Source organism: Thermobia domestica, chromosome 9 (genome assembly GCF_964235325.1).
Source record: "Thermobia domestica chromosome 9, izTheDome1.hap1.1, whole genome shotgun sequence".
Classification (NCBI taxonomy): Eukaryota; Metazoa; Arthropoda; class Insecta; order Zygentoma; family Lepismatidae; genus Thermobia; species Thermobia domestica.
Genome location: NC_137462.1, coordinates 58128754 through 58417111, shown reverse-complemented (window position 1 = coordinate 58417111; position 288358 = coordinate 58128754).

Genomic DNA, 288358 nt, shown 5'->3' with positions numbered 1-288358 from the left:
AAGTTATTGCTAATGCAAAGTTGAAACACAGTCTTGTTTCGCCGCAGGTATACATCAGAGCCAGGTTGTATGAATAAACGCCTTTGATTTTGTTCGAGATAGAGAGTGAAACATATAGCTGAGATACTAGTTACAATAATCGTCACACTGAGAAGGTATTCGATAATCGATGTTTAAGATTCTAATTTGTTTTACCAGAGACTGAGGAATTATTTGTTTTATATCAGAACGAATATATCAGTCAACAAATAAAGATTACAAAGCTGATCGTAATGAAACATTTAAGGGAAAGGTTCATTTGAAATGTAAATGAAATTAAATTTTGAGTTTTACGTCCCACGATTATGCCGGCTAGGCTAAAGAAGACGTTGATGATGAGCAATCAATGAAATGGTGGAATGAAGAAAGCGGGAGAAAACGGGAGAACCCGGAGGAAACCTACGCACACGGTGTTTGTCCACCACAAAGTTCACGTGGCGAGAGCAGGGTTTGAACTCGGGACCCCATGCACCAGACGTGAACGCTCTACCACTGAGCCATCGCGGCATGGACGACGAACTATGACCATAACTTAAAAGCAAAATCTGTAAGAAATAAGTTGGGAGGGTATCACCGCTTGCAGTTTCATTGTCACTTAACGGAGACATCATTCAAGGGTGACGAAATTGTGTGTTCATTTTCTCTGAGATTGAAGGATAGTATACATTGCACGAGGTTGGAACCGATTCAAGATAAAGGATAATCTTCACATCGCAATGCAACTTAACTCCAATTACTTAAGTTGTAGTAAAACAATGTGCAGTAAACAAAAATACCTGACATATTGACATAATGTACCCCTTACTTATTCAAGGTCGCAATAAAAGAGAGGAGTTTATATTGACACATGTGAAAGAAGTTAAATAACAGTTAAGTAATAAAGCAGTTAAATAATAAAAGAAGTCGGTACATTTGATGTATTTTACCAAGCACAAACTTGACCCTAGAAAGATAAATTTTACAAGTGCGTTGTAACATTATGATGTTCACTTTCCTTGACCTCTGACAATGAAATCACCCGCTGAGTTCTGTATTCCACTACGCTTGCAATACAAATCATTATATATCTTGCTTAGTTTCCGGTTGCCGTTGTACTCAAAATCGTTAATGGCTCTTAAGATTTACGATATATTAGGAATAACGCTTGCATTTTTGTATATTTATTACTAGTAACTTTTACTTTTAAAATTGAATTATAGTTACATTTTAGTTTGTTTCATTTTATATTTTTTTATTGAAGTCAAGTTTTAAAAATGGATCGGAAGAGTATTTATGAGAGTGACTTCATTTAAAATATCTAAATGAGTGTGAGAGTGATATTTCGGACCAAGATATTAGTTCTGACGATGAACAAGACTGTGTAGAACTTGATTTTGTTATAAACAGCAACTATTCGGATGCTGATCCAGTGTGGTGAAAATGTGTCTGAAACCTCTTTCCAGAAGAAAATTCTGTATGAAAACCCGCAGCAGTGTCATTGAAACGCTGCTCCAACAACGGGTCCAATACTCAATTTGCCACGAAAGCTGGGGGAGTCCATTTCTAATACCCGGAAAATACCGGTGCCATAAAGGAGGATGTCAAGCCTCGAAACCGCATCGCAGAACTTCTGAGATTTGCTCTTCACCAAAAAGGAGGATGACCTCACTATGTTGCTGCCTCTGCAACAAGCATAAAACGTTATGGAAAATACTGTGTCTACAAACCAAACCAAACAAAGAGCAATACTACTACACAGAACGCTCAACATGTTAGTTAGTCATGACAAACTATTGCATGATCCGAATAAGTCTAGTATATCCACAAACCATCATTTGTTATATTTTACCGAAATACGTCATGACTTTTCTGACAACCTGATACTTTGATTGTTGTCAATACGTAAAGTTCATTGATCTCATCACTTATTCACTTATTCTCTTATGATCATCAAAACCTTTAGGGTACTTCCCGTAGATATAGAAAGGTGAAATGTAGTATCCAGACTTGGTGTAGCATGCAAGTAAACAAATGAAAAGCAACAGGATAATGTTTCCCTCCTCCAAACCCCCTAAAGTGGACTGTGTTGAGTATTCAACAAAAAGACTTCAAATCCAATCAGAAAATTCATAAAATATAAAATATGTAGCCAAGTGTCGACTTTGCAATAATAATAATAATAATAATAATAATAATAATAATAATAATAATAATAATAATAATAATAATAATAATAATAATAATAATAATAATAATAACACTAATAATAAATGAATAACAGAGTTATAAAATCAATTACTTTAACAATATTTTCCATTAAGAAAAAAATTATTGCCATGACGCGGGGCCGTAACTTGTGAGGGGCAGGGGGCCACTGCCAACCAAGAAACTCCACGCCGTTCGAGGGATTCATATTTTAAGAGAAAATTGTCTTGCTCCATATACGATACGAAAATGAAATTATAAGCATCAAAACGGTTAACTACATTACATAAACAGAACAGCACACTAAAGGTAAATAAAACAATAATAAGTCGTGGGTCTATTTCAGAAAAAAAAAGTGTATTATTAGGGGTACTAGAAATATACATTCGTATATCATTGTCAGATTAGTCAATATTATCCCCTTAATTAATTTTTCCGTGTATGGAACGGGCCCAGAGGTGTAACTAACGACCCCGCAGACCTTAGTGTGCGGGAGATTCCAAGAATTTCTGATATCCTCCGATCTTATTGGCCGATACATATAGGACATCAAGAGTCATGATCTACATATAACGGAAATTTAGGCCAGCTGCTGTCGGCCCTTGTGGCCGAGTGTTCTAGGGCAACGTTCTATTAATGAAAATACTTTTTGGCGTGGGTTCAAGCCTTTCCCAAGGATTTTTTAAAGTTTCGTAACATTTTTTTTTTCATTAAAATAAGCTTGCAGTTTCACTATACGGATCCATAGTAATAATAATAATAATAATAATAATAATAATAATAATAATAATAATAATAATAATAATAATAATAATAATAATAATAATAATAGCAGTATTAGTAGCAGCAGAAGTAGTAGTAGCGGTAGTAGTAGTAGTAGTAGTAGTAGTAGTAGTAGTAGGAACTTGTTAGAAGCCCCGCAGGGGTTGGTTAGGTTCTGTTCTCTTGGTCAAATTTTCTGTACATTTTACATGACCAACTTCAAACAGCTGGCTATGGTTGCGCGTATAACGATATTTGAAGAGATAAAGGTTCTTTATTTTTTAAAAAAGGAGGAACTCGAGACCTTATGATAATAGTGCATTTTCGCAGCGCCATGGTGCAAGGAAATGGAACTACGCTGCCTGCTGGTGGCTGTTCCTGATATGGGTGAATACAGCTACTTAAAATGTCAGGTGGACTACATCGAATATTGGTTAGGAAACCTTGTGCAGCGAGTTTGAAGGATACGTGAAGACATGGTTCGGAGGGACACTATCGTAACATATGCAAACACCATGAAAAGAAGGCCTAGTGTTGAGTGTAATTTATATAATAATCTACATTAATTAATATTGTGCTACGTTTCGTGATATTTTCGTCATTGACGAAGGCCTATATATCTTGCTTTTGAATTAAAGAAGGAAGTCTCGAGTAAATCATTGTGACACTCATAAGGAACGTCTTCTCATACTAGCATTATTAGTTTCTATAGTCCTACATACAACGATTTTAACTAGCTAAAAGTTTAGGTAAAAGGTTAATTGACACGGTAGATAAGTGGTTACTGCATTGAACTTCCGTTCGGCGGGCCGGGATTCGAATCCCGGCCAGTTTAAATCTTTTCAAAAGTTTCAATTTCAAAACATACTTTGTATGACAAGAAAGATCTTCTCTCCTTCAGAAAGAAAAAGATGTTGGAATGAGGATAATTGAAGAAGGTCTCTCAATGAAGGGAATCATTTATTAACTTGTTTCCAGCGTTGTTCTAGATTTGATGTTTTCAGCTACTTTCAAGCATTTTCTGATTCATGCGTGGTCAGTATTTTTATTTCTCTAAACATACAGTATATAAAGAAATAATACATTACATACGCAACAATATTAAGATAAATATATGGTGTTCTTCGGAAAACACGATCCGAACCATAGAGATTCATCTTAGAATGGAAAACTGTTTCGTTAGTCATCTACTTTACAATTTTACCTGGATAAACACCTGTATCAGGGCTACTATCTGCTGTCAGTGCCAAGAAAAGTTAATTGTAAGTTGGGTTGCATCTGTCTAGGCGTTCTCACAACTGCAAATTACCTTAACCCAAGTAATGGAATTAAAGCATTTGGGGGGGGGGATACTTTGTGGTTGAGTGTACAAGTATTTTACTATCTTTGTGTCTGTTTTCATGCTTTCATATATATATATATTGACAATTAAATTCGCATAGAATCTCCATAATCCTGTCTCTCCATAACATTTACTATGTATAAAGTAACAGATATGGTATACAGTTCTGTAATTAAATGAACAATTTTTGGCCTCCAAATTCAGTTACAAATTTGTTCTTAGTAACTTAATACTTATGGTATTGATTATTTCTTCTTACAGTAGGATTCAAGTACAATTTCTTTCTTGCACACTTCTCCAAGTTAGACACACTTTGGAGGAGCCACAAATACCTCATTTAGAGAGCATTTTCTCTACTAGGATACGAATGTACTCTTTTCTAAATAATAATAATAATAATAATAATAATAATAATAATAATAATAATAATAATAATAATAATAATAATAATAATAATAATAATAATAATAATAATAATAATCTTTAATTCAGCTTTTGGCAAAAATACAGTACGTAGTGTCTGAGCACTTCATTGCAATGGAATAATAATAATACTACTAATAATAGTAATAATAATAAACAATAAAACAGTAAGAAGAGGAGTACTAATGTAAAACACATTGAACATAAAAGTCAAGTATGTTTTGCATGCATACTCTATCGAAGTTTTTTCTTCTGTTCGTAAGACTCTCTAAACCCTGTGTTAATATCTATGTGAATAGTAACTCACATTCATCTTAAAACAAAGCAGTTGAATAAAACATTTCTGAACAGGTTCTACCTTGTTTTTAAAAGTTTTAGAAGTGATTTTTCAAATTACCGAACCAAATTCAAATTTTGGTAATAATAATAATAATAGTAATAATAATAATAGCAACAGTAATAATCGATACTACCTTAATTTCATATTGAAATTAATACAAGAAATTACATTTTAATTTTATTAAGTAAGTTCCAATTTGCCAGTTTTTCGGACGTTCAAACCATTATGCAACCTTTAATACACTATGTGGATTGTTGAACTTGATGTGTTTCTGAGTTATTTTATAGTTTTTCAATCGCCAAAACGCATGACACCTAATCCTTCCTCGAGACGAAAATCGTAATACGCAACGAGGTGTAGTAAATAAAATATGGAGCCTTTCCTTTCTATGTGAAAATCAGATGACACGCAAACACACTCATTCTTTTATGTGTTAGTAAGGATAAGGATAAGGCTTGATGAGTATATGTAATATTTAATAATAATACATCTATTTTAATCAATAGAACGTATATTTTTACCCTATAATAACAATACAATCTATAGATTATAACATTCTCAACTGTGCCGTATGACAAGAGACTTTTATGACTTCTTTAAAATTTTATTTCTTTCTTTATTTTGAAATACACCATATTTTGAAATATACCACACTAGACAATCAAATGCATGATCGTGAATTAGGTCAAAAACGACAAATCTAATCAACTGTTCTAGGAGCGAAAGCGGTTACCGTTAAGATTTTATATCGGTGGACCAACAGCCTAACTGAAATTAAACTTCTCGACAGGTAGTTGGGTTAGTAGTAAATGAGGCGTCTACTATCAAAATCCGCCATATCCATTCCCTTATTTCCGAGTATTCTCGCAAAACGTGCAGTGAAGCTCCATACACACACGTACGAAGTCCCATATTTGAGCTAGTTTTTTTTTCTTTTTTGTATGAAGCATTAAGCTTTTAATCAAAATTTCTGTTGTCATGACATGTTTAGATCAAACACAGAATAAGCAAATATAACTCAATTTCGGTAGGGAGGTGCGGTGGCTCGGTGGTAGAGCTTTCATATTCGGTGCTTGGTGTCCCTGGTTGGATCCCAGCTCGCGCCGTGTGGACAAACACCGTGCTCTTGGGTTTTCTAGCGGTTCATTCCACCATTTCATTCATTTCTCATCATCTGTCTCCTTTAGACTAACAAGCATATTCGTGGGACATAAAACTTAAATATTTCATTTTCAATTTCGTAAAAATGGAATTGGCGGGTTTGATACTAAGCGCCTAAAACATCAAAGAAGCTCATTTCCTGATTTTCCTTGTAAAATTAAAAAAAATATTTTTAATAATTAAAAAAAGGAAACTTTGATATCAATTGAATGCACCATGCTTTCGTGTAACAGCGTTAGTTTGACGTGGATATGGTATTTGAATCTGGACTTTTCTCTGCGGATTCTGTTGTGTGGAATCAATGACGGAGAATATATATCCCATTCAATGTGTGTACATATATGTATGTGTGTATGTATGTGTTCCCAATAGTGAGTAGTTCACGAACTCTAGAAAATTGAAAAAAAACATGGTCTTGTCTCATGGGAACAGAATTAACCCTTAAAGCCAGAAAATAAAATCATTAGGAGAATAAAGGAGGGACGCCACTGCCTGTTATGAATTGTTTCGTAGTTCAATCCACTTTAAATACATTTTAATCACCATTAAAATATCATAGTGTAAAATGTTTATTCTATTAGAAAAGACCTTTAAAAATCACTAAATACATTCAGGTGGAAGTTAGGATAAAAATATACACAAAATAATAAAAGATTTATCCAACTTATTACGGAAATTATAGACAAACACTTTCCTGAAAAAATTCAAAATCAGTTCGATTCACTACTGTAACGTTTTTCTATACTGCACACAGAACACCACCACCTCTCTCACATATATGAACTATGTCTATCTGATTTAACACAGGAGTAGGAACCCAGAAAATAATAAACCAATATGTCTAACTTAGATTTGGTAATATCTCATTTTAATTTATGGGCTTCTAAGAATGTCCAACCGATTGTCGTACCTAATAGTTTTCATTACCCCATTGAAATTAGGTTTTCTTTTTATTTTAATATTCCAATTGTTGGTAATCCTTCTCATTATACTTATTATAAGGGCGATTACTTAGCCCTGTATTGAGAATTCCTTGAAGCTGATTGGACTAATATTTTGTTGAATTCAGATCTTAATTCCGCTGTCATTTCTGTAAATCCAGTATGGTTAATAATATAACTTTAAATAGACCTAAATCTAGGAAATATCCTTCTTGGTATTCCAGGAATTTCATTTCATTAATTACGTGAACAATTTAATCATACGCTACGGTTGAACAACCTTGGTTATATACATAATATGGAACATGCAAATGCTTTAGAGCATTAACTTCCGAAGGTTTGGAAATTTGTTAACAAAAATAAAAGCCATATGAACCAAGCCTTTGGACTTATGGTTCATGATGTTTATGTATCTGATTTATAGCTTTGGCTAATTCATGGGCTCAATTATTTGAGAAAATATATCAAAAGCGTCTTCTCTTCAGAATACGAAAAGCGTCTTCTTCTCGTATTTACTTATTAAATTGAGTTGGTAATAAATTCTTCTATCCTATTATCAGAATTGAGCAAGTCATTAAAGCCATAAACAGACTTAATACAAACTGTTCTTGTGGTTTAGATGGAATATCTGGTTTCATACTGAAGGGCATTGTGTCCATCATTGCCCCTGTCCAACATCCTTGTTTAACTGAAGTTTGCTTACTTCTGTTTATTCTAAACACTGGAAAATGATTTTTATTGTTCCTATCCCTAAAATTGATTGGAAATATTTATCTGACTATAATACAATTTCTCTGTTGAGTATCATACCTAAGGTTTTTGATGAATTGATTGTCCTAACATTACTTTATATCAACATGATTTTATGATTAATAGATCAACCACAACCAACTTGACACGTTTTAGTGATGATAAATGTATTCTTAATTTTGATCTTCAAAGGCTGAATACTTAATAGACCTCATAAAAACATATGCTAAAAGGAAAAGAAAACGAAAAATATAAAGTTATATTTAAAATAACACCGACGTTTGGCACAATTGTAAGACATTAACGTACAGTCTGCGACAAAAGTTCTTTCCGTTTGGTAAAATTTATTTTGAGAATGACATTGGTATGGCAGAAATCTACAAAAGTGGTATAACTGAAACGTACAAAAAATTACATATTTTTTTAAGTGAAAACTGTACTCAAATTGTTCTTCCAATCTGAAGTTATTTACTAAACTAATTTCAGCAAACGGAAAGTACTTTTGTCATTGACTCTGCATACATACATATTTTCATTCCATAAAACCAATCATTAATTTATACGAAAATATATGTAGAAAACTCATACCTTCAATTGAGAAGTATATTTTGTTTTTAGGATTATAAATTCGCATCATTTATGATCGTCCATTTGTTGGCGGATTAGCCTCAATTACCGAGCATGAGAATAGTCATTATCACATAAGGAATAATGAACAATATTATTTGAAAAGAGAGCTGGTTCATTTGTCAGATAAAATATAAGCCTAAATATGTAATTTACTCAAACGAACAAAAAATAAAATAAAGGAAAAGGTTTAAAAAAAGATTTATTGAGTGTCATAATGTTGCTATACGACTGTAATTCATTTTAGTAGGAAGTTTCTGAATATAATATATTATTATTTCTGAGTGAGTGATAATTTTAAATTTCTACCAAAACTTAACTTCGTAATAATTGAGTGATTTATCAAGATAATAATAACTTAGAAATGTAATGACCAGAACTAGGAAGCAAATTACCAGAATTAACAAAACTACTTCAGACGTGGAATAGCCTTAATAGTCATAATACTTCAAAACACAGAGTAGTAATTTCATTATTGAAAAACAAAGTAATATATCTTTTGCGAAATAATAATTTTAACTCATTGTCAACAAACTGAGAAATAAATCAAGTCAAATGTTTTCTTCAAATTTGTTCATGAGGTGAAGCCTATTCAGTTGTTTATATGACAACTGCTCCACCGTACAGACACTCTGATTTCATCGTCCACTTATGACCTTCAGTTGTAGAGTTTATGTTGAATTTCGTATATGAGTAAGTTCCGTTTCACTTTGTGGAACTGTGATAAGATTTTCAAATTAAAAGTTGCAACAATGAAATCAGAAATAATTAATCTGTAATTTCTAGGTTTAATAGAGAGAGAATGGCGGAGATGAAACCTATTCTTCCTGTGATGGCCTTACGGTCCGGCTCAAACATCCTGACGTTTAAAGCGTTTTCTCTGTTCAGAATATCCAATGTAAGTAGGGTGACGTTGTCTAATAGTTTTGCTGTTGGATTAGGAGAAAGAAATTTCAACACTATGTCCTTATGATATATGTCACTATAACGATAGTAAATTTCCAAGAATACATTTTAGTATCTTAATTTCTCGAATTAATGATTCACATTATACCTGTACACGAAAGGAAGTGAAATCCGACAATGTCGCACCTGTACACCATTCGCTTTCTACAGACGTCAAAAGGTTTGAGCCGAACTTTTTTTAACTGTCAATAGTCAAACGCATGGATCGACAATTAGACTCTTTTTATAATAATACTCCATGAATTATGTTTAGCAGATTCTATAGCAATTTTTAATTTTTTATTTATTATATGCCTATTTAGCCAAATTATTTTAGTATTAGCAATTGTGTTTAACTAATCCCAAAGTAACAGCGAACAATTTACTTGTTATTAAAATTTTTATGTAGTAGGATATTACTATATATATATATCTCACACGAAATCAAAGCAAACAAACAAAGCTTATGCAATATGGATTCTGGAGATTCAAGGCCGCGTTCACAAAATCTCTCTATTGAATTTCTTAGGCAACAGGATCCAGTTTCTATTTTGTATTGCTATTTCTGCGAGATCCATCGTAATATTGTCATCTCATCTGTGCCTAGGTCTCCCTAATGGTCGTGTTCGAATTGGGCTTCTAGTTGAAACTTTCAAAGGGTTCCTACTTTTTTCCATTCTGGCTACATGATCTGTCCACCGGCGCCTCCTAAACCTGATGATCCTAACAATGTTTGGTGAGCGGTATATATTATGCAGTTTCTCATTATGAAGTTATCGAATCATCAAGAATAACGAAGCAATTCTTTTATAGTGTGAGGTGTGTATAGTTTAAGTGTATGGGATAAGTTCACATAGTGATAAATCAGGCAATCGAAGAAATGATTCAACGTCTCCGAAACGAGAAATGTTCGTGCAGTCTGGCGAAGGATGATATTCGAGGTGAATATGGCGAAGACTGGAATTGAATTCGTGCTGTGTGAGCTGAAATTTTGACAGAATACACTGAAAAATGGTTTGGTCAAATTGACCAAAAATAGGCGTTGGTCACCAAATCGTTTGGTCGATATAGCGAATCTTGGTCCCCAGCACGAAATCATTTGGTCAAGATTTATTTGGTTTCAGGAACCTAGTATTTGGTTACCATTACAGGCCGGTAGCCATCCAAAAATACTAGGGGGCCCGCTCGAAGTTACGGGAGTCGATCCAACCATATTATAGTTCATTTGCAAGCCTACTGTGAAAAATTTAGGGGGCCGGGCCTTCTAGACCCCCGTAGGAACGGACCTATACCATCACCACCATATTATTATTATTATTATTATTATTATTATTATTATTATTATTATTATTATTATTATTATTATTATTATTATTATTATCACGTTTGAATATTGGATAACGTATTTTAATTTCGAACGACTGGCTGACAGGAGGAAATTGATTGGCTCTGTATTTGTAGAAAAGTTACTTGACAACCAATGCACCTCAGACTATATTTTTAAAAAATGTTGATTTTTAGGTTCCAACGCATGGTACAAGGGTAAACATTTTATAGCAACCGCATAATAGAAAACATGTTTTAATCTGTAGGATTTTAAAAGCTATAATGAATGCATATCTTAAAATATGAGTTTATTTTAGAATTTTAAACATAACTTAGTAGTTTTTACTTTTTACTTTTAATTTTTGACACTTCTTTATTTTAATAATTGACATATACTACACAGTCAGTTTTATTATTATTAATAATTTGTTATAAATGTAATCATAAATTTTATCACTTGCACTATAGATATTGCTAAAATAATGTAGAATAAGGCAAAGTGCTGTATTTTAGCTGTTCTCAGCATGTAAAAATAAAGTTTATTATTATTATTATTATTATTATTATTATTATTATTATTATTATTATTATTATTATTATTATTATTATTATTATTAGTATTATTAGTATTATTATTTATTTATTTATTTATTTATTTCTTAGCACGTTGACTCCTATGTGTATGGAATTCCATACACACGGCTAGAGATGGATACGAACGAGTTCGAGCGAGTTTTATTTGAACCTCGACTCGACTCAAAACAGACATTTTTCAGCTCGACTCGAATATCGGTCAAGTTTCGAGTCAAGTCGAGCCAAAATGAGCCAAATCGAGCCAAATCCTGTGTATACTTCTAAGTACTATCTTCTAGTATTCTGCACAAATGATATAATTATTATCAATGATAATACTTTTACCACAACTTTTTCTTCTTCTTCTTCCTATTATTATTATTATTATTATTATTATTATTATTATTATTATTATTATTATTATTATTATTATTATTATTATTATTATTAACACCGCATTTAAACTTGAAAGATCGGCGGTTTGTATTTCAATACTAAAAAGTAGTTGACTGCCTATCTAGGCAGTCGTAAAGTCTAACAAGGTACACTCATGTCCAAAATTATTGTAATTTGCGCATTTATGGTCCTCCATGTATCCGGAATTCAATGATACGCTACTATAACGTTCGGACAGAAAATTACTTTTAGATTCTCTAGAAGTAACTGTACATGAATGTGGGCATATTGTGACTCGAGTCGCTGCATCGCGTGGATAGTCCTGTACACCGTACAGAAAAGCGTGCTCATTGTTAAAAAATATTGGTTATCGGGATCGTATCAGACCGTTCAACGTGAATTTTGCCGTGAATTTGGATGCCGTAAAGGACCATCGATTTCATCAATACATCATTTGGTGAATAAGTTCGAAGCAACACGAACGTTCCTTACGGGACATGGAGGCGCGCGTCCACGGATGTCCGAGGAGACAGTACAGAGTGTGCGGCAACGTCTTTTGCAGTCCCCTAAGAAGAGTCTGCATCGATTATCACAAAAGGTATGGATGTTAAAGTCAACTCTGCAAAGAGCTGCCAAAAGAGCCAAGCTGTTTCCATATCGCGTTACAGTCTTCCATGAGTTGATGACTACAAATTGGGAAAAGCGCGTGTTATATTGTCGTTGGTTTCAAGCTTTGTTCCATGACAATCCAGGAATCTTAGACTATACTTGGTTCACAGATGAAGCTTGGGTCCATCTCTCCGGTTATGTGAACTCGCAGAATACTCGGGTGTGGGCCGCCGAAAATCCGCATGTGTACCATGAGATTCCACTTCATCCCTTGAAGGTGGGAATTTGGTGCGCAATTTCCAGACAGCGTCTAATTGGGCCCATCTTCTTTGAAGATACAGTAAACACAAAAGTTTACTTACACATCTTCAGTGAATTTGTGAATCAGCTGGACGATCAAGATCTGCGTCGCGGTTATTTCCAACAAGACGGAGCAACATGCCATACTTCCAACGTGGCCATGGCAGAAATTGAGTCCTTTTTTGGTGACAGGATAATCTCCAAAGAATTGTGGCCGCCAAGATCCCCGGATTTGCCACCCCCTGATTTCTTCTTATGAGGTTTTCTTAAAGGTTGTGTCTACAGAAACAACCCACGATCACTGCAAGAGTTGCAAAACAACATTGAGAATGCAATTCATAAGATCACACCGGAGAGTCTACATTGGACTTTTCACAATATGGAACGCCGTGTACAAACATGTCTTGACGTCCAGGGAGGACACTTTCAGCATCTGCTGTGATGGTCATGTATTCAGCATGAAACAAGGTACGCGAATTGTGAATTTCATTGTCCTATGTATATTTGTTCGGGAATTATAACGTTTTTTTCGGGTTCGAAAGCTAGTGGGACGCACTGTATATATATGTATATACTATGGTTTTGTGAATATGTGTCCGTACGGACACGTAACTAAATATTATTATTATTATTATTATTATTATTATTATTATTATTATTATTATTATTATTATTATTATTATTATTATTATTATTATTATTATTATTATTATTATAAAGAAAAAAGTAAAAAGAAGAATAACTTACTTGATGTACAGAACATAATATTCGTTCTCCCTATCTCATCATCATTGCCTTCTAACGTGTAATAAGTTTATAGACATTTTTGAAAGTCCCGCCTTTGTCCAGGCCTTTTATTATTATTAGGTATTATATCACATGCATATCCCACTACATTATTCGATATTAAAATAGCCCTTCCCTTTGCTCTAGTATCTACCGTGTGTAGCTTTGGTGCATATAGATCCGGGTTCGACATCCAGTAAAAACAAAAGTACATGTAATTTTATAATTCAGTTTCATCGATCATCAGTTTCATTTATCCTAAAGGATACAACCGTGAGAATCTTTATTATAAAAAAATTGTACACTTTTTCTATTGCAAGGTTTTTCAACCTTGGACTAGCGAGAATATGAGGGTTGAAAAAAACGAAATCTTTTAAGTTTATGTCGTACGGTCATGCCGGCAAGGCTAAATGAGACGGTGAGGATGAGAAATGAATTAAATGGTGGAATGTAGTAGGGGGAAACGGAAGAACCCCGAGGAAACACGTGGACACAAATTCTCTCCTTCAGAAAGCTCACTTGGCTCGAGCTGGGATCGAACCCAGGACCTCATGCACCATAGGTGAACACTCTACCACTTTTTTTCTGATTTAAAGTTCGTCCTGACTAGGATACTACTTGCCATGGACAGTTGGTGCAATATACAAACACGACAGGGACACGAACACTGAAAGGTCCAGGACAATTAAAATTACGACCATGCTCTTCAGAGGGATTCGAACCGCAGTGGACTGCGCCTCATGATCCGAAGCCGAACCCAAGAAACCACACGGGTATTGCCACAAGTTTACCACTGAGGCACCGCGGCACGATATGAGGGTGCGAAGGAAGATGTAAATGTGATTAGAGTCTAAAAACTAACTCTAACAAAATGGCCTATGGAACCCGGAGGTCCAATGCCGCGTCCACAAAAGCTCTCCACTGAATTCTATCCTTAGCTAATTGCATCCAGTTTCTACTTTGTATTCCAATCTCTGCGAGATCCATCTTAATATTGTCCTCCCATCTGCGCCTAGGTCTTACTAATGGTTGTTTTCCGATTGGTCTTCCAGTCAAGACTTTGAAGCGTTTCTACTTTTTTCCATTCTAGCTACATGACCCGCACACCTAAGCCTCCTAGACTTGACGACCCTAACAATGTTGGGTAAACAAATAAATTATGTAGTTCCTCGTTATGAAGTTTCCGCCATTCTCCATTCCCGTTCCTCCTGGGTCCGAATATTCGTCTTAGATCTTGTTCTCAAATACTTTCAGTCTATGTTCTTCCCTCAGAATAAGTGAGCATGTTTCGCACCTATACAGAACAACGGGCATGATTATCGTTTTGTATATGTTAAGTTACAAATTCCGCGACATAATTCGCGACGACAAGAGATTTGGAACCAAATAGTAACACGAATTCCCTTCTTTTAGTCGATATTTAAATTCTTCATGAATATGATTTTCTACTGTTAATATTGATCCTAGATATTTGAAAGTATCCCCTTTATCAAAAGTATCATTTAATATTTTAACGCATCTATAATTTGCTGTATTACGGTCCCGACGAACTTCCATGTATTTAGTTTTCCCTGCATTTACTTCTAAACCCATGTTCTCGCAAGCGTTTAATAAGATCTCTGCATTTTTTTCTATTGTTCTCCTATCATCCCCTATTAAATTTATATCATCAGCATATGCCATAACCTGTTGAATACCGTTCAACTGTAGGCCCTGCTTGCTACCATTGATTTTACTTATAGCATATTCCAGCGACAACGCATCTCGTTGTTTCAGGCCATTTTCGACGTGAAAAGTCGTGGAGAAAAAAATTCCTTTGGGATTCATTTGAACATATGTTAATTAATCTAATTAGCTTTCTCGGTAGTTCAAGTTCTGTAGAAACGTTGGATAATGTTTGTCTTCTAACCGAGTAGTACACCTTTCAAAAATCAATAAATAGTTGATATTCCCGGGGTATTGTATTCCCACTTTTTTTCGAGTATTTGGCGAAAGATAAATATTTGGTCGATAGTTGATCGATTTCGTCTAAATCCGCACTGGTAATCTCCAATAATTTCATCTGCGTATGGGTTCAATCTTGCTAATAGAATATTTGAAAGGATTTTATAGGATGTTGACAGAAGAGAAATGCCTCGATAATTATTACAGTCAGTTTTGTCGCCTTTCTTGTGAATTAGAACAATGATTGATCCTTTCCATTCTTGTGACAATTCTTCCTTGTTCCAGATAAGGAGAATGATTTTGTGTATGTTGTTCCACAATTTTTCGCCTTCAGCTAAAATTAACTCAGCCGGAATTTCATCTACACCCGGAGATTTGTGTTTCTTTAATTTCTTTATAGCGGTTTCTACTTTTATTCGGTTGGGACCTGGAACATACGGTTCCTTTTATCCACGCACACTAGTTTTGTGTTGCGTGTTAAGCAAATCGTCAAAAAAATCTTTCCATCTATTTAAGATGATATCCGTATCAGTGAGAACTGTACCGTCAGATTTCTTTAATATATAAGCACGAGGTTGATAGTCTTTCTTAAACTCGCTGATCTCCTTATACATGTCCCGGATGTTTTTATTGTTACTATTATCTTCAAGTTCCTTAATTTTAGCTTTCAAAAATCGCATTTCTTTGGTTTCGGGCTAGAATTTAATCTGGAAAACAATGGTGAAGTTAGTTTTAAGATACGCTCGTTTGGGGAAAAGTTACAGGCATATTAATTATTTATACCTAGTACGTGCGTAAGTCCGTTACCTCCGCTTCTAACTCGTGATAAAAATTAAATAAAGAGGAATATGCGAAATATAAAGGAAAAGAAAACGTGCGCATATGTTGAAAAATGACACATGCACTTCAAAGGAGACCACCACAAATTTTGTTATGAACCATATATAATAACTGTGAGAATCAGCAAACCACAAATACATAATTACATACAATAAGTGTTATATAACACATATTTATTTAAACAAATAAAAATGCTCGCAGAAAGCTGAAAATTTCTTTAAAATCTCAACCATAACTGAAAGAAGAGACTACTTCTCTATTGTTTTTCTTCGTAGCATCCATCTACATGAAGAAATGAGAAAGAGAGGACATCTTAAGAGATTTGCACGTATACAACATCGGAAACTGCTAAATGGAAAGAATTAGAGTCTTTGGATGGGATTCGAACGCAGAACCATAGCATTAGTAATCCCACACTCTACCGATGTAGCTAGTCTGACACTAATTCCCTACTCCTCCATCATTACCTATGAAGAATGGAATGGAGTCTGCAGAAAACCACGTCTAACATGTCCATGACAGACCGCCTATAACCTATGTCTAATTGGTACTTTAAAAAGCTAGCTATACACGTGCATAGAAAAGTAAAAGCAAATGAGTAGTTAGTACAGATCACTTTGTCTGTCTCACTCTATCTCTGACTATAGAAATCGAGGAAGAAGAAAAAAGTATAGAGGTGAGAACACAGGAAGAACAAGCAAAAATAAAAGTTGCAGGAAACTGAATATCAAGGAGAGAGAGAGAGACAAACAGACAGAGAGAGACAGAGAAAAATAGAGGAAAGGGAGGAAATGATTTTATATGCATCCGAAAAGAAGGTTCATAACTGTGCTATACATTTAATGTATTGAATACTCTGTTTCTTCTAAATTACTTGCTAGTTGACAAATATTAATTTGTAAAAACGTAGCAAATGCCCGCGTTGTCTTGTTTTCTTACTGTTTCAGTAATAGTGAAAAATGTGGTTTATGCAAAATAATAAATTACTACGTTTCCCACAACAACCATGTAGTTGTTGTTGATGATTTTGAGTTTAACGTCCGTTCAGCAGTGAGGCTATATGAGACGTGGACCTACTTATTAACGTGGAATCCGAACCATATGAGCTGCTGCCGGGAATCGAAGCAACCATGTAGTGTTGGTAAGAAATTTCGAAGCAAAAGAAAAAAACTGATCAGCAAAATACATAAAACGATAGTCGTCAAACTATTACTTAAAGATAATTTATTGTAAAATCAATACATCTATGTAGCGGTATATACCTGTAGTCGCAAAGTGATTAGAAAATTTAATATTAAACTGTCGATCACATCGTTTTACTTATTTGAATTCAATGTCGTATAGGTTCGGTTTTAGCTCTAGATTTCAGCATTCTCACTTCGATTCTTAACTTGTTGGAAATATGCACTAATCGAAATTATAAAAGTATACGAAATTTAACTAGCTAAAAGAAGAAAATAACATAAAAATCCGGATTAGAGTACAGTATTACAATAAACACGTGTATTTTGTTTAGGGTTTCCAAGTCATAGCTTATAGGAATTATAGAAAAAACATTCGTTGTGAAAGCACAAGAAAAAAAAAAAACAAACAGAGAATAGACACAAAACTCAGGAGGGTTTGAACACGAGAAGGCGGAGGTAGTAGACTACTCTACTAAACCGCTCGGCTATATCTTAATTCTCTAGTACGTTTTGATAAATATTGTCTAGAGTATTTGCACTTTACTTGTTTCTGTTTTGTTGTTTGTCATATAATGTATACGAGTGGCGAATAATAGAATAGAACTGTTTTATACGAGTATGAACAAATTTCCCGGATAAGTCGTAATCTTACATGTATCTAAATTGCACAAATAAATCAGATTAAATCTCTAAAGTGCTTCGGGGGTTTTGATGGAAGTAAACTGTTGCATAGTTACGAGTTTGTGTTTATGCTCACCACTGGATGGAAGTTATGTTCTTGAAAGATAGTAACTGCTACTATATTCTAATGTATTGGATTTTAAAACATTGGAAAATATTTTGTTACTAACAGTGAGTGAGTATTTTTGCGTGCAACAACAGTTTATTACAGGCACATCTACTTCTTCTTCGCATGCCTTTCATAATACGACGTCATGTATAGCAATATTGTGCATTATCCTATATTTAAAGACGTTCTAGCACTTTTACATTGGTGTGTAAGAATGGCGCAATATGATCATTCTGTACGTGAGAGTGTTATCGCTCTTATTGAACATGCGGGATTGAGTGTTCCTGAAGCAGACGCTCGATTAGGCGTGCATCGTGCAACAGTGTTCAGGTGGTGGAAAAAATATGAGGAAACTGGAAGTCTAACTCGAAAATCTGGAAGTGGTCGGCCACGAGTGTCCTCACCGACACAAGACCAACGATTAGTTGATCAATGCTGTCGACAGCCTTTCATGTGTGCCCGACAACTACAGTAGTCTACCGCCATTCCAGGTGATGTAACTACAGTCCGACGGCGACTTCGGGCCGCAGGCTTAAGGTCCTTCCGGGTTGCTGTTAAGGAGAGATTGAAAGAAGATCACAAAGTCGATAGACTGGCGTTTGCGGAGCTAAATATTGCTCGTCACTGGGACACTGTTTTCTTTACAGATGAGAAAATATTTTCCACTGGAAACGTTGGGCCCACACGTGTGTATTGCCCATCTGGAAGACGGTTTGATCCACAATATATGGCCCGGCCCGTTCAGCGCGAATGGGTCATGTGACGATTCACTGTTGGGGGTGGATATGCAAGGCTGCAGCTGGAGGTGGTATCCATCGAATTACAGGCCGACTTAATGGTCAAAAGTATGTTGATCTTCTCGACTTTATGCTCCCTGAAATAAAAGCACATGATGGTGACGACATGCTCCAGCTACAACAGGACCATAGTTCCGTGCATGATTCAGCTGTGGTTCAATCATGGATCCAGAGGCAACCTGATCTCGAGCTAGTCGAATGGGTACCTCGAGGTGCTTATTTGAGTCCCATTGAAAACATGTGGGCTGCTGTTGTAAGTGAACGTTGGTCGGACAATCCACCACGAACAGCTGAAACTTTATGGGAGCAAGTTGAAGGAGCTTGGGGACTTTGTTGCACTCCACGTTTTATCGCTCGCCTTGTTAATTCAATGGGTCGGCGATTAGAAGCCGTAAAGGAAGTCAATGGCGAATATACCCGATATTAAATATAATTCCTTCTACACCCTTCCCAGCCCTTTTCAGGGATACTTAATTGCAACCAAATACAGTATATGAATAAGTACGCGTACCTTCCTGGGTATCGCTACAATACTCTCACTATTAGAATCTGTTGATAACGTTAGGGTTGATTGGGACGTATCCTTCGTGGAGTAGTGGTTAGAAGACTTATTTTCCATTCAGCAGACTCGTGTTCGAAACTCAGTCCCATACCCTATTTTTTCAGCATGTACTTTTGTTATACGGATTAATACACTCCACAACATACAATGAAAATTACGATTCAAGTATGGAGTTCTGTCAATAGTTTGATAATTGTAATAAGGTAAATCGGATGACTATAATCTATGAAAATTCATCTTTATGTTATTGTTGGCGTTTATATATGTGGGTATGAACCTTTATTTCGTTTATTTAATTTATATTATTATTCCGGGAATGCAATAGTTCTTCTAGAGTTAACATGTAATAATGAACAACACGTATTCATACTTATATATATCGTGCGTGTTCGAGTGTAATAAATCTTTCACAAAGAGCACTTTCTTTTTGTTTGGGCTAACAATCTTTTGAAGCTTTTAGATACGATGACATCATTGAATGAGACCATTACCAAAACATATGGAAGAAATCATACTAGTAGAGAACATATTTAGTTTCTGGACAACTGCCTTTATTCGAATCGCAATTTTATGCATTGTCAAAATCATTTAAATAATGCTTTCCACTCTCAGAGTACTTGGCGTATAATTATTATGCAACTATTTACTTACTTTCATCAAAATGATTTTAGTCTTATAAGATTGTAGTGTTTTCTGGGGGTTCTCCCATTTCGTCCCACTTACTTCGTTCCAACATTTAAATCATTTGTCATCATCATCGTCTCCTTTAGCCTAATCGGCATAATTATGGGACGTATAACTTAAAGGTTTCACTTCATTTGTCTTGTATTTTACATAAAAAATAAGGGACCGATAAAAAAAACACGACCGGAGTATGATTTGAACCCATGATTTTAACAGTAAACATTCCACTGATTAGCACTGTAAAAAACTTGACTATGCATGGCACTCACTCTTGTTTCACTATGACAAACGACTGAAGGTATCACGAATAAAATATACTCAAGTTTGACTTAACTAGCGTTTGTTTGAAGTTTTACGTCCCTTTTCATCAGCAAGGCTATCTACAGGCACGTAGCCAGGATTTCGCGAAGCGGGGGGGGGGGGGCGTGATATGAAATACTGAGATCATCACACCGGTGGCTCGATCATTCCAAACTATTTTACTGGAACATATATTGTTTGGTTTTGTCAGAATTTCGTAACGGGATGGGGAGGGGGCGTGAAATGAAATCCTGAAATCTCAGGAGCTTGATCAATGTAAACTACATTACTATCAACATATAATGGTTTGTTATGACAATAAAATGGGGATATGTTGGTAAGTATTTTAATAACAATCTATGAAGAAATCTCGAGTAATAAAAGAATAAAAAAGTATTGAAAAACATTTCCTTTCTTTGTTCATTCAAATATAACAATTTTCCCTTCATTATGATACCAACTATTATGAAAACAGCATATTCATTATTATAAAAATACATACTCAATAATGTCTTGTAAAATATTTTACAATATCTGCGTTCCTTTTTCTGTTGAATCAAATGCTAATAGAACTCCTTTTCCATATAAACTTTTGTTTCTATAATTCCGTAAACTACTGTCGGTTCCAAATGGCAGGTTAAAGGCGCAGTAGAAAATTGTTTTTGAAATAACATGTTTGATACTGCAAGAATGCAATGACCAAAAATTATGATAAAAGATGTCCAAGCTGTTACTCAACGGCACTGTGCTTTCGGAAGCTTGAAATCTCCCTGACTAGTAGAGAAATTCTGAGAATTCTGTAACTTTTCTAGAATTTTCAAATTCCCTGACTCTTCAGGATATTGCGCTCACCTCGCCACCATGTATTGCAAATAATACAAATCTCATCATAAAAAAAGAGCCTTTGGCGTGGGAGACCCGGGTTCGATTCCCGGTGGGAGCTCATGTGGTTCAGATTCCACGTTAATCAGTAGGTCCACGTTTCATATAGCCTCGCTGCTGAAAGGGACGCTAAACTAAAATCAACTCAACTCAACTCATAAAAAAGAGTAACCAAAAGTTTCCTGTAGGTTTTGTTTTGTTACTTTTAACGCTGACCCTTCTTTTTCTCATTTCATTTTGTTTCATCCTTCCTTATTTTTCATTTCTGTTCTCGAAGGGGGGTCCGGACCCCCCCCTCCCTTGGCTACGTGCCTGCTATGGAGAAACGGTACATACAACAGAACCACTACTCGTGGCTAGAATGTGTGTTCTGAACTTTCTTTATCTTTTTGTATATACCCAGCTGTATTATTATTAAGACGTCAGCAAGAATGTATTTCAGACTCAACTGCATTAACAATATTGTATTCAAAAATAAAGACAATCTTATGAGTAACCTTTCAGTTACATGAATTTCGGTTCCTGCAAGTCCAACCTCTCAGAATACACTGTCGTATTTTTTGATACAAGATTTTGATACAAGATATGGACAAAACTCAATTCTCAAACCCTAAACATATTATCGTGATTCCCATTGTATGTTGTGCAGTGTATTAATCCGTATAACAAAAATACATGCTGAAAAAATAGGGTATGGGACTGAGTTTCGAACACGAGTCTGCTGAATGGAAAATAAGTCTTCTAACCACTACTCCACGAAGGATACGTCCCGATCAACCCTAACGTTATCAACAGATTCTAATAGTGAGAGTATTGTAGCGATACCCAGGAAAGTACGCGTACATATTCATATACTGTATTTGGTTGCAATTAAGTATCCCTGAAAAGGGCTGGAAAGGGTGTAGAAGGTATTATATTTAATATCGGGTATATTCGCCATTGACTTCCTTTACGGCTTCTAATCGCCGACCCATTGAATTAACAAGGCGAGCGATAAAACGTGGAGTGCAACGAAGTCCCCAAGCTCCTTCAACTTGCAAGTGAACTTTGTGGTGGACAAACACCGTGTGCGTGGGTTTTCTCGGGGTTCTCCCGTTTCCTCCCACTTTCTTCATTCCACCATTTCATTCATTACTCATTATCACCGTCTCCTTTAGCCTAACCGGCATAACCGTGGGACGTAAAACTCAAAATTTCATTTCATTTCATTTCCTTCAACTTGCTCCCATAAAGTTTCAGCTGTTCGCGGTGGATTGTCCGACCAACGTTCACTTACAACAGCAGCCCACATGTTTTCAATGGGATTCAAATAAGCACCTCGAGGTACCCATTGGACTAGCTCGAGATCAGGTTGCCTCTGGATCCATGATTGAACCACAGCTGAATCATGCACGGAACTATGGTCCTGTTGTAGCTGGAGTATGTCGTCACCAACATGTGCTTTTATTTCAGGGAGCATAAAGTCGAGAAGATCAACATACTTTTGACCATTAAGTCGGCCTGTAATTCGACGGATACCACTTCCAGCTGCAGCCTTGCATATCCACCCCCAACAGCGAATCGTCACATGACCCATTCGCGCTGAACGGGCCGGGCCATATATTGTGGATCAAACCGTCTTCCAGTTGGGCGATACACACGTGTCGGCCCAACGTTTCCAGTGGAAAATATTTTCTCATCTGTAAAGAAAACAGTGTCCCAGTGACGAGCAATATTTAGCTCCGCAAACGCCAGTCTATCGACTTTGTGATCTTCTTTCAATCTCTCCTTAACAGCTGCCCGGAAGGACCTTAAGCCTGCGGCCCGAAGTCGCCGTCGGACTGTAGTTACATCACCTGGAATGGCGGTAGACTACTGTAGTTGTCGGGCACACATGAAAGGCTGTCGACAGCATTGATCAACTAATCGTTGGTCTTGTGTCGGTGAGGACACTCGTGGCCAACCACTTCTAGATTTTCGAGTTAGACTTCCAGTTTCCTCATATTTTTTCCACCACCTGAACACTATTGCACGATGCACGCCTAATGGAATGCCTGCTTCAGGAACACTCAATCCCGCATGTTCAATAAGAGCGATAACACTCTCACGTACAGAATGTTCATATTGCGCCATTCTTACACACCAAAGCAAAAGTGCTAGAACGTCTTTAAATATAGGATAATGCACAATATTGCTATACATGACGTCGTATTATGAAAGGCATGCGAAGAAGAAGTAGATGTGCCTGTAATAAACTGTTGTTGCACGCAAAAATACTCACTCACTGTTAGTAACAAAATATTTTCCAATGTTTTAAAATTCAATACATTAGAATATAGTAGCAGTTACTATCTTTCAAGAACATAACTTCCATCCAGTGGTGAGCATAAACACAAACTCGTAACTATGCAACAGTTTACTTCCATCAAAACCCCCGAAGCACTTTAGAGATTTAATCTGATTTATTTGTGCAATTTAGATACATGTAAGATTACGACTTATCCGGGAAATTTGTTCATACTCGTATAAAACAGTTCTATTCTATTATTCGCCACTCGTATACATTATATGACAAACAACAAAACAGAAACAAGTAAAGTGCAAATACTCTAGACAATATTTATCAAAACGTACTAGAGAATTAAGATATAGCCGAGCGGTTTAATAGAGTAGTCTACTACCTCCGCCTTCTCGTGTTCAAACCCTCCTGAGTTTTGTGTCTATTCTCTGTTTGTTTTTTTTTTTTCTTGTGCTTTCACAACGAATGTTTTTTCTATAATTCCTATAAGCTATGACTTGGAAACCCTAAACAAAATACACGTGTTTATTGTAATACTGTACTCTAATCCGGATTTTTATGTTATTTTCTTCTTTTAGCTAGTTAAATTTCGTATACTTTTATAATTTCGATTAGTGCATATTTCCAACAAGTTAAGAATCGAAGTGAGAATGCTGAAATCTAGAGCTAAAACCGAACCTATACGACATTGAATTCAAATAAGTAAAACGATGTGATCGACAGTTTAATATTAAATTTTCTAATCACTTTGCGACTACAGGTATATACCGCTACATAGATGTATTGATTTTACAATAAATTATCCTTAAGTAATAGTTTGACGACTATCGTTTTATGTATTTTGCTGATCAGTTTTTTCTTTTGCTTCGAAATTTCTTACCAACACTACATGGTTGCTTCGATTCCCGGCAGCAGCTCATATGGTTCGGATTCCACGTTAATAAGTAGGTCCACGTCTCATATAGCCTCACTGCTGAACGGACGTTAAACTCAAAATCATCAACAACAACTACATGGTTGTTGTGGGAAACGTAGTAATTTATTATTTTGCATAAACCACATTTTTCACTATTACTGAAACAGTAAGAAAACAAGACAACGCGGGCATTTGCTACGTTTTTACAAATTAATATTTGTCAACTAGCAAGTAATTTAGAAGAAACAGAGTATTCAATACATTAAATGTATAGCACAGTTATGAACCTTCTTTTCGGATGCATATAAAATCATTTGCTCCGTTTCCTCTATTTTTCTCTCTGTCTCTCTCTCTGTGTGTTTGTCTCTCTCTCTCTCTCCTTGATATTCAGTTTCCTGCAACTTTTATTTTTGCTTGTTCTTCCTGTGTTCTCACCTCTATACTTTTTTCTTCTTCCTCGATTTCTATAGTCAGAGATAGAGTGAGACAGACAAAGTGATCTGTACTAACTACTCCTTTGCTTTTACTTTTCTATGCACGTGTATAGCTTGCTTTCGGCGGTCTGTCATGGACATGTTATACGTAGTTTTCTGCAGACTCCATTCCATTCTTCATAGGTAATGATGGAGGAGTAGGAAATTAGTGTCAGACTAGCTACATCGGTAGAGTGTGGGATTACTAATGCTATGGTTCTGCGTTCGAATCCCATCCAAAGACTCTAATTCTTTCCATTTAGCAGTTTCCGATGTTGTATACGTGCAAATCTCTTAAGATGTCCTCTCTTTCTCATTTCTTCATGTAGATGGATGCTACGAAGAAAAACAATAGAGAAGTAGTCTCTTCTTTCAGTTATGGTTGAGATTTTAAAGAAATTTTCAGCTTTCTGCGAGCATTTTTATTTGTTTAAATAAATATGTGTTATATAACACTTATTGTATGTAATTATGTATTTGTGGTTTGCTGATTCTCACAGTTATTATATATGGTTCATAACAAAATTTGTGGTGGTCTCCTTTGAAGTGCATGTGTCATTTTTCAACATATGCGCACGTTTTCTTTTCCTTTATATTTCGCATATTCCTCTTTATTTAATTTTTATCACGTTGACCTTTTTCTCTTTCTCTCTCTTTAAAACTGAGGATGTAAAATGAGAAGAGAAATGAGAAGAACCTCAATCTATTACTCCATCTTGTGAGAAATTTGTGGTTTGTAGTCACGTGGTCTATGCATTTCTTGCTCCAAACGAAGTAGGCAGGGGGACGAAGCCGAAGGTTATCCTGGCGTGATCAGTGCCACAAAGACGTTAGGTTGGTTGCCTATGTTGGTAGGCGTAGTTTCACAATGAACTTAAACTTTCATGTTGCAGGTTTATTGCTTCGTATTGTACCATCCCACGGAGAACACCTTCGGTGACCCTATGTTAACAAGAATATGTTGAATAAAGATTTATGTTGGCGAAAGTACCCCTGATTCTGTCGTATAAAAAATAATTTTCTACCATTTTCTCAAGTATTTCCAAATTTTCCCAAATTTTCTCTCAAATTTTCCCAAAAGGCCAATGGTATGCTTATTTTTGTTCTATAGTTAACCAGTATGAATTTATTACTGCTTCCAATGGGTACAAAACGTCCATTATTCTGTCTTTCAAATTGGCAACACTTCTAATTTTCACCGCAAGTTTTAAGATTCCAACTGGCACTTTGCAATTGTTGCCCTTGGCTTTTTGGGAAAATTTGCTATTAAAATAAGGTGTCGCACGCTATGGTTTTCATGTTTCAAAACTTCAGTTTAAGTCAAAATGGCGGATTTCAAGATGGCTGCTTTCAAGGTTGTCCTTACCGTACTACTATTTCCCTCTAGGCCTAATATGTATTACTGAAGCTTTTATCCACTTATTGTCATTAATACACGAGTTAGAAGCGGAGGTAACGGACTTACGCACGTACTAGGTATAAATAATTAACATGCCTGTAACTTTTCCCCAAACGAGCGTATCTTAAAACTAACTTCACCATTGTTTTCCAGATTAAATTCTAGCCCGAAACCAAAGAAATGCGATTTCTGAAAGCTAAAATTAAGGAACTTGAAGATAATAGTAACAATAAAAACATCCGGGACATGTATAAGGAGATCAGCGAGTTTAAGAAAGACTATCAACCTCGTGCTTATATATTAAAGAAATCTGACGGTACAGTTCTCACTAATACGGATATCATCTTAAATAGATGGAAAGATTTTTTTGACGATTTGCTTAACACGCAACACAAAACTAGTGTGCGTGGATAAAAGGAACCGTATGTTCCAGGTCCCAACCGAATAAAAGTAGAAACCGCTATAAAGAAATTAAAGAAACACAAATCTCCGGGTGTAGATGGAATTCCGGCTGAGTTAATTTTAGCTGAAGGCGAAAAATTGTGGAACAACATACACAAAATCATTCTCCTTATCTGGAACAAGGAAGAATTGTCACAAGAATGGAAAGAATCAATCATTGTTCTAATTCACAAGAAAGGCGACAAAACTGACTGTAATAATTATCGAGGCATTTCTCTTCTGTCAACATCCTATAAAATCCTTTCAAATATTCTATTAGCAAGATTGAACCCATACGCAGATGAAATTATTGGAGATTACCAGTGCGGATTTAGACGAAATCGATCAACTATCGACCAAATATTTATCTTTCGCCAAATACTCGAAAAAAAGTGGGAATACAATACCCCGGGAATATCAACTATTTATTGATTTTTGAAAGGTGTACTACTCGGTTAGAAAACTAACATTATCCAACGTTTCTACAGAACTTGGAATACCGAGAAAGCTAATTAGATTAATTAACATATGTTCAAATGAATCCCAAAGGAATTTTTTTTCCACGACTTTTCACGTCGAAAATGGCCTGAAACAACGAGATGCGTTGTCGCCATTATTATTTAACTTTGTGCTGGAATATGCTATAAGCAAAATCAATGGTAGCAAGCAGGGCCTACAGTTGAACGGTATCAACAGGTTATGGCATATGCTGATGATATAAATTTAATAGGGGATGATAGGAGAACAATAGAAAGAAATGCAGAGATCTTATTAAACGCTTGCGAGAACATGGGTTTAGAAGTAAATGCAGGCAAAACTAAATACATGGAAGTTCGTCGGGACCGAAATACAGCAAATTATAGATGCGTTATAATATTAAATGATACTTTTGATAAAGGGGATACTTTCAAACATCTAGGATCAATATTAACAGAAGAAAACCATATTCAAGAAGAAATTAAATATCGACTAAAAGAAGGGAATTCGTGTTACTATTTGGTTCTAAATCTCTTGTCGTCGCGAATTATGTTGCGGAATTTGAAACTTAACACATACAAAACGATAATCACGCCAGTTGTTCTGTATAGTTGCGAAACATGCTCACTTACTCTGAGGGAAGAACATAGACTGAAAGTATTTGAGAACAAGATCTAAGACGAATATTCGGACCCAGGAGGAACGGGAATGGAGAATGGCGGAAACTTCATAACGAGGAACTCCATAATTTATATGGTTTACCCAACATTGTTAGGGTCGTCAAGTCTAGGAGGCTTAGGTGTGCGGGTCATGTAGCTAGAATGGAAAAAAGTAGAAACGCTTCAAAGTCTTGACTGGAAGACCAATCGGAAAACAACCATTAGTAAGACCTAGGCGCAGATGGGAGGACAATATTAAGATGGATCTCGCAGAGATTGGAATACAAAGTAGAAACTGGATGCGATTAGCTAAGGATAGAATTCAGTAGAGAGCTTTTGTGAACGCGGCATTGGACCTCCGGGTTCCATAGGCCATTTTGTTAGAGTTAGTTTTTAGACTCTAATCACATTTACATCTTCCTTCGCACCCTCATATCGTGCCGCGGTGCCTCAGTGGTAAACTTGTGGCAATACCCGTGTGGTTTCTTGGGTTCGGCTTCGGATCATGAGGCGCAGTCCACTGCGGTTCGAATCCCTCTGAAGAGCATGGTCGTAATTTTAATTGTCCTGGACCTTTCAGTGTTCGTGTCCCTGTCGTGTTTGTATATTGCACCAACTGTCCATGGCAAGTAGTATCCTAGTCAGGACGAACTTTAAATCAGAAAAAAAGTGGTAGAGTGTTCACCTATGGTGCATGAGGTCCTGGGTTCGATCCCAGCTCGAGCCAAGTGAGCTTTCTGAAGGAGAGAATTTGTGTCCACGTGTTTCCTCGGGGTTCTTCCGTTTCCCCCTACTACATTCCACCATTTAATTCATTTCTCATCCTCACCGTCTCATTTAGCCTTGCCGGCATGACCGTACGACATAAACTTAAAAGATTTCGTTTTTTTCAACCCTCATATTCTCGCTAGTCCAAGGTTGAAAAACCTTGCAATAGAAAAAGTGTACAATTTTTTTATAATAAAGATTCTCACGGTTGTATCCTTTAGGATAAATGAAACTGATGATCGATGAAACTGAATTATAAAATTACATGTACTTTTGTTTTTACTGAATGTCGAACCCGGATCTATATGCACCAAAGCTACACGCGGTAGATACTAGAGCAAAGGGAAGGGCTATTTTAATATCGAATAATGTAGTGGGATATGCATGTGATATAATACCTAATAATAATAAAAGGCCTGGACAAAGGCGGGACTTTCAAAAATGTCTATAAACTTATTACACGTTAGAAGGCAATGATGATGAGATAGGGAGAACGAATATTATGTTCTGTACATCAAGTAAGTTATTCTTCTTTTTACTTTTTTCTTTATAATAATAATAATAATAATAATAATAATAATAATAATAGCGTACGCGCCTTTGGCGTGGAAGGCCCGGGTTCGATTCCCGGCGGGAGTTCATGTGGTTCGGATTCAACGTTAATCAGTAGGTCCCCGTCACATATAGCCTCGCTGCTGACAAGGGACGTTAAACTCAAAATCAACTCAACTCAATAATAATAATAATAATAATAATAATAATAATAATAATAATAATAATAATAATAATAATAATAATAATAGTATTTAATTACGTGTCCGTACGGACACATATTCACATAACCATAGTAATATATATATATGTATATAAGTGACCCACTAGCTTTCGAACCCGAAAAAAACGTTATAATTCCCGAACAAATATACATAGGACAATGAAATTCACAATACACGTACCTTGTTTCATGCTGAATACATGACCATCACAGTAGATGCTGAAAGTGTCCTCCCTGGACGTCAAGACATGTTTGTACACGGCGTTCCATATTGTGAAAAGTCAAATGTAGACTCTCCGGTGTGATCTTATGAATCGCATTCTCAATGTTGTTTTGCAACTCTTGCAGTGATCGTGGGTTGTTTCTGTAGACACAACCTTTAAGAAAACCCCATAAGAAGAAATCAAGGGGTGTCAAATAAGGGGATCTTGGCGGCCACAATCCTTTGGAGATTATCCTGTCACCAAAAAAGGACTCAATTACTGCCATGGTCACGTTGGAAGTATGGCATGTTGCTCCGTCTTGTTGGAAATAACCGCGACGCTGATCTTGATCGTCCAGCTGATTCACAAATTCACTGAAGATGTGTAAGTAAACTTTTGTGTTTACTGTATCTTCAAAGAAGATGGGCCCAATTAGACGCTGTCTGGAAATTGCGCACCAAATTCCCACATTCAAGGGATGAAGTGGAATCACATGGTACACATGCGGATTTTCGGCGGCCCACACCCGAGTATTCTGCGAGTTCACATAACCGGAGAGATGGAACCAAGCTTCATCTGTGAACCAAGCGTAGTCTAGGATTCCTGGATTGTCATGCAACAAAGCTTGAAACCAACGACAATATAACACGCGCTTTTCCCAATTTGTAGTCTTCAACTCGTGGAAGACTGTAACGCGATATGGAAACAGCTTTGCTCTTTTGGCGGCTCTTTGCAGAGTTGACTTTAACATCCATACCTTTTGTGATAATCGATGCAGACTCTTCTTAGGGGACTGCAAAAGACGTTGCCGCACACTCTGTACTGTCTCCTCGGACATCCGTGGACGCGCGCCTCCATGTCCCGTAAGCAACGTTCGTGTTGCTTCGAACTTATTCACCAAATGATGTATTGATGAAATCGATGGTCCTTTACGGCATCCAAATTCACGGCAAAATTCACGTTGAACGGTCTGATACGATTCCGATAACCAATATTTTTTAACAATGAGTACGCGTTCCTGTACGATGTACAAAACCATCCTCGCGATGCAGCGACTCGAGTCACACTAACGCACGTCCACCACGCCAAGCAGCACTTACCCTGGCGCCATCTATCGTCTTTGTTTTAACGTGTGCGCTTCTGTTCAACCCTTTCTCGTGTTTAGCATGAAACAAGGTACGTGTATTGTGAATTTCATTTTCTTATGTACATTTGTTCGGAAATTATAACTTTTTTCGGGCTCGAAAGCTAGTGGGACGCACTATATATATATATATATATATATATATATATATATATATATATATATATATAGATATATATATACTTAATTTAAATTTATATTCTTTGCAATAACTTATTCATAATTACGGAGCACTTTCCCTTTTTTTACCTCTCTTTTCTGTTGAGAAGAACGAAATGAACCCTAACTTCTGAGGCAAACGTGTCATCTGAGCGCCAGAGACTTTGAAGAGAAACTGAAGCACACCACATGATTTGTTCTTTCTTCGGCAGCCGCGTGTGTATCTTAATGTTAAATGTAGCAACTCATCTCTGCTGATAGTCGTTTTGGGGGTAGGTAGTGTGTTTGCAAATCTTATTAGTTAAAACTTTCTTGTAGTCTGAAAAATAGTGTTGCAAAGTTGAGAACATAGACGGAGTGATGGAGAAAGGTACTACAATGTAATAAAGGAAATTTGCTCAGAATTTCAGAACATATTTGGAGCATTGCGTCTATTTTAAGAAAACATAGTATTTGCAAATAACCTTTAAGAAGCGAAAAAGGGGGCGCGTTGGCTCAGTGTTAGAGCGTTCACCTCCGGTGCTTGGGGTTCCTGGTTCGATTCCAGCTCGCGCCGTGTAGACTTTGTGGTGGACAAACGTCTTGTTCGTGGGTTTTCTCGGGGTTCTCCCGTTTCTTCCCACTTTCTTCATTCCACCATTTCACTCATCTCTCATCATCACCGTCTCCTTTAGCCTAACCGGCAAATCCGTGGGATGTAAAACTTAAAAATTTTCATTTCATTTCAAGAATCGCAAAAAACCTCTTTAGATTACTTTCAACAACTATTTTAATTTCATACAAATTTACTACCTACAGTCTGAGGCGTTTCAAATAGTAAGGACTTATTGGCCAGCCAATTTTCACCGCATGTTTTAAGATTCCAACTTGCACTTTGCAATTGTTGCCCTTGGCTTTTTGGGAAAATTTGCTATTAAAATAAGATATCGCACGCTATGGTTTTCATCTCTCAAAACTTCAGTTTAAGTCAAAGTGGCGGATTTCAAGATGGCTGCTGTCAAGGTTATCCTTACCGTACCACTTCCCTCTAGGCTCAATATGTATTACTGAAGCTTTTATCCACTTATTGTCATTAATACGCGAGTTAGAAGCGGAGGTAAGGGGCTTACGCACGTACAAAGTATAAATAATTAATATGCCTGTAACTTTTCCCCAAACGCGCGTATCTTAAAACTAACTTCACCATTGTTTTCCCGATTAAATTCTAACCGAAAATAATGTATCTTATTATACTATACCAATTTAAAAAAGTTGACCTTAATTCAAAATGGCGGATTTTAGGATGACTGCCATCAATGTGATATCTACCATACGTCTTCCCCCTAGGTCTTATATGTATCCACATGGTCGCTCTTCACTTTTTTCATTAACACTCCGTTTACAAAGGGTAATGAGAGACTTCTGCAGTAATCTCCAATAGTGCTCTCAAACGGGTTAGGTAGGGTGGGTCACCTCTGGTCGGGTTGTCGAGTGAGGTCATTCGAGTCGGTTTTCGGGTCGGGTCGGGTCAGATCACTTTGGTCAACTGAATTAACTGAGATTGAGCTTAAACTCGGCCGGAGTCGAAAGCTGATGTTTTTCACTAGCTGCCTAATTAAAAATAACAATTTCAAATTGATTTTGTAGAAACCATACATCTGTATTGTACACTTGCAGCTAGTGTTTTTATGGTAATTGCTCATTTTTGTACTTCTGTGTGCTTAAACTTTTAAGTGTGGAAGATTGATTTTGCCAATCGACTGTAATATTAATATCTACGCCAATATGAAGTCTGGACTTAGAACAAAACTAGAAGTTCTTTATGGAAGGCCAAAAGAAAGATTGGAAGTGGAGAATTTTCCGGAAAATTTTCTACTATATTTTTCCGGAAAATTTTCCGTTCTAAAAAAATATCAGTAATCAAGTATGAATTCCTCAGCGATCATAAAATTGTTTGAACTCATGTACAGAAATGATAAAGAGTGAAAGATCGTTTAAAGAATCTGAAAATTTTCATAGCTCAGTCAATTTTCAGTACTATGCAGGAACAAGTTAAACAAATTTTCATGAATCGAAATATTTTCTGTCTTATATGAAAAAATTGAAGAACTTTTTATGTCGGAAAATTTTCATCGTTTTGAAGCAAAAAGTGAAGCAACTCTTTGTGAATCGGAAAGTTTTATTGTTCTGTAGAAACAAGTGAAAGGAATTTTCATAGATAGGAAAACTTTCATCATAAAACAAGTGGAAAAAACTTTTCATAAGCCGCACAATTTTGGATATTATGTATAGTGATGCTAGCTGGAAAATTCTCCAATATATTTAACTGTACATTAGCTACAAAATTGAATTTCTGTAGAGGAAAGTTAGTCAGCAACAAATTATAATTTTCCAATTGACTTTCGGTAAGAAGAAAATTTTTTAATATTTCAAGTTGGGAAGTAAAATTTTATCTGCGAGCTTTTTCTTTGCTTAAATTTAGCAGACGCGCATTTGTCATGGAAGACCTATCTTCGATTCCCAGCGGGAGCTCACGTTAATCAGTTGGTCCCGTCTTATATAGTCTCGCTGCTGAAAGCGACGTTAAACTCAAAATCAACTCAATATAACTCCTCTGTGTGTGTGTGTGTGTGTGTGTGTGTGTGTATGCAAAGTGCAGATAACGTATATTTAGTTCGTAGAGTACAAATATCCCATTCTATTATTTAAAATTTCAATGTATTAAAAGCCATGAATATTTTTCGATTCATAAAAGATTACTTTACTTATTTCTACATCGTTGTTTAGCCGTAAAATTTATTGGTAATAAATATTGTGTTAAAAAGTTTCATGAAGTGAAAATGTAACGACTCTTCATTTCAAGAATGTTCCGAAAACTTGAATGCGTTCTTCCCTCAGAATCCACTTTTGATCTTACAATATTAGATTTCGTCATATTTCGGTTTTCTCATAGCTTTACTATTTTTGTAGATTTATAGACTGCAACATTTATAAATAAGTAGATATAATATAAAAAGATATAATATAATATAATAATTTTTGACTACCCAAAATTCGAGTTTAAGTAACTCATGAAAGCAAATACTGACCATTTTCTGGAAATAAACATTTATTTATTCATATATGCATTCAGAAGAGAAAGTGAAGTATAACTAATAAGGAAGCTGATTTGTGTAGTTGTTCTTCCAATAAAATAATAAAAGACACAAAAAATCAGCACTATTAGCGCTGCGTTCTAAAAGCAAGTAACATATAACTACTCCCTGCTTCCTTAGACAAATTAGAAGGACTATTATAGTTTTTTTTTTAATTTACTCTTCATTTAATATATCGCGGTAGATTACTATTCAGGTGCGATGGGAACTTATTTTGTCCACTATGGTAAAAAAAAGAACTATTGAAAATGCAGTGGTATACTCTATTTGCGGAAGAATACTGTTGTTGCTAAACAAAATCTTATTTCAAAAATGAGAACATATATCTATTTTCAAATAAGAAAGTAAGGATCATATCTAGTCTCTGTGTACTTAGTTTTCAGCTAGCTTGTAGTATCTACTCCACTTCCCGACAAGAGATAACGAATGTTACTACTGTAAATAAATCTACTCAAGGGAAATCAATGATTAACAGTAAATTTCCTCATTACTCATTAATTTTAATTAATAGGCTGTACGAATATGTTGTTTACTTCACAAACATTGGCAATTTGTTGATTCATTTCTCTTCAGAAGCTAATCATTTGTATAGTATAATTCCAACAAGATATTACGTTATGGCTTCATGGATTCATTTTCCATTTGATACATAAGTACATAATTATATATTATTTTATTCGTTTAAAGAATTGAGAATTAAATAATACATTATTTCGTCAAGAAGATACCTCAAATTAAATATAGTTTGTTATTCTTGTTAATTAGCGGGAGGATAAACAGTCAATCTTATAACAATGTAAAAATGACTTATCGCAACAAAACAGGAACATTGAAAATGTTGACCTTCATTCATAAAATGAATATTGTAATTTTAATGAATTTGTATTTATTACAAGACAAAATCATTAATACGAAACTTCAAAAAGTGAAGTTTAAATGTTTTAGATGCATTTATAAAATACATTTACTTGCTGTTCAGACATCGTTAAGGAAATAATAAAACAAATGTACCATTAACGAATTGCATTAAACAGTATAATAATTTATTAACGAAAACACTAATTAAGCATTATTTTGATTTCCAGGATTATGACTTCTAAATACTGCATAACAAACTTTATTCTGGTTTATCTTTTATATTCATATGAATGTACATCATTAACTGATATCAGCAATGGATATTTGAATGTCACAAAGTGTGCTGAAGATATTATAAGAAAATATTTTACTAAATCAAAGACAATTGTTATTTTCCAAGAGGATGGAACAGAAAATGAAGTTTCATCTCTGACTGAAGTTATTGCGACACCAGCTATAATTATTCATTCAAAGTATGTGCCACAGAAACTTGATACAAAACTCTTCCATTTATCCTTCAAGGGACGAGAAGCTACTGACTATATTTTTGTTGTAAGGAATTCTACGGATATTACTAATTCAATGTGGAAATTATTTTGGTTCAGGTTTCTGAATCCACCACAACATTCCTTGATAATATTAGTGAATACAGACTGCAACAACCATCTTAAACATATCTTCAATGCTTTGCATTACAATGTTTTGGTTAATTCTGTTGTTTTGTGCAGTGATACTGAAGAAATCCGAGATACGCAATTGTCCAAACTTAATTTTGTTTTTGTATTCTCGTATTTTCCGTTTTCTCCTCATCATTGTAGAGGAGTTGGGCAACCAGTTTTGCTAGATATTTGGAATGGAAATGAATTTCTGTTACGAAATAATTTGTTTCCATCTAAAGTAAACAACATGTATGGATGTAAAATATACGTACTCTCTCACTATCAACCTCCTTATTTCTATTTTGAAAAGACTGAAAATGGAACTAGGACTCTTACTGGCTCTCATGGAAATTATTTCACAGTTGCTGCTAGCATAATGAATTACACTCTTATGGCATACACATATAATAGTGTGCCTGTAATAGACATGGTGCACCCCAATTTAAGTGTTTTTGGAAACTTAAGTTACATATTCAGCGGTAAATACGATGTACTTGCATTGGACTTATATCCACATACTTGGCGTATTCTACTTGATTTCATTCTTTCGGAAGAATATTTTAGTTTTGTTTGGATTTTTCCTCTGCCCCTTGAATATCCAAGATGGATGAATATAATTTTCCCATTCAGACTCCTCCCTTGGATACTTATTGTTTGCTCCTACCTGATTGTTGTAGCTTTGTTGAAAGTCAGTTTGTTTCTAACAAAGTCATTGAAAAATACTACCAACAAATATCTATTCCTTTATTCCTTTTCAATTTTGTTAAATTTGTCAATTGCTCCCTTGCCTCCTAAAACCTCATTAAGAATTATATTTTTAACATGGGTTTTAGTGAGTTTAATCATAAACACGGGATATCAAGCTTCTCTTTTTCGTTTTGTTTATTACCCGAAAGCGTATCCGGGTATCAATAATCTAGAAGATTTGGTTGAATCCGGTATGAAGTTCGGTGGTTCTAGGAATGAACGTTCACAATACTCCGTGTTAAATGATAGAATTTCGAAAACAATATTCAGCAAATGGATTATAGTGGAAAATATTCCAAGACGACTGGAAATGACCACTAAGTATAGGAACTTTTCGCACGTCAACTATGGCAATTTTCTTGATTATTTTAGACACCGTTATACCGATTCGAACGGTAAACCGCTATTTCGTGCGGCTACGGAAATGATGCATGCATTACCTACGATGTTTTGTTTACGTCGTGACTCGCTTTTTGGATTTGCTTGGAAGCGTATTATTAAAAGCTGTTATGAAACTGGACATATGTATAAGTGGCTAAAAGAAGCGAAGTACGATTTTCTTAAGTTTGATGGGAGGATGCTCAGTCCGGAAAAAGATAAATCACCTTTCGCTATTTCTCTTGATAGTTTAACTGGTGCTTTTGTAATACTAGCATTTGGATTAGGACTTGCAAATGTTGTTTTTGTTATTGAGATATGTTTCAGATTTAAGAGGAATAAGGTTCAGGTCCATGTAAACAATTCTTCTCCTTGAATAGCTAGCGAATTTGTATAGCAATGCTAACAATGGTCTTGAATGATAATACAGTTTTTGGTAACTTTTGAACAATTGAACTACAACGATACTTGTATTTCAACATCTTTATTATATCTTTATTTGTATTTGTGGCCAGAATGTACTCTAAAATTATGCACAAGCTGTTCAAGAAAGGAAGAAGAAGAAAATGAAAAAATATAGATGTAATTTCTTTTCGGGTTGTTATGCGATGATATTTTGTTATCGACGATGTGAGTTAGTTTTCATAGCAACAAATAAATAAATAATGCATAACCTAGAATCCATCTCGTGTAATCTAGATGTACAAATTGAGGACCTTTGAGTTTCGTAATTATACAAGATTTGTGACATCTAATGTTTGAGGTGATTATCAACTGAGAGAAGTGTAAACCTTAAACACAAAACAAATTAAAACATTAATTTTCTTCGTCCTTTCCTCTGAAGCTAATTTTGCAACTAGTGTTACAAATATTGTATGACGTGATTGTACATAAATTTTATCTCCATGTATTTTGTAAAATTTCATTGTATTTCTTAAATTCAATTTGTTGCTAATAAAGAAAACTTTGTCAGGTACATACGCAGGAATTTATTCCGGGAGGGATCCAAAGCTCTTGGGGATCCGAATACAATATCAGGATAAATTATATTAAAAATTTTAAAGTGATTTCTAAAATTAGACAAAATTTACAGAAAATTCACGATTTCTTGGGATCCGCATTCCCAGAACTTCTGCCTGCGTACGTTTTTGTTGTGTATTAGATCAACTTATGCACAAATTCTATCCTAACTTGTGTTTATATTGTTGCTAACTGAATAATTACGTGTATGAACTTACGCTGTAATAAAAAGTTTTAGAATATATTAAAAAAAGAAGTTTTGCATACTTTCAGTTTGTTTTGTTTGTATAAATTGTATGTACGACTATAGTTCTAACTGTGCAGAATAAATTTGTGTAAAACTGTTGTAATAACGAATAACGAATATAATGTGTGTGTGTGTCTATGTGTGTGCACAGTATGGCGTTAAATTCGTTGTACAAATACAGAGGGATAATTCCTGAGAACAAAACTACAATTACTGAGGACAATTCCTGAGAACAAAAGTTCCAATAAGTATAGGACAAAAAGCGCGTCGTTTATGTGTTAAAAGCTCCAAAAGCGTGCGAAAACAAGCGTTAGAGTTAAATATTGCACAAACTACTGTGCGTAGACGTGATGTAGTGTGATATCTTCAAACGATCCTAACTTGCTTTATCCAAATTTTCAGTTTTCAGATTTGAACAATGTCGGCACAAGGGATTCCTCAAAGAACGTTAAAGTTTTCAGGATATTTTATGTTGTAAATTGAGTGGATAAGAGCATGTAAAGGACGTCTCACTGCTTGGAAATAATATTACATGGCAGATGAATAGTCATTGACGCAGATAAAAGATGGCGGATGAGGTAATAAACACTTGGCATGGTTGCATACCTCCTCAAAAAGTACTAACAAAGACGTTGTAACAGAATTCACATGAAATGTCACGTCCCTACAGTATAAACATACGTAAGACACAGGCCTATAGGTACTAGAAAATAAATTCCATTTGCTGATCAGCTCACAGTAATTATATCGGAACGCTTTCGGGAAAGCATCTACCTTTCCTACTACAGAATTGAACTATTAAAAGACAAGTAAACAAGACATAATAATAATAATAATAATAATAATAATAATAATAATAATAATAATAATAATAATGATAATAATAATAATAATAATAATAGTAATAATAATAATAATAATAATAATAATAATAATAATAATAATAATAATAATAATAAACGTAACCGAGCACATTTATTTTTATCACTACATCACACAAATGTTACTACAGTCTATTCTTTTTCTTAATTAACGTTGTAAATTGACGGAAACTAACGGAAGGACTGACGGACGTGAAACAAAACATTCGTTCCATTTGTAATTGCTGTAACAGGGGCGATATTTGTGACCGAAATTGTGTAACGGGACTGCATACCGAAGAGAGTTGTAGGGAGCAAGGTACAGAGAAGGGCCTTTGTTTAGCGGAAAAGAGGATGGCTGCAGAACGATTACTACAGAAGGTGTTCAAAGTTTCGACACGTTACTTCAATGCAAAGCTTACAGCGACGGCGAAGGGATCGGCAGTTGCATTGAAACATTTTTAGCGTTTCTAGAATGCCCCAGGCTGCATCAGCAATTCGAGCAACCAAATCTTCTTTTGATTGCACACGTGTCCCTTTTATAAGATGTTTCATATGGGTCCAGAAGAATACATCTAAGGGGTTAAGGTCTGGTGAACGAAGTGGCAAAGCTACCGGTCCTTCTCAGCCGATCCGTTTGTTCGTGAAGGATGTATTGAGGAAATTTCGCACCTCCATAGCGAAATGTGCTGGAGGACCGTCGTGCATAAATTACATGTTTCGACGAAAAGCTAGTGGTACAGTCTCAGGCAGAAACTTCCAAAAATATGCGATATTCCACCCGGTCAGACGTTGTGATATTAAGTACTGTCAGATGAGATAATTATCAACGATTCTTGCCCACATATTCATAGAAAACCGTTAATGATGGACATGAGTTAACATTCCATGTGGGTTTGACTCAGACCATATAACGTACCCATGCTTAGCTAAATCGGAAAGAAACAAATAATTAAAAAAAATCAAATTTTGCTTCACATGGAGCTTTCTTGGGAAGAGCCAGCTGTCGAAGAAATGTTTCAGTCAACTGATAATCCAGTTTATAACAAATAAATCAAATTACCAAACACACTCAGAGAAATAGTATGAATAATAATAATAATAATAATAATAATAATAATAATAATAATAATAATAATAATAATAATAATAATAATAATAATAATAATAATAATAAATACATTTTTCAAAAATAATCTTTATAACAAATTTACAAAAAAATCTTCATTCAAGAGCAATAACTACAATTAATGCCAATCTCAATTAACTATTGTAAAGATTCAATATTCATAAATTATATCCATTAAGCACGACCAAAAACGTGTAAATAGTAATTTAATTGTACTCAACAATGATCAACAAATTTACAATCTGATCATACCAGGGTTCTCAGCAAGTAATGCATAAACAAATGGCTAATATTTCTTTAAATATGAAAGTGGTAAGAATTTCCTTTGTATGAAAGAGCAAATGAGAACCCTAACCTTAACTTCTCTTTCAACTTTCCAATTTAACGTAAATCCGAGCAGCGAATAAAGTACAATGTAAATCTCTGATCAGAAAATCCTCCAAATAAAATGAATTTAAATAAATAATCACTCTACAGCAGAAAGTCTCGCAGGATCAAATAAACTGCTCCCTGAGACCGCGGTCTGTAGCTTGAGAACCGCAAGTATTTCATATAACCAAAACAAATATCCAATAATTTGAAATTCCAGGAACAGAAACATTATTATCATTCAATGGATTCGAAAGGATTCGTAAATTCACCCAATCTAAGCACTACTAAACGCGGCTCAAGGGTTGGGAACCACTAATCTTCCGCTTTAGTTAGAGGTATATAGGTATTAAATAAAATAAATTCCAAAGAAATTCAATTTTTAGCCAATAATTCATATAAGATTAACTGTATTACAGTAACTCACAGTTTCAGTTCGCAAGCCGATGGTTGGGAACCACAATTCAAACCTTCGCAACTAAATATTATTGAATTTAAATTCCAAGATAAATTTAAATGATATTTCGTATAATCCTGTAAGAAAATTCAATGCAAATTATTATCGATTTCAGGCATTGGATTCAAGTCCTACAACTTCTTAAGAACTGGATTATCAATGAACTTTAAACCGGACGTAGTCCTACAGAATAATCCTCTCCAAACCTTAAGAAAGCAATTGGAGTCGAGGAACACTACCACATAAACACGTAACAACACGCAGAACAGACACTACTCAAAAATTGAAAAATACCGTTAAGACCGGGATACCTTGCACAAGATTTAAGCAATTTTGAAGAGAATCGTATGTAACTTACAAGCAAACGTAATGATTTAGAACACTGTATTTTAAACTGATTATAGCTAGACATACAAGGAAAACATTAGTGCAAGTTCATTAGTAAACATTCAGTACGAACCATGGTTATTGAAACATAAACATTATTGCAAAGTAATCCCATAGGTGGTGTTACTTCGCACAACACACAAAAAAGTATGTTCAACATATGGACATAACGTTTTAGTGCAATGTTTTCCCTTCAGTATTTATACATTTTACTTTCCATACAAAACTACATGAAGTCTACAAATATTGATATTAGAATGATGGTATTTGGTATCAGTACTTAGTTTGAATTATCGATATTTGTAAAGAAAATTATGTATTTTGTGGTTCCGGCACAGGAACCACATTCTAATAGTTTAGCATATGTCCCACAAAAATGCCAACTCAGGAACAGAAAAAAAAAATCCCTGTGAACTGATTTCCCTTGGTTGTTCTTTATGTCCAAGAATATCATCCCAACCGTAATCAGTGGAAGATTTCCGGGGTTTGGGACTTTCAGGCTGAAGCCCACCCAAATTGCATGATTTCTTTATTAAAAAATCTAATGTTAGTCATTCCTATGCGTGTAAGCTGCAAGGCCCCCAACAAAAGTGTAGTGATTTCTTAAAGAAAACAAAACAAAAAAACGAAGCCTTTGTGAGTGAAGCCCCTCTCAAACTACTTTTCTGTATCCATCACTGTTCATAATTGATTTTCGAACAAGAAATTTATTCCAACATCTACCTAAATAGGAAATTTACCTAAACTTGGAATGCAGGAGGTTCCAATGGTAATAATTACCTAACTAAGGGGTATTTTGGATCGGTGCGAAGTAACCCCGAATAAGGGCTGAAACTGCCTTCTCCCAGTTTTCCTTTTTTATGGCTTTAAAACGTTTCACATTTCAATTTCAACTATTGTATCAAAGTCCCATTATACACAGTAGTATTCTACGAAACTGACTTAACTTTCAAGGAAATTCTTTTAGGTGATATCTTTCAAATTTTCGCGGTCTTTACAGTGACTGCTTTCCATACCTCTACAACAACGAATCCTAGCGGTAATTAGAACTAATGTTAACCCCCAAAATACAGTTAGATGTTCTATCTTACAGTGGAAGTTAAAACTGCCTCTTTACTGTTCATGGTTTTGCCGACAGAGGACTGTGAATCTCTTTTCATATTTTGTAGAAAATAACCCCTGATGTGCAATGTAATTTCGGCAACTCATCTTCAATTCTCAGCCAAAATTACCTTCCCAACTTACTCCAATCTGGGTTGCAATTATGTTTCGTCTTATACCGTGTAAAGCAAGAATGAACACTGGTTTAGTATAAGGTACTTGCACAAGGAAAGAAGGAGAGTGTTAACAAATTGGTCTAAAGAGGCACTACCTCGACAAGAAACTCACCCTCAAAATTTGGCAAATTAAGAATATTATGCAAGAAGAATACTTGCGTGCTGTAAATATTCAAGTAACTACACATTCAGGAAATATACGCCAGTCAGGTAGTCAAACACTTTCACTTCCAACATTTTCAATTATGCAAATTACGCAAGAAAGTAAGTTGATCACAAATTTAATTCGTCATAATAACTTCCTCACCACAAATAACTGCAGATTCATCACAAACCTTGCTTATTCTTACTTTTTTCATTACGATTACACATATTCACAAACTAAGAAATCAAGAAATCCACTTCGAACAAGGTGATCCATTAAGCAACTTCTCAATCGGAACGAAGAAAATAATCGCCGTCAGAACGAAGATTTCCTCAAGAACTGTCGATCTTTCCACCTTGACCACAAAACTAGAAAATCATGTGAGTCTCAATGCAGCACCGAAGCAAGAAGACTACGGCGAGGGGAGGGGAAGAAGAAAGAGAAGACGCGACCTTGGGCAAACAGCTGAAAAGCGAAGGAATTTTCACCTACTTTAAATACAAACCATATCTTAACTCTCGTTTCATTCTTACTTTTTTATATATATAAAAGGGAGTAAACGACAAACAAACCAATATTACCACCAATTGATTTCTTAATATTTACAGATATTTAATCTTTATTTTTTTTCTATTCAAAGGTAACTTTATGCTACCTTTCTTTCTTTTTTCTTTTTTCGTAACGCAGGGTTACAGAAGGTCATTTTGAATAGCTCTGTATATTCTCAACTTTTACTTCCAGAAACTCAGTACTTTTACACAGTCTCATATTAATGATTGAAGATCTAATCAAAGACTTTGAAATTTTAAAAAGAGAGAGATAAAAAAGAAAAATATTATTTTCCATTTTACCATGTTTATATTTCGTAATATATATGTATGGGGGCACAAAACATCTTTAAAATAATTATGACTTCTGAGGATCTTAATATGGTTCCGCATTGACAAGTTGGAAATGACTGCTCCACGTATTGTTTACTTAAGTAACATTAAATGGCTGCTCTAATTCTCCACGTTGCCCTACTTATTCAATTTAACCTTTTGCAGAAAAGTATCGGAGATAAACACTCAGGTGATCGTTTAATTTGTCAAATAAGTAAGTTAATATCCAATCCTAGGCTTCGATGGCGTTTTTGGCGTCAAACTTTCTTGTTTGTCCCTAAAAGACCAATGGAATTATTTTTAAAGGATTAAAAGTTAGTGGGTGAACTTCAGGGCAGCATTGAAATGAATATAACAATGTAAAATATTTTTTCGTTCCGAAGCCTGGAATTTTTCGGTTCTGAATTTACCAGTGTACAATGGAATGGAAGATGAAGCAGAAACATTCAACTTTTTGACTGACTTAGATAATTATTTTGAACTGACAGGTGTAAGTACCGAATCTGACTAATTTTTCATTCCCAGAACGTTGAAGGGGTCCGCTAGTCTTAGGTATAAGGTAGTGAAACCAAAAACGTCTTCCTACGCTTAGTTTGTTGAAGCATTTACGTCAAATTACTTTAGTCGAGAGCCACTAGCAACCCTGAATACTAATATCCTCAGCAGTCGGTATGATATAAAACGCACAAGAGGATGTGTGAATATTTTTTAGAAATTTTACAACCAAAACTCGATTCTTTCACCTCCATTAGACGAAGAAACTTATATGTTTGCGTGTGTCCGAAAGAGAAATTGGGTGTGTCTATGTGTTTCAAAATCCGGGTCGTATGGCACCTCTGTTATTGGTAAAGATATGAAAATGTTGAAAGGAAGGGAGGTTGTTGGCAAAAGGTACTTTTAAATGCAAAAACAAAGAAAAATCGAAAAGTGGGAATGAAATTGAATTTTTCGAATCCCACCAATCTTTTGAATACTATGCATACAAGATGTTCTATGTAAAATGAAAAATCGACATTACCAATTAAACAGGCAGCTAAAGTAACATAATGCACCCGATAGTGATATAGGGAACCTGCACATTGTTGTATGATCAAACCTATACCTTCAATAATGAAATTAAATGAAATCTTTGGGTTTTGTTTCACGATTATGTCGTAAAGATTAAAGGAGACGGTCATTATGGGAAATAAATGAAATGGTGAAATAAAGAAACTGAACGCAACGAAAAAATGACAAGAAATTCCACGCGCAATGTATTTGTTCACTTGGCCCGAACTGGGATCGACCCAGGGACCTCTTGTACCAAAGGGGAACGTACCACCATTGAGTCACCGCGGCTTTTAAAGCACTCGATTTAGTTTCCTAATAACGCTGTACTATTGGTATGGTGAAAACCCAGGGTGGTAACCACTGCTTAGCTTATAATATTATTATTCATTCACCATAATGCGGCTTCCTAATCTGGAGGCAACACAAATGATACGATTGAAAAATTTCACAATTTTAGATTGAAAATAAGCCTTTTCCACATTTCTCTTATTTTAAATTATTCCTATCTTTACTACCCGTAACGAAGGTGTGCTATGACTTCAGACATTTGATACTCCATATATATGTTTGTATGGTTGTCTTGGGATGCATCATACTGTGGAACAGACATAATAAAACACCGAAAATTGAGCGATCTTCGGAAATTGAAAAAAATCGTGGATCCACAGAATGTATTGATCAATTTTCAAGATATCTACAAGTTCAGATTTTAAAGATATAGGAATGATGTTGGAAGGTCTTGTTCAATATCCGCGAACTATCAGTGAGAGGTGTGTGATTGAATCACCGGAAAAGTGTGTGGGAAAGAAATTTGCAAAATATTGTATACACGACTCCTATCACCCGCTATTCTCCTTTTCCTGCAATAGCAGGCAACCCAGAAAGCGGTTAGGTTGATTGCGAATTCGAAAGGCATTAGATCAAACCGCAATTTTGTAACAAATATATCAGTATGACAAAATCCAAATAAGAGAATAAAACAAATTGTTAAGAATGACAATTTTATTATCGTGACGGAGTTGGATGATATTAAAAGACACAAAATGATTTTATCTAAGCAGTTCAAACAAAATGAATGGCAAAAAACAGATATAAGAGGAAAGATTTTCTCTTTCTCCCAAAAAAAATCCCATAAAAAAGAAAAAAGTTACATAATGTAAAGTTTTAATATAAAACCCACACAAAAATTAAGAAAGTTGACAACCGAAAGGCAAGAACAACTGAACCTGAGTAAATGAAATTGTGCACAGATATTTAAAACATATAATGAGGGAATACGGGTTTCGTATTTTCTTGAAGAAAAAAACGGTTGGGTGGGGCAGGGGCCTCTCCAAACATTCGATTACGAAATATCAAAACTGCTAGTAACAGTACGTCAGATGTGTGTAAAGAACAGAAAAAATTGCAATGAAACTATACGTATAGACAACACACAAAAAATAAACGAATACGGGAATTTTTATTTTCCGCAAGAAAACGGTTTTACGGGGCAAAAGCCCCATCTAAGGTTTTGAAAGTTGACGCCCGAAAGGCAAAAAGAAGTGAACCGAAGTGAATGAAATTGTGTACAGATATTGTAGATGTAAAATGAGGGAATACGGCTTTCGTCTTTTCCTAGAAAGAAGGGTTGGGTGGAGCACGGACCAATCCAAACATTTTATCATGCAATATCAAAAGTGCTAGTAACAGTATGTCAAATGTGTATAAAGGACAGGCGGAATTGCAACATAACTGGTGTATGGACAATACACAAAAAATAAACAAATAAGGGCTTTATTCTGCGGGAAAACGGTTTTAGGGGTCAAAAACACCCACCCAAAATTTTGAATTTTGATGCCCGAAAGGAATGAAGAAGAGAATCGAAGTGAATGAAACAGTTCACAGTTATTGCAAACGTAAAATGAGGGATTACGGGTACATATTCTCCTGGAGAAAAGGGTTGGGTGGGGCAGGGAATTCTCCAAACATTTGATCCCGAAATATCAAAAGTGCTAGTAACAATATGCCAGATGTATGTAAAGGACAGGACGAATTGCAAGGAAACTATGGCACGGACGATGTGCAAAAAATGAAGGTATACTTTTTTCTTATTTTCTGCGGAAAAACGGTTTAAGTTGGCTAAGAACCCACCCGAAAATTTTGAAAGTTGACTCCATAGAGATAAGGAAGTGAACCGAAATGTATGAAATTTGGCACAGATATTTCAAACAAAATATGAGGGTATACGGGTTTCGTGTTATCTGGAAAAAACGGTTATGTTGAACACGGACCCCTCCAAACCTTTGACCACGGAATATCAAAAGTGGCAGTAACAGTATGTCAAATGTGTTTAAAGGGCAGGAAGAATTGTCACGAAAGTTTGAGTATGGACAATACACACGAAATATACGAATACGATATTTTTTATTTTCTTCGGGGAAACGGTTTTAGGGGGCAAATGCCCCCATCCAAAGCTTTGGATATTGACGACCGAAAAGCAAGAAGGAGTGTACCGGAGTGAATGAAATTGTGCACAGATATTGTAGACATGAAACGAGGGAATACGGGTTTCATATTTTCTGGGAAAAATGGTTGAATGGGGCACGGACACCTACAAATGTTTGATCACGGTATATCAAAAGAGCTTGTAACAGTATCTCAGATATGTGAAAAATATATGAAGCGTTGCAACTAAGCTTTGCGTATGGACAATACGGAAAAAAATAAACGAATTCTGTTTTTCCATTTTCTGCGAAAAAACTGTTTTAGGGGGAAAAGCATCGCCTAAAAGTGTTGAAAGTTGACGCCCGAAAGGCAAAAAGAAGTGAACGAATTGTACACAGATAGTGTAGACATGAAATGATGGAATACGGGATTCGTATTTTCCTTGAAAAACGGGTTGGATGGGACAGGGAACCCTCCAAACATTTGATCTCGAAATATCAAAAGAGGTAGTAACAGTATGTCAGATGTGTGTAAAAGACATTAGGAATTGCAACATAACTTTGTGTATGGACAATACGCAAAATATAAACGAATACAGGCTTTTTATGTTCTGCTGGAAAACTGTTTTAATTGGCAAAAGCACGCACAAACAATTTTGAAAGTTGACTCCCGAGAGGCAACAAGAGGTGAACCCAAGAGAATGAAATTATGCATAGATATTGCAGTCGTAAAATGAGGATGCGTGTTCCGTACTTTCCTGAATAAAAGTGTTGCTTTTGAACTTACCTGTCCAACCCTTTGATCACGAAAAATCAAAAGTACGAGTGCCAGTATGTCAGATGTGTTTAAACGACAGGAAGAATTGTCACAAAAGTTTGTGTATGGACAATACGCATAAAATTAACAAATACGTTTTTTTATTTTCTGCGGTAAAACGGTTTTAGGGGGCAAAAGCCCTAATCCAAAATTTCGGAAATTGACGCCTGAAACGCAAAAAGTAGTATACCGAAGTGAATGAAATTGTGCACAGATATTGTAGAAATGAAATGAGGGAATACGGTTTTCATATTTTCGGGGAATAATGATTGAATTGGGCACGGACACCTACAAACCTTTGATTACGGTATATAAGAAGATCTAGTAACAGTATCTCAGAAGTTTGTAAAATATATGAAGTATTGTAACTAAGCTTTGTGTATGGACAATACGCAAAAAATAAAGGAATACACTTTGTTTTATTTTCTGCGGAAAAATGGTTTTAGGGGGCAAAAGCCCTCATCCAAAATTCCGGAAATTGACTAACGAAAAGCAAAAAGGAGTGTACCGAAGTGAATGAAATTGTCACAGATATTGCAGAGATGAAATGAGGGACTACAGGTTTCATATTTTCCTGGAAAAGACAGTTAGCTGGGGCACGGACCCCTCCAAAGCTTTCATCACGAAATATCAAAAGTGCCAGTAGCAGTATGTCAAATGTGTTTAAAGGACAGGAAAAATTACTACGAAACTTTGTGTATGGACAATACGCAAAAATAAACGAATATGGCTTTTTTTATTTTCTGTGGAAAAACGGTTTTAGGGGGGCAAAAGTCCCCATCCAAAATTTCGGAAATTGACGCCATAAGAGCAGAAAGGAGTGTACCGAAGTGAATGAAATTGTGCGCGGATATTGTAGGCATGAAAGGAGGTAATATGGGTTTCATACTTTCTGGGAAAAAATTGTTGAGTTGCCAACGGACACCTACAAACCTTTGATCACGGAATATCAAAAGAGCTAGTAACAGTATGTCAGATGTGTGTAAGGCATATGAAGAATTGTAACTAAGCTTTGTGTATGGGCAATACACAAAAAAATTAACGAATACTGTTTCTTTTATTTTCTACGGAAGAACGGTTTTAGGGTGCAAAAGCCCCCACCTAAATTTTTGAAAGTCGATGCCCGAAACGCAAAAAGAAGTGAACCGAAATGAATGAAAATGTACACAGATATTGCAGATGTCTACCGTTTTCCCGTAAAATGAGGGAACACGGGTACATATTTTCCTGGAGAAAAGGGTTGGGTGGGACAGGGAACCCTCCAAACATTTGATCACAAAATATCAAAAGTGGTAGTAACAATATGTCAGAAGTGTATAAAAGACATGAACAATTGCAACGAAATTTTGTTTATGAACAAAAAGCAAACAATAAACGAATACGCTTTTTTATTTTCGAGGAAAAACGGGTTTTGGGGCGCAAGAGCTCCCGTCAAACGTTTTGGAATTTAACCCCAAGAGGCAAGAAAAAGTGGACCGAAGTGAATGAAATGTGCACAAATATTGTAGAGGAAGATGAGGGAGTACGTGTTTCGTATTTTCGTGAAAGAAAAAAATCTCTTGAGTGGAACGATTCGTTGAGTGGCGGGAAGAGTGAACCGAAGCGAATGAAATTGTATATAGATATTGTATACGTAAAATAAGGTCTTTCGTGTTTTACAAGTGGCGTGTCTTCATCCTTTTTTTTTTCAAATTTGGCATATCAACTACAAGCACAAACAGTATAGCGTATTTTATAGTATTTCAGGACAAACGTTTAACCCTTACAATGTTTTTGCTCATAAAAAACGTGTCAATTTATTCCACTGTGCTGTTGATCTGACAAAATTGAAGCAAAATGGATAGGGATCTTGAGAAAGACGAAAGGCCTTATTTTGCATTGGGTCTATATAATATCTACAGAGAATTTCATTTGCTTCAGTCCACTGCTTTCTGCGCTATTACGGTAATTTTTTTTTTCGGATGGGGCCTAGGCCCCAGCATTGTTTCTCCCCAAATATTGAAACACGTTTCATTTATTGTTTTGCAAATTGTCGGTATACGAAGTTTCGTTGCAATTTTCTAGTCTTTACGAGGTTCTGACGTAGCCTTATTTGCACTTTCGATATTTCGTAATCAACGGCTTACGAGGCCCGTGCCTCCCTCAACCGATTTTTTTTTCAGAAAAAAACGAAACCCTATTATTTCATTTTACGTCTACAATATTTGCGCACAGTGCCATTCAATTCGGTGCGCTTCTTCTTTCCTTTTGTGCCTCAAATTTCAAAATTTTGGGTGGAGGTTTTGCCTCCTAAAACCGTTTCTCCGCAGAAAAGAAAGAAAACGTATTCGTCCTTACACAATGTGTCGTTTCAGTTACGCAAATTTAATATTATTTAAAATAGAAAGAAAAATGGGCTAGTGAAGATCAAAAGCATCTGGTCTATTTCTGCTGGGAAATTGAGAGAAACCAAAAAGCTAAGGACAAATTATATTATCTTAGGAAAACGTATGATGCAGTACTAACGCAATAGGTTAACATTTGTAAGTGTAATTAGTGGAATTCAAATAGTTAATTGCTCGCTTTTGGTAACTGCAACTTATATTGCCATGTAGTGGCAAGAAACAGAACTCAGTGATGAGTGGATGTTTGTCTCGCGGAGGAATATCAAGCTCATATGTTTCTGCTACTCTCAAGCGCTAGATTCAAAGTTCAATACCTGTGTGGAAAAAAAATCATGCCACGAATAAGTAAAAAAGGTCGTTATTTTTTATCTACGAAGAGAAAGAAGGAGATTGAACTTAAAATCTTATAGAGAAAAACAAAATATTGTAAGCGAAGTTCAACGTAAAATATACAATATAATTTTTTTTCATTATAAAGAAACCATGAATGTAAGTTGGAGGAATCACTCAGAAGTTTCAGCTCGTATTTGTTTCAGGCGGACTCGTGTCGTTACCAATTCTTCTATACTTGTTCTGAGTGCGGCATAGTCACTATTAGATCAGGTGATGGGAAAAAAGAGAAAAACAGCTCGCACAATCACTATATTTACGTTTTAGTTTCTTACTATATTATTGTTTATAACTAAGCCGTGACCTTTTGTGCAGATGATAGTCATCTCCAATAATTAGTGCCAGATCTAGGGGAAAGGGGCGAACGACCCGAGCGGCAGTTTAGGGTACGACAAGCTGCAAAAGTAAAAAGTAAAAGCTGCTAAAAAGTAAATAAATCACCTATTGGATTCAATTTGGCCTAAACGTCTTTCAAATTTCAATACCAGTATGCTCATACATTTATAATGTTAATGTATACAACCTACCTTCCTCTGCAATTCATAATATTCAGGTTTCCATTGAAAAATTTAAAAAAAAATGGACTACATAATGCGAGACCATGGTAGCCATGACGTCGGCTAGTCGTGTTGGGTAGCTAAAAAAATATGACTCTTCTCTTCTGTCTTGATCCGACCCTTCAAACTTTTTCCTTCTACCGTGCTAGGACTGCCAATTTGGGAAAAGTCTCAATGTTGACGATTGCTAGTGGTAATAGCGATGCATCCGCCGTTCTGTTGGAAAGGGTGGCGGAGCTGGTGGAAAGTGCCGCAAAATTTTACGTTAAACGAATGGGAAAATATCTAAATTCGACACTACCAATCTATATATATAAAACTGAAAATAACTATGTTCGAGAGTAAATCTCCTGAACCACTAAACCGATCTCGATCAAATTCTTAACATGGATGAGTTTCAAAGCTGGGCTAATTTAGGCTACTCTCTTTGATGGTAGAGCTGTGGGTTTGGAGGAGGGGGGTGTAAAAATAGTTAAAACTTAATAACTCCTTAAACACTCGAACGATCTTAATCTTCAACATAGATTATTTTCAAGCCTGGGATCGTTTTTGTGATTTAAATTTGACGGAGCACCGTGAGAGAGGGGAAGGAGTGGAGACATAAAAATCAATTTATATAAGACAAAGTGGCTATTTTGTAATTTAATAACTCTTGAACTATCTGACCGATCTCAATCAAATTTTCAAGATATATGAGGTTTGGATCTGGAAACTGTAACGTGTATCCTGTTTCTAAATATATATTTATATATTAATACTTTAATTATTTTGGAAGGATATTAAAATGTTACACGCACACCTGCCTCTGCAAAGACAACTTAAACGTGTACGCTGGAAGGGAGGAGAATTTAATTCCCCCACTAAAAAAATAAATTATAGTTATGTTGGTATAGTTCAATTAACTGATCAAAAAGTGGGAACTTATTAAATCCAATATCTACCAATAAAAATGCTCTCATAGCACGCCAAGTAATCTAAGCTCTACATTAGTCAAATAATAGAAATAAATCAGATATTATCAACTTTATATCTGTAAACTCGAACAATATAATTAATTGTCAATTTTTGAGAATACAAAAAATAACACAAAATGAACTTAATTTAGATCACAGAATTGCACTTAGAACTCAACTATAAAACTCATTATCATTCAAATATCGACCAGCGATAAAAGAACGGAAAACAACCACAACGTTAAATGGCGTATTAACTTGCCAAGAGAAATTCTAGAAAATAATTTATTTACAGTAGGTATTCCACTTTTAAACCAAAGCTTTCACATTAATAAACTAGTATATTCACATTCATCACATACACTACCAACACTTAATTTAATTTATAAGCCGATTAGGTTGAAAAAAAGATTCAATTTTGACACCAAAGATAATTGTTTTCCTTCCTATTTGATAGCAGCCTGTGATCTGACGATCCCAGGTAGCGCTGCACTTGAACAAAATTGTCATTCCAAAAAGTACCATCAGAGGTCATAGCGAACCATAAATTTTCTTAAAACGATTTAAATCTCAATTAGGATATTATTATTATAATTTGGTGGAAAACTTATTATTTTCGTTTTAATAACAGAAAAATCGAGGATAATTATGATTTACAATTATTATTTAGAAAATTCAAAACCTTGACTATTTAACGACATATTACAAAAGATTTTTCTAATTTCTCTTTAACTGTAGATCCTACTGGAGGGGGAGGGGAGGGGGACGTATAAATAAAAATTAATAACACTTAATAACTTTTGAACCACCCAACAAATCTCGATCAAATTTTCAACATATATAAGGGTCGCACCTTGAGTGTTTATATCGCTTCACTTTGACGAAGCAACGTAGGAGCGGTGGAGGGGAAAATATATGTAAAAATTAAAATAAAAATAACTAGTTCGGAGCTTGAATCTGATAGGCCGTTTCCAACCATACTATTACGCCTCCAGGAAAACTAGATTACAGGGCAGAGTCTAAAGCAAGAAATTTATATTTCCTTTGCTAAAAAAGACGTTAATTTGCATACTAGTCATAGCACATGTTTAGAGTTTTTTCAACGAATCTGTATGAAGCGAGACCTGCAAATGACATAAAACTAAAAGTTAAACTTACTCCAGAACTCGAATCTAGTATCATTCTAACGAAAAAATCTTAATGGCTGAGTAATTTAATGGTCATACTTCATTCTCATGTAAAAATTTAGGGTGAGCCCGCCCCCCTAGGCTCCCCGTGGATACTGTCTTGTGTGACCCCCGCCCTCGAAAGCAATTTTCTGGGAGAAAGCCTCTATTCTTTCTTTTGTCTGCCCAGGTGGGTACCATTTATGATTTTGTGAGGTTTTCCAGGGAAAATTTTCTTTCGGAGTTATATCTCCTATGGTGCTCAATATGAGTTGAGTTGATTTTATCGTCCCTTTCATCAGCGAGGCTATATGAGACGGAGCCTACTGATTAATCGTCAAATCCGAACCACATGTTCTCTAGCCAAGAATCGAACTGGGTCTTCCACATCAAGGGCACGTACGCTAACCACTTAGTCACGAAGAAGATCGGTGCTCATATTAGTAAAGAAGAAAGCACATTATGGGAATTTCAGTGCAGACAACTAAGTACAACTAGTAAGTATATTTTTCATCTTGAATATATTGTGATGATTTTCAATCTTATTTAAGAATGTCATTTTTTTAAAAACAAAAATAGCATTCTCTTTTCTGTAACTCGCTACAGTATAGAAGTTAAATTTCATACAGTGTGCAAAAGAGGGTAAGTGACTAAACGTACGATGGACTTTCTTGTAAACCATTCTTGTAAACCGATGAATAAAACCTTTCTTGTAAAATTCAGCGTTGCAAAGAACCTGCTTGATTGACTGATAGCTACACATAAATTCACAGAATGAAAGACTTAGTTTTATCACTGAAGTTGCCACAGGCTACAACCAAGCTGCCCCGCAGGCGTTGTTTTGTGCCTTGTAATATTGTGTTAGAAAACAGACCCAAGGTCAGTTGTCAGTTACTTAGTTCTTTGTAAAACAACTGATAAGGCTAGTTTTCTGTTATTCAAAATTATATTTCCCAATTTGTTGTTTGAAGCCTTTTTTATTCCTTATAAAAACAATATATACAGATTTATATTTATCATGAAAATATATTTATCATTCAGATTCATTATTATTATTATTATTATTATTATTATTATTATTACCACATAATATTTTTCGTTAGTCCTCACAGCAATTAATACTTAGCAGCAAGGGGTAAAAGTGCGTGCGAAACCCGGCCCCTCACCTCCAAAAATGTGTACGGCGTCCCCCGAGTTCCTAAGAAATTCCCATGGGCAAACATAGGCATGGAGGACGACGTGACTTCATGCCACTACCTAACGTCTTCCTACCTTTAAAGATGATTCCATCCTATGTCGCCTAACGATTTATCAGCCACTTATATCTCTAAGATAAAAATGTCCGCCCTTTTTGGCGAGATGAGAATTCCCATCTTGACTAATTCCATCTCCCCTAATATATCGGTAGGATGCAAGGAGGGAATTTCTGTACTAAAGAGGGAATTCCTCTACTAGTATTTTAACCACATATTTCAATCAATATTGGCAATCTCTGTCAACTATCATCTAAATATATAATAATTAGTATGCAAGAAGAAACAAAAGGGAAGGCGATTTAGTTAATTTAGTTCACTTTTGGTTGGTTTTGGAAATAGTGGAAATTGATTGGCAAACAGGAGCTAATCAGAAACAGGATAGAAATATAGAGAGTGTTTCAAAACAATACCGACAACGTTTGGGAGCTGATTCCTGACACCAAGATAAGACATCCTGGGTGCACAAATACTTCCTTTTGACCGCAAAAACCTGTCGGAAAAGTGCCCAAAATGTACTCGGGAACCAAACGTCCGACCGAAGTCGGGGGAAAGGAAAAGTATATTATTTTAGCCATAGCTTCCATTAATACACAATTCGATATGGTACAGAGCCAGCACAAAGATCATTCCAAAGAAATTGAAGAATTATTGGGATATTTTATGAAATGTTGACTGAGGCAAGTTAACTACAATTAAATACGATACTTCAACTAATAGGAGTCTTAGAACACGGTCGAAGTTACAAGAACATCGTTAAAATTATAAAAAGGGTAGATGCACACATTTGATTGATCTACTTTGTCTCAGTATAGAATTGACTACCGAGGAAGAACTGAAATTATTTGAAATCCATAAAGTTTAAACGTTATGCGTTCTAGGCTAATGAAGACGGAGAGATCACGCATGAATATAGGGTAGCGTGTGCGACTTTCACATAGGAGACCCGGCTCCCATTAGCGCTGGGAGCACAAGCTGTTCGGATCTCACGTTAATCCGTAGCTCATTGTCTCATGTAATTTTGCAACCGAAGGGATGCTAAAGTGAAATCCGATCCAATAAGATAGAGAGATAATAGATGGAAGCTACTTTTTGAGAAATAATTCGTAAAAGGAGAATGTAGGAGAAAAAAGGAAAACCCCGAGAAATCACACTGGGACGATGGTATCCACTACAAACTTTTATACCCTGGGATCGAACGAGGTCCATCCCGCACCAGAAGTAAGAGCTTTTCCACTAAGTCACCCTGAACCTACTTTGGAGGAAACACTGTGATTCTGACAAATGTATCGGTATACTAAATATTGTGTGTGATAAACCAACATACAAGAAGGACAAATGGTCAGAATGTGGCATTCATGGAGCTTCGTTTGTGCGAAAATGGTAAGTATTTTTTTTCTATGTCAGTTATTCTTAACTGAATGCCCGCGTCTCTTAGGGATTGGGCGAGGGGACTGTGACTCAGTGGTAAACAGCTTGCCTCTGGTACGAAGGGGCCTCTGGTTCGATCCTCAGCAAAGAAACTTTGAGGTGGACACCATCGTATCGTGTGTGGGTTTTCTCGGGATACTCCAATTTCCTTCCACATTCACATTCCTTCATATCTTCCACCAACATTCACTTGCCTTAATAATTGTCTCCCTTAGCCTAAAGAGCATAATCATGGTTCATTAAAATGAAATACTTCATTTCATTTTACAGGGGATGCTTACAGCTTGTCGGTGGGTTACCGTTAAGTTTTTAATAGGTTGTATTATTGATACTATTATTTGTATGGTAGAAGGAGTCTATGGGGCTCATAATTTTCGAAAGGCTATGAACTACAATTGTACGTTGATTGTAAGAAATACTAAAAGTGCAAACTAAATTCGATCATTGAGTCTTTTAGCATTACACTGGTTGGCATGAAAATCCTCGCACGAGGGTGACAGGGTGTACCGAATAGATTTCGGGAAGCTGATTACGAATATCTCTTGAGAAAGTTCCAGTACGTAAGATCTTTTTGGCGGGGTGCTGATTCCATAATTGACAGAAAAATCGTATTTTTCGTATTTAATATGTGCTTTCCGTGTTTGCAGTATATAATTCTGAATTTTTACCTTAGTCCAAGAACTATTACTAGGCTATATCCCAGAAACATTCTTCTCTCGAGCCCCCGGAAACGTACCCTCTCCCCTTGGGTTGCAAAGATTTATTGTCGTTGTACACTGCATACACTAAAACCTAGGCGTTATTGACGGAGAAAGGTTTCGTAATCAACTTGCGATCATTCGTTAGCTCTAGACGACAGACAGATTGTTGAAAAAAGTCGCCAAGACATTCACCACGTTGTCCCGTGAATCTCAACTTCGAGTTGATCTTCGTGTTAGAAAGTGGTGTTGCGCTTGCCTGTGTATACCGTAGGTGAAAAATATTTCTGCGTGAAATATTGACGTTTGTGTTAAACGAACATGCCGAGAACTTCGAGAGATTCATTCTGCTATGTACGTGGGGAAGTGATTTTCAAAGGACAACGTAGGCCATTGTCATTGTTCCTGAAGAGAGCCTACCATCTGTATTTCGGGTGTAAAATCGGCGACCAGGATCGCGTTTGGGCTCTGAAACAAAGTTGTAACTCGTGTGCGCGTACTCTCACAGGATAGTTGAAAGGTACACATAAATCGATGCCGTTTGCCATACCGATCGTTTGGCGCGGCTGTCATGAATGTCTTACAAAGCTCGGCTGTCATGAATGCAAAGAAATCCTTGCGTACGTTCCGCATGTCTTCCTCATTTGCAAATGATCTCCCACATTGATGATTGTCGAGAGAATGAAACAGGTGGCAATTATTGGCACAAAGTCTGGTGAATGTGATACATGGCACAGGGTCTCCCAGCCAAGTTGTGGAAGGGACTCCTGGATCCTCGGCATTATCGTTTAGGAAAAGGACACCATTGTGATTCCCAATGCCAGCTCCTTTTGCCGAAATGTACGGTGCTCCACTGCAGCTGCTGGGAGTAGAGGTCAGCAGTAATGATCGAACCTTGTGAAATATTTCGTAAGCACTAAATTCCAGGAATTGCATTTGTACAGAGTACGTAATATTACGTTGTTGCAAATGTAGTCTTGAGATGTGAAGAACAGGGTTATGTGGCGACAAGCAATGTCTAGCACATTTTGTAGTGTCATAGAGGACTCGTTCGTCTTCACCGATGAGCAAGTGATCAAAGATGGGTGTGCAAATGTGCCGAATGAACAATGTTAAACTGGCTGTGTCAGTCGGTGTTTCTTGTTGGTTGGCGAATATGCGTGGGATATTCACTTGCTTAACTTCTATGATTTCCCTATCCAATATTGGGGCACTCTGACAATTTCAGCATGAAAGTTCATCATATGTTAGACGACGTTTCTTCTTGATAGCTGTTTTTAGGGTTATCTATTACAAGTGGTTGTCTACTGCGAGGTTCATCCAAAAGGCTTACGTTTCGAGAAGGGTATGTCTGGAACCAATGGCTGGCGGTTAGTTCGTTCATGTAATTCTTACCAAATGAATGGCATGTGTGACTACGTGATGCAACAGCTGAATAGCCCACTCTGAAGTCATAGAACAAACACACACGAATAAGCTACTACAATACTCCATTTCTCTTGAATACTGGACAAGCTATAACTGCTGTATGAGCACAACATGCCTGTATTGCTAAAGGTGATGGTAAAAATAACTCCCGATCGCTTCCCAAGTGCATGCGTCATTTCCTTCCCTCTCAGTTAGTGTATGATGAAGGGTACGTCATGAACGGCAAAGACGTTTCTCATTACCTTTTATTTCTTCACGTTCTTCTATAGTTAGTGCATAAATTACAGTCAACTGATTAAAATCTTTTTATAAAATTCGCTTATCACCATTAAAAAGGCGATACATATCAGAAAATAAATGAAAAATTCAAGCACTAAAATATTACTATTTTGGTTAAACAAAATTGGACTATATATCATGTGAACATAATATTGCCTAGTATAAAAATATATCTTGCGTATTAGGGGACACGGTGGCTTACTGGCAGAACGCTTACCTGTTGTGAATGAGGTTCCTAGTTCGATCCGTCGCCAAGTGAGTTTGTGGTAGACAACATCGTTCAAATGGATTTCCTCGAGATGCTCCCGTTTCCTCTCATAATATCATTCCATAAATTCTTCCATTATCATTTAACCTGCGTTAATAATCTGTCTCCCTTAGTCTAGTGAAATAGTCTTGGGACGTTAAATTAAAATATTTTATTTCATTCCATTTCAAATACCTTCAATTGTAATTTTATTAGACATTACTTTGTTATTATTGACGTTGAGTTAAATATTTATTATTGAAAAAAGTAACGTTTCATTGTTTTCTTTAAGTACTTTCTTCTAAGTGATTTCTATATTATTTAAAATTATTAGCATTTCTTAAAATTGGTTAAATATACTGCTTTAAAAGTTTGATTCCGTGTAGCTTTCAAGTTCTAAGGTACCTAAACTAACATAGGAAATTAATATTTTAGAAGGTAAATTTACCTACGAAACGTACTTGAACAATTACTTGTTTCATAAGTTAACTCGGGCCTTACGGAATTCTACGTGAACATAGCTTAACTCAATTACATTATATACACTGTTATCTAACTCTAAACAATATCACTAAATTCTAACAAAAGTTACATGAGAGTATATGAATCAAATTAACTAACTAACTATATGGCCTATGGAACCCGGAGATTCAATGCCTCGTTCACAAAAGCTCTCCACTAACTTCTATCCTTAGCTAACTGCATCCAATTTCTATTTTGAATTCGAATCTCTGCGAGATCCATCTTAATATTGTCCTCCCATCTGCGCCTAAGTCTTCCTAATGGTTTTCCAATTGGTCTTCCAGTCAAGACTTTGAAAGCGTTACTTTCTTCCATTCTAGCTACATGACCCGCCCACCTAAGCCTCCTAGACTTGACGACCCTAACAATGTTGGGTAAACTATATAAATTATGTAGTTCCTCGTTATGAAGTTTCCGCCATTCACCATTCTCGTTCCTCTTAGGTCCGAATATTCGTCTCAGGAGCTTGTTCTCAAATACTTTCAGTCTATGTTCTTCCCTCAGAGTAAGTGACCATGTTTCGCAGCCATACAGAACAACAGGCATGATTATCGTTTTTTATATTTTAAGTTTCAAATTCCTCGACAGAATTCGCGACGACAAGAGATTTTGAACCGAATAGTAACACGAATTCCCTGCTTTTAGTCGACATTTAATTTCTCTGTGAATATGATTTTCCTCTGTTAATATTGATCCTAGATATTTGAAACTATCCACTTTATCAAAAGTATTATTTAATATTTTAACGCATCCATAATTTGCTGTATCACGGTCCCGACGCACTTGCAAGTATTTAGTTTACTCTGCGTTTACTTCTAAACCCATCTCCCTGCAAGCGTTTAATAAGATCTCTGCATTTCTTTCTATTGTTCTCCTATCATCCCCTATTAAATTTACACAATAAGCATATGTCATAACCTGTTGAATTCCGTTCAACTCTAAGGCCAGTTGCTATTTTTGATTTTCTTATAGCGTATTCCAGAACGAAGTTAAATAATAATGACGACAACGTATCTCCTTGTTTCAGGCCATTTTCGACGTGAAAGCTCGTTTCCTACCCGGACTTTACTTTGGGCGTACGCCTTTCAAAAATCAATAAATAGTTGATGTACGTGGGTATTGTATTCCCACTTTTTTTCGAGTATTTGGCGAATGGTAAATATTTGGTCGAGAGTTGAATGATTTCGTCTAAATCCGCACTGATAATCTCCAATAATTTCATCTGCGTATGGGGTCAGTCTTGCTAATATAATATTTGAATGGATTTTATAGGAAGTTGACAGAAGAGAAATGCCTCGATAATTATTACAGTCAGTTTTCTCGCGTTTCTTGTGAATTGGAACAATGATTGATTCTTTCCACTCTTGTGGCAACTCTTCCTTGTTCCAGATAAGGAGAATGAGTTTATGTAAGTTTATGTATCTTGTTCCACAATTTTTCGCCTCCAGCTAAAATTAACTCAGCCGGGATTTCATCTACACCCGGAGATTTCCGTTTCTTTAATTTCTTTATAGCGGTTTCTACTTCTATTCGGTTGGGTTCTGGAATACCCGGTTCTGCGGTGTGTTTCTCCTTTTCTCCACGCACACGAGTTTTTGGTTGCGTGTAAAGCAAATCGTCAAAGAAATCTTTCCATCTATTTAAGATGCTATCCGTGTCAGTGAGAACTGTACTGTCAGATTTCTTTAATATATAAGCACGAGGTTGTTAGCCTTTCTTAAATTCGTTGATCCCCTTATACATTTCCCGTATGTTTTTATTTTTACTATTATCTTCAAGTTCCTTAATTTTAGCTTTCAAAAAATCGCGTTTCTTTGTTCTAAAAGTTTTGGAAGTTTCTCGCCTGATATCTGCGAACTTTTGTTTAGTCATTCTGAATCAAATTACAATAATTAAAATTGATATTGCTATGTTCAACTTATGCGTGAACATACTGACAACATATATTACATAAATGGTTATGTCAAAGGGTTCAATCAAGAACCTCCACTTTTCCTTTCAAATCAATTAAAAATAATGTTCTTTTCTGCTGTATTTTTAAAAGAAAATATACGAGTTGGCGTAACCTAATCATTAGTGTTAGTGTTTCTTAATACTGTAGATTCTAAAATTATATCAGCTCTAATATTCAATACTATAATCTACAGTTTTACAAGTTCTCTCCAATACTGTTTTTCTTAAATTTCCGGTAAGCAATCTTTAAAGATATATTATGGTCTACTCTTTCCCTTTTCAACTAACTATAATCTTTTTGTTACACAAAATAATATATAAACCTTGCAGATATAAATATTTGTTCAGCAAATGTAACTTTCGTTTGGTAACAATATGGGCAATATTATTTGAGTGCCAGGAATAGGAAATAAGTTGAAATTGATTTACCTCACAAAATAGTTGAAAAAAGTCAATGTCAGCCTAACAATCACGCGATTTTCCGTGAACACAACACGTGTATTACAGTTCCAAGTACTAATATATATTTGTCAACCAAACTACAAATGAAAAACAACTTTATATCTAATTATGTCGTACTGGTTGTTTAATTATTAAAGGCTTCATGCCTAGCACTTCCTACGCTGAATCAATAACTGAATATGAATCTATAATCCTGAGTATTACTGTGCCAACCGTTCTAGAAGATACATCTTATTTACGGAGATTATAAAGAATATTTGTGCAAATCAGGTAATAACTAGCCGCTTAGCAACTAGACGCGTTTCAACAAAAGAAAAATAAACCACTTAATCATATATCATTATGGTGATTGCTAATTTTTGTTAAATTACGCAATATTTCTCTTGATGACACCCAATAAATAATTAAGTAACGAAAGTTTCTGTTGCGTTTAATAAAGTTTGTAATTTGTATAGTATTATCTACTTAGATACTAACAAGGTACATCACCCAGGTGTTTTGGCTCCGATTTCAATCAAGTTTTATTTTCTATAGAGGTCATATATAAGGTCCATAGGCTTCTCATGTATTCTGGATTGAAATAAATGAAGAAAGTACATTGCAAGTATTCAAAATTCAGAAAGATTACATTATGATGCTTATCCCAACATTATTCATAAAGTGATAAATCGTCACTCTTAAACATGTAATAAATTCAGAAAGCAATTGCAAAGTGCAGTTGGAACCTTAAAACATACGGTAAAAATTAAGAGTGTTGTCAATTTGAAAGACCGAATAATGGACGTTTGGTGTACATTAGACGCAGTTCTAATTTTATACTGGTTAACTATAGGAGAAAATAAGCATAACATTGGCTTTTAGGGAAAAATTGGTATTAAAATAAGGTGTCACATGCTAAGGTTTTCATTTTTCAAAACTTCACTTTAATTCAAAATTGCGGATTTCTAGATGACTGCCGTCAAGGTTATCCTTACCTACCACTTGCCTCTAGGCACGATATGTATTACCGAAGCTTTTATACACTTATTATCATTAATACGCGGGTTAGAAGCGGAGGTATGGGACTTACGGACATAGTAAGTATAAACAATTAATATGCCTGTAACTTTTCCCGAAATATGCGTATCTTAAAACCAACTTTACCATTGTTTTCCTGAATATATTCAAGCCCAAATTTATGTATCATATTACCCTATTCCCATTTTAAAAAACTTTACCTTAATTCAAAATAGCGGATTTCAAGATTGCTGCCGTCAAGGTCATACCTTACATGTGATTTCCTCCTAGGCCTTATATGTATCTACATGGTTTTTCTTTCATTAACACTCTGTTTACTAGTGCTCTCAACGGATCGGGTCAGGTCGGGTTGAAGACCGACCCGACCCGACCCGTGACGGGAATAGACTCACCCGACCCGACCCGACTGACCCGAACCGTAATCCGACCTGATTGACTTGACCCGACAACCCGACCCGTACTGACCCGGTTGACCCGACCCGACAACCCGACGCAAGCTGACCCGACTGACCCGACCCGACAACCCGACCCGAGTAGCCTGACCCGACATCCCCACCCGAGCTGACCCGACCCGACAACCCGACTCGAACTGACCCGATCCGAGTCGGGTCGGGTCAACCCGACCCGTTTGAGAGCACTATGTTCACGACACTGGGTGAACGCCAAAATGCACTCGCATTGGGAATTAATCCCGGACCACGTGTACCGAAGTCTTACACGTTAACCACTAGCTAGATCAAGCTGGGGATTTGTATATGCATCTTAATGAATATTTGGCACTTTTGAAGTTTGGTTATTTCTTTTTATAACTGATACCAATGTCCGACGTGGGATAATTTTTTTGTTGCTTTAATTCTATGTGACGAAATTTTTCTTCAAGGTCAGTCTTCTCACCTGCTCGGATGGCAGGGGGTCTTCTCGGAAGGCAGTAGCAAGAGTATCTTGGCGGAGACAAAAGGAAATCATTTAACTACAATGATAAGGGTTGAGGAAACGGGGAACACCTGTGATTTTTTCCAAATCCTTCAACTTTCATTCCAAAATAGGTTCCTATGATTCCGGGACCCGTGCCACTTTCATTTTTCTTTCTCGGTAATTAAAACGTATTTTACAGTATATATAGTTGCACGTAAGAAGATACATAATATGAATTTTGTAATTTAAAATTTAAAAGTACAGTATGATAATTAATTATTAAATACTAATTTTATTTCATCACTTTCAGCCCAACAAATGAAATTCGAACAATTCGCACCCTGGGTCTTGATCATCAATACTGTGTCTTATCCTTTGTCTTGCAGTCAAGTCTTGGTCCTGCATTTCGTAGTCTTGGTGGTCTTTCATGCTATACAAGAGCCAAGAATGCTCGCCTCATCGGTACAAATGAAGACCAAGTCTGATTTTGACTATGGTCTTTCATACTATACGGAAAGGAAGAAAATACGCTCATCGCTACTTGGTGATCACCAAAACAAGGCCAAGAGCAAGATTAGTATGCACTTCGTCTTGCATATCCAATCTTTATCCTGTTCTTGTACCGGTGTCCTTGGGCTTGGTGAAATAAAATGAAATATTCAGTTTAAGGTCCCTCGATTCTGCACCGATGCTAAGGGACATGGTGACCAATGAATGAAAATGTGGAATAAAGAAAGTGGGAGAAAACAGGAGAACCCCGAGAAAACCCACTACACGGCGTTTTTCGACCACAAAGCCCACTTTGCACAAGCTGGGATCGAATCATGGACACCATCAGTGGCGGAGCCAAGGGAGAGCCAAGGGGAGCCCCCCTAGTGCCCCCCCACACAGATGATGTTATTATAGGTCGACAAACGGTGAGTTGCCAGTGGCTACAAGTGAAACTACTTCCAAAACATCTCTCGACAACAAAGTTACGAACTGCAGAATACCGTTGCGTTCCGAATAAAATAGCTCCACTCGTTTTAGTTTGTAGTACGGGAAGATCTAATTCACGGAAATCTGTGGGATGCTTGCATTGACCTCGCCACCTGGACATTCATTTTAACCTCTGTCCATTATCTAGTTATCTCCTTTGTTTTTGACAAACAACCAGAAAAATAGAAAATCAGTCGGCATTCTCATTCGCTTCAATGTTGAAAGTCATACTAAAATATGATATGCATACTTACAGTATGCACTGCAGTAAAACATTACACTTGTGTTGGACGAAAAAAGTCTTCGTACACTAAGTAATTGATTTCCGTTGATTATGGCTACATAGAACAAATGCATAGCATCCATTAAATAATTTGGTATATTATTATTATTATTATTATTATTATTATTAGTTTATCTACCAAACAACTATTTATTGATTAATAAAGTGATTAATCAATTATATTTAGTTACGTATGGTAGATGACTTCAGATTATATTATTTACTGACCGACAGTATCCCACGCTGTCGTATCTGTGCATAAGAGGTAAGTTCTAATCTTTTCTTTGTAGAAGTTAAGAAAAAGAATCTGTTTTACTTCGAAATGCTTAATTACAATTTTATTTACACAAAGAAAATTCTAACATATAAGATGATATTAACGATGCTATTTTAATATACGAGTTACTTGTCACAAAAACTAATTACGCTATGAAACTAAAACTATGCTCAGACTGTCTTTCTTAGCTAACTTTTACAAGAACTCACATGAGTATATGGTGACCTCTCACCCGAAGTACAAGATTAATTTCTTTGCACATGGTTAAAAAGAAACGTCTCTGTTGCCTCCGTTTTCACTCTCCCCCTCTGGCAGCCTGAATCCCCATTATATTATCAAATGTTGTCAATCTTTAATTTCAAATTAAGTGCTTTATGATTTTTTTTTTTTTTTTTTGCAATTATAAAGTCTCATTAGTTTCTATCACCGTTGTCTCTTAGGACAAGTTATTATAACAAAGGAAAAACATATTAATGGTTCCTCTTGATCACTTTTCAAAGATTTTTCTTATAATTCACTTAAGCACTATCACTTTTTTCTTTTACAAATTATCATATCCATTTATTCCCTTTTTCTCATAAAATCTGTTTTCAACACATTACATTATCATGCGGTATTAAAACAAATCTGGAACTTCTGATATTTATTTACCTCCATCATTCCATCCGGAAAATTAGTGTGATCTGTACACGAGGGAATGTTTTCGGGTTGCTAAAATTAAGATAATTGGTGCCATGCTATAACTTTGAGTTTTGCCTTATCTCAAGTAGATGCAGACATGTCAGAAGGTTTGATCCTTGTAGATACACTAGTTCAAACGCTGCCCAAGATGAGGTCTGGTAAATATGACTCTCAACGAACAATATTCGAACAAATTTATGAAACATGTTTGGAGATGTGCAAAGAAAATGATCTCGAATTCGAGAACCGGAAACAAATAGAATATAGGGGTTCCTCGTGGAAACGAACTAGACATCCGCCATCGAAATATCACAAATTCATTTTGGATGAATCTTTTCCTTCATTGGATGCAGAAAACGAATTTTCTAAAGATAATATATCTATCAAGAGACATTTCTCTCCCTACTATTGATAGACAATCACTGATATGGAAAACCGCTTTGTATCATGTTGCAAAATCATCAGATCAATCACCATTCTACAACCAAAAAGTAAAAACTTTTTTTAACTTACAACATTGTCGAGCGTATAACCCAGTATTATGGAGTGATCTGCAAACATTAAAGTGAGAACTCAAAATCCTCCCAAACACAATTAATAGAGCAACCCAAAAGCATAAAAAGCATATAAAGCATAACAGCAATCTACAAATTTGGTTGGTACCTTGAACATGATTTTGATTGTCTAAAGGTCCAGAAGAAACTAGTTTTAAAAGCATAGTTTTAAAAAATAAAGCATAATTTAAAATATATGGCACAATTCTTGGAAAATGCTCTTTAACTGAAAGTTTAACATACTGTGTTAATATTTTCTAAAACAAATTTTTACAATGCAAAATCATTGAGAACATAACAATGCAACAATGAAAAGCTTATTTTCATTTCTGTAAACTTTTCGGTGTAATCATTTGATGGGGAGAAAAGAAAAAAGTAAAAGAAGAAATTTTTCCGCCAACAATGAATAGTACGCAAGAACTCCATACTATATTGTTATGTTTACTTTTTGAACTTAAACACTTTCTGTATTTTTTGGTGGCATCTTTTATTTTCCCTTTCTGTATATATGTACCAGTAAGGCGCACACAAATGATAGAAAAAATTTATTCGAGCAAAGCACATCTCTTTACAATGAATTAAGTAGAACGTTCATTAAATATGAGAGAAACTAGTTGCAAAAAAATCAATAAATAGATCAAGATATTTAGAATATTTAATGTATAATAAATATTATACCTTATACACGATTAATGTAAAATAATCATTGAAATTAACAATAAAGCATAATTTGAAAGAAAAGCATAATTAAACAAGAAATAAAGCATAATGTGGGTTGCTCTAACAATTAAGTTGTATGAAGACGAGAAGAAAACCAAAGCTGATTCCTTAACAAATTTTGTTGATCTTTGTGTCTACAAAAACGCATTCCTAGAAACCTACAAGCTAGGTATCATCTCTGTGATTATATCAGTTTCTAGTGCTACATGTGAAAGGTCATTTTCTTCTTTGAAAAGATTAAAGACTTGTATACGCATTTCAATTACTCATGATAGGTTGAAAAACTTAGTGTTACTTTATATTGAGAAGAAAATTGCTAAATCGTTAGATCTTTAATAAGTTGTGGTTATATTTTGCTACTGCCCACACGAAGAGACCTCTTCAAGTAGAGACATGAACCTATAAGTTAATTTCTTTACCTGTAAAAGTGTGTTTGCTTCCACTTTAGTCAACCAGCTACACATATTTTAAACGCCATGATTAAATAACTATTTACTTATATTAGAAATCAATTGCATTAATTGAATTAAAAACTTTAGCTACGCTATTGGACACCATGCACCAGAGATGAATTCTCTACCCCTGAGCCACCGCGGCCCTGCTTGGGCTTGGTCGTCCATATCCAATATATCTTTTGCCGTTGCTTAAACAACTTCTAGTTTTGTTCTAAATCTAGACTCCATATTGGCGTAGATATTACAGTCTATCGGTAAAATCGATCTTCCACATTTAAAAATTAAAGTACACTCAAATACAAAAATAAGTATTTACCATAAAAACACTAGCTGCAAGTGTTCAAAATAGATTTATGGTTTCTATAAAATCAATTGAAAATTGCTATTTTTAATTAGGCAGCTAGTGAAAAACAGCAGCTTTCTACTCCAGCCGAGTTTAAACTCAACCTAAACTCAGTTGACCAAAGTGAACTGACCCGACTGACCCGACCCGAGTTGACCATACTGACCCGACCCGAGTTGACCCGATTGACCCGACCCGACAACCCGATCCGAATAATGCAACCCGAACTGACCCGACGCGACAAACCGACCCGAGCTGACCCGACTGACCAAACCCGAAACCTTACCCGAGTTGACCTGACCCGACCTGACCCGTTTCAGAGCACTACTGTTTACAAAGGGTAGTAAGGAACTTCTGCGGTAATCTCTAATAACCACATCACAACTCTTAAAAATTATTAAAAAAATTGAAAATGCACATTAAATTATTAAAAAAATTCTGTCATCACAAATAATGCATGCATGCCTTCTACCAGAAAACAAATTTTTATTGAAATCGGAGCTGGACACCTGGGTGATATCCCTTGTAAGCACCAAACATATATTCACAAAGCACAAGGTCTTAAAATCCTATTAGAGAAAACACTTTTATTTTTCTCTAATCAGATATGCCCTTTCAGCATTTAGTAGAAAACAGTTCGTTTCACGGTCTAAGCATTCTTTACTGAGTGGTACTCATACTTTGAAGATTGAAGATCATGGTGATCAATTTCTTTGTGGGTTTCCTAGGGGCTTTCAGATTTCCTATTAAATTCTCGATCAATTCATCCATTCATAATCGTTTGGTTTCACTAGTGAAACCTCTCCTTTTAATTGACAATGCAAAAGAATAATGTTAGGAACTTTCTCACGGATCTCCGATGTCTTCTTACATTCTTTTTCCAGCAATATAATCAAAAAATGTGCTTTCATTAATCATTCATACTCTTTCATCTGTAGTATATAATCATAGAACCTCAACGCAAGCTTTGAATTTTTATTGTAAATTACTCACATTATTTGTAAGAAAGATTTAAGCAAATTTGCCTTTTTTTAAAATAATCATAAACAATGTAGTTTCATTTTTATTGACAACCAGGCTTCAGTTCACAAAACGTTCTACACATCATATACACTGTACACAAGGGGTTTCATTTTGATCACATAATCAACTAGTTTATTAAAGAGAATATTTTGTCCGTGGATATGAAGTCCGTATCTTGTAGGATTCACTGTAAATATCAGAGTGTACCTCATTCATAATACACCACGTATTCAGCATGTTCGTCAACAGTATGAACACCTATTTGTTTATTCTGCGAAAGAATATATTCAAAATTTTCTCAGTTAACAGGAACTTCCATTCCCTTTCGATTGTGACTTCGCAATTACACTAGCCAACAAAATTTTGCTTGCTCTGTAACTGGTATGAGAACAGCTAATCTTTATGTTTTCGACTAATCTTTATCTTTATGTGCTGATAACGAAAATGTTAATGCAAATGCAAGATTAGCTCCCGGTTTGAATTTATGATAATTTTACGTTATTGCGTATATAAGCTTATCCATGTATTTACCTTGCTGTTGTCCCTCGGAGGAAGGTCACTGAAGGCGCAACCGCTTTGCCTGACCTTTGTGGTTTTCTGCAGGTGATTTCTTGATTAGTGTCCAACAATAATCGGTAAACATTGGTGCATTTCAGTTTCCCTGGTATCTCATTTCCATGTCTGAAATTTGCTGGTGTTGGCGTTCCCCGTGCTCGTCGCTTACAGCACCACAATTGTCAGGAAAGAAGTCCAAGTGGGAATCGAAGAAATGTGACTTTAAGGACATATTACACCCCAGTGTATCGTAACAGTGCAGAAGATTTGCCACAACATCCTTCTAGTTTTCCGTCCTCTTATTTCCTAAAAAGTTTGTTGATACTTGAAGAAAGGCATCCAAAGCTAACTTTTCATCACCTGTCAGGATGGTGTTGAAATGCTCATCTTTGTACAATTTACGTATCTGCGGACCTACAAATTCCTCTCTTTTATGTTCGCCTCACTAATACATGGAAATTTCTCCCGCAAATAGACAAATGCTTTCCAAGTTTTGTTCATGGCCATAACAAACTTTTTTATTAGGCTGTTTTACATGAAGAGGAGGAAGAAATATGTTCTTGGATTCGATAAGTGCTTTTTGCATAACAAAGTAAGGTCCTTGTTCAAATGATTGACGCTTATACTAAGCTTTCTTTTTATAATGAAGTGCTTTGGCGCGGCTATCCCAGAGGTACAGGAAGGAACAGTTTTAGTGTAGCCTGTTGTAGCCCAAGTAACATGCCTATGACTTTCAGATCCCCGGAAATCTGACATTTAAACTTATCATAGTTCAATCGCAATAACAATTGATCCATGTTATCATATGTGTCTTTCATGTAAGGCGCATACCCAATCGTAATCGATGATAGCACGTTGCTATTATGCAGGAGGACGGTATTGAGACTTATTCTGGAGGAGTCGATGAACAACCTCCACTCATCACTTTTATAGTCAATGCCCATAGCTGCCATTAGTCCCTCTCCATCACCGGTGATTCCCAATGCCGGCTCCTTTTGCCGAAATTTACGGTGCTCCACTGCAACTGCTGGGATTAGAAGTCAGCAGTAATAATCGAACCATGTGAAATATTTCGTAAGCACCACCTTCCATTAATTTCATTTATACAGAGTACTTAATATTACGTTGTTGCAAATGTAGTCTTGAGGTGTGAGGAACAGGCGACAAGCAATATCTAGCACATTTTGAAGTGTCATAGAGGACTCGTTCCTCCTCACCGATGAGCAAGTTATCAAAGGTGGGTGTGCAAAGGTGCCCAATGAACAAGATTAAACTGCCTGTGCCAGTCGGTGTTCCTTGTTGGTTGGCGAATATGCGTGGGATATTCACCTGCTTAACTTCTATGATTTCTCTATCCAACATTGGGGCATTCTGACAATTTCAGCATGAAAGTTCATCATATGTTAGACGACGTTTCTTCTTGATGGCTGTTTTTAGGGTTATCTATTACAAGTGGTTGTCTACTGCGAGGTTCATCCAAAAGGCTTACGTTTCGAGAAGAGTATGTCTGGAACCAATGGCTGGCAGTTAGTTCGTTCATGTAATTCTTACCAAATGAATGGCATATGTGAAAACGTGATGCAACAGCTGAATAGCCCACTCTGAAGTCATAGAACAAACAGACACGAATAAGCTACTTCAATACTCCATTTCTCTTGAATACTGGACAAGCTATAACTGCTGTATGAGCACAACATGCCTGTATTGCTAAAGGTGATGGTAAAAATAACTCCCGATCGCTTCCCAAGTGCATGCGTCATTTCCTTCCCTCTCAGTTAGTGTATGATGAAGGGTACGTCATAAACGGCAAAGACGTTTCTCATTACCTTTTATTTCTTCACGTTCTTCTATAGTTAGTGCATAAATTACAGTCAACTGATTAAAATCTTTTTATAAAATTCGTTTATCACCATTAAAAAGGCGATACATATCAGAAAATAAATGAAAAATTCAATTACTAAAATTTTACTATTTTGGTTAAACAAAATTGGACCCTATGTCATGTGATCATATTATTGCCTAGTATAAAAATATATCTTGCGTATTAGGGGACACGGTGGCTTACTGGTAGAATGCTTACCTGTGGCGCATGAGGTTCCTAGTTCGATCCGTCGCCAAGTGAGTTTGTGGCAGACAACATCGTTCAAGTGGATTTCCTCGAGATGCTCCCGTTTCCTCTCATAATATCATTCCATAAATTCTTCCATTATCATTCAACCTGCGTTAATCATCTGTCTCCCTTAGTCTAGTGGAATATACGTGGGACGTTAAATTAAAATATTTCATTTCATTCCATTTCAAATACTTTCAATTGTAATTTTATTAGGCATTACTTTGTTATTCTTGACGTTGAGTTAAATATTTATTAATGATAAAAGTAACGTTTCAGTGTTTTCTTTAAGTACTTTCTTCTTCTCAGTGCTCTCTATATTATTAAAAATTATTAGCACTTCTTCAACGTTGGTTAATATACTGCTTTGAAAGTTTGATTACTTGTCGCCTTCAAGTTTTAAGGTACCTAAACTAACATAGGAAATTAATATTTTAGAAGGTAAATTTACCTACGGAACGTAATTGAAAAATTATTTTTTTTTCATAAATTCACTCGAGCCTTACGGAATTCTACGTGAACATAGCTTAACTCAATTACATTATATACAATGTTATCTAACTCTAAACAATATCACTAAATCCTAACGAAAGTTACATGAGAGAGTTGAGGAACTATGCTATATGAATCAAATTACTAACTAACTCTATGGCTTATGGAACCCGGAGATTCAATACCTCGTTCACAAAAGCTCTCCACTAACTTCTATCCTTAGCTAACTGCATCCAGTTTCTACTTTGTATTCCAATCTCTGCGAGATCCATCTTAATATTGTCCTCCCATCTGCGACTAGGTCTTCCTAATGGTCCTTTTCCAATTGGTCTGCCAGTCAAGACTTTGAAAGCGTTTTTACTTTCTTCCATTCTAGCTACATGACCCGCCCACCTAAGCCTCCTAGACTTGACGACCCTAACAATGTTGGGTAAACTATATAAATTATGTAGTTCCTCGTTATGAAGTTTTTGCCATTCACCATTCCCGTTCCTTTTAGGTCCAAATATTCGTCTCAGCAGCTTGTTCTCAAATACTTTCAGTCTATGTTCTTTCCTCAGAGCAAGTGACCATGTTTCGCAACCATACAGAACAACAGGCATGATTATCGTTTTGTATATTTTAAGCTTCAAATTCCGCGACAGAATTCGCGACGACAAGAGATTTTGAACCGAATAGTAACACGAATTCCCTGCTTTTAGTCGACATTTAATTTCTCTGTGAATATGATTTTCCTCTGTTAATATTGATCCTAGATATTTGAAACTATCCACTTTATCAAAAGTATTATTTACTATTTTAACGCATCCATAATTTGCTGTATCACGGTCCCGACGCACTTGCAAGTATTTAGTTTACTCTGCATTTACTTCTAAACCCATGTCCCTGCAAGCGTTTAATAAGATCTCTGCATTTCTTTCTATTGTTCTCCTATCATCCCCTATTAAATTTACACAATAAGCATATGTCATAACCTGTTGAATTCCGTTCAACTCTAAGGCCAGTTGCTATTTTTGATTTTCTTATAGCGTATTCCAGAACGAAGTTAAATAATAATGACGACAACGTATCTCCTTGTTTCAGGCCATTTTCGACGTGAAAGCTCGTTTCCTACCCGGACTTTACTTTGGGCGTACGCCTTTCAAAAATCAATAAATAGTTGATGTACGTGGGTATTGTATTCCCACTTTTTTTCGAGTATTTGGCGAATGGTAAATATTTGGTCGAGAGTTGAATGATTTCGTCTAAATCCGCACTGATAATCTCCAATAATTTCATCTGCGTATGGGGTCAGTCTTGCTAATAGAATATTTGAATGTATTTTATAGGAAGTTGACAGAAGAGAAATGCCTCGATAATTATTACAGTCAGTTTTGTCGCCTTTCTTGTGAATTGGAACAATGAATGATTCTTTCCACTCTTGTGGCAATTCTTCCTTGTTCCAGATAGGGAGAATGAGTTTATGTATCTTGTTCCACAATTTTTCGCCTCCAGCTAAAATTAACTCAGCCGGGATTTCATCTACACCCGGAGATTTGTGTTTCTTTAATTTCTTTATATCGGTTTCTACTTCTATTCGGTTGGGTTCTGGAATATACGGTTCTGCGGTGTGTATCTTCTTTCATCCACGCACACGAGTTTTTGGTTGCGTGTAAAGCAAATCATCAAAGAAATCTTTCCATCTATTTAAGATGCTATCCGTGTCAGTGAGAACTGTACCGTCAAATTTCTTTAATATATAAGCACGAGGTTGATAGCCTTTCTTAAATTCGTTGATCCTCTTATACATTTCCCGTATGTTTTTATTTTTACTATTATCTTCAAGTTCCTTAATTTTAGCTTTCAAAAAATCGCGTTTCTTTGTTCTAAAAGTTTTGGAAGTTTCCCGCCTGATATCTGCGAACTTTTGTTTAGTCATTCTGAATCAAATTACAATAATTAAAATTGATGTTGCTATGTTCAACTTATGCGTGAACATACTCACAACATATATTACATAAATGGTTATGTCAAAGGGTTCAATCAAGAACCTTCTCTTTTCCTTTCAAATCATTAAATATAGTGTTCTTTTCTGCTGTATTTTTAAAAGAAAATATACGAGTTGGCGTAACCTTATCAGTACTGTTAGTGATTTGTAATTCTTTAGATTCCAAAATTATCTGCTATAATCTTCAGTATTATAATCCACAGTTTTACAAGTTCTCCCCAGTTCTGTTTTTCCTAAATTTCCGGTAAGCTATCTTTAAAGATATATTATGGTCTACTCTTTCCTTTTTCAACTAACTATAATTTTTTTGTTACACAAAATAATATATAAACCTTACAGATATAAATATTTGTTCAGCAAATTAAACTTTCGTTTGGTAACAATATGGGCAATATTATTTGAGTGCCAGAAATAGGAAATAATTTGAAATTGATTCACCTGACAAGATTATTAACAAAAAAGTCAATGTCAGCCTTACAATCACGCGATTTTCCGTGAACATAATACGTGTATTTCTGTCCGAAGTACTAATATATATTTGTCAACCAAACTACAAATGAGAAACAACTTTATATCTAATTATTTCATACAGATTGTTTAATTATTAAAGGCTTCATGCCTAGCACTTCCTACGCTGAATCAATAACTGGATATGAATCTATAATCCTGAGTATTACTGTGCCAACCGTTCTAGAAGATACATCTTATTTACGGAGATTATCAAGAATATTTGTGAAAATCAGGTAATAACTAGCTGCTTAGCAACTAGACGCATTTCAACAAAAGAAAAATAAACTACTTAATCATATGTCATTATGGTGATTGCTAATTGTTGTTAAATTACTCAATATTTCTCATGATGACACCCAATAAATAATTAAGTTTCGAAAATTTCTTTTGCGTTTAATAAAGTCCGTAATTTGTACAGTATTATCTACTTCGATACTAACAAGGTACATCACCCAGGTGCTTTGGCTCCGATTTCAATCAAATTTTGTTTTCTGATAGAGGTCATGCATAAGGTCCATAGGCTTCTCATGAATTCTGGATTGAAATAAATGAAAAAAGTACATTGCAAGTATTCAAGTACATTGCAAGTTCACACTGTATTATTTCGTGATTCTCTGGACACTCACCGTTAAACACAAAATCAGGATCTTTCGAAGAACTGGGTTTTGAAGGTGATGATGCAGCACTAGTTTCATTACCGCGCTCGTCGCTATCACAATCAGGTGAAACAGGAACAATCAGTACATCTCCGTGAGGCACTGATCGCATGGCCGATGGTATGTTAGGATATATTAAGGAAGATTTTTTTCTTCTTGGAAATTTCATTTGTTTTCGAACTTATCATAGAAAAGTAACAATCTACATTTTTTGATGGTTCTTGCCAGATCATGGGTATAGCAAAACCCATGGAAGATATTTTACGGTTTAACAACAAATGAAGGCTCGAGACACAAGATATACAACGTACATGAGGCGCCCAGGGCTTGTCCTGGTCTCCGATTACACATCCAAAGTACAGTCTGTTCGACTTCCTAATATATGGCGTTATTGGACTCATTTGTGATTTCAATGTAGGCGGTCCGCAAATGTAAAAAATATAGTCAGCATTGCCATTTGCGAGGCATATTGAATCACAGGAATTAACTTTACAATGACCACACGTACTAACTACACTTCAATAACACGTTCTTCCAGCAGAAGAACACAATACAGCTTGTAACAGACAGAAACTACGCTTAAAAGAAACTGCTTCAATCCTCCCTTCCTTCTCCTTTCCCTCCCTGTTGTAGCTACGATCTCGGGCTAAAAATAGCGACAAAATACACACAGCTATTGTTGCCTGCAGGAAACTTAATAACTGTGTCTACAATCAGCTCGATTTGAAGCCTATATGGAAAGGGATTGACAACGAATGCTTATAAAATATAATAACTATAATGAAATGCACCCCCTTTATCTTGCAAAAGAAAAATAATTCCAATTTTTCATTGTCGTTTTCGTTATCAGCGTGGTCGATGTAGTTGACAAACATCTATTTCATTCCAGTTACATTTTCACTGTTGGCTAGTATTATATAACTCAGTAAGGCTCGAAAGAGGCGCTTACAGTTATCCTCAGTAACAAAAGAAAGACCAGTCTCTATGATAAGTAGGAGGCAATAGCGATGTTAAAATAAAAGATAGACGTAAAGAAGTGTTAGGGCTTATGGTGAGTGAAATTCGAACTCAGGTCACAAGGAATATCTTTTTTCTTTCTTGTAAAAGAAACAGGATCTTTATGACAATTGTTTTGTATAATGAAACACGCAAACAATATTGCTACATCAGGAGCAAAACGATTATCTATTCATTGGTTATTGCAGAGTAGTAATGGTCCGCGAGTATGTTTCATAGGCCTGAGAATCGAAACGAAATTATATCTTCTATTCTTCCTGAATATGAATAGAGATTACTGTTTCAGTTCCTAAATACTTCCTTTTACTTGATGGACATGCACCGATTCCCCAACAGATTTCAGAAAATCGTAGCTGAAGTCGTAATTTTTCCTCGTCACATAAAGCAAAATACAGAATACATAGAATAGAACAAACATTTACAAGTTAGACTATAACTGTAATATATTCTTCAGTTTCAATAATTGTATGTTAATTCATTTAATTATGTGTTTGTTTAATTTGAAATGTGGCTTTAGAAGAAATGAATCTTTAAGAGGTCAAGATGGCGAAAAATTGCCTTACTCATTCTCAGAACATGTGTGCGTACGTTTATGACGTAGTGTAGGATTGCTGACTTACGTACCTGACTTGACATTCTTATATAGGTACAAGATCACTATGATATCTTAAAAGTAGTAATGGAATGAAGATATGTTAATTTTAAATTTTAAAATATCGCGTAATCGTGTTAATTTTAAATGTTTTCGTTGTGATCATCGTGAACCATTTGTAGCTCACTTCGTTGTGTAATTTAAAATTTGGTTTTTGAAAATTTATTTATTTTTCGAAATAGACCTGCTTGAATTGAATTCATTACAATAGTTATTTGCGTGTAATGAACTTATTATCTCTGTCTTTCCAAGATTTGCAGTCACTAAATACCACAAGTGCCTACATGTGAGTAAATAATGACCACACGGAGTGGCATCATTATATGCTTAAAATATTTTCGCAGAAAATTGAAAACGTTTGTAATATCGCTACAGGTAACTAAACACGGATTTACAACTATGATCTTGAAACAACACACCAGTCAAAGAATGAAGTGCTCAAAATGGTACTGTAACTTAGAAAGTGAAACGTTAACGCAGCGTAGGTAAAGTTAATAAGGACGTCTTTATTTCCTAAAAAAGAAATACATTTAGATATTCCTTGAAGATAGTTTTGAAATATTGTAACAATTAGGATTTGAATCAATGTTACCGTTCTTTTTAAACTTAATAACATTTCAATATGCCGTATTATACTTAAAAGAAGAAAAACCTCATCTGTACAATGTCTTTCGATTGGGAAAGTTTGCAAGTGGGCTCGAACCTGGCACCTTTGATTTACTATTTCCGAAGATATCCGATGTTGGCAATGTCCTCAATCTTCTTGGAATAAGGTGTGCATACTTGTAAATGAAGAAACAGCAAACAATTGAAGTTTACAACAGCAAAGGGAAAACGAAACAAAGAATACAAATTGGTAAATATGACGCACAGAATATCTGAAACACAACGCTTCCGATAGTTTGGTAAATAACTGGAGGTCCCTCTGCAATAACAAGAAACGTAAAGTTACTTTGATTCCTTGTAAAACTTTGAAATAGAAGCCTATCTTCTTTCTCCAGAGCCTCTTCTGCGTATTTGAAGCATAAGTTATGGGAAAACATTATTAATAAAACGGTAACGAGTCGCCGTTTCTCGATGCGAGTAACAGAGATCACCACTGTCTGGGGCCGGCGAATAAAACGTTAGCAGATGGGATGAGATGACATAAGGTGTGCCTAACTTTGTTGTGCAAGAGTCAGTTGGTGAGGGAACACTGTTATAAAGACATATGTGACGAGTTTGTTACGAAATGGTCATAATCAAAGCATCCGAAGGAAAACAGAAACCGAAAGGACGTAAGAGAAACGACAATGGTAAACCATGACAAAAAATGTTAGAGGTTTGACGTTTAGGGCTACAAACTGGTCAAAAACTGTGGAAAAAGCACATTTGTTTTAAGTTTTGTTTCTGACAAGTTTGCCATCACATTCAGATCCAGAAATTACATTTTTTGCCAAAAGTGTTTAAAAAACTTTTAGCAAAAAAATTTAACAGCAAATCTCTCCCACTCAAAACCTTTATATGTTTTTTTTTTTTTTTGCAACTTTAATAAGCAAGATACAACGAAATGCGTATCGATGTCTATGAAGAGACATTCACATTCACATTTACATAATATCTGTAATATAAAACTAACCAAGAAAAGTTCTGTCGCTTTTTCACCCACCACGTTCGAATATCGATATGTCACTTAAGATGTACTTGGAAGTTGAAAATAGTCCCATCAGCATCGATGACCTTCTCCCAATGTTCTGGAAGGCCATGGCTTGCATCGCGGTAGAATTTGGCCGTGAAGAAAATAAGTAACAAGTTCATTTTGCACCTCTACTAGGGATTTGAACTGGCGTTCTCTAAGGTGATTATGCAAGGATTGAAACAGGTGATAATCCGACGGTGTAATACACGGAGAGTTTGGTGAATGCTATAGCGTTTCCGATCCAATACATAGAATGGTGTGCCGGATCATCCTAGCCACATAGCGCTAAGTATTGTCCTGTAACTAAAGGACCCTTTGCGATTCAGAAGTGCTGGCTCCAGAGTTTTCAGTTTTTCTTGTACACGGCTCAACTGCTTACACTACACAGTTGGATTGATGTTCTGACCAGCTGGTAGCAGTTACTGATGCATGAAACCGCGAGCAGTCCACCAAACACACAAGAGAAATTTCTTCTGATGTAGTGCCTTTTACAACTGTTTTGGAACTGGTTCATGGGATGTTAACCAATGATGATGGCCCCGTAGAGCTTCGTACAGCAGTCACTTTTCATCACATTTTAACATTCTGTCCAGGATTGGCTCCTTCCTCAGGCGAGGCAGCTAAGAAACACAGGTATCTGCTCGCGTTACCTTTCCTCCCCGAGTAAATCATGTGGGACCCATCGGCCCAACTTAGTGCTTCCCAAGTTGATGGAAGTGCTGCCGAACGGTTTCTCCTGAATTCTAATCCCAGTTCCTCACACGTCTAGCCAATGCTCGCCTCAATTGCTGCACGAAGGTCTTCATTTGGTACATATGTTGGTCTTCCGGCGTCACCAAGTGTTTCGAGGCACGATTTTACATATGTTTCCCACGACCGAAATGACAGTTTAGACCTAAAATTAAACAAACTCTAGAGAGGCACCTTCGCTGATCCTAGCAAGTCGGGAAAACTCACGAAAGTAGATGTGAAAAGATGGCTGATGAGCTTTTTAAATCCTGATGTTACTGATGACACGTTCCTGTTATTAGATTCCTGGAATGGACAGACTGATCATGATATTTTTAAGGATCCATAAATACAACAGGCGTTACACAAGAAGACGCCTCGTACAAAATAGTACAGAAAAGTTGTATGATAGAGTCTTTAAAATGAAATTACATTATATGGTCTATCATCAATTCTGTTCCCTTGCGATGTAAGGCATGTTAGTCTACGCGTGGCGGATATGTAACAAAAGAACTGAACAGTGGTTTCTGAAATGTACATCATTTCAAGTTGACGATGATATATACGCGACAGGAGATTGTGAAGAAGCAGCACTCCTTACTTGCACGTACTGTTCTATGGCTCTTTGTCCAATTCAATTCGTTTGCAATCCATTCAATTCATTTAATGTTAAGTTCAGCTAGAAATATCTCTTGATCAAGTAGCAAAATACATTATTATTCGCCTACTAAAATAAGTGCTCGTTTTTATGTCAAATAACATTTATAATTATCTTGTTTTTCCCATAAGTCTAAATTACAAAATAAATTAATTTTATTATTATGGGCAAATAACTATTAGGTAATTTTGTCCTTGATCCAAACAATAACACGTTGAACAAGAAATGCATAAAAATATATTTCCATTTATTTTGTTAACGTGAAATTAATTTCTTTTCATAATGTATTATTTCGTTGTATTCGATCAGTATATTACAGCAAAAAATACTTCAATTTATTCTGATATTTAATTTCAATTCAGATAGAAATATCTCTTCATTAAGTGACAGATTACTATTTTTGCACATCATTGCTCGTTTACTAAACTAAGTAATCGTTTTCTATTTAATAACCCTTATATAGTTTTTTTCAAAAGTCCTTCTTTTCCTTGAAATACTGTAATTTTGACCAAAATTGTAGCTTACACACATGGAAGCAATACTATGAGTCTTTATATCTCGTATAGAGTTAAATACAAACAAACTATTTGCTGAGCAAAAGAATATATTCACATAAAAAACACTTACGTGTTACAGTTTCGCCAACTAACACTTTGGCTTATGAAGTGAATATATCTAAAGAAGCCAAAGTGTTAGTTAGCGAAACTGTAACAAGTATGTTGTTTTTTTAATGTGAATATGTTGTTTTGCTCAGCAAATAGTTTGTTTGTGATTATGTATTAACAACGCAAAGCTTCTACTCACAGAAAATATTACAGTTGGTGTGGCTCCGATGCTGGAAAGGAACATACACAAATGGAAGGACAGGAGGAGAGCTGAGATAAATGAGGCAGCAGGTGTGGTTCTTGAGGCAGTGTTTAGTGAAACAGGTTACACCGAAAGGCTTAAGGATTGACAAAAAGGGAGTGAGGTGTGAATCAAGCAGGTACAAAAGACTCATTAAGAAGATAGAAAAAGAACTGATTTGGAATGAGATTAGGATTAAATAACGTTTTTTTAGCTCTGAATGCAGAAAAGACAATGAAGTTGAAAAGTGACATTAGTGAGGTAGTGTCTGATGAAGCCAAAGTATTAGTTGGCGAAACTGTAACACGTATGTTTTTTATTATGTGAATATATTGTTTTGCTCAGCAAATAGTTTGTTTGTGTTTAAGTATATCCAAAGCAAAGCTTCCACTTATGGAAAATATGTCGTATAGAGATCAAAATGAAGTAACTGTATTATTGTCGGGCCAAATGACTATTAGCTAATTTTCTCCGTGATTCAAGAATTACTCGTTGAAGATGAAATGGATTAGAAACATATTTCCGTTTATTTTATTCCTGTGAAATTAATTCCTATACATGGTATATTATTAGGTTGTACTAATTATATTTGATCGGTATATTACTGTGAGAAGTATTTTATTTGTTCTTACATTGCTATCTCCGTCGTACATTTTTCGAGGGTTCTCTACGTTGTTTTTCTAATACGTAAGCATTTTTAGTGTTCACTTGGAAATATTTTAATTTTCTTATTATCTCTCTTTTGTTTGCTTTACTATCTTACACAGGGTTTTTCAAAACAACACGGACAACGCTTGGGAGATAATTCCTGACGCCAAGATAAGACAAAAAGTATAGACCAACCAGGGTCCACAAATGATTCCTTGTGGCCCCGCGTAGCGTAGTCGCTAACGCTCTTGCCTATGGTGCGAGCGGTCCTGGGTTCCATTCCTAGTGGGGGCACTCGGTCGAAAAGTGTGAAACTCTTTTTCATGACAGCCACCCTGAATGAGTATTTCCTGGGTTCTCCTTATTCACACCAGACAAATTCCGTGGTGGTGCCTAACTTATAGGTCCCAGGCCGCTTCATTCCTTTCCGAATCCTTTCTTCCTTCCGTTTCCTCAGATAATGTGCTCACCTAGGGACGTCATCCCTCAAAACTTCACTGGCTAAATGGCATTAAATGCTGAGAGCCCAGAAATCTAAATCCTAACCTAACCTAACAAATGCTCCCTTCGGAGTTATAGGCTGCCGAAAACATGAAAAAGTGAACTTAGAAGGTACATAGCTCCAAAACTATGAGACCTACCATAGTCGGGTCAATACTTCAGTTAAGAACTAGTACGTCCCCTATCCAAATATCCAAGCTTCAGAATCCTGTGGTATTTCTGCAACATTTTTTATAGAGGTAGTTGTTGAATACTTTCAATTACATGAGTGTAGTCAAACTGCTTGTTTGAAAACTGTTACCTGACTACCTTAGGATTCTGAAATTTGCATTTTTCAATAGGACATATTAAAGTTCCTAAATGGTCTTGACCCAACTACGGTAAGTCTCATAGCTTTGGAGCTATGGACCTTTAAAGTTCACTTTTTCATGTTTTCGGTAGTCTACAGCTCGCAAAGGAAGCATTTGTGCACCCAGGTTGGTCTACTTTCTGTCTTATCTTGGTGTCAGGAATCACCTCCCAAACGTTGTCGGTGTTGTTTTGGATCACTCTGTATAATATAATATATTATGTACCGTATATATTGTATAGTATGTTGTCGTAATTATGCAATACAACAAAACATAGGAAAATAGTTTAAAAAATTGAATCAATTTTCAATGATGTAGAATATCTAAAATTTAATATGCTACATTTATTTTTAATTGACATACAATGTTTAAACTGAAACCAAGGTTAGAGATCGTTGCATGAAACTACCTACTTTCTACTTATTTTTTTAAGCATTATGAATTTAATATAAAGTATGTAGGTATGTATTCATAAGAAAAGGCCTGTCCTAATAAAATTCAATTTACTTTTTCGCTCCTACTATGAAAGTTGTCTACAGAATTATTATCAGTGTTTCTAACTGAAGATTGTTAAACATTGATATTCATAATAGGCTACTGAAAATCTTTTTAAAAATGTGGATATAATATTAATTAACTTGAACAAAAGCGATAAAATGTTAATAATAATAATAATAATAATAATAATAATAATAATAATAATAATAATAATAATAATAATAATAATAATAATTCATTATTATTATTGAAGTCCCTTTTCAAAGTTTTTTTTTTTCAATTTTCTATGACGGTACTTTTGCTACCGGTCTTGTGGGTACATTTAGCCTTAGATGGTGTTTACCACCCACTAAAGGCTGCACTTTTAAGCAACCCGTCTCTGGGAAAAGGTCTTCCCGAGAACTGAAAAGGTAGCACGGATATTACTTCCTCACTGGGTAGACACTCCTTTCAAGATAGATTTGGACACGCTTCAAGAACTCGGAAGAATCGATCTTCCTAAAACTACATTTCTCAAGAGACAACGACTGCGAGATTCGTTGCTGGGCTCTTCCTTGTTCGCTCGCCGTTACTAAAGTGCTGCCAAAATGTCTTTAGCCGTGGCAAAAATGTGAACTAAAGCTCACACCCTCCCACACGCACGCATTGAGCCAATAAGGGTTCAGTTGTTGCTAAGCGAGAGAGCCTTAGCGAAAGGGAGTGGAATTCCTTCTGCCGATAGCAGTGCTATGAACGGAAGACTAGATATCAAATCAATGTGGTATATCTATAATGGAATCCCAATTAGTTTCTATTCCTTCTACTCTTCCTTCTCCTTCTTGTCTCTTTATTACTATTATTTATAAAATGTTTTGAAGTTTATGGCTTGTCTGACAAATTAATATCTGGTATGAAATTAGAAATATTATGAAATTAGTTTCGATTAAAAAAATGAAATGAAATCTTTGAGTTTTACGTCCCACGATTATGCCGGTTAGGCTAAAGGAGACGGTGATTATGAGAAATGAATGAAATGGTGGAATGAAGAAAGTGGGAGGAAACGGGAGAACCCCGAGAAAACCCACGCACACGGTGTTTGTCCACCACAAAGTTCACTTGGCGGGAGCAGGGTTTGAACCCGGGACCCCAAGCACCAGAAGTGAACGCTCAACCACTGAGCCACCGCGGCCCCGAGTTTCGATTAAAGTTTTTAGAAGTATTAGTTTATATCTTGACAGAGACTTTCTAATAAATAATAGCAATGAATTATGTAAGAGCATTATTATTATTATTATTATTATTATTTGCTTTTTAGAGGTTTGGTATTTTACACTTCTTAGCTCCTTTCTTGAAGTGGGTTAATATTATAATTTTCTGACTTTTAGTGCGTTTTGAAGCAGGTTAATTTTGTTTTAAGTTTATATTTTTTTACATTTTAGTTACTCGAGCAATTTAATTTGGTATCTAATTTAAGGGTATCTAATTTTGTATCTAATTTGGTATCCTGTAGAGTTGTACAACCTAGGAACCACGCCTGTTATATATATATATATATATATATATATATATATATATATATATATATATATATATATATATATATATATATATATATATTACTCGGTCTGCACGATAGGGATTTATACGTCACCATACACAGAATATTATAATCTGTTCACGTGTATCATCGCCTAGCTCAAAGACAATAATGAGGTCCTGCAAAAATTTATTGGAACTTGCGAAAACATATACTCTTTGAAAGTGAAAAAGAATAACCAAAATTGGGACTTTTATGTAAACATTATTTGAAAATGTACACAAAGAAATCAATTAATTAGGATATTAACACTATCAGAAGTTGAAGTTTCATAATCTAGCCGAGGTTTTTTTGTTAGATCTCTATAAAGTTTAGAACGATATGGCCAGTCATCAATAGATTGTTACGTTTCTTCAAGCCTTTGCAAGATTCTTGTTTGTAAGAGTTCACTTTTAGGGTAGTTGGGAGCCATTCTCGTGTTTTGAAACCATCTGGTATTGTTAGTGTTGACATATTACGCTATAATGCCGGAAAACAAATGTCTTTTGCGACAAGCTATTATTGTGATCGTCTTAATTATTGTGACTACACATAGTGTCAACGCATTTTAGTTGTTTCAGTACGATGCATTTGAACCGTACTGAAACAACTACAACGTATAAAAATCGTGCCTATGATGCCTATCGTGCCATTGACATTATATTATCAACAATCATTTCTTCCATAACCACCTATTAATTACTTCTTTTCTCTTTTTAAATGTATATCTGTTCAGTTATTGCGCCTCTGATCATGTCGACAAAAACAGGTACAGATTGATAATACTTTTATAATAATAATATATCGTTATATAAAATGTCGCCCAGAACGGGAATTCCGTAACAGTATTACAGTGAAGGAAAGAACCCTGGATGAAATATTTTTGAGCATTCAACTTGTGAATAGCCCTCGTGTTAAATTATTATTACATTAATATAAGTATTTTTCTTCTCTTTTCCTTCTCCATATATATATATATATATATATATATATATATATATATATATATATATATATATATATATATATATTAATTCATTCATAACACCATTTTATTTTCATTACAAATCACATATCAGAAAAATGTCGATTTATTAAAAATATTGTTTATGGGTCTATTCAAAATTATATCTAACAGATGACTTACGCAGAGTTATTAGTTAATTGTTCCTTTCTACGTTGAGCGATAACATCCATATACGAATGCCATTATTTACAATTAAGATCGCCATCATATCAAACGTCAACAAGATCAGAAGGTAATAATTACATTTAGAAGCTTCAATTTAAGATCAATGTCATGAATTTCAATTTAACACAATCAGATCTCTTTTGAACACGTAAGATAAAATAAAGATAAACATAACACTCAAAGGTAGTACAAAGATAAAATAAATTAATCACATCATAACATTTTGCACATATATAGAGTTATAATAAAGTATTCATAACACAATTCACAACATCCAAAAGAATAGATTAGGAGTTGTTATCCAAGCTTAGTTTAGTTAACACATCAGGGTTGACCAAAGTTTTAACTAGCTTTAGCCATTTGTTTCTCGTGATTTCCGAAGGTTGCCATACCTTCAGTTCATCAATATTGCGCAATCCTATAGATTTGCCTGTTTTAGCGTCAATCAATTCAAACACTTTAGGATGAATTTCTTTAGTACATAGGTAAGGGCCAGCATAGACGTCACAAAACTTATAAATTCGCTTTAAGTTAACATTGCTTGTGGATGGAGTTTCAGAAATACCATGTCACCAAATTTAATCTGATATTTGTTTTCCTGTTCCTGCTCTACCTTTCCATTACGTGCTGAAATTTTTGAAATCGACGAGGTCGAACCATACTTATGAAATGTTAGGGTTGCAAATCCTCTGAGTCTCTTAATTTTATATCAAAATGATGTTCAATAGGATACAATGTATCAGTTCCATTATGTATATTGGGCGTTTTATCTTGTTTCGGAGATGAATCCAGGGGAGTTTTCTTTTCCTCGACTTAATTTTAGACGGTGTCTTTGAATGCCTGTCCTTAATGGAAGATAAACTAGTATCGTCTCTGTTTTGTTCATCTGCTATCTCCACTTTACAAAGGATCTGAGAATAAAGTACCTCATCCAGTTTCTCCAAAGCTTTCCTTTTTATCCTAAATATTTGACTGTCATCGACATTGGGAGGCTCTGTACAGTGGTTTGAAGTTACGATATCTTGAGTATGAACGTACTGCCACCGCTCTACTCCATAATCATCAGCTGCATCTTGAAATAGTTATTTCTTAATTCTTCTTTTCTTTCCTTTCAACGGCATTGAAACATCAAAAATAGTTGACACTGCATTCGGTTTCAATTTCCTCAATCCATCTACTCTACGGGACTCAAACTGAGACGCTTCAAAATGAATCTTACACCTCATTTCTTGTTTTGTTCCGTACGCCTTTGTCCGTCTGCTAAAACACAATTTTGCAAACTTTCTCATGGGCCTTGGAGACTGAATATTCACAACTTCCTTTTTTCTTCTTTGCTAGCATTCTGTCTCCCTCGTTTTCGTCGAACCGTTGCTTCAGCTGAGTTAAAACTCTCATTTAAGGTAGCTGTTGTCTTTTCTTTGATGTCTTCTATAGCATCGGACTGACATATTAAATTTCTCTCCTGTTCGATCGGACGAGGAGTCTTTCTTCTCGTCTTTCTCCTCTGGATTTTTTTAACCGGTTTCTCTTCCTCCGTTTTTTCGGGTCTTTTCTCATCCTTCTCATCTTTCTCATCAGATTTCTTTTCAATTTTCGTTTTTCTTTTCTTTTTCTTTCTTCCTCTTCTCTGGCAGCCTGTTTAATCTTCTGCTCCGCACTCTCCTCTTTAATAACTTTCTTAATGTTTTTTCTTCCTTTTCCTGAATTATCACCAAATTTCTGAGTTCCTCGAGTTTCTGCATCATCATCAGTGCTGCTGACATCGCTTCCGAAATCACTCAGCAATTTAATGCGTCTCCTCTTAAGCTTTTTCTTTTTAGCATCTCCACTGGCGCTACTGCTTTCCTTATTCGATTTACCACTTTCTTTCTTCTTTCTTTTCTTATCTTTTGTAGTGGACGGCTTTTTATCCTCAAAGTCAGAAGAACTACTGTCTTCTTTACTGGACACTACCTTAAAATCATCTGAATCAGACCCCAATACCTTCCTTCTTCTCTTTCCTTTCTTGACTTCACATTCCTCTTCAGAGTCACTTGATTTCTTTGCATTTTCTGCCAACTCCAAGACTTCAACGACTTTCTTTATCGAATCGACTTCCAGAATTAGTTTATCCTGTCTCCCTTGCCATTTGTTACTGAATTGTTGAAACCTGGTATCTACTTCTTCCGAAATATCATTTGTAATTTTAATGGTAACCTCATCAGCCAACACTTGCAAATTCTCTTTCAAATTGCGTTTTAGGTTATCAAAATTTTCTTGTATACCTTGTACTTTATCTGCAAGAGATTTATGTTGTGTCAGTATCTGTCCTAGCTTTTCATTGTTCGCTTTTTGTTGTTGATCGAATTTAGCAGTCAGTAGTTGACTAATCATATCAACAAGACTAGAATGGGAACATTCGGACACGGTTTCGATATTTTTGGACATGGTTTCATCCAAAGTACTTGGTACCTCTTCAATCTCCGCATTCTTCGTATTGCTAATTCTTTGGATTTTCTTCACACTTCTCAAAATGGTGAAACTCATAAAAGATATATATCTATCTACATATACCTCTTTCTTACTTTCATTCAGGACTTAAGGTCTTAAGGTCCCGGGTCTACGGCACCAGATAAAACGATAATATTTTATTCTCGTTTTAGCCCTAATTCGTTAACATATCATCTTTAGATCAATACGTTATAACACTAAACATATTAACTAATAGTTACTGACCATAACTACCCCTTTTATTCTTTTAAATTATAAGAATCGTGCATAGATACACTTGTTTATTCTTCTGTACATACACATTATATTATCAACAATCATTTCTTCCATGACAACCTATTAATTACTTCTTTTCTCTTTTTCAATGTATATCTGTTCAGTTATTGCGCCTCTGATCATGTCGACAAAAACAGGTACAGATTGATAATACCTTTATAATAATAATATATCGTTGTAATATCTATCTACTATGTGATCAAAAGTATCCAGACACCTGGCTGAAAATAACTTAGAAGTTCGTGGTACACTGCATCGGTACTACTAGAATTCAATATGGTGTTGGCCCACCTTTAGCCTTGATGCCAGCTTCTACTCTCGTAGGCATGATTTCAATCAGGTGCTGGAAGGTTTCTTCGGAAATGGCAGCCCATTCTTCACGGAGTGCTGAACTGAGTATAGGAATCGATGTAGGTCGGTGAGGCCTGGCACGAAGTCGGTGTTCTAAAACATCCCAAAGGTGTTCTATAGGATTCAAGTCAGGACTCTGTGCAGACCAGTCCATTAAAGCAATGTTATGGTCGTGTACCCACTCCGCCACTGGCCGTGCAGTATGAACAGATGCTCGATCGTGTTGAAAGATACAATCGCCATCCCCGAATTGCTCTTCAACAGTGGGAAGCAAGAAGGTGCTTAAAACATCAATGTAGGCCTGCGCTGTGAGAGTGCCAAGCAAAACAACAAGAGGTGCAAGCCCCATCCAAGATAAACACGACCACAACATAACACCACTACCTCCAAATTTTACTGTTGGCACTACAGACGCTAAAGGATGACGTTCACCAGGCCTTTGCCATACCGACACCCTGGCATCGGCTCGCCACATTGTGTATCGTGATTCGTCACTCCACACAACGTTTTTCCACTGTTCAATCGTTCAATATTTCTGTCTATGTGAATGGTTTCAGGTCATAATGAAAAGGAAGCAACATAATTCCGGTTAATTAACTAATGGTCAATTAACTAACTTTAGTAATATCATTATTTGCCCAATAGTTTAGAAAAATAGAAATCAAAGTTTTGATGGAGGATTGCATCCGGAATCATCAATATACGAAACTCGAAAGCGTCCACATCTTCAACCTTAGAATGAAATTGCAGATTTAGTACTTGATATAATTCGTTAACTAGATACATTTTCTGTGTTAACATAGTTTACAACTACTTGAAGAAGTTTGCTATTCGCTAATGTAGTATGATAAATCCAATGCAAACAAACTATAGTTTTTGCAAATACAGAAAGGGGCAGAAAGATAGGAACACAAAACACATTCAGGCTCGCTGTATATAAGCCTAGCTAGTAGGCAAATGCATAAAGTCACAACCAATCTTCATCTATTTTTTGATATCTTTTGAAGCTTTTATACGTGGGCGCGCGCAATGTTGCCTAACGTATTTTAAGATGGAAACTATATATTTCTTCGAATGGACATGATAATTCAGTTATCATATACTAAAATGACTGGTACAAGAGACGCAATATTACGAAAGAAAAATGTTTAGTGCTTATTTCATTCTTGAAAGAGGAATATTACTGTAGAATCTCCTTATTTCGTAATTCACCATTACTTCTGGAGATGAATGTACTGGTACATAATCTAAATAAGATGCAGCGGTCACTTCCAAAAAAAAAATTACCTTGTTACTAATACATATTGCTTTAGTCAGCTTAACCTACCAGAAAACAAGTCGAGGAACTAGTAATCCAAATTTTTTCAGACACGATATTGCGCTGATGCTGCGTATCAGAGCCTTAATTACATAGATCTACTCTATCTACTCTTTAGTACAATAGAAAATATTTAAACTGTATCATAATTCTTTTCAAATTTGCCCTTTCCTTAGAAACAGTTTTGTCTACGATGGTTGGAAAATGAACTATTAAAATGCAATTGTATAATCTATTTTTGGAAAACTATTATCATATTGTTACTAAAAGAAATCTCATCTTATAAATGAAAACACTTATCTGTCTTCAAATAAGAAAATAAATCATTGCATCTGAACTCGGTGTACTAAGTATTCTGACAGATGGTGTAGTATGTATCTAAACCACTTTCCAAAAGGAAGCAAGAAGTGTCCCTATAGCAAAGAAATTAACGAATTGAATGAAACGAATTGATCATTAGTTATAAAGTTATTAATTTCTAATTAATTTTAATTTCTAGGCTGCATGAATATATAGTTCCTTTTCAGAAATAAGTAATCTAATCTATTGACTAATTTCTCATCAGAAACTATCCATTAGAAAATTACAACTGCAAAAAGACATTAGGTTATATCTTCATAGATCCATTTTCTGTTTGCTATAAAAGTATATAACTGTATATTATGTTACACACTATAATGCTCGAGAGTTAAAAACACATTTTTCATCAATAAATTACGTCATACATCCAGATTTAACGTGACTTGTTCTTCTTTGAATTATTCGGTGGGTGAACGTGCAGTCTTGTTCGATGTAGAAATGACTTATCGCAACAAAACAAAAACAATATTGAAATATAGATTTTGATCTTGAAAATTATTAAAATAATTTAAATTAGTTCCTATTTATTCTAAGACAAAATCTTTATTTGAAACTTCAAAATGTAAAGTTTAATTTATAAACTTTTACTTGATGTTTGGGCATCATTAAGAACGTAACAATGTAATTATGCCATTACTGAAAAACATAACATATTAACGAAAGAACTAATTATGCATTACTTTTAATTTCCAGGAGTATGGCGTGTAAGTGCTGGATAACACACTTGATTATGGTTTATTTTCTTTTATATTCGTATGAAAGTGCATCACTAACCGAGGTATGGGATATAGATTTGAATCTCATAGAATGTGCAGAAGACATTATAAGAAGCTATTTCACTAAATCGAGGACCATAGTTATTTTCCAAGAGGATGGGACAGAAAATGAAGTTTCATCTCTGACTGAAGGTATTGCGACACCTGTTATAATTATTCACTCAAAGTATGCGCCACAGAAGCTTGTTTCTGACCTCTTCTTATTATCCTTCAAGGGACGAGAAGCTACTGACTACATTTTTGTTGTTAGGAATTCTACGTATATTACTAATTCAATGTGGAAATTTGCTTGGTTCAGGTTTCTAAACCCACCACAACATTCTTTGATAGTGTTAGTGAATACTCAATACCAGAACCATATTAAGCATATCTTAAATGCTCTGCATAATAATTTTTTGATTAATTCTGTAGTTTTGTGTAGTAACACCGAAGAAACCAAAAATTCTCAATTGCCCAAACATAATTTTGTTTTTATATACTCGTATTTTCCGTTTTCTTCTCATCATTGTAGAGCAGTTGGCCAACCAGTTTTGCTAGATATCTGGAACGGTAATGAATTCATATTGCTAAATAATTTATTTCCATCTAAAGTAAAGGACATGTATGGATGTAAAATATACGTGCTCTCTCACCATCTCGCACCATATTTCTATTTTACAAACACTGAAAATGGAACTAGGACTCTTACTGGCTCTCATGGAAACTATTTTACAGTTGCTGCTAGCATTATGAATTACACACTTATGGCATACGCATTTGAAAGTGATCCTATAATAGGCATGGTGCATTCCAATTTCAGTGTTTCTGGAAACTTAAGTTACGTATACAGAGGAAATTATGATGCACTAACAATGGAATTATATCCAAGTAATTGGAGTGTTATACTTGATTTCATTCTTTCGGAAGATTATTTTCATTTTGCTTGGGTTTTTCCTCTCCCCCGTGAATATCCAAGATGGATGAGTATAATTTTTCCATTCAGACTTCTACCTTGGATATTCATTGTTTGCTCCTACTTGATTGTTGTAGTTACTTTAAAAGTCTGTATGATTCTAACTAAGTCACTGGAAAATACTGCCAATAAGTATCCATTTCTTTATTCCTTTTCAATTTTATTAAATTTGTCAATTGCTCCCGTGCCGCCTAAAACCTCATTAAGAATTATATTTTTAACATGGGTTTTAGTAAGTTTAATCGTAAACACAGGTTATCAGGCTTCTCTTTTTCGTTTTGTTACTTACCCGAAAACGTTTCCGGGTATCAAGACTGTAGAAGATTTGATTAAATCGGGTATGAAATTCGGCGGCCAAGAGTATGAACGTTACCAATACTCCACGAGAAATGATATAATCTCGAAAACAATATTCAGAAAATGGATTGTAGTGAATAATGCTTTGAGACTAGAAATGACCGCAAAGTACAGGAACTTTTCGCGCGTCATTTATGGCAACTATCTCGATTATTTTAGACACCGTTATAGCGATTCGAAAGGTAAACCACTGTTTCGTGTTGGTACTGAAATTATTAATTTAGTACCTATGATGTTTTGTTTACGTCGTGACTCGATTTTTGGATTGGCTTGGAAGCGCATTATTAAAAACTGTTATGAAGCTGGACTTACGTCTAAGTGGCTAAAAGAAGCAAAGTATGATTCTTATAAGATTGATGGTAGAATACTCAGTTCGGAGAAAGATAAATCACCTTTCGCTATTTCTCTTGATAGTTTAACTGGTGCTTTTCTTATACTAGCATTTGGATTAGGGCTTGCAAGTTTTGTTTTTGTGATTGAGATATGTTTTAGATTTAAGCGGAAGAAGATTAAGTTTAAGGTCAGAGCAGAAAATTTTTCTTGAATACTCAACGATTTTGTATAGCAATAATTATAAATACCTTGAATGACAATAAAGTTTGTGGTAACCTTTGAACAAGAATAAATCTATCAGCTATGTATCAAGAATTGTGATGTCTAATATTTGAAGAGACGATCAACTTTTAGGACTGTAAAACTTAAAAACAGACCAAATTAAAACATTAATTTTCTTCGTCTTCTTCTATAAAGCTAACTTTGCTACTAGTGTTACAAATATTGTATCAAGTGATTGTATACACATTAGCAAAAGTGCATTCCAATTTTCATATCCTACACCATTAAACAAATAACAATACAGTTATGGTTTGCTACTCGAGAACTACATAACGCGTTCTACAAGTACATCAGTTTGTTCAAACATTTTAGTGTAGCAAACTTTAAAAAGTAGAAAAATATCTGTGCCTCTGGGACGAAGAAAAGATCGGGTAGGAGACACAGTTTATTATCTACAGAGTGATTGATATCATGAGAAAGGCATAAAGAAATCATTTAATCTTAGACATACCAATGAAAAATCAATGTTGGTCAAAGATTTATTTAATTTCCCACGTTAAATTATTTTGTAAAATTTCTAAGTGTTTTCCATTATTCGTTTCAACGTTACCTTTTCTTTTGTTACTAATCAGTTTTAATATCTCTACTAAAGTTTACGAAAAAATAACAGATCGACGTATTTTGACCCACATACTTGTTTTGCGAGAACAATTTTATCAGCAAAACAATCCAAGTTTTAGTTTTTATAAAATGTATTGTTATTATTATTTTTCTTTTATACATTAAAGCTAACAAGAATATTTCCTGGAATCATATTACTGGTTTCCGGAGTGTTCGAAAAATGAAACAAAGAAGAAAAAGAAAACATTGAAAAAGAAAACAGAAAGACAATCTAACACAGTAAGAAATGGTGTGCATTGTGTGTCAATTCAATTTAAAAACATCATTGCATCAATAGAAAACATACCATTTTTAAATATGACAAATATTTTGTGTGCACAACGTGAGTGTGTGTAATTTTATCCGCAATTAATAATATAATGTTTTTATTAGAAGTATAGACGATATCAAAAGAATAGAGTTCCCTCTTGTAATACGCCAAAATAAATCATTCACTATCCCTTGCTATATTTTAACAAGGGAACCTTCCGAAAATGATAGTTGCAGTGAAAGATGTGACCTATGCCAATTGAAAGAGCTGTAACAGAGATGTTCATTCCCAAAAAATTAGCTGCCCATAGCAATAGGTTCAAGAAATATAAGGGGTTGAAGTTCAGGAAACAGCAAGGTTGGATAAGGGGGGAAAAGTGCAAATTTCGCAAAAAAGGGGGGCACGGCAAAATACAATGCTGACAAGTGATGTATAGAAAGAGACTTGCCACAATAGGGGACAAATGAAGGCCACCAGTGAGGTTAACAGTGTTGCCAACTGCAATGAAAAGTACATGTTTTGCAAAGAGCATTATATGAAGTGAGTGCAATATTCAGTGTCAATCTATCATGTAGAATATAAGATATGACGTGTATAATCAGTGGTGCAATCTAACAAAAGAGAATAGAAAAAACAGAAGTACGAAAAATACGGAAAAGACGAAGTTGGCCATAATGCGCCACATTTGATCACGAGCTGTGCATATTAGAATGAACAAAACAGGAAAGCACCAACTATGCAGGAAACCGACGTACCTAGAGTCGAAAAGAAAAACGAGTTCCAAAGTTGGCAGCACTGGCCATGAACATTCAGACAATTCTAATATAGTTAGGCCACTCGCTTCACAAAAAGAAAATTTCGGCAACAGTCATTAGCCTTCGTATCATTTGTACTTGCTCGTCCACATTGTACGTGAAATTGTTCGATGAGACAATGGTCCAAACAGAAGATACATTTGCAGTGAGCACAGCGGAATACTGCCAATCCGTCACATATGGTACAATGATAGCCTGTGAATGCCTCGAAACAGTACTCTAGAGGTGTCGAAACCTTTGGTGGTCTTTCTGTCACATATCCACACCTGTAGAAAGCAAACATAATCAAAGGCTTGATCTGCTGTGTGTTGCTGTCTGGAATACTATCACCGCCCATATGATATATCCAGAGTGTCCCACCTAACTCTGCGACTGAAATAGTTACAAAGCGAAAGAAATGTGACACATCCAGTTGTGCAGGAATGTACCCATGTCATCGGGCGACAAACTTCTGTGAGACGCAAGTGCCCCCAAGTCACCTATCATAGGGTCCCAGGGGCCAACTTCAAAATTTTAAATAGCACCATCGATCGAGTTATATTTCTTTCGATAAATCTTGGAATATGCAACAACGCATATCAGAAATATTTACTATATGGGATTTCAAAATGGCCGCCAAAAATATCTGCTCGGTGACAAGAACAACGTGCATTTTTGGCGGCCATTTTTAAACCCGTGCTTCATATATCAAACGTTTCTTATAGGCGGTGTTGTATCTATCCAGAGAAATATCATCAGCCCCCTGTTCCCATTTGAAATGTTGCGGTTGACCACTCGAGCCTTATGATGGGGGCCCTGGGGGACTTGCTTCTTACAAAGTTTTCTTGGCCCTCAACATGAGTACATTGCTGTGCAATTGGATTTGCAACATCTCTTTTCTCTTCGCAGCAATTTGAGATCACAATATTCGATGCCAAGTTAAGACACAACATATATTTGTAGCGGCCATTTTGAAAAACATGCTTCATATAGCAAATGTTTCCTATAGGTGTTGTTGCACATTCCATGATCCACTCGGTCCCTGTTGCCATTTGAAAGTTTGAAGTTGGCTCCTGGGGCCCTATGATGGGAATCTGGGGGCAATTGCTTCTCACAGACTTTTATCACCCCCTGACACTGGTACATTCCTGCACAACTGGATCCGTCACATTTTTGTTCGTTTCGCAAATCTTTCAGGTCACAAAGTTTGGTAGGACACCCTATATACTCCCACATACGACCCAACCATGACATAATGTTCACTACTTCTATTATCGGTTCTTGGCTCAACCCAACTATTTCATTTTCCCCGACTTGACATTGCCTCAATCACTCTAGCATTGATGCATTCCGAGTGATGCCTGTTTCCGGAATTTTCTTTTTGTGAAGCGAGTGGCCTAGCTATATTAGAATTGTCTGAATGTTCATGGCCAGTGTTGCCAACTTTGGAACTCGTTTTTCTTTACGACTCTAGGTACGTCGGTTTCCTGCATAGTTGGTGCTTCTTGTTTTGTTCATTCTAATATGCACAGCTCGTGATCAAATGTGGCGCGTTATGGTCAACTCCGTCTTTTCCGTATTTTTCGTACTTCTGTTTATTCTATTTTCTTTTGTTAGATTGTACCACTGATTATACACGTCATATCTTACGTTCTACAAGACAGGTTGACACTGAATATTGCACTCACTTCATATAATGCTCTTTGCAAAACATGTACTTTTCATTGCAGTTGGCAACACTGTTAACCCCACTGGTGGCCTTCTTTTGCACCCTATTGTGGTAAATTGTGGTAAGTCTCTTTCTATACATCACTTGTCAGCATTGTATTTTCCCGTGACCCTCTTTTTTGCGGAATTAGCGCTTTTCCCCCTTGTCCAACCTTGCTGTTTCCCGAATTTCCACCCCTTACATTTCTTGAACCTATTGCTATGGGCAGCTAATTTTTTGGGAACGCTCATCTCTGTTACAGCTCTTTCAATTGGCATAGGTCACATCTTTCACTGCAACTATCATTTTCGGAAGGTTCCCTTGTAAGTAATCAGGAAGATTACTGAATAATTTCGTAAAGAAGAATAAACAAAAAGGAACTAAAAGCATAATCAAATATGAATATCGATGAATGTTTCGGATAATGCTTCAATTGGAAATATCTCCAGTCTCTCGTTCTCTTGGTTAATATGTACATGATTATCGCATCTCATCTCTAGATGTAGAACATTGAACAAACAGAAGTCATGTTACACCTTGGAAGAAAAAAATAAATTTAAGAGTACTAAATTGACGTACAGGGGATTTGAACCCAAGACCCCAGGATTTCTAACTTAGTGCCTTTAACACCTCGACTATTATTTAATTACAGTCGAAGTATTCTAATTTGAGAGTTGTGCCATGAAATGATGGTCCTAGAGAGAAAGAATAGAAACAGAAGTTGAGAAAGAAGGAAAAAACAAGAAATAAACACAGTAACTTACAGTTTGCCAAATGAAAGCATTGCCAAACGAAGATAGTAATTCAAACTTATTTTACTGTTAACGTTCGCATAACAAGCCGTAAACAGATAAAGATCAAAACAGATCTTTATAGCTTAGCACTTAACGTTTTTAGAACAAAAGTATTACAATCAGTAATAAATACTAAATTTGCTACCGAAACTTCTGCTTTGCACTCTTGGTTCAGTAGATATCGTACTTGAACCTGAAATAGCCATTAGGTGCCTTGGGTTCGAATCTCCACCGCACCTATTTTATGATTCTTTTTTCTAATGTTTGTTAGAAGAAGCAACCATAAATAGAAGGAAACATTTTAGCTGACTACGTAATCCTTGTGCTTCAATACTATGTCCAGCAAACGTTTGTTTCCTGAACGAGGTAAGTCCTTGATTAGGTAATGGCGACTAGTTTCAAACAAAATGCAGAGTATAAAAATTAAATATGTCTTATCAGTAATTTGGTGTGGAGAAGAAACTAAATTGAGAACCAAAGGTTTAAGAGCAACTCAAGTTATTAATATAAACTATGCCAAAGGTTTTGATTTATATAATCATAAAAGAAATATGAAAGACATTTTGAAACGAAGAAAAATAACGTAAAAAAGAGACATAGTTAAAACTTTGAAAATAACTTTGAAAAGAGACAAAGAAACGTACCGTAAATACAAAAGACGAATCATCTATTGTAGTGATCGTGGTACAGTGGACAAGGCGGTAGACCAGTACATCCTTAAATAAGATCTACGGTTTTAAGTTTTTCTTTTACTTTAGAACATTTAGTGAAGATTCATAGGCGATGACACTCATTTTATTATCTTCAAATACTTGAATACTTAGATGTTTCAATATTTACAGCTATCAAATCTTCATGAATAATAATAATAATAATAATAATAATAATAATAATAATAATAATAATAATCTCGCATAACATTGAACGTTAGGAGCTTATTATTGCTCATTTCATACCATTACAAGCAGAAACTTCTCATTTGGCAAGAATGTTGAGGTTTTGTTTAGTGTTGCCCACACGAAGGGAATTTCTAATCTCATTTCTAAAACAAAACAAACAAAATCGAGACAAGAATTAACATTTTACATTCGAAACGGGACAAGGCTAATTCAAATTATCGTCTTCTTTTGGAGATGAGAATCGAGACTAGACGAACAGTATCTTAATCCTTTCTTGTCTTATCTCGATTCTGGAAATAGTGTATGTTCATTCTTTAAGTAACAATTGCTCTGTAGAATCTTGTATGCTATTATCTTACTTTGTATTTCGGCCGGTGTTTTTGTAGTGAAGGTTCTACAATTACTTCTGCATATCCTAAAAGTTGTTTTATTCTACGCTTCACTGTTCAGTGATATCAGTTATTTTTATTACAATTACTTTTTTTAAAATGTACAGTAGAATACGTTCTACACGAAACTTTGGTAGAACGCTTTCATTTTATATTTGGGTAGTTCCAGAGATGTATCCTGGAGGTCCGGACCCTTTGCCGAAGTCCCGACTTCTCTCTGAGTTTTGCCTAATTTTTGGGTAACTTTAAAATTTTAATACCATTAGATTATTATTATTTATTATTATTATTATTATTATTATTATTATTATTATTATTATTATTATTATTATTATTATTATTATTATTATTATTATTATTATTATTATTATTATTACTGCAGATTTGTGAAGTCAATGTTACGTAGTATTCCAGCAAGATTGAGGACATTTTCGGGCTGTTTCAGTGGTACACTTCATTCCACATAAACTTGGAAACTTGTTCAGAGACTAAGTCCACAAACCTAAGCTTAAATGTATCACAATTACCGCAGATATATGCAAAGGAAATTGCTTTGTCCCTCTTTTTCCTCTAAAGATACTAACTGCAAGCGTACATGTGACCCCAGTAGACAAGCGTGTTTAGAAGGAAAGTCTTCGTAAAGAACTTGTGAAACTTGAAGATCAAGAGTTCGAAACTGGGTCTCATATGTTTAATTTTTTTACGATGAAAATATGATGATATAATTAAGTGTGTTATAATTTTCACATATGTAAATTGCAAATGTAGTGATTTGATATTAAAATTTGTTTACTGTCTACATTACATGTTTGTTTACTTTTAGTTCAAAATAAATACTTATAAGACTTCTTGGTTAAAAATCTCTAGAATAATCAGTGACACTTGAATGGGTGAAATTAAGCGGAAATAATTGCAATTAAGCATACTAAAGTTGATAGGAAAAAGAAAAAAAATGTTTTTCCACTGTCTAAGCGCTAATTGCCTTAGAAGAGATACTTCAGATGGATTAGTGTCTAGAAGGGAAAGAGGGTGAAAAACTTGTCAGCTCCTCTACAATATAATGACCAAAACTTCTGATACCGTAGCAGAAACTAAGTAGGATTTGTCTTCATCACAACATATAGTAATACCCTCTCTTTGGGTAAAAGAATTTGGATTATGTATCCATATATCGATATTTTAACAAAATACACACACGGATATAAAAAAGAATATTTCGTGTTTACAAATAATATTTGAACAGATACATGGAACGTTTTGGAAATGGCGAACGAAAATATTATTATTATTTCCAGGAGTAGTAGTAATAGTGGAAGAAGTTACGAATAATTTCACAGTTGCTAGGAAATAATAACATTTGCTTTGCATCAGATATATTTATGACTGATACTAGGCCCTAAAGATGAAACTTATGCATAAGTGAATTGTTTCCTGAACACGTTACGTTCTCAGACAATACGAATTAAGGTTGTAGACAAGCGACATCATGTTGTTAGTACTTACCCTCATCAGAAGTATCAATATTATTAATGATAAAAATTTACTTAACTAACTCAGCAGGAATCGAACCCAGAATCGCTAAATTATGAAACGAATGCACACGGCAATATCCTAAGACGGCTCTGTCAAGTAAGAAAAAAAACACTCGTGTATGTAGCAAACTGCACACGTTACGATAAGGACAAAAATACTCTGATTTCGCTCATGATAAAATACTATAGTCCAGAAAATCCAAATTTCAATTACAAAGCAAAAAGAACATAAAAACACACAAGGGCATGAAGTGAAAAGTGGTTTTAAGGGTCACTCGAACCCTTGGAAGGAATCTGGCGCCTCAGACCCTCCATTTTGTGATTCACCGAGAGTATATCCGTAACTATTTTCTATTTTCTATTCGTTTTACAGTTTCCAGTAACCTTGAACGAGAGGGACACGAACACAGACATGGAGGACTTAAAAGTTCAACTTTAATCCGAACCGAAACCAGTTAATCCGGTTCTGGAACGCGTTCATTCGTTAGAGTGTAGTTGATATTTCTATTATTTCGTGAAATAAACTGCCATTATATACAAAGTGCAAATTTGAATGTAATGCCCCTATATCCCATGTAGACCCATATTTGTGCTCATATATATACTGTCTCAAAATTCGTGTTGTTTTCTGTTGCACAAGAAGATGAATGTTTCACACTACTAATCTGACAATTCACCGACTGACTTATGAAATGTATCTAAATTTTTCAAATTTGAACAGTAAACGAGTGAAAGTCATTGTTTAGCCCCACTTTTCGGGGCGTATGCATAAAAGTACCTTTTTTCTTATGGGGGATTCAATGCTGAAGTTTTGAAGCACCTTCTCCAATGCTTATTGGTAAGGATTTTAAGGGACATGAGTATTATTTATTTCAAGTTGAATTGACACTCATCCGGAATGCTAGTATAATCCTCTCGAACATTTTCTTTTTGTTAAGGTTCCACTTTTGGGTGGCAAGAGACGTAAAAGTGTGCTACCAAAATCCCAAATTGTATCTTGGGTATGACAGTAAGCATAAGCTTAATCATTAATGTCACATAATTAATCTCCGATGCTCCTTGCTTATGCCAGTGACTGATGTGGGTCTACGGCCAGATAACTTCTAAAACTCACATAAAAGTTCATCATGAATATCCTTGGTAGGAATTACCACAAGAGGGTATTGTTTGGATCAATTAATATGACATTTGGTGTTATTCTAGCAGAAAAGTATGTATATTTTAATATAGTGTTAGTTTGGTACTCACCGCGTTTAGGAATCACAGGCAACAAACATATGATAGTGAATCGTTATATGAATTCCAAATTTTATTCTAGAAATGCTAATGAGAGTGAGATTAATCATAAATTTCACAGAATTAATACTCCGATGCTTCTTGCATGTGTCAGTGAGTGATATGGGGCTACAATTCCGTCGAAGATTCACATAAAATTTGGCATAAATATCGTTAGGAGTGATATACTGGAAGACAATTTTTATTCAATTAATGTGAAAATTGTCGTTCTTATAGTAAGTAAGGATATTATCGTTTGTAATTAATTTGACTCTCATTTTCATTTCTAGAATAAAAATTGGCAATTTTACATAAAAAATCACCTTTATATATTTCTCCTCCTATGCCCGCTAAGGTGCTGCCTTACCAAAATAAATATCAAGTTTAAAAATCGCATATATGTTTACTGCAAGAACGCCAATGTTTGCATTAGATGACCAAAAAATGTTTATTCCCATGTGTCCTTGCTATGGATATTTACGCCGAATTCTTATATGATTTTTGGAAGGGAAATATAGCCTCATATCAATCAGTGACACATGCAAGAATCATCGGGATATTAATTCTGAGAAATATATGATTAATCTGACACTTACTGGCATTTCTAGAATGAAATTTGGAATTCAAATAAAGATTCATCATCATGTGTTTCGCAACTAGTGTTCCCTTAAGGCGGTGCGTTAAAGGAACGTGCTCTTTTAAAATACATGTATTTTTCTACTAAAATAACATCTCATTTCACATTAATTCATCCAAAAACTACGTTCCTCAGTTAGTCTCTGCTAAGAGTATTTATGGTGACCCCATATTAGTACCTGGCATATGTAAGGAGATTCAGATCATTAATTCTGTGACTTTGGTGATTAAGTTGTCCCTTACTGGCGTTCCCAAGATACAATTTTTGTATTGTGGTAACACTCCACATTCCACATTTTTACGCCTCTTGCCACACAAAAGTGGAACCTTACCAAAAATAGTGTACGAAACAACTATAATAGAATTGAAGAGGAGTGTTATTGCATTTTGTATCAAATAACACTTATGTGCCCCAAAATCTTTAAAAACACGCATTGGAGAAAACCGCTTCAGAAATTTAACATTACATCTCTCATAACACATATTGACTTTTGTGCTGACACCCCAAAGGAGGAGCTAAACAGAAACTTCCTCTCATTTAGTGTTAAAATTTGAAAAACTCAGACATTTTTAATAAGAATGGCTAATGTCGCATTAATAATGTGGAAATTTAATCTTCTTCCAGTGCTGTAGAAAACTACACGAAGTATGGGACTGGCTATATATATGGACAGAATTAGACGCCTATAGGAGGCTATAGAGGTTTTATCTTGAAATTTGCACTACATAATGCAAGTTACTTTCAGGAGACAATAGAATCATCAACTACAGTCTAGTGACTAGACGCGTTCGAAAACCCGTTTAACGAGTATCCGTTTGGTTTAAGGTTGAAGCAGAATGTGTCGTTTTTTTTTCAGAAATCGACCTCAGTAACTTCGTTCGGTTTCGTTTGAAAACAGACACTATATTACGACTTTTCAGAATCCCCACACGTATTTTGTAAAATTTCCGAAAGATATGTCATGCTTTAAGTTTAGATTAAGGAATTATGAATCTGCTGCTTCACTTTTGAATGGAAATGTGATATGTTTTCTTCTCTGTATATTTTTCGAGATAAGACGTTAATGAACAATAGAAAATATAACTGCTTTTCGGTTCGATTCGGCTTGGTTTAACCTTTAGAAAATGAAATGTAATCTTTGAGTTTAATATCCCACGACTATGGCCGTAAAGTTTAGAGAGACCATGGCTATAGTGAATTATAGTGTACGAAATGATGGAATAAGAAAGTGGGAGGAAAGGCGAGTGCCCCAAGAAAACTCAGGAGAACAATGTATACCTCAAGCTTACTTATCTTGGGAACGAACCAGGCACTCCTCCCATCAGAAATTTCAGTGGTCGGGGCTCGGGGTCTCTTCAAGGTGGAAGACCCTTTGAAATTTTAAATGTCCTCGATGTCTGTATTCGTGTCCCTGTGGTTCAAGGTTACTGAAAATCGAGTAGAAAATAGAAACAAATTTACGGAGATATTTTCTGTGAATCAGAAAGACAAACAAAAAAGTGGTCTTAGTTACCAGATTCCAGTTATGTGGTCGAATGACCTTTAAGACCACTTTCGCCTTCATACCCTTTCGTGTCTGTATGTCTCTTCTTGTTTTCTAATTTAAATTTCAATTCTCTGGACTATAGTATTGTATCATGACCAAAATCACAGTGTTTTGCCCTTATTAATACATTTGAGTTGTAAACGTGTGGAATTTCCTACATACAGGAGCGTTATTTGTTTCACTTAACAGAACCTTCTTAAGGTAGTGGTGTGAGCATTGGTTTTGTAATTATCTGCGGCCTGGGTCCGATTCCCGCTGAGGTATTTAAGGAAAATTTTTATCATTTACCATATTGATACTTCTGCTGTATAATAACATGAAAAATGCCTAACTTTTCTTGGTCTTAGAGAAGAAGCGACTTTCTTCACAGACGAAATACTAACATAATGACGCTATATGTCTACAACCTTGACTTGTACTGAGAACGTAAAGTGTTTAGCAAACAATTCATTAATACATAAGGCTCAATTTTAGGGTCGATTATCGAACATAAAAGTATTTGATCAAAACCAAACTTTGTTGTTCCCCAGTAATTGTGAAATTATTCGTAACTTCTTCCACTGTTACTACTACTGCTAGGAATAATAATATTTTCGTCTGTCATTTCCAACACGTTCCATATATCCGTTCAAACAAAATTTGTAAATACAAACTATTCTTTTTTATATTCGTGCCTATATGTTAAAATATGCAGAATCAAATGGCTATGCAGGCTAAGCAAAAGGAGACGTCGATGAAAGAGAATGAAAGAAATAGTGGAATGGACAATGTGGGAGTAAACATAACTCTCAGCAAACCCACACACAGGACGTTTGTCCAGCACAATTCCCACTGGGGGGAGCTGGATAAATCCAGGGACACAAGCTAGAGACCTGAGCGGGCTACGACTGAAACAAATATAAAGATCGCTTAAATCTTTTGAAACAGAGTGAACCACCAAATTTACGACTTCAGTAATATAATAATAATAATAATAATAATAATAATAATAATAATAATAATAATAATAGTAATAATAATAACTTTTTAACTTTATCCTAAATTAGTGAAAACTTACAGAAAACTCGGGATTTCGGGAGGGGTTTTGGGCTTTTAAAACACTCCCCTGCCACTACCCAAATATTAAACGAAAGCGTTCCACTAAATTTTCATGCAGAAAGTATTCTACTGTACGTCTTAGCTAAAATAACTGTAATAAAAATAACTGAATATCACTGAAAAGTAAGGTATATAATAAACTAACTTTTATGATATGCAGAAATAATTATAAAAACTTTGCTACAAACATACCTACCCAGAGCTCCGGAATACAAAGTAAGATAATATCATACAAGAATCTAGAGAGCAATTGCTACTTAAAGAATGGACATATACTATTTCGAGAATCCAGATAAGACGAGAAATGTTTACGATACTTTTCGTCTCATCTCGATTCTCATCTGCAAAATGGACGATAATTTGAGTTAGTCTTGTCCCGTCTTGAATGCAAAATGTTAATTCTTGTCTCGTTTGTTTCCTTTTAGACCGTTTAATCATTCCCCTCTGATGCATGGTGTCCCTGGGTCGATCGCAGCTCGCGTCAAGTGAACTTTAATGTGGACAAACCTTGTAAGTGTGTTTTTGGATGTTCTCCCGTTTCCTCCCACATTCTTCATTCCACCATTTCATTCATTTCTCACAATCACCGTCCTCTTTTAGCCTAACTGGCATACCTGTGGAATGTAAAACTCAAAGAGTTCATTTCATTTTTTACTATTATTCGTGAAGATTTAATAGGTCAAGTATTGATACATCCAAGGATTCAAATATCTGAAGGTAGGAAAACGAGTATCATTGCCGATCAATTGCCACCAAAAATTCTACAGTAATTTACTCGCCTGGTTGCGATCCGAGGAACTTGAGCTTACTAGCTTACTGCCTTGACCACTGAACCACGATCACTACGATAGATTCTTCGTCTTTAGTGTGTTTACAGTATGTTTCTTTGCCTATACTTGCAAAGTTATACGTCATTTTTCTTCGTTCCTAAACGTCTTTCGTATTTTTTTTTTTTGTGATGATATAGGTCAATAATCTTTGGCATAGTTCATATTAATAATTGGAGTTGTTCTTAAACCTTTGGTTTACAATTTACCTTCTTCTCCACACCAAACTACTGATAAGACAGTTTTAATTCTCATACTCTCTGCATTTGGTTAGAAAGTAGTTGTTATTACCTGATCAAGAACTTATGTCCGCCGCTATCCATAGTTTTTCTTTCTTTAGCCGGCAACTATATTCCTGTACTCTGGTGTCTGGATCGCTCACTGTGAGTGTTGTACGTTCAAATCTGGCTCTAGACATGGATGCTTTTTTAAATGTTTACGTCTACTTGTATTTTTGGTTGGTATCGTTAAGATATCGTTATTCATTGTATTTGCGAATAGATAGATGTAAAGTTAAGGAATGTATGTACTAGTACTTTACTATGCCATCGTTTTCAATATATATATATATATAGGTATAGCTGTATATAAGGTGATGAGTGTGAGTACTTACAATGTTAGATAGCATAATCTTAAAAATTGTATTTGCATTAATATGGTTTCTAATTGATGTTTTTCTAGAATTACACGCGCGTACTAATTGCCTTCTCTATAGAATATAAGGAATTTTAGCGAATTGTATTACATTTGATTAAGAAATGTGACACCAAATAAAATTACCTCACAAAATTATATTTACATTAGTGAATCTAAATTCTATTTGTAGCTACTTTCTTGTAAAATAACCAGTATTCTTTCAACAAATTGTATTATAATTGTAGTAAAATAAAAGCAAATGACCGAAATACAGGTGGTCTTAACTTGAAACCAGTAGCATTGCCAGGCAAACACCCGAAAAGGTCTCTGTCCATTTACTTGCTCTCTCCTAAGGAAATAACCTGGAATATTTCACTGCTCCACAGTCATAATACTGCTTTCACAAAATATTAAATTTCCCACAACAACAGTTATTGTTATCAACACAATTAAAACAAATCAACACAGAAAGGGACGAAGTATTTCGGGCAGTTCTATACGTTTAGTGGTTTCAACCGATACTATAAGTGGTTTAAACTTTCTGATTCTAGAGCTTAGGATCGTGGACCTTAGAGACATAGCACTCTATGCAAAATCGTCTTCAGGATTGTATTAAGAACTTAATTAACACGTAATGCTAACTTTTGTAGTTAGAGATACATTACTGAAGTAAATAACGATTTATATCGAAAAAAGATGAATAGCGCCTTTGCAGTAGGCTTATCCAAAATGATAGAAGAAATCAATATAACAAACAATTGATCTCTCATTCTTATATTTCTCTAATGTGTTTGGACAATTACAAAGAAAAGCAACGCCCGGTCTTATTCGGGGTATGTCGTTTATATTTCTAATAACATATTTTAAATACGACAGTGATTATCCCGCGTTAGTCATGCTCTTAATACAACACTGGTGAAAGTACTTTGCATTGGGCTTATTGAGTTTATGAATACACTAAAAAAAGAGAGTGATAATAGCATGTAGTTTTAATTTCATGCGCAAAGGCAATGTCGTGATAAAATCCTATAAAGAAACATTTTCGACCCTGTACTGTTTACATGGATCATATTTTGGAAGATGTGCTTACTTGGAAGAAATGTACTGACATCATCATGTCCACTATAGAACGGCTGATTAGTTCAGTTGATTTGATTTTGATTTTAATGCCCTTTTCAACAGCGAGGCTATATGACACGGGACCTACTGATTAACGTGGAATCCAAACCGCAAGAGCTCTCGCCGGGAATAGAACCCGGATCTCGCACGACAAAAAGTTCCCGATTAATACTCTGTAAGTTAATATATGGTTTGTCGTCAATGGGACAGATTTATTACCAGTCAAATTATGTGAGTCCAAAATTAGTTGCAGATAAACGTTCTCTACCGGCAGGCATTTTGCACGTAGTTTCTCCAGCGAACTGTAGATATATGAGATTTTCTAAGCCTTGGTTTCATGGGCCAATAATAGAATATTTGCTAGGACGGATATATTGAACTGATACAAAAATATAGTATGGGATTTTTGACAGAAGTGTTAAGAATGTCTCATTGGGAATCAGAAAACGACTGTGGTTTCAACTAGGCAAAGAACATGCACATTTTGTTATATGGGAGATATAACAAACTTCCTCAGTGAAATATACACAGAATATTGAATTGGTTGTTCTTAATATTTATATTCATTACATCCTTAATCAACATAACATCCTCGGAATGTTTCAGTAGAATGAGGTGATACTTTCTAATGAATGCAGTGAAGCCATTTTCAATGCCGTGTCTGCTACATTAATCATTTCTCCCCTTTTGTACAGGTAACCTTAAGTTATTTTACCATTCAGGACCGTATGCGATTCAGAACAGAAAGGGACACGGGGGAGTTCTATTCTTAATTTATTGTCAGAGCAATGTGGATATTTTAGATTGATACGATTAATATTTCCGTGGTTCAACAGTCTAGGTCCTTCTTGGCCCATCTGGAGATATTGCTGGGAAACTGGTGTCATTTCCCTCTTTAAAGTCCATTTATTGTCGTTTTCCAAGATATCTATCGACTTACCACAGCCATTTCCGACTTTTTGTTACAAGCTTTTCTTTTATACATGCTACCATGTCCTTACATTATCAACAATGAAAGGGTAGAGCGTTGTAACTGAGTGATAAGAGCGTTCACCTGTATTTCAAAGGGTAATATTTTCGATGCTAGGTAACATAGTTTGAAGAGCAAAAATCGTGTCTATTTTTGAGTGTACTCCAATTACCTGGCACATGCTCATTCTACCAGGTCTTCATATCTCCTTATTCATTTATCTGTTTAGTCACATGCTACAGTTATGAAACATTAAAAATTTTATTATATCAACTACACTCATTTCGTGCTGTGGTAACGCAACCACCCAGAACATCAAAAACCCTTTACCACTTTCATTCTGGAAAATATATTGATGCTCTGTCAAATAACTTTGATTAGCAGTTTCATTTACCTCCACTGCTGACAAAAAGGCATAAGACAAACTATTAATATTGTTACTCGAAAGAAAAAAGTCAGGATATACTGTAAGTGTGCGTATAATGCTCTTCAATCATATTAATTAGCATAAGAAACGAAAAACAGAAAAACTGGGATCCGAAGAGCGTTAGACATCAGAGTTCAAATCTAGTAAGTTTGCACATTCAACCCGGGACTGTTAACAGTAAAGGTGAGTACAGTACAACTAGATTATATAGAATTAGGTGGGCAATGGACACCGGTAGCTTGTGTTATAAAATGTCAGTTGAACTTATACAGTAAAACGGTAAAGAAGCATTTAATCCATTTACAGTAAAACATACTATTGTACTAATGATTTATTAATATTTGTTAAGATATTGAACGTAATTTTCTGTGTTGAAAACGCAACTAGTGAAATGCATTGGATAATAAATGAGAATTGTTATAAATTTGCATTAAGGTTCGATTAAAACCAGGATTTAGTTTTTAAAAAATCATTTCAAGATTATCAAGACGAGATGGAGACCTGTTTTTTTTTAGACCGAGAACCAGACAATCATTTGTTGATCGAGACGTGACCTAGGCGTTGACCTTCGATACCGGACGAGACTTTGACCGATATTTTTTGGCCAAGATTGTATACTGTCTCGTCTCGCCTTGCCTCGATAGATCCTTACTACTATTTCTGGTTGGATTAGAGTAACAAAGTCTGATATGAATACCCTTTTTAATACACGTCAGTAAACTTATTTCTCTTTTCTATTATTGCTTTTCTACTATGGTCAATGGTAAAACCGGAAATCGAAAATTACCCCCAGTTTTAGCTTTTATTTGTATTTACCTGAAGTGTTTAGTAGACTTACAGGTTCTATTTTGTGTACCAGCTCTATCGGATCGAATCGTCAAATGATCCAAACGATTCAAATTTTACAAACAAGTCAAAATGTCAAAATGATTCTAACAGGTCAAATGGCCCTATTAGGTCAACATATTCCACATTGACAAAAGTATAACATTGATCCAACGTGTGGGCAAACGGTTTAGAATCGATCCCAGTTTCCGAGCACTAATTTATAGACATTACAACTCATTCAAATGAATAATAATATCTTAGTGTATAGATAGGTGTATCTCATCTATAGTGCAAACTTATTTTTCTAAATACATTGCAGTTACTTATAAACAACTACAAAAGTATCACTACAGAAACAAAGGCTCCTAACTGGATTTTAATCTTTACATGGCAACCTATTCAAGAAAAATTGAAATCTGCCCAATCACCTATTTCTAGGTAACCAGCGTTTTATGAACTGGAATTCAACATTTGTCTTCCATACAGTTAGCTTTTTCTAAAAGGACGCTATGCACAGATGATCGAATTGATACAAATACGGATGTAGCCGTTCTGTTTCTGCCTTAAAAGGTAGAAAATTAGGGATCGTAGGCATTATTAAAGTCTATAAGTAGTTAGAAAACCAGACTGCGCCAAATATGTTTGCTTTTTTTCCTTAAATATTACGTTGCTGATGTAGTACTTCCCAAGTAGGTAGAAGTGCACTTTCTGCTTTATTTTTATGTAGATTTGCTGTTGATTTATAAATGCTGGTAACAAAGATTGCAGATTATATATGAGTAACTATAAATTTAATTTTAAAATTACAAAAGGTATTGGGTAATAAAATTTGACTGCTGGAAGCCATGTTCATTGTTTACATTGTAGTGGGTGTGTGCTCGCGCATGTAGCGGAAGTTAAATTTCTGGAGTGCGGCGAAACACTTAAACTGGTAAGTACTTCGTTGCTTCATGCAAAAAATTATAATGCATTGATTATTTATCGTTGACTTTTAAATATTAAATGTTAGTGCGTGTAGTGAAGTATCAGATCCTTATTTCAATAAAATGATTTTTAAAGGGTAATTGTATTCAGTACTTGGAGTGTCCTTGTCGTATGTATGATCGAGCTTATCAGCGTATTAATCCTAAGTGTGTTAAGTAGGAAAGAACATTCCAGGACTAATTAGTGTCACGATTGGGCGTGGTAAATTGAGATCGAAAATATAAGGCGTGATTCTGACGAGTATTACAGTTTGTGACGGGTGCGAAATCAGTGAATACAGGATTGTGAAAACAACAGCTGAGAGAGAAGGAAGTGGAATCTCACATTATTGCAAAATCCTGGAGTGCTTTCACTAGGGAAATTGTGTAAATCTTGTGGTAAGGAAGCTGTTTTCTTAAAACAAAGGAATATGTTTCTCTGCCAGAAGTGAGGTAAGTTAAGCACTGCAATGCTTAATGTGGGTTAAGGTTGCTTTAGTATAAGTAGTGGTAGTGCAACGGGTTTGGAAGCCCCGCAGGGGTTGGTTGGGCTCTGTTCTCGGCATAAGTATTAGTATTAGTATTAGTAGTAGTAGTAGTAGTAGTAGTAGTAGTAATAGTAGCAGCAGCAGTAGTAGTATGATGATGATTATAATTATGATGATGTATGCATGAAGATTCAATATCGTTGTACTATTTGTATTCTTGGTTCCTTATTTTTTGGGAGGGGTAAAGTGGTACATTGTTAGTTGCCAACATATCATGTTACCACTTTTCATAATAAGGTACCGACAATACATATACCACAACGATATGGGATATCCGCTTATGCTACAATGGCCACATTAGCGTTGTAAAGTATTACCCACTGTACTTCTTAACACCAAAGAACATGTATCTTATTTAGCCTTTTTATTCTTGATCTGCAGTGGTAAAGTTGGCTTCACACTTTCAAATATAACATCGTTTAATCATTACTTATTAATTCACTAAGTCTCACTCTCCGTGTCTACAACTCATATCCAAATCTAGTACTACAAATCAAATCCATCTATCAACAACTAAATTTTATCTTCCATAATATTTGCACATAATGTCACCTACTTTCCTTAGGAGCAGCCAGTGTATATTTTACGAGCACTTTGTGCCCCTTTTCTATTCCAACACCTACATGTAATGTGGAAATAATAAACTTGTTAGTTCAGTATTTGTATTATATTTAACGCCGGATGAAATAGTTTACAAATAGCCTCGGCGGGCACACTGTCTGGGGAAGGAGGGAATAAAGGAAGGAACTGCGAAGAAATAAAAAGACCTGGTATCTTTATATTAGGGACCATCCCCGCATAAATAAAGAAAACATAAGAAATCTTTTACCCAGGATGGCTAACGTGAAAACAATATTCTACATTCTCGACGGAATGTTCTCACCGAGTGATGCACGTTGTAAAAATAAACTGGTGTAGCAAAATTTACAAAATATCATGTTCCTCTTTCATACAATTGTGTCATCTACACTTATTGCTGCCTCGGACGAAATTCATTTTCAGATCCATTTCGCTTCAAATACATAAACAAGCAAACACATCAAATAAGAGAAAAAAATTTTCTTCAAACCAAAGTTACAGAGCTATTCATTAATAAATGTGAAAATTATTATCGAAACGTCCCTTGTCCACCCTAATAAAAAAATTGGCAAATCAAAAAAAATAATAATTATTATTATTATTTCAAAAGGTTATTAAATCTTGTGAGAGTTGGTGTAGAAATTATTTAAACCATTATTGCCTTATTTTATAAAGAAATTCCATTATTCAAAACACAAATAATGAATAGTAAAGGTATTTAATTTTGACAAGGGACATTTTGAATAAAAAAAATAGACAAGGGACGTTTTGAAGGCAAATCTATCAGAGAAGAGACAATTTGAAGAAAAAAATATGAAAATGTGAATATTTTATTAACTTTAATATTACCACTGATATCTATGAAAATGAACTGCGATACTCCACAGACGTCTGATAAAACACTTTTCTATGTGCTTTCAAACTCCAGCACCTATTTTACTAAGACATAAGCCGAACAATATGGCTGATGTTTAACCACAATGTAATCACCATAAAATATAAGGTTATCGCACATTTTTTGGTCAATTATCACGGTTGAGCCAATGTACCAACCAATTAGTTTGTGGACTTAAATATCCATTAAATGTTTTAGAAAGCAATAATTAATGCACTTTGGTGTCAAGTAATTGCTGAGGAAAATCCTTGTACAAGAGGCAGTTTGAAATAAAACAGAAAGAATCGTGTTCAAACAGGAATGGATATAGGATATTTTACTTCGAAACTTTATTGCTGTAAGGTGTCTGCCATTTTGCAGTGGACAAGAGTCGTTTTCAATGCAAATACATATTTCAAATCCATTTCTCTCTGCCTTCTGAGACGTTTTGACTAGAAATAAAAGTGGAAAGATGTAGACAATTATTCGATGATTCCGTGAATATAGATACCTCAATTTTCAAAAAAAGTGGACAAGAGACGTTTTGATAATCAGTTCCACAACTGTCTTAATGGACTGAGATAGTGATGTCAGTACTATCTCTTGCCTGATGCCTTGTTGCCCTGATGATACTATTTTTTATATATAAAATTGAGGGAAGCGAAAGATGTATTTTGAAGTCTAGTGTAAACAAAGAGTGTATAACCAGTTACTCTTAGAGAACGTTTTGAAGAAGGTAAGTTGATTGGAAATTTACAGATTGAGATTACGGTGGCCAAAGTTTAGATAATTTGAGTAAAGTCTAATAATTCACAAAGAAGGCATGCACCTAAGGAATTTATTTCTCAAGAAGGCATAATAAGTTAGACATCGAATAATTAACATAAACTTTATTATTATATTATATTAACAAAGAAATCCACGTGAGGAGAAGCACTCATATACAATACATGCCTTCTAACGTGAAGATTCGTTGGTATAGAAATAGTACAAATATATGAATTTGTTTTGGTAGGAGAAAAATATTATTTATCCAGAATATTGAAGTTCTTTTCCTGATAGATTTGGAATAGTGAACCTTGAGTTCATGGTGAATATTTATACAAAATATTGAATTTCTATGTGCATAGTTTCTGAGATATGAGGAACAGCAACAAAAGTTCTAACACTCCCTTGATTTTACTTCTGAAGCGTTCCTTCTGCCATCATCTTGTGTTATTTGTGATCTAGATATCCTATTTTTTCAAATTTTCCTCATTTTCGTCAAACTTCAGTGCGCATGCGCAACCAGAAGATATCAACCGATCAAGGAAATATTTTACACCCGTTGACACCAGGCCACTACGCAACTTTTTGGACCCCAGGCGTTTTGCTTGGTGAAAAAAGTTTTTTTCGCTCCACCCTAATCTAGAGCGCTAGAAAATTATTTCTTCACAATTTCTAAGCTCTGTCAGTAGATGGAAATTTGAATGCAAGATAAAACATTATAGCCCGTCTTTTCCCTATTTAGGTGTAAAATCTAGCAAACACCTAACTTATATACATTCTGTCAGGAGACTACTTCTGAAAAATTCCAAGAGTATACGTTTAATAGTTTATATTTACCATCGAGAAACTCAATGAGTTAGTATATTTATTCTTATAAACCTGAAAGTTGAATATTAAAGTAAGGTATCTTTCGGGAAATCATGCAAAAATAAACTTTCTTTTTTAACTTTTAAAATGTGTTCTAAAAAAGAGATTTTCAGGTAATTACACGACCAGGCTTCGATGCGTCAGTTCATTTTTTGTGTAGATGAAAATTTGATTTTGGCGAAAAAATTCTGAATTGTTATATTTCTTCTGCTCTATGTACAGTATCGATAAAAATGAAAAATTACGTATGTGCGTAATATGTTTGCTAAAAGTATACATATTTGAAGAAACATCTAAACAATTAGAAATATTTTTTAATATCATATTTCTCTTAAAGTCGAATACTTTTTACATCGTTTAATAAATAACTTAAGATTTCTTAATAAATATATGTAAATATTAAAAACTTCTAATGCTACTTAAGAGTATTTGAGATAATTGTTGGTGTCAATTTTTCCCACGTTTTTAAGACATTCAACAATGTTACCCATAAGTGTAGTAGAATGTATTGTAGAGCGAATTTGTATGTTGAAATGTTTTTATCACTTCCGTTATTAATGTTGTAGAGGCATAGGAAATTTGGCTGTTTTCTATAGCGTCCTTAGTTTGCAACTATCAAAAGTAAATATGGTATTGTAAGGTCCCGTTTAACATGTAGATTTGAAACAATAATAAGCTGACGTAGACCACCTCAAAAATACAACGTATGTAGGGTTGCCAACATTTGTTAATCCGGTGGCACTGAATTGTCTAACACGATGTTTTTTATCGATTTTGATATGTTACAAAATTTTATTGAGGCTTATCTCTTTGTTTAAAAGCTTCAAGGGTGTTTCATGATGCATACTGAATGCAAGAGGCCTTTTATGTGAATCTGGGACTTTATGTAAATATATAGGAGAACATATTTGAAACATGTGCATTCATTTTTGTATTTATTATTTCATATAATCCCATGCTACAGTTATACATTTATGCCTTCATTTAAGTAATGACCGCAGAGCTTCAACATAGAAAGATTCATAAGTACGTCTTAGTCATTTGATGGCAAACTGCTTTCCTCCACCATCACTGTGGAAATGTTGATCTCTGAGGATTTTGTTAGTGGTAGGAACAGGTAAAGCCACATGGTGGTCCCCCAAACCAGTGCAGATATCAAATTTGTGTCGGTCGAAAACGGAAACCTGTTTCGAAACCCATCCTGCACTAACTTTCGGAACCGCTAATGGTCATGAATTATTGTGTTTACTATTCCTAACAGAGGATTACTGGGAGGTTAATCCTCTGTTTGGATAACCTGGTCACGGGAGTAACTGTCACTTTTATACAAAATAACATTACTGCCGCGACCAAGTGTAATATTTTACTGCAGTGCTTGCTATTTGTAAGTAAGCATAACTTATTTTAGTATGACTTTCAACATCGAAGTGAATGAGAGTGCCGATTGATTTTGATTTCTTTGTGGTTCTTTGTTCAAAACAAAGAAGATAACCAGATAAATGACAGAGGTTAAAAGGGACGTTCAGATAGTGAGGTCAATGCATGCACCTTACAGATTTCGATTAAGTAGATCTTGCTGTAATACACACAGAAACGAGCGTGGAGCCTTTTAGTACTTGGAACGCAGAATATTGCAACATACGGTATTCTGCAGTTGGTAACTGTTGTCGAGAGATGTTTCGGTAGTAGTTTTACTTGTGACCACTATCAACTCACAGTTTGTCGACCTATAGTGGTATAAGTCTGTGTGAGGGAGGCAAGAATTTGAGTAAGGGGGCCTGGCCTGCCAGGCCCTCCCTCGGCTCCGCCACTGAACGGTAGGTCCGATAAAAAGAATTATTCTCCTAGTTAGTTCCCATGGCATAAGTGTAGGAAGTATTTGTGTTCGTGCAAAATATCCGAACAGATGAACCATGCACATATCTTATAAACATTTAGGATATGTCTTATTTTTAGTTTGTTTATGCTGTCACTAAGCAGAAGTGTTCGACTTTACAAACACAGACATCTAATATGTATATAAAGGGTGGTCCAACTACAATGCACGATGTTAATTATGTGTCACACCGTAACGTCAAGGTTTTTGCCCAACTTAATTTGACATTTCTTTGTTTCAGGGTTTGGCAAATTCAACCATGGAGAGGTACACAATTGAGCACGCGTGAAGACTATTGAAGCCTTTTAAGAAAATGGACGTTCAAATCAAAATGCATTTCGTGCACTTCGTGGTGTTTTTGGTCAGCATAATCGACCAAATGTGTCAACAATCGGGAGAATTGTGCGCCAATTTCAGAAAACAGGGTCTGTAGGAAATGTGAAGACAGCTGTGCATGCTCGCCAAGTTCGTTCTGCGGAAAACATTGCTGCTGTTCGCGATAGTTTGGCAGAAGAGCCGTCAACCTCGACTCGTCGTCGTGCCCAACAATTGAACATCTCACGAACATCACTGATGCGAATTTTGGAGAAAGATTTCAATTTACACGCTTACAAGGTTCAACTGACTCAAGAGCTGAAGCCTACTGACCATTTTCAGCGTCGTCAATACGCCGAATGGTTGGTTGAACAGACACAAGTGAATGGTGACTTCACAAAGAAAATCATCTTCAGCGACGAGGCACACTTTTACCTCAGTGGATTCGTTAACAAGCAGAATTGCTGCATTTGGGCAACTGAGAATCCACGAGTGATTGTTAAAAAGCCGATGTATCCACAAAGAGTGACTCTTTGGTGCGGGTTATGAGCTGGCGGCATCATAGGGCCGTACTTTTTTGAAAATGAGGTCGGCCTAGGAAGTACCGTGACTAGTGTTCGCTATCGCGAGATGATAACGGACTTCTTGTGGCCAGAATTTCAGGATATGGACCTGGACGATATGTGGTTCCAACAGGATGGTGCCACGTTCCACACAGCCAACGAAACATTGGCTCTTTTGCGCGAAAAATTCAATGGCCGTGTAGTCTCATGTGGTGGCGTTGCTAACTGGCCGCCACGATCATGTGATTTGACAGCATTGGACTTTTTCCTGTGAGGATATTTAAAAGAAAAAGTGTACGTCAATAAGCCAAGAACAATTCAAGAGCTAAAGGATGCGATAATTCGGCACATTAACGATATTGAACCTCAATTATGTCTCAGAGTCATTGAAAATATGGACCATCGGATAGAAGTCTGCCATCGAAGCTGTGGCGAGCATTTGGCCGATATTTTGTTTCACTCATAATTGTCATAGATTCTTCTATCATAATAAAAAATATTAAGATTATTATCTGAAAACTTTGCGTTTTATTTACAATTAACATCGTGTATTGTAGTTGGACCACCCGTTATATATATATAACTTCGATCAATATTGCTATGAATTTGGAATTTAGGAACTTCACACTTTTTACGATTCCTTGAGCAATTGAAGGCATCTTTTTATTTTTTTTAAAGGGTCATGGTGATATGCGTGGACTTTTGGAAATATTAAATGTATTCCTTAATGTGATATGTGCAAATAATCACTACTACACACACATCACTGCACGAAATTTTCACATCCCTAAACTAAATCCCATGCGGCTAAAACCGAGATGTATAGCATTTTCCCTTGGTTTGGGATTTAATATTTTATCACTAAAATTATAGTTTAACAATTTTCAAATAATTGCATAGTATTTAAGAATTATACCTTATATTCATGTCACGAGAGGCAATTAAGTCCTGCGCAGCTGTAAAATTGCACTATTGTTATAATTACACACTTTTGAAGTGACACCATCGATATATACGCGAATCTTTGGGTTTATTGTTTGACAAATACTAAAGTGTATATATCTGGCGTGACAAGAAACGAAAGTTAGTATTTTAGTATGATCTATTTTCACTAACTCCAAGAAAATATAAATTTTATAGAGAAACACATTTTATTAAAGAAAATCAAGAGGATTTTTTCATTCAAGTCATTTCTTCAAAAGTACTCAAATGTTTCCCGACTTTATATCAACAGTTGATTTAGCTTCATAGGATAAAGGTGACGGAATAAATACAAACGAGTTATTATTAGGAACTAAAAAACTGGGAGCAAAGATGCTGTTTACCTAGATCAAATTTTATATGAGATCGAATCCGGGTATTTTCACGTGTAGTTCATAAATACTGGAGTAGTACCTTTAAGGGTTGCACTTTTCCCCCCTGTTCCTTCATAATCTTAAAGATCCTGCATATCGTGGTGTCATTTCACTTAAATTGAAATAACCGAAAATATTACTAAATACCAATCTCCTCACCCTTCCAGCTACTCTAGTGGATAACGCGTGTATGCTTGATGTATGTGGGCCTGGATTCAATTTCCGGTGAGAGCACAAAACAATTGCGATCGCTCACTTTCATTAACCATCTGTTTACTTTAGTCTAAACGGCATAACCGTGGGACGTGCCAAAATCTCTTTCAATGCATCTGAAGCTTTCCTGGTATCGTGATGCAAATAAATTTTCTCGGGATATCAACCAGGTGATGTGTTCGTTGTGCAACGTCTCGAGAAGATTGTTCTCATGATACTGACCCTGATGATGAGAACAACGTATGTTCTCGAAACTTTGGATATCCCCAGAAAAGATACTTGCACTAATAAAGATGGAATAAATAACACGCAGGCTGTCACCAGATCAAAAGGTGAACGCCAACATCTTTTTCGACTGATAATGAATCAATTTCCACAGTTCATATTGACAGCATAACTATCACTGTATCAATTGATATTCAAGTGACTAAAGGCAGAACACTTATAAAATCTGTCAGCTTGAAGAGCTTCGGACTCCGAGACTCTGTAGAAAAATTTGTTTCTCGTTTCAGCATCGTATCAGTTCCTTTTAGTAGGTGCTGGCATGGAACCACTGTTTTCTGTAGTTTCTGATCGAACTGACACTGAATGATCTGGCGTTGACAGTGATGGTGAAGCAAATGAGAGAGAACGGTCATCTAGCACATCATAAAATTCAACTGTGTTTGTTTCTACAAATTCCTTAAGTTTTGCAAAGTATTTTGCACGTGTCCCTATTTTGGGAATTAACTAAGTAATTAGTTCATCAGTTAGTGAATTAAATGTTGCTTCGTCGATTTCCTGTTCTGAAATGTAGATTGAAAGTTTATAATTAACCAGATCTTTAGTGGATATCAAAAAAGAATTATACAATGGCGAAAGCATTTAAGTTTTATTACACTGACAAGCTAAATTTGGTATGTTACGCTATTATGTGCCATACAAAGAGTATAGGAAGTTGCTCACCCCAGGGGTGTTTTTTTTATTTCGCTTTACAGAAATGGGTGTATTCGTGCTAAGCTAAAGAGAAAAAAGTTCCTGGTAACTTCATACTTCAGCTTCATACTGTAAAAGTTACAATGGTATTGAAGCAACAACAAGAATTTCAGAGCATTTTTCAATTTCATGTAATTTTTCATTCACATGCAAGTCATTTTGTAATTTGATACATAACTGGTACCCATGGATAACAATAAATCTAATGTTAACCGATTGTTTTCAAAGACTATTGTATTTCTAACAAACGATGAAAGGTTCTATGCAGAAATAATAGTCTGTCTCCTCTCTCTCTCTCTCTCTTTCTCTACAATTAGAATGAGCAAATTTGCTTTTTATCAAGTACGGTAACTTTGTAAAAACCATAAATCGGCTACCATAGTCCACTTCAGTGACAACAAACAAATTCAGAACTGATGTAAATTGTTTTATTCCTTTGCGGCCAAAGAAAAGTAATGGTCTAAATTTGGATTCTGCAATATGCAAACGAACGTTTTTAAGGCAGACAAGCCGTGAAAGGTTCCAAAGAAATGGAACAGTCATTTATTTACGTGCGTTGAAGTTGATGATGTACACATTGAGCATAAACTATACAGTAAATACCTACTTAACCCGTATTTTCCCTCAGCGGGGCCGCGGTGGTTCAGTGGTAAAGCGTTCATCTCTGGTGCATGGGGTACCAGGTTTGACCCCAGCTTCCGCCAAGTATACTTTGTTGTGGACAAACACCGTGCGCGTGGGTTTGCTCGTGGTTATCTCTCTTTCTTCATTCCACCATTAGATTCATTTCTCATCGTCACCGTGTCCTTCAGCCTACAACGACTCACCAAAGGTAGTCATCAACCTGGTTCGGCTAATAATATAAGTAAATCTTGAGTGGTAGTAATTGTTTACACATTAAAATATCTTCCGTGATTACATTTACTAGTATTCTCACCTTTTATATTGAAATCACAAAACGATGATACGTATTAAACAATTTTATTCGTTGATTTTCTTTGAACGAATATGCACACAGACTGAATTGCAATCGTACATGTTTGTTAGGTATCTATCAACAACTACATAGCAACTAACTACACTATAATGTATGTTTCTTATATATTTTGAAAACATTCTTCTTTTGTTATTTTTAAATTAACATTATATCTGGTATAGTGCTTATGTAGAAGCACTTTCTGCCCAAAAATACAAGTAATTATCAATTTATACAAAGTATCTCGTTGTATAAAATGTCGCCCGACGATGGGACTGAATATAAAAGTTACAAGGGAGCTCGGTTTTTATATTTAAGAACCACTGGTCCGTTTACAAGAACAATATTCCATTAATTATGTCCTATACATTTTGATCGACCCTCGCATATATATAACATTATTTATTTTCATTCATATAAATATATTTATAATAAATCTTTCATTTCATTATCATTTATCCTTTATTACATTAATATATATATTTTATTATTAAAACGTCGTCGCTTATTTATATAATTAACGAAGGGTACGAATTCAAAATAGTAAGAAGCAATTACATTTTAAAACATGAGTCACCATGATCAAGGGCGCATTATATATTAGTTATTTTAGCTGATATTCTGCAGTATGCATTGTATCAATTAGGCGTCAGAATATAGAAGAATCTTATTCAAGTAACATATAAGATTGTGCATGAAGACAGTCGCTGAATAATTAGCTTAATAGAATGAATCATATACTTAACATAATCTTTGACAATTAAGTTTCAACACAAATCAAATATACTATAAACAACCTTTGCTTTTAATGAATCGAACTATAATTCTTCATATTAACGAGAAAGAATTAAAATCATTTGAAAATTATCATTTGTTGAAACAAATGTGATAAAATATTTATGAGTCCATTAACTAATCCTATCAAGTATAGTGCTTGTATATCGAAGTCATAAGAATTGTTTTCATTATTGATATTAACACATAAACTTAAAAATAAATGTTCACAAGAATCTATAGCTGGTATGGGTTTAACCCTTACTTCATTAACTAGAGTCAGCTTAAATTTGTACTAGCATATGATTCTAATAAAATACATTGTACTGCACAATCATGATTAGGTTCCGTACTATTTTGTACATGTATTGCGTCGTGATTCTGATTTTGATACGAAGTGCCATCTCTTGAACAACGATTATGTCTATACATAGAATTTGTAGCATTTCTAGAATTTCGCCATGTATTTCGCTTGTTTTTGTGTCTACTTCGGTTGAGTGATCTGACATAATTATTGTCATGATTGATTAGGTTAGGTTGATTCCCAACATAGCTTTGCCTATTTTGCTCGTTCTGATTGCTTGAATTTACTCGATTTAAGTTTTGTTCCGTATCGTTCACACTACGGATATTTAGATTTCGAACAGGTACAAAATAATCTGAATTGTTTTTAATTTTATCTACTCCCGCTTGATGATTCGGTGGGAGTAGTAAATGAGGGATTTTTTTCATATATTGCGATCTATCTATACACATTATATTGCACTCGTCCTGAAATTTTTCTAGGAAAGAAGTAGCATTTTCGTTACATTTACCAATGCATTTACTCATAACACGTATTTCACTCATATTTACGCTTAACTTTACCTTCCTTTTATCATTCCGTGTTCTTGTTAAGGGACCATTCCTATCTACGGCATGATGTGTAGATCCACCGTCTCTTTTCCGCTCAATTGTATTCTTCGGATGGATTTCTTCCAAAATAATGTCCTCATCAGATACGGGTGAAGGCGAGGTCATCTCTTGTGAACAAGGAACTTCCACACAATCATTAACCATGTTGTTATGACATGCATAATCTTTAATCGGCAACGTCTTAATTTCTTCATACTGTCGGCTGAATTCCTTGGATTTCTGCTGTATCATCTGCTTTAATTCCTGCTTCATGGCTTCCATATCGTCTTTTAGGCTTTGTTCATGCCGCTGTAAAGCTAGTATGATTCTGTCTTCTAATGTCATTTATGGTGCTACACTTCGTTCACCGTTATCACTATCACTGGTTCCTTTCTCCATTGTCTCACCGTTCATTTTCTTGTGATTATTCTACCACTTCTAAGTCTTGTCAAGTTCGTAGTCATTAACCTTATTACAGAAGTAAATTCACCCTTACTTTACTTCGGGATATGAATTTACAAGATTCCCGGGTGAGGTAAATCCAAATTTTTACAACGACTCACCAAAGGTAGTCATCAACCTGGTTCGGCTAATAATATAAGTAAATCTTGAGTGGTAGAAATTGTTTACACATTAAAATATCTTCCGTGATTACATTTACTAGTATTCTCACCTTTTATATTGAAATCACAAAACGATGATACGTATTAAACAATTTTATTCGTTGATTTTCTTTGAACGAATATGCACACAGACTGAATTGCAATCGTACATGTTTGTTAGGTATCTATCAACAACTACATAGCAACTAACTACACTATAATGTATGTTTCTTATATATTTTGAAAACATTCTTCTTTTGTTATTTTTAAATTAACATTATATCTGGTATAGTGCTTATGTAGAAGCACTTTCTGCCCAAAAATACAAGTAATTATTAATTTATACAAAGTATCTCGTTGTAAGCCTAACCGGCATAACCGTCGGACGTAAAACTCAGAAATTTCATTTCATTATTTTTTGTATTTTCCCTCATCCCTCACGTTGTAATACAAATTTAAGCCACAAATCTCCAGTGTATCACAGGTGTCACATTGATTTCCTGTTTACCTTATAAAGTTAGCTCCAAACGTTTTACACAAATACCCATTGTACTTTATAAGCCACACGTAAACCTTTGTAGCAATCTTTGTTTCGTCCTTTTCTTTAGGTGTTAGCAATTTTATTCAACTTTTCTTGTCAGTAGCTGCATGTGGCTAATCGAGTTCTCGAGCGCCTTTCAGCTTCCGGATATATTTTATTTTATTCCTATGATAAGTAAGTATTTGACTCCCTAATAATTGATTTTTCCTGTATCTGAAAGGGTCAATAATTACTTTGGTAACATAGTATCTGTTCATGTACTAAATTAAAGTTGTAAACTACGTCTGTTCCTCGCTGAGTCACAGGTGTCACATAGGGTTTCCAATTTCACTTTTCACAGGTAAGTTTCAATAACACTTTTTTGGACATTTCTGTTATCTAAGACTCTCATTGAGTGAACAATGACAGTTTTGTTCAAAAATTCTTACTTGAACAATGTTTGGGTTTTTGTGGGTTAATTATGAGGAAATTTAACGTTCTCTCTCCACAAAATAGAAACTTACTTTATATAAAAACCACGTTATATTACCCAATAAATACAAAACCAATTTAAATAAAAATAAAACTAACGTTTTCATAGACTGAATTTTTTTATTAATGAAATTCAAATGTTTGAAAATCGTTCAAACAAGAGAGGAGTAATCAAATAAACCACATGCTGTAGATATATATACTTCTACACACATTATTTTTCGAATTTCAACTGCAAAGTGCTATACATTTCTCTATAGTACATTCAAACGATTTACTAGCATTAGGTCCAAACAGTTTTTACGTAAAATTAAAATGTCTAAGTATGCGTAAACATACATAAATATACATAGCACATACACATTATATATATATATATATATATATATATATATATATATATATATATATATATATATATATATATATATATATAAGGTAGTCTAAAACCATTGAGCTTTTCGGGCACTAGATGGCTCCAATATCCTGGATTTCACAGTATATGATTCACAAAGGGACAGGTTTAACATCATTTGACGACTGACAGTTGAAGCTAATATATATTGCTAAACTTATAATCAGACATAAGATATTGTGTCGTGGAAATGAGTGAATTTTTGACAATACTGAGCTACATCTTACAATTTTATTTCTAGAAAGACGCAAATGCTGTGCAGTCCCGTGAAGAAATGTGTACTTTTTATGGATAAGATACGCTATCAAAAGCAAAAGCCAAAAATTGATTAAGTCACTTTCCTACTGAAAATTTCGATGTCTAATTTCCCCCTCGCAGCGGGAAAATAAAAGTGGATGATATGCTGACGAAAGTCGAGCATCAAGATCTGCTGCCGCCAGATAGAACGATATACGCAGGCCTGTATTCTCTATAATTCGGACAAGTACATCTAACAATTAAAGAGAAAGGCCGGAACTAGTTAACAGAAAAGGTGTCTTATATCACATTCAAAACACGAGATCGTGTACATCTTTAGCGATCCGTCAGAAATTGCGACAATATGGCTGTATTTCTAATGCATTCACCGTATAGCTCGAAATGGTTCAGAATTTCATTTGATTTGATATCTGCAGAACTTCCTTCATAGAATAAAGTTAGTTTCAGAAGAGACTTGCGCAAACCACAAGTCACAACTTTCACAAGAACCCACAGAGATTGAATTGTGTTGATTTTGAGTTTAATGTCCCTTTCAAGAGCGAGGCAATGAGACGGGACTTACTGATTAACGTGGAATCCGAGCCACATGAGCTCCCGTCGGGAATCGAACCCGGGTATCCCACACTAAAAGAACCCATAAAAGCTCTACAGCGAGGGGATTATGGTGTTACCGAAAAAATGTCCTCTTCCAAAGTCTTAAAGAAAACTTTTTAGATGATTTTATATAAAAGTAGATCGAAGTAAGAACGTCCCGCTTTCATTGAAGTCAATTAAAATAGTAAAACAGATTTAAGCTAAAGATGTCTATGAAAAAATCACCCATTTCTTTGACAAAAAAAGATTTTTAAAAAAAGAAAATTTAAATACAATTTTTATTTTTGAGGACACATGTGCCTAGCAACTGAGACAAACAAAAATTTTAAAAAATAATATCACTTAATGTAGTAGACAGCCAATTGAGGACCTGGATTTAAAAATAAATCTTCAATTAAGTTTTCATGTCGCTTTAGTGTTATTATTCGTCGGCATTTGCGTATGTTCTAAGGGCTATTCACTTGCACAGTATTACAGACTAAGTCAAACTCAAAATTTTATTCTTTGTACAAAATAATTTCAGCTGATTAGAATAGTACCCGAAGTCAAAGCAATTTGGGATATTATGTAGGACGTTTTTGCATTCAGATGCATCATATTGCGGCAATGAAAAACTTTTATGAGAGAGAAAAATATTCGGCTATTGTTGGGAATAAGGCTATGGATTACGAACACAAGATGTTACAGAAGTTTGCACATGCCTCTATATAGAATGTAAGTTGTCAGGGAATAAACTGTGTAAAAAAGATATTCGGAACAAGATGGATGTCAACCAGAGTAAGATTGATATTGGATTATAGGAATCTTTTGTATGTTGTCTTTCTTAGGTGTTATCTGTAATTAGGCAAATAGATACGTGAAGATTTAGTTGCATCAGGGTGTGTATTGGATCATATCTTATGTGGATAAGGAAACTAGTCAAATAAATATATAATTGGTAATCAATGCATTTATGTTTATTTGTAGTAAGAGGATTTAGGCCTAACAAGATAGATATGAAGCTATATCTGATTTGTAGCGTTGAAGGATAGTTGAGCACAGTTCAAGTTTAGACACTGTAGATTTCTTTTAAAAATACAATTTTCTTTCAATTATAATGCTTTATTTGAAATTAATCACAAACAATAAGAAACCAAAGTTAATCATTTCTCAGATATTTAATAACAACATTATTGAGATCCTTACCTCCCTTTTGAAGTCGGTCCGACAATACCTTTTTAGTTGCTTGATTTCGGTACATTTTTATACGTAATATCACAAAAAAACACACACACAATACATGAATCACAACAATCAATTAACAATATTATGATACATACAACACAACAACATCATTTCAGGATTTGTTTGAAGGCTGGGAGGAGAGGAGAGGCAAAAGTCTCCGATATAAACTGAATTTTGCGTTTTTCGTTATTATATTAAAATGTAACATTTTTTTTTACATTTTGAACATGTAACCGTTCTTAACAACACGCTAAAAATTTATATCAAGGACTTGAATGAAAAAGTATTCGAAGTCTACAGAAATATATACATATTTTTCATATCGATATATTTGTATAATGTAGTTGGTACTTTAGGAGGGATATAAAGGAAAATAATTGACAAGACAAACAAAAAAAATCATTTCCAAATTAGAACATTAAATATTATAATTTTTTAAGTTCCTCGTGAAAAAATGCTTCGGTGGACTTAGAACGTTTTTCAATTGAGGATTTCAATGTTTTTTAAAAACAAAATCTTTGTAAAACAATTGCATTTGTAGTGTATGTTAATAAGTTTTCTTCATCAATGATATGTCATATAGTATGACACTAGCATTTCACCTCACATATAAATCTCGGATCGCTAGGGCACAAGGTCAGCAAGATACTATACACAAAAGAAAAGAGGACCCAAAGTGTCTATTTCCAGCCTTTATCAATTAAAACAATAGGAATAAATCTAGCCCGAAGTAAACCAGAGGCCACAAATTAGTCTCGCGTATTACAGGCACCCAGATAAACCAAACCTAGCGTCCATCAATCCAGTGACGCATCCATCGGGAGGGTGATGAGTTAAACCACTCACCATAAAGAATCCTTTTCCTGATAAGTCTATTGTGATTCACAGAGTCTCATATCTTCTATACTAACCAAGTATACCAATTTTTTATAGTTATCTACAACTGGCACATACGATGACGTCATTGTAGGTTTCAACGACTAATATCGCACTTCTGTTTGGATGTAAAATCCCGTATTTCGAATCAATTTATAATGTAAGGGCACGGACGAAAGTTAACACACAATGGTGTTATCTCTGTGCAAAGGTAACATTCAGCAGTGCGAGTCAGTCTTGGGTATGATAGTTTCAAGATGGTGTGCATCGTACTGAGTGAGCAGATGGGAGCAGTATGCGCCTGAGAAAAGAAAGTTGCACTACGACGACGTGTGTTTTACCTTCTTGGAGAACTGACTAGGATGAAGGTTGTCAAGCATTTTCAGGACCAATACTTTCCATGTTACGCGATATATACCATTTTAAAATGCTACCAATGTGGTCTCCGACGTGAAGAATTGCCAAAGTATGATAATTCCTACAGCCTGACTCACAATGACAAGAAGAAACGTACAAAGTTGTAGAAAACCGTATTAGGAGAAGTGGTCAGAAACTGACTGGCAAATTTCGTGTCTCCAGAAGAACAATTACTCGGAATTTGCAGAAAATAAGTGTACAGTATTTCAAGCAACTGGCATCCAAATATACAGAGAAGCAACTCGCTATAATAGCAGGCAAGTGTAAAAAACTTCTTTGCAACGTTCGTGACATGATGAAAAATGGGTTTCACGTGCCGGAGACGAAATGCCAGGAAACGTCAAATATTATACTTCCGCTATTTTATGGGAACTCCAGCTACTATATGCTACATCAGAGAAAAGAATAGATATGGGTGACCATTTCAGCCAAGGATGTGCTCAACCGTTCATGAATATATTTAATAGTTCAGCAATCATAGCCGACATGTATACTAAAAGATGTCTGTTCACGTTGCTTCAATAGCACATAGCATCACGGTGATAACGATATATATTTTGGTCAGGTATCACAACCAGCCATTACGCCAGGAAAACAACAGACTGGTTGACGGCGCATACATTATTATTTGTATCACGGAACGCCAATTCACTAAATGACCCACAGGCATGCCCTAAACATCATTTTTCCTCTTTGCTGCCAACGGACGTCTATGATGTGTAGTGGGAAATCAAACTCCATCATAGCTCGTCTGTCGAATCAAGACCGAACTTCGAAAGTTGGACCTCAGGCCCGTCCAAAGCATGTTGTAGAAGATATGCCAAAAATTGCGATAAATTGAAGACCACGGACTTCAAGCAGCATTGTAACAACTAAGGTGATCAGGCAACAATGTTTCCACCATTGCATTGGTATTTCCACCATTGCATTGAACACATTTGTCTGGTACTAGCGTTCTTTTTCTTTGCCCGTTAACTTTCGCTCATGCCTTTAAATAAACAAAATTGATTTCAGTTTGTTGACATGAAAAATAGCTGTGAATAATATAATATTAATCAACACACAGAAAATATCGTACTTAAAAGAATATTTCAGTTCCATGGTTTCTCATTAACAAATTAACAGTGCATAATAGCCATAATTTGTACTTGGATAAGTATTATTGTTGAAAATTAAATCCTATAAAGAGGGTGGTTTTAGTAAGAATAATTTCAATCACCTTTTTATTGTAATGAAATGAAGGGAAAAATAAAACCGGACCGGCGTTACTTACGCTTCTTTCTGACTTTTAAATACCAAATCTCAAAACTGAATGCCAAAATGCTAACGAAACAGCCAAACAACAGAAGGGAATAACAACCATAAAGGTCATTTAAATTAAATGGCATATTAACGTCTCTTAAAACAACTGTCTTATTTAAGCTCTTCCTCATGGCTCTAGCATCCGTTCTCCAAAACATTACCGAGTCTTCGTGCCATTTTTGAATTAAGCCTGCTTCTTCGCAACTTTGTAAAACATGATCCACGGACCAGTAAAAGGGAGTGCCAGGTCTGAACACATAGAAGCTTGGGAAAGATAGTATAACCTCAGGAACTATATATAGTTTTTCATTTCCAAAGTCATCTAAACTCAAAACATCACCTGACACTGTCACTTCAGCGTAAGTTTTGAAGCGAATCCAAACATAACTTCCCTCATTATACATCTTGTTTTCTATATCTGCAAGGTCAGTAGCTCCCTTCTCCTTCATTTTTTTAGCGAGCTTCCGATATGCTGAACTGTTGTTGAAAATCAGTTTTTGATTTGGTGCGTATCTTATACCAAATTTAGAATTAGAAACATCTTCCATTGTTTTGAGCCGAGGGTATTGCAAAGGTTTAGCTAGAAACCCAAATAGAGATCCTTGGTAACAAGTGCTTACAATAAGTGACCCAACAACCCATACGAGAAACTGCAATTTGAATACAAATATATTTCTAGGTTGATCTACTGATATACCAAGAAGAATAGCCAGTACATACATGAAGGGGTTCCTAAAGATTTTACTCTCTTTCCCATACATTACAATGGTACATAAAAGTTTGAAACTTAATGATGTAACAATGTATGTTACAAGGATTAAAATCCACCCGGGACCACGAAACGGAAAGAACAAGCTCATCCAACGGGGATAAAATGGTGGCACAGGGGCAATGAAGACCAGATGGTCAATAAATCTAGTACGAATTGGATCATAATTTTTGAATGTATTATAAGTTATAATTGCATCAAAGGGCAAGGATTCTAATAACTGACAATCTAAGAAAGTTACATATCTCGGATGCGTACAGTTTCCAAATGAGCCATGTGTTGGGATAACATACTGTACTCCATAATATATCTTAAGAGTAGCATTTACTTTGTCAGACCATGCTTTAAGAGATTCATAAATTCTTCCACGCCACTTAAAGCCCTTAACGTGTACTAAAGCTGGATAAGAATCCATAGTACCCATCTCTACTGGACATCTGTGCAGATTATCTATTTTGCTCGGAAATAAAACAGTATTGAATATAAACTCGCCATTGCGCCATATTTCGATCATTTCTGACTTTGATAGTTTGTTACAATTAGTTTCTGAGTATGGAAAGAAGGTGAAAATATAAACAGATAAACTATCTACGCCTTCGTAATATCTTGACCCTTCAGCTAAAGCCTTGTAGCCGTTACTATCCAATGCTATTACAATACTGTTAAATACATTGTTTTTAGACAAGTGACGTACAATCTTATTGATTAGTTCCTGTGTACCAAACCTAGATACAATTACAATCATAAATATACTTCGTCGAGTAACCATTTTTAAGAGTATTAAAATTTCCATGATTTGTCTATAGGATGAATAATCTCCAATATACACAACGAAGACTCTTTTGTCCTTTCCATATATCCAGTTCCATGAGCCTAGTCTCCTCCAATCAACATAACTATGAGGTGTGAGAATGACCAATCCTCGTTGGTATTCCTGAAGAGTAAGACTGGTGATGAGTCGTTGAATTTTGTGATCTACCATCACAACGAGTGTTTGTACGTGTTTCATATGATCTCTAGCAACATCTTCACTGCATTTGATTACAAGCTCTGTGACCGAGGGTTCCAAATTCTTTGTAATTTCACTTTGAGTTCCCAGAACAACATATATTAGGAAACTTTGAAGTAATATCAAGATTGTTGATGTCATTGTTGTAGATCTTACTCTGCTGAAAGTATAACATATCAAAGAATAAAGTTTATTGTCCTCATACAGTTTAAAATCTATCAATATTGCATCTAAATTTTTTCATTGTATTTGATTCTAAAAGATACAACAGCAAGAAGAGACAGAAATACATTTAAACTCACAAGATTTGTTCGACAGAGTGACATGCAACGGATTGCAAATTCACTGAGTGTATATGCGTGGACATACTAAAATATCTTTTGTTGTGTGCTCGGAACTGTAGTTGACTTACGCATCAACTAGTGGAACTTGAGACTCAGGTTTATGGTCAAGCTTCAATACTCTCCGTCGGTGTCAGAAAGACAAAATGTAAACGGGCGAATGGAGTTCGAAGTAGGCCACGCGGAAAGGAGTTTCATTGTACTACCACATCAAATGTGTATCCAGACTGGACGTTGGGCCCCGATAGTGATGTATATAAAGAGGCAATGGACAAAAGGAAATCGTACGCTGCGATGGCCGGACTGGAAAATGTGACCAGATCTAGAGTCGTGCAGTATTGTTTAATGTGTTAGTTCAACCTTACAGCAAGGTGATTGAAGAGGACTTGTCTACGTAGAGTGTTCAATGACATCTGCTGAACTCTGGACTGGTTGCACACGCATTTTAGACGCAGATAATTTCTCATTAGATCCTACTCTGTCCATTGTATGATACAAAATTAAATTTATGGAACATTGTAATTGATAAGTCTATACTTTTTTGTGCGCTAGGTTGTGGAGTAGAAATTTCTTGGTTTGGTGGTAGGGAGTTTGGCTATGGGCATATAATTTGAAGTATTCAAACTACCTTTCGTAAAAATTGTTGCGGAAGTACCTCAGGATTCTGAAACGTGCATTTCTGGATACGGCACATATTAGTTCCTAAGTAATGTCTTGACCCGACTATGGTAGGTGTCATAGTATTGAAGCTAATTTTTTTCATGTTTTTGGCAGCCTATAACTCCAAAAGTTAGCATTTGTGCACCCACGTTGGTATATAGTTTTTGTCTTAACTTGGTGTCAGGAATCATCCCCCAAACGTTGTCAATGTTGTTTTGAAACACCCTGCAAATAAATATATATATGCATATGCCGCTCGATGTAATGCATGCATGTGCCGTTCGATGTGACTATATCGAAAAAAATCTAATTTTTCCATGAATGTTTATCCTATATCAGAGTATTTCCAAACGCAATTAATTATTTTTTACAACATCCCATGGCGCCGTAGCGGCTGCCGCCATTTTTCGATTTTTCGATTTTAGGCGTTAACGTTGTTTTGAATATTTCAGCATGTATTCGTTCTACCAAATTGAAAATTGCTGGACCTCACCAACTCGTGCAGAGCTAAAAGTTTGATCTCTTAACATTTTTCCGTAAAAGCGCTTGAAGTATGGTGAAATCAGGGTCTACAGTATACAATGATATGTTGTATTTTCAATTGTATTCTTTGGGCAAAATGTGTAATCTTTTCTATAAATATGCACCCAGCCAGCTCGGTTAAAAAGAAGAAGAAAAGAATTTATACCTTGTTATAAATCAATGTATTAAATCAATGTATGTTTTGTTTGTTATCACCAAGACGACATGTTACTATGGGAACAGAAGCAAGCTTAGACATAATGTCAACTACCTTTTAAAGAAAGTAACAAAATATTAAAATATAATGCACAAATCAACAGAAAACCTATATGGTGGAATAAAATTTGTCAACAAAGCGCTAATGCTTGTGAAGCTGCATTCAAGCAATTTATTAATAACAGAAACCCAAAATTATTTTTGAATATCAAAAGTAAAAAGCAGAATTTAAAAATATAGTCAATCAAAAAAAAACGGATAAGTTGGCAAACGTTTTGTGATTCTTTAACGGTTCGTACATCTTCGTATAACATTTCGTCATTGTGGAAGAAATTTAAAAACTATCCTAACAATCAAGAACTCCATTACATTTACAAGACTCAACCTGGATAGAAAAATGTCATCAAAAATTCGCTCCCTGTTCAGTAAATAACAATCGGCTCTTAGTGAAAGACTGCTTATTTAGCAGTAACTAAAGAATTAGACTCAGAATTTAATATGAAAGAATTACAATTAGTTATAAATAATATACACCAAAATTCGGCTCTTGGAATTGATGGAATTGGATATAAACATTACAAAAACTTACCCTTAAAGGGACTTCAGATATTACTAAGATATTACAATGAAATATGGAATACTGGTAATATCCCAAAGGAATGGAAGAAGGTACTCAGAATCCCAATACCGAAATCTAAAACTCATTAAATCCAGCAGATAATTTCACACCAATAGCACTGTTACCTTGCGCTTACAAAATCTTTGAAAATTTAATACTAAATCGACAAAATTTGTTCCTAGAATACCATCAAAGTTTCCCATACAACATTACTGGATTCAGGAAAAAACTATTTACATACGATGCTTTAGGATTATTAAGCTTAGACACATATAAAACTTTTATCACAAGGAATGTAATGTTAGTAACCTCCTTCGATATAAAAGGAGCATAAGATAATGTAATTTTGGATATTTTAATCAGAAAAATGGCAAACCTAAAAATTCCAGGAAAATTATAAGAATTGTACACAACACATTAATTAACCGAAAGGTGTATGTAAAGATAAACGATACATTCACGCAGCCTAGAGAAACATTAGGATTATTACAAGGAAGCAAACTTAGCCCAGTATTTTTCAGTATATATATTCTTGATTTAATAAATATAAAATGGAATGACAGCACAATAATATCATTTGCTGATGATGTCCTAATCAGTACTACTGCTTCCACCATCGACAAAGGAATTATTATTGCAGAAAATCATTTAAACACACTGGTTTCCTGGATGCACAGTAATGGATTTGAACTAAACTGAAAAAAAACAAATATATAATTTTCTCACGAGAAAAGAACATCCAAAACATCACTTAACTTATAGAAATATACAACCGACACCATATATTAAATATCTGGGTATATATTTAGAAAAGAAACTTAATTGGAATGAATAAATGCAAAATCTTATAAGGAGCTCCGAAAATCATATACAACTTCCAAGATGTTTATCTGCAAAGAAGTGGGGTATCAATCCGATTACTTTAATTAAAATATTAAAACAAGAAAGTCAAGCAAAACTTCTATATGGAAGCTTATTTTATAACAAGAGCAACAAGCACTACAACAAAATAGAACCAATTTTATATAAGATTGCTAAAATTATTGTTTCACAACCAGAATTTTGTCCAAAAATAGCCTTATGAAATGAATCCAAATGCTTACAAATCCAATTGGAAATTTCAAAGATAGCCAACAAGTTTATCATAAATAGTTTTAGCAAAGCAAACTCAACTTTAATTACTAACTAGAAAAAAATAATCATGCTACTAGAAAACAAAAAATCTCCATATTCGAAAAATAAACCGTGGATTGTGGAGGCTTACATTAAATTACATAAATACTATCAATATATACACAAATTACCGTCTATTGCTTGTTATACATGGAAATATTCAGTAAACATGGTACAAATAGAAGCATTGATTCCATCATATATCAATATCAAGAATATAAGTTTGAAAAAACAAATATTTCAAACCATTTGGCAGTACAACATAGAAAAATTTGCCCAGGACCATTCTTTAATATATACAGATGCATCCAAATATCCCAATACCAATGTCGGAGAAGCTATCTATATAGCCAAGAGAGATATTACTATCAAATATCAATTACCAAAAAACATGTCTATTTTTGATGGCGAAGCATTCGCAATAAGACAAGCCTTTTTATACATCAAAAAACAGGAAATCAAAAAAGCAATAATGTGCACAGATTCTTTAAGTGTAATCACTGCCCTTTCAACCACGCACTGGAATAACAAAGTCTCATGGACAATACTTAACATCAAATATCTTCACTATACTATGAAGAAACCAAACTACTCAATAATTATTGGTTTTATGAGGGCGTATGTCAACATTAAAAATAGCGACATCATAGACCGAGCTGCAAAGAGTGCATGCAAAGAAGGAAGCAAAACTTTAGTAAAACTTAACCCACAAAATTTATATTCAGAGTTATCCAGAATAAAACAAATAGATCTAAATGGTTGGAAAAATCATCAACCAAATCTACCAGGAAAATTATATTGGAACATACATACTAATAAAACTGAAAAAGAGCAAACTTTTAAAACATGGAATAGGAGAGAGGTCATAACATATTATAGATTAATCCTCGGAATTATTTCAATTACAAATTACACACAAATAATTCATTCCAAATAATTTCAAATTATACAAAGGAGTCGGCACTATTAACCATATATTATTTCAATGCGAATCATATCAAGATTTAAGGAAAGATCTACTAAAACAATTAATTAAAATTCATGTATATACTCCTCTATCATATAAATATATATTGGCTAATAATAATTGGACTTCGATACGACTTATCATACAATTTATGATAGCTACCGGGATTAACTTATAATATATACAGAAAATCAATACCAATAGATTGACGAAAATATATCTATAACAATTACTAACTTAGCACGTCAAATGTACACATAGTTAAATACAAATCATTCATTAACATTCAAGAAGCTATATGGCCCAGGAAGGTTCTAACATTCATAAAATAAATATATATAAATATATAAAAAAAACAGACAAAACTTTCATTGAAACATAGAGCTTACTACAAAAAAATCGTTTCCTTTATATAGCTTCAAAAACTGAACCAATAAAATAGATAGTGGAATACAACTAATCACGGAATACTCAATAACAAACATTAGAAGCATACTTGGGTGGAAATAACCTGATGCACAAATTAGCACTATTCATAGTGAAGAAGATAAGACAAAACAACTAAATTTTAAGGATCATATAAGTTGTAAAAAGAAGGTATACAATAAAGGACATTTTGCATTATGTCAATTTTGTTTACTCATTGTGGCTCAATAAGATAATATAACGCTAGAGTCAGGACTAAAACAAATATAACGAAAATAACAATTATAAGTATCAACATTTTTGGACATTGTAGACATGCTTGGGAAGAGGAAACAACTGATGTAGAGTTCGGAATTCATGTTTGCATGTAGTCGTGGGTCATAAATTAATACACAATAATTTACAGACCTGTAGCTGCTCCCAAAGGCCTGAAACAAAATAGTAAATTTGGGAAATTTTGCCAATTTGGCATGTTTCACTGCCCTATATCTCCAATGGGCCTCGATTTAAAAAATCTGAAAATTTGAGATGAGTGTAGCATAACACACCACAAAGCGCGTTTTTTGTTTTTGAGCAGAGGGGGTCAAAGTATTAAGGAATGTCATACTCTAGGAGGCGTTTTGTTCACAAATTCATCTAAACATTTGTTTTTGTGAAGAAAAATACAGTAGGATGAATCGTTAGCCCTGTCAAGTTTCTCAAGCTCATTTCTCTCCTCTAGTTGTAGCACTATCTTATCACACTCACAGCAGCACTGGTGAAGAATGCTGTTATCAGCAGAAGGCGAGGAAAGTCAAAATGCACATTTGACAAAAAGCTCGTAAGTACTCATTGCTCTTGCCGCTTACTACATCAATGATATTCAATGTTGTTTATTCTTGGTTTAACTGTCAACTCATCCATGATACTGTTGTCCATTCGTTTGATCTACATTCCCCAGTCAGTGTTCACAGCCAGTAGGTGTTCACTCAATTGGGAATGTAGATCAACCTCTTGTTACCTCTTCCCAAGCATGTCTTCAATGTCCAAAAATGTTGATACTGTAGACCCTGATTTCATCTCCTTCAAGTGGGTTTACGCAAAAATGTTAAGGGATCAAGTTTTAGCTGTGCACGAGTTGGAGAGGCCCAGCAATTTTAAATTTCGTAGAACAAATACATGTTGAGATATTCAAAACCACGTAAACGCTTAACCCTTATCCGGGCAACCGGAACCTCCCTGGCCCAGTAGCTTCATTTTTCTAAAATTTCTCAATAGCCATACATATTTCGAAGACATAAAATACTGACTTCTTCTATCTTTCGTCGAAGTTAAAATCATGAATATATCGAGTTGGTAAAGCTTTTTTTAAAAAATTTGAAAATCTTTTCCTGACGTAACCGGGCAACCGGGGCCTAGGAGGCCCCGTATAACTTTAGTGAAATTCCTGTCAAATATTAGATCAGATTGTCACATAATTATATAATGAACACGTGACTATTCTAACCTTTAGTCGGAACAGTATGCGGCAACACACATTGAATTTTGAGTATTCTACACTTAAAATATATACTGGGCCTGACAGGCCCCGGTTGCCCGTTTACGTTACAAAAATGTCTAGACCGGATTTGCTATTCTGCTTGGTCGGCTTACAAAAGCGTGAAACGAAGTTTCGCTACTTGACAAAAATATATACCGGTACATTCTAGACTAGTCTGAACAGTAAGTGACAATAGGCATTGATTTTGTGTATTCTGCACTTAAAATATATACTCGGTCTCACAGGCCCCGGTTGCCCGTTTACGTTACAAAAATGTCTTGCCCGGATAAGGGTTAAAATCGAAAAAAAAAACGCAAAATGGCAGGAGCCGTTGCATCGCCATAGGATGTTGTAAAAATAATTAATTGTGGTTTCCAAGTACCCTGATATAGGATAAAGGTTCATGAAAGAATTAGATTTTTTGAAAATGTCGAACTGTAATTTTTCTTTTTTCTCAATCACTTTGCACGGATTGACCTACATGGGATATAAACTCTAGATAACCACTGTTAAGTAGCCTTTTTATGTTGATATGCTAATCTATCGACTCCATTTACGAACATGGCGCGAGATAATGTCTGCCTATCATCTGCAAAAACAGAATTAAAGAATTCACCTACAAATGGAATATGAGCTATAGCTCAGCATCCATAGAATCGTCGTTAGCCGTTAAAAGATTAACGGATTTATTCGAATAATGAACTCGGCAGAGATAATCGCTCCAGGTATTTTCTTCTTTAAATAATAGAATTATAGCCTGCCTACATCTATAGGATATGGGCTACTCATAGCCGCCATTAAAATCTCTGTTGCCCTTTAAATTGTTAACGAATTTATTCCATTCGTTACTCCAAGATAATTTCTCTCGCTTTGCATTCGTTCAAAGAGTTATTCTGCGGAATAACAGACAGATGGACGGATGGACCTATCAACAACACAATTTTACAAGTCTTACTGTTAGGCCAGTCAATGAAGGGTCGAATAGGGAAAAATGGTGGAAAGCTGGAACAAATTTTATTTTCTTTACAAAACCGCCGTAACAATATACTAATTTTGCACAATTCTACCATCCCAGATTTGGCCGCCATCTTGGAAAAATGGCGCCGAAATTGATTTTATTTGTAAATATCTCGCATGGAATGCATTTTAGAGCAAAACATGTTATTACAAAAAAAACTACATTAAATTCTCTACAAGAAATGTTTTCTTCATTTTTTCTTTAGGATGCACCGCTTAGATGCTATAGGCGTGGCTAATTATGCATTTATTTTTCAGCATCGCTTTGTAGTAGAATCTTAATGAAAATGTTCTGATACTATTTTGTTTTAATGATTTTTTTTATAAAATATAAATTAATATATTTTTCATTCATTGCAGGTGTGTCTAAGGATAAGCAATCAGGTCTATTGAAAAATCCATGTTCAAGATATCGTCAGCTAAAAGATATTTTATCTCTGATAGACTTTTCAGTGAGAGCGTTACGTGTATAGTAACGAAAGGGACTGAAAATTAATAGATTGCAGTATTAAAGTGAAAGAAGGAAAGGAATGACAACTTAAAGGCAGTGGCGGCAGTTGGATTGTGGTTGCAGTACGAACGATCGGAGATAGAAGATATAAAGTGGAGTCATTGACTAATCAATATAACTTTAGATGCAAATGCTATGTGAAATGTTAAATTAAATAAAATTCTGTTTTTAAAAAATAAAAAATGCAGAACATTTTATCCGATTAACCTTAATTAATTAGTAAGTTAATTTTCGTCTCTTTAAAGGAGCAAATCTGTCTAACACATGCTGATTGAACCCTGGTATTCTTATTGTCAGGCCTTTTTCAATGGAGAGCATAACCAATGGTGATAAACATTCTTGGGACATTCAATTCCTTGAAAGTGTTAATTCTTTTTGATATGAAAAAGAACTTTTCTTCTTTTGCTGACGCCATAGGTACAGTTAATATTAATTTCAGAAGTTTTGTAGATTCACTAAATAATTTTTCTAGATTATTGCGAACAACTCATTCTAGCAAACTCAGTCCCTGACCGTGATCCGAAATCCTCTTCAGGGTAGACTGAAGACAGTTCGTGGCAGAGATTAGTGTTATAAAAAAATGTACATTGAATACGCTTTGATCACAACTTTTCTAGAAAAATTAAAATAAATTGTGGAAATGTATCTAGTGCATACAACATTACTGCCATAAGATATCCTGTAAATTTAAACCTCTTTTTTCGTACTCTCTCCTGAATTGCACTTTGCTTGTTTTTGTTTAAGTCTTAATTGCAAATTTTTCGTCAGTTGAAAGCTGGGCATTTTTTGTAAGTTATTTACAGAAGTCATGGTATGCAATTCATTCAGAATTTGAAGGTTATTTACAAAATTAAAGCACACATAATAATATTAAATCTAATAACTAATAACCAAAACAGCTCATACAAAAGAGGTACTGGTATATGAATTGCGCATGTCACATATTCATATATAGGGCTGCCAACTGGCCGGTTTTGACCTTTCTGGCCGAAAAAAAGTGTTGTTATTTTGATTAAAGCCGGTGAGGGTACAAACTTCTCACCAATCCCTTTATGACAGTTTTTTTTTTTTTTCAAATTTGTATCTGGTTCGAACCATTTTCATCTAGTTCGAAGTATATATATTGAAAAAGTAGCAGTCATTCTGTAAGCCCAAAAGTGTTACCTTTCACCATCTATCAACGATTAATATACTTTGTTCTCCTGTTTAAATAATTTTAGATAGATGATAGGGACTGTATCAGGAAAAATTTGAAATTTTCTTTCAAGTAATTTTATACATTTATTAAGGGTGGAAAAGGACATCTTAAAGCAATTTCCTGTAATTGAAGTAGAGACTAGAGGCCTTATCCAGAGTCGTTCTGACGGGTGATTAGTGCCATTCTACAGAGTTCAACTAACAAATGTTTCCTTCAGTAGTCATGTCTTTAATACCTTGCTAATCATACGCCAAAACGATTCTGCATATGCCCCCATATGTTTAAAGAGTAAATTTCACTTTCCAAATTCAATATTGTCAAGTAAAGATTATTATACTTTTGTTTATTTGTTGCGATAATTTTAAAGATATGGTAGTTACTGGTAAATACAATAAATTCATCAATGCCGATTGATCAATTTCAGTTTCTCATTTATAGCATATTGTTTCTATTAGGCTTATTAGTGAATGTTCTAAGGACATACAGAATATATGTGTTAATGCACTTTTGTTCACTATAGTATATTTCCTTTCCATGGATAGGTCCGAACAGAGATACTTCACGCCTAGACCTACAGCTTAGGGAATTTTGAGGAAGTGCCGGTTTGGAGTTGGCAACCCTATTCATACATCAACACACACACATGTGCGTAATAGAAAAAAACTACATTCCAAATCATCCGTCTTGATAGAACGATTATTTTTATAAGAAAAGAAAGATTACATGATGAGGAATAAAATAAAATATTTAGCCTACATCAATCACTTCTCTGTGAGACAAGTATAGTTCGTTAGGAAAGTCTACAAATGTTAGTCAAGTTTCGAAATTTTTGGGAGGTCCGGACACGGTGGACCCCCCGTGGCTACGCTTCTGAGCATTCTAACTATTCCTAAATTCAATATCGTGTTCCCCATCATACAGTTTTATGTGGAAATTTTCAACAGTATAAAATATACTTATTTTATAAAAGAAAGGTGTATATACTAGAATACTATCCACAGAGGGGGATGGGGCAGATTCTACATATTGACTTATTAATATTTCGTTCACAAATTACTGTAGAAGAAGCTTTCATTATTTATATAAGCTAAGAATTAACTTGTAAACGAGGGACTAGTTTCATTTGTTTTCTGCTCTACTACAAATTTTCTTTCTTATTTTCTAATTCTGCTATCACTTTTTTTAAAATGTCATTATATTGATTTGCTTCAGTATAGTTGTGTAATATAAAAGTATGTATGCATAAAAACAAATTCCATTTGTTAATTGCTAGTGAAATAAAATTCAGAAAGCTTATTTAGCGAGAAAAAACATTCTTCTTCACTGAAAACCGTGCTGTGTTGCAGAAATACTGTAACGACCAGAGCCTTTAACATCTGAGATAGGGGAAAAGAGACTTAATATTCGCTCCAATTGCTGCACTGACGGAATATTGTCGTTGAATGCTCGCTGCAACGCAATATAAATTAGAGGCTGGATCCTGTTGGCTAAGTAATTCAATAGAGTGTTTTTTTCACTCACGTTAATGCAAACAAATTATGCTTATAGGCGATTTAACGTATTTTAGGGGAATAATTTTGTGATTCGTTTGTGTTCCGTCTCTTCTCTGACGCTGGTGGTAAAATTTTCAAAACGGAAGTGGGGCCACAGCCGATCTTTACTGCCGCCAATTTTGGGAGACATGCCACTAGTTGCCTATTGGTGATCCACCGACGCTTACGTTGTGGGGCTCTGCCCTCACAAGAGAGCCAGATTGTAATCGACCAAGAGTGTTTTGGAATAATCGGGAACATCCTCCCACCTCGACTTCTGAATAATCCGTTTAGGATTAAGTCGAATCAAGGCTACTCCACGGGAGGTACAACAAGCGAGAAATCGCTCCAAGCACTACGCTTGAGCCTCCATCTCATTCAAGACTTAGACTCTTCAGGAAAAGTAACATTTTTTTAGTTGTAATTTATTCTTTGAATCAAAGTACTTTGCAATAAACCATCATTTTGTAAGATATTTTTTAGGATTGTATACTATTAATTTCGAAAATTGTACTTATAATATAATTTCCCATCATGGATTTAAAAAAAAAATCAAAGTTCGAACAAAGAAAAATCTCCGATCCACATGTCTCTTCATCTTTGGTATTCAAAGACTCATCTTCGCTATTGACCCTTAATTTACTTTAGTCCTAGACAACGCGTATCGACGGGATCGCCCTAAGTGAAAACTTTCATTCAGATGGATAAGTAATCAGGAAATACAGGAAATCAGGAAATCAAATCAGTATTTGGAAATTGCTGCCAAATGTTTTGGTCAAATTTACTAAATGCAGGTTTAGTATTTACAATGAAATTATTTCGTTAAAAGAACTAAACATGGATAATTTAAACCAAATTTTGTTATTCCCAACCAAATCCTTCTTTTTTGGTCAAAATTACCAAATGCATATTTGGTAATGGTATAGGCCCGTACCTAAGGAGGTCTCGGGGGGGACGGCCCACCTAAAGTTTTCACGGTAGGATTGTAAATGAACTATACTATGGTTGGATCGGCCCCCCATAACTTCGACCGTGCCCCCTACATTTCTGGCTGGCTACCGGCCTGTAATGGTAACAAAATACTAGGTTATTGGAACCAAACAAATCTTAACCAAATGATTTCGTGCTGGTGACCAAATGTTTGGTTGGCGCTATATCGGCCAAACGGTTTGATGACCAACACCTATTTTTGGTCAATCTGACCAAACCTACTTTCAGTGTATTCTGTCAAAATTTCAGTTCACACAGCAAGAATTCAATTGCAGTCTTCGCAATATTCACCTCGAATATCATCCTTCGCTAAGCTGCACTAACATTTCTCGTTTCGGAGACGTTGAATCATTTCCTCCTTTGCCTGATTTATCATTGTGTGAACTTATCCTATACACTTACACCATACACACCTCACACTATAAAAGAATTGCTTTGTTATTCTTGATAATTCGATAACTTCATAATGAGAAACTGCAGAATATATACCGTCCACCAAACATTGTTACTATCATCAGGTTTAGGAGGCGCCGGTGGACAGACCATGTAGCCAGAATGGAAGAAGGTAGGAACCCTTTGAAAGTTTCAACTGGAAGCCCAATTCGAACACGGCGATTAGGGAGACCTAGGCACAGATGAGATGACAATACTACGATGGATTTAGCAGAAATAGCAATACAAAATAGAAACTGGATCCTGTTGGCTAAGTAATTCAATAGAGTGCTTTCGGGAACGCGGCGTTGAATCTCCAGGATCCGTATTCCATAGGCTTATTTTCTTTGTTTACATTTCGTGTGAAATATATAGTAATATCCTCCTACATAAAAATTTTAATAACAAGTAAATTGTTCGCTGTTACTTTGGGATTCTTTAAACACAATTGCTAATATAAACTAACTTCCCTAAATAAGCATATAATAGACAGTAATTTCAAATTTAGAATCTGCTAAATATAATTCGTGAAGTATTAGAGAAGGACTCTAATTGTCGATTCATTCGATTGACTATAGACAGTTAAAAAAGTCCGGCTCAAACCTCTTGACGTCTGTCGAAAACCAATGGTGTACAGGTACGACATTGTCGGACTTCACTTCCTTTCGTATACAGGCATAATGTGAAATATTAATGCGAGAAATTAAATGCCGAAATGTGTTCTTGGAAATTTACTATCGTTATAGTGACATATATCATAAGTACATACTGTTGAAATTTCTTTCTCCTAATTCAAGAACAAAACTATTAAACAATATCGCCCATTGTACATTACATTGGATATTCTGAAAAAGAAGAGACGCTTTAAACGTAAGGAGGTTTGAGCCGAATCGTAAGGCCATCACAGCAAGAATAGGTTTCATCTTCGCCATTCTCTCTCTATTGAAACCAGAAATTACATATTAATTATTTCTGTTTTCATTGTTGCAACTTTTAATTTGGAAATCTTATCACAGTTCCGCAAAGTGAAACAGAACTTACTCATGCACGAAATTCAACATCCAACTCTACAACTGAAGGTCTTGAGTAGGCGATGAAATCAGAGTGTCTGTACAGTGGAACAGTTGTCGTATCAACAACTGAATATGCTTCACCTCATGAACAAATTTGAAGAAAACATTTGATTTGATTTATTTCTCAGTTTCTTGACAATGAGTTCAAATTATTATGTCGCAAAAGACATATTACGTTGTTTTGCAATAATGAAATTACTACTCTGTGTTTTGAAGTATTATGACTATTATGGCTATTCCACTTCTAAAGTAGTTCTGTTAATTCTGCTAATTTGCTTCTTAGTTCTGGTCATTACATTTCTAAGTTATTATTATCTTGATAAATTACTCAATTATCACGAAGTTAAGTTTTGATAGAAATCTAAAATTATCACTCACTCAGAAATAATAATATATTATATTCAGAAACCTACTAAAATGAATTCCAGTCGTATAATAACATTATGAGAGTCAATAAACCTTTTATTGGTTTTCTTTTTTAAAACTTTTTCCTTTATTTTATTTTTTGTTCGTTTGAGTAAATTACATATTTAGGCTTACATATTCTCTGATATTTGAACCAGCTCTCTTTTCAAATAATACTGTTCACTATTCCTTATCTCATAATGACAATTCGCATGTTCAGTAATTGTGGCTAATCCGCCAACAAATGGACGTTCATAAATGATGCGAATTTATAATCCTAAAAAACAAAATATACTTCTCAATTGAAGGTATGATTATCCTACACAGTTTTTTTAAAGTATAATATAATGAATGTTTTTATGGAATGAAAATACGTGTGTATGCACAGTCAATGACAAAAGTATTTTCCGTTTGATGAAATTAGTTTAGTAAATAACTTCAGAATGGAAGAACATTTTGAGTACAGTTTTCAGTAAATTAAAAAAAGAATGCAATTTTCTGTACGTTCCAGCTATACCACCTTTGTAGACTCCTGCCATACGAACGTCATTCCCAAAATAAATTTCACCAAACTGAAAGGACTTTTGTCGCTGACTGTACGTATTTGTCTTAAAATTGTGTCAAACGTCGGTGTTATTTTAAAAATAATTTTATATTTTTCGTTGTGTTTTTCTTTTAGCATATGTTTTTATGAGGTCTACAAAGTATTAAAATTTTGAAGATCAAAATTAAGAATACACTTATCATGAAACTAGCACCATTCTGTTCGATGACCTTCTGCCATTTTTCTGACCACATCATCATTGCTCTACCTATAGAATTACTGCAATTTCTGGACAAACATTCTTGCACATAGCTTTCACATGCCTCTTTTGAAACTAACTTCATTCATAGAAATATGCAGAGATCAAAACAAATAGTTGTATGGCGTTGCCAGGTCCAGACTATACGGTGGATACATTAACACCTCCTTGGCAAGGTCTGGCATTTATTGATAAGTCTTTAAAGATGGCGATCTGGCGTAGTCAGCGTATACTTTTTGTACGACCGTTTCTTTTCATTTGATAGCTTCATTCGTGCTAATTGTCGATAGTATGGGTATCTATCATTCTGCCTGTGGCAGCAGTTGGGCACGATGCCCTTTCAATCCCACAAGATTCACAGCATATTCTTCCTTGGCATCAATGTGATCTTTGTCACATACTGTGGAGCTTCTTGGCTTCTATCGCGGACTTTCTCGGACATCTTCGTCGTAACCTATCCACTTTTCATCACTCATTATCGACCCCTTTAGAAATTACTCGAGTTAATTACGTTTCAATAGAGATTCGCAGATAGAAATTCGATCTCGTAAATGTTTCTGAGTCTGATCACGTGGCATCCAAACGTCGATCTTCTTTTGGTAGACAGGTTGCAACAAATGGTTTACCACTCTTTGGTGATGAATGTTCTGGTCAATGGCTATGCCATGACTGCTAATATACTGGTCTTGCACTTTTTCTAGAATACTCTCCACTTTTGACGTGTTTGGTGACCTACATCAAGGAGCATATTGGTCATTGAAAGCAACTAAATCATCTTTTAGCTGTTTTTGATTACACTTCTTGTCAATAAATAGCACAAATTTCTTGAAGATCCTCTGCAGCATCTGTGCCTTTCTCAAAGTAAAATTGTAAAATATATATTGTAGTTTTACGGAAATTTCACTAATCTTCACGGCGCAATATGTTACAAATGATTAGAAGAATTCCAGGACTTTTTGAACTGAATTAGCTTCAACTGTCAGTTGTAAAATAACGTTAGACTTAACCAGATGGACTCATATAACCTGAAATGTGAGACACTAACACCATCTTGTACGCTAAGGGTTCAATATATGAGACCGGGGCTTGTTGTGACACAAATAAGTTTTTATTTTTCCTAGGATTTCATATTATTTAATGTCAGAAAATTTTGTCTTAAAATAAAGTTTGGACATTAGAGTACTTCTATATACATTTCTGCTTCTGTATTTTTCATTATAAGAACAATACAATAGAAAAAAACACAAATGTTTTGTCATAACATGCCCCTTGCTGGGGTAGGTTGTGACTTTGATCGTGTAAGTTGTGACAGAAAGAAATGTGCCCGATTTCGCCAATGTAATTTTAATATAAATTGTGCTAAAGATAACTCAAAAGTAATGTTTCCTGCAGAAAAATATTTTGCATACATGAAGAAACTACTTTCAATATCTCATGTGAATACTCTTTCTAAATTATCGTTATCGTACACAGTTAAATGCCCCAACAATACTTCCTTCCTAATACTCAGTTTTATAATAGAATCACAATTTCTTTCAGAAATGACTTATGATGCAAATCTAGACCATATATAGCCCCTATCATCGTCCGAGTTGCAATTGTGGTATACATAAATGGGATTACCTTCTGTGCACGCTTCGTGTGACTACTGACTGCAGTCAACACATTGAACCCACGATTCTCTGGGTTTGGAATTAGAAAATGGTTCCAGACTCACAAGACAAAAACAATCATCTTCACTATAATTTTTATATTTTGAAATTTTCATCCCCTTTTTTCATAGAGCCGTTCAGAATATTATGGCTTGTGCCCTTCTTCAGAGACATTCCATGTCTTGCTCCTGCTTCTGCTTCTAATCTTCTTTAACTGGAGTATCAGTGAGTACAGCGGACACTCTCTTCTTCCTTCCTCGTTTAGTTTCCCTGGGTGTAGCTTTCGGTAATGGACGAAGGGCGCTGGGTCTAACATGATGAGGGTTACTGTCATTTCTGAACGTTTCGTCTTAAGGCATTACTTGCATAGATGAGAGTTGTGTTTTTTCTTTACCTGTTGAAGGTCTATTGACAACAGTCGATAAGGTTTCAGATTCTTTACGGTTTGTTGCTGGATAAGGCTGGTTTGTTTCCTCACAGGTAAATCTGGGAGTTCTGAATTCACTTCTTGTGTAATGTTGTTTGGTCCTTGTTCTTCATTAGGGCCTGAAAAGTTCGTTGAGGATGAGGATGTTGTTGAACTTGAGTGATGTGTCTAGCGAAGTACGTCCTAGTGCTAATTTTATAATGTGGTCATCATCTTCAATGTAACGATCAGTTACCTGCGGTTCCAAAACTTCAAAATCTGTAATAATGTCTATATTAAAGGGATACATACCAGTTATTCTGAATGCATTAGGAATATTAGATGGATTTACACTAAGATTAAGTGCCGTTTTCACAATAGTCAGAATGTCATAGATACTAAATGCACACACAAGATTGTTTTCCGTCCATGCATTTATTCCATTTACAACTAACTTTTTAAATGAAGAATATACTCCTCTGTCCAGGGGTTGCAGCTTATGGGACGTGTCAGGTGGGAATGACAGAAGAATAACACCATTTTTCTTGGCATAATTGATTACCAGCACTGAGATATGAGATTCATGGTTATCAAACAACAAAGGACACGATGTTGAAGAGAACTTCCTGTATGTTTGACAAAATGCTCCACGAATTGCCAAACAGGTCTCCTGTCATCCAACCTGATGGATTATTTCCTGCAATACTTCCAGTAGGGCCTTTACCTACAATCTAATAAGGTCGAATATTTTCTCCATGCAAATTAAGCTGAGTACTAGGTTCTAATTACCTGTAACATACTGCTTTTTGTTGAATCTCTACAGTGACTGTCCATTAACCTCATATTGTGCTGCACTTGTCTTGAAGATCCCTTGTATTCGTGGCATGCTCGTGCTGCATCTATGTGCACTTCAATTGGTATCTGGCCTTTCTCTTTCTCTTATATGTTCCTATTATCTGCAACGAGAAAGATTGAAGCAAACATTAAAACGTAAATTCAAATTGCTGCAAACCACATGCAACAGGATGTTATTGTTAATGATGATGTGGTATTCTGTCCAAAGGCCAGTCTTTGATTCAAAGTATCTGGGCATGGTGAACCCATGGCGGTTTGCCTTTCTTTTCCATGGGATGGTGATGACGTCCTAAGGAGGGATCTATAACTAAGGTGGGATCCGAACCATTTGTGTCTCCATCGGGAATCGAACCCAGGATCCCTTGAGTACACTCATCCACAAGAGACATATGCAAAAGAAACCTGTCTAAATCTGCAAACATTGATGCATATACAATCAACAGTGTGCTAATGATTTTATGCGTTAGAAATCGGAAATTTCTTCCCAATACTAATAACGTATCCACTTCCTAAAAAACATTAATAATATCCCTTAGGTAAAATTAATAAAATTAATTAGACAATAAACATCCATAATCTGGTTTTCTGCGGGGTCAGTTGTGACATTTATCACAATTTACCCCTAGCAGTTTGTCACAAATAACCCCAATGGGTATTTTTTGCTTTTATTGGCAATTCAGTATTTCAGTTTTACTTTACCAAGAAACAAAACCGTTTAGATGCGTATTATAGTATTTTTAGTTTTTAAAAAATACCATTAGTATTTCCAACTATTTTATATTAAAGAAAACAGAAATCAAACTTACGTTCAAAAATAGATCAAGACCTCCAGAAAACTAACATTCTTCTTTGCTTTGGCTCGGCGCGACTCACACTGATGGGAAACAATAGACTGTGAATTCGTGACTGTAGGCGTCAATCAGCGTCGCCAGATCATGCATATTATTTGCACTTTTAATAGAAACATAACTGTCACAACTTGCCCCTGTCACAACTGATTCCAAACAGTTATCGTCAAATATACACGGTTAAAGAAGCACTCTGATTAGAAATGTTAAAAAGATCTCAACGATTTATCACTCTACACGCTGTGTCTTCATAATTGCCTCCATGGCGAATTCGGAAGAACACGCTACTAGTAATCATGAGGTTGGTGATTCGCTCCCAGCTTAGGGCACTTTTTTTTACTTTTTTAAAAATGTTTTTTTTACTAACGTTAATGCAAACAAATTATGCATATTAACGTATTTTAGGCGATTTAACGTATTTTAGGGGAATAATATTGTGATTCGTTTGTGTTCCGTCTCTTCTCTGACGCTGGTGGTAAAATTTTCAAAACGGAAGTGGGGCCACAGCCGACCTTTACTGCCGCCAATTTTGGGAGACATGCCGCTAGTTGCCTATTGGTGATCCATCGACGCTTACGGCGTGGGGTTGTGCTCTCACAAGAGAGCCAGATTGTAATCGACCAAGAGTGTTTTGGAATAATCGGGAACATCCTCCCACCTCGACTTCTGAATAATCCGTTTAGGATTAAGTCGAATCAAGGCTACTCCACGGGAGGTACAACAAGCGAGAAATCGCTCCAAGCACTACGCTTGAGCCTCCATCTCATTCAAGACTTAGACTCTTCAGGAAAAGTAACATTTTTTTTTACTTGTAATTTATTCTTTGAATCAAAGTACTTTGCAATAAACCATCATTTTGTAAGATTTTTTTTAGGATTGTATACTATTAATTTCGAAAATTGTACTTATAATATAATTTCCCATCATGGATTTAAAAAAAAATCAAAGTTCGAACAAAGAAAAATCTCCGATCCACATGTCTCTTCATCTTTGGTATGGAAGACTCATCTTCGTTATTGACCCTTAATTTACTTTAGTCCTAGACAACGCGAATCGACGGGATGGCTCTAAGTGAAAACTTTCACTCAGATGGTTAAGTAATCAGGAAATGCTTGCTGTTATTTCACGAAACACAACAGATCTTGAGGGAAATAAAAAAACAATTTTGCTTACCAGGGGGAAGGAGTGAATCATTTGCTTACGATATCTTAATTAGGGAGAAGGTCTAGTGATATGAATAAAAATGTGATAACGTAATACTTGAACAACTCTGTCTAATGGAGGAAAGTAAATTTGTATTCAACACTTCTTTCAATTTTCAGCATTTGAAAGATTTTCATAATATAGTAGCGTACCAGATTTGCATTTTTAAATTATGAGAACTCTATTTATACCTTCACGTGGAAATCGGTTTCGGGCCATGCACTTAAGCCGCTTTGCCAGGAGAGGCACATAGGAGTTTTTCTTTTGATTTTCTTAGGAATATTTCGAATGGTATGACTTTTAAAACTATGTTTTAAAAATACACATCGACACACAAGATGATAATCTGATACCTAGGAAATATGTTGAATTGTTTTCAATTTGTTCTCACGCTACCAAAACAGTACTTATGATTTTTTATTGCAGCCTTTTCATATAAGCATTTTCAGTATTACCTGTTCTAGGACGATACAATTCTAGTTTATGTATATGTTATCTTTCGAAATACAGCTTATCCGACATAAACAGGCAGGCAGAACGCCGGATAATATGGATGTGTTAAGAAAATACCTATTAAAAGCAAAACTATGATTTTACGTAATTTTACGTAACTAAACGTAATTTTACATATTAGGCATCTAATAATAATGTTTTATAACACATAAATGATCAGCACTGAATCAGGGGCGTATCCAGCGTGAGTTCCTGGGGGCTGTCCCCACATTGAAACTCAAGCATTTTTGATAAACTTGCTTTTACCCTTTTGAGGTTCTTTTATATAAGTTAACTTGGAGTCAGTGTCCTAACTTTGGATAATGTGTTGTTGTCTTGTTAAAATTCTAAGATCATACTATTGACAACCCGCTCAATTCGTACCTAAATTTGGGGATGCTAAATTGAATTGAGCAGATCACCTTCCACTCACCATCTAGAATGAGTGGGCAAGCTCTCTGATTCATATGCGAGAGGTTTATAGTTTAACACATAACAATTGGGGATTGAGTTTGAATGATAACACATTGATTTCAATGATTAGATAACAACTGTGTTTCTTATTGAATGGAATGTAATTAATGTGAATGTTGTGAATTTAGTTACGGATATTTGGAAACTTTGCCAGACGAGTATCGTGTATCGAGCATTGAGCGATTGAATCCTGAATTGGAGAAACACATACCTTTCAGTTTTCTTCAAACGGTGTTCTCTGATGACCTCGGTGTTGATGTGTTGATTCCAGTATCGCCAGGTTGATACTTCTGTGGACAGGTCGCTGGTCAATTGGTGTTTAGCATTGAATCCGGCCTCACTCTCAATGCTCTGGATAAACTAACGTTGGTTGTTAGTTTTTCTCCGTTGTCGTGGTTAAATTCATACGGTGAATAACGAAAACTCAAACTACTTTGATAAATCGTAAAACATTTCTAACGAAAAGATTATCGGTTCTCCATCCAAAGAACCACAGTTCTCCATCCAAAAACCTCCTGTCTCTCGATTTTGTTCAAATCTTCAGTTTTGGAATTCTCCGGCGTCGTCTGCTGCTAGGCACGTGTGACCTCCTTTCATTCGGAAAAACAAATTCTTTCCTCGTGTCAAGACTCAAAAACTGCAACACTCGACACGCTCTGATTTCCCGATTCTAGGCAATTTCCTCATATCCGTGAATGTGTGAAATGTTCGCAAACATATTTCAATTACACTTCATGATATTTCAGAATGTCATTAATGTTGGAGTTAACGCATTACAAACATTTTCTTCCTGCATTCGCAGACTATCCATTGTGCACTTTTGTTTACTAGATCTTGCTGACAATTAAATGATACAAATCTACCAGCTTGCGTTAACCTCGATTTTAGTAGTTGTTTACCTTCACCACATGATTTCTAATCTTTCATAAAAACCCAATATCCATAAAATAAATAAAAATTGATCATTAAAATAAAAATCCGATATATAAAATTCGGGCTCTGCCACACTATAATGCCGTTGATACCAGGTGGAATTAAAGAACAGTTTTAAATAGGATTAACATTTCGTTTCCGTTCCGTTTTTAACTCTAATATATTAGAACGATAAACTCATTGCCATCTTGTTTTTTTTAGTATGTGATATACGTAGCAGACAGTTTTTCTCAGTTACATTTCTCTCGAAAATATGTTTGATTGTGTTTGTGCTATAATGCAGTTTCCAAAGTAAACCTGTTTATAAATGAAAAGTAGGAAAAACGTTTAAGAGAAATACAGAACAGTATTATTATTATTATTATTATTAGTAGTAGTAGTAGTAGTAGTAGTAGTAGTAGTAGTAGTAGTAGTAGCAGTAGTAGTAGTAGCACTAGTATTGATATTTTTAAAACATTAGAATAACGTGCTTACGAGAGTTCGTGTTGGACCCCCTCCGAATAGAAAACTTGGATACGTGTCTGCACTGAATGATAGTCATATGAGTCGAGGTGTAGACGGGCGCGCTAGGCGATAGATCCAGAGCATGAAAAATAGGTTAAGACCACAACTTGCAGTTCGTATTGCCGATTGATGTTATCTGCAGTGATATGTCGGATCCAGTACAGTATGTGGAACAAGGGAAGGCCGGATAAGCGATACCATGGTGTATTGGTATTTCTGGTACTTCACGCAGCTAAACCTGTAAAATGTTTGTATAAACAATTATTTTTCACTTATTACCTAAATTTGTGGGTATGATTATACACCTTGCCTTATAAAGTATAGTCTTATAAACAAAACATATTTTTTAGCTAAAAGCTAAAGAGAAACTAATTTCAATAACTGTTTTTATTTATTTATTTATTTTTTTAATAATAGCATACTATACCATTTCTTCACGATAAATCACGTTTGATAATAAGATGTCTTTTTCTGTCCGTATATATCCTTCACACTTTGTTGGAGACAAATTGTTGTTTTTCCGAAGAAGCAGGATGAGAGAAGAAAATATACAACAGTATTTACTGAAAACAATAGCTATTACCAATAGTGGGTATGATTATACACCTTGCCTTATAAAGTATAGTCTTATAAACTCTAATCATAGATAAATACGTCATTGCAACAAAATTTCAAAAAGTTATTTTCTTATTATATTGCTCCGGTTCTTATTAACATGAACATTATAATGTTTTGGAAAAATAAGGGATGGGATGGGATTCAATCTTGTGTCAAAATAGTGTAAGAACTACTTATCCACCACGCTACCAACCTAACCACGGAGACTACTTTTTGCCTGTTCTGTTTTCCTTAACAAATAAATGCTAATATCCATAGTGCATGGCACTTTCAACAACAAGACAAGAGATTTCCTCTTTGTTTCCAAATTTCCGTACGACATCTTGGTTACAGAAGCTAACTTATATTTGGCAGACAACCTACACACTAGGTTTAAACCAATAAATGCAACATTTTACTCCACTCTCCAGTTGTTTGGTCCAACTCCCTGACTCTCCTACTGAATTCACTCCGCAATCGTGCTCTGGTACTACAAAAATCCCCAGAAATCATGATTGCCAGTGTACGCAAAACCAAACATAATTTAGTTTTTTGCTTATATTTTAAAACTTTTACTATATTTTTTGTAAATATTTCCTTAGATTGATTGCTTTCTATTATCTCGACATATTAATAACTGAATTTACTCACAAACGTAAGAAAATTGGAATACGCGCAATTTTTATTGCGGATAGGAGTACATACGACAACGTGAATAGTATTATTGACCTTCTTATGCACAGTATTCGTCATACTCCAATTTTTATAATTTTCGGAGCTGCTCGAGCAATTAGAGTAACGTAAGTTCGTGTCACCACGGCATGGAGCGTTTTCAGGTTGCGGATCGAGGAAAAGGCCTCTGGCTGCGAATAGAGGTTAGCTGCGAATATACTGAATAAGCAGTCGCGGACAGCCGACTAGGAGTGGTCCTCCAGCATGGGGGTTTGGGTAGTTCTGACAACCTCAACCTGTAGAGAAAATCACTTGTTCTGAAATATTCACAAAAGTTTCGGACAAGGACTGATAACTTGGCACGACCTCAACAAAAGAAAATGGACATGAGATTTGGAACATGAAATATTAGGAGTCTTCATAGGGCAGGCGAGTTAAAATCCGTAACGAGTGAGTGAGAGAAATACAGGATGGACGTAGTAGGATTTCATGAAGTTAGGTGAGAAGGAAATGGATCTGAGAATTCCGGAAATTTTACTTTCTTCTACGGGAAAGGAAATAAAAATCACCAGTTAGGAACAGGGTTTTTCGTTCATAAACGTATATTACCAGCAATTAAACTGGTTGAATTTGTTACTGACAGACTTTCTTTTATTACTCTTAAGGGACGGTGGTGTGATATATTGTTTTTTAAATGTACATGCCTTAACTGAAGATAAGGATGACGATATAAACGACAGTTTTTACGAAGAAGTGGAACGGATATTTGACCAACTCCCGCGTTACCTTAAAAAATCTATTAGGGGATTTCAAGGCGAAGGTAGGACGAGAGGGTATTTTCTAACCGATTATAGGGAACGAAAGTCTGCATAAGGAAAGTAATGACAACGGTGTTAGACTCGTGAACTTTGCAACATCCAAAAACCTAATCGTGAAGAGTACAAAATTCCCACATCGCGACGTTCAAAAATGCACTTGGACATCACCACACGGGAAAACACATAATCAAATTGATCACATTTTATTAGATAGAATAACGTAGTCTAGCATAATTGATGTCAGGTCGTTTAGAGGGGGTGATTGTGACACGGATCACTACCTGCTAGAAGCGATAATACCAGAGAGGTTATCGTTGAATAAAGGTAATATTCATAATCCGAAAACGGAGGGATTCAATTTAAAGAAATTAGAAGAGAGCCAGGTAAGAGAGAAATACCAGATTGAAGTTTCGAATAGATTCTCGGCTTTAGAAGATTCGGAGTTCACTAGTGTTGTGGATACCTGGATTCAAATTAGAGATAGCATTAACATTTCAGAAAAAAATTGGGACACGCGGAAATACGTAGGAACAAACGATGGTTGGACAAGGAATGCATAAAACAAGCAGAGAAGAGAAAACATGCAAAATTCGCTGGCTACAAGATCCGAATGAAATAACTACACAAAATTTCGCAGACATCAGGCAGGAAACTTTCAAAAATTTTAGAACAAAGAAACGCGATTTTCTGAAAGCTAAAATTAAGGAACTTGAAGATAATAGTAACAATAAAAACATCCGGGACATGTACAAGAGGATCAACGAATTTAACAAAGGCTATCAACCTCGTGCTTATATATTAAAGGAATCCGACGGTACAGTTCTCACTGACACGGATAGCATCTTAAATAGAGGGAAAGATTTCTTTGACGATTTGCTTAACACGCAACCAAAAATTAGTGTGCGGGGAGAAAAGGAGATAAGCACGCAGAACCGTATGTTTCAGAACCCAACCGAATAGAAGTAGAAACCGCTATAAAGAAATTAAAGAAACAAAAATCTCCGGGTATAGATGAAATTCCGGCTGAGTTTATTTTAGCTGGAGGCGAAAAGTTGTGGAACAAGATACACAAACTCATTCCTCTTATCTGGAACAAGGAAGAATGCCACAAGGGTGGAAAGAATCAATTATTGTTCCATTTCACGAGAAAAGGCGACAAAACTGACTGTAATAATCATCGAGGCATTCCTCTTCTGTCAACATCCTATAAAATCCTTTCAATTATTCAATTAGCAAGGCTGACCCCATACGCAGATGAAATTATTGGAGATTATCAGTGCAGGTTTAGACAAAATCGATCAACTATCGACCAAATATTTACCATTCTTCAAATACTCGAACAAAATGGGAATACAATACCCCGGTACATCAACTACTTATTGATTTTAGAAAGGCGTACGATTCGGTTAGGAAAGCTTTCACGTCCAAAATGGCCTAAATCAAGAAGATGCGTTGTCGCCAATATTATTTAACTTCGTTCTGAAATACGCTATAAGGAAAATCAAAAATAGCAACCAGGGCCTAGAGTTGAACGGTATTTACCAGGTTATGGCATATGCTGATGATGTAAATTTAATAGGTGATAATAGGAGAACAACAGAAAGAAATGCAGAGATCTTATTAAACGCTTGCAGACCTAGGCGCAGATTGGAGGACAATATTAAGATGGATCTCGCAGAGATTGGAATACAAAGTAGAAACTGGATGCCGTTAGCTAAGGATAGAAGTCAGTGGAGAGCTTTTGTGAACGCGGCATTGAACCTTCGGGTTTCATAGGCCATAGAGATAGTTAGTTAGTTAGTTAGGTCGAGCAATCACCTCTGGACCACTTCATATGGATTGACCCCACTTTATTTGGTTAGTTTAATCAAAATTTGGTCATTTATACCAAACCAGTTTGTTAATGAACACTATAATTTTTGGGTTAGAACATTTGATTCATTGATTTTTTATGCGAACCAAATCTTAAGTGAAACATGGCGGGTAAACATGTCGAGTATGAAAGTGTAGATCGCAGTTTGAGCTTATGAGGGAAAGTATATAGTGTTTCTAGGGAAAATAGATACGACGTTTAACTAATAGTCACAAGTTTACACCAGTGATCTGCCGTAAATTATAATTTTACTTCTACGCGATTCTCTACTGTAATCTATACGTAATCTACATTACACCTTTTCCCGTGTAGATTATGTAGAGAACCACTATGAAATGTAAGGAAGAATTTCGTTGCTCGTTTGTTCATATTTCAACATTCAGTTGTTTCGCTTCGGTGCAGCGAAAGATTAGGGAGACGACTAACATATAAAAAGTAGAGGGAATTATCTAATTTGTATGTTTACTCTGCTGTGCACATACCACTTTCTTAGGCTCGGTTCAGACGTGCAGAAAAGTCTGTTGGGTCCCGCAACAGACTCGCAGCAGACTCGTGCGGGCGTCTCAGCCCAACGACTTCACATAGACTTAGAAAACAGCTCATTTTATTTCCAGCTGCAGTTGAATGAAGATTAAAATTGAAAGAACAAAACGTACTGTTTTTGTATACTTATCCAGTAAAATCCTAAGGAAGAAACATAGATGATACTGGGTTCATCATTACGTAAGCTCACGACTGGTTAAAGGTGAATTTTGTTCCATGTTTATTGATTTGTGCAATGATCAAGAAATTACCTTTAATTATTTTCGCATGAGCATCACTTCATTTGATGAACTCTTATCGAAAATAAGTGATAAAATTAAATCAGAAGATACTTTCATGAGAATTGCGATAACACCAAATGAAATGTTGCTTGTTACATTAATGAGTTGATTTTGAGTTTAACGTCTTGTTCTGCAGCGAGACTATATGAGACGCGGACCTACTGATTAACGTGGAATCCGAACCACATGAGCTCCCGACGAGAATCGAACTCGCGCCTCCCACGCCAAAGGCAGGTACGCTAACCACTTAGCCACGGAGGAGCTCTGGCTGTTAAATTAAGGTATGTTAATTATGTTAACTAATTATCGTTTGTAAGACCACAGAAAGTTAAACATTCGGAGACCTATTCATAGACATTTTCAGACGTTATTAGCGGCCACTGGCGTAGTTTAACAATTGCGTGACTAATTTCGATTTTTTGACATAATTGGTGGATTTAAATTAAAAATGAGACATTTATTGGAGACTTCCCGAATAGCCCGCTCAAGAAGGGGCGCTTCAATAATAGTAAAATTTCCCTTTATTTATTCACAAATTACCGAATGTGAGAATTCGCTTCAGTTAGAGATATAAAATTCGGCATGTAAACTCATATTACAAATAATGGAGCACAGGTTTCAGCGTCTTTGAAAATTTTCTCTTGAAGGGGAGTTGGGGGATTTCTATAGTAGTGGGATCCGGTGGCTAAGTGATAGTGTGTTCACCTCTGGTTCGATCCCAGCTTGCATCAAGTGGGCTTTGTGGTGCGAGAAAAACTGCGTGCGTGAGTTTTCTCGGGGTTCTCCCATTTCCTCCCACTTTATTCATTCCACCATTTCATTCATTTATCATCATCATTATTATTTCCTTTAGCCTACCCGGTATAATCGTGCGACGTAAAGCTCAAGGATGTCATTTCATTCCTATAGTAGTGACATTTCCCGTTATATATTGAGAAAGTATAGGACTCGCTTAGATTGGAGATGTGAAATTCTTAATGTAAACTCTTAAATAAAAATAATAGATTTAGTGTTTCCGAATAATCCATTTCTAAGTTGAGAAAAAGGAAACATTTTTATAATTGTGACATTTAACGATAGAAGGTTTTGAGGAAATCCCCAATACGTGCAGCACACCAATAGGAGGCAACGCAGCAACGGATGCAGAAACAGATAGGTTGATTATTTTGTTAGCGACATAGGTAGAGTTCCATGGCAAGATAACTTTGTTTAAGTTGCTCTTTATGTAAGAAAACATTCAGTTGTTATCTCTAGAATAGGAAGGACGTGCACAATATTATCAATTGCACGAGAAAGAAAAATATTTCTGGTACATCTCGAGCATTTCTTTTTATTTTTAACCACATGAGTACCCTGATATTCAACAATTTTCGTGTTTACTCTATTTTTTTAAATTTACTACATTAACAAATAAAGACAAAAATTGTCAGCCGAAAAAAGATGTTTTTTCTTTCTTTTCTGTTCTGCTACTATGTTGATGGTTGTCTTGGACTTCAGCGTCAATTTTGAGCACAGAAGCGACCTCGATAGCGACCGAGAAGCGACCTTGATACGTGACCTCGACCCAAGAGCGCCCATATTGTGGTTTTCAAGGGGGGGGGCAAATAAAAGCGACTTTTCAAATATAGTTTCATTTTTTGGTGCAACTAATGTAAAAATTCTATTGGGTTTTCGATATTCCCAAGTACAATTTCCTCTTGGGGGGGGGGGGCGAACGCCCCACCTTGCCCCTCTGATGGGCGCCTTGATTCGACCTAAAGTATAATGCAACGTACTTTATAAACAGTCGGTTCATTCCGGAGTGAGTGACAAGAAATCTCATCAAAAAAACTGCATTAACAATAAAGACATTTTCTCCAGACGTATTTGTTGTCTATTGTTATCACAAAAAAGTATTCATAGCATCTCTGCTGGAAAGGGACGCTAAACGAAAATCAAATGTAAACACTAAATGAATATTAGATTTTTACATTGAAAAGTAATAATAATACATACCAATGCTGTTTTTTGATTCTGTTTTTTCATTAAATTTCTCACATAAGGTTTCACACGCCTTATTCCATGCATCCCGTTTTTTTATTTCTATCTCTATACATTTCGCACTTTAAATTCCATATCTCGTGATATTTTTGTATTTCGTTAATGAATAGTTCTTCATTCAGTTCTTCGCTTTCCGTTTCTTCGCTTTCCATTACGCGTAGACGCACATCTCTGGTTTACACCGCTTGGAATTAAATTTCATATCTCGTGATATTTTTGTATTTCGTTAATGAATAGTTCTTCATTCAGTTCTTCGCTTTCCATTTCTTCGCTTTCCATTTCTTCGCTTTCCATTACGCATAGACGCACATCTCTGGTTTACACCGCTTGGAATTAAAAGAACGTGTGTAAAACAGATCTTTATCTTCACTACAACAACAAAGTCCCAATGATGTGAAGTGACTACTAATTGTCACTTGGCACCAAGACACTAGCTATCTCCTTGTGCAACACATTCAGAAGTTGGAACTTTGGAACTTACCTCTGCTAGTCGACTGTTAGGAGGTAGGCTTAAATTTTCGTATATATTACTTTACTGTTAGTTAATGTGTATTGGCTATTTTATTGGCTGTAAACTTGGCATAACAAATGCGTCTTCGGTAAACTTTACACAACAGGCACCACTTTAGACCTCCACTTGTGATAGGTAGTTCCACTTTAAAAGGGGGTAGTAGAATAGGGTAGAGTACTGTAGAGAAAATTAAGGGTAAGTAGGGTAGAGGTAGAAACGGGTTAGCATAAGATTAGGGAAGTTCTACTCATTTTCATAGAATTAATAGAGTATAATTTCTACTTTTATTTTCAGTTTAGTACCTGTCCCAACAGTATTTGGAAATTGCTGCCAAATGTTTTGGTCAAATTTACTAAATGCAGGTTTAGTATTTTCAATTAAATTATTTCGTTAAGAGAACTAAACGTGGACAATTTAAACCAAATTTTGGTATTCCCAACCAAATCCTACTTTTTTGGTCAAAATTACCAAATGCATATTTGGTAATGGTATAGGCCCGTACCTAAGGAGGTCTCGGGGGGGACGGCCCACCTAAAGTTTTCACGGTAGGCTTGCAAATGAACTATAATATGGTTGGATCGGCTCCCCGTAACTTCGAGCGGGCCCCCTACTTTTTTGGCTGGCTACCGGCCTGTAATGGTAACCAGATACTAGCTTATTGGAACCAAACAAATCTTAACCAAATGATTTCGTGCTGTTGACCAAACGTATGGTTGGCGCTATATCGACCAAAGGATCTGATGACCAACACCTATTTTTGGTCAATCTGACCAAACCTGTTTTCAGTGTATTCTGTCAAAATTTCAGCTCACACAGCATGAATTCAATTGCAGTCTTCGCCATATTCACCTCGAATATCATCCTTCGCCAAGCCGCACGAACATTTCTCGTTTCGGAGACGTTGAATCATTTCCTCCTTTGCCTGATTTATCATTGTGTGAACTTATCCTATACACTTACACCATACACACCTCACACTATAAAAGAATTGCTTCGTTATTCTTGATAATTCGATAACTTCATAATGAGAAACTGCAGAATATATACCGTTCACCAAACATTGTTATTATCATCAGGTTTAGGAGGCGCTGGTGGACAGACCATGTAGCCAGAATGGAAGAAGGTAGGAACCCTTTGAAAGTTTCAACTGGAAGCCCAATTCGAACACGACCATTAGGGAGACCTAGGCACAGATGAGATGACAATATTACGATGGATCTCGCATAAATATCAATACAAAATAGAAACTGGATCTTGTTGGCTAAGAAATTCAATAGAGTGCTTTTGTGAACGCGCCGTTAAATCTCCAGGATTCATATTCCATAGGCTTATTTTCTTTGTTTACATTTCGTGTGAGATATATAGTAATATCCTCCTACATAAAAATTTTAATAACAAGTAAATTGTTTGCTGTTACTTTGGGATTCTTTAAACACAATTGCTAATATAAACTAATTTCCCTAAATAGGCATACAATAGACAGTAATTTAACCATTGCTATAGACATTTTCAATTTCAAATTTAGAATCTGCTAAATATAATTCGTGAAGTATTATAGAAGGACTCTAATTATCGATTTATTTGTTTGATTATAGACAGTTAAAAAAAGTCCGGCTCAAACTTCTTGACGTCTGTCGAAAACCAATGGTGTACAAGTACGACATTGTCGGACTTCACTTCCTTTCGTATACAGGCATAATATGAAATATTATTGCGAGAAATTAAATGCTGAAATGTGTTCTTGGAAATTTACTATCGTTATAGTGACATATTTCGTAAGTACATACTGTTGAAATTTCTTTCTCCTAATCCAAGAACAAAACTATTAGACAATATCGCCAATTGGACCTTACATTTGATATTCTGAAAAAGAAGAGACGCTTTAAACGTAAGGAGGTTTGAGCAGAATCGTAAGGCTATCACAGCAAGAATAGGTTTCATCTTCGCCATTCTCTCTCTATTGAAACCAGAAATTACATATTAATTATTTCTGTTTTCATTGTTGCAACTTTTAATTTGGAAATCTTATCACAGTTCCGCAAAATGAAACAGAACTTACTCATGTATGAAATTCAACATCCAACTCTACAACTGAAGGTCTTGAGTAGACGATGCAATCAGAGTGTCTGTACAGTGGAACATTTGTCGTATCAACAACTGAATAGGCTTCAAATCATGAAAAAAATTGAAGAAAACATTTCATTTGATTTGTTTCTCAGTTTCTTGACAATGAGTTCAAATTATTATGTCGCAAAATATATATTACGTTGTTTTGCAATAATGAAATTACTACTCTGTGTTTTGAAGTATTATGACTATTATGGCTATTCCACTTCTAAAGTAGTTCTGTTAATTCTGCTAATTTGCTTCCTAGTTCTGGTCATTACACTTCTCAGTTATTATTATCTTGATAAATTACTCAATTATCACGAAGTTAAGTTTGGTAGAAATCTAAAATTATCACTCACTCAGAAATAATAATATATTATATTCAGAAACTTCCTATTAAAATGAATTACAGTCGTATATTAACACTATGAGACTCAGTAAATCTTTTCTTAGTTTTCTTTTTTAAAACTTTTTCCTTTATTTTATTTTTTGTTCATTTGAGTAAATTACATATTGAGGCTTATATATTTTCTGATATTTGAACCAGCTCTTTTTTCAAATAATACTGTTCACTATTCCTTATCTGATAATGACAATTCGCATGTTCAGTAATTGTGGCTAATCCGCCAACAAATGGACGATGATAAATGATTCGAATTTATAACCCTAAAATCAAAATACACTTCTCAATTGAAGGTATGATTTTTCTACATAGTTTTTTAAAGTATAATATAATGAATGTTTTTACGGAATGAAAATACGTGTGTATGCACAGTCAATGACAAAAGTATTTTCCGTTTGATGAAATTAGTTTAGTAAATAAGTTCAGAATTGAAGAAAATTTGAGTAGTTTTCAGTAAATTAAAAGAAGAAGAATAATTTTCTGAACGTTCCAACTATACCACCTTTGTAGACTCCTGCCATACGAACGTCATTCCCAAAATAAATTTTACCAAACGGAAGGACTTTTGTCGCTGACTGTACGTATTTCTCTTACAATCGTGTCAAACGTCGGTGTTATTTTAAAAATAATTTTATATTTTTCGTTTTGTTCTCCTTCTAGCATATGTTTTTATGAGGTCTATAAAGTATTGAAGCGTTGAAGATAAAAATTAAGAATAAGAATTAAGAAATTAAGAATCACGAAAGTTGCAACATTTTGTTCGATGACCTTCTGGCATTGTTCTGATAACACCATCATTGCTATAATTATATAATTACTGCAATTTCTGGACAAAAATTCTTACATATAGCTTTCACATGCCTCTTTTGAAACTAACTTCATTCATAGAAATATGCAGAGATCGGAACAAATAGTTGTATGGCGGTGTCAGGTCCAGACTATACGGTGAATACATTAAAACCTCCTTGGCAAGGTCTGGCATTTATTGATAAGTCTTTAAAGATGCCGATCTGGCGTAGTCAGCGTATACTTTTTGTACGACCGTTTCTTTTCATTTGATAGCTTCATTCGTGCTAATTGTCGATAGTATGGGTATCTATCATTCTGCCTGTGGCAGCAGTTGGGCACGATGCCCTTTCAATCCCACCAGATTCACAGCATATTCTTCCTTGGCATCAATGTGATCTTTGTCACATACTGTGGAGCTTCTTAGCTTCTATCGCGGACTTTCTCGGACATCATCGTCGTAACCTATCCACTTTTCATCACTCATTATCGACCCTTTAGAAATTACTCGAGTTCATTACGTTTCAATAGAGATTCGCAGATAGTAAATGTTTGTGAGTCTGATCACGTGGCATCCAAATGTCGATCTTCTTTTGGTAGACAGGTTGCAACAAATGGTTTACCACTCTTTGGTGATGAATGTTCTGGTCAATGGCTATGTCATGACTGCTAATATACTGGTCTTGCACTTTTCCTTCAATACTCTCCATTTTTGTCGTGTTTGGTGACCTACACCAAGGAGCATCTTGGTCATCGAAAGGAACTAAATCATCTTTTAGCTGTTTTTGATTACCCTTCTTGTCAATAAACAGCACAAATTTCTTGAAGATCCTCTGCATCATCTGTGCCTTTATCAAAATAAAATTGTAAAATATATATCGTAGTTTTACGGAAATTTCACTAATCTTCACGGCGCAATATGTTACAAATGATTAGAAGAATTCCAGGTCTTTCTGAACTGAATTAGCTTCAACTGTCAGTTGTAAAATTACGTTAGACTTAAACAGATGGACTCATATAACCTGAAATTTGAGACGCTAACACCATCTTGTACGCTAAGGGTTCAATGTATGAGACCGGGGATTGTTGTGACAAGAATAAGTTTTTATTTTTTCTAGGATTTCATTTTATTAAATGTCAGAAAATTTTGACTTAAAGTTTGGACATTAGACTACTTCCATATTTTTTTTCTGCATCTGTATTTTTAATTATAAGAACAATACAATAAAAAAACAAACACAAATGTTTTGTCATAACATGCCCCTTGCTGGGGTAGGTTGTGACTTTGATCGTGTAAGTTGTGACGGAAAGAAATATGCCCGATTTCGCCAATGTAATTTTAATATAAATTGTGCTAAAGATAACTCAAAAGTAATGTTTCCTGCAGAAAAATATTTTGCATACATAAAGAAACTACTTTCAATATCTCATGTGAATCCTCTTTCTAAATTATCGTTATCGTACACAGTTAAATGCACCAACAATACTTTCTTTCTAATACTCAGTTTTATAATAGAATCACAATTTCTTTCAGAAATGATGCAAACGTAGACCACATATAGCCCCTATCATCGTCCGAGTTGCAATTGTGGCATACATTAATAGGATTACCTTCCGTGCACGCTTCGTGTGACCACTGATTACAGTCAACACATTGAACACACGATTCTCTGGATTTGGAATTAGAAAATGGTTCCAGACTCACAAGACAAAAACAATCATCTTCACTATAATTTTTATATTTTGAAATTTTCATCCCCTTTTTTCATAGAGCCGTTCAGAATATTATGGCTTGTGCCCTTCTTCAGAGACATTCCATGTCTTGCTCCTGCTTCTGCTTCTAATCTTCTTTAACTGGAGTATCAGTGAGTACAGCGGACACTCTCTTCTTCCTTCCTCGTTTAGTTTCCCTGGGTGTAGCTTTCGGTAATGGACGAAGGGCGCTGGGTCTAACATGATGAGGGTTACTGTCATTTCTGAACGTTTCGTCTTAAGGCATTACTTGCATAGACGACAGTTGTGGTTTTTCCTTACCTGTAGAAAATCTATTGACAATAGTCGATAAGGTTTCAGATTCTATACGATTTGTTGCTGGATAAGGCTGGTTTGTTTCCTCACAGGTAAATCTGGGAGTTCTGAATTCACTTCTTGTGTAATGTTAGTTGGTCCTTGTTCTTCATTATGACGTGAAAAGTTCGTTGAGGATGAGGATGTTGTTGAACTTGAGTGATGTGTCTGGCGAAGTACGTCCTAGTGCTAACTTTATAATATGTTCATCATCTTTAACGTAACGAACAGTTACCTGCGGTTCCAAAAATTCATCATCTGTAAAAATAGTTCTACTAAAGGGATATATACCAGTTATCCTGAATGCATTAGGAATATTAGATGGATTTACACTAAGAGGGAATGCCGTTTTCACAATAGTTGGAATGTCATAGATACTAAATGCACACCCAGGATTGTTTTCCATCCATGCATCCATTCCATTTACAACTAAATTTTTAAATGAAGAATATACTCCTCTGTCCAAGGGTTGCAGCTTATGGGACGTGTCAGGTGGGAATGACAGAAGAAAAACGCCATTTTTCTTGGCATAATTGATTAGCAGCACTGAGATATGAGATTCAAGGTTATCAAACAACAAAAGGACACGATGTTGAAGAGAACTTTCTGTATGTTTGACAAAATGCTCCATGAATTGCAAAAACAGGTCTCCTGTCATCCAACCTGATGGATTATTTCCTGCAATACTTCCAGTAGGACCTTTATCATGAAATTTAATTCGGTCGAATCTCTTCTCCATGCAAATTAAGCTGTCCGAGGTTCTAATTACCTGCAACAAACTGCTTCTTGTAGAATCTGTACAGTGACTGTCCATTAACCTCATATTGTGCTGCACTTGTCTTGAAGATCTATTGTTTTCGTGGTATGCTCGTGCTGCATCTATGTGCACTTCAATTGGTATCTGGCCTTTCTCTTTCTCTTATATGTTCGTATCATCTGCCACGATAAAGATTGAAGCAAACATTAAAATGCAAATTCAAATTGATGCAAATTACATGCAAAAGGTTGTTATTGTTAATGATGATGTGGTGTTCTGTCCAAAGGCCAGTCTTTGGTTCAAAGTATCTGGACATGATGAACCCATGGCGGTTTGCCTTTCTTTTCCATGGGATGTGATGACGTCCTAAGGAGGGATCTACAACTAAGGTGGGATCCGAACCATTTGTGTCTCTATCGGGAATCGAACACAGGATCCCTTGCGTACACTCATCCACAAGAGACATATGCAAAAGAAACCTGTCTAAATCTGCAAACATTGATGCATATAAAATCAAAAGTGTGTTAATGATTTTATGCGTTAGAAATCGGAAATTTCTTCCCAATACAAATAACGTATCCACTTCCTAACAAAACATTAATAATATCCCTTATGTAACATTAATAAAATTAATAATATCCCTTCCATTGTCTGGTTTTCTGCGGGGTCAGTTGTGACATTTTTCACAATTTACCCCTAGCAGTTTGTCACAACTAACCCCAATGGGTATTTTTTGTTTTTATTGGCAATTAGTGTTTCAGTTTGACTTTACCAAGAAACAAAACCGTTTAGATGCGTATTATAGTATTTTTAGTTTTTAGAAAATACCATTAGTATTTCCAATTATTTTATATTGAAGAAAACAGAAATCAAACTTACCTTCAAAAATAGATCAAGAATTCCACAAAACCAACATTCTTCTTTGCTCTGGCTCGGCGCGACTCACACTAATGGGAAACAATAGACTGTGAATTCGTGACTGTAGGCGTCAATCAGCGTCGCCAGATCATGCATATTATTTGCACTTTTAATAGAAACATAACTGTCACAACTTGCCCCTGTCACAACTGATTCCAAACAGTTATCGTCAAATATACACGGTTAAAGAAGCACTCTGAATAGAAATGTTAAAAAGATCTCATCGATTTATCACTCCACACATTGTGTCTTCATAATTGCCTCCATGCCGAATTCGGAAGAACACGCAACTAGTAATCATGAGGTTGGTGATTCGCTCCTAGCTTAGGGCACTTTTTTTACTTTTTAAAAAATGTTTTTTTCACTGACGTTAATGCAAACAAATTATGTATATAGGCGATTTAACGTATTTCAGGGAAATAATTTTGTGGTTCGTTGGCGTTCCGTCTCTTCTCTGACGCTGGTGGTAAAATTTTCAAAACGGAAGTGGGGCCACCGCCGATTGTTACTGCAGAGCCGCCAATTTTGGGAGACATGTCGCTAGTTGCCTATTGGTGATCCACCGACGCTTACGGCATGGGGTTGTGAGCTCACAAGAGAATCAGATTGTAATCGACCAAGAGCGTTTTTGAAAAATCGGGAACATCTACCCACTTCTACTTCTGAATAATCCGTTTAGGATCAAGTCGAATCAAGGCTGCTCCACTGGAAGGTAGAACGAGTGTGGGAATCGCTCCAAGCACTACGCTTGAGCCTCCATCTCATTCAAGACTTAGACTCTTCAGGAAAAGTAACATTTTTTTACTTGTAATTTATTCTTTGAATCAAAGTACTTTGCAATAAACCATCGTTTTGTAAGATATTTTTACGATTGTATACTATTAATTTCGAAATTTCTACTTATAATATCATTTCCCATCATTGATTTGAAAAAAAATCAAAGTTCGAACAAAGAAAAGTCTCTGATCCACATGTCTCTTCATCTTTGGTATGGAAGACTCATCTTCGTTATTGACCCTTAATTTATTTTAGTCCTAGGCAACGCGAATCGACGGATTGGCTCTAAGTGAAAACTTTCATTCAGATGGATAAGTAATCAGGAAATACCTGCTGTTATTTTAAGAAACACAACAGATCTTGACGGAAATAAAAAACAATTTTGCTTACCAGGGGGAAGGAGTGGATCATTTGCTTACGTTTGTTTAATTAGGGAAAAGACCTAGTGAAATGAATAAAAATGTGATAACGTAATACTTGAACAACTCTGTCTAATGGAGGAAAGTAAATTAGTATTCAACACTTCTTTCAATTTTAAGCATTTCAAAGATTCTCATAATTTAGTAGCGTACCGGATTTGCATTTTTCAATTATGGGAACTCTATTTATACCTTCATGTGGAAATCGGTTTCGGACCATGCACTTACGTCGCTTTGCCAGGAGAGGCACATAGGAGTTTTTCTTTTGATTTTCTTAGGAATATTTCGAATGGTATGACTTTTAAAACTATGTTTAAAATGAATACACATCGAGACACAAGATGATAATCTGATACCTAGGAAATATATTGAATTGTTTTCAATTTGTTCTGACGCTACCAAACAGTACTTATGCATTTTTTATTCCAGCCTTTTCATATAAGCATTTTCACTATTATCTGTTCTAGGACGATACAATTCTAGTTCATGTATATGTTATATTTCGAAATACAGTAGAGTTTCGCTTATCCGACACATACAGGGAGGCAGAACGCCGGATAATATGGATGTGTTAAGAAAATACCTATTAAAAGCAAAACTATGATTTTAAGTAATCTAACGTAATTTTACATATTACGCATCTAATAATTATGTTTTATTAAGCATAAATGATCTGCACTGAATCAGGGGCGCATCCAGTGTGAGTTCCTGAGGGCTGTCCCCCCATCGAATAGGATTAACATTTCGTTTCCACTCTGTTTCTAACTCTAATGTATTAGAACCATACACTCATTGCCTTCTTGCTTTTTTTGGGCTGTGATATACGTAGCAGACAATTTCCTCAGTTACATTTCTCTCGAAAATAGGTTTGATTTTGTTTGTGCTATAATGCAGTTTCCAAAGTAAACCTGTTCATAAATGAAAAGTAGGAAAAACGTTTAAGAGAAATACAGAACTGTATTATTATTATTATTATTATTATTATTATTATTATTATTATTATTATTATTATTATTATTATTAGTAGTAGTAGTAGTAGTAGTAGTAGTAGTAGCAGTAGTAGTAGTAGCACTAGTATTGATATTTTTAAAACATTAGAATAACGTGCTTACGAGAGTTCGTGTTGGACCCCCTCCGAATAGAAAACTTGGATACGTGTCTGCACTGAATGATAGTCATATGAGTCGAGGTGTAGACGGGCGCGCTAGGCAATAGATCCAGAGCATGAAAAATAGGTTAAGACCACAACTTGCAGTTCGTATTGCCGATTGATGCTATCTGCAATGATATGTCTGATCATACAGTATGTGGAACAAGGGAAGGTCGGATAAGCGATACCATGGTGTATTGGTATTTCTGGTATTTCACGCAACTAAACCTGTAAAATGTTTGTTTAAACAATTATCTTTCACTCATTAGCTAAATTTGTGAGTATGATCATACACCTTGGCTTATAAAGTATAGTCTTATAAAGAAAACATATTTTTTAGCTAAAAGCTAAATAGAAACCAATTGCAATAATTTGCTTTATTTTATTTGAATATTTTTTTTAAAATAATAGGAAACTATTCCATTTCTTCACGATAAATCACGTTTCATACTAAGATGTCTTTTTCTGTCCGTATATGTCCTTCACACTCTGTTGGAGACAAAATTGTTGTTTTTCCGAGAAAGCAGGATGAGAGAAGAAGCTATACAACAGTATGTACTGAAAACAATAGCTATTATCAATAGTACTCTAATTCTAGGTAAATACGTCATTGCAGCAAAATTTCCATAAGTTATTTCCTTATTATATCGCTTCGGTTCTTATTAACATGAACATTATAATATTTTGGAAAAATAAGGGATGGGATGGGATGAGATTCAATCTAGTGTCAAAATAGTGTAAGAACTACTAATTCACCACGCTACCAACCTAACCACGGAGACTACTTTTTGCCTCTTCCTTAACAAATAAATGCTAATATCCATAGCGGATTGCACTTCTAACAACAAGACAAGAGATTTCCTCTTTGTTTCCATATTTCCGTACGACACTTCCGTACTGAAGCTAACTTATATTTGCAGACCATCTACACACTAGATTTAAACCAATAAATGCAACATTTTACTCCACTCTCCAGTTCCTTGATCCAACTCCCCGAATCCCCTACTGAATTCCCTCCGCAATCGTGCACTGATACCACAAAATCCCTAGAAATCATGATTGCCAGTATACACAAAACCAAGCATAATTTTGTTTTTTGCTTATATTTTTATTATTTTATTATACTTTTTTGGAAATATCTCCTTAGATGGATTGCTTTCTATTATCTCTACATATTAATAACTGAATTTACTCACAAACCTAAAAGAAATGGAATACGCGCAATTTTTATTGCGCATAGGAGTACATACGACAACGTGAATAGTGTTATTGACCTTCTTATGCACAGCGTTCGTCATACTCCAATTTTTATAAATTTCGAAGCTGTTCGAGCAATCACATCTGGACCACTTCACATGGATTGACTCCACTTTATTTATTTCGTTTAACCAAAAAGTGGTCATTAATACCAAACCAGTTTGGTAATGAACACTATATCTTTTGGGTTAGAATATTTGATTGATTGATTTTTTATGCGAACCAAATCTTAAGTGATTTGGTAAAGATTTGATTTTCCTGACCAAAATGATTAGTAACAATTTCACGTCTATCAATTTGATTTCTGGGTAAACATAGCGAGTATGAAAGTGTAGATCGCAGTTTGAGCTTATGAGAGAAAGTATATAGGGTTTCTACCTGAAAAAAGATACGACGTTTAACTAATAATCACAAGTTTACACCACTTGGAATTTAAAGAACGCGTGTGAAACAGACCTTTATCTGCACTACAACGTAAAAGTCGCAAGGATATGAATTGACTACTAATTTTCACTTGCCAGCAACACAATGGATCTGTTCGTGAGCAACACATTAAGAAGTTTGAACTTTGGAACTTACGTCTGCTAGTCGACTGTTACGAGATTACTTTTTCGTATATATTACTTTACTGTTAGTTAATGTGTATTGGCTATTTTATTGGCTGAACACTTGGCATAACAAATGCGTCTTGGGTAAACTTTACACAACAGGCACCAGCTGCGCATCGATATGTAGGTCCACTTTAAAAGGGTGTAGTAGAATAGGGTAGAATACAGTAGAGTAAATTAGGGGTAAGAAGGGTAGAGGTAAAAACGGGTTGGCTTAAGATTAGGGAAGTTTTACTCATTTTCATAGAATTAATAGAGTATCATTTCTACTTTTATTTTTAGTTTAGTACCTGTACCAACAGTATTTGGAAATTGCTGCCAAATGTTTTGGTCAAATTTACTAAATGCAGGTTTAGTATTTACAATCAAATTATTTCGTTAAAAGAACTAAACGTGGATAATTTAAACCAAATTTTGGTAGTTCCAAACAAATCTTTGCTGTTTTTGTGAAAATTACCACATGCATATTTGGTAATGGTATAGGCCCGTACCTAAGGGTGTCTAGGGGGGCCGGACCCCAAAATGTTTCACGGTAGGCTTGCAAATGAACTATAATATGTTTGGATCGGCCCCCCGTAACTTCGACCGGGCCCCCTACATTTTTGGCTGGCTACCGGCCTGTAATGGTAACCAGATACTAGGTTCCTGGAACCAAACAAATCTTAACCAAATGATTTCGTGCTGGTGACCAAACTTTTGGTTGGGGCTCTATGAACCAAACGATTTGATGATCAACACCAATTTTTTTAATCTGTCCAAAACTATTTTCAGTGTTTTCTGTCAAAATTTCAGCTCATACAGCAAGAATTCAATTGCAGTCTTCGTCATATTCACCTCGAATATCATCCTTCGCCAAGCTGCACTAACATTTCTCGTTTCGGAGACGTTGAATCATTTCCTCGTTTGCCTGATTTATCACTATCTGAACTCATCCTATTCACTTATACTATACACACCTCACACTATAAAAGAATTGCTTCGTTATTCTTGATAATTCGATAACTTCATAATGAGAAACTGCATAATAGATACCGTTCACCAAACATTGTTATTATCATCAGGTTTAGGAGGCGCCGGTGGACAGACCATGTAGCCAAAATGGAAGTAAGTAGGAACACTTTGAAAGTTTCAACTGGAACCCAATTCGAACACGAACATTAGGGAGACCAAGGCACAGATGAAATGACAATATTACGATGGATCTCGCAGAAATAGCAATACAAAATAGAAACTGGATCCTGTTGGCTAAGAAATTTAATAGCGTGCTTTTGTGAACGCAGCGTTGAATCTCCAGGATCAATATTCTATAGGCTTAGTTTCTTTGTTTACATTTCGTGTGAGATATATATTAATATCCTCCTACATGAAAATTTTAATAACAAGTAAATTGTTTGCTGTTACTTTGGGAATCTATAAAACACAATTTCTAATACTAAACTAACTTCCCTAAATAAGCATATAATAGACAGTAATTTAACCATTGCTATAGACATGTTCAATTTCAGATTTAGAATCTGCTAAAGTATTACAGAAGGACACTAATTGTCGATTCATTCGTTTGACTATAGACAGTTAAAAGAGTCTGGCTCAAACCTCTTGACGTCTGTCGAAAACCAATGGTGTACAGGTGTGATATTGTCGGACTTCACTTCCTTTCGTGTACAAGCATAATGTGAAATATTAATGCGAGAAATTAAATGCTTAAATGTGTTCTTGGAAATTTACTAACGTTAGTGACATATATCATAAGTACATAGTTTAGAATTTTTTTCTCCTAATGCAAGAACAAATCTATTAGACAATGCCGCCCAACTTATGTTGAATATTCTGAAAAGCAGGACACGCTTTAAACGTAAGGAGGTTTGAGCCGGACCGTAAGACCATCACAGGAAGAATAGGTTTCATCTCCGCCATTCGCTCTCTATTGAAATTGCAGATTAATTATTTCTGGTTTCATTGTTGCAACCTTTAATTTGGAAATCTTATCACAGTTCCACAAAGTGAAACAGAACTTACTCATGTACGAAATTCAACATCCAACTCTACAACTGAAGGTCTTGAGTAGACGATGAAATCAGTGTGTCTGTACAGTGGAAGAGTTGTCATATAAACAACTGATTATGCTTCACATCATGAACAAATTTAATGAAAACTTTGACTTGATTTATTTCTCAGTTTGTTGACAATGAGTTCCAATTATTATTTCGCAAAAGATATATTACTTTGTTTTGCAATAATGAAATTACTACTCTGTGTCTTGAAGTATTATGACTATAAAGGCTATATTAAATACTCGCCCGCAACTATGAACTACTCGTCCTGGGCGAGTGGTTATTTGCATACTTGTTCTGAAGTAAGGCTTATCTTTTCTTATAACATAAACAAACTAACTCAATCGTATTTCTGGTATATTTTGCTTTAGATATACTAATTTTACTGTTCTTTATTCATTCATAATTGATTTAGTCCGTCTTGTTCTACGCAACAAACCGACTAAAATTACTGCCTTCAATCGACACGCACCGAAGGCGACGCTAAATCGAGGAAAGCGTCTACAAACGCACTTAATAAAAAGACTTGTTCGTCCGCGGAAAGTGTGTCTAAAGACGTAATCTTTCAGATCTATGCTTGGCATGGTTGGGTCATCTTTCAGAAAAAATTGGGAAGTAACTATATTGAAAATAAAATCCGCATTAAAATAGGTTAAACCCCCGAAATTTTAAAACTTACAGTTTATTCATACTTACATACTAAAGTTTGAAATGTTTAGTTTGATCCACTTCACGGTTAAAAGAAGGTTAGACCTGACTTCTATGCGGTTTGGCACGTTGGTGTCTTGCAAGTACTTACAAGGTTAGAATATTATTGACGAATTACAGTGCTGCAATGTTCAGTCTCAAATAGTTCAAATTTCGTAAAGTAGCTTACAAGGGACGTATGCGAAAACTGACAGCTAGATATTTATGGAAATTAGCATCCTGACTAATTGCGGATTGCTAATCATCGTGGTGATAGTTAGTCGGTGTTTTTACCCGCTACGTATAATACATATACAATCCAGTGACCGTTTCTCTGTTCCGTATTAGTCATTTGTTCGTTTCTCTGTATGGACTCCATAATTTCTCAAGTTTTGAGCGTTGTACCTCACTTATTTGACAAATCCGGTAACTCACCATTTGCTTATTTTATTTCACTTTTTATGTCAATTGTTTTAGTGCCATAAAATGGTGAATGTTCTATTTGAAAAAGTACAAGTTTCTGTTGGGGTGGCAACACTGTTTATATGACACTACTGCCGTGTTCTTGGTCACGTGTCCCCTTCCCATAGATATCACGTTACCTGCAAACATTTTCCATTTGCTGCTTTTTCGGGCGTTTTTTGGGTATAACTCAGCACAGCCTCACCCGGTCACTGCGTGGTATAGGTATTATACGTAGCGGGTAAACAAGGCATTTTCGCACCTAGTGACTACCACCACGATGATTAACGATCCACAATTAGTAAGGGTACCAATTTTCATAAATATCTAGCTGCTACGATTAAGATACGTCTCTTGTTAGTTTGACTAAAGGAATATTTAGATATAAAATAATTTGTTCTAAGATCGTTCTTTCGTATTAGTAAGTTTTTATACAATCTTTACTTGATTTATGCTGATATAACTGTTATTGCGGAATATGAATTGAAGGAAACTTGAGGAAAAGGAGCAAAAATATAAGGTGAAGGTAAATAGTACCAATAGGAAAAGAATAATGATTATAGATAAGATAAAATATGACAACTGTAAAACTTCGAAGAAAGGAGAGAAAAACGTGTGAAAATCACACGGAAAGAAAAAGAAGGGTTAAGAATGGTGATAAAAGCTTTTATGAAGAAAACAAAAATTATCTTTGCTGGGGAATGAATAAAGAGCTATGGACGAGACTCATTAAATAATTCATATCAAGTATTGCAGTACGCTAAACAGGAACATGGATATTATGAAAAAAGCCATTAATAGTTAATGTTTTTCGAAATATGGTTATGAATAATAAGTAAAAGAATAATTGTGTCATACTAACAACCAATGAAGAAACATTATTATTAATAATAGGTATGAAATGAAAGGAACATTATTGGAAAAATTTAAAGAAGAGGAAAAATTGTTAGGATATTGTGTGAGAAGGAACTTCGTATATCCAAGGAATACAGCAAAAGGTTAATGGAAGGAAAAATAAAATAAGTAGACAAAGAAAATATAATATTAATGGCCAGCACCAAACTATTATTGCGTCAAGATGAAGAGCTTAAGTGAATGTACTAGTGAATAGAGAGATTCTTAGAAATTACATGCGAATGATTTCAAAATACAAATCAATACCAGATCCCACTTATGATTTCTTTTTATATACGTCTCCATAAAATCAATATTCAATCATTGAATTGGCAATAAATTACAGCTACTATCCGAAAATCGTAAAAAAGTACAAAATTAAATTATGTGTTCGTGTAAACACAATTTACTAGTAAATGCATAATAATGTTACTGCATGTATGAAGAATCTTTCTGCGTTCGTCATATAGAACGTTTCTGAACCTCAAGTCTTGCACGAAATTCGAATAATTTGAATAAACGTGTTAACCCCTGTTGTGTATACAACCAACGTTTTTTTTATAAGTTATCAAGTGTTGTCTGATCTGCAAGGCTTATTGTTAAACATGATCTCCTTCCCACCATCACCCCTGGAGGTGCTAGTGTTGTCTTATCCACAATTGTTTCTTTTCAGATTGTAAGTCATATGTGTACCTGCTCGTATGGTTGAAATTGCTCGAAATGTTCCAGAGTTATACATACATTTATATACATTAAATTTACTTTATTGAACATTACTTCAATATAGTACACTACATTTTATATTTTTACTGTTAGTATTGCGTTTGGCACCTTATTTTACTACCCGACTATACCATATCAATTCCAGCAGCCCGGTTCGACTATTGGCATTAACGACTTTCCATGCGTGCACCCAATTATTTTTGTTGTGAGGGGCTGAAGAGTGGGATGGGTCCAATACTATAAGACAGTGCATCAATGTAGTATTGAATTGGTGTTACTCTACACTCGAGAAGACGATAACCTATATTCTGAGGGAAAAGATATAGATTGTTTTATAAGAAAAGAAATAGTGGAGATGAAGTGTAAGACCTATTATTTGGGCTATATCAATCATTTCTCTGCTAAACAAATATACAATAGTTTTATTAAGAAAGTGGACAAATGAGTATTGAGCTACAAATGTTTTGATTAAATGTATTATTCCTGTATAACATACAGTAGAACCTTTCTCGTTCGCCCTCGGCTGGTCCGTCACTCCGGTTGATCTGACCGTGCTCTTCATTGATATCTTTCTCTTTCAATAGTTGATCGAATCCCAATTTGCCCTATAGGCCCCGTCCTATATAGCTTCGGAGCTGGCACAGGACGTATAAAAATGGCATCACTCGATTCCGTTTTTAAAATGCATCAATATTTTGTGACACTGCCGACATTTTTCTATGTTGTACTATCGGTGTTATGCATTTGAATTAAAGTCATAGTGTGAGACCCGGATTCTTTATTATCATCTGTTGCGATATATCAGACTTCTTCAATGTACATTTTCTGCACACGTAGCCTCAACAGTGTGCAACATTTACCACTACATTTCACTGCTATGTTTAGTGATATTAGTGCATTTTAAATCAGTGCACACTCGTATAGTGATATTTCAAATAAAATATTTTATGCTGAGCTGGCAACACTGCTTCACCTGTGGCAACACTGTTTATGGTTTTCGATAGGCATTTTGTTCTCATTATATTGTGCAACTTCTGGTTTGATTGCTTTAACGGTTTTCTAGATATTCACTTTAAACATACACTCATGTCCAAAATGATTGTCGCATATCTATTACTCTCTTCTTGTAAGAATATAATTTGATAATGATTTTGCAGGGTATTTTTAATACAGATACTATGTGTATCATGGAGAAATGTATATTTGTGGTAAATTTGGTAGGAAAAGAATTATAAATACGAAAATTAGAATGAGTAAAACAAAATGTTGCTAAATGGACAAGATAGTTTTATTTTCGTTTTATTGTTCTTATTTACTGCTCTTTTGACACGAAATTTGCCACATACATGACTTTGCCAATTATACACATTCTAACATCATAAAAAATACCGGGCGAATTCGTTATCAAATTATATTCCCACAACAAAATATTTATAGATATGCCATATTATTTTGTTTTTTTTTAATTTTGAAGCCCCGTAGCTCCTGTCCTTCTGGTCCTTAGCGCCTTAAATTTTGTTCATTTTTATTTCTCATGATGATCTATCAGATGTGCTATGTGGCAATCACATTTGAGCGACAACTTGTGGGACCTTCCCGCCTAAGAACACGATTATTCAGTCTCAAGGTCAAACCACTTGCCTAAGAACACGCTCATTCGATCTCAAGGTCACACCACTTGTCTCAAAACACGTTCATTCAGTCTCAATATCATACCACTTGTCTGTGTATACGTTTAGTGAGTCTCAAGGTCACACCACTTGTCTGAGAACACGATCTTTCAGTCTCAAGGTGTAACGCGACCTCCACCCTTTACTCGTATAAGTGATTGAATGGAGCCGTCGTTAGGTAGAACAAATGTACCCTTCGGGCACATCCACACTTATAACGTATAGCAGGTTCAGAAATTAAATTATTTAATGCATAAACAATGTTAATTAAATATATAGTAATCCTGAGTTCAAAAATATTAGAGCGAATGCAGCTACTATTCATAAATATACTTAATAGTATGGTTAATCGGGAAAATATTATTCTTTGTTCTATTCATTAACTTTATAACAAATTCAATAAAGTAATACATATAATGACTGCTGATAAAGAATTCCATCCAAAGAGGCTACTTCAATAGACATATTTTTTTTCTGAAATTAGGCTCATGACAGTAACCTATTAGAAAATTACACATCATCTGTAAGAATTTTCGAATCTGAATGATTATTAGTTACTTATATCAGACTTATTTCTATATAATTAATTAATACAGTAATTAACTCACCAATATTTTGAATACAATATTCCTCCTTGCTATTTGTATACTATGGGCATGGAACTTCACATAGAACATGTATTAACAGGATCAAATGGACACACACACTTTTTTTTAACGTAGCACCAAATAACTATAACTTATTTCACACATACACCGATCCTCAATTGAATTGTTAGAATATAATAATATCACGTAATAAGATTTTAACTTTCAGAACTATGCTTTCAAGATACAAAATAACAACTGGTTAATTATTAATGGGTTTTACCCATTTCGAACAAAATTCGAAACTCAGGATAGCTCAGACTTCTCCCTTTGGATTCAACAGCTAAAGTGCTGTTGCCTATAGACAGAAATTAAACGTAGGAAGATAGTTCGCACAAATTCCGCTGTGGGCGCTGTTATAATGTGAAGCTGATTTTACCTTTTTTTTAACTCTAAATAAACATCTCGTTACAAAGGTCACACCATTTGTCTCAAAACACGCTCATTCAGTCTCAAGGTCTCACCACTTGTCTGGGAATATGCTCATTCAACCTCACACTGACATTGTGATTTACGTCTCGCGTTTACTTCATGCAGATGAGGTAGAGTGAATGACTTGGAATAGAAATTTAAGTGATTTGGAATGGAATCAGAAATGTCTCGTCCGAGAAGCGAATACTCTACCACATTTTAAATTTCATATTTTTATTCATGAAATAAATGAATATATGACTGTGAATCATTATATTATGAATGCTCATCTAAAAAGAAAATAAAATTTCCAAAGTGTTACGTTTTACTGCTTACGTCTGTGTGTGTTTACGTTAAGTGTGGAGAACATTTTTAAACGTGATATTTGTAGCCGTCTGTCTTATATTTCTTGTTTAACAAAAATATATTTTATGGTAATTTCACAGTGTCAACCCACTGGAGTTTTGTCTCTGTGTTGGAAATTCATTTTTAAGACTGAAAATAGAACAAAGTTAAATTACATAGTTTGTAGAGTAGAACGACAAATGATTTGAAGAAGTTTCCACATGAAAATGGAAACGAAATCTTTTAGTTTAACGTACCAAGATTATGACCGTTAGGCTAAAGAAAATGGTGATTAAAATGAAGGAATGATGATATAAGAATTGGTGGAATAAGAGTGTGGAAAAGAAAGTGGAGAACCCTGAGAAAACCCACGGATACGATGTTGTACACCACCAACTTATTTGACCGGGGATCGAACTAGCAGTTTCCATATGAGACTAAGCAATCTACAAATCATCAATATGTGTTAAAGCTTATCAAGATCTAAGCAATCCAGAAAATTTGGATGTTAATCTGCAGTACACTTAGTTTCAAATAATGTACATCATTACACTAAAGATATATTTAGATATGTTATTCACATTCTCTTCCCAATCTGATTCCAATTGAGATTTGGATGAGACTTCAGCAGGTTTCTTTACATCACAATTTGTTTTAATTTTCTACTTATTTGAAATGTTTGTTATTTGGAAAATAAGAGGTTGCTTAGAGTCCTAATTCAAAAAACTGGAAAAGTTTCTCTGTATGCAAAATACACTTAGGATGTACGCAGTATTCGCTGGAACGACTTTGAAAAAATGTCTCACATATGGTAAATACTCGTGAGCTGCATACAATATTCACTTTAAAGACGATGGTAAACTTTCTCTCGGTGTACGATAAGCCTAAGTTATATAGAGTATTGGTTGAGAAAAGAGGTGAAATTTCTCTCGTATGAGTAAAATGTGTGGGATGCATAAATAGTTTTAAAAATGTATTTTGTATGGAATGTTGATTGCACAATCTTAGAGTTTATGCTAAGTGGTTCATACTGGCTTTACTATGTTCAATAACTTAACTTAAGTACAAATCATTAAACAAAGTAAAGTTTATTTCAAAAATAATAAATGTGAATCAATTTCGCCAATTAAGTGAACATATAGGCTTCATGAGACATCGTAACGTTGTAATCTGATGTTGAAATGTTACAGTGTTTGATGAAGCACATAGCTTCAGTTAGTTGGCGAAACTGTTACACAGTTATTATTTTTATATAAACGTTGCTTTATTCAGTGACTTGTATTTCTAGTTTAAGAATTTATGCGTATTTAGGAAGATCTTAAAAAACGAAGTACGGTATACCTAAGCTAATCATATGAGGTGAATAATTTAATATATATCCTTATCTATTGAGTGGACTTTTATCTTATAAAAGATGTCCCAAGAACTGAAATGGAATTAAAAGAAGATGTGCATGATAATATGATAAAGAGTACTAGTACCATAAGGAAACTTAGACATACGGATTTGTTTCATCAGACACTATAGTTCAGAGACAGGGTCGGATTTAGGGGGCTTCAAAAGTGCACGTGCAACCCTCCTGCCTCCCTTCGTTGTAAATATACACTACCTAAGTGAGAAGCTAGCAATGAAAATAGCAACACTTTCCGATAATTTCTGCTGTCATGTTTCCGTTTGGGCTTAAAACAAAGGGAAGTTTTTGAAATTCGATAGTTTAAGTCAATTTTCTAAAAGTTGAAAGAAAACTATTCACCGAGAACAGACACTTAGCATTTCCAGGGCATTTCCTCATTCACCCCACAAATGCTTAAAGGAATTTAAAAATTAAAATTCAATTCAAATGTTCTGGTAGTTATTGATGCACCCGCCTTAGAAAATCCTGGATCTGACCCTGTACAGAGATAGTGTTTATAGAGAACGCAAAAATGTGAAAGTTAAAAGAGAATAGTACAAGTGAAGAAAAACAACGGTGAGTATACCAAGTTTTAAGGGGAAACAATTGTTTGAAGTTCTTCTGAAACAAAACGCACCTAGTTTTCTAGGATGTGGAACCCACATATTTGTTACAGCATTGTGTGACCTCATTGCGGTTGACCAAAGCTTCAGTCCCCGTGCAGAGAATGTCGTTTGAAGTTGGAGTAATAAAGTAGAAATAGAAGCGACCAACCAACCTAGGCACCACAAAATGTTGACTCTGTAGAATTGTAGTCGGAAGTTTCAAATTGACTCGAAGTCTTCAGTATAAAAGAAAAACGAAGCAGTGAAACCTCGGACTTCCAAATGAGTTTCCAAACAATTAATTCTTTATAGAAGTTTTGGACTGAATCAGAAATGTACGTGAATTATGTGAAAGTAGAGTGACTGACAGTCACGTAAGATTTGCTGCATCTTAAATCAGTAATTCTCTACATGAAATTAGCAAACCACTTCCAATACAAACGCTGAATTGTATGAGTATGTTAGGTTTTTGGATATTAGTTTTGTTATTTAAAATTATCTGTTATAATTCGTAATGTCTTATTTCTGAACATTAAGAATCTAACATAAACTACCACCCTTTATTAGTACATTCACTTTGACGTAAGAATGACTCTTTGTAATACAGGGTGATTCTTATAGAACCGACCCAGTGAGTATAATCCAGCAGCCGACGGTCCAAATTACGACATAGTAATCCATGGGTCTTGGGGAGTCGAATATTTCTCTTTAACTACGTCATCTCTAAAGTCTTTTGGCTTCAAAATTTCGGAGCTGGTCAGCCTGAATTCTTTCCTGTGGGGCTTACTGAAGGACAGGGAGAAGCAGTAGAATAAACCCCATACCATGGTGAAAAGACTACAAGGTGGTTGCATCCGCATGTCGCCTGAAGCGCTGTCGTGGCTGTGACGTCATGTGGTTTGCAAGGGACAACGGGATAAAGAACGGCTTTAAGTGACAAGTGGAAATATTTTGTTACTTTGTTCTGTTAAAGATATTGAGAATGCCTAACTATGCAGTGTACGGCTGTAGTAATTATTACAGAAAAACTAAAGGAACTAATAAAAATACTTTAGATTTCCTCAAAAAGAGGAGGAATGTCTCCAGAAATGGATTTTAGCTTGCAGGCGACAGGACAAAATAAACCTAAAATATGATAAGTTTTACATTAAAAATAATAAATGCAATGTTAAATGAAATTATAAAAAAAGCGATTTCATTATGTGGTTTCTTTTTAGTATTAATAGTATGTAATAATAGTATATGGGACTACAGTAGCTTGTGTTGATTCTGCATACAAAAATCCAATAGCACGATTTGAGGGTAGACCCGGATTCGAAATCATAAGGGAGGGGGAGCGACAGAGGTGATCATTTCTATCATCGTTTCCTTCTACATAAGATATTGAGACAAAATTTTCCCCACAGAGGCAGGCTAACTCGAGAAGGGAGGCACGATGATCTAGGATGCTTACCTCCCTCGAGTTACGCATATGGAGAGCATTGAACGCGTTAATGTAGTTCATTCTGGAGGTATGCATTCCCTGTACCAATGCCTCGGTGCTGAAACGGGACCTTACACTTCAAATTAACTAACGAATGGAATGTTCGTAATAACGATTAACTGTTACAAAGATATATAACAATGTATTAGATCAAGAGAATAAATTATCCACCTACCATGTCAGGGCGACGTTGTCGGGACATTTTTACACTCAGATTTTGAAATTTTTGTTCATTTTAATCATAACTTTGGATAATTATATATACATATTTAGGGGCCCCCACCAGAATTTTAAAATTAAGAATGACTGCAGTAAATTTAAAAATATGGTAGATTCTCAACCAATCAAGGAAGCACGGTGGCTCAGTGGCAGAAGCAAGGGATACTGATCCGCTTCTCGGTCAAGTGAGTTTGTGGTGGACAACATCGTGTCCGTGAGTTTCTCGGGGTACTCCCGCATTCTCATTCCACCAAATTCCACATAATCATTCACTTGCATTTATCTTTTGTGTTATTTAGTCCACGGGACAGAAAAGATAAAACTTATCAAGAAAATTATGTAATTTTATGGTTTATATGTTTTCTAGTCTAGCTGTAACACCCCTACATCACCTACGCCTAGTACTTTGTTTCTTGCTTGAAATAGTCATGTTGTTGCTATTTCTTTGTTTGAAGTGCTTTGTATATACACATTTATTTCTATATATTTTAGAACACAATAGTATATGTAACGTTCTATTTCGAACAAATGTTTAATAATACAATTTGTTGTGGCGTTAATTTTGACACTAATATTCAGAGAACTGTCAATTTCCCCAAACCTTTTGTTCGAATATAAATCCTATAAATAAACCACCAGCGATTCAAATAAGATGATTTTTTAATAAATCAAAAATAAAAACGATGTTTAAAATATTAAACACGTGCTTCCATGCTCAATAAAGTTTTTAACCTCCCCTGAGATTCTGATGAAACTTACGTGGGAGCAACCTCTTTAAAAATAATAATAATGAGAAACTTCCCAAGCATAACGAAAACATACGTACGTGCATCTCTGTTTACAAAAACTATGAAATGCATTAACGATACACTGTGTTATAGACTATTCAGGCATGTACATACTCGAGTGTATTACTTCAGATGTTAAAAATGAAAAGAAAGAAAAAAGAAAAAGCAGAAAATGTAGTGAGCAGTATTAGTTTGTTCAAACTTCAAAGTTGTTTGATATGAACTGATATTGCTGTTTCTTTTGCTATTGTAAATATCTTCCTTTGAATTCACTTAGCTTAATCATTGATTACATTACGTTTATATAATTACTGTTTGACTAAAATTTTCACTTCGTTGAAGATCACTACAAATACAAGAGAAGTTTGCGTGTGAGATACCAGCGAGCAGGCGCTTGTTAAAATTTCATTTGCCTCTCGTTAGCCACGTCTGAGACCAAGATGACGTCATGCGGCAGAACGACAAGAATGTAGCGCTGCATTGCATTCACCTTGTAATCCTTGCACCATGCCCCATACCTTACGACAGTTGAAGGACACTTTGGACGAAATCAGGAATACCAGAGAAAAACTGTGGTGCGTTGCAGAAAGTATTAGAAACTGTTATTGTCTAAATTGACCCATATTGATCGCTTGTCGATATATTTTATCGATTTTTCCCTGTAAAATTCATTATTAAAACTGGAAGTAGTAGTAAAATTTTAACCAGATTCTGTTTTGTATAGTGTTACAAATGCAGACTATTTTATGTTTGTGTAGCTGAATCAATTAAAAAAATGCTTGTTGTTATATATTAACATTTTATTTGACCAATGTTGAAACCAAAAACAGCTGGTTTTTACCACTTTTGGTTGAATAAAGAGTTAACATAGGAGGTGGCACCTATTCTAGGGCACTGGCTCTATTGTAGAAAAGACGCTTCTCCATATCTCTTAGTGTTTTCGCTCAGATACCTGACGACAGACGGACGGACATAGCCTTTGTCCATAGTAAGACTTTGGGCACTTATACACAGCATGGTGCATTAATATAATGCAGTGTATCACCAGCAATTGAAATGAATTTTGTGAGTTTCTATCTTCGTCTTGACAGTCTGTTGCAATTCTTTCCCTTTCTTCGACTGTTCCACGATAACTCTCGCAAAATTCGTTAAATTATAAGAACAGATGGAATGACCTGCAAGAATAATCTTATGATATGGAGTTAAATTCTATAAAAATAAGGACGTGAATGAAAATTAAATCTAGACTAATTCTGTAAACCTTGTCTTCAAAAAGTTTATCCAAGATCGCCTGGAAGTAAGTTTTCTTCAAGTTGGGTGCTGGTGAGCAAGGCATTCACCAACGTATTTCCTTTTCCTTCTACAAATATGCATTATGCATCTACTCTTTTTGCTGCCATTAGGCTTTCATAATGGGGAATAATTGGTTTTCAGCTTCGAAATATCACTACTGATTGAAACTAAGTATGTGACTATTCACGAAATCCTGGTGCGATTTCAAGGATGATGTTTCTTTTGTCTTAGAAATCCTTTATAAGAAAGATTTATTCTAGCTTGTTTATACGTGTAATACAGAAGAAATTCTGATGAACCATGTAAATAATAATTCAGCCAAAAGTGCAGTAAAATGACTGGGACAAGCAATTCATCACAACAAACCCAATATTTCGACGGACAATTAGATTCACTCTGTTCTCTGGCACTCAATAAACTGCCTGCCTACATTTGATGAACTGATAAATACTCTGGATTCTTTAATAATAAATGTATATGATAGGCACGTTCCTGTAGTTAAGAAACGCAGGTCGCGATCCCCATGGTTAACTAATGAATTATGCTGTATGTGCTAATGGCACAGACAGAGAGAGACAAAGTATATATATAATACAGGAGGTATGTTAAAAATACTGATTCTTGTTGTGCTACAACAATGAACACTAATGTAAAATTTAGAAAACTGTAAGACACTAAGAAACTGATGCACTCAAGAAATTAGCAAAGCGAAACAGCGTTTCACCTTTGCAATACTGGCTTTCGAAAATAAAGGAGCTGTTGTTCTTTGGAAATGCCTCAAAGTGTTAGGTGTTGGGAGAAACACAGTCGATAACGCAGTTAACTATACACCAGACGAACAAGAGTTTCTTTGAAAGCCAAATGAAATTAGACTTCATGAAACGCTAGACAATAAACAATATTGTAGCTTCAGAAATTAACTCACTGCAAGAAAATTGTACCGCACGGACTTACTCCTATCATCGACACATTTAATTACTCTCTTTCTACAGGTACTTTCCCCACAATATGGAAGCTCACTAAGGTCCGCTCACTTTGAAAAGAAAACAACGTTGACAAGTTCCAGACTACTATCCTATCAGTATCATTTCTGTGTTGTCTAAAGTTTTTAAATACAAATATTGTAAATTACCAAATTTTGGAAAACTCAGCAACAAATAATTTTTTAGATATATTTCAATCTGGTTTTCAAAGTAACCACAGCACATTTACTACGCAAGTGAACTGTAAAGGGCTTCTCTCTGGATAGTACCCATGTAAAGGGTTCTCTCATGTTCAAAGCTGGATGGTTATGCTTGGGTAGTCATCTAAAGTCACCACAATGAACATACTCTCAAATTTGCCAGCACGTGAGAGATGGGTGGAGGAAATTTGACACCAGTAATGCACTTGTATAATGTCCTTAAAAGATTAATAAAGCTATAATTGGAATTTATACGAATTAAAATATAAAATTAAGCCACAAAAATCTCGACAACTAATTTAAACATATTTCTTTTATGGAAATCAATATCCTCCTCACACGTGAGTTCCAAGTTTATAGTCGCCTTACCCCTTTGACGACTTTCTATGGCATGGCCTTTATAACTTACTTTCTTCTGCCATCTCGTTACCAGAGGATCTCTTATCATCAGATAAAAGTTTAATTAAATACCGAAAAAGAGAGCTAACAGCCTCTTCTGGACCCGACCAAGCGGTACATCTGAAAGAGATTAGCAAACATATAAAAGTACTCACCTCTGCCTCCTGGATGGTTGTAAGCATCTAAAAAAGTAATCGCTCCAAGGTCGGATTATCAAAAGAAACGGATTTATTAGACACTACTACACTAGCACTACACACTTTGTATACACAAACACAGCAAATATAAAAATATATATAGAAATGATCGATCCAATGTACGGATTTTAAATATGTGTCCTTTCTCCTTTTTTTGTGCACATATCTATATGATTTATTCCTTTTTTTTTACTGTTCCTTGGCACTCCTCACTATAAGTGATCCTCCTTCTTTGTGGTTCCTTTTCCAAGTCCTGCTCCCGTTATTGCTCCGACTGGTCTCTTGTTGATGAGTGGTGAATATACTTTCTCCCCCCACAAATAAGGCTTATGACAAAGTCCCTGCCTTGCTATAGTAATTATGGGGTTATATAACTTGGTCACCGAGGTTGGCTTAAAGAGACAAATCAAAACTTTTGTGACCCATACATTGCCTACATTGCACTGTCTCCCACAAAAATACTTACTGATGCAGGTCACTTGGGCTTAAATTTTGTTTTTTACACAATTCCGCATTTTCTTTATTAGCGTTGCGAATAAATTCTACTACCTTATTTTTTATAGATATAAATATCTAGATAGGTATGTATGCATAGTTTTCACGGAACACTCACGACTTTGTTCGGTAACACAGTCACTTGCACTATCACTCGACACAGATCCAAGGCGGTTCCCTAAACTGATTTCACTATTTTTTTCCTACAATTAGTATCTAGGTTTGTTCAATTTGTACGAGTTCTGACAACGAGCTCAATTGATCTTGTCTAACCCATTGACTCTGGATCACTGTCCACTGATTGTCCATACCTGCATCACCACTTACAATAAACTGAATACAGCTTCCGAAAGAAGAAAATAAAATTGAAATCGACGAACCTGCGGCTAACTATGAACTAACTGTTTACTCCTTGAGTTTTCTGTATTTACTTCCGCTGGTTGTCTCTCGAAAGTTGTAGACTCCGTCTATCGACTTGTTTTTGGGATATTTGACCTTTTCCCCTTCTGATGTGCCACCCGCATTTGAGATGGCGTCATATGTACAAATTGTGTAAATAATTTAAAATTTACGTATTGTCACTCCATTTTCTTTATTCACCCATAAACTTGGAACTTATTCTCACCCACCAGTATATACCTTTTTCCCAAACTTTATTTTAATTACCTCAAATCATAGTCTTTACAGTTTTTTAATTTTAGTAGATAGCGTAGATACAGTTAGGAAAAGCAGAAGCAGAAACGTTTTGTCCCTGATAGGCACCGCATCTGATGGTCAAATTCTAAACTACACACAGGTGGCGGGTTGAGAAAGAATTCGTCTGCACTATTGTTTACATCATCAAAATGTGAATAAATTGAGATTAAACCTTTATATAGGACAAACAATAACACTAAATACAGCACGATACATAATTGTTTTACGTATTTTTTTTAAATTCTTGGAGCTGTCATCCTTTCAAATGCTAGATAAACAAAAAAAAAAAAATCCGTCTTAGGTGGTGAGTCGTCTGCTCATTCTTCCCTCAGGCACACTACCCACCGTTAATATGAAGTGGCTAAGAATTTTTTTTTAACTGAATGAGAAGCATGCGGGAAATTAGGAAAGCTTACGCCATGGTAACTTAATTGTTCTGGTATCTAATTGTAGAGGGGAAAAACGGTTGCTTATGAAACGAAAGGAAGTAGACCAATGACTGAGAAAGAATTCATGGGCGTTACATTCTACTTTGTTAGCGTCGAACAATACAGATTTACAGAAGTATGTTGAAAATCCTGACTCAGGATTTAAACAAACGGAAATACTGAGCAATTCTGCTGAAGTTCCAAAACCATAGACTCAGCTGAATGTTTATTTATTTATTTATATATGACTTATTATACATGGCAAAGTTAACGCTCTGTAGCCTTCCCGAAACACTTAACCACGCACATATATTGTTTCTCAAAACAGTAATACAGGAAAAATATAAACAATTACAAAAGAAAAGGATTTTAACCACACAAAGATGAATATGCTACTTAAGTAAAGAAAACAGTAAATACTACCAAACATAAAATGAAATAAATTGAAGAGAAGAAACAGAAAATGACGGCTATGTTTTATATAGTGGTGCTAATATATATACAGGGAGCGGCACGTAAAACCGGCCCGTAAAGTGAACACATAAAATGAAATGTAATGTATTGAATATGATTAACTACAACACATAAATGAAATGTAATGTATTGAATATGACTACTCACCTTCACAGCAGCCTTCACAGCAGGTGCTGAAAATGTCCTCCGCCCACTTCAACACACATGTGAGCACGATTGAGAAGATTCATATATACCCTTGTCAGTTCTTGTGTTGTAATGCTATTGGTGACATCCTGGATCCTGATCTTGAGTTCTTCAATTGTGTGTGGATTTGTTTCGTATACTCTTCCCTTTAACAGTCCCCATAAGTAAAAGTCACACGTGGACAAGTCTGGTGACCGAGAAAGCCACAAGCCTTTGCTGATTGTCCTCTCTGGTCTAAACATCTCATGCACAAGGGACAATGATGCAGCTGATGTGTGGCATGTTGCACCGTCCTGCTGAAAGTAACATAACTGACGCTCCTCTTCGGTCAAGTGTGTATAAAACTCCTCCAGGATTCCCATATACATTTCACTGTTCACTGTCGTCTCAAAGAATATGGGCCCAATAACGCGTGTGGCGGAAATGGCACACCAAACACCAATCTTCTCATCATGCGAGGGTACATGGTGGATTGCGTGTGGATTTTCTGTCGACCAATACCGGTTGTTTTGGGAATTTACGTACCCAGACACCCCTGGAACCACGCCTCGTCACTCATGATGATCATTAGCGGATCCAATGAACCACCGGCAACATTGCTCAACAGCCATGAACAGAAATTCACCTTCTTCTGCAGGTCAGGCTCCTTCAGTTCTTGCACAATACTTATCCGGTACGGTTTTAACTTGAGTCCTCTTAAAACACGTCTGCAACTTCTGTCACTCGCATGAACCTGTTGGCTCAATCTCCTGGTTGACTTTCGAGGACTTCTTGTCATTATCTCCTCCACCTGCATCTTTAATTCAGGTGTACAGACAGATGGTCGTCTGTTCCTGGGAGCATTTTGAACCGATCCTGTACGCCGCCATTTTTCAATCAATTCCTGAATGGTGCTTTTTTGCTGGCACAGAACGTCCTAGAAATTTCTCCCATTACAAATTCTTTGTTTTCACAAAAGATCGAGTGAGAATGAACCCTTCAACAATGGCAACACGCTCGGGGATCGAATACAGCATTATCACACAGTGACACTCACCAGGGTTAACACAACGAGGCCTTTTTCTCAACTGGTTTCGACAAGTTTCACTGGCTGCGGCTGCACGTGACTGCTGCAGGTCACGTAAGTCGACCCGACCTCGATACGCCATCTCTTGGTAGGAAGGTAATTATTTAACTGTTGGCAAAAACACAATATACCAGAATTTTACGACGGGCCGGTTTTACGTGCCGCACCCTATATATATATATATATATATATATATATATATATATATATATATATATATATATATATATATATATATGAATATAGTTACTACTTGGGTGTATGTTCATTGGTAATCAAAAATCTGGTAACACGAAGATGTCTAATGGTACATTGATATCATTATTCTTGCATAGGAAAAGGTAATTCGCTTCTTTTTTTTAATTTTGGGGACTATGAAATGTTATGTTTTAATGGAGGGAAACTATACCAGAAGCGCGTAGTACGTACTATTAAGGATTTCGAATACGAATCAGAATTATATTGTGGTATGAGAGCAACAAATTATCACGTGATCTAGTGTTTCTATTGTAAAAATGCTATAAATAAAAGAAATGAAATGAAATCTCTGAGTTTTACGTCCCACGTTTATGCCGGTGACGCTAAAGGAGACGGTGATGATGAGTAATGAATGAAATGGTGGAATGAAGAAAGTGGGAGGAAACGGGAGAACCCCGAGAAAACCCACGCACACGGTGTTTGTCCACCACAAAGTTTACTTGGCGGGGGCTGGGATCGAACCCGGGACCCCAAGCACCAGAGGTGAACGCTCTACCACTGAGCGATAAATATAAGAATCCACGTGTTACATTCGATGATTCTGACGTATTAAGTGTTTTGTGCAAGATGGTAAAGTTATGTAAATTTCTTGTTTCTACTAAAGTCAGTTATAACACAGTTTTATAAAATGATGTGAGATATTCACTGCAATTCCAACAGCCTCTCCTGGACCCGGCCAAGCGGTGTACCTGAAAAAGATTAGCAAACATGCAAGAGTACTCCGGGTCCAGGAGAGGCTGTTAGCTCTCTCTTTCAGTATTTAATTAAACTTTTATCTGATGTTAAGATCCTCTGGTAACGAGATGGCAGAAGAAATTGAGTTATAAAGGCCATGCCAGAGAATGTCGTCAAGGGGGTAACGCGACTATAAACTTGGAACTCACCTGGGAATAGAATATTGATTTCTGTAAAAAATATATATATATATATATATATATATATATATATATATATATATATATATATATATATATATATATATATATATATATGTTTAATTAGTTGTCGAGATCATTGTGGCTTAGTTTTATATTTTAATTCGTATTAATTCCAATTATATCTTTGTTAATCTTTTAAGCCTATTTTATAAATGCATTATAGATGTCAATATTTCCTCCACGCATCTCTCATGTGCTATGAAATTTGAGAGTATTTTCATTGTGGTGACTTTAGGTGATTACACAAACATAGCCATCCAGCTTTGCACACGAGAGTCCTTTATATGGGTATTATCCAGAGAGAAGACCTTTACAATTTGGCTCCCAGCGTCGGCTATTTCCATGCTAGCTTTATTCTGCTGGGAATTTTTATCATCAGATATAAACCTATTTCGTAAAATTTGTGTATATATGAAATATTGTGTGTTCCCCAAAATTTCCAAGAACATGTTAGTATATTTTTGAAAAGTTCAAAATGGTGTGTGTGAAAACTAAATTTTATTCTTATATATGTGTCAAATTTGTGTTTTAAATAGAGTGCAAGGGGGAGCATTAAATTTAAGAATTTCTAAATTTAGAGAATTTATAATATTTAGAGAGCCAATTACGGAAAGTGGATCAGGATCTGTTACATTTTCAACACGCGCAAACGCGAAGTCAAGAATTACAAGAAATTTCAGGAGATAGTGACTATTGAAATAATGCTAGTAAGGGAAGTAATAATCAGGAAATTGAGGGTAACCTGAGTAATCCCACTTCAAAAGCGAGAGACGAACAAAATGGAGGATACAGTCAGGTGTTAGCATTTTTAAAGAAATGCAGAACTCACAGAAGGAATTTGAAACCCGGATGGTACATGCACAAACAGAAATGCATAATTTCTTGTGCAAGGAATTTGAGGTGCAGATGCTAAAATATCAAGAATTACTCTCTAGTAAAATTGATAAAACCAATCTAAAATATGCGTAAAGATTTAGATAATGCACAGAGATCTCTGGAAAGTAGACTATGTAAGGCACTAGAAAATTTAAAACAAGAATTGCAAGATAATTTAGAAACCACCATCAGACAATTAAACCAAACATTAGGAGATATGAACCGGAACTTAGAGGCGACCGACGATTCAATTCAACAGACTAGAACCGATCTTGGTGTCAAACTAGTAAGTTTAGAAGAGAAACAAGAAAATATAAAGGGCCAGGTTGTAACGCTCCACTTTGCTTATCTCCCGGCACAGCAGTCATCCATTCTATCGACCGAAGACGATATTATGACAACTGAACCGTTTAGCCCTTGTAGATATGCTGAGTCGCCACCACGCATAGAAAGATCGTGGAAACTTTCTATTTGTTTCAGATCCAAGTTCGGTGATGAGGCTGTAACGTTAATCGTGAAGATTTTCTCAATCACATTGCACGGTACGAGATAACAACCGTGACTCAATATGTAGTACAGTCATTGAAGAAAGAATTTAGCGTACACTAAATTTAAAAAACGTATCAATGATAACCTCAGAAATTAAAGAAATAAATATCAAACCAATTTTTTTATGTTCTGTTTATAAAGATCTTGAATTCAGAACAATGTACATTAAATTATTTGTAGAAGTTAGAATGAGATTTTACAATAAATACCAATGCTACGTCTATAGGGACTAGCGTAGTGTATGTATTTAAATATTACTCATATTGTTAATTTTGGGACGTAGTCCATATAATGGCTTTGTTCCATAGGCCTTAATATTGTAGATACCATATTCATCTGATTCGCAAGTAATTAAATGTGGTGAAAGTAACCAACGATACATTCGTAGTCGTGTAATAAATTAACGAAATTAGATTAAAAGCAACGGACACAAGCATCATATCATATATGTTCCAGATTAAACTCCTTCTTTCGCAGCTTTCATCCATGCCCTGTTCCAGCTAACATCATAGGATAACAACAGTTCGGCGAAAAGGCTAATATATTCCACATGGGACATATTTCTTTACTATATTATATTTACTACATTTTATTTAATCCTTGATACATTTTGTATTTTAATATTATCGTCATTTCGTATGACAAATAAAGCCTTTTGCCTATGTTGTACATATCCTTGTTTTGTTGCTAATCTAACTGGACATGACCTTATAACTGCATCACAGAGGGCATATATTCCGAAGTTGGGCGTCCGCTTTCGTCAAGTTTTTTCACTGTTATCTCCTTTCCGCACTTTCTGCAATTTCTTATTAGGTTCATTAATCTGTGCTCTTCACAAACTTTTAAAAGATTTTGGTCGTTATCAATGTATTCCTTCAGAAATGTTAAAACTGCTAGTTCATTGCCCTTGTACATTCGCCATGTTGGTAACATAAATGCTCGTTTCTTTCCCACAATGCAACTGTTCGGTTACCTTGCGCCAAGTAGTTCCCTCCGCTCGCCATATAGTCCCATGTTTATAACCGCTTATATATAACAAATAAACAGATTTTTCGAGACTCTTATATATTATCAAGCACACAAACGATCAAATTATCCATATATTTCCTGTAAATTTTAAAAATTTCGCTGGAAACGGACGCCCAACTTTGGAATTTAACCCTCACAGAGAATTACGTTCTATCTGAATTTGCATAACTTAACTAGATTAAACCTAGTGCCGTGCTATTAAACGTTATTGCTAACGTCTTTTTACTAGAAATATTATGCCATTAAAATATATCGTAGGTATTTTTTGGTTTGATAAATATCACGCCAATAAATATAATTGAGTTGATATCATTCATAATAATTTCCATGTCTACCAAACGATTAATACAGATTTACTGAAATTTAGTTGGAACATTATGGTTTGTCGTGAAATTACATATTTTCAGTTATTCGGCGGCATATAAGGAGAAGGGCTTAAGCCCCAGAAGAAGCTCTTTAGCTAATCATAATTATTATTCTCCTGCCCTCCATAATTAAAATATCTTCAGTGTTTTAACAAATATTTTCTAAATAAATAGTATTGAAATTATATTACCAACTTAAACAGTGGTTTCCTTTTTCTACACTTTATATCCAATTATTTTGTTTATAATCAATAATTCAGATAACATCGACTTGTTTATCAGTAACCTGTTCTTTTTTTTAGTTTTAAATTAATAATTTTCTTCTTCTTCTTGTTCCAAGAAAGAAAACCATTTCGCCAATCGGCACTTAGTAATTATAAGGTAATTAATATCTTTCAGGGTACAGATATATAATCCGCGTTACCTTATTCAGAGTAAATATTAACAATGTAATTTATAATATTGCTTGGTGCAGGTCTAGAACAGGTTAACATTTTAATAAAACATATAAATTCCAACTTTGTAGAAAACTGAACTTGTACGAAATCTCTTCACAAACAATAAATAGAACAGGTTAACATTTTAATAAAACGTATAAGTTCCAACTTTATAGAAAACTGAACTTGTACGAAATGTCATCACAAACAATAAATAACAAACAAGTAAACAAAATATCAAGAGCTGTTATGGCCAGTTGTGGGGCATAACAAGGTAGATCAAACAAAGATAGAAGTAGCAGAAAGAATACAGGTGTAGTTGTAGACCAGGCTGAATTGAGAGATGAAGTTAGGAGAGAAATTCATGAATTAGATGATTCCATGAAATGTTTAAAAGAAACATTAAGGGAAGAAACAGAGGAAATCATCACCACGAAAATAGGCTTGGTAAACAATCACGAAGGTAGACAGACAGGAGAGTTACAATTACTAGTAATTCAAGAAATTTCTCACCCACTACTCCTGACGACGGTTTCCCCCACCTGTGAGCCCGCATCCCGCTTCACAGATCACACGGACTGACAGCCAAATGGCCCACTTAACGTCTGCTATAGGTTCTTTTATTCACCAAGATCTGAATTTACTAGTGTAAAATGGAATGGAAGATGAAGCATAAACATTAAACTTTTTGATTGACTTAGGTAATTATTTTGAACTGACAGGTATAAGTAAAGAATCACACTAACTTTTCAATTCCAGAACATGAAAGAGGTGCGCTAGTCATTGGTATAAGGTAGTGGAACCAAAAATGTCTTCCTACTCGGAGTTTGTTGAAGCATTTAGGTCCAATTACTTGAGTCGAGAGCGATTAGTAACCCTGCTTGCTAATATCCTCACCAGTCGATATGGTATAAAAACGAACAGAGCATGTGTGAATATTTGTTAGAAATTTTACAACCAAAACTCGATTCTTTCACCTCAATTAGACGAAGAAACTTATATGTTTGCTTGTGTCCGATAGAGAAAGTGTGTTTGTCTATGTGGTTCAAAATCCGGAAATCCAGGTCTGTATGCCATCTCTGTTATTGGTAAAGATATGAAAATGTTGAAAGGAAGGGAGGCTGTTGGGAAAAAGTACCTTTAAATGCAAAAACAAAGAAAAATCGAAAAGTGGGAATGAAATAGAATTTTTGAATCCCATCAATCCTTCGAATATTATGCATACAAGATGTAATATGTAAAATGAAAAATCAACATTACCAATTAAACAGGCAGCTAAAGTAACATAATGCACACGATAGGGAACCTGCACATTGTTGTATCATCAAACCTATGCCTTCGAAAATGGAATTAAATCAAATGTATGAGTGTTATGTTCCACGATTATGTCGTGCAGCCTAAAGGAGATGGTGATTACATGAAATAAATGAAATGGTGAAATAAAGAAACTGGAACGAAATGAGAAATTGCCGAGAAATTCCACGCACAATGTATTTGCTCACCACTTGGCGCGAACTGGGATCGACCCCGGGACCTCGTGTACCAAAGGTGATCGCTGCACCACTGAGTCACCGCGGCCGTTATAGAACTTCGATTTAGTTTACTAGTAACGCTGTACTATTGGTGTGGTGAAAGCCCAGAGTGGTAACCCCTGTTTAGCTTATAATATTATTATTCATTCACCATAATGCGGTTTACTAACAGGGAGTCAAAACAAACAATACAATTGAAACATTTCACCATTTTAGATCGAAAATAAGCGTTTTCTACATTTTCTTTTCTTAAATTCTTTCTATCTTAACTTCCCATAATGAAGGTCTGCTATGACTTTGGACATTCGATGCCCTATATATATGTTTGTGTGGAGGGGTCTTGGGATGCATCATACTGTGGAACTGACATAATAAAACACCGAAAATTGAGCGATCTTCGGAAATTGAAAAATTCGTGGATCCACAGAATGTATTGATCAATTTTCAAGATATCTACGTGTCCAGATTCTAACGATATAGGAATGATGTTGGAAGGTGTAGTTCAATACGTGCTAACTATCCGGGAGAGATGTGTGATTGAATTCTCAGAAAAGTGAGTGGGAAAGAAATTTGGGAAATATTGTATCTTTGGAGTAGATTGTAAGTTTCCAAGAATGGATTATTTTTACCAGAAGTTCCCCAGAATGAGATCCATGTTCCCAGTTCTACACACGCTCATACACATTTTAGAAATTGAATTTCTATTTCTATACCGAAGATATGACATCTGTGAATTTCTTCCTCTCAACTAATCTAGGATATATATATATATATATATATATATATATATATATATATATATATATATATATATATATATATATATATATATAATGAAATTGACAATGGAACTTAATAACTCATAGCCCAACCAACAGATACGGATCAAATTTTTAACATAGATGAGGTTCGAGTCTGAGATGGTTTTTATCATTTCACTTTGAAGGTGAAACTTGGGACATGGAGAGAGACCTAAATTACAAAAATGATATTGCCCCCAAAAAAGACCAATGTTAGTGCTGAATCCATAGTTTTCGGGGTAGCTGAGATGAACAATGACACTTCTGATTACTTTTAAATCCAAATTTAACCCCGCAACCTGGGGAAGGCAAGACGTACATAAAAATGATCGAAAATGACCGATATTATTGTGATATCCATAGTTTTTCCGATGCCGTTTAAATCCAAATTCAGGACCAATTAGTATTCGTAAGGGGGATGCTCTCATGTATAAATAACTCAGAATGACCGATATAGTGTAGAATTCATCGTTTTTGGGGCACTAAGTTGATTAATAACATTTTCGGAGCTCTTTGTGTCCGAAATGAAATCTATTTTCTCAATGTGAAGAACGGGCATTTTGCTAATGAATTGATATATTTTTTTATATTTATATCGTTAGCTTGTCGTTACTTCGCATTACTTTTGCTATAACTATCGTTAGATCTCCAAAATTTTATGTTTTTATTGGAAAAGTAAATGGGCACGCCAACTTCACGATTACTCACTCACAAACAAATCTTAACATTCCTCCACGGTACAACATTAGTTTATCATTAATTATACAGTAGTAATTGTTTTATTCGAGAAATAATGTTTTCTGCCAAGTGTGAAATTAGCCCACTTATTAACAATTTTTCTCTCATATTTTAAGATATAATATCATTAGTTTAAGTTAGTTTTGTGAAAACTATCGTTAGTTTTACAAAATATATATTTGTTATTGTATATACATTTTGTCAATTCTGGCACCGAATATCTTGTTTCATTCTTGGTTATGCTCTATCTAATAGACACTAGAAATATCTCAGTATAAAACCCAATTCTCTTACAAAGAACAACACCGTGATATATATAGAATAATTACAAAGAAATGTAAATCATCCTGTAGTATTAACTAGCTGTTCCATCACAGCCCTCGATTCATAAGCAAATAGTGTGCTAGCTAGGATATGTCTTGATCTCAGACAAGATTTTGAATTGTTAGGAATGGTCGTGACGGACAGTAATAAGTTAGGGCAATGATATAAATTCGCTCTCAACGTTACGTATTTTGTATGCCGTATGGTGGTGATAGAAGGTTTGATGAATAACATTGAACCATTACCGTTTTGTTTTTTCTTTGAATCTTGCAAATTATACCATTCTTTGGAACTGAAATGGGATAAGTACACACTTCACTCATACACTTATATATATCCTCTGATTTTGGTCAAAATATGATGTTAAATTTTAGAAATGACCCTATTTCTTGTCGCTAATCATTTTGCTGAATATGTTGTATCAAACAAAAGTATGTTCATTGTATATATATCTTCTGAAACGTCACTAAAATTGGGAAATATTCATTACTTTCAATATAACCTTTTCGTTGGGGTTAACATTGTTAACGGTAATCCGTAAATCATAAGAAAGTATATAAAATGACGTGCGTCGTTAGGGGGGCGGGAGGACGCGTTTCCCCAGATTTAAAAGGCAAACGGCATGAGTGATTAAATGTTCTACAAATTATATAACTTTCGATGAACAATTATATATATATATATATATATATATATATATATATATATATATATATATATATATATATATATATATATATATATATTCATCCTCACGGCATTGTCAAGGCTCTATATTTGTATTTTACATTTAAAGTTGCAACCGGGTGTCTCTGACTGCCGTATTCGGTAGCCCGATCATCACCCCTGTTCTTCGCGCGCAAAGTCATTGGAAGAACTGAAAACGTACTCTGTACACAAACAGTTTATGGTTGTGAACTCGGAAAGCCTGGTACTTCTGCTTGTCAAGGTCAAAAAGTGGGAGAAAAAATGATGTGTAGAATGTAAAGAGGGTGCAACAGTGTCTGATGCTTGAAGGGAACATATTCATTTGTAGTTCGTGCACATTCCGCCTGTAGCGCTACTGTGGCACAACGTATATTGTAACTGTATAACTCTTGTACACCGCTAGTAGGTCTATTGGCGTTAGTGACGACCGAAACTATGTTGTCAGCTCTGACTGCGATATCGCACTGCCGTGCTGCTTTTGCTTTTCTTTTTTCCCCTTTTTCATTTGTGAGACGCCAAACATGTTGTTTTTGCTTGTTGCACGCGCTGAACGGGTTCCTACGAGCAAAGTATTTAAGAAGTTGACTACATATTCTTGTTTGCGATAGTTTTAAATTAGTTAACTGTTGAAAAATATACGAAAATAAAGCTGTACTTGTTAAGGTATATTAGTCGACGACGTAGCTACTGACAGTGTTGATTACAGATTTTCTCGAGAAAGAATTGAATTACAGTAGAAGTGAAAAGGAGACGTCCATTTAGACAGCCCCCCCCCCTTATCAGACTCAATCGGAAATGGTCTCAATCGTTTGTACACAAATGTGCAGGCGAAATTTTCGTTTGTACACAATCAGGGGCGCCGTCAGAACGAAAACAAAGTGGGGGCTGTCTAAATGGTAGCCCCCCACCCACCATGTCCAATTCAATCACAAATTGTCGCAATCGTTTTGTACATCGTTTGTACAGAAATGTGCAAGCGAAATTTTCGTTTTACACAATAAGAGGCGCCGCCAGAACGAAAACAAAGTGGGGGCTGTCTACGTGGTAGCCCCCACCATGTCCAATTCAATCACAAATTGTCGCAATCGTTTGTACATGGTTTGAACAGAAATGTGAAGGCGAAATTATCGTTTGCACACAATTAGGGGCGCCAGCAGAACGAAAACAAGTGGAGGCTGTCTAAGTGGTAGTCCCCCACTATGTACAATTGAATCAGAAATTGTCGCAATCGTTTGTACATCGTTTGTACAGAAATCTGCAAGCAAAATTTTTCGTTTTTAGACAATTAGGGGCGTCGCCAGAACGAAAACAAAGTGCGGGCTGTCTAAATGGTAGCCCCCCCAAAATGTCCAATTCAATCACAAATTGTCGCAATCGTTTCTACATCGTTTATACAGAAATGTGCAGGCGAAATTTTTGTTTGTACACAATTAGGGGCGCCGCCAGAACGAAATCAAAGTGGGGTCTATCTAAATGTATTCCCTTCCACCGTGTCCATTTTAATCACAAATTGTCGCAATCGTTCCTACATCGTTTGTACAGAACTCTGCAGGCGAGATTTTCGTTTGTACAAAATTAATGGCGCCGCAAGAACGAAAATAATGTGGGGGCTGTCTAAGTGGTAGCCCCGCACCATATCCAATTGAATCACAATTTGTCGCATTCGTTTCTACATCGTTTGTACAGAAATGTGCAGGCCAAATTTTCGTTTGTACACAATTAGGGGCGCCGCCAGAACGAAAACAAAGTGGGGGCTGTTTAAATGGTAGCACTTCACCATGTCAAATTAAAGCAAAAATTGTCGCAATCGTTTCTACATCATTTGTAGAAGAATGTGCAGGCGAAATTTTTGCTTGTACATAAATGGGAGCGCCGTAAAAACTGAAACAAATTGGGGGCTGTCTAAGTGATAGCCCCCCCCAAATGTCCAATTCAATCACAAATTGTCGCAATCGTTTCCACTTCGTTTCTACAGAAATGTGAAGGCTAAATTTTCGTTTGTACATAATTAAGGGCGCCGCCAGAACGAAAAAAAGTGGGGGTCTGTCTAAGAGATAGCCCCCCCACTATGTCCAATTCAATCACAAATTGTCGCAATCGTTTCTACATCGTTTGTACAGAAATGTGCATGCGAAATTTTCGTGTGTACATAATTAGGGGCGCCGCCAGGGCGAAAACAAAGTGGGGGACTTTCTAAGTGATAGCCCAATCACAATGTTCAATTCAATCACAAATTGTCGCAATCGTTTGTACATCGTTTGTACAGAAATATGCAGGCGAAATTTTCATTTGTACGTAATTAGGGGGCGACGGCAGAACGAAAACAAAGTGGGGGGCTGTCTAAATGGTAGCCCCCCACCATGTGCAATTGAACCACAAATTGTCGCAATGGTTTGAATATAGTTATAGAGAAATGTGCAGGCGAGATTTTAGTTTGTACCAGGGCCGGCGCTAGAAGTTTTGCCGCCCTGGGCGGTTCTTTCACATGCCACCCTTTTATTGTTTTCTTTCTCAAATTTTGCCGCCCCTGTATTCTTTTCTTTTTTCAAATTTTGCCGCCCATCGGACTTGCCGCCCCGGGTGGTGGCACGGCTCGACCCCCCTCGCGCCGGCCCTGGTTTGTACACAATTAGGGGCACCGCCAGAACGAAAACAAAGTGGGGGCTATCTAAATGGTAGCCCTCCCACCATGTTCAATTCAACCACAAACTGTCGCACTTGTTTGTACGCCTTTGTACATAAATGTGCAGCTGAAATTTTCGTTTGCACATAAATGTGGCCCCGCCAAAACGATAACAAACTATGGGCTCTCTAATTGATAGCCCTCCCACCATGTCGAATTCAACCACAAACTGTCGCACTTGTTTATTACGGTTTTGTACAGAAATTTGCAGGCGAAATTTTCGTTTGTACACAGTTGCGAGCGCGCCAAAACGATAACAAAGTATAGGCTGCCTAATTGGTAGCACCTCCCTACTCCGATTCAAAAGAAAATTATCTCAATTGTTTGTACATCGTTTGAGCAGTAATACGCAGGCGAAAGTTTTTTTTTCTACGCTATCAGTTGCGTGGACAGAACGGAAAAAAGGGGAGTTGTCTAAGTGCTAACCCCACCATGTTCGATTGAACCACAAATTGTCGCGATCGTTTATACATCGTTTGTGCAGAAATGTGCAGGTAAAATTTTCGTTTGTATTAAATAATATACGGATGTGAGTATTTTTAATATCTGCGATCAACGTTAACCGGTTTGAATAACGGTTGCTGAGTTTGAAAATGGTACCTATTACACTAGTCGAAAAAGTAGCTTGGGTACGTTAGGTATATAAACACACAAATTATATTCTATGTTAGCTTGATTTATAGTTAGTAAGCCCTCTAAGTAGCATTATTCTATCTAGAGAAATAAACATATTTATATAAAAATATGCTATGTGTACTGTTCATTTTACAATATTGATTAGTGCAGATAAAATCACATATAACTTCCATTACAATATAAGCACGGTTTATATCTTATTGGATTTGAAATAAAACATATTTTCAATGATGTATACACCGTGTCAGCATTTTATATCTACTTAATAAATAATACAATAGAAGTGAGTGGTATCTTCTTAATAAATGGACACTTACTTACCTCAACTAATATGTTTTAGTTGTCGACTTTCTTCTGTGTTTGGTTTCTAGAACATCTCTTTTAAGTGTCCAACAGTAATCAGCTAGCATTTTTGAACTTCACTGTCACTGGTATCTCTTCTCCATGGAGGAATTGTCCTGATGAAAATGTTCCCCATACTCATCACTAACAGCACCAAGGTTTTCAGGAAAGAAATGCAGGTGGGAGTCTAGAAAGTGAACTTTAAGTGACATGTTGCAACCCATTTCATTGAATGATTGCCGGAAATCACTCACAATTTCACGGTAATTTTGGGCTTTCTTGTTTCCTAAAAAATTCTCTGTTAAACGTTTAAATGGACACCAAGCTGCTTTCTCAACCAGAGTTAAGAGATCCTCAAATTTTTGGTCACGAATCAAACATCTTATTTGGGGGTCTGCAAAACTCCCTAGCGTCACTAACCCGAGGAATTTTTTCCTTAAGGTAACAAGATCCTGCATTACTTTTGTCCATTGCCCTAACAAAGTTTTTGAAGAGCCCCAACTTTATGTGAAGAAGAGGTAGAATTATCTAATCAGGGCTCACCAGTGAGGAATAAACAGCATTCTTCTGTCCAGGAGTTAATACATGCGTTGGTCATTCCTTCTTGATGTAATGTTCCGCTTTGTTCCTGCTGTCCCATTCGCAGAGAAAACAACATTTCGTATAACCAAGCTGCAAACCCATTAACAAAGAAATGACGTAAATCACAGCAAACGGTCGACTTGTATTTCTCATACTGAATGTTTTCTAACACTATTTCGATGTTTTCATAGGTTTCCTTCATATTAGTTGCATAAGCCAAAGGCACTGAAGGAAATTTGTTGCCATTGTGCAAAAGGACAGCCTTCAAACTAGATTTCGAAGAGTCAATAAGCAATCTCCACTCTGTACTTATGTGCATGTCCAAGTGTATCCATCACAGCACAGACATTACTACAATACACTAAATCATTTTCTTGAGAATAATAGTTTTGAAACTCTGTATGAAGGTTTCGAAAAATACGCACTTTAGTGTCACGATTGAGCAGATTCCAGCCTTAAGTTTAGTATCAAGAAGTTCTGTCTGTGTCTTGGAGAGTTTTAAATCCCGTACGAGGTCATTTAGTTCACCCGGAGTTATCAGATGGGGATCCAATATAGATGTGCTTCCTACATAAGTAGGATCATCATCTTCATTTGGAACTTCAATAGTTGCCTCAAGTACGTAATCCTCATTTACCGTAAGATGAGGAAGAGGTACTGGTATAGGTAATTCTGCACTGTGTGGAACTGGCCTAATTGCTTATGGCAAATTAGGGTACTGTACTGTGTGGTTAGATTTACTGCTTATTTCTTTTATCTGTGTCATACAAAAGTAGCAGTCTGAAGAATGATCTTTTCGTTCCCTCCAGATCATCGGTAGGGATCGTCCACCATTTGCCCACCCAGTCAGACGTTTCACGCAAGTACAACAAATGTAGTGAGGAACCCAGTTCTTATCTTGGTCTCCTACACAGCAACCAAAATATAACTGATAACACTTCCTCACAAGTGGAGTAAAACATCGACGTTGTGATTTAAATATCAGCTCCCCACATACATAACAGAAATTGTCCGGTTTATTACACACTTCCTCGACATCTTGTATCCTGTAACGTATCACACACACACACACACACACACACACACACACACACACACTCACATACACACACGCACACACACAGGAATCTACACTCCATCAAATTCCCACAAAATCCCTCTAGAAATTTCCTCATACAAAAATGGTGACATGGTGTACACATCATTGAAAATGTTTTATTGGAAGTCCAATGAGGTATAAACCGTGGTATATTGTAATTTTCGTGGAAATTATATGTGTTGAAGACCGACCCGACCCCAACCGTGACCCGAATTGACTGACCCGACCTGACAACCCGACCAGAGCTGACCCGATTGGCCCGACCCAAAGTGACCCGAGTGAACCAACCCGAAGTGACCTAACCCGACAACCGACCCGAGTGACCTGACCTTACAATCTAATCAGTTTGAGAGAGCTAGAACCTTACAAAACTGCCACCAGAAAAAAAATGCTGACCAATTCTTATGCATAAACCATTGTTTCGGCTTTTTTATTTGTAGTATAATTATCCTCCTCCTCCTCCTCAGTGTTCTGCCATTAATGACAGGCCAGTTTCCGTGAACTAGGTAAGAAGCTTCCATTTTTGCGATTTCCCGCTAATATCTGCCTCGCAACCCAACATAAAGTACCACCCTCCTTATTACAATCTATCAATTGCTACCTTCTTACACACTCTCGCTCTCCTGATTATACTCCCTTTACTACATCTCTCAGAATGCAATCCCTTAGCAAGATCGAAACTTGTGATCCGTCCATTTTTTCGCTTCCTTATATCGTCTAATATTGCTCTTGTCTCTTGCATTTTTTCAGCATTTCCTAATTCGATTTCCTCTCTACCCTGCTAACCTTCTTTATTTTACTCCACATCCAAATTTCCAAGGTTAAAATTTAGGCAATCAACTTCGAAAATCAAAATAAAATTTGACTGAGTTCTGAAGACAAGTTCTGAAGACTAAAAGAATAAAAGTTCTGAAGACAACATTATTTTCTAGTAAGGAATGTATATAGAACTTCTTTTAATATTTTTTGCTGTGTAACAAACAAAAATTTCATCACGTTAACATCCCGATTTTTCTATTTAAAAACAGCGTTGCTGTCTGATAGAATCATAAGGAACTAATTGCACTAAAATTTCATTCTGTAGGGAATTACCTTTTATTTTTTCTTGATTAATTTATCTAGAAGATATTTGCAACATTATATAAAATTAGCAAGTATTTTATTGCGGAGAAAGTCAAATCACTACCGCAGCAATAATAATAGTAATAATAATAATAATAATAATAATAATAATAATAATAATAATAATAATAATAATAATCTGAAGATGACCAAGAAAGTTCTGTCTCTTTGTGGAGGTCTGTGTTCAATTGGCCCTCACACCGTGAGTTGAATGCGAATGGATGTAAGGTGAAGGTCAGTTGTTGGACGAGACGAGACGAGACAGAATTTTCATGAAGGGGTACGACATGAGACAGAGCTCTTTCAATAGAAACATATGCACTTTTCGAGACGAGACTACCTTCACGACACATTTTCGAGACGAGAATGCCCCAAACCTGGTCTCGTGAGCAACACTAGTAAGTATATCCAACATACTACTTGGTTGTGGCTGTTCAGACGTGAACGTGCGTAAGGACTGAGTGAACATGGGGCCTTCACAGAGCGTCATAAGGGCTTGTTTGCTGTACGAGTTCAAATTGCTGCTCCGCGGGGCGGAAGATATGACAGACCTTTGGTGAGGGTGTCGTGACTACGCGAAGAGTGCAGTGGTATGACGGTTTAAGGACGGTGACGAAACACTCGAAGACGCACCACGTGCCGGAAGACAAACAGATGTTCAAAATAAAGATATTCAGGCAGCAATTGAGGCGAAGACAGATATGTGAGGAACTGGTACTACATTTCAGTGTGAGTGGAGAAACCATTCGGCACCACCACCATCAACTTGGGAAGCACTGCAAGTTGGGTTGATGGGTCCTACATGATTTGACTTGGAGCCAGAAAGCAACGCGAGCAGACACCTGTGTTTCTTTGGTGTCTCGTCTGAGGAAGGAGCAATTTCTGGACAGGGTGTTGACATGTGATGGGAAGTGGGTCCTGTACGAAGCTCCACGGCGCCGTCATTGTTGGTTAGCATCCCACGAACCGGTTGAAAACAGCCCAAGCCAGCACTACACCAGAATAAGGTTCTCCTGTGCATTTTGTGGACTGCTCGAGGCATCGTCCATCGGGAACTGCTACAAGCTGGTCAGATCATCAATGCAATCAATCAATGCTGTCACTGTGTACTGTCTGGATCCAGCAGTTCTGAATCGCAAAGGGGTCCTCTTGTTACAAGGCAACGCTAAGCCCCATGTGGCTAAAATGACCCAGTACATCATTCTACGCCTTGAATGGAAAACACTATTGGATCCGCCATACTCCACGGACATTGTACCGTCCGATTATCACCTGTTCCATTCCTTGGACAATCACCTTAGAGAACGCCAATTCAAATCGCTAGTAGAGGTTCAATATGCACTTGATACCTTCTTCACTTCACGTCCCACCAAGTTCGACTGCGATGGAATCCATAGCCTTCCAGAACGTCGGCAGAAGGTCGTCGAGGCTGATGGAGACGATTTTTGATATTCCAGGTACGTCTTAGGTTACATACCAATGTTCGAAGGTGTTGGTGAAAAGGCGGCGGAACTTTCTTGGGCACTCTTAAAGTTATAATGATAATAATACTAATAATAATAATAATAATAATAATAATAATAATAATAATAATAATAATAATAATAATAATAATGATAATAATAATGTGTCCTGCCCAAAGGCAGATGTTTGACCCGAAGATCCACGGGTATTGATTCCAGTTCGTACCAAGTAAGTTTTCTGGTGGACAAACACCATGTGCATGGGTTTTCTCGGTGTTCTCCCATTTCCTCCCACTTTCTGCATTCAACCACTTCAATTATTTCTCATCATCGCTGTCTCTCTTAGCGTTGCTGCATAACGTTGGACGTTAACTAGATATTTCCTTTCAATTTCACTTAATGTGACATTCAACTTGACATAGAAACGCAGAAAGGAAAAAAGTCAGTAGTAATATTAATTACAGTTACAATGCCAATTAGTTAATATAGGGTTAAATTAAAATTTTGTTACTATTTCACCTTCAATTAGTCACAATTATCGTTCATTCACCAACTTCGAATTGAATTCTACAACAAAGCTCCTTATAGTATTCCGTATAGAAAATAAGTGAAGAATGTGACGACTCGACCCGAGTGACCCGACACGAGCTAACCCGACTGACCCGACCCGACAACCCGACTCGACCCGACCCGACCCGTAACCCGACCCGTTTGAGAGCACTATCAGAGGGGTACAATTTACAGTACAATTTATTTTGTATGGTTTAGCATACTTTAAGGCTACCATACTTTTTGAAAACAGAAAAAACGGGACATCTTACAAATAGTGGTAAATATTACATTTTGTATTAATTTTATCTTTCCAATTTTACTACAGTATCGCACTAGTTATACAACTTAAAATAATGTATTAATATAGTACATACTTAATCAACAGTGCTAAAAATTATTATAGAAGCTAGAAGCTGCTATACAATATAAACGCAATCAGTGAACATGCAATATTTAGGCAAAAATTACATTTTCAATATTATTACACATACCACCTTTACATGCTCTACATGTCTATAAAGAAAAAAATCCAGATTTATGAAGTTGTTTCCAAATTTCAATAGACTGATTTATTTTTGTTAACCTAAAATGCGAACTAAAAGAAAGCAATTTGCATAATTGTTTTTCTGAAGCAGAAAAAAAATGTGTTTTCGGGGCTGGTCTGCAACGTCACAAGAATTTGTTGCCACCTCGGGGTATACATTCTTACTTTTAGTGATAAGAGTGCTACTTAGGAGGATTTAAACATTGCATGTTATATCCGGGGAAGCAGCGATTGGAATAATAATAAAGATTAGAATGAAATTGTTCCTATAGTATTGTCGGAATTGAAAGCAAAAGGAATAAGTCGATTTTATTATCTTTTCAGAAATTTTGATATGTAATTAATAATAATAACAAAGAAAAAACAGGACAAGAAGGAAAATTTCTGCACACCGGAACAAATTTTAAGAAACCGGGGCGTATGGTAGCCTTACATACTTATTTGCATGCGGAGTGTCAGTACGGAGCCACTACGTAGCAAAGTTGAAACAAAACCTCGTAAATAGGTTGCCAACTCAGGAAAACAAAATTACCGGCACACCCTCAAAATTCTCTGTACAAATGAGAAACTGAAGACTGTATTGATCGTTATTTTATTTACCAGCAATTGCCACTTGTTTAAAATTATCGAAACAGATGAATAATACTGGATATTAATCTTTATGTAACAATAGTAGATTCACAAAATTAAATTTACTCTATAAACTTACACTTCAAACAAAGGAAATTGCTTTAAAAAGTCATTTTCTACTCTCAATAAATGTATAAAATCCTTTTACAATAAAATATAAGTGTTATCAAATTTGTTATGTTAATAAATAAAAAAACTGCCATACATTAAAAAAATATCGGTAATGTATAATACAACGGAAATTTGTGTTTGTAAAGGCACTGTTGAAAAATTTCGATGTTCAATGTTATATTCTGGATTGCAGATTCCAAAATACCCGTCAGAAGGGGGCTAATAAGTTTGTACCGGTCACCGGCCTTAATCAAAATCACAGCAAATACCGGCCAGTTAGCAACTCTACTCGTAAATCAGAATGCTGAATGCGCCAAAATACTTCACCATGCATTCTATAGTTTCTGCAAAATGAGTTTAATGAAGATGATCAAACAAAACAAAATACTGTGTTATAATTTTCCCTTTAACAGTCTACTTTGTGAATTTGTTATATCTTCCACTTATCAATTTCCTGTACGAGATGAGAATAACGGTTTCTGCGCAAGATAGAAAGAAAAAAATAAATTCTTCTCATAAGAATTCAGCTCACGTAAGAAATAATGAATAAGTTTAATAATAAGAGCCAAGGAGTGATAAACTAACTCAGCAATAATGATTGTAAGTATAAATATAAACAAAAAACAAAAAACAAAAAATAAACATTTAATTCCATCATCGTTAGAATGAGATCAATACAGTGAATCACACGATAGTGTGAACATACCAAACCACACAAAAGTGTGAACAAAGTCCTGTTAGAAAAATACTCCATAAATGTGACACATTTTTTTTAATGTTTCTACCATTTATACAGTCCCCCACATTGTTTTCGTTCTGGCGGCGCCCCTAATAGAGTACAAACGAAAATTTCGACTCCACATTTCTGTGCAAACGATGTAATTTGTGATTGAATTGGATATGGAGGGGGCTACCATTTAGACAGCCCCACTTTGTTTTCCTTCTGGCGGCACCATTAATTGTGTACAAACGAAAATTACGCCTGCATATTTCTGTACAAACGATGTACAAACGATTACGTCAATTTGTGATTGAATTGGACATGATGGACGGGCTACCATTTAGACAGACCCCACATTAATTTCTTTCTTGCGTCGCCTCTAATTGTGTCCAAAAGAAAATTTTGCCTGCACATTTCTGTACAAACGACGTACATAGGATTGCGACAATTTGTGATTGAATTGGACATGGTCGGGGGCTACCACTTAGACAGCCCCCACTTTGTTTTCGTTCTGGCGGCGCCTTTAATTGTGTACAAACAAACATTTCGCCTGCTCATTTCTGTACAAACGAAGTACAAACGCTTGCGACAATTTGTGATTCAATTGGACATGGTGGAGGGGTTATACTTACAAGTAAACCTTACGTTTGGGTGAATCGAGTTGCTGACTGAGACACATATGAGAAAGTAGTACTAAATGTGGTCAGTATTTCAGTGAAGTTGTAGGTGCGAAGCTCCAGGGGTTTAGGAGATACAGCTATCAGAACATCACATGGAAGTACAGAATAGTCTTCATACAGTTGGAGGTAAAAGCTCTGTAAGACCTCTTGTAACGACAAAAGGTGAATAACAAATATATGGGTACATATTAGGACTAGGGGGAAGTCATACAGTAGGGGTATATCTGACGGCGGCCATCTTGAAATCCGCCATTTTGAATTAAGGTTAAGTTTTTAAAATAGGAATAGGGTCATGTGATATATGATTTAAGGCGCAAATTTAATCAGAAGAACAATGGTGACGTTAATTTTGATTTACGCGCAACTGGTAAAAAGTTATAGGGAAATTAAATATTGTTGTAGCATACGTATTAGTCCTTTACCCCACCTTGTAAATTTTGTGTTAATGATAATAATTAAATAAAAAGCAGGTGGATAAATATTAGGTCTATGGTAAGAGTTGCCTTGATGGCGGCCATGTTCAAATCCGTCATTTTGAATCAGACAAAAAGTTTTAAACAAAACGCATAACAGTGACACCTTATCAATAGCAAATTTTACCATAACTCCAACGGTATAAACATTTTGCTTTATCATTAACCAGCATAAAATTAAATGGATCGCTCCTTACGACTACTGATTTGACGGAATTGTTAACGACAAATGTCAAGTGTAACTCGATTGAATTTGTCAGGTGTGCTCACTGTGAGCAGAGCATTTGTGCAAGTCATGCACTCTTTTCTGAACTACATATTGATTGTACTAATTGTGGACTTTTTTGGAAGAAAGACCCAAGTTCAATTATGACTCAATTCCACTTTGGTGATTTTTCCTTAAATTAGAAACTTGTTTATGCGATAACAAATGCTGGTTAATGATAAAGCAAAAATGGTTACACCGTTGGATTTATGGTAAAATTTGCTATTCATAAGGTGTCAATGTTATGCGTTTTGTTTAAAACTTTTGTCTGATTCAAAATGGCGGATTTGAACATGGCTGCCATTAAGGAAACTCTTGCCATAGACCTAATATTTATTCATCTGCTTTTTATTTAATTATTATCATTAACACAAAATTTACAAGGTGGGGTAAAGGACTAATACATATACTGCAACAATATTTAATTTCCCTGTAACTTTTTACCAATTGCGCGTAAATCAAAATTAACGTCACCATTGTTCTCCTGATTAAATTTGCGCCTTAAATCATGTATCATATGACCCTATTCCTATTTTAAAAACTTAACCTTAATTCAAAATGGCGGATTTCAAGATGGCCGCCGTCAGGTATACCCCTACTGTATGACTTCCCCCTAGTCCTAATATGTACCCATATATTTGTTATTCACCTTTTGTCGTTACAAGAGGTCTTACAGAGCTTTTACCTCCAACTGTATGAAGACTATTCTGTACTTCCATGTGATGTTCTGGTAGCTGTATCTCCTAAACCCCTGGAGCTTCGCACCTACAACTTCACTGAAATACTGACCACATTTAGTACTACTTTCTCATATGTGTCTCAGTCAGCAACTCGATTCACCCAAACGTAAGGTTTACTTGTTAGAAAGCACCCTACTTAGCTTTCGTTCTGGCGGCGTCCCTAATTGTTTACAAACAAACATTTCGCCTGCACATTTCTGTACAAACGAAGTACAGATAATTACGACAATTTGTGATTCAATTGGACATGGTGGGTGGGCTACCAATCAGACAGCCTCCACTTTGTTTTCGTTCTGCGGCGCCCCTAAGTTTGATCAAACAAACATTTCGCCTGCACATTTCTGTACAAATGATGCACAAACGAATGCGACAATTTGTGATTGAATTGGACATGGTGGGAGGCTACCACTTAGACAGCCCCCATTTTTTTCTGTTCTGGCGGCGCACTTAATTGTGTACAAACGAAAAGTTTGCCTGTACATTTCTGTACAAACGAAGTACATGCGATTGCGACAATTTGTGACTGAATAGGACATGTTGGTGGGGGACTGCCACTTAGACAGCCCCCACTTTGTTTTCGTGCTGGCGGCGCCCCTAATTGTCTACAAACGAAAATTTTACCTGCACATTTCTGTACAAATGACGTACATAGGATTGTGAAAACTTGTGATTGAATTAGGCATGGTAGGAGGCTTCCATGTAGACTGCCCTCCCACTTTGTTTTCGTTCTGGCTGCGCCCCTAATTGTGTACAAATAAACTTTACGCCTGCACATTTCTGTACAAACGAAGTACAAACGATTGCGAAAATTTGTGCTTGAATTGGACATGGTGGGGGGCTACCACTTAGACAGCCCCAATTTCTTCTGTTCTGGCGGCGCCCCTAATTGTGTACAAACATACATTTCGCCTGCTCATTTCTGTACAAACGAAGTGCAAACGATTGCGACAATTTGTGATTCAATTGGACATGATGGGGGGGGGGCTAACACTTAGACAGCCTCTCACTTTGTTTTCGTTCTGCGGCGCCCCTAAGTTTGATCAAACAAACATTTCGCCTGCACATTTCTGTACAAACGATGCACAAACGAATGCGACAATTTGTGATTCAATTGGAAATGGTGGGGGGTATACCACTTAGACAGCCCCCATTTTTTCTGTTCTGGCGGCGCCCCTAATTGCGTACAAACGAAAATTTAGCCTGCACATTTCTGTACAAACGAAGTACAAACGATTGCAACAATTTGTGATTGAATAGGACATGTTGGTGGGGGGCTAATACTTAGACAGCCCCCAATTTTTTTCGTTCTGGCGGCGCCCCTAATTGCGTGGGAGCATACATTTCGCCTGCACATTTCTGTACAAACGAAGTACAAACAATTGCGACAATTTGTGATTCAATTGGACATGGTGGGGGGCTACCACTTAAACAGCCCCAATTTTTTCTGTTCTGGCGTCGCCCCTAATCGTATACAAATGAAAATGTCACCTGCACATTTCTGTACAAACGAAGTACAAACGATTGCGATAATTTGTGATTGAGTAGGACATGTTGGTGGGGGACTACCAGTTAGACAGCCCCAATTTGTTTTTGTTCTTGCGGCGCCCCTAATAGTGTACAAACGAAAATTTGGCCTGCACATTTCTGTACATACAATGTACAAACGATTGCGATAATTTGTGATTCCATAGGACATGGTGGGTGGGCTACCAATTAGACAGCCTCCCACGTTTTTCGTTCTGGCGGCGCCCCTAAGATTGTTCAAACAAACATTTCGCCTGCACATTTCTGTACAAACGATGCACAAACGAATGCGACAATTTGTGATTCAATTGGAAATGGTGGGGGTATACCACTTAGACAGCCCCCCTATTTTTCTGTTCTGGCGGCGCCCCTAATTGCGTACAAACGAAAATTTAGCCTGCACATTTCTGTACAAACAGAGTACAAACGATTGCAACAATTTGTGATTGAATAGGACATGTTGGTGGGGGGCTAACACTTAGACAGCCCCCAATTTTTTTCGTTCTGGCGGCGCCCCTAATTGCGTGGGAGCATACATTTCGCCTGCACATTTCTGTACAAACGAAGTACAAACAATTGCGACAATTTGTGACTCAATTGGACATGGTGGGGGGCTACCACTTAGATAGCCCCCCACTTTGTTTTCGTTCTGGCGGCGCCCTTAAGTTTGTTCAAACAAACATTTCGCCTGCATATTTCTTTACAAACGATGCACAAACGAATGCGACAACTTTTGATTGAATTGGACATGTTGGTGGGGGCTACCACTTAGACAGCCCCCAATTTGTTTTCGTTCTGGCGGCGCCCCTAATTGCGTACGAATATACATTTCGCCTGCACATTTCTGTACAAACGAAGTACAAACAATTGCGACAATTTGTGATTCAATTGGACCTGGGTGGGGGGGCTACCACTTAGACAGGCCCCATTTTTTCTGTTCTGGCGACGCCCCTAATTGTGTACAAACGAAAATTTAGCCTGCACATTTCTGTTCAAACGAAGTACAAACGATTGCGATAATTTCTGATTGAATAGGACATGTTGGTGGGGGGCTACCAGTTAGACACTCCCCAATTTGTTTTCGTTCTGGCGGCGCTCCTAATAGTGTACAAACGAAAATTTGGCTTGCACATTTCTGTACAAGCAATGTACAAACGATTGCGGCAATTTGTGATTCAATTGGACATGGTAGGGGCTACCATTTAGGGGAACTCCCTCGAGAAGAATCACTCTACTTATTTATTGCAAAAAGCAGAATTTAAAAATTCGCATTCGTTCAAAGTTATCGTTGGAAGTAACAGCCGTTTGTATGTACGTACTAATATCGATAAGTTGCACTACGCGATCCCAATTAATACTTCATATATCCGCGCCACACACACACACATTAGCATATGTACACACGAAAGTATACCTGGTAGTATCCACATGCTTTCGCCGGAAACTAGAAACAAACACACACACACACACACAGAGAGAGAGAGAGAGAGAGAGAGAATATCTTGTTGTACCTTTATACTGAATGCACCATTACTCACAAAATCAGTTAAAAAAACAAAAAGGAAAAGAGTTGTAGATGAAACTTTCAAAGATTGGTACCACTGCTGCGTGTCACACATGAGATTGTTCCATAATGATTGATTCGTAATATGATGTATATGGGTTTCTTAATGGTAGTATAACAAAATGCCTTCAAATTGACCACTAAATAAAAAGTGAAATTTATTTTTCAAATTTTGTAAAATCGAAGTCGGTGGGCATTATGGGAACAGTCTACAATAACAATATATGCAAATAAATATTAATATACTTCACGTTTTCCAGTGGGTGCAAGAAAGCTTCGAATAGTGTTTGTTGTGTTAATGATTAGCTGATGTATATATATATATATATATATATATATATATATATATATATATATTGATGAGGAGTTATGTTAAAATAGAATTACTGTATAATTCAAAGATTTATTAAAATTGATCAAAAATAGAGACAAGAGGATGTTACAGATATAAAGTTTAGACAGACAAGAAATTACAAAATTAAAATTAGGTAAGGAAAGATATTATTTATGTTATTTCAAGATTGTGATGAGATCTTAATGTTGTTAAAATCATTGTTTTGTTTCTATGTAAGTTAGTAAACACAGACATGTGGATTTGTGGATGTGCAATGTTGTGATGACAAAGAACAACAAACAGTCAAGTTGCGTTGTAAGATTTATTGTAAGATTTGTTGTAATTAATGTTTGTTAACATAGACACGATTTTGGGATATGACAAAACTATCAGATTGCGGAGATAGACGTCTGGAGATTTTTTCTATTTGATGATCATTGCAGAAATGTGAATTTCGGCAATGAGATAAGCAAACACGTGTAGTGACGTGAATCAAGGTGGTAGTTTAGAAATAAAAAATCGTATAGATAAATACCCTACCAAGGATGAAATGGGCAGAACGGTAGAAGGAGAGAAGACGATTCAATGGAGAGTTGCTAGAGAGACTATTATACAGCGAGTAATCTACGAGTAACATTCGACTATTGAGAAGTTGACAGTTATCAGTTAACAAGTTCTATGAACATTTAAAGTTCTAACTCCAAATAGTTTCATCCATCCAAATCTTCGGAGTTTTACTAAGCTGCACCTTTATTCAAGAAGACGACCAACATCTTCAAATTAAAAGGTATGTGATTGCTATCTGATCACTATTATCAAATAGAGGAAATAATCAGGCTTAATTGAGTTGTGATCTGGTAATGTTTTACCTATCCCGTACACACTATACAGCTACACATCAACTACAATCAGTTTAATGAAAATACAGATTCTAAACCATGAAATTCGGCATTGTATTTTTTTCCTTGATATTCTTCTACTAGTTATTTCCTGAGCAATTAGGAGAATGTCCAGAGTGCAATCTCCCTACTTTCGGAGCTATGCTATTGCAATAAGAGGCACTATTAGGGGGGTTGACATGGTGGAGGCGACCTTGGGTTCGATTCTTGGGATAGTTAGTTGTACAATTTAAGTTAAATAGGCCCACTGTGACGGTGAAGCCGTTTCTTGGTTCGATTAATGGGAGAACTAAAAGTAGAAGTCAAGTTTAAATTAAAATGACACACCGAAACATGGTAGAGGCATTTTTTGATTGTGATATTAAAATTCAGAACTCATTAGGCGGTGTTAAATTTGATTGTTATTACGGTTTCTAAATTTTAAGGCAATATAGGCAATACTAGGGTTAATTTCTGAAGCATTATGTTATGAAGCAAAGAATGAATACATTTAGAATAATAAGTTAATTTTAAAGTGTTAAGATATTGTTGCTTATATGCTGAGACTAGGTAGTTTTATAATAAATCAATGAAGGAATTATTAGAACTAGAGCATAAAAAGCTAGTAAAGGAATACCGTTAGAAGTAGAAACTTTATTTGATATAAGAACTCCGGATAAAAGAAAGCAAGATAGAAAAATACCACAAGGCGTAGGAAGTCCTAAGATAGCGTTTCAGGCAGGAGCGGTTAGGAATTTTCCCTCAAGTCCGGTACCACAGTCATTTACGGAGGATTTTCCGTCTATTTTGCAGTTGGATACGGAATTAGTAAAAAGACAGAACAGTTGTGTTAGTAAAGTAGATGAATCCGTAGGATTTGATAATAATAAGAAAATAGAAACAGAATTCCAGAATAAAGCAGAGATGGCGTCCAACGTAACTGTCTATGCTGATATTAACAAATTGCCAAAATTTGATTTAAAGTCGGATACTGATATTATTGGATTCTTTGACGAATTAGTTGACGCATGTCAGATGGCAGGCCTAACAGAAGAGTAAAAAAGAGCTATTGCCAAGTGTTTTTCGTGGCACAGGTAGATAGTGGCTAAAATTGTTTCTTAAGCGGAAGATTTAGGGGAAATAACGTATAAGGTATTACAAGAGCAGATAATACACGTGTTTACCAAAACAAATGTAACCCTAGATATCGAAGAAAAACTAAGGGAAAGACTACATCAGGAAGTAGAACCCATTATTAATTATCTTTATGACATGTTAGTGATGTGTGAGCGTTTAGACCCTAGGACGACGGACAAAAAGAAAATAACTATTGTTAGTGGGTTACAACCGTATTATATGGAGAAGGTTGGAACCAATGCATATTCCACGATAGATAAATTCGTAGAAGATTTGCAGAATATGGAAAAGAAGAAATGTAAGGTATACAAGAGAATAAAGAGAGAAACAAGCAAGGTGACAATCAAAGACTTAGTTAAGAAAATTAAGGAACAGGCAGAAAGTGATGATAGTGATTCAGAGGAGAGGAGAGCTATTTTTAGAAAAGAAATGCGTAGTAAAACAGAAACAAAAGTAAAACAGGAACCACCTAGTATAACCCAATTCAATCAATTCGAAAAGAAATTAGATGAATTGCAATTAACGTTGTCGACTAAGGTTAAAGAAAATGAAAAGTAAGTATAAATAATGGTGATAGAAATCAACGGTTTGAGAACAATAGAGGATTTCGGAATCGTGGAAGGAATCAGTACCCTTGAAACAATGGACGAAATTGGAATAATCAGAATAGGAATCAGGATAGAAGTAGATAGAATAATTACAGAGGAAATGGAAATTTTCGAAATAATTACCGTTGAAATAGAGGAAATTGTTGGATAAATAGTAGGGGTAGACAGAATAATTACTGGCAAAATGTAATTCGTCTAGGAATGCGTGTTTTCATTATTCGGGGCAATAATGTGAATAACAACCACGCTGTGTTCAGGTTGTTCCTACTCAGGTGAACGGAACGACGTTTTATCAACCGATTGGTAACCAGACTTTAAACTGAATGCAACTGTAAATGGGAGATGCACATTTATAGGAAGTAAGAATGGAAAGGTTAGAGAAGTAATAGCCTCAATTAGGCAAGGGAACCATATGATTTATTTGCCAATCGATATAGAAAATAGGGAAGTAAAAGCTTTGATAGACAGCGGGTCTCAAATTTCAATTCTGGATGAGAAGTTAATCCCACCTACTGCGAAAGTAGTTCCGTAACAAACAAAGATTAAGGGTGTTACTCAGAATGTCTTAATAATTCATAAAATAGCTAAAGTGAAATTTAGAATCGCTAACCAAAGTTTTCATTTACCATTTCGGGTAATTAAGAACTTCCCGTATCAAGTTTTCTTTTGGAATGGTATTTTGAGAACTCAGAACTTTAAAATTGATTATGGAAATAGTAAGTTGTTAATTCAGAGATTTGGTAAACCTCAAGTGAGAAGAGAAAATTGCCCGGAAACGGTGCCAGTTTCGGATAATGCTGCTGTCGGTGTAAAAAATTTTGTACGAATGGATTTTAAATAAAAAGGTGAAATTATGTCCAAGCAGCCGAACGATAGTTGAAGTGAATTTAATAAATTCTTGAAAATGAATATTTATTAGAGCCCCATAGAGAATTAGAGAAACAATTCAACATATTGATACGCCGAGTTTTGTTGTCAAAAGAAAATAATAAACTAGAAATTGAAAATCCAGCTAGTAGATCAGTAATTTTGACACGTAATTTAAGAATTGGAAGTACAGAAGAGTGTAAAACTGAACAAGAATTGCGAGATGAAGGGTTGTCTCAGGAAGATATAGATGAAATATTAAAGGCTAGAAAGAATTTTGATAGATCACGAATAAAATGTGGAAGTAAGACCAAACCACTAATTAAGAAGAAGGTAGAGAACCTTTGCTATGACTATGCTGATGTTTTTGCATGGAAGGAGAATGAATTGGGAAGAGTTAAACATATAGAACATGTAGAGTTAGAAACAAAAGTTCCATTTTGGCGCCAGCAATACCCTATACCAATAGCGTTGAAGGACAAGATTAAGGAGCAGATTAATATATTATTAGAGCAGAACATCATAGAGGAGTCGCGTGGTTCGTAAAATTCGAAATGTTGTTTGTGAAAAAGCATTCTGGAGCGATTAGAGCTTGTCTGGACTGTAGATGGTTAAATAGACATGTTAAGTTCCATAGTTTCGCGTTACCACCTATACATCAGATATTAACATGTATGGGGGGACATAAATTGTACTCGATTCTGGACATTAAGGCGGTTTATCATCAAGGTCCCATCACGAAGGAGTCTCGTGACTGCACTGCATTCAACATCTCGGGTGTTGAAGCGTATGCCTATAATGTTTTGCCTATGAGTTACGTGCCATCACCAGCAGTGTACACAAAAATCATGGCGATGACGTTAGTGAATGTTATTCCAGAGGCAGTATCGTATTACATGGACAATATTTTTGTTTATACGAACGAACAGGAGAAAATGGTCGAAGTGTTGAAGTCGATTTTCAAAAGACTGAGACATTATGGGTTAAAACTGCCAGTGGAAAAATGTCACTATAGAAGAGAAGGTATTGGCGTTAGGACATGTTGTTAGCGATGCAGGATACGAGATAAGCACTAAAATTGTACAAGCAATCAAAGTTTTCAAACCACAGAAGTCACCGAAGGAGTTGAAATCATTTCTCGGGTTGACTAATTATGTGAGAAAATTCTGTAAACACTATGCTGAAATTGCTGCTATGGTTCAACCATGGTTGGAAAAGGGTCATAAGTTTGAGTGGAAGGAAGAACACCAAGATAGTTTTGAGAAGCTGAAGCCGGCGTTACTTGAGGCACCACTTTTGGCACCATTTCGCAAGGAGTTGGAGACAAGTGTGTCCATCGACGCATAAATGAACTCAATTGGATCAGTGCTGATGCAAAAACAAAAATGTGGAGAATGGACCCCAGTGGCATATTACAGTAGAGTGGTGTGATCTCAGGAGAAGCAGAAACATATAGTCGAATTAGTGATCCTTGCAGTAGTGGACTCGTTTCGATCCTTTAACTATTATTTATTCAATAAAGAGTTCGAACTTTGGACAGACTGTCGTTGTTTAAAGTATTTACAAACTACGCCAAAATTATCACCAAAATTATTACGTTTAAGTCTTGATCTTGCCCAATATAATTACACGGCAATTCAATGTCCGGGAGAGAAGAACCCGAGCGATGTATTGTCGCGTAATACGACTATTAAACCAGCCAAGGATGATATAGAATTAGACGCATTGCAGATAAACCAGGAAGATTTTCGAGTAAATCTGACGTTTGATGACAACATTAATGTGGGAGAACTACAGCGGAAAGGTGCATTTTTGACCCTATTATGAAAGCGATTAAAGATCGAGATGGAACAGATGTGAAAGCAGAGAAGCAATATTGGTGGTATAAGATAAGGGACGGTAAACTTTATTGACCCAGAAGATGGCATCTGGTGTGAGTTGTTGCTATGTATTCCTTTTTCACTTAGAGAACAAGTGCTCAAGAATATCCACTATTCCGTGTACGGTGGAGGTCACTTTTGATACGGCAAATTTTATAAAAGAGCGTTAAGAATTATATATTTCCCAAACATGAAAAAGTTTATTATGAAAAGGCAAAAGAATGTATTAGCTGTCAAGGTCAAAAGAGGAAGTCAGGAAGGATTCAGTTTCATGCGAAGACCTATCCAAATTATGCGCCATTTCAATTCGTAACCCTGGATGAAATTTCACTGTTTAAAAGATCTAAAAATTACCGGAATAAGTACGTTTTGGTCTTTGTGGACAATGCAACGCGATATGTAATAGCAAGAGCTGTTCCGGCAATTACTGCAGAAATAATTGCACAAGTGTTATTTGAGGAGATCATTACAAAGCATGGTGTGCCCGAATATCTTAATATGGACTGACTGTCAAGCCACCGGAGTAAAGTAATGGAGGAAATTGCTGAAAGATTCGGAATGAATCTCCACTTTGCTAATACTGACGCGCATTATTCCGTGGGGGCAGCGGAATGAGCAATCGGAACAATACAACAAATAATGAAGCACTATAAGTATAAAGAATTTACTGTTTGGGATGACATTTTACACAGTATAATTTTTACGATGAATACTCACATACATGATGGAACGGGGTATTTACCGTATTATCTTTTGACTGGAAAGAAACAGAGGACATTCTTGGAACAGGATTTGGATATATCATGCGAATATGCGAAAAATGAAACTAGGATACAGACTATTAGAGAAGCAAGAAAGCTAGCCTATCGAAATTTACAAAAACGGTTTATAGCACAGAAAAGCAAATAGAGAAAAAATATGACCAACTAAGTTTTTTGATCGGTCAGCAAATTTTAATCAAAGAAATGCCACGAGCTGGTATACCAGGTTGTTTTGACGGAAGATACAATATAAGAGGCGTTATATTAGAGAAAGTCAATAATAATTCCTATAGGGTACAATATGAAACATCAAACGGTGAGAAAAAATAGATACGGTTGATAATTAAGAGAATTAAACCGTTTGTAAGTTCCAAAGAAGATGAAGAAGAGGAAGACCAAGATTCAGATAGTGATGATCAGAAATGGAAGGAATAGGATATGGAGAAAAATGGAATTTCGGAATTATTTTTAAAGTAGTAAATATTAGTATAAAATAAAAATAATCTGTGAACAATGCGAGTTTATGGGTGACCAGGCGGCCCGAACTCAACAAAAGCCTCATCAATGTCTGAGGAAATGCAGATATGTTAACATTTTGAACCGATAAACATGTATTGGTCATAGAGATTAGTGATTTTTTATTAGTATATATGAATAATTAGAGAATTTTATATTTTGTAAAGAAATTTAGCAAAGACTATACCTCAGGTGTAACTAAGTAAAGAAACAAATAAACAATTAAATATTTTTTTTAAATTAAATTAAATAAATAATGAAATTGAATAAATAAATTGCTAATATAAATAGGAGGGAACAAAATTAGTAATTCGATAATTTTAATTAATTTCAGAGTAAATTTGGAAATCGAATAATTAAAAGTAACATGATGTCCAGACTTATTTGGTACGGGATTTTGTTCGTGTTGGTGAAAGCAGAGGATGTAGATCAACATCAGCAGATTACATTGCCAGAAATTGGATTAGCTTTGGTGCGTTTGCTGAGTACGCACCTAATGTATTGTATACAACTACACGAATGCATTTGAAATTAAGTCAAGCTGTACCATTGCACGAAGTTTTTTCTGAGACATTCGAAATTTTACATAAATATGCTGTAAAAGAACGAGAATTTCAGTTTAATATTATAAATTCAATTCCCTGCCATTTTGTATTTCAAACCGGTAGTACTATATGTAACAACGAAACATGAATAAGCGTTCCATTTTTGGTTTTCTTTTTGGACTTTCTTCATTGGGACTTTCGACTTGTAATTTTATACATACACAGCAATTGGCATCTTCGATTAATAAACTATTTGGTCTAGGAATTAATTCGTGCGGGTGGACAAGAGATGGCGCAACGAACGGAGCGTCCCACAGTTCCGTGTATCCACACATGTGTTGCAAACCCCTGTCATCGCGTATCGTTCGTAGTATAGGGCAGTAGATTAAAGCGTCAACAACACCAGTTTGTAGTTAAGTGAACATGGCGCAATTTGTGCCTGATAAAGTGTTTTTGCGGGGTGTCCTGCTGCATTACTTTAACATGCAGAAAAGTGCGACTGAAAGTCATCGTATTTTGGTGGAAGTGTATGGTGACCATGCTCTAGCTGAGCGAACGTGTCAGAAGTGGTGTGCACGGTTTAGAAGTGGTGATTTCGGCTTGGCAGACCAAGAGCGAGCTGGACAGCCAAAAAAATTTCAAGACGAAGAATTGACAGCATTACTCGAGCAGGATTCGTGTCAAACGCAGGAACAACTTGCAGCAGCATTAGGCGTTGATCAAACAACAGTCTCCAAACGCTTGAAAGCCATGGGAATGATTCAAAAGATGTCACATTGGGTTCCACATGAATTGAAAGACAGAGACGTTGAAAGACGAAAAACCATTTGCGAATTGCTGCTTCAACGACAGAGCAGAAAGGGGTTTCTGCATCGAATTATTACGGGTGATGAGAAGTGGATCCATTACGAGAACCCTAAACGAAAAAAGGCCTGGGTGAAACCAGGTGAACCAGGTCCATCACAACCAAAACGAGATATTCACTGTGCAAAGGTTATGCTGTGCATATGGTGGGATATGAAAGGTGTGGTGTACTATGAGCTGCTGTAACCGGGTGAAACTATGAATGGAGAACGTTATCGACGACAATTAATGCGTTTGAAGCAAGCTCTGGCCAGAACACGACCAGAATGGGAGAACAGACATGATAATCTTATTGTTCAACATGATAACGCTCGCCCACATGTCGCAAAACCGGTCAAAACCTATTTAGAAAATGTCGGATGGGAAGTTTTACCCCACCCGCCGTATTCACCAGACGTTGCTCCTTCGGACTACTACTTGTTCGATTGCATGAACAACGATTTGATTGGACAGCGGTTTACTTCTTCAGAAGATATCGAAACATGGGTCTCTGACTGGATCGCTTCCAAGGATGAGGACTTCTTTCGCCACGGAATCCGTACATTGCCTGACAGATGGGCGAAAGTGGTGGCTAGCGATGGACAATATTTTTCTTAAGGTATTTATGTATTTTGTGTTTGTACTACAGCTTGAATGTGTGCGTACCAACCGCACGAATTATTTCCTAGACCAAATAACTGAACATGAGAAAGTGTTAACAACTGAGGTTACAAATTTAAAACAATCATTTATATTCTGAAATAACAATAATTCATAGAATCATAATAAAAATTCAACAGGTGTTACAAGGTTTTAAAAATAAATTACAGGAAGTGTATTGTATCCACATCAGGCACAACGAAAAATTTTGACTAATTTATTTTCACATTTGGTTCAGGAAAGAGTAACAAAATTATGAGCGATATACTAAGTAATCAATTGTCATATATTTTAACGAATGAAGATGTGAAGAGATTTGCAAACATGCAAGATATTTTAAAACACTCTATATATAGATCAGATGTAGGAACGTTTTACAGAATGTCAAATATCTATTTGATGCGTTAATTATGAGGATGATAATCTCGATTTTTTGTTGCAAACACCTGTAATTTATGATAATAGTATTTCAGTAATATACAAAGTAATGTCTTTGGGTTATTTCAATCAAAATTTTCGAATATTTTATAAATTACCGAAGGTAGTGTATCTAGGTAATGGGAAATATCATACATTAGACAGGTCAAACTGTGAATTTAAGAGCTTCTTTGTATTTTTGTGAGATTATTACACTCGATGTCAATGCTAAATATTTAAATAATATAGTAATTAACAAGTCATCAGCGAATTGTCGACAAAATTCAGAGAAATATTTAGGCAAGTTTTATTTGAATATACACACGCTGAAGTGATGTATTCATCACTAAAGGAAGGGTATGGAAATAATTAGAAATTCGTCAAGGAATAACATCAATTAAAACGGAATATGGAAATAACCGATCCTATTTTGTAAATTATAAGGATTTTGATCGAATAATCATTAGTGAGTTGGCAATACCCACGAAACAAATTATTGACGTAAAAATAAACATGTAAATTTAATGGGGAACTGGTCGGAGAAACAACTAAATTTCTCGTTACATACACAACTCCATACACTAACCGAGAATTTGTTAAAAATAAAAGTCGAGACAACAGTGCCACAACTTGTTGTTACAACAGAGTACATTACGTATGTAATCTTAGTAATTATGATTGTATTAATACTGACGATAATAGCATCAACAGTGTTGTACTGTAGACTATATAAAGCAATAAAGAATTATAAAATGCAAAAAGAGGATGCGTTAGACATAAAAGGACAATAAAATTAATAAAATAATAATAATAATAATAATAATAATAATAACAATAAAAATAACAATAACATAAATGCACCTGTGGGATAAAATTGGTTGATACATTGCTGAAAAATAAAAAAAAATGATTAGAAAAATAAAATAGAACATATCTAGGTATTTACCTAGCAGATAGGTACAGGTTGACTAGGGGTATCAATTCTAGGACCGCAAGTCAAGTAGCGTAACCGGTTGAGAAATGAACGGAAGGAAATCAGAACTCGATTCTTGAAAATCAAGGATGAGTAAAAGAAAAAGAGTTGAGCATGGTTAAAAAATAGAGAATAGATAAGCATAACTAGGATAGACAATGAAGTACCACGATAAGAATAGACAGAGAGAAAATAGAAGATCAAAAGTGAAAAATAACGAGATACCTAGAAGAGCTAGGGTTAATTATTTTAGATAAAACTAGGAAATATATAACGAAATAAAGATAGATACTATAAAGTATTAGAAATGAAGATCGGATAGTATATATATTCACTAATAGAATAATCATATAAGTATTAGTAAACATTGTGTTCAAGAGAAAAATAATTTCAAGTAATTCCAATTTGAAAATAATTTCAGTAATCTCATGTATGATTGACTGAAGAGAAAGAATAAGAGAAGAATAGGATTGTAGATTTAACAAGTATGTATACTTTAGGTTATTATAAGAAGTCATTTAATTTTAATAAAAGTGAAAGAACATAGGAATTTAGGACGTTTTAATTCAATATATTAAATGCATTGAATGTTGAAAACATGAGTTGTTTTGGTCGCATCATGCTGGATGCGAGAACGAGTGCGTTATCTGGTTAGTCGCTGAAAGTTGCGGAGGAACGCGTTGGGCGGCCGTGTGACGTAGTGACTAAAAGATGGCTGACGACTTTAGCCATGCCTACTACCAGCGAGTGAGAGGACGCTAGAGCAATATGGCGCTGAGAAAGATGCACTGGTTGCGTGCAATATTAAAATTAAAACGACATGATTAAAATAACTTTAAATAATGCAAAAATGGATAATTAAAGTTAAGATATAGTATTAGATACCTAAATACAAGTTAAAATAAAGAATATCTAGGAATATAAGAACATGAATTTAGTGTTATGAGAAGGTTGAAAAAAGACAAATAGAGAAGTCAGAAAAATACATATGTAATTCGGGGGATTACTTTAGTACCGTTAGAGATTACATATAACATGAGAACGATAGACAAAGCATTGCATCTAGGAAGCAAAGTTATGCGAAAGAAAATACAATGAGAATTTAGAACATAAGCGCCTACCATACGAATAACGGACTTGCAGAATACAAGAAAAAATGAGTTGGCAGACAAAATAAGAGATAGTATAAGAATTATTATTAGTATTTTAGAGTAATTGACAATACCATCAAGTGAAGAAAAATGAAGCTTATAGTTTTTCCCTCTGTTTATTACAAATTATCGTGAATGATGGATAACAACATGTTATACTTTTATCTTACGATTTTAGTGCTGATTGTACTAGTAATTATAGTTAGCGTAATTACGGGTCATATCCTAGTTAAAGTAAGAAAGTTAGATAAGAAGGAATGTAAGATCGTTAATTCCACAAGTGAAATTAACTCTGAAAGTATTTATGAACACCCAATTGTAGGCCCAACAACAGTAACAAGTAAACATTATCTATCAGTGCCGATATATGCCAAGGTTAATAAGAATACTAAAAATTCAACACAAAATAAAGCCACACATGTAAATCCACAATCACACACTAGTTTCACAGATATTTTTACTGATCAAAATAGCACAGATCACAAACCAATAAAAGCAATTATTTCACATAATAACGAGTTTTCAGATAGTAAGCCACAAAACACAGAAGAGGAGAGTACCACTGAAATTTGGGAGAGCGCACGTTCAGCAGATTCAACGAGAACTTCGAAACACAACGATTTTGAATATTCACGAACTGAGAACACGGTTGAAACACGTTCAACCGAAAAAGACGTCACAAGGAATAAAGATTACTTCATTCCTTGCCAAATTATCGTATTACAACTCTATATTAACGAAATTTGACGGACACTCGAATTATGGACTCTTTCACAACTGAAGAATAACGCGTTCTGAGAGCGGAAATCTAGACTTGAATTCGTTCTAGGGCAAGTTTGGAATTTTAAAGATTCAGCAAGTGTGCGGAAGTAGCAACATTGCCATATGCATAGGAATAGATTATCATGGTCTTAATGATAATTGTGGTTTTATGAAATAGTGTGATAATTAAAAACACTAAGATTACCAGTGTTTTTGTGGATAACTGTGAAGTATGAATGTTTGAATGACAGTACAAGTGTGTAAATTTAATTAACAATGATGTCTTTAGTATATTTTTGCAGTGATGTGATGTGGGAAAAAATGATACAGATCTGTGAAAAATATATAGGATCGAGACTATGAAAAAGGACAAACGAAAGGAATTTTCCATGAAGGACTCTGCAAAGTAAAAATATATGTATATATAAATGAAGAGCTTGATTGTTTCATGTACTCTGAAAGTAACTAAGTGTTCGTATTTCTTTAATAAAGATAACAGATGCAGTAAAGAAAATGATCCTGTGAATGCTTAACATCAGTATTCATACATATATATTGAAGCGCGAGGATGTAAATACAGAAAATTTTATTTTATTTCGTGATGTAAATATTTTGATTATTTTTTAACGTAATGTTCCACAATATTTATGCTAAATTTGAGATGATGGTAATGGAAAAAAGAGGGACAAAGCATATATTTTATTATTGTATATATTTCTTATGTTTTACAATTGATATTATAAGATATATTCTTTCCAATCTCATACTTCGATTAGGATCAGCTGCGAGGCACTTTTGGGTTGCAAAAGGGGCCGTGATGTGGAGTTAGGTTAAAATAGAAGTACTGTATAATTCAAAGATTTATTAAAATTGATCAAAAATAGAGACAAGAAGATGTTACAGATATAAAGTTTGGACAGAAAGAAATTACAAAATTAAATTTAGGTAAGGAAAGGTATTATTTATGTAATATCAAGATTGTGATGAGATCTTAATGTTGTTAAAATCATTGTTTTGTTTTTATGTAAAATAATAAACACAGACATGTGGATATGTGGATGTGCAATGTTGTGATGACAAAGAACAACAAACAGTCAAGTTGCGTTGTAAGATTTATTGTAAGATTTGATGTAAGATTTGTTGTAAGATTTGTTGTAACTAATGTTTGTTAACATCGACACGATTTTGGGATATGACAAAACTATCAGATTGCGGAGATAGACGTCTGGAGATTTTTTCTATTTGATGATCATTGCAGGAATGTGAATTTCGGCAATGAGATAAGCAAACACGTGTAGTGACGTGAATCAAGGTGGTAGTTTAGAAATAAAAAATCGTATAGATAAATACCCTACCAAGGATGAAATGGGCAGAACGGTAGAAGGAGAGAAGACGATTCAATGGAGAGTTGCTAGAGAGACTATTATACAGCGAGTAATCTACGAGTAACATTCGACTATTGAGAAGTTGACAGTTATCAGTTAACAAGTTCTATGAACATTTAAAGTTCTAACTCCAAATAGTTTCATCCATCCAAATCTTCGGAGTTTTACTAAGCTGCACCTTTATTCAAGAAGACGACCAACATCTTCAAATTAAAAGGTATGTGATTGCTATCTGATCACTATTATCAAATAGAGGAAATAATCAGGCTTAATTGAGTTGTGATCTGGTAATGTTTTACCTATCCCGTACATACTATACAGCTACAAATTAATTACAATCAGTTTAATGAAAATACAGATTCTAAACCATGAAATTCGACATTGTATATGTTTTCCTTGAGATTCTTCTACTAGCTATTTCCTGAGCAATTAGGAGAATGTTCAGAGTGCATCTCCCTACTTTCGGAGCTATGCTATTGCAATAAGAGGCACTATTAGGGGGGTTGACAATATATATATATATATATATATATATATATATATATATATATATATATATATATATATATATATATATATATACAATCAATGATATTTTACATGGAACATGTTGGTTGATTAATGATAAGAGTTTGAATCTTGACTCAGTTGCAATATATAAATTTTTCTTTAAATCAGAAGTATAATCCAATATAGCACGCGTTTTCTGCAGCTTTGCATTTATATTTTCCTTTACACAGAATTTAAAGCAAAAGCAATATACCAGCTTACTTACCGTAACTATTAGTGTTTTGTCTGGCATGGTCGCGGTTAGAGGATCATATCTCTTATAGCCTTCACAAGTTTCCGAGTGTTTGAGCTTATTCCTCAATTCTGTCTGCCAAATTTTCAAAGAAGCCATCTAGATAGACCATAGGCAGATGCTCTGCGTACTTCTCTGCTGTCCGTATTCTGTTATTCAGCAACAGAAAATTAACCTCGAAGTTTTAATCTGATAGCTCTTCAGCAAATGAAGTTTACGTTTTGTACAGGGTGACCAATAAGAACGTACCAGGCCTATATCGCAGCTAATACTGCGCGTAGAGCCTTCAAACAAAAATTGCATTACGAAATCGTATGTGTAGAATGCAATAAAAGTAGTAGCGAGAGCAGTGGCGTCTCGTGAATACCTCCAACGGGGGGCAATTTCAAAATTTGAAATGGAAAGTCCTATAATTGAACGAAAGTCTTGTAATGGAAAGTGGTATAAGTGTACTGTTGGAATCGTTCGAAACGACATTAAGTGCAACTTTTAGAGGACAAACTTTGTCATATCCTTTCCCATTTAGCCGCTAGAGGCATTGTTGCAGACTTGTATATGACTACCCGTAGCAGGCATTTATCTCAGCTAATAAAGAACATAGAGCCGTCAAACAAACAATTGAACTACCAAATCGTATGTGTAGAATGCAATAAAAATAGTAGCGACACCAGTGGCATGTCGTGAGTATCTCCAACGGGGCAACTTCAAAATTTGAAATAGAAACAGGGGATGGTTGTGTCTCCATTGAAACAAGCGCACAATGGGACAAACGTCAAGAGGAAAAACGTTGGCATATTTCTTCCTCTGTGGCAGCAACACGATTGCATTACGAGGTCATAGTCAGATGATGCGAAAGTTTCTGCATTCGGAACCAAAGGGAAGAGTAAATAGTGGTCTGGAACGAACGGGACGTACAATTGTACATACGAGGAATCACACCGTGTAAGTGGCGACAACAATGTTGTCAGCAAGAGACGTCGGGGGGAGGGTACATACTGTAACAGTAAGCAGAGGTACATTTGCTTCTGTTGAATAAAGCTCTAAATAAGGAACCAATGACATACGCAATATTTGAAGAGAGTGATTTCCGTATGGCTGCGACAGAAGCGCAGTGGATGAGGAGAACTATGATGAGGGACAATGTACGATGCTATAACAAAACGGAAGAAGAAACTATTGGTTGCAACGAAGAAAGACAAACCGAATGTGCTGTTGCCAAAGCATGGAACAAAACATGAGGACAGAAAGCTGAGGCGTTTCAATCAAGTCATTGGAGAAAGAAGAGTAAAGAGCTAAAGAATCAGCTTACCTTCTGCGGAGTATAGTCGACGCCCCCTGGCTTTCACAAATGTTCAAAGTGATGCTCCCGAACAGCAGTACAGCGATTTATTCGCTGTACGTAATTGTGAGCAACAGCTTCCAACTCGGCTACGTTGATGGTTCGGAATGTGGTTGTAATGCGTTCTTGCATGTTGCGAATTGTAGTTGGTCGGTTGACATACACAAGATCCTTAATTCGACCCCAGAAAAAAATAGTCCATACAAGTAAGGTGGAGTGACCGTGGAGGGAACTGTGGATTGGAACCTCTTCCGATCCAGCGTTGCGGAAATAGAACATATAGCTCTTCCCTACACATGGCAGCATTATGGTCTGGACAGCCATCTAATTGAAACCACAATTTCTGAGTATATGGAGCGGTACGTTTTCCAATAGCGGCTGCAGATGGTGTCGCAAGAGATCACGAAACATTGCACCTGTTAAAGGACCAGCAAAAAACATACCACAATGACCTGAGTCCCTACAATGCCACCCAACACATTAATGCGCCATCGGTGTTGCCGATTGACTTCTCTCATCCAGTGAGGGTTCTCTGCTGCCCAGTAATGTGTATTGTGAAGATTCACGTTGCCATCACTGCAGAATGCCGCTTCACCAGTCCATAAAATGAAGTGAATGAAATTCGGATGTTCTCTGACGCGATTGACCACCCATTTGCAGAACAGAAGCCGTAAAGTACAGCCTGCGTCACTTACTTCTTGATGCAGAGAGAGGTGGTACGGGTGAAAACCTGATTTCCACAGAATACGCAGGATACTACCTTGACTGATACCACGATCTCGTGCGATCTGCCGCGAAGATACATGAGGATTTACTGCAAAAACGGCAAGTACATCAACGGCAACGTCTTCATTTTGTACGACTCTTCTCCGGACACCATAGCGTCCACGCATGTTGCCTGTCTGCCGCAATCGTGCTGCTACTCTCCGCAACGGATTGTGAGAAATAGCTTGTCGCTGTGGATAGCGTTCAGCGTATAATCGAACTGCAGCCCTATAATTTTTCCGGCAATCCCGTAAAATTATGAGCAATTGGAATGCCTCCAAATTCGTATACCGCATGAATGTTATTTACTACCGACACTTCCTACTACAATCACTCAAACATCAACACAATCAAAGAGGTTTCACTGCTTGTGGAAGTTTCGTATTCGTCCCGTCACGAGCTTAAATGCACAGGGGTAGTATAACTCCATGCACGACACCTTGTCCTGTACACGGACCACTTTAACTCATTGCAGAGGTTAATCACTCACCGACACTACACGCTTGTGTTACCTATTTTAGCTACAGCATCGCTCCTTCTGCCCTCTGTCTGACATAGCAGCAATCGCCTGTTCGAGGCCACATAGACTATGTCTTGAGCAAGGTCATGTACGTGTTAGCTAATGGATCTACAAGAGTACCACCACACAATCACTGGCAACGATAAATGAGTGTGCTGTTCGAATCAACGACAAAAAAGCCCACAACACATGCTCCCGGATTTGGGAGATGTTTCATATTGTACGCACGCACACAAGATACATCGCGGGTCCATGTCTTTGTAGGTCTGGGCTACCCTTGGCTTCGGCCCCGAGTTAATCCTGCAAAGGCGTCAACGATTGTTTTCCAGGGCTTGGTTTGCACGTACCCTCCGGGCATTCGGCTAGCGTGACTGGGGAAACCCTCGCACTCTGACTTTAACCTAGTAATGCGACCATGTTGCTGCCAACGAGGAAGAAATATACCAACGTGTTTCCTCTCGACGTTTGTCCCATTCTGCGCTTGTTTCAATGAAGACACAACCAACCCCTGTTTCCATTAAAAATTTTGCAGATGACCCCAGTTGGAGATATTCACGATACGCCACTGGTGTCGCTATTATTTTTATTGCATTCTACACATACGATTTCATAGTTCAATTGTTTGTTTGATGGGTCAATGTTCATTATTAGCTGAAATAAAGGCCTGCTACGGGCAGTCAGATACAAGTCTGCAACAAGGCCTCTAGCTGCTAAATGGGAAAGGATATGACAAAGTTTGTCCTCTAATTTATTTATGTTAATAAATGACAAAGTTGCATTTAATGTTCTTTCGAACGATTCAAACAGTTATGCCACTTTGCGTTTCAAATTTTGAAGTTGCCCCCCTTGGAGGTATTTACGAGGCGCCACTGGTCTCGCTACTATTTTTATTGCTTTCTACACATATGATTTGGTAATGCAATTTTTTGTTTGAAGGTTTTACGTGCAGTATTAGCTGCGATATAGGCCTGGTATATTCTTATTGAATCACCCTGTATTAGAAAAATGGACAGCATTGTATTATTAGAGTGCAAGGAATAGTAAATAAATTGACATAACGGAATATTTTGAAAGTATACTATCTGATAGAGCCAATGAAAGACAGTCAATATCAGTGCGACAATCACGCAATTTTCCGTGAACATAATATGCATATTTTATTTGGAAGTTTTCATATGCCTCTGACCACAAAGATGCAAAGAAAAAATTTTAAATGGCTAATTGTGTAGTCATGGTTGAGTAATTGTTGGAACCGGCATGTTTAGTAGCTCCTACACTGCAAAGTAGGAAGAAAATAGTTCTTATTTACGAAGATAATCAAGAATATTTGTGAAAATCAGGTAGTAACTTGCTTAGCAACTAAATATTTTTTAAACAAAAGATGAGGAAACTCCTTAATCAAAGCATTATACGAATTCCTAGCTTTTTTTTTATGTTAAACAATTCCCTCTCATGATAACAACAGGTAAAGTTTGAATATGCTAAAGTTATTTTTTTCTCTTTGATAAAATTTAACTTGTGCACTGCTACCTGGATTCTAGTTGTCAATTATACAGGGTGTTAATGAACTATACCGACAAACTTCAAGAGGTGATTCCTCACATCAAAATAAGTGAAAAAGTTATATGGACCTATGGCGTAAAGTGCATAGTTTCAAACCTTGGACTTTTCAAAATTGCGAAAAAGCCAAATTTCAACAGGCGCTATTTCGAATTCGAGAAACTCTGCATGGTGGTCGTTATCAACGTAAAGAAAGTCAGGCATTCCCAATCCAAAAATGCATATTTCATTAATGTTCAGTGGATAGACACATTATTTTCTGCAGGGTGAAATTTCCAGACATTCTCTCAACAAAATTTTGAGTTGTGCTCTGAGTTTATAATTGGTCCAAAGTAGCCAAACAATAAGACTTGATATCAGTGAACACGGAATCCTTTGGCGCGATGTCGGAAGTGTTAAGGATCGTCAACATCACGGTCTCTCGTACTCGGGAAAACGCATGCTTCGATGTTTTCTTCCACGCTTAAAAGTGAAGAAAACTTGAAATATGCGGTGACGAAACACATATCATTACACATTATTCCAAACACAAAGATACATGGAGCTACCTGTTTTTAACACTTCAGCCTTCTCTCCGAAGCATTGAATATCCATTGTTGTCAATGTTTACCTCCTGCCTACTTTGGACCCTTCTTGAAATCAGGGCATATCTGAAAACTCTATTGAAAACATATCTGAGAATTACACCCTGTAGAGAATACCCTACACCTATTGGCAACTGATGAAATATGCACTTTTGGATTGTGTATGCGTGGCTTCCTTTACATTGATAAGGACCACCATCCACAGTTTCTGGAATTCGTAATAGGGCCTATTGATATTTAGCTTTTTCGCGATTTTGGAAACTATTCACTTTTCACGATAGGTCCATATGAACTTTTTCTCTTATTTTGATGTGAGGAATCACCGCTTAAAGTTTGTCGGTATAGTTCGTTAACATCTTGTATACACACAATAGGTGGTAATGAAATATATATGTAAACTGTAAAACATGATTATTAACACTTTAACCGAAACATGCGTCTCTGAGACACAGTGGTAAATTTTAAAACACAATGGTAGCAACCCTGGTTGCTCGTGAAGGTTTAAATTTATTTGGCCCTCTTATTATAAAAGGCATTAAATACATTTCAAAATAAATATAATACAAAATTGGCTTATGGGTCTCTGAGACCTTGTGTTTCTCATTACGTTTCTGAAACTCGTGTTTCGGTTAAAGTGTTAAAATCAAATTGACCAATATTTTTATATGAGTCTGTGCTAAAAATTCCTAATTTCTGAGCTAGGGCCGTTCAACAGCGTGGAAAAGCTATATTCTAACACTTATTATTTTGATCATTTTCAAAGTAAAATAGATACTTACAGTTAGGGAGTGAATTGCAGTATCAAAATATGAAACCAAAACTGCCTATTTACGTACGTGGTTGATATCTTCGCTATTCCGTCGGTTTGTATCACAACTTTAGAAATAAAACATCTTGTATTTGGATGGCCTCACCTACATTCGTTCAGCTCTTACAAGGAAAGTACTTGGGCTCGAACCTTTGAATATTCACAAAAAGAAAGTATGTATAATATTAGCACCCCAGAAGCAAACAGTGATGTCCGTTTTTCTACAAGATTGTGTAAACGTCCGGAAAAGTAGAACAAAGTAGAATAACTACAGGGCGTCTATAAAGTCTGACTACGTGCCTTTTTTGAGAAAGTGGGTTAGGTGGATCGAAATATCGACGAACACGTATCTCATTAGTTTTAAGGGCACACATTTTGAATGAAAAAGGTGTGTCCTAGTGTCCCCCGGAAATCCCAGACAGGGTCCAACAACATTTTCAAACAGTAAGGGTGTCAAGTAGTATATCATTGGAAATGTATTGTAGAAAGAAACAAAACGGAGCAAGTTCGGATTCTCTAAGCTCACCCTATATAAAATGGTAGGCAATCAAAATATCAACACAGTAGTCATGTGACTAGCATTTTGCATAGGGTGCGCATACAGACTCGGGATTTGTTACAACTTATTCTTTTACATAATAACTTTAAAACAATGTACAATTTAATCCCTTTTTCAATTTGAAAATTATGAATTGGACCCTGTCTGTGACCCTCCGGGGTAGAAGGCAACGTGAGCAGACATCTGTGTTCATTTGCTATCTCGATGAGTGAGCAAGTTTTGGACTGGATGTAGACATATGATGAGAAGTGGGTCCGGTACGAAGCTTAACTGCGCCGTTATCATTGGTTAGCATCCCATGAACCGGTTCCAAAACAGCCGAAATCACCACTGCAGGAGAAGGCCTTCCTGTGTGTTTGGTGGACTGCTCGCTTCATCGCGCATCGGGAACTACAAACAGCTGGTCAAGGCATGAATTCGTTTCTTCTTTCAGCAGTTGAGTCATGTTCAACAAAAGTCAAAACTCTGGAGCCAGCATTTCTAATACACAAAGGGGTCCTCCAGTTACAGGACAGCGCTAAACCCCACGTGGCTACAATGACTCGGGACACCATTCTACGCCTTGGACTGGAAACACCATTACAACCTCCATACTCCCCGCACATTGCGCCGTCCGATTATCACCTGTACCATTCCTTGAACAAATCACCTTAGAAGACGCCAGTTGAAATCCCTAGTAGAGGTGCAAAATGCCCTTGATACTTTCTTCTCGTCACGCCCACCAAGTTCTACCGCGGTGTGATCCACGGCATTCCAGAACATTGGCAGAAAGTCGTCGATGCTGATGGGGACTATTTTGATCTTCCAGGTACTTCTTAGGCGGCATGTCGATGTTCAAAGGTGGTGGGTAAAAAGGTAACAACACTTTCTTGGTTACCATTATATATAAGGAATATTTGTATGCGTGTACTAAAGAGGGAGGTCTCTTCCCTGATTACTTTCTGCCTAGGAAACTTTACCCAATGCATTTGACTCAAGACCAACTTACCCAATCCATATGTACTTCTTATTTGTACAGTGACTTTGGCGCACTTCTTTTGTATACAAGATTCCAGGTTAAATTCCCGCAAGACACTTTTAAAATGGAATCCATCATGGTGGTTGGATTTCTACGTAGAACTGTAGATCTACATTTCATATACGGTCGGTAGTGAAAAGGTATACTAAAGTCAAATCATCGGAATAACATAAATGAAGTACATACATCGAATCACAACAGCAAACATGTCGTTATTTTAAACTGTATCTTATGAATTGATTTAAATGAACTGCTAAACCAGGCCTGAATAACGAGAGGTATTATGATCAGTCATTCTGAATTCTAGTTTTCCTTCTTCTGGCTTAGTTTCGCATTATTATTATTATTATTATTATTATTATTATTATTATTATTATTATTATTATTATTATTATTATTATTATTATTATTATTATTATTATTATTATTTCTATTATTATTATTATTATTATTATTATTATTATTATTATTATTATTAAGTATTCTGCCTATTGACATGTTCTGGAGATTATTTTCTTTTCTCTTTTCTTTTTGATTTTTAGTTGAACCTGGGCATTTTCTTCCATGTTTCTCGATTTTCAGCTTCCTTTTTTAACTCCCAATATCTTCTAATTTTCAACTCATTGATCAGTTGTGTTCTTCTCCTCGTTTTCCTTCCGTCTTTCCTTATATGGCGGTATGAAGAAGACAATTTCTTCGGAAAATGTTTCCAATCCAATTGGACTTTCTAGGAAGGGTGGTGGCTAGAAGTGTCCTCTTCACTTCTATCCGTTTCAAAACATCTTCGTTTGTTACTCTTTCTGTCCATTTGATCTTCTCCAATTTCCTCCAAAACCACATTTCGAAACTCTCTGAATATTTCTTCTCTAACTTCCGTAATGTCCAAGTCTCTGAACAATAAAGTCCAATGCTCCATATATAGCACTTGGCCAATTTCTTCCTTAGTCCAATATTAAGGCTGTTATTTAAGAGTGATCTTTTCTTGTTGAATGTTTCTTTGGCTATGGCCATTCTAGACCTTATCTCTTTGGTGCAGTACGCGTCTTTCGTCAAAATAGTTCGAAGATATTTGAAATGATCAACATCTTCAAGTACTCTTTGTTCTACCCTGACCTGTAAGGACGCATTTCCACGGGGTATTCTCATGACTTTCGATTTTTCGATGCTGAATTCCATTCCATATAGTTTCCCAGTGCCAGCTATTTTGTCAATCATCTCCTGTAGTCCTTCTTCACTTCTAGCTATGATAACCATATCATCTGCATATCTGATCTTGTTAATGATCTGCCCTCCAATCTTGAAATCTCGAACTCCCGTTAATGCTTCCTTCATTAAACATTCACTGTAAATGTTAAATAATTGGTTCGACATGCTACATCCTTGTCTGACTCCTTTACCAATCTTAACACTATTGGTTTCTCCTTCATTCAAGTGGATCTTGACTCGTTTCCCCATTTACAAGTAGCAAATGAGCGCCTGTCTCACCAGTTGCCCCCTTTTTTCTAGTATTTGGAAAAGTTTCGTCCAATTGACCCTGTCGAAAGCTTTTTGCAGTCTATGAGGCACAAACACAACTTTTCCTTTACGTCCAAAACTCGTTTTGAGAGAATTTTCATCAACCCAATAGCATCTCTGGTGCATTTTCCTTTCCGGAATCCGAATCGATCTTCCTCAGCATTTGTTCTATCTCATTTTTCAGTCGTCTATTTAGTATGCGCGCAATTATCTTTCCATAGTGGGAAATAAGGCTAATGGTTCTTCTCAGAAGTTTCGCATACCTGTAATATTTAAAGCTTGATCATATTTTTAGAGAAATAAGACTTTTCATGTTACGTTCTTGAAGCTTCTTGATGTGTATACTTAAATAATAATAATAATAATAATAATAATAATAATAATAATAATAATAATAATAATAATAATAATAATAATAATAATATAAACTATTACGGAAACTTTTTCAAACGTGAAGATATTGATCAATCAGGTTGTAGTTCAACTTCCCCTACCTATGCAGATAAGACCTGAGAAAATTGAAATCAGTATCAGAATCAATCAGTTATATATCAGAAATATATAACAGAATACATAACAGAAATATACCTATATGATTTCAAAATATAGACTATAACATAATACATGGAGTCTGACCCAAAGCCAGAGAACCTGTAAAATTTCTGAAGTATTTCGACGGACAATTAATTTTGCAGGATCATTTTTATATACTGTATGTAAATAGATTTAATATTTGAGACATATTGTATTTTAATAACATAGTAAAATTAAAACGTATTTTGCATTTCTATGGAAACACAATTATTAAATTGGAAGTAAACTATTAAAAGTCAGAATATTTGGAACATACGTTTAATATGAAATTGTCAAATCTAATTAAACGTAAATAAAATAAAGAGTAAGTTTGTGTGTGTTTGTGCGGGTTGGGAACAAGACCAATGGACCGAGAGTTACCAAAGTTAGTCACGGATACCTTGTACCAGGCCCCAGACAAAGACGAAGCGCTTTTTTTTTCAAAATTCGAACCAGGGGTTTGTCAGGGGAGCATTTACCGGGATATGTAACAGTAGTAGTAGAAAATGACCGATATTAGTGTCAAATCCATCATTTTCGCGGTCGCTGAGATTAATTGTGATATTCCCACAGGCCTTGACTTCCAAATACAGCCTTCATGGGCCAGGGCCAGAGGCGTTGATTTTCAAAATTGGAACCAATGTCTCTCAGGGGGCGTCTACTGGGAAGTGTAAAAATAGTTGAAAATGGCCGATATTTTTCTTTCGTTGTTTAGTTTATTTAGATACATATTTTATCTGACCCTTGCGAAGAATGGGTATTTCAGCTAGGTCATAATATAATTACGTTATTATTCTGTTTTAATGAATTCCTTATTCCTTCAAGTTATCACTTTTTGCAGAGTTTCTGGATATCAAAGTACAGTGTGAAGTTACTGCTTGAACCTATTATTATTATGTGCATTTATCCCGCGCCAATACACATACTCCTTTACGCACAAAACCGTCTCTAGATGACTATCAATGTGACAATGTGACGGGAGGAGAACGCGGGAACGTTTCTACAGCAAATGATTATTAACTATGCATGGATCCAGATAAATGAGTCATGTCCAACTGAATGTTTCGTGATATCACACCTTGCTTGTTTCGTTTTTAGTAAGCTTCTCACACAAAGCTATAGCACTCGCGCCGAGTCGTAAAGCTTAGGCTCTAAACCAATCATAGACATATTTTGCTTCAGCTCCAACACATCGGAAAACTTCGGTAAAATTCGTCGAGCCGCTTTCCGAGCGCAGACCTGGGGAAACGTCAAACAGCTGAAATTCATCAACAATGTTGCCAAACTTTGAAGACATAGTAAACGGGTATATAAAAAAAGCATTTAAAAATTACCAATAATAACACTGCACAACGATAACTACTGCAACAACTATTCTAAAATGGTAACAATAGCACAAATAGTAACAACAAAATATAACGCAACAGAAAACAATTAACAAAACGGAACTTGACCCCAATCCAACAACACTCTACTCTCGGGAGATGTTTTCCCTGTAGCGCGAAAGAAGACATTGACAAAATCCGCTGGGTGGAGGTTGACGACCGGAACACACCCTCGCGTTCCATTGGGTGGTGAAGTTGGTAGATCTAGGTCAGGCTTCACGGCTCGGCGCGAGTACTATAGGAGAATATATTAAACCTGTCGTTGGTGGAAGGCAGTGGTTACAGGCAAACAAAACGTGCTCCGTCGTTTTCCAAATACACTACTTGTGGATACAATACCAATCGAATGCTGGAAACATTGCTTTGTTGAATTCCACCTACCTCGTTCGATCTGAAAGTTTCGATCCTATCTACGTCTTCAAATGTTCTCTGGTTTAGGGACAACATCTCGTAACTTTTGTGCTGGACTGACCTTCAGTTGGGATATTAAACTTGAAGAAGAAATTCAATTGATGTTTCATCATAAAATCTCTCTATATAAAGAACCTACATCCGTTATACAGCAAAATTGTTATTTACAGGAAGAAAACGATAAGGAAAACATAGGAAAAGAGATTCTAGTATGTCTGTATGCTTCTTATTTCCTATATATGCCTATTTTCTAGAGAAACATTGTTAATAATAACCAGGTAAAATTTTAAATTTAATTAATTTTATAAAATACTCCAGGTTTATTTTTCCTACACTAGTAATAAAGATAGTTTAGTGGAGGGTAAACATTAATATTTATGAAATCTTTGTCAACTGCACTAAAATTTTGTTACTATTTCATAGAGCAAAATATTCCATTAACAACCCCTTAACATGGTATAAGTTTTCTTTATATTTGTGTGGGAAAATGCAGAACGTGTAGTTTAGATTTTAGGGAGAATTTTCATTTCGAACAATTTCTTAAAGGAAAAAGAAAAGGAAGTACTTAGGTAATGTTGTATATATATCAGAAATATTTATTGTATTAACAACTACAGTTTAGCATACGATATTATTCATGAAGAATTTAAAAAATAGTTAACTTCCATGAGTGTGGTTGCTTTTAACAATTTCTTATCCTTTGGCGTAGATACCCACGTTCGATTCCCGGCGGGAGCTCAGGTGGTTCGGAATCCATGTTAATGAGTAGGTCCACGTCTCATATATCCTCGCTGCTGAACAGGACGTTAAACTCAAACTCAACTCAACAATTTTCTGAAGGCAACTAATTCGATTGTCATCATATGTCTTACATAGATTTTTCAGTAAGAAACCTATTATATGGCAGAAGCCCTTTAACCTCAAATGTATCTACAAGATAAATGTACGGATCGGGCAAATTACTTTCTTTACAATTTCCAAAAAAAAAAAAAATACTCAGGAGAGTATATTCGTATTTCATGATCAGATATTCATATTATTCATCACATAGCTATTTAACCAAAGTACGTATACATAATTTGTCACGAATGATTCTATGAAGGAGAGCTTATTCTTGCGGGGAGTTTTCTTGGAAAGTTTTCAAAAACGCTTATTAATGTTGTATTCGTATTTCTTAAATAAATATTTCACTGGCTAATTGCAGTACAACTTGACTTAATTTAAAACATGGAGACCAAACATTTTAGTGTGATCGCCCATTACGTTTGTAAGAACTTTGCATCTTGAATGATAAGAAGTAGGCTGGAATGAAAAACAAATATAAACAGAACCAAGAAATTTCTGAGACTAATTGTAGGGGTCTGGGTGCAATTAGCCCTCATAAAGTGAGTTAAACGCGAATGGTGATAAGATGAAGGTCAGTTGTTGGTGTGGGTATATCCAACAGACTGCCTGGTTGTGGCAGTTCAATTACACCGTGAACATACGTAAGGACACAGTGAACATGGGACCTCCACAGAGCGTCATATGGACGTGTATTCTGTACGAGTTCAAACTGGGGTCCAACGCCACTGCAGTGGGGCGGAAGATACGCCAGGTCTTTTGTGAGGGTTTCGTGACTACGCGGACAGTAAAGCGGTGGTTTAACAAGTTTAGAGACAGTGACGAAACAGTATTTGCTGGAAGACGCACCAAGTGCTAGAAGACCAAACATATGCAAAATGAAGATCTTCAGACAGCAATTGAGGCGAACAGTGGCAAGACATGTCAGAAACTGGAATTACAATTCAGTGCGAGTGTGTACTGTCAGCAGTTGAGACGTGTTCAAGAAAAACACAAAACTCTGGAGCTAGCACTTCTGAATAGCAAAGGGCTCCTCCTGTTACAGGACAACGTTAAACTCCGCGTAGCTAGGGTGACCCGAGAAACCATTCTGCGCCTTGGATAGGAAACACTATTACGTCGACCATGCTCCACGGACCTTGCACTGTCTGATTATCACCTGTTCCATTCCTTGGACAACCACCTTAGAGAATACCAGTTCAAATCGATAGTAGAGGTGCAACATGCACTTGATCCTTTCTTCGCTTTACGGCCCACCACGTTTTACCGTGATGGAATTCATGGCCTTACAGAACGTTGGCAGAAGGTCGTCGATGGTGATTGGGACTTTTTTGATCTTCCAAGTACGTCTTAGGTTCCATACCAATATTCGAAGTTGGTGGGTGATGAAGCGGCAAAAGTTTCTTCGTTACCTTTTGCATTAACTGATTAAATCAAACTAATAAATGAAATTAAAGATTCCGATTTATTAGTCGAAGTGGAAGGACTAACTAGCTCTTACCGTCCCTTTTCAGCAATAACTTTGTATAATGAGGACCTACATTTTAAGGTAAAATCCAGATCACTATAGTTCGTTTAGTACTCTCCCAATGAAAGTCCAAGCACGAAACTAATTTGAGCTAGGGCACTAGACCAGCGAAAAGAGTTAGGACTCGATACAGATATATAATGGATATAATGTAATTACAGTTAGTAAGTGCAAGTGACTTAATCAGTCTTAAATGATTGATCACGAGAGAATAATAGTTTTAGAGAATGAGGTATTTCTAGCGGTATATGCAACGTATATTGCAATCAAATCTTGTTGACGAAAAATATCAAACGCTACTGAAGTATCAGGAAGCTTCCCAGGGCGGAGTGCTTCCTGATATTGTATACACGCAACAAATTTACCTTCTCGAATGAAACCGATCGGTATTGGACTTAGTTACTTTCAGTCGATCATTTTCGATACAAGGTGTCTAATACATATTTCGGAGGTGAGGCGTTCATAGCAACCGTACATTCACAAGTCATATATAGATCAAGTTATCTTGAGAAAAGAATGCGACGGGTAGGGGAATTAGTCACATCCAGTATGCTATATATAATACATTTCCTGATTAGAAATCTTTCCAGCAATTTCACATATTCAATATATATATATATATATATATATATATATATATATATATATATAATAACTCGTCTTGATGACAGAAAAGAATTCATATAGGATGTGGTCATTTCTGGCCAAGAACTTTCAGTACACAGTACTTAATAGAGCTGTTTCCTGAGGTGAAGTGTTTCCATCGATTCCAGCCATACAACATGTATATATCAGTCAAATCACCTGAACGAAAGAAAGCGATCACAAACTTCTCCTCCCAAAAAACACTATCGGTAAACGTATCTAATACAATTTCCGGGGGTAGAATATTTCCAGAAATTCAATAGATACAACTTATATATCAATTAACTCATCCTGACATCCTCGGAAATTATGTTTGGTACTGTGTATCGGAAGCGACTAATTTTGAATCCGATCACATTCCTTCGTCAATGGGTTCATTGATATATATATATATATCACAGGAAATACCCTACCCCTTGAAAGTGTAATAGATACCGTGTACCATAAGCGACCAATTCCGCTATTGATTGCTTCTTAAGCCATCTTACATTTGTGCAATCACTGGAAATGCCCGAAGCCTTGGAAACTATATTAGGCAACATGTACCGTGACTAGTTGGCCGGATATGAACAATTCCGGTACCTACCGCTTTTCTTCGTCAACGAGTTGATTGACATACATGTTGCATCTCTGCCATCAGTGGGTACACCTCATTAGTCGAAACTGTATTAAATACCGTGTTCCAAAAGTGGTAAACGACTAATTCCGGTACTGATTGCTTTCTTTCTTCAACTCGAATTAATTAATGTTGTTGCGTGTTCGTTTTGAGAATAATATAGAGCTGCTCGGATAGCATGTTTTGTGGTGTATCCTCAGGATTAATAGCAAAAGCAAACAAGAAATTTCAACTAAACGAATACGACAAAAATTTTATTGTAATAATTCAAAAATAGAAAACAACTTTTAACTAGAAAATTTCTCTTGGAAGCAATTAAGAAAACATAATATCGTTTCAATTTCGTCTTCAAACAATTTAGACTATACGCGATAGAAAAATAATAATGGGTATTTCGAATGTCTATGTAGCATGTTATCGTTTGAAGTTCTTTATACCCAACATAAATTGTCCGTATTCTTCTGCATGCCAACAATAAAGAAAAGAATACATACCAATAATCCAGGTAACTTAACATCTACTCGGTCCAATTCTAACATGCATCTAGTAGGTCAAACTGGTTTGTCCAAATTATTTTCATTCCTAATTTTGCCTTTTCTACACAACACAACTTATTTTTTTTATTCCTTTTTTGTTTCTCCACACTATACACACTGGATTTGTTTCGAAGCAGAAAAATAATAATAATTTAAAGATAACATGCTTTCTAAAATTAGACTACTAGAGAAAATAAAGTAAGTCCTACTTCTGCTTACCCAGTTTTCTAACTGAAGAGAGGAGGTTTGCAGCACATGCACGAAAGCTCATAGATGGCAGCTCCGTCTACTACCTCAGCAAGAGAACAAGGCAGCCAACTAATGTGCACCTAAGAAAGTGTTCTGCCCAAGAGGCATACATCAGCTGTTTATTTTAAATTTTGTTTTTTTCTCGAACAAATAAAATTTGTCACACAACAAAAATCTCTGGGGGGGGGGGGCACAAACAATTTTATGTTAACTTCACTGAAAAATTTATTTGTTCACTATTCACTTCCACTAGATATTCTTTCACATCACTAAGGTCTGGTGCCTGGACAGTTCCATATTGTATTCCAAGGGCCCTTACTACGTAGAAATACAATGATGTTTCCTAGCAAAAGTTCTCCATCGAAGCAATCCTGATGCTACTGGTCAGAAGGTGGTACACCGTCCTCCTAACACTGGTTCCAAAGGATCTTCAATTCGTGTTTGGCGACTCCCCAGGTTGCAAAAATGCTTGGGATTCATTCATGACTTCATCCAACTCATTGTCATAAATAGTATGATATACTGGATTGAACACGGATTGTCCTGCAGCAGGGGAAAAATCGGTAGCCTCCTTTTTTCGCTTTCCTCTGCCACCTTTCCTCTCATGTGGGCGCTGAAGGTTACTCTGACTGGTCGATGGTTGCTGAGTCTACTGTCCAAGGTTGTTTGTCCTCTCCCCAGCAATGCCTAGTGCGCTTATCTACATAGCTGTTGAGCCAGCAACCCTGGAACGAGAATTCCAAAACGAGGAGTTTTCTGTTTTTGACACGGTGTTTTCTTCCAATTTAAAATGCACAGAAATACCTTCTTTACCTAGACACAATTCTTTTTCTTTGTACCGAATGCACGCATCGTGTTCTTGCAAAAACCGTCCACCAATTAGTAATGAAATATCTGGAGAGTATCACAAGAAACCAGTCTGTAAATTTCCTATTGTTTATGAAGAAATGAATTTCACTGCTTCTTTTATGGAAATGGGTACTTGACTCATGGAAGTAATCACATGATTGACTGTCTTTCTTTTAGGTGTACACTTTAACTTAATCTTATCCAGTAATGTTTTGCCTATATAGTTTGTACTACTGACAGTGTCTATGTAACAACGTACAGGAATATGACACACCGAAACCATAATTTGCACCATGTAATCTTGTTTCGCTTCCGAAATATTATAACACTTTTTGTGTTCTACTAAATTTTTAGTTTTTTCTCTTTTCTTAAATTACGTTGACGCCAACAATGATTTTTCATACCACAAGTATAACACTGTCTATTTTGACTACGTTTTGTTCCAACGTTTGTTGAAATTGAACTACTAGGTACTTGGGACTGCACAGTCGCATTTGCATAATCTATATTATATTTCCGGTTTGAGTCGTAGGTTTCAGCAAATGACAATAATAATTGCTTTTGATTCGGAGTGGAGGTTAACAAAAATATATTACGAATCTCTGATGTGATTAGGTTAAGTATCATGTTACAGAATTCTATTTCACTCATATGCATGTTGAATATTTCCAAAATATTTTCTTTTTCGAGTATAAATTCCTTAAATTTTTCCTCTTGTCTCATTACTCTATACAGCCTTTATCTAATTATTTCAGTTTTTATTATACTGCTTACATACTTTTCTACAATTGTATTTCGCACTATAGGTAAATCTGCATTTTCATTTATGATTTGTTGGAAATCTAAAAATAATGGACCTGTAATTCTACCTAACAAAAGTGCTAATATGATATCTGTAGGTGCTACATTTTGTTTTATCAAACTGTTAGCTTGCATTAAAAATTGACATATTTGGTAGCCATCTACGAAATTCAATACGGGAATATTATTAATCAAACTTTCTACTGCTTTGAATGGGCTTTGATTTGTAAATTTACTGAAATCACATCGGATACCGGTATTTTGCCCTAAGTTAAGGTTATGACTTAAGGCGTCGTGAGGGATTGTAGTCCCCGCAAAACTGGTCGCATCTGACTACCTCTGCCCGGTTTCCCATGCTCAGACGAACACATGTTACTCACAATAGCATTACAACCACTGCTATTTAAATTGGTATAATCTTGATAGCGGTTTGGAATATAATTCAACCTAATAAATTGGTTATAATAATCATATGCCGCTGCAGCGTACATGAAATTCATACCATCTTATGTCTAGTTTAACGTGCTTGTCATTCACACTTCTAAACTCAATTTTACAAATTTTAATTTTGCAGGTTGATCTATTTTCTGATAACGTTACATTCAAAACAAACACATTTTTTCATAATCCATAGGGTTTACTGAGAAACACCGAGTTAGAAAACTGGGTAAGTTAATATTAGTTGCATGTCTTTTTCAGAATAATACAGAACCGCTCGGATAGTACGTTTTGTGGAGTATTCTCAGGATTAATAGCAGAAGCAAACAAGAAATTTCAACTAAACGAATATGACAAATTTTATTGTAATAATTCAAAAATAGAAAATAACTTTTAACTAGAAAATTTCTCTTGGAAGTAATTAAGAAAGCATAATATCGTTCCAATTTCGTCTTCAAACAATTTAGACTATAGGCGATAGAAAAATAATAATGGGTATTTCAAATGTCTATGTAGCATGTTATCGTTTGGAGTACCTTATACCTAACATAAATTGTCCATATTCTTCTCGATGCTAATAATAAACAAAAGAATACATACCAATAATCCAGGTAACTTAACATCTACTCGGTCCAATTCTAACATGCATCTAGTAGGTCAAACTGGTTTATCCAAATTGTTTCCATTCATACTTTTGCCTTTTCTACACAACACAACTTATTTTCCATTTTTCCTTTTTTGTTTCTCCCCATTATACACACTGGATTTCTTACGAAGCACAAAAAATAATAACAATTTAAAGATAACATGCTTTATAAAATTAGATTACTAGAAAAAAATAAAGTAAGTCCTACTTCTGCTTACCCAGTTTTCTAGCTGAAGAAGGGAGGTTTGCAGCACATGCACGAAAGCTCATAGATGGCAGCACCGTCCACAACCTCAGCAAGAAAATAAGGTAGCCAGCTAATATGCACCTAAGACAGTGTCCTGTCCAAGAGGCATACATCAGCTGATTATTTTAAATTTTGTTTTCTTCTCGAACAAATGAAATTTGTCACACAACAATATATGAGTTGCATGTACAATTGCTGGAAACACTCCATCTAAATAAAATTGTATTAGGATACTGTGTATCTAAGTGGTTGACTGGAAATGTCTAATTCTGGTGTTTATCTTTTTTTTTATTAAAGTCGAATTGATTAATATTTACCTTGCATGTGTGCAAACCCTGGAAATGCACGAGCCCTGGAAACTATGTTAGATGTTGTGTATCGAATTTGGTAGTTGACCGGATTTGGGTATTTCAGGTACTGACTACTATCCTTCAACAACATGAGTGGATTCATATATACGTTGCATGTATGCAGTCACTCGAAACACCCCACCCCCGGAAACTGTATTAATTACCGTGTAACTGAAATAGTTGGGCGGAAATGAAGAATCCCGGTACCGACCCTTTCCATTCTTCAACGTGTTGATATATATGTTTCACGTGTGCAATCGCTGGAAATACACAACCGTCAGAGACTGTAGTGGTACCGTCTACCAGAAGTTGTAGACGAGAAGTGACCAATTTCAATACTGATTGCTTTCCTTCGTCAAGATAAGTTAATTTGCTGATATGAGGCATGTGCACAATTGTTGAAAGTGAACCACTCCCGCAACCTCTTTTATATATTTTGTAATAGACACCGTGTATCGGAAACAGTTGGCTGCGAAACAAGAATTCTGGTATCAACCTCTTTCGCGTGTTGATATATATGTATATTGTATCTGTTCAATCACTGGAATACCCCACCCACGGTGACTCTATTAGAATCTGTGTAGCAAACATGGTGGGTCGGAAATGGCCAATTCCGATACCGATTCTTTATTTCTTCAACTGGAGTTGAAATAAATGTATCACTAACTAGCTAAACTAACTTACTAACTTTATGACTTATGGAACCCAGAGTTTCAATGCCGCGTTCACAAATGCTCTTCACTGACTTCTATCCTTAGCCAACTGGGTCCAGTTTCTACTTTTTATTCCTATTTCGGACAGATCCATTTTAATATTGTCTTCTTATCTGTGCCTAGGTATTCCGAATGGTCGTTTGCCAATTGGTCTTCCAGTTAAGAATTTGGAAGCGTTCCTACTTTCTTCCACCTTGGCTACATGACCTGCCCACCTGAAATTCCTAGACTTCATGATACTAACGATATTTGGTAAACCGTATAAATTATGTAGTTCCTCGTTACGAAGTTTCCGTCAGTCCCCATGCCCGTTCCTCTTGAGTCCTAATATTTATCTCATGATTTTGTTCTCAAATATTTTCAGTTTATGTTCTTCTCTAAGAGTAAGCGATCATGTTTCGTAATCATACAGAACAACAGACATGATTATCGTTTTGTATATTGTAAGCTTCAAATTCTAAGATTGACATATATGTTGCACGTTAAATCGCTGGATACACCCCACTACCTGAAACTGAGGTGTACTGTGTACCAGAAGTGGTTGACCTTAAGTGTCTAATTCTAGTACTAATCGCTTTTTTCTTAAAGTCCATTGATATTTATCTTGCTTGTGTGCAAACGATGAAAATGTACCATACCAGAAACCGTTAGGTACTGTGTATCCGAAGTAGTTAACCGGAAATGAGTATTTCAAGTACCTACCTCTCTCCTTCCTCAACATGAATTGATGAATATATACATTGCGTATGTGCAGCGTCTGCAAATACCTCATTCAAGGGAATGTGTTAAGTATCGTTTACCTGAAGTGACTAATTCAGATACTGACCGGTTTCTTCGCCAAGGCTAGTTGATTGGTTCATATATTGCATGTATAAAATCGCTCGAAACACCCCACTCATGGAAATTGTATTACGTACCGCTTACCGAAAGCGGTTGACCAGAAATGACTAACTCCAGTACTCATCGCTTAATTCCTTAATTCGAGTTGATTGATATATATATGTTTTATACGAATTACCGGTGAAATTACCCCACAGCCGAAAATGTATTAGGTACCTTGTACTGAAAGTGGTTGACTGGAAATTAACAATTCAGACACCAGCACTTTTCCTTCGTTGTTACGAGTTAATTCTTATATATATATATATATATATATATATATATATATATATATATATATATATATATATATATATCAGCATCAATTACCCGCTTCGCTGGTTTAAATTAAGAAAAAATAGTAATATATTCCTTTAGTCAAACACATTTTACTATTACTAAACGCTCCTTAACATCAGTCATTTTTGATGATTTTATATATCACCGTCCCCGCCCCATGTTGAAGAGCACAACAACGGAAATGTCAGTGTTCATTTCAGTGACGCCAAAATTATAGATTCGACACTAATATCGGTCAGTTTCGATATTTTTAAATGTCTCTTTCACTTCTCTTCCCTTAACCCTACAGTGCATGATTTTTTTATTTTCTGTGAAAAAGAAAAGTAGTTTTGCAAGAGAAATCAAAAATGAGTAACGGAAGTATTGGTACTCTTAATAGTGCCATCTATGCGGAAATTGTGGAACTATCTTCGAACATTCCCAAACTGGTTCAACATGTATTACCAACTACGTTTCGTTATGTACGAAAGCACAGACCACTATGACATATATCTGTCCCACTATGCATTGTAGGGTTAAGTTAGACTGTCAAACTGATATGAGAAAAATATCTCAGGATCGAACTTCATCTAGGTTGAAAATTTGATCGAGATTCATCGTTTTGTTTAAGATTTACTAAGTTCTACTTATTTTTATATATATATCCCCCTTCCATTCCCAATCCCTACATTCTACAGTCAAAGTGAAATGATAAAAACATCTTAGGACCGAACTTCGTCAATGTTAAAAATTTGATCGAGATTGATAGTTTACTTCAAGGGCCATTAAGTTTTATTTACTTTTAACTCCTCCCACGCCCTCCAATAAGATTTACCGTCAAAGTGAATAGAGAAATACCATTCTAGGCCCAAACCTCATCTATGTTGAAAATTTGATCGAAATCGGTCTGGTAGTTCAAGAGTTATTAAGATTTATTTATTTTTATATATCTCTCCCCTCCCCTCTTCTAAGTTCTACCGTCAAAGTCATATGATAAACACCAACCCAGGTCCGAACCTCATCTATTTTGAATATTTGGTTGAGATCGGCCGGGAAGTTTAAGCGTGATTAAGTCACAAAGACAGTAAATTTTATTTTCAGTATTTTACATATATCTCCTCCACCCCCTGCCCTACATTACACCGTAAAAGTGAAATGACGAAAACATTCCAGGCCCTAACCTTATCTATGTTGAAAGTTTGATCGAGATCGGTCGGGTGGTTCAATAGTTATTAAGTTTTATTCATTTTCATATATTTTCCCTCCTCCCCCTTCCCTTACCCTGTGATCTACTACCAAGTAAAATGATTAAAATAACTTCCCGTGTTCGAATCTCACCTACGTTGAAAATTTGATTGAGATCGATCGGGTGGTTCAAGAGCTATTAACTCACGAACATAGTCATTTTTATTTTTATATTGATTTTTGTATATCTCCCACTCCTTCCCTTCCCAACTTTGCTCGGTCAAAATTAAATGATAAAAACATACCAATTATGAACCTCATCTTTGTTGAAAATTTGATCAAGAACGGTAGTTTGGTTCTAGATTTATTGTTTTATTTATTTTTATAATTCCTCCTCCTCCCTCTCATCTAAGATCTACAGTTAAAGTAAATAGCTAGAAACACTCCCAGGCCAGAACCGCATCTACGTAAAAAATTATCGAGATCCGTCGCGCGGTTCAAGAGGCACAAACATATCCTGGAAATATCCCAGCAAGTAACTGTAGTATTCCCATCTACATAATTTGATTGATTTGATTTGATTTTGAGTTTAACGTCCCGTTCAGCAGCGAGGCTATATGAGACGTGCACCTACTGATTAACGTGGAATCCGAACCACATGAGGTCCCGCCGGGAATCGAACCCGGGTCTCCCACGCCAAAGGCGCGTACGCTAAACGCTTAGTTAATCTGCATGATTATAATATTTATATATATGTATAAACGTTTGCCCTCTTTCATGCAATAAAATTGAAGAATTGCACCAACAGAAGCAATTAGTGTATGGCGACACATTGTTCCTGTACTTGGCGTGCTACAGTTGAAGATTTTTATATGATAAAAATGAATTATTCTCTGTTCTCAGGCTAATTATTATGTAAGCGTTTCAGCTTCAAAGAAGAGTTAGCGCCATTGCGTACTATTTGTAAAATCTATACTGTTTACGTAACCATAAGTCACGAAAGAGTGACTAAACACACATATTTGAATATCTTTCATTCAATAGAGAAACAGATTAAGCTTATGTGGTGCTAAAGCTGGTAAGTGTTTTCAACGTTCTTGCTTTTATAGTTTTTCAATCATATTTGCATTTTCAACGTGTATATTCAATGCGTTCCACAGTTGATATAGGAGGAACATCTGATGATGATCCAAAGTTTTCTGTATATTACCCTTCCAAATAGATGGGAAAAAAATGATAATGCTTTGAACCCAAGTCAAAATAAATTCTTTGATTTATCTTTCAATATACGAGGGTCATTTCAAAAGTTCTTCACACTGAAATATATTTAAGTAAATAATGTATTGTTTAAAATAACTTTACAGGCCTTAAATATAATCCTCATTCTTGCTTATGACAGCTTCCTAAGATTTTGTTAAATCATGTATTCCGGGTAGGGCGCCTTCATAGTTGAGCTGTCTGATAACTCTGGTCACCTCACTGGAATTTTCGTCAATTGTATTGGAACGTTTCCCACGGAGTAGTTTCTTCAATTTTCGAAACAACTGAAAGTCTGGCGAGCTCAAATCAGGACTATATGGTGGGTGGGAAAGTATTTATTATCCATACTTGTCGAAATTTTTTCTCACTTGTATGGCAGTATGTGGTCTTGCATTATCGTGCAAGATGAGGACACCAGCTACAAGCATGTCAGGCCTTCTTTGACGAATTTCCGTCCTAAAAACATTTTTCAGAAACAGCTTCTAGTATACCCCTCTTACAGACGTCCCCTGTGGCACTATATATATATATATATATATATATATATATATATATATATATATATTACTACATTCACGTCATTCGCGAGATTGTCATGAGTTTAACCTTGGAGTGTAGGCAGCGGAATTTTTTCGTGCATAGAGAGTCAGAAGTGTTCCATTTTCATAACTGAGACTTCAGTTCTGGTTCAAAATCTCATGTCCAGGTTTCATCAATTTCAACTATCTTTCGTAATCTCCTTTTGTTCAATAATATTGGAGTAATTCTTTTGCAATATGCTTTCTGATCTTCTGTCAGATTCTACGGTACCCACTTGGCAGTGATTTTTCTCATCATTAACTTTTCAGTAATGACTCTGTAAACTGTCGTCTCCTTTAGCCTAGCCGGCATGACCGTGGGACGTAAAACTCAAAAATTTTATATCATTTTCATTTTTTCTGTAAACTGAAATGACGGATATTCTGACCTCATATGACATTTCGTCACATGTTGTTAGTTGATCCTCTCCCAAAATGTTATTCGCAATAACCTCAGAGATGTAGTCTGTTGCAGTTGATGGACTTCCACTTCCTGAGTTGTCCACACAGCTTTCACGACCTTCGTGATACAATGCTACAATCCACTACTCTACTTCCAGAAACCTCTCGCAAAGCATTGTAAATTTTAGTTGGATTCTTTCCAGGTAGAGTTTCGATTTTGATATAGAAACGGTGGGCACTATGTGTAATCCTGCCTGAGCAGGGTTTAGCTTTCCCTTTTTAACACTGAATTTCTCACAACAGAGCCCCGCAAAAAAGCAAACGCAGACACAACCTTCAAGCACAGATATTGACTCACAACTAACATAAAATTAAACATTATTACACTACTCAAACGGTAGAATACATGCTGTGTACAAGACTTGCGAAATGGCCCTCGTAGAATCGATAGCGTATATTATTTCTAATTCAACGTTTTCCGCGGTGGTGCACCTACTTAATGAATCCTGGGCACCCTTACCATTATCATTAACTATAACGTGTAGCTTAAAATAAATGTCCTTAGAATTAGATGTTATATAAGATATATGATATGACCTTACGTTGAGATCTCTTAATGAAACCTGTTGATTGGTGTTTGAAATCTGATTCAAATATTACGGAGTGTCTAACTTTAAATTTTGTATCATCAGTAAATACGACACGAGCTTAATTAATTGCTTCTCATTAATAATATAACTTCAAGAAGGAGACAAAATTGCAGCGTCCAAGTTGACACCCAGAAACCGGATGATATAAGAAGGAAATTATTGAACTCACCGGTCTCTAAGACGTGTGGCAAGGTGATGTTGGCTGAGCGGAACTGGTGACAGACATTATTCTATGTTCCTAGTATGGGTGGTAAGAACGGCAATAACATTGTGAGTCAGCAACAGAATGAAAGCTTGGATAGCATCATGTAATGAACAGACTAAGAACATCATGTAATATTCAAGAAATTAACCGAAATATTTCCGTCCAGGGTGAGAAAAGTCGGAGTTTGACTATAAATTAATTAATCATTAGGGAGTGTTAACCCCTTAAGCGCGGAATTTTCAACCGTAAATTTATCACGTGTTGGGTAACCTTCTTTTACAAAATCAATTAAGTAATGTATTACTTACATTATTATTGATACAAGTATTATTCACAGGAAATTCTACCAGAGAATTACACGTAATAAACCTGTATATATATTATGTAAACAAAATGGATATATCACCATCATCATTATCATTGTAAATCTTTCAACCTAGTCGTTCTTTCCAAGGAAGTAGACCATATTATCTTCTTCTTACTAAAATGCACGGTTGAAGATGGTTTGTGTTCAATATCTTCAACATTAGAAGAGCAACTATTACCTTTATTTCACCAGGATTTGCTTCAGCCCATTGCTTATTTCATTTTTTTATTCATACAAAGTCTATCAACTGGATTGGTAACGGAGCACCACTAACAGCTCAATTATCATCAAATTGATTTTCGCTATCACTTTCACTGAAACAATATTCTTGAGAGTTATCAGAACTTCCACTTGTTACAGTGAAATTCCTCAGGAAATTGGCTATATCCTTATCACGAACACGTCACTCACAGCAGAACTTCTGCTGGCAGTCACTCTCTATCAAATCACAAATACAATGCACGACACAATATAGTACGCAAACGGAGCGCCAATCGTACAGTAGACAAGTAGGAAAGTTGTCAATAGGTGGCAGGTTGTTTCTCCCCAATTTGATTGGTATAAGTGGTATACACAAGCAGAAAAAAGAAAATAACATTCAAAAACGCTTAAAAGCAGTTTACGGAAGTAACGTTATATCAGCTGTGACGTTTATAAACGGTCCACTCGCTTAAAGGGTTAATATTAAACGGGGGTTACACAAGAGTTGTATATCTTTATTATTGTGTGGTCCTACGTCGTTGACACTAATAGATAAGGGAAATTTAAATACGTCTTGAATAATCTCGTGACGACATTTTTTACGTGTTTTATCTTTATTGATTAAGAAAAATTAAGACAAAATTATAAGAAAATGCCAGATATGACAAATACTACTAAAAAGTTTAAAATAGTTCTACTTTCATTTACATTACTTAAAAAACTATTTATGCATGACTAAAAGGGAAAGCATGGGTAGCGTTGTCGTACAGAACTACTTGGTTTACATAAGATGTGCATGAAGAATATATACAAATCGATTCCATAGGCAAGCAGCAGCATCCATACTTCTCTCTTTTATGTATAGACAGATTATAAAAAAGGTTTTGAAAATATAATATTGTATTTACTTTTTAACTTTAGTTGATATGTTTTGTTTGTAACTTTTTAGAATGAAATAATGGTTATTCTTTTTATGAAAATACTTTATCTTAGTTTTCTTTACTTAGCACATGTTACACCTGAATATATACGTACAGGAACTATGTATCCAGTGGATATCTGCTTGCTCCATTTCTTCCATCAGATGTTTCAAAGGAGCTTAAGCATTATCGTTCGAAAGCTTTCCTTGTACTTTCACATAATTCATTTGCTCTTCACTGACGATGAGGAACGTGTGATATGATTACAATTTTCCACAATCACTTCTCTATGGATAATATAGCACAACATAGCGGTGTAGAAAGTTTTCGTGGATTACCGTGCTGATAGAGGAGAAGGTAGAAGGAAATCCGGTAAGAGAAAGGCCAAGGATAGAGTATGTAGATGCACTTACGAAGAAGAGGCGTTATCAAAGTATATAACAGCGCTCCCAAGGGAGGTAAAAGTTTTAAAATGTCCATGTTGCCCATCAACCTATTCTTGAGGTGAACAAGAAAATATATTACTGAGTCTTTACCAATATTTGGAATCAAATTCTTCTAGTTTGAAAACTTGCTCATACTAAAGAAATTTCGTGAAGAGTAAAATATCATCTACATGCGTGTTTGCATGTTTGTATCAATTTACATGGCAGTTTAAAGTGCCAAGATCTTTACTTCCTATTCTAATCGAAATGATATAATTTCATTTCAACATACAAGCGAATAACGATCGGATATGAGGAAAAAATTAATGAGACATCCAATTATCGTTGTCTCTATAGATAGATAAATTTTCATAACATTTTCGGGTTACCTCAATTTTATGACTGATTTTGTATGCAAATATCGAAAATGTGTCAAATCCACTTGTATCAATAAGATTCTTGATGTTATAAATGATAATAAAAATTAAGGAAAAACATTTCTATACAAAAGTCTTAATGTGATTATTTTGTACCCATGATTAACATATGGGAAATGATATAAGAGTAATGATCGTATTGAATAGCGCATAGATCTTTACAACTTATGAACCATAAAAATATCTAAAAATTATAATAGGTTACAATGCTATCGTTAAGACCTATAATTTATTTAAAGTTTCAAAAATGTTTAGTAGACACCGTGGAATTACATTCTGTTGAGGATGGATGGAAGCTTGTGGCCATGACCGTAAATCTATGTCTTGGCACTATGTCTTGGAGGCCATTTTGAATACGGTGGCTCATATGAAAAATCTTTTACGACAAGGCAGTTTGGTTTTTAATGATTTAGCGAAGGAAGTATCACTCGCCCCATGTTTCCATTTAAAATTTTAAAGTTGGGCAATGGGCCTCCATGAAGGGCGGCTCTTGGGGCCACCACGATAACATCGTTCGATGTGCCGCATGACATTTTCTATTTGAGTTTTTGTTTGGTTCATTTATGTTCAACCGTTTTCGCGACAACTTTGTGGAAAGATTAAAATGTGCCACTCTGTATATATGAAAATATCACTGCAACATCATTACAATGTGTAACGATACTTGCTTGTAAAGTTATATAACAGTTTAGAAAAATTATGTATTGTTGCAGTGATATTTTCCAATGCAACCTATTGATTGATTAATGAAAAGAGCTTGAATTCTGACCCAAATATATTCTGAGACTTTTTCTTTACTTCACATGAAATATAGCGTGTCTCTTTTGAGGCTTTATAGTTAAATCTACAAAGTAACGTAACAAGTCCTTGCTGTTGTAGAGCAGTGACAAAGAAAGAGAAATGCAATATTTAACTTTGAATTTCAAAGTAATCTCTATCATCATTAAACACCTATTGCTACTTTCCTGCAGCTGCACTATATTGGTGATAAAGCTCGGCTGTCATGAATGCAAAGAAGTCCTTGAATGCGTTCCGCTTGTTCTCCCCATTTGCAAAGGATCTCTCATTGAGATGGTTGTCGAGAGAATGAAACAGGTGGCAATTATTTGCACAAGTTCTGGTGAATATGATGCACGGCACAGGATCTACCAGCCAATTTGTGGAAGGGTCTCCTGGATCCTCGGTGTTATCGTTTAGGAAATGGACACCATTGTGATTTCCAATGTCGGCTCCTTTTGCCGAAATGTACGGTGCTCCACTGCAACTGCTGGGAGTAGAGGTCAGCAGTAATGATCGAGCCATGTGAAATATTTCGTAAGCACTACTTTCCAGGAATTCCATTCGTGCAGAGTACTTAATATTACGATGTTGCAAATGTAGTATTGAGGTGTGAGGAACAGGGTTATGTGGCGACAAGCAATGTCTAGCACATTTTGTAGTGTCATAGAGGAGTCGTTCCTTCTCACCGATGAGCAAGTGATCAAAGGTGGGTGTGCAAAGGTACCGAATGAACAAGGTTAAACTGGCTGGGTCAGTCGGTGTTCTTTTGAGTGTTGGCGAATATGTGTGGGATATTCACTTGCTTAACTTCTATGATTTCCCTATCCAATATTGGGGCACTCTGACTATTTCAGCATGAAAGTTCATCACATGTTAGACGACGTTTCTTCTTGATGGCTGTTTTTAGGGTCTCTCCATCTATTACAGGAGGTTGTCTACTGCAAGGTTCATCCAAAAGGCTTACGTTTCCCGAAGGGAATGTCTGGAACCAATGGCTGGCGGTTAGTTTGTTCATGTAATTCTTACCAAAAGAATGGCATGTGTAACTACGTGATGCAGCAGCTCAAGAGCCCACTCTGAAGTCAGAGAACAAACACACACAAATAAGCTTCTTCAATACACCATTTCTCTTCAATACTAGACAAGCTATAACTGCTGTATGAGCAGAACATGCCTGTATTGCTAAAGGTGATGCTGACAATAACTCCCAATCGCTTCCCAAGTGCATGCGTCATTTCCTTCCCTCTCAGTAAGTGTATGATGAAGGATACGTCATAAACGGCAAGGACGTTTTCCATCACCTTTTATTTCTTCACATTCTTCTATAGTTAGTGCATAAATTACATTCAACTGATTAAAATCTTTTTAAAAAACTCGTTTATCACCATTAAAAATGCGATACATATCAGAAAATAAAAAAAAATTCAAGCACTAAAATATTACTATTATGGTTAAACAAAATTGGACTATATGTCATGTGAACATATTATTGTCTAGTATAAAACTATATCTTGTGTTGTAGGGGACACGGTGGCTTACTGGTAGAACGCTTACCTGTGGTGCATGAGGTTCCTAGTTCGATCCGTCGCCAAGTGAATTTGTGGTAGACAACATCGTTCAAGTGGATTTTCTCGATATCCTCCCGTTTCCTCTCACAATATCATTCCATAAATTCTTCCATTATCATTCAACCTGCGTTAATCATCTGTCTCCCTTAGTCTAGTGGAATATTCGTGGGACGTTAAATTAAAATATTTCATTTCATTCCATTTCAAATACCTTCAATTGTAATTTTATTAGGCATTACTTTGTTATTCTTGACGTTGAGTTAAATATTTATTATTGATAAAAGGAACGTTTCAGTGTTTTCTTTAAATACTTTCTTCTTCTAAGTGCTTTCTATATTATTTAAAATTATTAGCACTTCTTCAAAGTTGGTTAATGGACTGCTTTAAAAGTTTGATTCCTTGTCGCCTTCAAGTTGTAAGGTACCTAACCTGACATAGGAAATTAATATTTTAGAAGGTAAATTTACGTATGGAACGTACTTGAACAATTATTTTTTTTCATAAATTAACTCAGGCATTACGGAATTGTACGTGAACATAACTTAATTCAATTACATTATATACTCTGTTATCCGTTGTGGAATTTCAGGGTCTAGACCCGGAGACTAACATTAAATTCTAATTAAATTCCCACGAAACAACTACAAAAGCCTATCTTAGCGAATTGTATTATTTAGTCAAAATCGGAGCATGTATTTATGCGTAATCAGAGGCGCAATATACTAGTTGGTTATTTGCGGTATTAACGTTGCGCCCATTGAAAGCATCTAACTCTAAACAATATCACTAAATACTAGCGAATGTTACATGAGAGAATTGAGGAAGTATGCTATATGAATCAAATTAGAATAACTAAAATTGGTGTTGCTATGTTCAACTTATGCGTGAACATACTCAAACCAATATATTACATAAAGGATTATGTCAAAGGGTTCAATCAAGAACCTTCTCTTTTCCTTTCAAATCAATTAAAAATAATGTTCTTTTCTGCTGTATTTTTAAAAGAAAATATACGAGTTGGCGTAACCTCATTAATCAGCAGTGTTAGTGTTTCTTAATACCCTAGATTCCAAAATTATATCTGCTATAATCTTCAGTACTATAACCTACAGTTTTAGAAGTTCTCCCCAATTCTGTTTTTCTTAAATTTCCGGTAAGCTATCTTTAAAGATATATTATGGTCTACTCTTTCCCTTTTCAACTAACTATAATCTTTTAGTTACACAAAAATAATATATAAACCTTGCAGATATAAATATTTGTTCAGCAAATGAAACTTTCGTTTGCTATACAATATGGGCAATATTATTTGAGTGCCAGGAATAGGAAATAAGTTCAAATTGATTCATCTGATAAAATTATTGACAAAAAAGTCAATATCAGCCTAACAATCACGCGATTTTCCGTGAACATAATACGTGTATTTCAGTCCGAAGTTCTAATATGTATTTGTCAACCAAACCACAAAGATAAAGCATTTTATAGCTAATTAGGTCATAATGGTTGTGCAATTATTAAAGTCTTCATTTCTAGCACCTTCTAGGCTGAATCAGTAACTGAATATGAATCTATAATCCTGAGAATTACTGTGACAACCGTGCTGGGAGATACTTCTTATTTACGAAGATAATCAAGAATATTTGTGAAAATCAGGTAATAACTTACTAACTTACTAACTTAGTAACTAGACGCGTTTCAACAAAAGAAAAATAAACCGCTTAATCATATAGCAATATGCTGATTTCTATTTTTTGTTAAATTACGCAATATTTCTCATGATGACACCCAAAAATAATTAAGTAGCGAAAGTTTCTTTTGCGTTTCATAAATTTCGTAATTTGCGCAGTATTATCTACTTAGATACTAACAAGGTACATCACCCAGGTGTTTTGGCTCCGATTTCAATCATTTTTTTTCTGATAGAGGGCATGCATGCATTATTTGTGATGACATAAACTTTTGCCATGGTGTATGTTTTCTATTAAAAAAATAAAATTTGTGATGTGATTATTAGAGATTACTGCAGAAGTCCCTTACTACCCTTTGTAACGGAGTGTTAATAAAAAAACAACAACATGTAGATACACATAAGGCCTAGGTGGAAGTCTATGGTAGGTATGACTTTGACGACAGTCATCTTGAAATCCGCTAGTTTGAATTAAGGTCAAGTTTTTAAAATGGGAATAGGTAATATGATACATAATTTCATGCTAGAATTTAAGCAGGAAAACAATGGTGAAGTTAGTTTTAAGATACGAATATTTGTGAAAAAGTTACAGGGATATTAATTGTTTATACTTACTATGTACGGAAGTCCTTTACCTCCAATTCTAACCTTCGTATTACTGACAATAAGTGGATAAAAGCTTCGGTAATACATATTATGCGTAGAGTCAAGTGTTACGGTATGGGTAGCTCTGACGGCAGCCATCTTGAAACCCGCAATTTTGAATTAAAGTTTTGAAAGTTTTGAAAAATGAGAACCATTGCCTGTGACACCTCATTTTAATAACATTTTTTTTTCCAAAAAGCCAATGGTATGCTTATTTGTGTTCTATAGTTAACCAGTACGAATTTAGGACTGGTTCTAATGTGCATCAAACGTTCAATATTCGATTTTTCAAATTGGCAACACTCCTAATTTTTACCGTGTATTTTAAGATTTCAACTGCACTTTGCAATTGTTGCCATGCCACTTTTGCAATCTATTTTGAGCATGTATGATACGATAATCAGATAAGGATTTTGGATATGTGGTTGACATTTTTTTAAAGTTAAGTTTAGGTGAAAAGTTTTATTTAGGGTCAATTATAATCCAATTTTTATCAAGGGTTCATTTCACTATGTTACTAGGAAGGTCCAATGAAATATTTGATGTTAGTGTTTAATGAGAGGCTAGAAAATGTATCCCGATCGAATTTAAAACGGACAGTAAAAGACAGACCGAATATGTTTTCAACTGGCAATTCATTATGCAACAGAAACGCGAAACTTACATATCTTGTACAATGTAGTCAGATAGAGCTTCAAAACTATACAAAAAATGGTATCAGCTCATATATTAAAATAAATATCTTGAACTGTGATAGAAATATATTTTGAACCTGATTTGATTATCAAAGGAGAAAATATTATGTGATAATAGAAATCCTTTCTTTCGGAGCAGTATATTGTTAATTTGTATTTGAGATAGGTTATTTGTACATTTTTCACTTTGCATTACGTAAGAAAGAAACTCCTAGAGGGACTTTGAAAGTTTAGGTTGAAACATCGTGCCAGAATCACTTCAGATTTCAGCATACAATACATGTATGTTCTTAAACTATTAAACATGTAAAAATGTGTACCACGCCTAGCATATAAGGACGTAGGTCGTCTGGATGTTGAGAACAAACAAAAATATGATATTTATTCAAGGAACTGCGTGTAAAGTTAAAAAAGAATGTAAAAAAGACATTTACTCTAGTGTATGATGAAAATTAACACAGTATGTATAAGATTCAAGATTAAAAAGACGTAGGTGACAAAGGTAGCGATATCTAATCACAGTGTACTCATGGAGTAGTAGTAAGGTCATGTTTACTGCATATGTATATGTTCATTTTGCAATGGGTGTAAACACTGGGTATGAAGTATTAATTATTTTCCTTTTGTAGAAAATATGCGGTTTACGAGGATTTATAGAAACGTGCATGTACATCTCCATAACATACCTATAAGCATGAAGTTCGACACAAATTCATTACTATGTTTTTTATTTGTATTACAGAAATGTGAGATATAGCGAACAAAATGTTCTAGATGATTTCTTATATTGGAAAAGTATTTTCTCAGACAAGCTTTAATGGACTTTAGTGTGTTCAGAAGAGGGAACATTCTTTGCTAAGGTAATTAGTTTTTCTTTGTTTTTCGTTTAAACTCAATTCAATTACAGTAATATCGTAGTAGATAATAGTGCATTCAGTACTCGGTTCAAAGATATTAATATACGATTTCACTGGAAGTGTAGAAATTAGGCGATGACATTCCATTAGTAAATTGTTATCGAATGTGGTAAGCAGGAATAAAAGCACAATGTTCAAACTTAAATTAGCTAATAATAAATCTAATCTCTGAGGACGATACAATTTTCATTACATACATGCATGATCGAACCTTGAAACCTGAAAAACACAAACAAAATGTTTGTTTAATAATAATGGACTTCACCTTCGTGATTTACTGCCCCTAAGGAGTCATCCCACCATAGACAGTATGAAAATAACAAATTGGATGATCACATAGGTACTTGAACCTTTTTGTAAAAATGATTGATTCCTATATTAGAATGATTACGTAAATACGTTCTAGTACATCATAAACAAATTCTGAAATAAGTCAGAGACTCAAAGGTACGAATTGTTTTCCACAGTACCAAATAAAAGAGTCTTATGAACGACGTTAGTGACTCATTCTGTAGACAATGAAAACAATTTGCTTCAATTAATATCTAGTTGCAAATTAATAGATAGCAGTGGCTACACGTATTACATGGGATATTTTGTAAAGTTACATAAAATGATATTGGAAGACGATGTGCAAGAAAATTTGAAATTCGCTTTTCTCGGTCATTTTTTAAGGTCAGGGAGATAGTCATGCTGGTTATTACCACAGGCAGTGCAACTTATTCTATTACATCGCTAATAATTTATGACCTCTTGTGATTGCTTGATATGTATATGTTTTTCAATTACATATTTTATGGTTTCAGGTAATATATACAATCTCATCCATATTGTTAATTTAGTCATGAAATCCTATTCAATTTCACGAAACGTTAACGAAACACTGGCGAAATGGATTGAGTTATAGAGTCTGATTAAACAGTAATGAACGAAAATTCAAACCAAAATAATTAAAACATAATTTTGAACAATTCTTTTAAGAAAACACCAAATTTAATTTACTCCTAAACACAAGACATGTTTACAAAATGTTGGGTTATAATAATATAATAGCAATGAAAATAGAAAATTAACCTAATTTAAGGTAGTAACACTATAAGGTAAAGTTATGTAAGAACATGTTGTTTAACGACATAACCTAAATCAATATGTTTAATTGTTGAGAAGCTACTCTTCCGAGAAATATTGTGCCTGAATTCCTGAAGACACGCAATAACAGTTTACACATATTAAGACTTTCATCATCAAAAGTACCTGCAGGAAACTCAATTTTGAAGTTTCGGAACTGAAACGTTCAGCAATATAGTCTTGTGTACTTGCTCAATATATCTTTTTCATATAGATTAACAACGCTATGAAGTTCAAGTAACATTACATAGATATATGTTTATGTGCCAAAAAACATATTTTCTTGAATACGTTTGTCATGCTAGATGTAAATCATAAAACCTAAAATGAAACGTACGTTAGAGATATACATTAAATTAAAGAAATAATAAGTAAGAAAATTTTATTATTAATTTAAAATTACATAATTATGAATTATAGATAGAGTAGCAAAGTTACAAAGGAAAGAATAAAAGAAAGTAGAGAAAGGAATTATATATTTATTTGATACACTGATCAGAAATCTGCGTAAGCAAATAGTTAGGCAAACGTCTGGTGAAAAAACACGAGGAAGCATCTGCTAAAAAGAAAGTAAATGATTAGAACATAAATAGAAATGAAATATCTTCGTATCAAATAACTCTTGAAGACATATCCCTAGCGTACATACTTATCTGATTCGATCCTTAAATACTTACCTTATGGAGAATGTAAAGCCAAACACATAAGTAATTCCCCACTAAGTTCCCTAATTCCCTTACATGGGGTCCACGTCATTTGCAGTTCTGAGAACGCCTAGACAGATGCAAACCAAAAGCAAGTTATATAGACGTTCCTCAATGATGAAAATATCACGAAACGTTCTTCAAGTTCAGGCTACGCCATTGCCAGAGCCATAACCTGTGGAGGCAGGGGACAACTGTCCCCCATAGAAGCTCAACTCTGGTCGAGGGGGCACATTTTGAGACAAAATTTTCTTACTTCAGATACGATAAGAACATGAAATTAGAAATGAAGCATCAAATGGGTTTGCTACATTACATAAACAAAATAGAACATAAAAGGTAAATAGAACGAAAATGAGTCTTGAACCCATTTCAGTAAAATATGTCTACTATTAGGGGCTCTAGAAATAATATATATTCGTATGACTTTGAAATTTATCAATATTGTCCCCTTAATAATTTTGTCATGTATGGAATGGGCCGAGGGAGTAACTAACGTAACCGGAGACCTCGCCGTTAGGGAGGGCCCACAGGCTCCGGGAGGCCCACAGAGATTAAGAGAAAGTTGGAAAGAGGGGACCAAAGATCCAGGAGAAAAATGTTTTTCTAGGGGGCCCAAATAAGCTTATAAATGCTTGCACCCCGTCAGAAAAAGTCTAAGTTACGGTGCTGGTCATCGATTGCAGGGATTGTCTCAAATTGCATTACATTTCGTCTTTTACATAACTTCTAATTACCAAAGAAGAAAAGACGACAGAAATTATTTTCAGATTCTTTAAATTTCATCAACTTGTGTAGAAATAGACAGTACTATGTTTATATTCCCTAACTGTTAGTTTATTTTCTTATGTTCCTATGAGGAATTAGTGGCAAATTCAGGCCCCATGATCATGAGGCGCAATCCACTAGGGGTTCGAATTCCTCAGAAGAGCAAGGTCGGGATTGTAACTGTCCTCAGTATTTCTGTCTTCGTGTTCCTTTAGTGTTTGGAATACGTCCAGAGGACATGAGGTGCAAGTGGCGAACAATACTCAGGTTGGGGCGATTTGTTTAAAAGAAATTGTGAAAGCAGGAAAGTCTAATTGCAGCTACTTGGGTTCAAATCCCGTCATAGCAATTATTAATTTTTCTGAATATGAAGATAATGTTTATGTAATTGGTGTTGTAATTATGTCATTCCGTTATTATTTATTTATTTATTTATTGAACAAATTCCCAGATACAGCATAACTTTGCCATTTTACACAGGGACATGCTAACAAAAGAAAGAAAAACAAGACAACAATAACAATAACATAGAAAAAAAGAGTGAAAAAGTACAACTATTCCGTCAAAACTCGTTTAATTACTCTTTCAAACACTGGGTAGCTCGAAAAAATGTCCACATCAGTTGTTACTTGATTATAACAGTTTGGTATTCTATAAAAAAGAGACCTCTGTATAATAGCCAACCTAGGACGGGCAAGATGGAATAGGCGGGTATTCCGGGTGATGCGGGAAGGGACATGTAAAGATAGTTCCTGAAGTAATATTTCCGATCTTAAGTTTCCATTAACTATTTTATGTAGATACTTCAGGTCAGAGATAATTCTGCGTACTTCAGGAGTCTGAATATTAAGATGTCGCAAGAGTTCCTTCTTAGATAATGATCGAAGTGCAGGAACACGAAAACGGACTATAGCGAGGAAGAAATTGAGAACAGAATCAAGTCTGGAGAGATGTGTAGGTGCTGCCATGGCCCATATAAGAGAGCAGTATTCGTTATTATTATTATTATTATTATTATTATTATTATTATTATTATTATTATTATTATTATTATTATTATTATTATTATTATTATTATTATTATTACCATAGAAGGAAGGAAAAAGTAACATAGTCGAAGATATGCATGGGAACAGAGAAGATATAGAGTATGTCAGATGTTTCTTAGGCTTACACATGAACGCAATCATGTTATTACAGTTATCGATTTACAGATAGAATTACCATTTTAGGACAACCAGAAATGGAATATAAAGTTTTGTTAGCTGATAATAGTAATTCATTTTGTTTCGCCCTTCTTCTAGGGAGAAAGGTGATGTGACATCTTAAATAGAATCATTCCCGTGACTAGCGTTGTAAGTTTGATCACAATTTTCAATTTGTGCACAGCTACGAACAATTTCTTGGAACTCATTTTTGGCCCATACTACAGCAGTAAGGACGTGTTTAGCCCTTATGTATTCGTCAATTCTTGTCCAAACACGTTACATGTCAGATGGTTACGGATGATGTAATTTCGTGTTGTTGGCATTTCACCTGTGAAGGAGGTCGTCTCAACTCTTAGACCGAGACAAATTGAATATTTCTCATGTTAGTATACATCAGAAGTATCAGTTTTGTAAATTGTAAGATTTTACTGAATTGCCACACCCGGAATCAAAATCGAGTCCCCGACATTACGAAACTAACGCTGAAGCAACTACTGTACATTACTGTTCTTGGAGAAGTAAACAAATTGAGCAGTACTGAATTACACACTTTTACGATTCCAGTGTAATAATGCTCAAACTTTCTGATTCCAGTCATGATAAAATAGTATAGTATTATTCGAAAAGAATAGTCCAGGGAAGAATAGTCCAGAGAACTTTAACTTGACAACTCATATGTACGAAGGCGCTGCCATATTCTCTCGCCGCGGGCCCTGGTCTTCCACGGCCCGGCATTGGGCAGATACATAAATTGATTAAACTCTGGTGTTTCAGGGCACTGAATTATTTTTTTAAAGTTTATTAATTTAACGAACCTTCCTCAGTACTTTGTTTCCTATTTTTACGCGTTTTACTCACTTTTACAGTTTTTCCACTAATTCTTTAAGAACAGGGACAAAAACACAGAAATATGGAGGACAGTAGAAACCACAAACACTATTCGCGCGTTCCTCCCTTGCCTGAAGTAGAACAATAAAATATGGTGAACATGCAGTTTTTGGTTTTCCATTTTCTATGTGGTGGCAAATGCAGAGTTGGAGTGGGTCAGTGGGTCGTGGGTCAACAGCATGTGACCCACTGCAACCCATCATCCACAGTGACCAACTGCAAAAAAACGCCAATGATCCGCAAAATTACTCCCCCAAGTTATGTTAAATCGCCTATATGTGTGATTTGGTTACACTAAGGTGAGTATAAAAACACTAAAAAAGTACCAGAAGAATACCCCGGAGGAGGCTCGAACCACCAATCTTATGATTACTGGGCGGGTGTTCTTTCGACTTTGCCACGGAGTATATGAAATAGAGTCGCTTGTAAAGGGATAAATTGTTGCGATCATTTTAATTTGGTCAATCACAGTTCTCTTTTAACCGTATATATGAGACGATAACTGTTTGGGATAAGATAAAATGCGTTCCCATGTAATTTTATAACAAAATGACGCGTATCTATTTACTTTATTTCATAGTTCTCCCATACTCACTTTATAATGATCGACGAGAATTGCCATCTAAATTCATACAATTAACGCACTCAAGATCCTTCGCTTCATGATGTTCAGGCAGAAGTTATTCTTGACCCCCGGAGATCACTTTAGGAACAATTCGTCAGGAAAAAAATACCTATTAATAACCGCAAGCACATGACTGGTGGTAGTTCGTGTTGGTTCCTTCGCGATTCTCCGCGACGAATCGAAGGAGCACGGACCAAAACGAAGTCCTCGCTGCTACGCGGTGGGCACTTCAATATCCCGACTCGAGATATCTGTTTCGACTTGACGAAACTCCGCCGCCAGTGGGACACTAGCGGCAATTCTTCGACTCGTCGTTATATTGACGATCGACGTTTACCCGCAAGTGGACAACTAGGGGTTTGCGACGTTTACGGCATGGGGTAGGTCCATTTTCATATAGTCCGGCTGCTGAAAGGGACGTTAAACTCAAATTCAACTGAACTCAACTCAACAAAAAATACAGTGCTTCGCGTCATCTATCCATATATGCTTACCATGAGCTTTATAATAATTGCTAAAAGCTTGTTTATTATATGGAGCGCTTAGAGCACAGGGCAATCAACCCATAAAGTCATGAAAAAAATAGACATACAATTTGTAATGTAAGTTTCTGTATGTTTTTCTACGTCCCGTGATTCGAGAGCTTCAAATTTCATCCGCTTTTCCACTGAGAAGTATCGATAATTCAACAAGGAAATAATTAGACCATGATAATTAAATTGAAATTCATCGTAAGTTTGCCCATGGCAAACAATTTTCCATTTTATATCGAAAAGGTCAGGTCTATCATTATTCTAACAGAACGGTGCTTGAGGGTTTGACCGTAGAAATTAAAACTCCCATTAGTTAGAATTTGACAACCTGGTTTTATTACAAGTATAAACTCTTTAGTCGGTAGAATAGAGGACGTGGATTATGTGTCAGAGTTGATGACGAAGTGTTTTGGTGTGTCAATGGTTCATGGTGGTTAGTGGGTCGGAGTGGGTCATAGTGGGTAGTGGGTCAGAGTGGACCAAGGTGGGTGGTGGATCATGGGTGAAAGTGGGTCGCGGAGGGTGGTGGGTCAAGTTTTTATTGACCCACGCCATCTCGGGTCAAATCTGTAAAACCAAACCAAAGCAATACTACTAGACAAACCCCCAACATGTTATCTATTCATGACAAACTATTGCATTATCCGAATAACTCTCGTATATTCACAAACCATCATTTGTCAAATTTTATTGAAATACGTCATTGCTTTTCTGATAACCTGATATTTGAAATATTTTTAATATGCAAAGGTCATTGATCTAATCACTTATTCAATTATTCTCTTATGATCATCACAACCTTTAGGGTACTTCCCGTAGATATAGAAAGATGAAATGTAGTATCCAGGCTTCGTGTAGCGTGCAGGTAAACCAACAAAAACAACAGGATAATATTTCACTCCTCCAAACCCCCTAAAGTGGAGTGTGTTGATTATTCAACAAAAAGACTTGAAATTCGATCAGAAAATTCATAAAATATAAAATATGTAGCTAAGTCTCGACTTTGCAATAATAATAATAATAATAATAATAATAATAATAATATAACAGAATTACAAAATTAATTCTGTAAACAATGCCTTCGAATTAAGAAAAAGTGATTGCCACGACGGAAGGCCGTAATTTGTGGGGGGCTCTGTCCCCAACCCCAGGGAAGCTTCCCGCTGTTCAAGGGATTACCATTTTAAGAAAAAAATTGTCTTACTCCCTATACGATACGAAAATGAAGTTATAAGTGAAGCATCAAACAGGTTCACTACATTACATATACAGAACAGCACACTAAACGTAAATACAACAATAATGAGTCGTGTGCTTATTCAGTAAAAAAAATGTCTACTATTAGGGACACTAGAAATAATATATATTCGTATATTATTGTCAGATTTGTCCCTTTTATTAATTTGTCGATTATGGAACGGGCCCAGAAGAGTAACTAAAGACCCCGCAGATCTTTGTCTGCGGGAGTTTCCAAGAATTTCAGATATCCTCTTATTTTATTGGCCCATACAGATAGGATCATCAAGGGTCACGACGTACATATAGTTCAAATTAAGGCAAACTGCTGGCCGAGTGTACTAGGACAAAGATCTAGTAATGAAAATACTTTTTTGCGTGAGTTCAAACTTTGCCCAAGGTTTTTTTAAATTTTCATAACACTTTTTCATTAAAATAAGCTTGCAGTTTTACTATGCGGATCCATAGTAAAATTAATAATAATAATAATAATAATAATAATAATAATAATAATAATAATAATAATAATAATAATAATAATAAATAGAAGTAGTAATATCATTGATAATAATTATATTGCTTATGAAGGATACTTGAAGAAAGTATTTCAAACTACACACAACATTTGGCACGATTTTCTTCGTTTTGACTCGACTCGAATGGAAACTCTAATCAAATTCGAGTCAAGTTGGAGAAAATTTTTCGAGTAGAGCTCAAAGATGTCTGTTTTGAGTCGAGTCGAGTTTGAGTGAAAACTCGCTCCAACTCGATCGTGCCCATCCCTACAATTCTTCTTTATCTTCTAGTTTCCAAAGAACATAAACGATAGAAATTATTTTCACATTCTCTGAATTATATCAGCACGTGTAGAAATAGTGTGTGCTATGATTATCTAACATAACTACTAGTTTATTTTTTAATCTTTGTCTGAGGAATTCATGGCAAAGGGTGAGAACAGAGAACTGCCATTACAGTCTACCGCGTTCGAATCCCGATATGGCATTTTCTATTTTTTCTTGATTGGAAAGAATTGTTACGTAATTGATATTTAATTCTGTGATTCCTTTATTATTATTATTATTATTATTATTATTATTATTATTATTGCAAAGTCGAGACTTGGCTACATATTTTATATTTTGTGAATTTTCTGATTGCATTTCACGTCTTTTTGTTGAATAAACAAGAGACTTCATTGAAGCGGACTTGGCGGAGGGAAATATCTTCCTGTTGCTTTTATTTGTTTACTTGGGTGCTACACCAAGCCTGGATACTACATTTCACCTTTCTATATCTATGGAAAGTACCCTAAAGGTTGTGATGATCATAAGAAATTAAGTAAGTAAGTGCTGAGATCAATGTGCTTTGTCTATTAAAACATTTAAAGTATCAGTTTGTCAGAAAAGTCATGACGTATTTCCGTAAAATATGACAAATGATGATTTGTGGACATACTGGAGTTATTCGGATGATGCTATATTTATGTCATGAATAGCTAACATGTTGAGCGTTTTGTGTAGTAGTATTGCTCTTTGTTTGGTTTGGTTTTACAGATTTGATAACACATAGAAGATGGAAGACCTAAAATTGCATATTCTGCATATTTTATTGTTTTATAAATGCTGAGAGCAGTTAAAATTCTGACCATGCTCTTAAGAGGAATTCGAACATCTAGTGCACTGAGCCTCATGATCAGCAGCCTCATCATCATGTGGCCTTAATTTGTCACAAATTCCTCAATTGAACATAAGAAAATAAATTATTAGTTATGGAACATAATCATAACTGCCTACTTTGACACGGGTTGATGCAATTTAAAGAATGTGAAAATAAATTCTGTCGTTTTTCCTTCTTTGGAAATTACAAGTTATGTAAGAGACGAAATATAGTGTAAATCGGTATAATCCCTGCAATCGATGACCAGCGCCGTAACGTAGATTTTCTCTGAGGGGGGGGGGCAAGCATTAGTAAGCATATTTGGACCTCCTAGAAAAAGTTGTTCTTCTGATTCTTAGGTCCCCTCTTTCCAACTTAATCTTTATGGGCCTCCCAGAACCTGTGTGCCCTCCCGCACGTCAAATCTCCTGTTCCGTTAGTTACTCCCTGGTCCAATTCCGTACATGATAAAATTATTAAGGGGCCAGTATTGATAAATCTCAAAGCCATACGAATAAATATTACTTCTATAGCCTCTAATAGTAGACATATTTTACAGAAATGGGTCCAAGACTCATTTTTGTTCTATTTACTTTTTATGTGATATTTTGTTTATGTAATGTATGTAGCAACCCTATTTGATGCTTCATTTCTAATTTCATATTCCTATCGTATATGGAGTAAGAAAATTTTGTCTCAAAATGTGCCCCCTCGACCAGAGTTGAGCTTCTATGGGGGCAGTTGTCCCCTGCCCCCACAAGTTATGACTCCGCCAATGACGTAGCCTCAACTTGAAGAACGTTTCGTGATACTTTCCTCATTGAGGAACGTCTATATAACTTGTTTTTGAGTTAAACAAGGAACTCTCGGGTAAGCCATTAAGACAGTCACTCAAGTTGCTTATATTTTCTAATTCATATTTTTTTTATATATTTTGTTTATATTTGTTTGTTTTTGTTATATATGAGTATTTTGTTTATAATTTTCCATGAAACGATTTTAACTAGGTAATAGTTTGGGTGGAAGTTTAAATGCCGCGGTGGGTGAGTGGTTAGCGCATTGAACTTCTATTTGGTGGACCCGGGCTCGAGTGCCGTCCAGGCTGAATCTTTTCCAAGTTTTATTGTTTCAATTTCAATTTCCATGCATACTCAGTCTGATAAGCACGATCTTCTCTCCTCCAGAAAGAAGATGTTTAAATGAGGAGAGTTGGAGAAGGTCTCTCAACGGAGGCAATCATTTACAAAGTTATTTCTAGCAATTGTTCTAGATTTGATATTTTCAGCTACTTTCAAGCATTTTGTGATTCATATATGATCAGTGTTTTAATTTCTTTGATTATACAGTATATAATGAAAAAATAAATACATATACAGCAATATTGATATTAACATATGATGTTAATTGGACAACATGCTCTGAACCATAGATATTGATCTCAGAATGGAGAAATGTTTCATGCGTCAACTACCCGCAATTTTACTTGCATAAAGACTTGACTCAAGGCTACCAACAGCTGTCAGGCTGAGAAAAGTTTGGATGTAAGTTGCGTTGCATCTGTCTAGGTGCTTTCACAACCGCAAATGACCTGGACCCCAAGTAATGGAATTAGAGAGCTTAGGGTCAAATTACTTTTGTGGCTGGCTGTACTTAACAAGCTGATATATATATATATATATAAAGAAACCGTAGACTCACTCATTAAGATCTATTGTTTCGTTTCTTTTGGAATTAGCAGCTTATGACACATGCGATATTTAATGTCAAGAAGTATGTCTTGATCAAGCAACACATTGCTATTTCCCCACATTACCTCTCGCCTACTAAAATAAATACGCATTTCCAGTCAAATAAATATTCTTTATACTTATTATTTTCTGTTGTCTCTATAAGTCTTTCTTTTCTTTGAGAGACTGTAATTTTGACCAACTTGTATGTTATAAATGTGGAAGGTATAATATGAATGTTTATATTTCGTATAGAGATTAGAATCAAGTAATTTTGTTATGGTAGGCAAATAATTATTAGTATTCTCCTTGATGTAAGAATTACATGTTAAAGAAGAAATCATAAAACATATATTTCCGTATATTTCCGTGAAATTAATTTCTATACATGGTATATTATTACGTTCTACTGTACTAATTGTATTCGATCGGTATATTACTGCAAGAAGTATTTCTTTTGTTCTTACATTGCTATCTGCGTCGTACATTTTTCGAGGGTTTCCTGTGTTGTTCTTCTAATACGTACGTTTCTTTAAAATGTTTGCTTTAAATATTTTATTTTGTTCAATATTTTTCTTTACTATATTATATAGTATGGTAAATACTGTATGTTGTACATATTATATCATGTTATATAGTAACGAAAAACAGCAATATGGAAGGGGGATATACAGAAAAGTTTTAAAAATGGAATTAAACTGAAATTATTAGAAACCTTAAAATGTAATGTGCTCTATTTATCTTTTAATTTACTTAAATTGTTTAAACTGAAACCAAGTTTAGAACTCAGTTCTGTGAAACTATCTACATTTTGCTCATTTCTTAACATTATCAACCTGATTGATTGTATGTAGGAAGTATTCTTAAGAAATGCTCTGTCCTGATAAAACTCTAGATGCTTTGTTTTTCCTTGTATAAAACTTATCTATAGAATTATTATTGGTGTTTGTAACTGAAAATTATTATTCATAATATAGTACAGAAAATCTTTTAAAAATTAACTGATGTCAACAATAGAGATAAAAAGCAGAAAATAATAATAATAATAATAATAATAATAATAATAATAATAATAAAGCCCTTAAAAGCAGAAAGTAAATACTAAGTGATAATTTAAATAAACTCAAAAAAGATTAACCAATTTCAACAAATGCGCTATAAAGTGGAAATTGCAAAACTACTGAAAACTCAGGTGAAGCCTTTAGTGTTTTTGCAATAGTTCACCTAATACCTTCTGTCCGAATTCCAGACGAATACAGTAGACTAGACTTGGCAAAGATGCCTGACGCGAAATTTGTCTGAAGAAAGACAAGTAAAAGAAGTCGTAGTAAATGTATATAGCAGGCCGTAGAAAGTGAGGGAAAACAAGTAAAACTAGCAAAGGGTGTTCTAGACAAGGCTAGAAAAGAAACAACTCCACCATAAAGAGTATGGTAAAAGTTGGAGCAATTGTAGAGCTGTTTCGAACAGAAGGATATACTCTCCGATTTCAAGTTTACATAGTCAGTTTGAGGTTTGGGAACATTTCTCAGAAAAGCATGTACAAAGACCGAACGGCGTATATTTAGGTGTGTTTTCGTGCTCCAAACAACAGGATTTCGAAGTTATATAAATAAAATGGTAGACGGTATTCTTTGAGATAGGGAGAGACAGGTTGTCGATTAGAAAAATTATAGAAAATAAGTTCTGTAAGAAATTATCTTGGCCACTTCTGCTTTCAGAACGCCGACTCATCGACGTCTCTAAATTTTGTTGATTTCGTTGAATAGTTAGGAAATGTAGGCAATGTGCTAGGAAACCAATTGACGACTCTTAGCTTTTACAGAGAACTTCGGATGACTTTCGAATGGATTTTGAAACATTTTGTAAAAGCCTGCAAAGAGAAGCGATAGACTTTCCAGTCCAGAAGTAGACGAAGGTATTAAAGGAACTATCTTTGCTCGATGGACAACTGGTTACTTCAAAAAGTTGCCCAAACATGAGCGTGAAGGAGCGAGGTAATTCGAACTATAAGATTTTTCAGTGTGTTTATAATTGTTATGTAGTATTACATAAGTTAGATACAAGAGAAAAAATATAAATCATAAAACAAATTAGTTGTTTGTAGCTTTCAAACGAAAAAAAAAGTTAATTGTGTACATCAAAGTTTTAATGTACACAAATTGACAAACACACAAATATAAATTAATGGAACTTTGTTGATTTTTTGTGTTGTTCAGATCTGATCGATAACTAATGAATAGACGAAGATGGTTTACAATTAATAGATAACGATCAAAGTAAATAACAAAAAGAAAATTCACTCTTTGCGTGTCGCAGTTTACTGGATATTCATTATTGGCAATACACTGTAGCCAACCAACACTCGATAGGTCCAATAACGCGAATCCTAGATTCACATATATTTACTATATCTCGCATATTTTTATTATTTGATCACCTCTGAAGATCAATGTTCCAGTATACAAGATGCTGAGCTGATTTTCAAAAACAAAACGATTTGATACATTTTGAAGTAGTGAGCTTAACGTACATGAAAACAAATTGAGAAATTATGAATACAAATCTTTCTATACATGATATTGCACTGATGCTACGTGTCTGACGTTAATAACATAGATCCTCTTTTAGTTCTCTAGATAAATTAAAAACTCCATCATAGACCCTTATAGAATTTGTCCTTCTTTATATAAATCGTGGTAAGTTAGTTTACAGGCACGACGGGACCGTACTCTTGTTTATGATTGCAGAAAAAATATTTGAAACCAATGGTATAGTCAGTTTGGGGAATAATAATGTTATTGCTAAGCGATAAATACTGTTCTAAAAATGAGAACACACACACACACACACACACATATATATATATATATATATATATATATATATATATATATATATATATATATATATATATATATATATATATATATATCCAAATAAGAAAATAAAGCATAACGTCTAGACTCTGCATACTAAAAATAAAGGATTAGGGTGGTTGTAGCGCAAATGCCTTGCAAATCAAGGGGATCTGTGAGAGCATGCTTAAATATGGAGATTACCAAAGTTGAAGGTGCTATGGAAAATAGAGAGCGGAGCAAGGAGTTCTTGAATTTAGTAAAAGTAAAGAATAGCATATAATGGGAAATAATGCTAATTGAAATCGGATATCTTAAAAATGAGTAGAGCGATTAGAATGAAACATTAGGAACTGAATAATGACAAAAAGTAGAAACGAAATACATCAATTGTGTTGCCAACTCTTCGTAAATCAGGTTACCAACTTACAATAAAATGTATTTTCCTGACGTGGCACTATATATGAAATAATATAGAAGTTAAACGTACTTGTATAAAAGAATAATGGAGCAAAGTGTGGTGATGCAGTGGAGGAAATGACGGACATATATCTAGTTCAATGGTGAGAAATGACAATCTTCCGGTTGAATCTTCAATATTTGTGACCGTTTGCAACACTGCGGTCTCTGCCTTACATATGTTGTGTAGCATCACTAGAAAATATGAAATATGCAATAAGACTACTCCAGTTCACAAAAAGAGACAAAGAATCTTACTGCAGTAAAGATATCAGCATGATAGGATCCGATTATTAACTGCAAACTTCTTTATTTCTCATTAATTTTATTTTCTACGCTGTATGAATATGTTGTTTACTTCAGAAACAATGTGCAACTTACTGTTTCATTATTTAGAAATTAGTCATTAGCATAATATAAATCTAAAAAGACGTTGCGTTGTGTTTTCGTGGATTCATTTTTAGTTTGATATATTAGCATATCAATATATTATTTTACACATTTAAACGTTTAAGAGTTAAAAATGTATTTTTCCCATCCAAAAGCCATCCCACTTAAGTGTAATTCGTTATGCTTTTGTTGAGTCGGATTATAAACGTTCAATCTCTTGTAAAGGTACAAATGACTTATTGCAATTACGGATGGCCAAGATAACGTATAACGGATAACATCCGGATTTCGGATAATATTCGGATGACATATAACGGATAATAACCGGAGAAACAATAATATACGGATAAAGGATACCATTCGGATGACGGATAATATCCGATACCGAATAATTACCGGATAAAGAATAATTGTTGGATAATGGAACTAATTGGATAACGGATACTATCCAGGTGCGCGTGATGAATAAGGGAATAATGTAGAAGATAGGTATTAATGGCTATAAAATATTTGTAAGCACTGATTGGGTTCTCAAAACTGGTGATTAGATTCAGTTGTTTATCAGGAAAAATGTAGGATACGTTTCAGAATATACAGGGGTCTTCGCACTCTTCGACGACCTCATGTAACCAGGAACGATTATGATTATTTGTAGATGAAATTAAGAGAAAACATGGCATACATTTTGTACAAAAGTATACAAAATGTGACGAGAAAAAGTTAAACTAGAAGAAAAAATCTATCAAAGAATCGAGGAGAAACAAAACGAAACAAGTTCTTCTACAAAAAAAAAAAAAAGGTAGACGGGAAGATACAAGTTCTCGTCTCATCTCATCTGTTGAGAAACGTTGATTGCCAGACAAGTTTTCTATTCGTAAATATATAGTGATAAAAAGCGGGTTACGTAAGGTATTTCAATATATGTAAATGAAGTTTTCCTGAAGTTCCAAGGGCTACAACACTTTCTTGACTTTAGCACTCGTGTAGGTGCTGCCGTCAGGCTCCTCGATTTCCGGCCGCTTTACACTGTAAAAAATTTTTTCTCGAGGTTTCCGGAAAAATGCGGGCAGCTCCGGAGGCAGAGACGTTTCCGAGGAATTTCGGAAAATGTATTTTTCCGACTCGCTAAGAAACTTGTAGGTTTCCGAAAACGATCGGAAAAGTTTTCTGGCTTGGGTCGGAAAAGTTTCCGAACATCTTCCCGAGAGTTTTCGGAAACATACGTGTTTCTTAGTGAGTTGGAAAATTGCTGTTTCTGAAATTCCTCGGAAACGTCTCTGCCTCCGGAGCTGCCCGCATTTTTCAGGAAAGTTTTCATACTAAAACCTTTCCGATTTCCTTCGGGAACATCCTAAAAAATATTTTCCTTACGGAGTGATGCATGATTTTAAATTTTATATGGCATGGAGACCTTCTAAATAAAATGATTCATCAAATGCTAATACAATGTATATCATCTTTTTTCTTCCTTCTTCTCTTTTTTTATTTTGATTGTCTTCGATTCTGCAAATCAAACTAATATGTCTCCCTTAGAACAACATTGAAACTTTTACGCTAATTAAAAAGAAAAATAGAAGTTGTCGGCCATACGTGCATCTTGCATCTTTTGATGGATAACAAAATTCAGGACTTCGTGCTGCATAAAATGTGAAATCAGGCATCACTCCGTAAGAAAACATGGTGAGCCAAAACGGGTCAAATATCGTAGAAAAGTGAAAAATAGAGGATAGAACTTAAATAATTTATTTGTTCTAAAATCACTGTTCTTTTTAATCTGGCCTTATATTTTTGAAAAAAACATGAAGTTTCATTGTAAAACTTTAAGACCAAAACCATAGCATATATTTACCATTATCTTCATTCAAAAAGGCCTATATCTTTTCAAAATATCCATATGACGTAGAAGAGTGCAATAGACTAGTCACAAAATGATGATTGTACGTCACATCCTTAAAGGTGAATATATTAGATTTAAGAATTCTGTATGTACACTACAGTCTTTCTCGAATCCATATGTAAATACATTGTTTATATACACTTCCGTTTCTGTAAATCGACACACATTGTAATCTCACATACAGTTAATCTCTTCAACTGTAATTCTGACTTTAGTTTGATTCTTAAATTTTGCTTTAAACGTAAATTTCACGAATATATGGATGTCATAACTGTCGAACACTTCTATGATTGTGCGTCATGAGTTAGCACACTTAATTCAGATACTTTACTTCATTTCACTTTGTATAGCAATGGTTAATGGCTACCTTATGGGGAAATTTATGCTTAAAAGGTTAGACTATTTTTTCTTGTTTTTCTACGTAGATACGCACCACACAAGTAAGAACATATGGCACTTAGTTTATTTACACACGGGCCTATTAAAATAATATTACAAATTTGTTAATTAAAGTTTACAAACATGTGGGTCCGTACAGAAAAGTGCTTTTTTTTTTTTTACTGTGTAGTCGAAAATGATTGGATTTACATCTATTGTAAGTATTCAGTCATATTTTGAGAACTAATTTGAATTGGAATTTTTCTGATACTTTCTAAATACCATATTTTTCATGTGCGAACCAGTAAAAAAAAAAAAAAAAAAAGTTTTCCTTGTTCAACATGTTCCCATACTTTTAGAGAGAACGAATGCAATTATTTTTACAAATTTAGTAAAACATAAATTTGAAGAGTGAAAATTGCGTGACTATACCAGAAATCTAACCCGTGACCTTTGGACTGACTTTCCAAATACGGCATCAGTCGATCCACCTTCCAGATTTTTTAAAAATCAACTGATCATTCCTCATTTTGCTGAGCACACGAATTTATTCGTAATTTTTTTAACCCTTACCATAGTAGACAGGAACACGAACACAAATATATCTGGGACATTTAAAATTCCAAAGGCTCTCCCACCGGGAATCGACCCGGGGATCACGTACACAAAAGGTGCACGCGCTACCGTTAGACAAGTGGGAATGAATACCAGCACACAACGTTCACTCTTGATGTCGATATTCGGCTATCAAGACCATATGAGGAGTAGTATGACTTTCATGTCGTGGTAGGACTACCTTCGTCTGATAATAGTGACGTGTTTATTTTCTAACACAGCATGTAGGTTTTTCACTTCCGTTCTGTCATGTTTCATTTCAATGAGGCAGCCGCTTTTAGGGAACCTCTCTGTTATCTAAAATACCTCCTTAGTATTAAAATGTATCTTTAGAATATTTTCATTACTGTTAATACTTAAATTCTACGGAACACCTCAAGAACGATTATTTAACATACAAAACTACATTTGCTGAAAAACAAATAGGTCTAGGGCCTATATATGGAAGAAATTTGTGCTTGGATCCGTACATAAATCTGTACCGCTTCGCCAATTGCTACCATTATGCAAACACGACAGTGATTTACTAACATAAACTTTGCATAATTAAAAGAGTCATATTTACGAACACCAATGCTATGGTATTTTCTGGAATAAAACATAACCAATTGGTAATGCAAATGTAAACTTCAACCGTTGTTATTGTCTTGGGCAGAACTGACACGGCGATGCAAATGTAAATCTATGTTAAAACTTGTGTTTTCAAAAGTTATTCAAACAGAAGAGGGGATTTCTTGCTGACGTAGATGTTAAATAAAGTAAAATGGTAAGACGTGGCAATACGATGAGCTAATTTATCCTAACCATACCTACTTTATCCTTCATTTCTCTGGGTTGTGGTTCGATTGCCGGCCACGCAAATTTGTTTTAGACATCATCGTGTCCGTATTTTTCCCCAGGGTACTCCTTTCCTCCCACATTCTAATTCCACCAATTCACCATCATCATTCACTGCCTTCATCGTCTCTCTTAGTCTAAAGGGAAATAATCTTGGGACGTTAAACCGAACTATTTCATTTAATTTTTCTACCCTACTTGTGAAAATAATGGTTAAACGTTGAGCTAACGTAACCTAACATACTCTACCCTAATTTACATTTGAAAATAACGGCAAAGCATTGAGTTAACGTAATTTAATTTAATCTACACTACTCTACCCTAATATTCTGTACTCTTCCTATCATACCCTATACTTATGGTATGCCTATACTTAGCGCATAAACCGAACGTTGAATTTAAGAAAAGACAGTATTTCTGTGGAGCTTAGCGTAGTTTGTAGCCAAACATTATTTAAGAAAAAGGGACTATTTACCTTTACTTGAACATGTCGCTTAACAGGTGGATAAAGAATTGTGATCTGTTAGAGCACAGCTTTTTTTCCTTGAATATTTGGGCCCTAGGTATCCATATTTGCTGTGGTTTCGAGTTTAGCATCCCCATCAGCAGAGAGGCTTAATGTAAGATTCGAACTACATGAGCTCCCACGCCATCCCGCATATCCCCGCCCCCCCCCCAAATGCGCTATTTTTTATTTTATTTTATTTTAATTTTTAAATATCAGATACAGTTTCCCTTTCAGTATTTGATAATTTATTTTTTTTTCCTTAAAGATATGTCTGTCTAGTAGCATTAAAACACATTTGCCTTCCCGAAGAGTCAACTAAGCCCGCTTTCTTCCAATATCTAGTACGAAATGCTACCACATTCTATGCAGTTTTTTAATTTTATTTTTTCAATTGTTACTGTACTGTTTTAGCCAATCAAATATATGATATTGCATGACATGTCTTAAGCCTCATAGTTTTATACAACGTCCGATTATTCGTGGATAAGTTAATTCTTTCTCGCAAACTGTTGGTGCGACGATGTAAGATTCTTACCGAAAGATAAAAATAATCAACGGTTTATCCTATCCGATCATAATTGTTGGTTGGTGCAACCGAGCGTAACTGTGCAAAGTGTGAAAACGAAGTTAAAATTCAAAACAGAGGCAAATACGATGTGAAACATATTTCGTAAAAAAAAAATCTGAATATAACTAATTACTGTCAGTGCACAACATACTGAAATGAAATTTGAGTGATACTCAAAGTATAGCATGTATAGGTGTGCTCTTCCATTATCCTCATTTATGCGTATACCCCCGTCGCTGACGCGCCTGCTCCCTACGGACACACCATCTCGCTATCGCTCTAGACCCTCTGCTGCGCTCCTGCTTTGACTCGGTTAGATAGCATTCGTGCTTTTTAGTGACAACTTACAAGTTGGTTCGTGGTTTATACACTAGCTCCTCATTTGGTGCATGTTCTGCAAAAATGCAATTTTAATGTGTGAAAATTTGGTAGAACCGTCTGCTCGAGTAATGCTCCAAATATCCTAAACTAACCTGACCAAAACTAACCAAAAGTAACCTAACCTACCTAAACCATAAAAAAGTACAGAAAATATAGCAAGAAAGTCTACAGACGCACCCCCTCGCTCCGCTCGGGCCCCCTTGCTGCACTCCTGCCCTGACTCGGTTAGATAGCATTCGTGCTTTTTAGTTGCTACCTACAAACTGGTTCGTGGTTTATGCACTAGCATCTCATTTAGTGCAAGTTCTGCAAAAATGCAATAAATGTGTAAAAATTTGGTAGAACCGTTTGCTCGAGTAATGCCCCAAATATCCTAACCTAACCTGACCAAAAGTTACCCAAAGAAACCTAACCTACCTAAACCATTAAAAAAGTACAGAAAATATAGTAAGAAAATCTACGGACGCACTCCCGCGCTCCGCTCGGGACCCCTTTGCTGCGCTCCTGCCTGACTCGGTTAGATAGCATTCGTGCTTTTTAGTGGCCACCTACAAGTTCGTTTGTGATTTATGCACTAGCTCCTCATTTAGTGAATGTTCTGCAAAAAATGCAATAAATGTGTGAAAATTTGGTAGAACCTTCTGCTTGAGTAATGCTCCAAATATCCTAAACTAACCCAAAGTAACCTAACCTACCTAAACCATAAACAAATACATGAAAGTATAGCAAGAAAATACAAAATTTAAGCAAAATAATCTGGCCCCCAGTTGCAAAACTATGCCATAGTTTGTATGCCATATGTGTATACTGTATTGACACTGAGACTTGCTGAAGTCATTGTGAAAGTAATAATGAAGGCTCTCATTTAGTGCATGCTCTGTTAAAAGAAATACTAACCTGTACCCTAACCTCGAAATCTAAGAAATATGTGAAAATTTGGTAGAATCGTCTGCACGAGTAATGACGAAATCACTTATATTCACATTCTCATGACAAGTGTTTTACATCGTATTTTGCCTATATATATTCTTTTCAGTAGGACTGTCTGCTCGAGTGATCCCTATTATAGGATTGGGATAATTTTTAGAACTAGGCCAAAATCATTTAAAATCACCATGTAAAAATTATTGCGGAAATTTTATGTATTTTTCACCATCCTCGTTTATGCGTATTCCTCCCGTCACTGACGCGCCTGCTCCCTACGGACGCACCCCGTCGCTAAGCCGGGCCCCCCCACTGCGCTTCTCCTCTGACTCGGTTAGATAGCATTCGTGCTTTTTAGTGGCCACCTACAAGTTGGTTCGTGGTTTATGTACTAGCTCCTCATTTAGTGCATGTTCTGCAAAAATGAAATAAATGTGTGAAAATTTGATACAACAGTCTGCTCAAGTAATGACCGAAATATCCTAAACTAACCTAACCTACCTAATCCATAAACAAATACAGTACTGAAACTATAGCAAGAAAATACAAAATTTAAGCAAAATATTCTGGCCCCCCACTTCCAAAAATATGTCGTAGTTTGTATGGCATTTGTGTATACACTGTATTGACACTGAGACCTGCTGAAGTCATTCTGAAAATAGTAATGAAACTTCCCATTTAATGCATGCTCTGTTAAAAGAAATACTAACCTGTACCCTAACCTGGAAATGTAAGAAATATGAAAAAAATGGGTAGATTCGTCTGCACGCGTAATTCCGAAATTACTTATATTCACACTCCTCGTTTACGAAATAATCACTCTACGACGAAAAGTGTTTCTCATTTATTTCCCATGATGCATCAGTATTCAGTAAAAAGTTTCCGAGTACCCAGGTAAAGCTAGTTTACCGTAAAATAAAGGAAAAGTAACATCAAATTATGGGAAATGTATGAGAAAATTCCTTTAAAATAAAGAAAACTTGTTTCCGATGATGAAAGGATTCTATATATTTTTGAACACACCGAATCCTTCCTAATTTCTTACGGAAAGTGTCTTATTTTCGTTAAATTGGAGTAACGTTCTGTTGATTTGTCCGGAAACCTAGACTTTTCTATGCAAAATCTTTCCCCGAAGATGAGAAACCTTCCCGATATTTTTACAGTGTAATTTTCCAAACTGCCATAGGCAAAAAATGATACAGTCTAAACGAGAAATGAAAAAAATACAATAAAATAAACTTCGCGTGGATGGGAGGTGGTGTCCCTAGCGGAAGAAGAAAAAAATAATCACAAAAGGTTTATCACTAGGTTAAACCATGACTAAATCGCCTTATTACTATTCCTTCCGTATATTGCTCATTTTCTGGTTAAATTTCATATCGGACTTCCGAAGAAAAAAGAAAAAAACTTTCCAAACAATTTATTGACCGTGTTAATACCGAACACTCCCAACCACGGCCTTGTTTTCAGTTTTATTAGAAATATGAGAAGGAAAAGAAAAAAGAAATAAAAAAATAAGTAATGAGAGTAGGAGAAAGAGGTAGGAAACAAGAGGAAAGGAATAAGAGAAAGAGGTAACAAAGTAAGAGAAGGAAAGGAAAACAACTATTACTGGATGTCATTGCAAAATGTAGCAAAGGGAAATGGATGGTTAGTGAACTGAGTTTGTCTTCAAGTGCTATTGGGTAAGGATTTAGTACTAAGGTAATCAGATATAGACACATGTTCATACATACAGCTCAGACCTAGACCCAGATAACCACGACTACTGGGTTATCCCAATCTAGCCCCGATCGGTGAAAATGTTTAATTTAATAATTCATCCACTTTTTCCGAAGTACTCAACTAATATCCATTCTTGGAAGTTCAGACTTTGAAATTCACCATACATATAAATTAGCCAAAAAATAATAAAAGTTATCAATGTAATATTCATATTTTATGCGTCGATATAAATTTCGATATATCTGAAAGAAAACGTCGTATTCAGGCTCATCCTGCGTGTTGGCTTCTCTCCCAGAGCAGTTTAAACCAGTCGGTATTGGTCCTTCATGACCTTGGTCGTGAACTACCACATAAACTATTAAGCGTACATTACCAATATTAGTACAGTAAAAAAAATTCGTATCAATACTACAACTTAAATCTAGATTTATCACCCAATCACACACTCATTCACACAGGACAGTGTATAGGTATTGAGGTTTATAGTCAAAGTAAACCATCTAACTACAATTTTTACAAACATTTAGTACATTAATTTAAAAGAAAAAAATTCAAAGCACAAATTGTTGTTATATGTCAGTAGGATATACATTAAAATACATATATATATTCGTTGTTTGGATTATACAATGGCATCGTTTTAGATGCAGTTGAATATATATATATATATATATATATATATATATATATATATATATATATATATATATATATATATATATATATATATATTGTTTCCATAGACGAAAAGAAAAATATAATATGATCACATATATGACGTTTTAGATATCGTAAAACAAATTTGTAATTCACAATATGAATCACTAAAATATTTTCTTACATTATTTATTTAACAGCGATAAACGAGGGAGAAAGAAAAAAACTTTTCTGTGTAACTAAAAGATGAGTCTTTACCTCATAGGTTAGATCTTTAATAATATTTATACGTCCTGACGCATATATCAAACGAAGCGTTAAAATCACAACTATCAGGCACTATTCATAGCGTTCAACTATTTCGCTCTACTTTGTTTCATCTTTATATATATAGTCATAAGAATAGCTCATCGAGCAGATGCTACACAACTTTTATAAGCACACTCACATTTTATATAGTTTTCCCACCTTGGGATTCTAAAAGACGAAATTTTGTTTATATCACACTTAGGATACCTTTGCTCGGGTCGGTCCGGTTACTAATTAATTAATTTATAAAATCTAAGTCACGTGTTCCTTGTCGCTACACACCTTTCATTTTATGCAATTGATTATGTAGAAAATTGATATAGAGTATTCCAGTTCGGAGCGACATTTTCACAAGTATTAGGATGAAGATGGCTGGGATCCAGGAAAACACCACTAATTAGGATTCAGAATATGTAGGTCTAGGGGGGGTGTAAGGGTACACTTTCGCAGTAAGCTGTTATCGTAGAACAGATATTAAACAGGTTGATGAGTTTAGATTACGTTTAAGACCTGACGTTATTCCGCCATACATGTTAGAAACACTATTACATTTGGAATTACTAGTTACATTCATTGGAACAAAATATTCATTACGCGGCGGTATTCTTAACCTCTGCCTCTCTACATTCACAGGGAAATTACTTTAAAAAACCCACGGCAACCAATTAGCGTTCGGGGTAAATGCGACGCCATTACATATATCCTTTCAATCAATTTAACATTGGGTATTTCAGTTTAATATTCTATTCATATTTAATATATATTTACATTTCGCCACATACATATATATTCAATAAACGCGCACACATATAACTCAATAACCCCAACAAAATATTCAAGGTTGCAACATTGTACAAAGAAACAAAATTTCCCCTTTTTTCTATACCGCGTGATTATAAACTTTAGATTTTACATATGTATTTCAAGTGTGGGTCATAAAATAAAAAAAAATATTGTGGCAGGCACGTAACACAGAATATTCATAAATACATGAACATATATAAACCAAACAATTTTTATCTTAACTTTGGGCCCCGTATTACGACAATCTTCACGGAAATCAAATAAATGGAAAGTGACAACTGGATCAGAAGAGAATCCCAGACCGACAATGGTGAAAGAATGAAAGTGGAAATTACGGTATACCAAATCGTTACTCACTTCTTCTCTTTCAAGACCGACCGAAAACATAATTCACAACAGCCCAAAACACCAACTATTTGGTATCATGATCGATTAGCAATTACATTTAGTTAGCCATTATATGATGCTATCCCTACCCTGCTGTCAGACGAGATTGTTATCAATAGATACTATTGTTATAGCATACTCAACTACGAAGTAATAATATATTCTGACATATTACTCACCTACCTTGTCGAATGATGTCTCGGCGTGGGGATCAGAACTCGAAACGATTCTCACCACGCATTTACGTTTCATCTATATATCAACATATGGCTAAAATACACTGGGCCTATGCATACACTATACGGGTGTCCTATCATCTATTCTCGTTTACTGCACTACATTTATATTTCACTTATATTATCATTTTATTAATATATTTATTCATTTCTGACAACGCAGTAGTTTTAGACACCCTGTTTCTTCTATCTATGCCCGGATTATACATTCATTTCATCATATACTTTGAACATCTATAAATTGCGTCCCGACAAACACGCAAGAAACATTACTCGAACCCAAGACTTCTTTGCCACACAAACCATCCTATATCTTTCTTTGCAGCTGTTTTAAAACAAATCTCTATATAGATATATTCACAAAAAGTAAAATATCCACGATAATATTGCTGAATGTGATGAAATTCTGACAGCAACAATGAAAATTATTCTGCAACCACAAAAAAATAAGAAATCATTATCGAAATTTCAGAACTGAAATAGCATCACATTACCTGACTTCTGTTAAGAATCTATGCATAGTTTATTTACTTAAATATTTTTATTAATGGACTACGCAGAATGTCGCAGTTTTCAGAATATTAGAGTGTCAAATCACATTATCCAACTATCTGTTCATATGGGCCGGAAATTATGTTTACTCGGTTTTAATTCGAAAATAAAGGTCAATTTTGTAGAACGTAAATCACTAACTGGGTTCAATGGTAAAATATGCACGACTGATAGTACTGAATTCGGACACAATTGCGCTAGTAAATATTTGATCAAACTGCAAACCACGAAATGTGACCTTGTACACTGAATTATTGTACTATATTACTCTCACTTTCAGATATGGATTATAATGAGTTCATTAACTGACGGAATACGAAAATTAAATAGTAAATACCACATTGTCCATATTTAATTATCTCACGCTCCCAATCACTCACTACTACAACAACTACTACAAGAAAATATTTACTACATTACAAATACACACAAACTACTTAAGCTACAAGACATATTATGCTAATACATATAATCATCATTACCATTTTTTTTAATCGGCTCTTGTTAATTTAGAGGAAGGAAATGTACAGGGATAAATGAACGAATTGGTATTGACAAACTCATGATGTTCTGAAAGAGAATGGTCAAATCGTGTCCCAAAGGGACATACCAAAACTCTTAATTTAGAGGTTCGCCTCCCTAAAAGGGAAAGGAAACCTAGAAAATTAAATATTTAGCCCATCCCTACTGGAAGCTATACCCCAATTCCTGATTAAAACAGGAGCCCTTAAAGTTGACTTAAGCGATCATTCTAAATGTTAAAAAGACTATGCTAAACTTAAAATACCGCCATGTGGGTTAGTAAAAAAAATCACTTGCTATCTAACACGGACAGGTATTGTCTTTATATGATATTGGGAGGGGTGAAAAGGATAATCACTGTATTGAACTTACTAAGTCAAAACAACTGAAGAGTTTATCACATCAAATTAAATGCACTTAAATGCCGAACCTGTCCACACTAATTGTTTACAGCCATCATGGCGTCCTGTATTGACAGCTACATCTCACCCAATGTTAGTCCGTTTTTACAATGAAGATTTACTAAATTTTAGCTCCTGTACTTCCGGGTTAGTGTAGTTTTAACTTTGAGATATAAATTACCTGGTTTACCCGGCTTTTCTGCTAAAAATTCTCTCAATCTGCTGGGCTGATTATATACGGATCTATACTCTTCCTGTGCTTGACGTCAAGACGATCGCGCCTTAATATTAGCGTGGGTAACTGCACCAATCAAAGTAAAGCTTTTTTTGGCGGTGGAATATTTAAAACGAATAAAAAATGATAAAATCTGGATTGAACCGGATCTTTAGAGGAACATTGGTACCAAAAAGAGGGGTGAGGAGAGTCTGAAATATTGTGCCAAAACTTAGATTTGTTAGTT